This window comes from Orbicella faveolata, unplaced genomic scaffold (genome assembly GCF_042242905.1).
Source record: "Orbicella faveolata isolate gen_17 unplaced genomic scaffold, um_ofav_v1 contig_14, whole genome shotgun sequence".
Classification (NCBI taxonomy): domain Eukaryota; kingdom Metazoa; phylum Cnidaria; class Anthozoa; order Scleractinia; family Merulinidae; genus Orbicella; species Orbicella faveolata.
The window spans coordinates 6,786,801-7,068,591 of record NW_028301541.1 but is presented as its reverse complement, the minus strand read 5'-3'; the positions used below and the strand labels follow the sequence as shown (position 1 = coordinate 7,068,591).

Sequence of the window (281,791 nt, the reverse complement as noted above, 5' to 3'; positions counted from 1 at the left end):
AGTATTTTGGTTCGTTTTAAGGTCGAAAATATCCTTGATACTTCTCGTTATTGGTGAGTTTGACGTCCTGAAATGGGTTTTTAATACTCAAACAATGTTCCGGGAATGAATAGGGGTACACGGGAATCATTTTGTGTGGAGTAATGTGTAGTTTGGTGACTCGAGCCTGGATCGTGTTGCTTCAGTCGCCCTCGCCTCAGAATTGTCGAAAACAACGATGGGTATCCAGCAAAGCAGAAGATTGGTTCTGTATGAAGCTTTTGCAAGGATTTTGAAGACTAGTTGGATCAAAAGTGTAATTTGCATGAAGTGGTTGAGGTACATGTAAGTCGGGACCGTTTTATTCACACTCACTTTGCGCCGACATGTGGTGCTTGTTCATTTAGATTACATTTCGCAACGCGTCAAAGAAACTTTGATAAGAATTTGTCTTTAAAGACTGGCTTGTTTGGCGTTTCTATCACCTTTCTGACTTTCTGCGCCTTTTGGAACAGGTGAAATAATTTTTTTGTACCTGCCGTTTGCTGTCAGAATAAAACATTTGTTCATTTCATTCACAAGATATTTCTCTATCATTAAAGATTGTTTAAACCTACATTTATATATAATGGTGGCGTTTGCGAAGGGAGTAGAAATCGAAAATATTGTGATTTGTTGGCCGCAGCGAACGCTGGAAATACTGAAAACATTCAAGACCGCGCAATATGTTCGGTTCATAGACATTTTTTCCTCGCTTGAGGTCTTTTTTGTTTACATCGATTACATGTTGATAGCACATGGAAATTTTCAAGACCGTTTCCCTGTACATGTATGCACATGTAACTAAATATTTTAAAATGCCCAAACACCTGTATTTGTTTACACGAAACCGCTTCCACTTATGGGATGTGGTCAAGTTTCACTTCTTTTGATGCTGAAAAGACATTCAACATTTCAGAGAGGCAGTAATCAACTCCTCAATGAAACCCACTAGTTTATTTTGTTTACTCAGTCATTTGAAGCTTTTCGATTTCTATTTCTCTATCTTACATGTGCACTGTGTCAACTTTAATAAATAATTGACTGTTGTTGTTTTTCCTTTCATTTAATTTAATTCAGATGAGCTTTGCACAATCAGTACAAAATAATTTTTACATTGTAATCATACATGTACATATCATGTGCTTTGAATCAATATGAAATTAATTATGATCACCTTAGTAATAGTATTGTATCATCCTCCCTTCTGTAAGATTCTGACTTAACTTGTAACCACTTTATTACAAGACATAATAGAACCTGATGGCAATGAATTATATATGTGTAATATTATTATATGTATTTTTTTTTTCCTGTGATAAATTGGCTAACAAGTGGGTTTGTTTATGCCACTGTGTCTCTGAATTGGCTTACTGTTGTCTACAAACCATTGGTAATATATCTTGGCTACATCTAACTCAGATACTAGACACAAAAGCATGTATTAAAGAACAGATACATTTCTTACAAATTAATATTTATTGCATTTAGTTCATCACTTTAGTTCTACAACATTGCTTTTCTCCAGTGAGAAATTTTGTGCAAAGTCTGAAGTTGTAAGTTGCAAAAACAAGTTCTGTCAGTAGTTGCGAATCACTTAAAGTCAGGCTTTGGTGCTGTAAACTGAATGGCAAAGCGAGGAAATTAGAAATTGTCTCAAATACGCAAGTGATAAGAGGTAAACTTGACTGAAATCTACAGACTCCTTTTTTTTAGGTTTAGGGTTAAGGTTAGGCCTAAGGGACAAGGTGGGAGGTGCGGTGGCCATGTGGTTAGTGCGCTCAGCAATGGATCGAGCGGTCTGTGTTTGAGCGCTGGTCAAGGACATTGTGTTGTGTTTTGGGGCAAGACACTTTTACTCTCATGGTGTCTCTCTCCACAAAGGTGTACATATGGGTACTGGTGAATTTAATGCAGGGGGTAACCCTGTGATCGACTAGCATCCTATCCGGCAGGGGGTAGTAGAAATACTGCTAGTCGGTTCATGCTACAGAAACTGAGATAAGCCTGGCCTGATGGGCCACTTGGCTCTATGCAGACTTTACCTTTTACTTAGGGACAAGGTACTGCATCAGGTGGGGGAAGGGACAGTGGAGTTAGAACCTCCCACTTCCCATACCTCTATCTCTTTACTCCCACCCTTGTTCATCCTGCTCCTGTCCTCTGTAAATTAAGAGACTCAAAACACATCCTAGTCATTTAGCTGCACAGTCCTTAGGCATTTCCTTTTCCTTTTTTCCTTCATTTTCAGCCTTGCTACTCTTACCCGTCTTTCAAGTGAATGACCTATGACATAACCACTGTCAAAGGGTTTCATTTTGAGCCTCATTTTGAGCCCAAGGGTGAATTTTTCTTTGCCCGTCGGCCTAGAAGTCTCTAAAGACACTAAATGAAAGTCAAGTAACATTTTCAGTTCTTGTTTTTGAAAGTATTTGAAGCCTTAATGAATGAGAAAAATTAGCATTTTGCATTTCTCTCCGGATTCCTACCCCCTATTCTCCCGGGCTCCTGCCCCCTGCCTCTCCCTACCATCAACAGATGGCTGAATGTTCAGGAGAGGAGTTGCCATATGGAGAGCATTGGTCAGTGTTCTCTCAGTTGGTGTTTTTACAGCATTGATGTTGTGGAAATCATCCATGGACAGTATCTAAAAGGATTTTTGCTGAGCCAAAATAGGAAAAAATGTACAATAGAAGAAGTTTTCTATTGGGAAATCCAGATAATAGTAATATGTAAACAAATATTAATGTTACAACGCTATAGAGTCTCAGGCTCTAAGGTAATGTGGTCAGAAATTATCTGGGTGGCCTTATAATCAGAAGATTGTTGTGTGAATACAGGGGGGATAGCCTATTTATAACTAAAAATGAAATTCACTTATTGAGTTGTAACTGAAAGTTGTTATTACCAAGGTTTTATGGTAATTTTATTGTCTTGTATGCATGTATTTTTAATTACCCTTTTAACAGCTTTGTATTCCATGTCTTCTGCCATCTAAAGGTAATCAGATGTCATGTACTTCTTGTGGTTTTTTTAATAGCTAAATAGCTTTTTTTCTAAACTCTAACAGCTATGCAACTAGTTTAAAATAATTTTCACACTTTAGAGGCGCTAAAAGCAAAATACAGAACTGCAACAATTCGAAATTATGACACGAAACACAGAAACAATAATAAACATGAAAATTTAAAATTTTATTTTCGCCAGGCTCAAGCTTCCTGAAGTACAGTATAATTAAAATTGGATATTTTATGAGAAAACATACCTCGATGAATTCTTCCTCGAGTTGAGGCCAGATTTTGAACCCTTTTGGGGACTCAGTCCTACACCTGTTACACCAACGTGTCCAAGATTTATACGAAGTACTGCTTCGATTTCGGCCAACTTGGTCTATAATTCGGTGATGCCGAGTCAGGACAGGATGACCGTGATTACTTACGTGAGTGCCCCCAATCGAACAAGAGGACGAACACGAGCATGTCTTCCCGACGAATTTGATCGAAATGCCGTTGACATACCGATTCATACGGTTCAAGCCCATCAATTCAACAAACTTGAGAAGTTGATGTCCTCAGAACACCGCTACAGCAGCACAAAAGCTGCCTAGTTTTAGCCTTAGCGCACATCGTAACGTAAATTGCCACTGGCTCGCCGCTTGCGAGCATGAACTCTCACGAAACAACAACAATTTCACACCGTGTGCAATTTCAGTTTGGCTTTGGCACAATATATAATATTAACTGAGAACTATCCAACAAATGAGCGGAGTTTAAAAGCTAAGTTTACAGTGTGCGCTCTAAGTTTTGTATCTTTTTGACTGTCGATAAGACTCACTGCGAAAACAATGTAAAAGTTGCAGGCATTTTGTAGTTTTGTTAGGGTGTACCGCTGACCAGCAAAATACTGTATCGCGCCCCAAAAAACGTATATCCGCGGTGTCGCTCTGTTCTGTTGTAAAGCACGCAGGAAGCGGTAGAGCACGAAAGAAGTGTAGGGGAAAACACGAGACGTAGTCGAGTGTTTTTTCCTACTTCTTGAGTGCTCTACCGCTTCCTAAGTGCTTTACAACAGAACAGAGCACAGTCGAGGCTTCTTTATTTGTTTTATGATAAAGAATCAGATAATTTCCCCACGCATTCGGCTGAATTTCCAAACCAAACTTTATTTTCCAAACGAGCCAAAGTGGCGTCAGCCGTGCACTGTTCTCTGATAAAGCACGCTAAAATAAGCCAATCACAATCCTTGTTAGAATTGTTCAAGTAATTTGATTGGCTAACGAAGCGACAGCTGTCAATCACAAACTGGACTTGAGCTAAGCTTTCAGTTTCGAGAAGTTTGAGCGGCTTTCGAGAGAAGAATGATGCCTTCAAAGTTCGCTTTTAAGTTGATTTTTAAATACGGATCTCAAGGCAGGTAAAGGGTTATAGTCCAGAGGAATCCGGCCGTATTGTGGCCCATGAAAACGAGCACTTTTCCAGTGGAAATTATGAAACACGGAGCTCAAAGCTTGTGGATGAAAATGCGAAATGCCGGGTTGAATTTGAAAGGAGCTACAGTTATTTACGGCTCGTAGCCGTCTGCAGCAAGATTGCCCGAACTAGCGTAAATGTTAGAAAGACTTAACGGCTCCCACTGGTTCTACTTCGAGCACAGAAGAGAATATCAGAGCAAGTTTTGCACTGACCACTCGTCGGTTTACTTCGCTGAGATGACCGGAGAACGAGCGTTACTACACTGCATGTAAGTGTTGTTTGAGCAAAGGAGCATTTTTAATTGTAAATTCACAAAAATAAAGCTTTTCATCATAAACAAAGACAGTTCAATTGTTTTCTGTCGTTGTTTTACTTCTTAGTATAATTTCTGCCTTCGTAACAAAATTAATGTCTTTATCGAAGCACTGTTTAGGTTGAGAATTTGTGTATTTCGCTACAGCTGTACATGATTGTCGGCGGGAATCTAGCAAAACTTGCTATTTTAGTACAGTTTTAACACTACTGTTGCTAACAATGGTCTCTGTGAGCCATATTTACTGCAGAAAAATAGCTCGCTTCCAGTGCGTTCGTCTGAGTCACAGGGGATGTTTAATTTGGGTCAAATTTGTCAAAATTCCGAAGCAAAAATTTGGAAGCCAACTTACCGTCATCAACCCGTGCTCTGTTCTCTGATAAAGCACGCTGTTTCAGCCAATCAGAGCGCGCGTTATATGGAAACTTTATTATAATATAAAAATAAAGACAACAAACTACCAGTATGCCTTCGATTTATGAGAAGCGGGACTGTATAAGCGAGTTTCTTTAGCGCAAATTCATTTTTTGCTTTTTCTTCGTGATAATAGCCCGGTTTATTAGATTTCCCTTTAACAAGTCGATTTAACCGGGAGAAAACCTGTCTAAATACAAACACTGAACATTGAGTTTGCATTTGCTTTCCTAACTAACTGAGATCACAGAGACCGGTACCCTAGAAGTTTCTTCCAGCCTTTGAACTCCTAATTTTTCTCCTAAACTTCTTGTTTAGGTAGTCTCGTCGATGAGGAGGGCTTTTGACAGTCAATAGAAGATAGCTCGTTAGTTATATGGCAACATACTCTGCGATACAGAGATTCTCGTTCGGTAAGCTCTCACTGAGAAGAAAAAGAAGCGAATCTCTGTCTCGCAGGATAATGGAAATAAAGTTTGGCGAAACGTTCAGAAAAGGTTCGCAATTGTTGACAGTTAAGTCATTTGGCTCGCCTTAAGCGCTGATTGCAATCGGTTATCTTCATATTTTCCGACGAAAAACCAGTGAAAATTTTTATCATATATTCTGTGGTTACACTAAAGTAAGACAAACGCAAAATTGTGGCCGAACAATAATTTTGCATAATTTTAAACCGCTTTCATTATCCCCTTCACCTTATCATGAATAAACTACAGCCATGCTTAATGAAACGTTCTCATTTTCGACATAGCATCGAAGATACTGCACACGGATTAGAGACTTATATTGATTTGTTTCTTACTAAAACTTGTTGCTCAAACAATCCCACCGAGAACGGGTGTTTCAAATACAGTAACTCTTGATTAGCAATAGTCTTTGAGAAACATTTAAGAATGGCAGCCCTTCGTTCCGCCATAGTGGCTCGCCTTCAAAGCCGACCAAAACCGACTATCTTAGCAATTTTCGAAGAAAAAGACAATCTTATTAACGCAGTCGACACAACTTTCGCGAATACCCCAACCACACCACGAATTTTAAACGAGGCTAGTCACGAAGTTCTACGAGAAACATTATTTCCTTTCATATAATTTTAAGCACTTTTGGAATTTTGATCATAACTAACCTTACCTAAAGTTCACTTCCTCTGAAAAGTATGTTCGCAATCGACATAACATTGGAGAAATCAGTTGTTTCACTCGTTACTATTGTGAGGTTCCTTCAAGCAGCCTCCTCTACGCTCAAAATTGGGTAGAAAGGAGCAACCTTAAAATTCCTAATTTTTCTCCTAAACTTCTTGTTTAGGTAGGCTCGTCGATGAGAAGGGTGTTTTGACAGTCAATAGAAGATGGTTCGTTAGTTATATGGCAATATACTCTGCGAGACAGAATTTCCCTTCTCTTTCTGCTCAGTGAGAGTTTACCGAGCTGAAAGAGACGGGAAATTCTGTCTCGCAGCTCGCAGGGTAATGGCAATAACGTTTGGCGAAACTTTCATAGAAGGTTCGCAAATATGGTTGACAATTAAGTCGTTTGGTTCGCCTTCAGAGCCCATCTAAATCGGCTTTCTTCATAGTTTCCAACGAAAAACTAGTGAAACAGTTTAATAGTCTATTCTGTGGTTACACTAAAGCCCTGTAAGACTTAAACGCAAACTTTCGGCCGAACAATAATTTTGCTCAATTTTAAACCACCTTATCATGAATAAACTATCCAGCCATGCTTAATGAAACGTTCTCATTCTCGACATAGCATCGAAGATGTTGCACTCGGATTAGAGACTTATATTGATTTGTTTCTTACTAAAACTTATTGCTCAAACAATCCCATCGATAACGGGTGTTTCAAATACAGTAACTCTTGATTAGCAATAGTCTTTGTGAAACATTTATGAATGGCAGCCCTTCGTTCCGCCATATTGGCTCCCTTCGAAGCCGACCAAAACCGACCATCTTGACTATTTTCAAAGAAAAATACAATGGATTCTAAAACGTTGATTTGGTAGTTTGTAACTTAACTACAAAATTCCACTCAAATCGTATTAATTCGTTTTAATGTCTTACCCCATTTTTTATATCGACTTGCCTATCATGGGTAAACCTTGTTAATGCTAAGAAAGTCTTAGGATAAATGCAACTTTAGACGGACACATGAATCTTATGGGGTAAGACACATAACTGCTAAACAGAGTTTCGTCTGTAACAGCTCGGATAGTTGCAGCTCCGTGCGGAAAAAAATGGAGCAGGGCGAAATGATTTTCTCCATACAATTCGCGCAGCCATTAATCAGGACTGACAAACAAACTAATACTCAATACTCTAGAAACATGTAGAAAACACTACACTGATCCTTATGTCGTTCTGACATAACCAAAGTCACCTGATGTACATATGTTTGCTAGAAGTGTTACTACTCGTGTCCCCTACCTGGAGAAATTGTCTGAGCCTCAATTTTCCTGAAAGAAACCACGTGATGCCAGTCAAAGGAGTAAAAATGAGTTCTGAGGCTGTGGTCACGCTAACGAAGTTCCATTTCATGTCAGTTCTAAACAAGTAATATCCTATCGGCCAAACCAGCTAAGCTCACGTTTTGCTTCACTGTTCCTCAATCGGATTATGCTCAAGACGAAAATTTAGTGCATAAATTACATTTAGGGACACATACCACCTTTGTTTTGACACTTAGTTTAGCCGGAGGGTCTTCTTAAAATTAAAGTTCAAGTACACTCCTTGTTTGCTATGGAGTTCCATCCCCGCCAAAAATCAAAGTTGATCACAACATTCAACTTGACAGTCTAACAATTAACTTGGCAAACATCAACATCATATTTCATTCCTCAACTTTGTACTTTGTATCACAATCATTGAAACTTTAAACATCAACTTTCAAAGTGACAGTTCAACGTTCAACTTTATCCATCAACATTCATGTTAACATGTCAACAATGATCTTGACACTTGGGCTGTCAGCAAAAGATGAAGTTTGAATCTCCAAGTCGAATGTTGAGTCACCAAAGGCGCACCAATCCCGCCAAAATTCAACTTGGGAATTCGACTTTCAAGTTGATAATTCAACATGAATTGTTACGTGTCAATATCCGTGTTTAGCAATGAACATTGCTATTGCTGATGACGCAAATATGTTCACCATGACGTAATGCTCTCTCTCTTCCTCCGTCGAGAAAGTACCCTGGTTGCGGTTGGTCACGCGTCTAAGTATGCCAATCAAAGCCGCACAGAGGGTGGGTCCTCAACTTAAATTTAGTCAACACTGTCTAGGGAGGTAAATGTTTGCGCTGCTATACAGACGTTATTTATTTTGAAAGTGAGGCAAGTTGTTTGTCAGAGATCCTCCCTGACCAATGCTTCGTCGCTATGATCTGAACTTCTATGAGTATGAGATGCTAATTGAGAGGGAACTTTGCTTATTTTTCAGTGCTTTTTTAAAAACCGTCAACAACCTGCTTCGGATCAGTTTAATCAGTTTTTCACAGCAAAAGAATTAAGTAACCGTCAAATTATCGACGGGATGCATTCAGCTAAATGAGAAGCTAGTTTCTTGGCCGAAAATTGGACTTACCGCTAAAACAGTTTTAAAACGAAAGCCACTGGATTTTGCAAACGCGCGACCGATGTCGCTGTTGTCAAGTTCTTCATAAAATTTCTCACAACAAGAGAACCGAATGACCGTCAAACTGTCGATTGGATAAATTCAATCAAATTCAAAGCTAGTCTCTTGGCCATACACTGGAAATATCAAACTCTACACGAAGGCATCAACGTCTCCGTTGTGATTTTTTCGATCGAAAAATATAAGCTGCTTAATCAAGTTATTGGTGTTCAGCACTCAGTCGTTAATGCTGTTGATGTCAAGTTCTTCGTAATTTGTTTTCGCCGCAAGAGAATGAAATGACCGCCAAACTGTCGATGGGAGTAATTCAATGAAATTCAAAACTACCTTTGTGAGCGAACAAACAACGTATTTAACTCTAAGCGAATGAGTAACTACCTACGTTGTGATTTTGCCGAATGAAAAATGAAATTAAATTCACCGCGCGGTTCATTTATTGTTGTGGTCGTCATTTCCAAGTTCTTTGTCAATTATTTTCACCACCACAAATTTCAAAGACCGTCCAACTATCGATGGGAAAATTCAGCCAAATGCAGGGCTAACCTTTAAGCCGAACTTTGATGCACTGAACTCCAATATCGAATGTGTCAATGCCTTCGCTGTGAGTTCGGCCGAGGTTACAAATTCCACTCCATACTCGGCTCAGGAGGTGAGCTCAGTGGAGACAAATTTTAACTGTCCTGCCCCTCCCTCCAATCATTTTTCTGGAATCTGGAAAAATCTAGCAGACACGTGACCAGCCACAACCAGGGTACTTTCTCGAGGGAGGAAGAGAGAGAGCATTACGTCATGGTGAACATATTTGCGTCATCAGCAATAGCAATGTTCATTGCTAAACACGGATATTGACACGTAACAATTCATGTTGAATTATCAACTTGAAAGTCGAATTCCCAAGTTGAATTTTGGCGGGATTGGTGCGCCTTTGGTGACTCAACATTCGACTTGGAGATTCAAACTTCATCTTTTGCTGACAGCCCAAGTGTCAAGATCATTGTTGACATGTTAACATGAATGTTGATGGATAAAGTTGAACGTTGAACTGTCACTTTGAAAGTTGATGTTTAAAGTTTCAATGATTGTGATACAAAGTACAAAGTTGAGGAATGAAATATGATGTTGATGTTTGCCAAGTTAATTGTTAGACTGTCAAGTTGAATGTTGTGATCAACTCTGATTTTTGGCGGGGATGGAACTCCATAGTTTGCGACTTGTTACGTGTTATCAGCTGATTTAAGGCCCGTTTATGGCAAGCCGTTTGTAGCAAAATTTAATCCTTGCAATATATGTTTAATCCTTTAAATAACGGTTTTATTTAAAGATAGAAAAAGGCATTCAATCCAATGGTAAATAAAATTTTTGGTTCAATTCAATCTTTTAATTTTCACGATTCAATCCAATACCTGGAATATTGATTCAATCCAATACCTAAAATATTGATTCAATCCAATACCTAAAATATTGATTCAATCCAATACCTGAAATATTGATTCAATCCAATACCTGGAATATTGATTCAATCCAATACCTAAAATATTGATTCAATCCAATACCTGGAATATTGATTCAATCCAATACCTCGAATATTGGTGTAATCCAATACCTGAAATATTGATTCAATCCAATACCTCAAATATTGATTCAATCCAATACCTCAAATATTGATGCAATCTTCCTGGGCCGAGCGCGGCCAACAGGAACGAGAGTAACTAAGCACTAGAGAGCACTGAAAACATGGCGGGCGAAGGAGAACTAGATTTAGAAGTTGAGTTTCCTAAGTTTCTTGCAGACATCTTGGATAAAACGGAAATAATTTTTGAGAATTTTGACTCAGAAGTTGCAGAAGCGCACGCCGAAGTTCTTGATCAAACCATTAGTCTGCTTAGGTAAATGAGACGTTGCTACAACCGAGACACAAGGGACACGGAAAATTTAGATTCTATTACTGCCGCTTTTGTAGATGTAAGTTAACCAATTTTTATGAGACAAACATATTTGTTTATTAAAAGCTGTGTGTGCTAGCTTTTTGTGGCAAATAACATAAACTGTGGCAAATTTTGCTACCACATTGGTCTTTGGTATTGTGCATATTTCTGCTGTCCAATCATTACTGGCACACTAAACTTTGAACTGTAAACAAAATTTTTGCTGTGCCGTGTGCACAGTCAAACATGTTTCTCACAAAAACTGCTTGTGTAAACCTGGCTTTAAGTTATTTTTGAAATAAGAACCTTTACATTTTACAAGACAGCAATCATTGAACATTGGGATGTGTTTTAAGTTTTTCAATGTTGTTGTCTCATGTTTTGCATTATTTAACCCACATGTGGTACTTCTTTCCTAAAAACGATGTTTTTCTTGATATTCTATTACAAACATGGCACCAATTTGTTGTGAATATTATCGGGTACCCAGGGCTCAAGGCTAACACTACTGCCAACTAGCCACACATTTCAGTTTTGAATAGTAGATTTTGCACTTTCACTAGCCATTGTGACAATCATGATGGAATGGAGTACTGGTCTACTGGATGAAGACAAAATTGAGAATTATCCTGACAAAGTAAAACTGAAGAGAATAGAAACTAATGAAAACAGGGAAACTATGAGTGAATTTCATGGAAATAATTGCCTTAATAAGCATATGATAAATATTTAACTATTAAAGGGAGATAAAAGAAAATGGCAACACTGATAAAAGTACATCAGAGATTGAACATAAGCATATTGAAGAAAAACAGGATTCGTGTTTGTGGGAGTGAAATTTTCTTAGTGATTATTATTAACATTTTAGATGCAACAAGAAATGTCCAAGATTGACCACTCTTATAAAAAAGTCAGTGAAGCTGTGTATGAAAAAGGTTGGCTGGTGCAAGGTTAGTTTTGGCTAGTGACATGAGTCCTGTTAGTAGCCATTACGCCAGTGCACCAAGAGGTTAGTCTTGTCTCCTGGGTACTTTTGAAAATAAGATAACAAATTAACCTTGCCACATTTTAACATCTGTTTTGATAAGCACCTGAAAAATCTACAAGGCAGAGTAGTGCACATGGCAGTTATCAAATGCCCTGATTTCTCTTCAGTTTAGTTGTGTTGCTAGAAGTTAGGCATTCTGTAATTCAAGCAGTTTCTGAGTTTTGTATATCAATGAAAAGGAAGATGAGAAAATAATTTACTTGATACAGGGTGAGGTTTTCTGTTGTGAATTGAGTTGCCAAAATACTTTAAGGGCCATAATCTCCTTTACCCAGCCCACACACATGTAGTATTATACAATTGTCAGTTGCCCAAGTTTAACTGTCACTAGTTCTAGAGCCTCTTGGAAGATGTCTACTCCCATTTGACTTGATTATCTTAAGGGATCTACCCTTTCCAATACAAATGACTGCAATGAATCATGTTGTCCCAGGTCAATTTCTTCAACTATAACATTGTTATCACTGTCCAATGGAGTTGGACCATCAGGATCATCACCATAGTATTCAAAATCATATGACTTTCCATTTGAAAGGGGGTTTTCAGGCTGCATCATATGATTAAGCCACATTTGGTATGGCAACCAGTTTTTTTTCTGTTCTTACATTTTGGTGGTTGAAAGCTTCAGTGAACTGGCAAAGAGCAAGGTTTATCCTTGGTTGAAAAACTAAGTGTAAGGTGGAAAGATGCACTGAATTATCAGTGTCCAGGATGCCTGACAATTCCATACTACAAAAAGTGTAAAAGTACAAGTGGGAAGCACAACGGAAACATCCCTCCACAATCTTTCAATTCGTTGGTTGTGTTGATGGCCCTGCAGTGAAGCTGCCCCTCTTCTCTCTTCTAACCTGCTCCATGGTATCGCACACACCAACGTTTTCAGCACCATGATCTACTCGTACTCTCGAAGGCCAAAATTCTCCGTCTCTCTTAACGGCATCCAGAAAGAATTCAAGAACTGTTTCTGCTTTATTGCTGGCACTACATTTCAAAAACATTATTCTCCGTGAAAATCCGTCTATACAGCCGAATTAATATTTTCCATCGGATCAGAGAGTGATGTCCATCCAGATGCCAAAGCGAATTTACGCACCCCATCTCAAGACAGTATTTTGGGGATCTAATTTTGCTAACCTTTCTCTTATTCTTCTCCGTTGAACCCGTAACCCAATGGACTTAAAGAAACCTGCAATGAAATTATATCCATACTCTTGAATGATTTCGGTTCCTTATCAGGTAAGTTGTTGAAACCCCTCATATCTTCTCAGCCATACTCTGTCAATCTTCTGTGAATTGTCCATCTCCAAACTCCAATCATCTTTGTTATCGTTGTCCAGATGAATCCTAGTCCTCAAAGTTCCTCGAGCACCTCAACAGGAATTTTAAGAAATGGTCTTCCATGATTCCAACTTCTGAGTCAAAGTACTCAAAAATTATTTCCGTTTTATCCAAGATGTCTGCAAGAAACTTAGGAAACTCAACTTCTAACTCTAGTTCTCCTTCGCCCGCCATGTTTTCAGTGCTCTCTAGTGCTCAGTTACTCTCGTTCCTGTTGGCCGCGCTCGGCCCAGGAAGATTGCATCAATATTTGAGGTATTGGATTGAATCAATATTTGAGGTATTGGATTGAATCAATATTTCAGGTATTGGATTGCACCAATATTCGAGGTATTGGACTGAATCAATATTCCAGGTATTGGATTGAATCAATATTTTAGGTATTGGATTGAATCAATATTCCAGGTATTGGATTGAATCAATATTTTAGGTATTGGATTGAATCAATATTTTAGGTATTGGATTGAATCAATATTCCAGGTATTGGATTGAATCGTGAAAATTAAAAGATTGAATTGAACCAAAAATTTTATTTACCATTGGATTGAATGCCTTTTTCTATCTTTAAATAAAACCGTTATTTAAAGGATTAAACATATATTGCAAGGATTTAATTTTGCTACAAACGGCTTGCCATACCCGTTCCAAACGCCGCTCCATTCATGCGCCGAACCTAACTGATGAGTTAAGTACGGCAGAAGAGCGCATATCAAACTTTATGTTTAATCTTTGGTGGACAATGGCTCTGGGATTAACTTGCTTTTGTGGGCATTTTTATTGTTTGCAGCTTTGAGGCTCTCTTGTTACTAGAACAAAAGTTTGAAAGAACCGACGCGTAGCAAATTTGCGAGCGCGAGATTAAGAATCTTCGTTGACGACCAGATGTTGACAATATCACCCTTCTCGGGGTGGGGTAAGTGAAATTTCACTCAGAACAACGACAATTTTACCAGGGGTACGGAAGGGAAAATTTACTTCACGACGCGCGGCCTGTCGAAGTTTCAATATATATACAATGGCTCTGGGATTAACTTCCTTTTGTGGGTATTTTTATTGTTTGCAGCTTTGGGGCTCTTTTGTTTCTAGAACAAAACTTTGAAAGAACCGACGCGTAGCAAATTTCCGAGCGCGAGATTCAAAATCTTCGTTGACGACCAGATGTTGACAATATCACCCTTCTCGGGGTGGGGTAAGGGAAATTTCGCTCAGAACAACGACAATTTTACCAGGGGTACGGAAGGGAAAATTTGCTTTACGACGCCTGGGCTGTGGAAGTTTCAGTATATATACAATGGCTCTGGGATCAACTTCCTTTTGTGGGCATTTTTATTGTTTGCAGCTTTGAGGCTCTTTTGTTTCTAGAACAAAACTTTGAAAGAACCGACGCGTAGCAAATTTCCGAGCGCGAGATTCAAAATCTTCGTTGACCATTACTTTTACGCTATTTATGCTTTGGCGATCGTTTTTTGCAAGAGTCAAGGTTAACCACAGAAAAGTTTATTCTCGCATTTTGGCTAAGGTGTGTGCTGTTGCCATGGCAACGGGGCTGGTTAAAAACGAGCCTTAAAAAATGGTTTTTGCTTATTTAAAAAAATCCAGTCGTTAGATTTTTTTCATCTTTTGCCCACTACGAATTGACATTAAATCCCTTCTGTCAACACTGTTCTAATAAAATTTTGACATAGGCGATTTTCGTAATACGCTGTAAATCGTTTTCACCGCATGTTCTGTATTATTAAAAATTCCGTATGTCAAAATTCAGATTTTTTTGCGATAGATCATTCACGTGGTTTCTGAGCTATTTTTTTGCCAAATTTCTTGAAATTCTAACGACTGGATCGTCAGAAATCCGCAAGTTTCTGCAAAAGCAATCGGTCTCAATTTTTCGAGCAACTGCGCATGCGCTGCATTTAACTGGGTTCTTTCGGTAACAAAGAGAAAGCTGAGAATTGCTGGTTTCTTTGCGTCGTTAACTTTTCTAACATATCTTTGTAATAAAAGACTAAAGCCATCAATACACTGCGTTCAATAATAGAGAAAAAATAGCACAGATAGTGCGGGTGTTGAGTAAATAAGATGATCGCTCTTTGCAATCCTTGTGCGCGCGCTCAATTGCATCAGCAAAAGCGCGTGCGAAAACTGCGTTCGGCCACCTTAAAGGCGAATTTGGTTCGTGTGTACAAGTGAACAAAACCAAAGAGGCAGAAGAAGAAATGGATTCCTGCATAGTTAACTATGATTGCTGTAGGGGAATGTAAGATCATGATCCAGTGCAAAGTGGTAAGGTATACAATCCTAATATCGGGTGATCTAACTGTTTGGTTCCCTTAGGGTTGGGAATTTTGCCATAGGGACCGCTAAGATGGCCGCTCACGAATTAATTTTGGCAAATTTCCACGAAATAAATAGTTTTGTTTGTTAAGTAGAAAAATTTTTACCTTCATGTTTGGAGGACAATTTCAGTTTAATGTTCACAAAAGCGACGTGAGATACGCAAATGAATGCGTACCTTTCACGCACGCGTTTAGGGAGAAGGGATCGCATCAATTTATCAGCAGATTATATACAAAAGAAGGTACCGATGGACAAAAATTGAAGAATATTAAAACGGATTGCGATTTGCGTTTTTGAAAAACTGTTATGCTGAACAGTTTTCAAAGTTAATTTCGTTTGTGTCCTTTAATTATAACATCCATGCAGAAAACATAAAAAAAATTGGATCTTTCTTTTCATTTTAGTTAGACATGCCAATGATAATTATCAAAGTGCTGCGTTGTGTTGGTCAAAATTCGTACAGGGCATGACTGGCTGTCATATCAGGATCTTTGTTGAAAAAGCAGGACTGGGCCAATCTTGTATTAGTGTTACGTTGACTTCGAATTTATTTTATACTGAAAAGCCTTTATGATAAATTCGTTCTGAAGAAATGACTGGTCATCGCAGTTATACGCACAACTTAAGCAGTTGTGAAATTTTTAAATTGTGCATGTGTATAACTGCGATGATCAATCATGTCTTTATATCTTTCTCCGCAGTTCAAATATATTTAAATTCTTTATTGCAGTACACTGTTAGTCAGAATAAAATAAGAAATAAAACCACTTCCCGCGTTAGAAATCTCAAGCTCATAATCTAAATGTTAACTGACTTGAAGAAACTGTGGAAACCCTCGTTTTTGCCGCTTGCGTTCCTTCAGCACTTCTTGTTTTTCTAAACCTTTTTCATCCTTCTTTGATGAAAACAGGAACATTTCAATGTTCTCTATTTCTTCGGAATCACCTTTTGAATTGTCGTCCCCTTCACTCATGGGTATTCGTTTTCTCTGGACCCCCTGTGGGATTTCTGCCCCCTTTACCCGCGGGTATCAGTTTTTCGGCCTAAAATTTTCTCGACTATAGATAGCCGGCATTATTGTTGAATTATTCCAAGTTGGATTTTCTCTACAAGGTCTGGGATCGAAACGAAAGTCTCGTCCAAACACACGGTGGTCAAATCTCGTAGTCTTACAATAAGTTGAAAAGTCGGGAGTAGGCATCGCATCTTTTGGACCATCGTTGTCATTCTTCCCAAATGCCCTCATCTCCTCAACGTAGGTTCCGTGAATCCCAAGATACGAGTCGCACACCTTGGAAATATTTTGAAATTTTGGCAAAAACGAAGCGGGCGGATGATGATGCAGTCTTGGATCATGGAAATACCTTTTGGGCAAGTTTTGCATCCACAGGCCTATTTGCTGATCAGCAAACGGGTGACATAACGTCTTGTTCTCGTCTTGCTCTACAAATTTGTGGATCACATCGTTTGAAAATATCACGAACGCCTCATCCACCCACGTAATACCTGCTTCGCAGTGAAAATGTCCCCAGACTAGATTGCTTGTCGGTCTTAAGGGAAGCTCATTTAGAAGTCTCTTTAAACACACAAAGTAATCGTCATCGACCTTCAGAAGGTACTTGAAATCAAAATTAGCATTCACCCATTTGATTTGATTTAGAAAGCGCAGCCCGAATTCCATGCCTCCACGAAGCGGTTGAAATACCATGTCCTGGAAGTGGTTTCTTTCTTGGAGTAGACTGATACGCTTAGAACGATCCTCAATGATACCATCGGTAACAAAGAAGCATTTCACCTGTTTAAGACAAATTAACTGCGATTAGCAATTTTCTAAAAATGTATTTAGAACACATGTACATCTCTAATTACCTTGGAAAGAAATAATATATCTACTTCAGCTTGCAATTCGTTCAGGAGGGTGTTATTATCAATCATAGCAAGAGTATACTTTCAGCCAGTGAGTAGATGAAGGCCAAAATCAGTTCCAATTTTTCTCACGAAACGGCGACGTGCATTGACTTCGTGTTCTGATTGGTTCATTGTGATTCGCCATTCTGATATCTTTGGGTTTGGTTTTACCACACTTTTCCACCTTAAATGGTGGCTCACAACGGTTTTCAGCATTTTATCAGCACTTTGATGTCATAAGTAAGCTGATGCCATAAAGAAGCTGTTGTTTCGTGCTTCATTCGAGACAGCGAAATAACTGGCCTGGGTTACAGAAAACAGTATTTCTCCCTCTTCAGACGAAACCTCTTTGTTAAGTTGGTTAAAAACGTTTTTCTTTTTGAAGTTTTTAAATTGTTTATTCGAACAATGATTGAAGAGATGTTTCCGTATCTTTTAATCGGACAAACAATCATTATCCCTAAGTAATTTCCGATGCCTCCGCCAATCATAAAAGTCCAAATCTCTTGCTCTGCAAAATTAGGAACCTACGATATCACCTTTCTCAACATTCCCTAAAAATAGGTACCCAAAGGGTACATGTGCGGGATACCTCATTTGAATTAACGGACACGAATCTATGACAGTAGTGTGATATACCACAGGTATCCCACACCAAAATAACTTTTGTTATATTTACCTGGCTTTCTGTGCAATGTCTCCACCATGTGGACCTGATAGCCATTCTTCTGTCGGACTTATGTGGCGCACTGTTGGTAACAACCAATAGATGCAGTCGTTCCTTGCCACTTCCTAAGTCGTTAAAGTTCATCAGTTGAACGAAATCGTCTGGAGGTGTTTCGTTCAGTGAAATAGATGCGTTTCGTAGCAATCGCGGCATGCCTAAATGTGTTACATTATAAACCATCAAAAGTAGAAAGCTTGCGAATCCCAGACTAAACACTGTATATGCGAGGGATTTTATCCCGCACTTCATGATGTGTGGCGCCGGATTGAAATGCAGTTGTTAGATCTAAGAGAAAATTGGTCAAGAAAATAACATCTCGATTAGTCGCGATATATCTTCTTGCTAGTTGGTTAGTTTTAATGTTCGCATGCGGTGACAGTGCCTTTTAGTTGGACTTATAAGGGTAAATGAAGGTGTATGATGGAATATGAAGATAAATAAAGGAGTATGCAAGTAAATGACGACGTATGAAGGTGTATGAAGGAGTATGAAGATAAATAAAGGAGTGTGAAGGTAAATGAATGTGTATGAAGGTAATATAAAGATGTACGGAGCTGCATGAAGGTGTATAATGGAGGGAACCATTTAGCCGAAAATGTCGGAAATTGTGCGAGAAGCATCAAATAGACTGACTGCAACTGGTAAGAAATTTTCGAAAATTTGCGTTAAAATACTATTCTGCATTTTCGGAAATTGAAACCAGATATTTTTGGTTAATTGGAAAAGCGCTTAATATTTTTTTAGTGGCCGTTTGAAATGTTTCTGACACCGGCCTGCTGCTGTCTATGCAGTATGAGGTTTTACAGTCTGTTTGGAAGTTTTAAAGTTTTCAAAAGCTTGGTTCCTTTTCAATCTGCATGTCCTAATTCAACTGAAGATCACGATAGCCAGGACTATTATAGTATTTACTTTCATGATATTTATATGCAAAGGTTTTGTAATGTACAAGCAAGTTAAAATTAACGACACCATTTTCAAGTTCAAAAAGATCAGAAATAAACTGTCAGAAAAATATTAACATATTAAATAATTAATTAATATGCAATGTCACGCAAATGTCCAAACGGTAAATGTTTGGCGACCAAACATCATCAAACATTGTTTGGTCACCAAACATGCTAATGTTGAAGTGACTGGCCAAACGGTTAAAACATGTTTGATCAAACACAGATCAAACTATGGATACAAGCCGCTGAACAAGCGTGGGACGCATGCGCGCGCCAACCATGTTTGAAACGGCTATCCAAACGAACAAAACATCGCCCATCAAACACGAGAACAAAAGAAATGTTTTAAGTTGTTTGATCGAATGTTTGATGGCCTTTGATGACCAAACACGATCAAACACGATCAAACAGCACCAAACAAGGTGGCCAAACGGTAAAATGTTAGGTCACCAAACAATGTTTGATGGTGTTTGGTCGCCAAACATTTCCCGTTTGGACAGGCCCTGAAGTTTATTCGTTCCCTAATTATAGCTGACAAACATGCAAGGTTCCTAACGGTCCATTACAAAATAAGATTAAAACAGTTACCTTATTCGAAACTTACAACAAATACATTAAATAAATAATATAATAGTTGTACTGAAATCAGAGCAAACTTGGTAATTAGAGGTTTTCTAGTTCTCAGTTGAAAGCCTTTCAACCAAAACTTTATGATAAGGAGCAATTAATGACAAGGCAAAATTATTGATGCATGGCCAGTATTGACCTGAAAATAAAGATGATATTGTTGTCATTGTTTGGGGCTCACGACACGCAAACCAAAATTCACTAAACCAATCAACCCTCGTCAATTTGTTGCTAAACGTAATCAGATAAAATAATCCACTGTGATCTGCATTTTGACGCAACCGACATAATGAGACAGGAACTTACATGTAAAAACTATCATTTCCTTTCTAAATCGTGAAGGAAATCCGAGGGAGCAACTACACAGTACAAGGCCACTTTTGAAGGTCCATAGATTTAGTGGCTCGTTTGGCGCGGCAGTGGATAAAAGGACGAAGAATAATGGATGATTAAAAGTGGCCCTGTATTCTCTAGTTTAGCGACTACACAATAAAGGGCCACTTTTCAAGGTGCATAAATGTCTCCTTATTCTGTAGTTTAGCCGAGCAATCAATGACAACGAAAAATCTTTGTTGCGTGGCCAGAAATAATGTAGCATTTATAGGTGGTTTGCAACCATTCCCAAGAGAATCAAATGACAAAGACTGGTGGCCATGTTGGATGACAGGAACAATAAAGCTAACAAGACTTCTTTTGTTAATGGTTATCCAACATGGCGGCAATGACGTCCGTAGCAAACGATCAAAGCGATCAACAAATTCCTCTTATTCATCAAGGAAAACACGCTGAAATCACAGTGACACTAGAAGTTTCTTCCAGCCTTCAATGGTGTTAAATCAGCCGTGTTAAATGTGTTTCAATTTGCCCTGACTTCTCATCAAAATGTCAATTTTCCCTGAGTCGAAATTAAGGTCCCTGACCTTGAAGAAATTTTTTCTTGCCTGAACATTTCCTAACCGGGACTAACCATTTTTTGAGAAGGTTACAAAACGGCACTTAGGTCATTTCGCTGTCGAGTGACATTAAATTTCACTGAACTCTTTGTAAACAAGATTATTTAAATTAGAAACTGCATTATATTTACATTACTGCTGATACAATATGCTACTCAACCACAGTCTTAGAAGCAAGCGAGGCATATCATACGTTATTCAAGATTAGCGAACGGGAAAACCGGCTATCCCACAGCCATGAAGTGAAAGTTGGAAAATGAATTCAGATGGTTAAATACCCGAAATTTTCAACAGCCACACGTACAAAGAACCGTTACTTCCTTTTTAAGCTAGCAAAAAAGGGAAAAGTCCGACCTGGCCGTAAATCAACATTTTCCTTGAACTCTAAATACCGTAAACTCTTGTCAAACCCAAATCCAACACGATACCGCGCTGGACACTACAGTAGCTAACTTTCTGTCGTGCAGGCATTGTTAATCTTAGTGACGGAGTAACTGATGAAGATGAAGCCGCCGCTGCGGGGGGCTTCAAAGATCTTCAGGCAGTATGTTCAGATCTGTTTCGTCGCGGTGGACACTCAACTCAACGTCGATTTACAATCTTATTAACGCAGTCGACAACTTTCGCGAATACCTCAACCACACCACGAATTTTAAACGATGTTAGACACGAAGTTCTACGAGAAACATCATTTCCTTTCATATAATTTTAAGCACTTTTGGAATGTTGATCATAACTAACCTATACCTAAAGTTCACTTCCTCTGAAAAGTATGTTCGCAATCGACATAACATTGGAGAAATCAGTTGTTTCACTCATTAATATTGTGAGGTTCCTTGTTTAGGTAGTCTCGTCGATGAGAAGGGCTTTTGACAGTCAATAGAAGATAGCTCGTTAGTTATATGGCAACATACTCTGCGATACAGAGATTCTCGTTCGGTGTAGGTAGGTAGGTAGGTAAAACTTTATTTATGCAGGGTGGCCCATTCAGCACAGTGGCTGGTATCCAGAGGGGCCCTGCTAAATACAATTTCTAAAAATATAAAATGTCTAATAGTTTAAAATAGTTATAAAAATAGAGTTAAAAAAAAACTAATGTCTAGTAGTTGAAATAGTTATATAAAAAGAGTTTAAAAAATTGAAACGAGTTACAAGCATGAACTGTTAGGGAAAAAAATAGATATCATAAATTAGATGCTATAAATAACATGGGCTTTAACAAGATTTTTAAAAGAGGAGAGTGATACAGCTTGTTGGATTTTACAAGGTAGTGAATTAAAAAGGGCTGTGCCAGAAAATCTAAAAGTACGTTTGCCAAGGCTAAGTTTGGGTTTGGGTAGATGGAGGTCAGCCTTCCTTCGAGTGTTGTAACCATGTACATTGTAGTTCCTAATGAAATAGTTACTTAAATACTGAGGAACTAAGTTATGCAAACATTTAAAAACTAAAACACATTTGTGGATTTTACGGTTGGTTTCTAAGTCAGTCCACCCTAAAACATTAAAAGTATCTCTAGAAGAGTCACGCTTGAGAATGATACGGGCAGCACGGTTTTGCAACCGCTGCAGACACTGAGCAGAAAAAGAAGCGAATCTCTGTCTCGCAGGATAATGGAAATAAAGTTTGGCGAAACGTTCAGAAAAGGTTCGCAATTGTTGACAGTTAAGTCATTTGGCTCGCCTTCAGCGCTGATTGCAATCGGTTATCTTCATATTTTCCGACGAAAAACCAGTGAAAATTTTTATCATATATTCTGTGGTTACACTAAAGTAAGACAAACGCAAAATTGTGGCCGAACAATAATTTTGCATAATTTTAAACCGCTTTCATTATCCCCTTCACCTTATCATGAATAAACTACAGCCATGCTTAATGAAACGTTCTCATTCTCGACATAGCATCGAAGATACTGCACACGGATTAGAGGCTTATATTGATTTGTTTCTTACTAAAACTTGTTGCTCAAACAATCCCACCGAGAACGGGTGTTTCAAATACAGTAACTCTTGATTAGCAATAGTCTTTGTCAAACATTTAAGAATGGCAGCCCTTCGTTCCGCCATAGTGGCTCGCCTTCAAAGCCGACCAAAACCGACTATCTTAGCAATTTTCAAAGAAAAAGACAATCTTATTAACGCAGTCGACACAACTTTCGCGAATACCCCAACCACACCACGAATTTTAAACGAGGCTAGTCACGAAGCTCTACGAGAAACATTAGTTCCTTTCATATAATTTTAAGCACCTTAAGAATTATCATCATAACTAACCTATACCTAAAGTTCACTTCCCTTGAAAAGTATGTTCGCAATCGACATAACATTGGAGAAATCAGTTGTTTCACTCATTACTATTGTGAGGTTCCTTCAAACAGCTTCTTCTACGCTCAAAATTGGGCAGAAAGGAGCAACCTTAAAATTCCTAATTTTTCTCCTAAACTTCTTGTTTAGGTAGGCTCGTCGATGAGAAGGGTGTTTTGACAGTCAATAGAAGATAGCTCGTTAGTTATATGGCAATATACTCTGCGAGACAGAATTTCCCTTCTCTTTCTGCTCAGTGAGAGTTCACCGAGCTGAAAGAGACGGGAAATTCTGTCTCGCAGCTCGCAGGGTAATGGCAATAACGTTTGGCGAAACTTTCATAGAAGGTTCGCAAATATGGTTGACAATTAAGTCGTTTGGTTCGCCTTCAGAGCCCATCTAAATCGGCTTTCTTCATAGTTTCCAACGAAAAACTAGTGAAACAGTTTAATAGTCTATTCTGTGGTTACACTAAAGCCCTGTAAGACTTAAACGCAAACTTTCGGCCGAACAATAATTTTGCTCAATTTTAAACCACCTTATCATGAATAAACTATCCAGCCATGCTTAATGAAACGTTCTCATTCTCGACATAGCATCGAAGATGTTGCACTCGGATTAGAGACTTATATTGATTTGTTTCTTACTAAAACTTATTGCTCAAACAATCCCATCGATAACGGGTGTTTCAAATACAGTAACTCTTGATTAGCAATAGTCTTTGTGAAACATTTATGAATGGCAGCCCTTCGTTCCGCCATATTGGCTCCCTTCGAAGCCGACCAAAACCGACCATCTTGACTATTTTCAAAGAAAAATACAATGGATTCTAAAACGTTGATTTGGTAGTTTGTAACTTAACTACAAAATTCCACTCAAATCGTATTAATGCGTTTTAATGTCTTACCCCATTTTTTATATCGACTTGCCTATCATGGGTAAACCTTGTTAATGCTAAGAAAGTCTTAGGATAAATGCAACCTTAGACGGACACATGAATCCATGAGAAGACGCACACGGCTTGTACTGTAAGTATCCCGGAGAGCTCCATACAATTCCTTATACTTTTAGTACAAGAAATTGTTGAGCATTATCTTAGGGCGCTCCAGGTTTCTTCACCCTATGATACCAACGAGGTGTTATAATCTGTTACGCCGACGATCGTCTGTCAGAAAAATATTAATTTTTGAAAGTAAACCAGAGACGAACAGCGGCGCACACCGGCTTACATGTGTCAACGAGCAATTAAATGCAGTGTGCTGTGTGAGTCATTCCTGACGCTCTACACTCTGGAATAAAAGCATTATTAGATCATGTCCAAAAGAACGTGAGCAGTGGGGAAAGACATGGAAGGAAAAAAGACGTGAGAGAGGAAGGGCAATGAATGTTGAAACTACAGCGAGGGCGGAAATCCTGATAAAACAAGTATTCGCGCTAATGATGTACGAATTACCAGAATTTAATGCACAACACGAAATCATCCTCTCCTTCTCTACTCAAACCAAGATTTACGATCTGAACTAAAAGATAACCAGGAGCCTACAAACGCATGCTCAAGTAAAGAGACGCGCAAGGGCCGACTAACATTTCTTGCTTACTCCATCAAAGTCATCACGATCAACGCTGAGCTTGCATTGAGATGCTTGTCCGGAAGTAAAGGGACGTTTGATTCATCAATCTAAAACAGATCTTGGAATTAAGCCGAAATGATCTGGGAGCGAACTAAACTTAACAATTTTCTAAAAAATAACGCATCACACTCTTTCTTTTTTTCATAAGAATACTGGTTTTCCGGCCCCGCAGGCTGAATACTCCTATTTTTCTGCTGATTTTAGGCTGAAAATATTATTGTAATATTCTTAACTTATGACATTTACGTATCAATTACAAGTGCTCCATTGCTGTTCATTGCAATCAGTACGGTCAAAATGTCATGTCATACGACAAGAAAGAATTTATCATGAAAAATTTTGCGGTTTAGCTCATGTCTTTTGCATTGTACATATTTTTTACTGCGCAAACACGTTACATGTACCGCTCATCATTAAACATTTGGCTATCGCTAGTGAAGAGTGTTTCGTTTGTTGGCTAGTTTTGCCGTTTAGAGAAAGGAATAATTTTATACAGTTAAGTAAAAACATCATTGTATTGTTTTCACAGATTTTCAACGCATGAAATTGTATTATTTTCACAATTTCAGCCTAAGGTTTATTCTTAAAATATTCTTTAAATTTCGCAAATTTCAGCCTCGATATTCTTATAAAATATATTCTTTAAAAAAGAAAGAGTGTATATGCACTACTTGATGAATTTCATTTATAGTCACAAACACCTTTATCTTGATTGTAAATAAATAATCTCTCATTTATCTGTAAATTTATCTTTATTTGAGTCTCCACAATTAGTTATCTAAGCTTAATACTCCGAACAGTCTTTTTGCCCTCCGCCATTGAGAAGAAATGTCACACAATTACATAGCCGTGGGGAAAGTTAGGGCCCGGGGTGAGGAATCACTTAGTACACAAAGCAAAGTTTGTCAGTGCTTTAAGTGACCTCGCACGGCTACCAATGACTTCAAGGTGTTCGCACGCGCTGCGAAAACAGACCTTAAAATTTCGAAAGTAACGACCGAGTGTGGTGAACCCCTCCCACATCCCCAGAAAATAGTGGAATCAAGGATCAAAAGTATAATTTATTCTTCCTATCAATTAAGAGCGGCAAACTGATGACGATACAACAAGGGAAGGTACAGTGTAACGCATACTATGAACATTAAGAAACGTCATGTTGCGCAGTGTTAAAACAAAACCCGTAATATTTTTCTCAAGTAACAGGAACTAACAGAAACTTTTCTTCAAATTATAATTACTTCAATCAACAACTTCGTCACATTACTAAAAGGAGGGCGTTAAAAGGAACGTTTCTTGAAATCAAAATTGAAAACTTAACCAGCACACCGAGATATATTTAAGGGCCTGTTTACAGGGAGAGAGGTCTACTCTAGCAAGCGTGTTAACCCTAGCGTGAGGGCAAAAGATAGCCCGGGTTTACAAGCAAAATTTTGGTGTAACCCTACAACCCGAGCGCGGGACAACTTAATGCGCGGTTACACTCGAAGGGTCTGGAAACAAGTAGAAAGTTAACCCAGGTAGGCGGGTTAACCCTACCTGAAGTGTTTACAAGGGAAAAAGTTAGCCCGCCTGCCAGGGTAACCCTAGCACGCAGATAGGGTAAACCGCCTACTCGTTTAACCCTAGCTAGCTGCCTTGTAAAGACGACGAAGAAAACAAGAGAAAATGTGTGAGTGCTAAGGTAACCCTCTCTCCTTGTAAAGAGGCCCTAAGAATGGTCTACCTGATGAAGAGCCCACCCAAAAGGCAGCAACCACGACAGCGACATAAATTTGAACTGGAACACGAAGGATTTCATCTCATGTTTTAAAAAACTGTTTTCACGAGTTTAATACACCCATAGAGAAATACATGCTGCCCTGTTCCCATACCTTTTGGAAAAAGCCCCAAGGTAGCAGCGAGTTTCGTCTAACTTAAGTAGAAAAAGAATCGCCTTTGAACACAGCCTCAAAGTTACTTAGCCTCAGATGTAATGAAGGATCGGCTGTACAGTGGCGCGAGTGGTGTGTAATTCTTATGAAAAATGCTAAAAGCTGCCTCTAAGACCGTGGGTTTTTATCAGAGTCAGAGCAGCTCAAAGACCGTCTTTGAGACCTTGCCTTGCCGATTTTGAGACAGTTAAAATTCTAACAAAGCACCTCAGTGCTTAAAATAACGCGCAGAGATCCACTTGTTTTTCAATTGTTTGTTTGTCTTTGCTGGGCGTAATTTACTCAAGGCCTTTAACTTGACAGAATTTACCCATTAATGGACAACAACAACAACAATCTTTTATTTAAACATGACTTTTGTTTAAAGCTAGACTGTTCAGAGCCCTCTATTTTCTGGTATAATGATCATCCTTATGGCTTTTTTATAGCTTTTTAAAAATTTATCATTACCATTATTGTTGTACATGTAGTATTTGCCATTACAATTTGCCATTACATTGTAATAAAAAAAATATAAATATTTTTTTTCGATTGGTTGTGTAACGATATGATGATGATGGTTTATTCGCCACTTTACATTAGCTTTAATAGACTATAATACGACCTCATTTTCTGCATTCATTAGATAAGTTGTTTTTGAGTATAACTTTTTTCAGTACGTGACTTCAGTGTTATGGCTGTTAAAAACTTAAGAGAAGGGGTCAACATTTCACGATGAAATATTCAATAAGAGTAATAAATATCAGTATACTTGCTTGTCATACGCACTGATATAAATATTTCACGGTTACAGTTTACTACCTTTACGTGAGACAAATTGATATTGTAACAGCTGGACAATGTTATTGCTGGCATGACATTAGAATATCTCAGTTACACTACACTCATGGGTGTGCCACCTAAAGTGTAGCCTAATAATGTTATTGCTGGCATGACATTAGAATCTCTCGCTTACACTACACTCATGGGTGTGCCACCTAAAGTGTAGCCTATTAATGTTACTGCTGGCATGTCATTAGAATCTCTTGGTTACACTACACTCATGGGTGTGCCACCTAAAGTGTAGCCTATTAAAGTTATTGCTGGCATGACATTAGAATCTCTTGGTTACACTACACTCATGGGTGTGTCACCTAAAGTGTAGCCTATTAATGTTATTGCTGGCATGACATTAGAATCTCTTCGTTACACTACACTCATGGGTGTGTCACCTAAAGTGTAGCCTATAAATGTTATTGCTGGCATGAAATTAGAATCTCTTGGTTACACTACACTCATGGGTGTGCCACCTAAAGTGTAGCCTATTAAAGTTATTGCTGGCATGACATTAGAATCTCTTGGTTACACTACACTCATGGGTGTGTCACCTAAAGTGTAGCCTATTAATGTTATTGCTGGCATGACATTAGAATCTCTTCGTTACACTACACTCATGGGTGTGTCACCTAAAGTGTAGCCTATAAATGTTATTGCTGGCATGAAATTAGAATCTCTTGGTTACACTACACTCATGGGTGTGCCACCTAAAGTGTAGCCTATTAAAGTTATTGCTGGCATGACATTAGAATCTCTCGGTTACACTACACTCATGGGTGTGCCACCTAAAGTGTAGCTGAACAATGTTATTGCTGGCATGACATTAGAATCTCTTGGTTACACTACACTCATGGGTGTGCCACCTAAAGTGTAGCCTAATAACCTTATTGCTGGCATGACATTAGAATCTCTTGGTTACACTACACTCATGGGTGTGCCACCTAAAGTGTAGCCTAATAACGTTATTGCTGGCATGACATTAGAATCTCTTGGTTACACTACACTCATGGGTGTGTCACCTAAAGTGTAGCCTAACAATGTTATTGCTGGCATGACATTAGAATCTCCTGGTTACACTACACTCATGGGTGTGCCACCTAAAGTGTAGCCTATTAATGTTATTGCTGGCATGACAATAGAATCTCTTCGTTACACTACGCTCATGGGTGTGCCACCTAAAGTGTAGCCTAATAATGTTATTGCTGGCATGACACTAGAATCTCTTGGTTACACTACGCTCATGGGTGTGCCACCTAAAGTGTAGCCTAATAATGTTATTGCTGGCATGACATTAGAATCTCTCGGTTACACTACACTCATGGGTGTGCCACCTAAAGTGTAGCCTAATAACCTTATTGCTGGCATGACATTAGAATCTCTTGGTTACACTACGCTCATGGGTGTGCCACCTAAAGTGCAGCCTATTAATGTTACTGCTGGCATGACATTAGAATCTCTTGGTTACACTACACTCATGGGTGTGCCACCTAAAGTGTAGCCTATTAATGTTACTGCTGGCATGACATTAGAATCTCTCGCTTACACTACACTCATGGGTGTGCCACCTAAAGTGTAGCCTATTAATGTTACTGCTGGCATGACATTAGAATCTCTTGGTTACACTACACTCATGGGTGTGCCACCTAAAGTGTAGCCTATTAATGTTACTGCTGGCATGACATTAGAATCTCTCGCTTACACTACACTCATGGGTGTGCCACCTAAAGTGTAGCCTAATAATGTTATTGCTGGCATGACATTAGACTCTCTTGGTTACACTATACTCATGGGTGTGCCACCTAAAGTGTAGCCTATTAATGTTATTGCTGGCATGACATTATAATCTCTCGGTTACACTACACTTCTGGGTGTGCCACCTTAAAGTGTAGCCTGATAATGTTATTGCCACCTTAAAAACATTATTATTTAATTTTTTCTATTTTGGTTGTTTTTTGGTTATCTTTTGGTCATCATCTTAATTCAACTTACAATGTTTTTATTAGAGCACATGTGTACATGAAGACAGGACTGATAGATAGTTACTCCATTTTAAATCAGATTTTTTGCTGTGTTTAAATCTGTGTAAGGTCCTCTACAGCTTTTCCATGAAAAGTGCTTCACATGAATGCCTTCAATTTTGTTAGGAATTTCCTGTTCAGCTGGACACCTATAAATGTATTAAGATGTCTGCCAGTTAGCAACCACATAGCAAATTGAATAGTGTGAATAATACTATACATTAACACATAACCATTATTGTCCATTTTTGACGCCTAACTCAACAGACTTATTAAGTTTATGGTTAGTGATAAACCAATCATAATATGGGCTGCTGATAAAAATCAATTATAACATTTGAGTAAGTGCTGCATTATTATATATAGAATATTGTCTGTTTTTAACCTGGTAAAAAGTGGCGAGATCAAATCCAAAGGAACCCCAGAAAACATAATTATGAAAGAGAGATTTTCATGGTTTTTTCACGCTATTTAAATTTGGGAGGGCAAACAGGGCAAAAACTGCAGTAAATGTATGGGGAAAATAGAGAATCTTACGACTAACAACCTGAAATATTTTTCAGTAAATTAAAAACAAAGGTTAGAAGGTAAAACAATTTGTAGATCATATGATAAGTGGGAAGTTGCCTCGCTAGAAAAGCCATAATTAAGTTTTTCATTTATCAATAGTCTGAAAAATAGTGTGAGTTGCAATTCGCAAGAAAATTTAGAAACATTTGTATACAAAATTTAAAAGTGCCTATCCTTGCCTCACAGGAAATCTATTTTCATCACATTTGACTAAGGAAACCCTTTAGATCTGCTGTGTATCTGTTCCTTGCAACACATAAAACATTCAGGAAGTCAATGACTCTCAACTTATTAGGCAGCAAACTTTAAACTTTTCCCGTACATTTACTGCAATTTTTAGTGTTTGCCCCTCAAATTAAACAAGGAGGCCTCTTAACATGATCATTGTCTTCCTCAACATGATTTATTTTAGGGAACCAACCACATTGATTATTTTCATCAGGAGACTAAAATCTTGGACAGAATAAAATGAGAAATAAAACCACCTATCCACCCGAATCAATGATAAATTCGCATTTTTCCATCATTAAAATGGGGGGAGTGGTGGTCTTAATTTTTCATTTATTTTGCCCTTGATTGCACTCAATATAACAATTTCTAAAATGACTGTCATTGCGGTCCACGATACCATCCCGTCCTTTCAATCAAAAGAAAATACATGTTAGCTGACCAAAGCTGACCTCTGACCCTACTCCAGCAAAATCAACCCAGGCCCCCCATTGGCAAAAAAGTAACTTAGGTGCCTCAAGCGGGAAAATAAACTGAATTTGAGCTCTCGAAAACACAAGGTCAGCATTGGTCATGTTGTAACGGCCTTTGCCAATCAAAGTGCCACTAAAAGTGAAGTTATTATGGTATTTCCCCTCCAGCTAAACTCAAAAAACATTGTTCGCAAACTTACCCCTGTTCTTGACCATGTCCTTTTCGAACTGTGAGCAAATTAAATCCAGGTCTTTCAGGGTATTCTTTTGAAGTGCGCTCTTGGCAAGATGTTGGCATGACAACATGGCCAGCAAACCAAATGAAGAAGCCACCACTTTAATTCCAAAGCTTTGCCACGATAACTGGAGCAATCGGCAAGGCAGGATCCAATTTCCACTCGTGCAAATTCTTCTGAAAACTTGCTACCACCGCTCTTTTCTTAAAAAAAATCTTTATCGGACTTATGATGCAATCACGTTCGTTTAGGACACACCGAGTTTTTTTCGAAGCAAGATCTGGATTGATGCCGCGAGCGAAGAGATAAAATCCCTTCCTTGGCACAGTCTTCGATTGAAGGTCAACCGTGAACTCGCTTTCAGGTCGAGGCTGCAGGTCACGAGGTGAAATGTAAAACCTGTTTCTCCGTCACGCGAAACCATGCTTAGTTAAAATAACAACACTTTCCAGATGCCGAAGATACGTGAGATGACAGTCGCTGAAACCGCTTTAACAAGATTATAACATCTGCAACAACCGCAAAACAAAAATCTCTGCGGGAGGAGATACTTACAGTAGACATCAATTGTGTCTTCTCATGTATGGGGTAAGACACATAACTGCTAAACAAAGTTTCGTCTGTAACAGCTCGGATAGTTGCAGCTCCGTGCGGAAAAAAATGGAGCAGGGCGAAATGATTTTCTCCATACAATTCGCGCAGCTATTAATCAGGACTGACAAACAAACTAATACTCAATACTCTAGAAATATGTAGAAAACACTACATTGATCCTTATGTCGTTCTGACATAACCAAAGTCACCTGATGTACATATGTTTGCTAGAAGTGTTACTACTCGTGTCCCCTACCTGGAAAAATTGTCTGAGCCTCAATTTTTCTGAAAGAAACCACGTGATGCCAGTCAAAGGAGTAAAAATGAGTTCTGAGACTGTGGTCACGCTAACGAAGTTCCATTTCATGTCAGTTCTAAACAAGTAATATCCTATCGGCCAAACCAGCTAAGCTCACGTTTTGCTTCACTGTTCCTCAATGGGATTATGCTCAAGACGAAAATTTAGTGCATAAATTACATTTAGGGACATGTACCACCTTTGTTTTGACACTTAGTTTAGCCAGAGGGTCTTCTTAAAATTGAAGTTCAAGTCCACTCCTTGTTTGCGACTTGTTACGTGTTACCAGCTGATTTAAGGCCTGTTCCAAACGACGCTCCATTCATGCGCCGAACCTAACTGATGAGTTAAGTACGGCAGAAGAGCGCTGAGTCAAAGTTTGAATCAGTTTGGTGCGGCACGTTAGGTTTGGTGTGGCAAACAACATTGAATTCGGCAGGGTCTGTCGCACTATGCGACGTTGGAGCCGTAGCTGATTCATACGGTGTTCTCCTCATGTGTCAAACCTAATGCATAAATTACTGTACTTTATTTTTCATATAATGGGACTCGTGATTGGCTCAAAATTGAGTGGCGTGACCAGTCATGCATGAAGCTCAAAGTCGTCGCTAAAAATAAAGACAACAAAATACCAGTATGCCTTCGATTTATGAGAAGCGGGACTGTGTAAGCGAGTTTCTTTAGCGCAAATTCATGTTTTGCTTTTTCTTCGTGATAATAGCCCAGCTTATTAGATTTCCCTTTAACAAGTCGATTTAACCGGGAGAAAACCTGTCTAAATACAAACACTGAACATTGAGTTTGCATTTGCTTTCCTAACTAACTGAGATCACAGAGACCGGTACCCTAGAAGTTTCTTCCAGCCTTCAATGGTGTTAAATCAGCCGTGTTAAATGTGTTTCAATTTGCCCTGACTTCCCATCAAAATGTCAATTTTCCCTGAGTCCAAATTAAGGTCCCTGACGTTGAAGAAATTTTTTCTTCCCTGAACATTTCCTAACTGGGACTAACCATTTTTTGAGAAGGTTACAAAATGGGACTTAGGGCATTTCGCTGTCAAGTGATATTAAATTTCACTGAACTCTTTGTAAACTAGATTATTTAAATTAGAAAATGCATTATATTTACATTACTGCTGATACAATATGCTACTCAACCTCTTAAGACACAGACTTAGAAGCAAGCGAGGCATATCATACGTTATTCAAGATTAGCGAACGGGAAAACCGGCTATGCCACAGCCATGAAGCGAAAGTTGGAAAATGAATTCAGATGGTTAAATACCCGAAATTTTGAACAGCCACACTTACAGAGAACCGTTACTTCCTTTTTAAGCTAGCAAAACAGGGAAAAGTCCGACCTGGCCGTAAATCAACATTTTCCTTGAACTCTAAATACCGTAAACTCTTGTCAAACCCAAATCCAACACGATACCGCGCTGGACACTACAGTAGCTAACTTTCTGTCGTGCAGGCATTGTTAATCTTAGTGACGGAGTAACTGATGAAGATGAAACCGCCGCTGCTGGGGGCTTCAAAGATCTTCAGGCAGTATGTTCAGATCTGTTTCGTCGCGGTGGACACTCAACTCAACGTCGATTTACAATCTTATTAACGCAGTCGACACAACTTTCGCGAATACCTCAACCACACCACGAATTTTAAACGAGGCTAGACACGAAGTTCTATGACAAACATCATTTCCTTTCATATAATTTTAAGCACTTTTGGAATTTTGATCACAACTAACCTATACCAAAAGTTCACTTCCTCTGAAAAGTATGTTCGCAATCGACATAACATTGGAGAAATCAGTTGTTTCACTCATTAATATTGTGAGGTTCCTTCAAGCAGCCTCCTCTATGCTCAAAATTAGGTGGAAAGGAGCAACCTTAAAATTCCTAATTTTCTACTTAAACTTCTTGTTTAGGTAGTCTCGTCGATGAGAAGGGCTTTTGACAGTCAATAGAAGATAGCTCGTTAGTTATATGGCAACATACTCGGCAATACAGAGATTCTCGTTCGGTGAGCTCTCACTGAGAAGAAAAAGAAGTGACTCTCTGTCTCGCAGGATAATGGAAATAAAGTTTGGCGAAACGTTCAGAAAAGGTTCGCAATTGTTGACAGTTAAGGTGGCCGAACACAGTTTTCAAGAGCCTCTGCCTAATTCACCATTACTTTAAAGCTATTTATGCTTTGGCGCCCGTTTTTTGCAAGAGTCAAGGTTAACCACAGAAGGGTTTATTCTCACATTTTGGCTAAGGTGAATGCTGTTGCTATGGGAACGGGGCTAGTTAAAAACAAGGCTTAAAAAATGGTTTTTGTTTATTTAAAAAAAATTCAGTCATTAGATTTTTTTCATCATTTGCCCACTCTGAATTGACATTAAATCCCTTCTGTCAACACTGTTCTAATAAAATTTTGACATAGGCGACTTTCGTAATTCGCTGTAAATCGTTTTCACTCCATGTTCTGTATTATTAAAAATTCCGTATGTCAAAATTCAGATTTTTTGCGATAGATCATTCAAGTGGTTTCTGAATTATTTTTTTGCCAAATTTCTTGAAATTCTATCGACTGGATCGTTAGAAATCGGCAAGTTTTTGCAAAAGCAATCGGTCTCAATTTTTTGAGCAACTGCGCATGCGCTGCATTTAACTGGGTTCTTTCGGTAACAAAGAAAAAGCTGAGAATTGCTGGGTTCTTTGCGTTGTTACCTTTTCTAACATAGCTTTGTAATAAAAGACTAAAGGCATCAATACACTGCGTTCAATAATGGAGAAAAATAGCGCATATAGTGCGGGTGTTGAGTAAATAAAATGATCGCTCTATTGAAGGCATGTTTGTTTTTCAATCCTTGTGCGCGCGCTGAATTGCATCAGCAAAAGCGCGCGCGAAAACTGTGTTCGGCCACCTTAAGTCGTTTGGCTCACCTTAAACGCTGATTGCAATCGGTTATCTTCATATTTTCCGACGAAAAACTAGTGAAAATTTTTATCATATATTCTGTGGTTACACTAAAGTAACACAAACACAAAATTGTGGCCGAACAATAATTTTGCATAATTTTAAACCGCTTTCATTATCCCCTTCACCTTATCATGAATAAACTACAGCCATGCTTAATGAAACGTTCTCATTCTCAACATAGCATCGAAGATACTGCACACGGATTAGAGACTTATATTGATTTGTTTCTTACTAAAACTTGTTGCTCAAACAATCCCATCGAGAACGGGTGTTTCAAATACAGTAACTCTTGATTAGCAATAGTCTTTGTGAAACATTTATGAATGGCAGCCCTTCGTTCCGCCATATTGGCTCCCTTCGAAGCCGACCAAAACCGACCATCTTGACTATTTTCAAAGAAAAATACAATGGATTCTAAAACGTTGATTTGGTAAATTGTAACTTAACTACAAAATTCCACTCAAATCGTATTAATGCGTTTTAATGTCTCACCCCATTTTAAATTTTTATATCGACTTGCCTATCATGGGTAAACCTTGTTAATGCTAAGAAAGTATTAGGATAAATGCAACTTTAGGCGGACACATGAATCTTATGGGGTAAGACACATAACTGCTAAACAGAGTTTCGTCTGTAACAGCTCGGATAGTTGCAGCTCCGTGCGGAAAAAAAATGGAGCAGGGCGAAATGATTTTCTCCATACAATTCGCGCAGCTATTAATCAGGACTGACAAACAAACTAATACTCAATACTCTAGAAACATGTAGAAAACACTACACTGATCCTTATGCCGCTCTGACATGACCAAAGTCACCTGATGTACATATGTTTGCTAGAAGTGTCACTACTCGTGTCCCCTACCTGGAGAAATTGTCTGAGCCTCAATTTTCCTGAAAGAAACCACGTGATGCCAGTCAAAGGAGTAAAAATGAGTTCTGAGACTGTGGTCACGCTAACGAAGTTCCACTTCTTGTCAATTCTAAACAAATAATATCCTGTCGGCCAACGGCCAGCGAAGCTCACGTTCTGCGACGTTGGAGCGGCAGCTGATTCATATGGCGTTCTCCTCATGTGTCGAACCTAATGCATAAATTATTGTAATTTAGTTTTCATATAACGGGACTCGTGATTGGCTCAAAATTGAGTGGCGTGACCAGTCATGCATGAAGCTCAAAGTCGTCGCTAACACGGCACTATGGTTGGCGAAATGGTGCAAAATTCACAAAGTTTATATTCATTCACATTTAATGTTGTTATTATTATTCACGAATATATTTATTCACATTCAACAACTAAATTTATATTCAAGAAATATACTAATTCACATTTAACGACGTATTTCGTATTCACGAATATATTTACTCACATTTACGGGATGTATTCATTCACATTCAACGGTTTATATTCATTCACATTCACGATCGAAATATTGGTTCAACATGGTGCAATATTCATTCAACATTTTCTGCGCACCGCCTTCGCGCATCATTAGGTCCCAGCTCACGCTCTATAATTTCTGAACGCAATATGGCGGACGAAGGAAGCCTTACTATATGAAGGGGTAGAACAAAGACCAAAGACCCCAAACACATATGTTACATTGGCAGGAACTTTCGATCTCCTACAAGCGTGCGAACGGGAATGGAACACCGCGGAAGTGGGATTGAGAGAGAACATCCAAATAAGGCTCGAGTGTAGCTCTCCAGCAATTACTACCTTTCGTCAGTATCATAGGGCAGCACTGAATGAAATACTGGGAAATATATTTCTTTTGCATGGAGAATGGATACGACACGACTCATCAAACTGCACAAACCTTGCAGTGTATCCTGTGACCAGTCCTGAGGTCTTCCGAACTCGATATTCAATATCGGAGGTAGTTCTTGGAGAACAGAGATGGCGCAGTGGTGACCCTCGCCTCCCACCAGTTTGACCCGGCGATGAGTTTGTGGTTGGTTCTCGCCTTGCTCGAGGGTTTTATCCGGGTTCTCCGGTTTTCCTCCCCCCACAAAAAAACAGCATCTCCAAATCCCAATTCGACCAGGATAGAGGGTCTGAATGAAAACCCGCTCTTCCTCTCTAAATATTTTAATTCTAATTTTTATGCTTCTGCAACAAAGATCGTCGGGTTTCACGTGGACAAAGCTCAAATGCTTCTTGTTTCAAGGTGGACATTGAAACGTCGTATTGTGGAGTACGGGCTTCTCGATGATTTCCCATGAGCAACTAGACTATCTCGTAGAACGTTTCATGATGAGTGATCAATCAACGGGATGGAAGAGGGAGAGTATTGGCCATGTTGACCCTGGAGACTCTGGAATCAGCTGGGCTGTCGTAAGACACCCTCACATTTTCACCCCTATGATCACTTCGCACCCTTGATGGCCACTCAAACCTTTGCGTCGCTGAGGGAAACAAATCTAGGACAATGCTACAGTTCTGTTATTAGTAGAACATTTAAACAAAAAACCCACAACAACAAAGCGAGTATAGTTTTTTTTTTTTTTTTACATTGTTTTGGGAGTACCTTGTTAAAGATTAAAGGTTAATTAAAGGAAAATCATCAATACCCCTACGCTTGACAGTAACCAGGCTATGGTGTCCGTCAACATGCCACAAGCTATTTGGAGCAGCCACAGAATACGCTCTCCTAGAAATTACGACAGCCCAGCGGATTCTAGAGTTTCCAGGGTCAACGCGGTCAATACTCTCCCTGATTCCATCCCGTTGAACTCTGAGACCTATAATGATCGAAGATGTCCGGTCACCAAGGAATACCCGAGCAAAGTCCCATGATCACTCATAAAACGTTGTACGAGATTATCTACTTGCTCATCCGAAATCATCGAGCAGTCTGTATCTCCTCTAGCCCATGTAATGTTTATGTTCAGTTGTGTATGTTTGGGGTCGTTTGTCTTTGTTCTACCCCTTCATATAATAAGGCTTTTTTCGTCCGCCATATTGCGTTCAGAAATTATAGAGCGTGAGCTGGGACCTAATGATGCGCGAAGGCGGTGCGCAGAAAACGTTGAATGAATATTGCACCGTGTTAAACCAATATTTCGATCGTGAATGTGAATGAATATAAACCGTTGGATGTGAATGAATACATCCCGTAAATGTGAGTAAATATATTCGTGAATACGAAATACGTCGTTAAATGTGAATTAGTATATTTCTTGAATATAAATTTAGTTGTTGAATGTGAATAAATATATTCGTGAATAATAATAACAACATTAAATGTGAATGAATATAAACTTTGTGAATTTTGCACCATTTCGCCAACCATACGGCACGAAACATCGCCTTTACCGCGCGTCAAATGTGTTGTTAAAGGTTTTGTAAAGGTCGCCTTTTTACGCTTTTGACGATCTGTGACGCGAATCAAAGATCATCTGTGAATAAACCTTTACCACCAAATCAAAGGCGTGAAAGGCCGTTTTTACTCACCTGTGAACGCCTGTGTTTTTAGGTTTAAAGGTGATCCTTTGATACGCCCTTGCGCACTGTCAAAGGCGGTCAAAAGTGTAATCAAATTTGTCTGCGATTCAAGTCAAAGGTTTGCTAAAGACGTGGTCGAAGATGGCTGTGACGCAGGCCAAAGGTTTGTCAAAGGTGCTCCGCGCGTTCCGCGCTCGCGCGTCTCGCCCGAACTTCTCGCTCGCGCTCCTCTTTCGCGATTCGCGACCGTTGATCACGTTTCGCGCGATCCACATCTTATACGCATTTTTCTGCTTGCTACACTAACTTTGTAGCACCGCATACGAAGGATGCAATCATATCCGTACTCTTGCTTTATGTCTGACAAGTTTTGAAGATTATGTCAGCTTTAATAAGGTTATTTTGTACCAAAACTCTTGACAAATGTTAACGGAAAAGCGGCCTGGAAAGATCATTGCGCCTGATTTTAGGAAAATAAATATACTCAACTTAATTCATCTCAGTTTTAATTTTTTTCCCCGTTTTTATCAAGAGTAAATACCTTCAAGTACCTTACATAAATGTTTTGGGCTTCAGATTTCAAAAAGCCACGTTGCAGGCTTGGTTTCAAACTACACGTAATGCGACTGATCATGAGGAAAACATTGTTCTATCCATCGTGAAAACAACAGTCAACAAATTTTCCATGGTATAAAGCGCTTTTATCTAACATTGAAGTACTATGGCTAAATTCTCAGTTCCTTAAATTTACTAGACCAGACTAGACAATAGAGAGGATAACCGCAAAATTTCGGAAAGATATGGCAAACTTTGGACAAAAGTCAACTAGTGTAAAAGCCTCCTTTCCAGATGGCACATACAGTCCGTTGGATGGAACTCCTAATGTTTTGGCAATTCTCCTTTTCTGCTGCTTGCAATTGCTAATTCTTGCATTATAAGTGGAATGGAATACAGTGTTTTCCACTTCCTTCTCATCAAAGTGGTTAAACTGCCTTGTTGGGGTCAATGCCAACTGAATCCCCATGCTTTCTAGGGAAGACACATTTTGACAAAGTCTAAGGCGTTGACGAAATTAATCAGTGCATCTTCACTGGATAAGTCCATCCTGTCAACCATTGCTTGTCTGCATTTGTCTAAACAGAAGCAAACAGACAAAAACGTTGGAAATGAATATTAAGGGTGAATCTTGGCATTCTATTCCTTAAAGTTAACCCATGGTTTTTGCTAATGTCACATTAATAAAACATGACCAATCAAATCATTACTCCTCCTCCGAATAGTTTGTGCTTCTGTCAATAGCAAATATGTATTTAATGTTACCGCAGATTTGGAATTTTAATCTTAAACTCAGTCCACTAACAAAAGAACGGTGAAAATAGTCTTGTCTGTAGTCCATAAACATATTTGCGCTCACGTGGTTGGTCTAAACACATCACGTGACCAAATATGCCCCAGGTAAAACCGGGCAAAATATGAGTAATATTCCTCATTTTCAAAAGATCCAGTGTGTTGCGTAATATACTTGACTGAGGATAATTAACACAATAGCTCCATATTTTGACTTTAAAAATATGTAAGGATATACGTCTTTGGCATTATGTGCTCCTCAAAGCTCACGGTTTTCCATGAGCTTTGCTCTAAGAAAACTGTTTGCTAATCTGGGAACTGGTACTGTCTGTGGACAAATATTTTCATCAGAGTGCATAACACTTTTCAGAGAAATGCATGAGTCAAGGATAGAAGAGGGGACTCGATTGGTAGCCCTTTTTTTTGTATTTCTCTCCATTCTACTTAGAGATTTGGTCACACAGATATGTCATTAAGAGCCAGTTTAACAAGCTAATTTCACCGGCTGAACAAGGGCTTATTCCCAGCTAGAATTTCATAAGAGAACAAAGACTTGGGGTCATTTTAAAAGTGCACAGCTTGGCACAAATAAACAAAAAGCTTAAAGCCAGTTTACCAGTCCATCTGTCTGTCTGTCTCTTACAGACATCTCACAACAAAGATCTTTTATGGTTGCAAAATAGCAATCTAAAAAACCAACAAATCTGACATAAACTGTGACAAGAAATGAGGAATACACACACCTTTGGGAATATTGCTGTTCCTGTGTAATGTCCACAGATCTCTTCATGATCAGTAGTGTTATCTTTTTCCTTATTTTCCTTGTAGATCATATGTGAAAAGGAGCATATAAACATATCAACAGTTAGCAACTACTTGTACACTTTTTTTCCACTGAAAAAAATTCCTGAAATTAAATAATTTAACATGAGACATGCCTGCATGGAATCGCATAGCTGTTGCATTCATTGAAACAAAAATCCAGTGCAAGATGATGAATACAACCACTATGGCTCCCAGCAGCCGCATCTCATAGAGGGAAATGGCCATTATCCAGACAAATTTGCCAACAAAATTTTAAATTGAGTAAAGCAAATGAAGGTCCTTGTCAATTACTTTTACTAAGTTATTATCAAATCCTCTACACCTTAAATTCTCTACTGATCTCATCAATAGTTATGAGTTAATCATAATATTAATTTTGCTTGAAAAAATTTGGTTTGGAAACCTGATGGCCAAACCAAAACAGTTGATATTGCAGACAACCACACAAAATTTAGATGCAAAACTCAGCTTTTACCAATCAAAAATCAACATTTCCTGAGACTGGGTTGCAAACTTTGATTCTTTTACCAAAAAGATTCCCATCCCTTGCATGTTTTCAACAACATTTTAATTTCTTAATTTTCGTCCAGGTGAGCCAGTTGATGTATTTGTCCCATAAGAAAGACAACATTTCCTCACTCAATGTCCTTGAATGAACCAAAAAGAAACAACTTTTTTTCACAGAGTGATGAGACTATAATAAAAATGATCAATTAAAATAATATTAATAAATTATAGCCAGGTTTTTTAAGTCTATTTATATAACTTCTTTGCTGGCAAAAGATATAAAAAGTTGTGGCTGAAGAAGTTATAAGATGGTCTATGCTACAAAATATAGAAATAACAAATGAATATTCCAGCCTTTTACTTACCAAAATGTTGTGATGTTTGCACACTTTGGAGCACTGCATGATTAAACTGCATCTGAGTTGACTATGAACTACAGAGTTCCATATTGTATCCTCTCCCAATTTATTCTGTTAATATCTTCAGTTCTCCTAGAATGGCTAGCTGAAGGATAAAAACAACATTCATAAGCAAATTTCCACTAGTCAGTTTTTAATTGGCATTTAATTGTCTACTGCTCAACAGACCAAGACATGAAACTCTAAAACTATTGGTACCGTCCAGAGAGGTCACATAATAATATTATTATGAGGTCAGCTTTTTAATTTGCAACTAATGGCAAGTTTGATTTTTATCAAACACTGTAACAATTTCACCCACTAAAGATAAGCTGGATTATGTGTACTAAAGACATCCATGGTCGAGTGTCGATCGACACCCTTGATCGATACTCTCAATCGACACTCGATCAACACCTGATCGATACTCAATCGACACTCCATCGACAGTCAATCTACATTTCTATTACTCAGTTTTGCAAATGTCACAGGGTAGGTGCATTTGATCACCTGGTATGACACCATTCTTACCCCAGGAGACAGTTCAAAATGTCAAATGCCTGGTAAGTTCGTGGTGGGGGGGGGGGGAGGGCCAGGAGATAGCGGAGTTCCAAATGACTGATCCATAAGCCTGATACAACAAATATCAAAACATATTTTTACTACAGTTGCTACTGATCTCGCAAACTGATTGTCATCACAGTGGTCAAAATTTGTTGTGGACTCACTCGGCTGTGTTTCACGAGTCCACAACATTTTGGCCACTGTGGTGATGCATATCGTTGTCAATAAGAGTGCAGACCACGCTAAACCACATTCGATTTGTTAAATTCACACCAGTGAAGTCATTTATCAACATCAATGAACAAACATCATCATAATTTCAACTGTGGCAACAAACAGAGCTTTTCTCAATAGAATGGTAACTAGAGACAAAAGCAAAAACTTATCCATATATTAAATTTTCAGAGTCAACAACTCTTTCAATGGTATAATGAATATAATAATTAAGTCAGGTCGAGATGGTTTGTCATGCATGGCTGACAGAGTTTTTCCTTCAATGCAAATTTCCTTTACATTTAAATGAGCTTTCTTTCAAGGGAATTGCTTAAGCTCAGAAATTACCAGAGGCATTGTGCACAACAATTTATACGAAGATAGGGTTAAGTTTAAGCTTAATTATTAAGTTACGTTTATTTCAAGCCCTGATCATGCTAAAATCTATGCTATGACGGACACTTCAATTTAATGCACAAGACTTGACTGAGTAAGGAAAAAATATTACCTTTGTCAACTTTTGTAAATAAGTATATGTGAATTGAAAATAAAGTCTTGTCTTTTCTTAACGAAGAGCTTTGCCGATGAACTGAGATTCAGTCAAGTGCAATTAATCTTCGACCAAAATGTTTTCGCCGAGGATCTGTCCTACTATGAATATACGCAATTCATAGCTCTTTATTCCTTTATGTAGCCATTGCTGCGTTTAATTTACTTTTTCAACTCCGTTATTCTCTGAACATTGAAAACAAATGAACGAAATTCAAAGACTTACCTTTCCTGGTCCAAAACACAATGAAAATTTCACCAGATCCGCCATAATGAAGCTAAATGAAGAAAAATGTCTGCTTTCCTCACAGCCGACTTCGTTGACACATGCCATTAGGGACAGCGCGTCTCCCAACCCCAAAATGCTTTGGAAACGAAAGAATATCGAGGTCGAAATGTATTATGGACCAAAATATAACAAGACAGCGGGAACCTGGTCTCTAACATTAGTAGGCCTGGTTAATTTTATCATTTTTAGCGGGTAAGGTAAATCCTGAATAAAATTTTTCACTTGAATTGCTCCAAGCATTGTTCAATATTTATGTATAGAATGATCCTTGCAAAGTTGAGCCGTCGACAGCGCAAACCCAGTGCTTACAATACTGAGATGAGGTGGTTTTCGAAAGCTTTTCGCCAGCCCAAAACTCGGCGAGAAATCGATCGACAAATTCAAAGCCATGATCTGGGACAATCCTACTGACGATATGCTACCAAGTTATGGTAGGTTTTTTTTAAAGAAAATTAAGAAATGACTTCATGTGGAGTGATGTCGTGATGTGTAGGCTTATTTTTCCAGGTATATCCTGAACTAGTACTGGAACCGGCTAAAATATGCAATAAAGTTTATGTAATTTAAAGATAAACAAAACGAAAATGCGTGCACGGGCCCGAAAAAGTAAAATGATGTAAAATAGAATATGGGATATGCTTATTTTGTAGCTGAAAAAATGCGATTAGGGTTTTAGACATGGTGTGGAAAGGTGGAAAGGGGGTGGGGAGGGGGGTGGGTGGGTTGGGGGATGCCATCTTCAATACAGTATCACAGTTTTGTTGAATTAGAAAGCAGTGATGCTTAGAAATTTATAATCTTATATACATCTTTGTCCGCTAGCAGCCCACTCCAACTCTACTTTTTGAGGTCTATTACCCCACTCCCTTAGAAAATATTTAATAAAGCCAGATGAAAAGTATATCATGTTGTTACTAATTAACAGGATTGACTGCAGATGAGCTTGCCTGTCTTGCTGCATCGGGAATGCAAGGCTGGGTCTATACTGATCACGTCACATGGGTTTTAAAACAGCTTAATGACATGCAAAATGATACCATGCTACTATGCCCAATGTCGTTGTTAATATCCACAACGAGATGATGAGGAAAGCTAAGTTACTTAACCCTGGACCTTTAAAAAGGCTGGTTTTCACTCTGAATGTGGGACAAAGGAATGACAAAACTTTCATTGGCAACCCTCAAAATGGTGGTAATCATTGGGTACTGGTAGATGTTGAGCTGCGACCTTTCATGAAGATCATATACTGTAAGATGCTGGCTTGGCAACCTCCCCCAGACATCATTGATGTCATCAATGATTTTGCACGGTACATTCCAGAAGTTGGAACGCACAAAAAGAGTCATTTGGTGCTTGCCCACTCTCCCAGTGTGACTAATTGGCAGGGTCATGAATGTGACTGACGATGCCGTAACTATTCCCTGCAGAGTTGCACTGATATATGTGGTGTTATTACTCTGGTAAACGCAGCTGTGGTAGCCTTGCACAGCCCTCTTTTCTGATGGTTAACGGGTCCAGTGATCAAAGAATCGATCTTCTTGCAACACCTGACCCAATACTGGTTATATTTTGTGTCGCCCATGAGCAGAGACGAAGCCGTATTCTTGTCAGTGTGAAACAAATTTTTAGTTTGTTTATTGTGGAAGTGCCACAACTTCCACTGATGACCACTCCATCTTTCCCTCACCCCCATTAGTGGTCATTATATGGTTTTACACATTGTGCTGGCATTATTTTGAGCATAATAGCGAGGCAAAAGAATCTAGCATTATGCGGGAATAACAGTGACAAAAACTGGCCGATGTCTTTTGAGCATAATATATAGTGAGATTTTTTGATCATCAAGCATTTGCATAATGACAACAAATTTGAGCATTATGTGTAAAACCCTATTTCATGACCCATTTCCAGTACTATTCTGATATTTACAACACAACTTTGCAAACACAAAATCCTTTAACAACAGAAAGACAACAATGTTGGGAAGGAATACTCCTTCTAACATGAACCAAATGCACTGCCCCATGAAAAATGCAGGACATGTGGTTAGTGTAGTACAAAGATAGAAGAGTGCTTTTAGAAACCTTTTGACCTAAGTTTTCATCTCTAAAATGGCCCTTGTGATATGATCAGTAGCAGGCTGTACATGTTTTCGTGACGATTTGAACAGCTAGAGATAACTGTGCAACCTGACACTAGCCTTCTAGCAGGCTACTGCCATATTGGCTTATGATATTGGCTTATGATATTGGCTTATGATATTGGCTTATGTTATCCACAGGTCTTTAGCTTCTTCATTGTGAAGAACATCATCATAATTTACTTCTATCAAAATGAAAAAGATCACCAGGGATAATGAAAACCTGGATCTACAGGTCCCTTGGCAAAATTGTTTGTTTGATGCTGTGCTAAATAGAGAAGATGATATCATTATTCAGAGCATTTAGTGCAGGAAACATTTTCACACTAGAAAATATATGAAATCATTACAGGTCAGACTAGTGAAATTTTAAAAGCTGATTCTAACTGTTTCTGGACGACCTATATGGAACATGCCAGGTCTCTTTCAATTGAAATCATTTTGTTATTAGCAAAAAAAGGACAGAGCAGTCATTCAAGACTATTCCAGCAGCTTGTATTAATAATAATATTAGACCATGTTTTTGATGTTCTGTTAAATAGAACAGGGATAAGCATGTGAAATCATTATTGGCATGAGGTGAAACTAGTCTTGTGTTTCACACATTTAATTTCAGTGAGCTATCACAATACTGGGCATCGTGCTTTGCATAAATATTTGATCAATCAGCTCATTTCCGTAGGATTTTTATCAACTTGATCCCCACCACAGATATATGCTTGTACATGTACATGTAAGTTCTGAACGGCACAGTGCGAACTATATTGATTTTGCAACAAGTTTACTATTAATTTAATATTTTTTTGCCATACATGGCTCGAGTAACATTCTAAGGAAAATTGGACTCTGAGTACATGTCTGACATCTATTGTCATTTCAATATTGTCTTATAGTTATTTCATATTGTTCTAGAGTTTTTACTGCTTTTAAGCAACAAATCTGAAACAAACATTACATGCAGAAACAAAAAAAACAGATAAATATTATTATATATTATATTATATATTTTCAGGCTTTCAATGTTGGTATGTGTGTGGAATTATAATGGGATTACGGTATGAAGTTCTGTATTACTGCATTAAATACACGACAAGCCGTTACGATTATTGTTAATCAAATTAAAGAAACTACATATAATTTCTACATACACAACACAAGCTAAGGTTCGTTTACTGGTAACAAATAGGTCAATGAATTGCAAGATAATGAATACCGTGGTGCACAACTGATCTGATGAGCAAAAATTTCTGTGACTGAGACGTTCGAGGGATAATTTGTGTTTCCTTTCAGAAATATTTCGAGAAAACGTGGGCTGGTGGTCGCTAACTGCGTTTTAAAGCTGAAATCAACCAGGCGTTTCAAGTGTTAGAGACCACGCTCCCACTATCTGATTATATTTTGGCCCACAATACATTTCGATCTCGATATTCTTTCGTTCCCGATGCATTTTGGGGTTGGGAGACGCGCTGTCCCTAATGGCATGTTTCGTTGACCTTTAGTCTCTCTCTGATTGGCCAGAAAAATGCGGGAAGCCGCTGGCAGCCGCGTTTTTCCCGCTGTTTTCGAGCTGTTTTCTTGTGCCACCTCCAGGTCAAGTGAAAACTTTTTTATTAAAAAAATACACATTCGCAAGAAAGCATGCTTTCATTTAATCGTTAAACAGAAAAAAATACGAAAACGCAGGCTATTAGGGCGTTAAAAGAGGAGTCGCAAGATATGGCCATATTTGACCTCGCCTTTGACATGACATGACGTAGGATCAAAGTTGTATAAAGCCATGGCGCCTTCGAACGCCTTTGACATAAGAGATCAAAGGTATGTAAAGCCGTGGTGTCTTTGAACGCCTTTGACGCGCGTCAAAACTTAAGTCAAAGTTATTGACATGTTTGACCTCACCTTTAACAGGGATCAAATGTATAGCAAATCCATAAGATATTTGATTCCTCCTTTGACGTGGGTCAAAGGTGGAGTCAAAGTTAACATCACATTTGCCCTCTTCTTTGTCATGGATCAAATGTATCGGCAAAGCCATGACAGTTTTGACATACATTTGACGCACGTCAAAGTTTGGATCAAAGCTATGATCATATTTGACCTCGACTTTGATCAGGATCAAATTTAGAGTAAATCCAATTTTTCGTGCCGTGTAAAAATAAAGACAACAAACTACCAGTATGCCTTCGATTTATGAGAAGCGGGACTGTATAAGCGAGTTTCTTTAGCGCAAATTCATTTTTTGCTTTTTCTTCGTGATAATAGCCCGGCTTATTAGATTTCCCTTTAACAAGTCGATTTAACCGGGAGAAAACCTGTCTAAATACAAACACTGAACCTTGAGTTTGCATTTGCTTTCCTAACTATTGGTATAACAACATGATAATAATAATAGTAATAATAATAATAATAATAATAATAATAATAATAAAGTTTTTTGGGCGCATTTAAAACAACGCAATGTGCTTACATTACTTTAAAAACTAAATTAGTTGAATCCTATAAAATATTTTCAATAACAGTAATAAATAAAATAAATGAAACAATTAATTAAAATACAGTTTTTCGTAAAATAGAATAAATCAGAAGTAGGATTTCCGAAACAAGAATGTTTTGAGGGCAGATTTAAAAGACGAAAGAGATGTTGTATTTTAAACAGAATCCGGTAGACTGTTCCATAATATAGGTGCGGAGAAAGAAAAGGCACGTTCACCGTATGTCACAGAGTTTACAGTAGGGACAGTGAAAAGAAGTTTAGAGGATGAGCGTAAGCTCCGTTGCGGGAGGTATTGTTGTAGGAGGGACAACAAGTAGGCTGGACAAAGTCCATGGGTAATCTTAAAAGTGATAACAGCAAAATGTTAGTCACAGCTTTTCTATTTGGACAGAGTTCGTGAATTCAGAACGCATATTTTCTCGTCGAAAATTGTTACCACCGGCTTCCCGATTTAAGTTCGACGCAAGTACGCCGTCTCAACCAGCCGTCGCTCCAAAGTAGCTTTAAGGTGGCCGAACACAGTTTTCAAGAGCCTATGCTTAATTCACCATTACTTTTAAGCTATTTATGCTTTGGCGCTCGTTTTTTGCAAGAGTCAAGGTTAACCACAGAAAAGTTTATTCTCGCATTTTGGCTAAGGTGTGTGCTGTTGCCATGGCAACGGGGCTGGTTAAAAACAAGCCTTAAAAAATGGTTTTTGTTTATTTAAAAAAATCCAGTCGTTAGATTTTTTTCATCTTTTGCCCACTACGAATTGACATTAAATCCCTCCTGTCAACACTGTTCTAATAAAATTTTGACATAGGCGATTTTCGTAATACGCCGTAAATCGTTTTCACCGCATGTTCTGTATTATTAAAAATTCCCTATGTCAAAATTCAGATTTTTTGCGATAGATCATTCACGTGGTTTCTGAGCTATTTTTTTTTGCCAAATTTCTTGAAATTCTAACGACTGGATCGTCAGAAATCCGCAAGTTTCTGCAAAAGCAATCGGTCTCAATTTTTTGAGCAACTGCGCATGCGCTGCATTTAACTGGGTTCTTTCGGTAACAAAGAGAAAGCTGAGAATTGCTGGTTTCTTTGCGTCGTTAACTTTTCTAACATATCTTTGTAATAAAAGACTAAAGCCATCAATACACTGCGTTCAATAATAGAGAAAAAATAGCACAGATAGTGCGGGTGTTGAGTAAATAAAATGATCGCTCTTTGCAATCCTTGTGCGCGCGCTCAATTGCATCAGCAAAAGCGCGTGCGAAAACTGTGTTCGGCCACCTTAAAGGCGAATTTGGTTCGTGTGTACAAGTGAACAAAACCAAAGAGGCAGAAGAAGAAATGGATTGCTGCATAGTTAACTATGATTGCTGTAGGGGAATGTAAGATCATGATCCAGTGCAAAGTGGTAAGGTATACAATCCTAATATCGGGTGATCTAACTGTTTGGTTCCCTTAGGGTTGGGAATTTTGCCATAGGGACCGCTAAGATGGCCGCTCACGAATTAATTTTGGCAAATTTCCACGAAATAAATAGTTTTGTTTGTTAAGTAGAAAAATTTTTACCTTCATGTTTGGAGGACAATTTCAGTTTAATGTTCACAAAAACGACGTGAGATACGCAAATGAATGCGTACCTTTCACGCACGCGTTTAGGGAGAAGGGATCGCATCAATTTATCAGCAGATTATATACAAAAGAAGGTACCGATGGACAAAAATTGAAGAATATTAAAACGGATTGCGATTTGCGTTTTTGAAAAACTGTTATGCTGAACAGTTTTCAAAGTTAATTTCGTTTGTGTCCTTTAATTATAACATCCATGCAGAAAACATAAAAAAATTGGATCTTTCTTTTCATTTTAGTTAGACATGCCAATGATAATTATCAAAGTGCTGCGTTGTGTTGGTCAAAATTCGTACAGGGCATGACTGGCTGTCATATCAGGATCTTTGTTGAAAAAGCAGGACTGGGCCAATCTTGTATTAGTGTTACGTTGACTTCGAATTTATTTTATACTGAAAAGCCTTTATGATAAATTCGTTCTGAAGAAATGACTGGTCATCGCAGTTATACGCACAACTTAAGCAGTTGTGAAATTTTTAAATTGTGCATGTGTATAACTGCGATGATCAATCATGTCTTTATATCTTTCTCCGCAGTTCAAATATATTTAAATTCTTTATTGCAGTACACTGTTAGTCAGAATAAAATAAGAAATAAAACCACTTCCCGCGTTAGAAATCTCAAGCTCATAATCTAAATGTTAACTGACTTGAAGAAACTGTGGAAACCCTCGTTTTTGCCCCTTGCGTTCCTTCAGCACTTCTTGTTTTTCTAAACCTTTTTCATCCTTCTTTGATGAAAACAGGAACATTTCAATGTTCTCTATTTCTTCGGAATCACCTTTTGAATTGCCGTCCCCTTCACTCATGGGTATTCGTTTTCTCTGGACCCCCTGCGGGATTTCTGCCCCCTTTACCCGCGGGTATCAGTTTTTCGGCCTAAAATTTTCTCGACTATAGATAGCCGGCATTATTGTTGAATTATTCCAAGTTGGATTTTCTCTACAAGGTCTGGGATCGAAACGAAAGTCTCGTCCAAACACACGGTGGTCAAATCTCGTAGTCTTACAATAAGTTGAAAAGTCGGGAGTAGGCATCGCATCTTTTGGACCATCGTTGTCATTCTTCCCAAATGCCCTCATCTCCTCAACGTAGGTTCCGTGAATCCCAAGATACGAGTCGCACACCTTGGAAATATTTTGAAATTTTGGCAAAAACGAAGCGGGCGGATCATGATGCAGTCTTGGATCATGGAAATACCTTTTGGGCAAGTTTTGCATCCACAGGCCTATTTGCTGATCAGCAAACGGGTGACATAACATCTTGTTCTCGTCTTGCTCTACAAATTTGTGGATCACATCGTTTGAAAATATCACGAACGCCTCATCCACCCACGTAATACCTGCTTCGCAGTGAAAATGTCCCCAGACTAGATTGCTTGTCGGTCTTAAGGGAAGCTCATTTAGAAGTCTCTTTAAACACACAAAGTAATCGTCATCGACCTTCAGAAGGTACTTGAAATCAAAATTAGCATTCACCCATTTGATTTGATTTAGAAAGCGCAGCCCGAATTCCATGCCTCCACGAAGCGGTTGAAATACCATGTCCTGGAAGTGGTTTCTTTCTTGGAGTAGACTGATACGCTTAGAACGATCCTCAATGATACCATCGGTAACAAAGAAGCATTTCACCTGTTTAAGACAAATTAACTGCGATTAGCAGTTTTCTAAAAATGTATTTAGAACACATGTACATCTCTAATTACCTTGGAAAGAAATAATATATCTACTTCAGCTTGCAATTCGTTCAGGAGGGTGTTATTATCAATCATAGCAAGAGTATACTTTCAGCCAGTGAGTAGATGAAGGCCAAAATCAGTTCCAATTTTTCTCACGAAACGGCGACGTGCATTGACTTCGTGTTCTGATTGGTTCATTGTGATTCGCCATTCTGATATCTTTGGGTTTGGTTTTACCACACTTTTCCACCTTAAATGGTGGCTCACAACGGTTTTCAGCATTTTATCAGCACTTTGATGTCATAAGTAAGCTGATGCCATAAAGAAGCTGTTGTTTCGTGCTTCATTCGAGACAGCGAAATAACTGGCCTGGGTTACAGAAAACAGTATTTCTCCCTCTTCAGACGAAACCTCTTTGTTAAGTTGGTTAAAAACGTTTTTCTTTTTGAAGTTTTTAAATTGTTTATTCGAACAATGATTGAAGAGATGTTTCCGTATCTTTTAATCGGACAAGCAATCATTATCCCTAAGTAATTTCCGATGCCTCCGCCAATCATAAAAGTCCAAATCTCTTGCTCTGCAAAATTAGGAACCTACGATATCACCTTTCTCAACATTCCCTAAAAATAGGTACCCAAAGGGTACATGTGCGGGATACCTCATTTGAATTAACGGACACGAACCTATGACAGTAGTGTGATATACCACAGGTATCCCACACCAAAATACCTTTTATTATATTTACCTGGCTTTCTGTGTAATGTCTCCACCATGTGGACCTGATGGCCATTCTTCTGTCGGACTTATGTGGCGCACTGTTGGTAACAACCAATAGATGCAGTCGTTCCTTGCCACTTCCTAAGTCGTTAAAGTTCATCAGTTGAACGAAATCGTCTGGAGGTGTTTCGTTCAGTGAAATGGATGCGTTTCGTAGCAATCGCGGCATGCCTAAATGTGTTACATTATAAACCATCAAAAGTAGAAAGCTTGCGAATCCCAGACTAAACACTGTATATTCGAGGGATTTTATCCTGCACTTCATGATGTGTGGCGCCGGATTGAAATGCAGTTGTTAGATCTAAGAGAAAATTGGTCAAGAAAATAACATCTCGATTAGTCGCGATATATCTTCTTGCTAGTTGGTTAGTTTTAATGTTCGCGTGCGGTGACAGTGCCTTTTAGTTGGACTTATAAGGGTAAATGAAGGTGTATGATGGAATATGAAGATAAATAAAGGAGTATGCAAGTAAATGACGACGTATGAAGGTGTATGAAGGAGTATGAAGGAGTATGAAGATAAATAAAGGAGTGTGAAGGTTAATGAATGTGTATGAAGGTAATATAAAGATGTACGGAGCTGCATGAAGGTGTATAATGGAGGGAACCATTTAGCCGAAAATGTCGGAAATTGTGCGAGAAGCATCAAATAGACTGACTGCAACTGGTAAGAAATTTTCGAAAATTTGCGTTAAAATACTATTCTGCATTTTCGGAAATTGAAACCAGATATTTTTGGTTAAATGGAAAAGCGCTCAATATTTTTTTAGTGGCCGTTTGAAATGTTTCTAACACCGGCATGCTGCTGTCTATGCAGTATGAGGTTTTACAGTCTGTTTGGAAGTTTTAAAGTTTTCAAAAGCTAGGTTCCTTTCCAATCTGCACGTCCTAATTCAACTGAAGATCACGATAGCCAGGACTATTATAGTATTTACTTTCATGATATTTATATGCAAAGGTTTTGTAATGTACAAGCAAGTTAAAATTAACGACACCATTTTCAAGTTCAAAAAGATCAGAAATAAACTGTCAGAAAAATATTAACATATTAAATAATTAATTAATATGCAATGTCACGCAAATGTCCAAACGGTAAATGTTTGGCGACCAAACATCATCAAACATTGTTTGGTCACCAAACATGCTAATGTTGAAGTGACTGGCCAAACGGTTAAAACATGTTTGATCAAACACAGATCAAACTATGGATACAAGCCGCAGAACAAGCGTGGGACGCATGCGCGCGCCAACCATGTTTGAAACGGCAATCCAAACGAACAAAACATCGCCCATCAAACACGAGAACAAAAGAAATGTTTTAAGTTGTTTGATCGAATGTTTGATGGCCTTTGATGACCAAACACGATCAAACACGATCAAACAGCACCAAACAAGGTGGCCAAACGGTAAAATGTTAGGTCACCAAACAATGTTTGATGGTGTTTGGTCGCCAAACATTTCCCGTTTGGACAGGCCCTGAAGTTTATTCGTTCCCTAATTATAGCTGACAAACATGCAAGGTTCCTAACGGTCCATTACAAAATAAGATTAAAACAGTTACCTTATTCGAAACTTACAACAAATACATTAAATAAATAATATAATAGTTGTACTGAAATCAGAGCAAACTTGGTAATTAGAGGTTTTCTAGTTCTCAGTTGAAAACCTTTCAACCAAAACTTTATGATAAGGAGCAATTAATGACAAGGCAAAATTATTGATGCATGGCCAGTACTGACCTGAAAATAAGATGATATTGTTGTCATTGTTTGGGGCTCACGACACGCAAACCAAAATTCACTAAACCAATCAACCCTCGTCAATTTGTTGCTAAACGTAATCAGATAAAATAATCCACTATGATCTGCATCTTGACACAACCGACATAATGAGACAGGAACTTACAGGTAAAAACTATCATTTCCTTTCTAAATCGTGAAGGAAATCCGAGGGAGCAACTACACAGTACAAGGCCAAGTTTGAAGGTCCATGGATTTACTGGCTCGTTTGGCTCGGCACTGGATAAAAGGACGAAGAATAATGGATGATTAAAAGTGGCCCTGTATTCTCTAGTTTAGCGACTACACAATAAAGGGCCACTTTTCAAGGTGCATAAATGTCTCCTTATTCTGTAGTTTAGCCGAGCAATCAATGACAACGAAAAATCTTTGTTGCGTGACCAGAAATAATGTAGCATGTGTAGGTGGTTTGCAACCATTCCCAAGAGATTCAAATGACAAAGACTGGTGGCAGTGTTGGATGACAGGAACAATAAAGCTAACAAGACTTCTTTTGTTAATGGATATCCAACATGGCGGCAATGACGTCCGTAGCAAACGATCAAAGCGATCAACAAATTCCTCTTATTCATCAAGGAAAACACGCTGAAATCACAGTGACCCTTGACGTTTCTTCCAGCCTTCAATGGTGTTAAATCAGCCGTGTTAAATGTATTTCAATTTTCCCTGACTTCTCATCAAAATGTCAATTTTCCCTGAGTCCAAATTAAGGTCCCTGATCTTGAAGAAATTTTTTCTTGCCTGAACATTTCCTAACCGGGACTAACCATTTTTTGAGAAGGTTACAAAACGGCACTTAGGTCATTTCGCTGTCAAGTGACATTAAATTTCACTGAACTCTTTGTAAACTAGATTATTTAAATTAGAAACTGCATTATATTTACATTACTGCTGATACAATATGCTACTCAACCTCTTCAGACACAGTCTTAGAAGCAAGCGAGGCATATCATACGTTATTCAAGATTAGCGAACGGGAAAACCGGCTATGCCACAACCGTGAAGTGAAAGTTGGAAAATGAATTCAGATGGTTAAATACCCGAAATTTTGAACAGCCACACTTACAGAGAACCGTTACTTCCTAGGAAAACAGGGAAAAGTCCGACCTGGCAGTAAATCAACATTTTCCTTGAGCTCTAAATACCGTAAACTCTTGTCAAACCCAAATCCAACACGATACCGCGCTGGACACTACAGTAGCTAACTTTCTGTCGTGCAGGCATTGTTAATCTTAGTGACGGAGTAACTGATGAAGATGAAGCCGCCGCTGCGGGGGGCTTCAAAGATCTTCAGGCAGTATGTTCAGATCTGTTTCGTCGCGGTGGACACTCAACTCAACGTCGATTTACAATCTTATTAACGCAGTCGACACAACTTTCGCGAATACCTCAATCACACCACGAATTTTAAACGAGGCTAGACACGAAGTTCTACGACAAACATCATTTCCTTTCATATAAATTTTAAGCACTTTTGGAATGTTGATCACAACTAACCTATACCTAAAGTTCACTTCCTCTGAAAAGTATGTTCGCAATCGACATAACATTGGAGAAATCAGTTGTTTCACTCATTAATATTGTGAGGTTCCTTCAAGAAGCCTCCTCTATGCTCAAAATTAGGTGGAAAGGAGCAACCTTAAAATTCCTAATTTTCTACCTAAACTTCTTGTTTAGGTAGTCTCGTCGATGAGAAGGGTTTTTGACAGTCAATAGTAGATAGCTCGTTAGTTATATGGCAACATACTCTGCGATACAGAGATTCTCGTTCGGTGAGCTCTCACTGAGCAGAAAGAGAAGCGAATCTCTGTCTCGCAGGATAATGGAGATAAAGTTTGGCGAAACGTTCGGAAAAGGTTCGCAATTGTTGACAGTGAAGTCGTTTGGCTCGCCTTCAGCGCTGATTGTAATCGGTTATCTTCATATTTTCCGACGAAAAACTAGTGAAAATTTTTATCATATATTCTGTGGTTACACTAAAGTAAGACAAACGCAAAATTGCGGCCGAACAATAATTTTGCATAATTTTAAACCGCTTTCATTATCCCCTTCACCTTATCATGAATAAACTACAGCCATGCTTAATGAAACGGCGTTCAGACAAACACATATTATGTGATTCTTTCAATATACAGAACGGCAAAAATTACGCCATGTTCTCAATATATGAATACTACTTTCATATGCAAAATAACATTAACATATATAGACGCTCTTTCTCGCCGATGTTCGTAGTTCTGTCTGTATAATAAAGGAACCAAAACCTCGCCGATGTTCAGCGGCGAGGTAATTCTGTCTGTATAAGAAAGGAACCAAAATCTCGCCGATGTTCAGCGGCGAGGTAGTTCTGTCTGTATAATAAAGCAACCAAAATCTCGCCGATGTTCAGCGGCGAGGTAGTTCTGTCTGTATAATGGAGGAACCAAAATCTCGCCGATGTTCAGCGGCGAGGTAATTCTGTCTGTATAAGAAAGCAACCAAAATCTCGCCGATGTTCAGCGGCGAGGTAGTTCTGTCTGTATAATAAAGCAACCAAAATCTCGCCGATGTTCAGCGGCGAGGTAGTTCTGTCTGTATAATAAAGGAACCAAAATCTCGCCGATGTTCAGCGGCGAGGTAGTTCTGTCTGTATAATAAAGGAACCAAAACCTCGCCGATGTTCAGCGGCGAGGTAATTCTGTCTGTATAATAAAGCAACCAAAATCTCGCCGATGTTCAGCGGCGAGGTGGTTCTGTCAGCTCGGATAGTTGCAGCTCCGTGAAAAAATGAAGTAAGGCGAAATGATGTTCAGTTTCTGCGTTTGCAGTCGACTCAATTCGCACAGCTATTAATCAGGAATAAACAAACTAAAACTCCAGAGACAGATAAAACACTCTATGAGATCCTTATGCTTTAGACATTACCTGGTTTACGTATGCTTGTTAGGCCAGGTTCAAACGTCGAACTTTACATGTGCCGAACCTAATACCAATTTGGGTCGACCCAAATAATTAAGTTCGGCAGTTGATTCAAACGTCGAACCTTATTTAGTCGAACTTAATTGCAAAAATAAAAGAGAGACTAATGCAAACGGCGGTTATTGCTGACCAAAATGGCACAAACAGTGTGGGAAAGACGGAATTGTGGAAATGAAGAGCTTGCTTTTCTTGCAAGTGCGATTAAAGAGGGTAGCACAAGTCGAAGAAGGTGACTCCAGATGCAGTTAGCCATTAACAACCGAAGACGATTTTTAAATTTGGTTTGCCTTCTATTATTGCTTATTCCCGAAGGAACATCACAGTTCAACTGTGACGAATCTCGTCCAGTTCAATTCGTTCCTGTCGTCGGTTTCTTCAAGATTCATTCATTTTGTCATTTTCTCTCAAAAACATGACTCGCAGTACGCCACCGGACTACCTGCTTTCTAACCCGCTACACTCTTATCGCTTTCAAATACGGAACACCGCAAACAGAAGTGGTTTATGCACATCAAGCGAGTATTTTTTGTGCTCTCGAAGCAAGAGGAACACGTATCTTCCCGCTCTTCCCGCCATTTTGTTCCAAAAGATCAAAACAAGCTGTGTACGCATGACAAAATGGGAAACATGCAGAACTCTGGGTCAAAATCAATTTATTTCATGTATTTGTAATGTATGCATTAGGTTCGGTACATGAAAAGTTCGACGTTTGAATCGGAGTCGCCCCGTAGTCGAACTGACCGACTGGCCATGTCGAACTTTATTCTCGGGTCGACCCAAATAACATGAGTCGAACTTAATTGATTCAAACGTCGATCTCGTCATGTACTTAATTGGGGCTATTAGGTTCGGCTCATGAAAAGTTCGACGTTTGAACCGGGCCTTAGAAATGGTACAATCCGTGCACTCTAACCGGAGAATAAGGCTGATTGTTTGAGCCTCAATTTTCCTGAAAAACGTCACGTGATGCCAGTGAAAGGTATAATGCATTTCCGAGTCCGTTGTGACGCTAACGAAGAACAACATTTATGTCAATTCAAAACATATATCTAAGCGACCAATCCAAGTATTAAGTTTACGCCTTGCTTCTCTTCTCCTCAGTTGTATTATCCTCAGGAAAGGAAAAAAAATGCATAAATTGCGTTTATGCCCCACTGAAACCACCCGCCTAATTCTGCGCTTTGTTTAGCCGGAGGGCATGCTTAAAATTCAAGTTCAAATCAACCTAGTGAGTGCCGCGTGTCATCTACTGAGTTTACTTCATCCGCTAAAGAAAAACTATCTGTTCATGTGTAACCGCCAGTATTTAACAAAACCAAAAAGAGAGACGAAGAAATGGATTGCTGTAGGGGAAAGTGAGATGACTAGTGCAAAGTAGTAAGGTATACAATCCCAATTTCTGGTGATCCTGATCTAACTGTTTCCTTTTTATATCATGTGCCCGCGGCTCAACCTGTAAACTTAACATCTATACTTAAAGGAAGGGGTTTGGAAGTAGAACCTCGGTATGGTTTGCTATTGCTTTACTAAACATTGCGCGCTTTTCCCTCCTAGCAACCAAACCCATCGCGTGTTTGCGACAAGCGCAGTCACGATATCCGTGACTCGGAATATGTAAGAGGCGGTTGACAGCTGCACGAATTACGAATAACGCCTGTTCCTAACATCAGTGGAAGCAAAGGTAACTAAATTTATTTTGCTATTTTCTTTTTTGCCTAATCACTACGCTCAGTGTACTGGAGACAAGTAAGAACTTCGCTCACGGTGTAATAAACACTGAAAATGGCGCTGACAATGGCAATATTTCTCATTACTTTCACATCTTTCACTACAAAGAAACAATTACGAAAGAAGCCTTCTTTGGTAGCAGTCGTCAGTAATTCAAATTTAGTAAAGCGCAGCATCTGTGGAAAGACAGCTTCGAAATCTTAGAATGACTTACACTCAAAAACACATTGACTTAAATTTCCGGCGCTAAGAATGACTAGGACTGGAGACCTCCCTGTCGTGTTTGGACGCCTATAAACAACATGGCGGATTGAAAGACTCAACGTATTACTGAAACTATTGCTGCAGAATTTAAAAGAGCTATCCTTGAGTAAAAAACTTAGATTGTCCAGGTGGAGGTATGAAAATAACAGGGCCTTTAAATCGTCGATGTCTCTGATGTTACTAGCTTAACATTCAGCTTAAATGTAGCTTATTATTGGGCAAAATTTAAGACAACTTCGAAAATGACCCGCTACAGATCCTTCAGTATGGTGTGGGGAAAACAAGCGAAGGGTCTTCAGAGTCGAAAAAAGACGATACCGTTATGATGAGCAAGTTTTGAACTCTCTGATGCAGTGAATTGTAATAACTGGTTTCGAAATTGGTAGGAGGTTTGGATAGTTATGGCACATCACTCACTGACAAGATAACGTCACGCAAAACAAAGCGCCCAAAAGTCTGTATTATATCTGATCGCATGAAGTCTCTGTCGCAACCGATTTGTTGACGGTAAGGGCACAGGTTTTTAAACCAATCGTATTCTGCCACGTTTTGCCTATTGTGTGTAGAAACAGTATAAATTAATAGTCGAAGGTTCAAGGTAATGGCGTAGACCGAAGGTATAGCGCGCAAAGGATTCAATGCACAGGAGTGTGACGGAAATAAGCAGATATCAGCGAGCAAGCAGGCAAATTTTGTGTTACAAGGTTTTTAAAACGTGATTCGCTCGTCACGATTCGATGGGCACGTTGAGTGTTTTCTGTTATGTCGTCAACACAATTTCCAGCGGCAATGTATGTATCCTTGTTGAAGTCCTTCAGTCTTGAAAAACCCAAACATATCTGTCACATATGTGCTTTATTTGGAAACGTAATGATAAAATCAAAAGATCTGCACTTATCAACAACATTGAAAATGGGGGACTTAAAATGCTTGACATCGAGTCCATGATCTCAGCACAAAGAGTCATGGCTTTAAAGAAATTTCGCTAATGGTAATAGTTCCTGGAAAGCTATTTTAGATGAATTTCTTTGCAACGTAGGAAGAAAATTCATTCTTTTTTGTGACTTCGACACTCGTAAACTTCCAGCTTATATTCCAGCTTTCTATAAAGTGTCTTGATGCATGGTCGGAATTGAAGACTTCAAATGTTGTTTCGTATGAGGATGTTATCGACCAAATCATTTGGAATAACAACAATATTGTTGTGGACAAACAATCGCTTTTCGAAAAACATCTGTTTTGTCAGGGAATTGTCAAAATTGGGGACTTGCTATCTAACACGGGCGAATTTCTTCAAAGTTCGAAGGTATTGGTAGCAATTTTATCCCCAACTCAATATTTTAAGCTAATAGGTGTTGTGGATGCTATTCCCATCGCGTGGAGACATATTATAAAACAGTCACAAACAAATCAACATTTCTATCCATCAATCCTTGGAGATAAAGTATATATTGAATTGGATGAAACTGAAATCGATTTGTCCAAAGTAACATCAAAATTACTGTATAACCAATTTAAAACTAAAAAACAAACTCCTCCCTCTGCTCAAAAAAAGATGAAAAGCAAATATCCCCAACTTGCGATTGATTGGAAAAAAATCTATTCTTTACCGTTAACCGTCACAGCAGAAACAAAAATCAGAGAGTTCCAATATAAAATACTGAACAATATCGTATACACCAATCATAAGTTGTTCCGTTTTAAAATGATTGAATCGCCTTTGTGCACCTTCTGTCAGAAAGAAGATGAATCCCTCGAGCATTTACTCTTTCATTGTAATGTAACAAAAAACTTTTGGCTTGCATTCTCATCTTGGATTACACCTTTTGCTGTTCATTTACAGAAAATAAACATTCATTTGTGTCCAAGTTTCTTTCATTATGATCATTAAACTCTCATTAACACCAATATGACCTTCATTTGCACGTAAGGATCGTTCAAGAAAAACATTTACATATGCATTAACATTCAAAATCATCAAAAGAAAAACAATACCTTCATTTGTAATTCATTGACTGTAAATGTATTTTCATTTTGGTCGAAAAAAAATTCGTTGTCACGAAACGACAATCATTTACACTTTACGACATTCATTTTTCAACAAAAGACTTTCAATAACATAATTTGCATGAGAACTAACATTCAATTGCGTTATTAGGCAACCATATCCATGAAGGTAACAATGTTTAATGCGGCGAGACAAACATTACAGCCATAATAACATTTATTTTTGAAAGATAGAATATCAAATTCGCTGAACGATTTATCCTTCAATTGCCTCACTAGTAAATAGTAAATAGTCTTCGTTGACATCTTCAAAAGCCCTGACTATCCTTTCGCGGTATTCAAATGCGATTCTATTTCTTCGTGGCATTTCTGGACAAATCGAACTGTCACTACATGTACGTGTATGTCACACGGATACTGTAGTGCGCCCTCTGAGTTGTACGCAAAAAGTTTCGTAAGTGGCCGAATTTATGTCTGCAAGGGGAGGATTGTGAAATTATGATTTGAAAAAAGTACATATGGTCCCTTGTTCTATAATCAAATTTTCGAGGAAAATTGGGCGAGATATCTCTGTTCAAAAGAATTACGCTAATGAGCGATTGTTTTCTCTTAACGTTAGGTGAAAACACGGTAATGTATGTCTCACCGCATTTAAGATTGTTACCTTCATGGATATGGTTGCATAATAATGCAATTGAATGTTAGTTCTCATGCAAATTGTGTTATTGAAAGTCTTTTGTTGAAAACTGAATGTCGTAAAGTGTAAATGATTGTCGTTTCGTGACAACGAATTTTTTTTCGACCAAAATGAAAATACATTTACAGTCAATGAATGTCAAATGAAGGTATTGTTTTTCTTTTGGTGATTTTGAATGTTAATGCACATGTAAATGTTTTTCTTGAACGTTCCTTACGCGCAAATGAAGGTCATATTGGTGTTAATGAGAGTTTAATGACCATAATGAAAGAAATTTGGACACAAATGAATGTTTGTTTTCTGTAAATGAACAGCAAAGGTGTAGTAAACAAAACATATCTATGGAGACGTTAACAATAATTAATATTCTGTTTGGCGTATTTAATGACAATGAATATTTTGCTATTTTGAATCACTTAATACTCATTGCTAAATATTTTATTTACACATGTAAACTGAGCAAAACTAAACCAACATAAAGAATTTTCTTTGAAAAGATCAAATTAGTTCATCATATAGGGAGGAAAATTGCCATAAGAAATGACAGGCTCCATAAACATTACAAAAAATGGAAAAAATTATTGCCTCTTTCTTAACTAAGCATCAATTTAAAGTTTTGTCAGCATGTGTCTTGTACTTTATTCATTAATTTTATTTATTTTGTCCTTTGTTTTTGGTACATGTATTTATTTATTTATTTATTTATTTATTGTAGTGTTTAACTATTATTGTATTTCTTATTTATTTATTTATTTGTTTAGTTTTTTTTTTTAGTGTTAGTGCGTCTAGTAAATATGCTTGTAACCGTAATTGTCAATACAAATAATAAAGAAATAAAAAAAATTGTTAAATTAAAAGAAAAAACATATCTGTAACAAAACATATTGACTACAACTGATCCGCGCTGGAGAGTAAATCAGCTTAGACACAGTTTAACTATGGCTTAGATTTGTGACAAATTAGCGTATTCTGCGTAGGTTACATATTTCTGTGTTCTGATCCCGGGGTTCTGATAGGAGTTAATCATAAGGTTTGTGATGTTTGACACGAACATGCATCATGAAATACATATGACAAATGCTGCGTGACACAGCATAAGTTTAACAAGAATCCTTAATTCACAAATAATCATAAAGCTTCTTTAGGTGGAACACTTGACCTGTTTTGGTTGTTAATACTGATAAAGTACAGTGGAGCCTCGATTTAACGAAGTCGCTGGGGACCGGCCAAATTTGTTCGTTAAATCGAGGGTTCGTTATATCGAAAACCTCGATATAACGAATTTGAGGGGAAACGACCAAACTGTTCGTTATATCGAGGTCATAGTTAATGATTGATTTGTAACACAAGTGACTTCTGTCACGCAATTCAATGCAATTTTCGTCACCCAGAAGTACCGCGTTTTGAGATGCAATTCATTGAGTATGGTGGCTTTCAGTATCAATTATATTCACTTTTGAGGAGACGCGCAGCTTTTGTTTACAAAAGAACGACACTTTCAGAGTAGCTATTTAAAAATGTTGCAACATAGAGGTTACACAGAAAATTGTCTATGTAAACAACGAAACTGGCTTTAGTGTTGTTATGTTGCACTACCCAACATTTCCGAATTTCAAAGAAGATAGGGCAGAAGTTAATTGATGTCGAAATACTATAGTGCCAATGTCTATGACATATAATAAGCCGTTGACTGAAAGGTTGCTGTGTCTTTACCATAAGGATTACAAGGATTTGTTGACTGTTGATCTGTTCAACGTTTATCTTCTGTCGCATACTGACCTTGTAATTCGTTATATCGAGGTAGATTTTACGTTTGGGCTTCTGGAGTATGTTCGTTATATCGAAGAATTCGTTATATCGAGGTTCGTCATATCGAGGTTCTATTCCATACATTTTACTGTAACTTTGGCCGGGACATAGAATATCGTTCGTTATATCGAGGACTTCGTCAAATAGAGGTTCGTTAAATCGAGGTTCCACTGTACTGAGTTCTAGCAAGAAACTGAATGTGTTATGTACACAGTATTCTATAGGTGAAAAATAACTATAATCAACTAATGAAACAAACTCCACATTTTATTTTACGTCTTGCCAGCAAACAATTAACTTCGTGAGCAAATTGAGTGATTCCGCCTAATTACAACTGTTATTTTAATCCGTAGCTCGCATCGAGAATCATTTGAGCCCGCAGTTGTTGGCAATCAATTAGCGGCTGACTCTGAGTTCATCACGAATAAATCATCAGTCGATACGAGTTTTTTACCCGACGTTGATCTCCTTTGTATTTAAGTGTTATATATATCTTATAACTCTTGAAAATTTGTCATGTGACCGTTATCTTGTCAATAATAGACCACCGCTCTGGCAAACTAAAATTTAGAGCTCACAGGAAACGAAAATAAGCAGAATTGCAAACGATACCGTCACCAGCGCTTTAATTTTCACTGAGTATTGAAATGTCTTACTTAAATGACCTCATTAAGTCTGACAAATGAGTCTCACAAGTAAATCAAAATCTTTTGTCTCAAACAGTTACAATGAACAGAGTATTAAAAGTGTTCGTCGCTATTCCTGTTTTAGTTCTTGTAACTATTGTGATATACGTGAGTCAAGGAAAAACGAGTCTGTAGTGAAAACTAACCGCACCAAAACCAGATTAAATGTGATTTTGCTGACGCATATAAGCTCTGGGTCGACAATTGTGGAAAATATGTTTAATCTACATCCCGATGTGTTTTATATTTATGAACCTCTGAACACTCTTAGAAGAGACATTGATACGAATGGGTGGCGTGCCCTTCAAATGCCGAGCAACGATGCCTACAAACAAGACTTCTTGACTCTGCTTCGCGACTTATTCACTTGTGGCTTTGACGAAGAAAGAACGATAGAGTTAGCTTTCCCCAAATGGGTTAGAGACCTCAACGCATGGTATAATTCATCGACAATCACAGTCACTAAGATCATGCAAACAAGACTTCCCAGAGAAGGTGGAATTCGTGAACTCGAGCAGGTGTGCCGCTCAGATCCTATTAAGTTTGACTGTTTAATTGTTCACCTGGTCAGAGATCCACGCGCTGTCCTTTCTTCTCTAATTCCGCGACGTTTCTTCATGAAGGGGCCAGTCGCAAATCTGTTTACACAGACGCCAATGTCTCCCGAAGGAATAAAACTTCTGAAGGAAAATGCGCAAACGTTATACGCGCTTGTGTCAGAAAACTTAGATTACGTTCTTGCAGAATGGTCAAATTGGTTCAAAAGGCGCTACATTCTGGTCCGTTACGAAGACATTATCAGCAACTTTTCAAAAGAAGTGTTCCACATATTTTTGCAAAGTTTAAAAAAATTCTGTAGGTAGGGTTCAGAGCCACCTTAAATCGAAAATTTAAGGTGGCTCTCAACCCTACTGACAGAATTTTTTTAAACTATGCCAAAAGTTGCGCCTTATCATGCTCATCAAAAGTTGATAATATAAAAAAAAATTCACCGTGCCGTTTTTAAATTATAAGCCCCTGAAGCTGTAATTAAGGGTGTTTTTAGGAGGTCATACTGCTGCTATGATAACCTATTACGTCACGAAAATGATAACAACGTGTTCACCAATGATTGGGCAGTTTTTTGCTACCATGATTGTAGCATCCAGTGATAGAGTGGTTATAACGACCCATCAAAATCTAAGTGCTGGAAACTGTTCTGAGCCACCTTAATTGGGAGTACTTAATTGTTCGACTCCAAACACGAAAGATCAGTTCATCGCTTCGACAGCCTTTCGTTTCACAAAATTGTTTACGACCCATCGACTGACTGGGACCGTCGACACTCTGATTGGCCACGAACACTATCGGAGGATTATGCGTGTATGGAGGCACTCTGATTGACTACGAAAATTATCCGAAGAATAGGGTTACACGGACGGGCTACGAAAACTATCCGAAGATTAGGGTTACGAACACTTGCGTGCAAAGAGGATGACTTTAGTGGCTAGCCTCTTCGAGGCCGGTAGCCACAAGAATTGAAACAATTTCTTATTTGGAAAATAATTTGCGATGTATCGAGCATAAAAAACCTGAAAAAAAAAATCAGAAGATCTAGAGCAACGTGTGTCCTGTATATCTTCAGAATGTGGTCTTATTTTTAAACATAGAGTACCTCACAAATAAAGAAGGACCACAACCATTTGGATATGGAGTAAGCACCTCTTCCACTCAGGAGCAGCTCTATAAGAATCTAAATTGCTTGTATTCTTAGAAGACACCTCATATCTAAGACCTTTTTCAAGATTAACCTGAAAAAATCTAGTTTCATACAAGTGGGTGCTTAGTGCAATGCAACAAGAGAGCACGAAGGGTAGTAAAGTAAAGTAAAATCCTTTATTTAAAACACGATTATCGTTTAAGCACTACATGCTTGGGGCGTCGTGTATCTAATTAATTATTTAATTATCTAATTACCTACTGATAAAATGAATGAAATATAAGATATTAACTTACTTTATCACAAATCTGATTTCCCTAAATATCGGACTAGATTTTGCCTTTCTATAAAATTGTATAAAATTATAATCCTCCATTTAGGTCGTATTCCTAAGGAAACGCCCCTACGGTTCTTTTTTGATGTGGTATCCAGTTCTCCCAAGGATAACGTTACCACCGCATTGAATAGGTGTTTTTGTCGAGGAAAGCCGCTTCGGTTTTCCACGTTAGCAAAATTCGCATTACAGCACGATTGGGTTTCGTACATTCTGTTACAAGTCAGGAGTGATCTGAAAATAACTAGAGGGGTTAGCTTGGAAATAAGGCCTACATGGTGGTGGATTAGCTCTTTTACCCTTTCATCCCGGCTCTCTTGACTACAGTAACGTCTTAACACTATAGAAGAATTCATAGAAACACAGAAAACCTCAAAAGGGCCATAGCTGGGAAAAATAAGCATTTGGCTAAAATTGGAAACGTCGGCCCTACTTTTTTTTCCTGACGTTTATCCCTATTTAAATGAAAGCGCCATTTAAATATCTTATTACTCTCTTGTGTGGCCGTTAATGATTTTGTCAATAAAAGACCATTGCTCTGTCAAATGAAAGTTTAGAGCTCATAGGTAACGAATATAAACAGAATTACGGTACATAAGATACCGTCATCAGCCCCTTTGATTCAGTAATCAAACCTGTCATACTTAACTAACTTGGGTCTCACAAATTAATCAAACTCTTTTGTTTTAAACAGTGAAGATGAAGAGAGTATTCCAAAGCCCCAAAGTGTTTGTCGCAATTGTTATTTTCGTTCCCGTAATTATTGTGATATACATGAGTCAAGAAAACGAGATGACGAGATTAACAGCGCCAAAGAGAGAAACAAGAAACGAGTCTGTGATACCGACATCTGTAGTGACAACTAACCGCACCAAAACCAGATTAAATGTGATTCTGTTGACGCATATGAGCTCTGGATCGACAATTGTGGGAAATATGTTTAATCTTCATCCCGATGTGTTTTATATCTATGAACCTCTGAACACTCTTAGAAGAGACATTGATACGAATGAGTGGCGTGCCCTACAAAAGTCGAGCAACGATGCCTACAGACAAGACTTTTCGACTCTGCTTCGTGACTTGTTCACTTGTGGTTTTGACGAAGAAAGAACGATCGAGTTAGCTTTCCCTAAATTGACAAGAGAATTGAACTCATGGTATTCATCGACACCGCTGAACAAAGAATCACTGAAAAAAGCTTGTAACGCGCGAAAAATCACAGTCACTAAGATCATGCAAACAAGACTTCCCAGAGAAGGTGGAATTCGTGAACTCGAGCAGGTGTGCCGCTCAGATCCTAGTAAGTTTGACTGTTTCATTATTCACCTGGTCAGGGATCCACGCGCTGTCCTTTCTTCTCTAATTCCGCGACGTTTCTTCATGGAGGGGCCAGTCGCCAATCTGTTTACACAGACGCCAATGTCTCCCGAAGGAATAAAACTTCTGAAGGAAAATGCGCAAATGCTATGCACGCTCGTGTTAGAAAACTTAGATCACGTTCATGCAGAATGGTCAAATTGGTTCAAAAGGCGCTACATTCTGGTCCGTTACGAAGACATTATCAGCAACATTCCAAAAGAAGTGTTCGATATATACAAATACTTTGGTCTTCCTATGGTGGATATCATTACCAATTGGATTAAGGGCATTCCGCCTCCAGGCCGGGATACATCGCGATACTTGGCGCTGGTTATATCGAAAACTGATACCGCTTCAATCGAGAAATGGAGATTTCGCCAAAAGCCTTCGCTGATTTCTTTGTTTGAAGAGGCTTGTAGCCCACTGATGAAAACTGTAGGCTACATTTCAGTAAATGGCTCCGAAAATCTTCAACACGACAAGAGCAAGCCGCTACGAACTGCAAAAATACCATTCCTTACAGGCCTCCGCGTGCAAGAACCAGCCTGAACTGATAAACACGAAGTTAAGGTTTCTACAGAAAACTGTTATTGATTTGGGTTAAGCTTAAAAGCAAAAAATGCTGCGAATCTGAGGAAAGAAAAAATATTTAAAGGTTTATTGTGTTTTGCTGTGTAAGATTTACGTTAATGATGTATGTAGAAATGTATATGTAACCATTCCATTATTTCACGAAATACAGGCGCAAAGAAAGTGGTTCCCAGATCTCCTTCTGCGATAATCAGGAACTGAAACTGCTACAATCAACCTCGTACCCAGGGTCTCTCTCCTTCCTGCTCTCTTGAGCGAGAGAGGGCAGGAAGAACCGAGACCCGAGAACCGAGGTTGGGTTACTATTCTAATTCTCCAAGTTTGATAGTCTGTGTTCTAAGATTTCATTTTAATTACTCTGACTTCTTCAAACAGTCCAGAAAAGATTGGACAAGGACATTTCTTTGTATGGTATGCATACCATTGGTTGCCAATGTAATAAATTTCCTGCCAAGAAAACCAGCCCGCAAATCTGGTCGAGTTTATTCACTTCTCTTATATAATTTTGTGGCAAAAACCTTATTTAGGTTATGTTTTACTGCCAAAAGTGTGTCCACGGTTTGATCAAGTTTGATTGGCAAGGATACAGTTGTTAATTTTAGTGCGGCCATTTTAAGAAGGTAAAAGTTGTAAGTTTAGTCATACAGAACTGTAGTATTTGTATTCAGTTCCTCGCGAGCATGGGGTGGACTCACTTGTTCAATTTTGTGGAGGTTGGAAATTTTAAAGTAACACATTTGCTCCTACCTCCAATGAAGTTAAGGAAAAATTATAAGTATGTAACTCATAAGTAGAGTATAATTATGCATATTCTATGAGGTCCTAGTTTATTATGTGCGTATACAAATAATTAGATTATTTAGTATATTCACTAATTAACACATCATGCATGTTACAGCTGGTGCTGTAAAATCTTTCATTTTACTAAAGAGCAATGCAATAAAAGCCTAGACACCTTATGTTATTTCATAGTTTTTGCTATACTTAACTATGTCCTGTATATTTTCCAAGACTGGCACGGGATCTGAACCATGGTCCACTCGACAGCAGCTGGAGTTGTTATGCATATCATTATCAGGATTTCCATCCACTGCTCTTCCCTATACAGCAACACTAGTCAGGTCATTGCTGTATTTTGAGGAGTGAGCTATGGGCTTTCCAAGAGCAAGATTCTCTGTGTCAGTGAATATAAACAAAATTTATTTCACTTTGCTTTAAATATCCCCTCATTTCAAGGGTTTCATTGAGGGCATTGAGGTACCAGGCAAATTGACTAGTTGTGGGGACGATTTTACCTGCCTAGTTTGACCATTTATAGAGGAAAGTTTTCCTTTTAGCAGAAGTTGAGTACAAATAGTTTTGCCCATCTGTTAAAACCAGTTGCCCTTCAGATGAAACCCCTGCATTTGCCTGAATATGATGAATTGTTTAGACAGGAATGACCATCATTGTGTCTCTGAATGCTAGGTACATACATGCACAGAGATGCTTCTCATTGATTATTCAGATGGGGGGACTGCCAAACTTGCTAAGAGTGGTCAACTGACTTGGGACTACAGTGGAAACCTGTTAATCCAGTCACCAACGGACCACAAAAATCTGGGCGTAAAAACGTCAGGTGGCCATAAGGTGGGGTTCCGCGGTATGTGATACGTGGGTTTAATAAAGATACAATTCTAGTCCCAAAGGTATCCACTAAAGGATAAGGACTACATTCTCTTAAAACCTTGTGGCAAAAAAGACCTAGAATATCTGGATCATGTGTACTAAAAGCATCCGCAGTAGAATGTCAATCAATACCCTCAATCGACCTTTGATCAATACTCTATCAATGTCTCAATCAACACTTGATCAACATCTTGATTGATGCTTGATCGGTGTTGGTTGATATACAGCTGAGTGTCAACTGACACTTGATTAGTTGACTCTCAACTGATGTTCCACCGAGATATCAACTGACTGTCAATTGAGTGTCAACCAACACGTCAATCGAGTATTGCGTGTATTTTGATAATATCATGATTTATCACTATTTATTCTATAGATAGGACCCTGCGTGCACTCTGATTGGTCAAAAACCCATGTTTCATCAGAGTATAAAACATGGAAAAAGTGTGTTTTATTGTTTTTCACCATATTACCTGTATGTCATAAAGCAAATGAAGAAGCCAAAGCCGTGTATTACAGTGATAACATACTCCGGACGTGCTCTCCGTGCTCTCTCGTGCTTCATACTCATCCGATTTTGAAATTACTTGCACGATTTCTCCCTTTATTAAATCCATTTTGAAATCACTGGTTATCCTTGCAATCTGATTGGCTCTCAATGGTGCGATTTATTCACGAATCGCACTATTTTTTGCTCTAAATCGCATCTTTTTCTCAGCCATTGAGAATGGCACAGTAAAACAAAACAACCAATCAGATTTCAAAATTAGTTTAAAGTAAACAATAAAATTTCAGGAAAATGAGAGGCAAAAAGCCATTGTGTGGAGAATTTAGCAACTACTATTGCCAAAACTTTGTTGTTACTGTTGTTTTTTTTCCAAAAAAATTGACGAATGTAATTAATTACAGTTTCTAAATGACGATTATGAGCTCCTTCAGGCTGAACACCTACTTTAATGGAAGTTTCCAACTTTCAGTGTCCATTTTGACGAATATTTTGGCGATTTTTCTTCAACGTCTGCTCAAAATCCGCATGATACCGAGTCCAGTAAAACATAAACAAACGAAAACCACACAACAACAAATTCAGGGCCATCTCAAGAAGTTAGATGTTTCCAGGTTTCAAACGAAGCAACAAAAGAGCTCAACTCTGTCGCTGTGAATAAACATAGTCAAAATGCGCCCCGCTCCACAAAACAATGAATGAATGAACGTCTTATGAAGCTGGTGCTAGTCCCGCCATCTTGGAAATATCTTGAAACAAATGGCGCCGCAAGAACTTGACAAGGTCCTGAGTATTGAGTCCTTCGCCGAGGTCACAAAAAGAAACAGAGATGATAACGAGCTGGACTCCCTTAAAATCATGCCATTAAACGGTATGAAAGAAAAAAAAACGTACCATCCACTGGGCATCGTGCACTCGAGTTTCACAACTCAAAAGAAATCCATCGCAGAATTACGCAGGATGCACCTTCAAATTCCTTCTCCAAAGACAATGAAAAGTCTCAGCCTCAACCACAGAAGGAAGAAAGACCTTCCATCATTGATTCAGGCGACGAGAATCGAACTTTTATAGCTGAGGTAGACTATTTTCGTTCTCACTTCAAAACCGCTTGTTTCTTTGTCATGCTCGGATGAGTTTTCGTCACATGACATCATTTCGCATACTAAATGAGACGTAAAGGCGTTTCCGGTTCCGCTTTTTTTTTTTTTAACAAACCGGCTACTAGAACAATACACCAAAAATCTAAAATTAAGGCGATAAAATTGTGCGATTTCAAAATGGATCTAATAAAGTGGCAATTGAACTTCGTGTCATGCAATTTTGGTCTGAAATCATACTTGTGATTTCAAATCGAACTCGCGCTGCGCGCTCGTTCGATTTTGAAATCACGCGTATGATTTCAGACCAAATTGCACTCCACTCAGTTCAATTACCATTATATATCACGTGATTATTAGTCATGATATAGTGATAATACGCAATACTGCACCTCTCTCGCTTGTTTTCCGTTAAATTTTGTTTGGTTCCTTTGCCCATGTTTTCAGCGCTCAAAAAGACGCCCTCCACCTCACCTTCGACAAAAACACCATAAGGGCAGCGGAGAACCTTTTTTCCCACTCCTTTGTATACAGGTTGAAGACTGAAGAGTTGCGCCAACTATCAGGGACATGATTTTTGAACTTTCAATCGCCTTCAGAAACATTTCTTGAGAAAAGAATATACTACAAAAGACGGCGCAATTCCGCTATGGACGCAACAGATCGATATGAAAACTGGCCGCCATCTTGTTTATTGCGTCCTATAAACTTAGTAGCCATGCCTTGAGCAACCTTTTTGGCACGAAACAGCATTAGAGCGGAAATTTCACGATTTCCTGTAATTTATCACTCACTGGCCACGGTGGACTTTCACTTTGTTCCTTTTTCATTGATGAAATGGAAAGTTATGTGATTTAGCCGTTTCAGTAAGTTTCAGGAAGCCTTGTACCTGCTTATTCTGCAAGTCATGTTGATTGTTACCGGAAAACAAACCGAGGCTATTTTGTAACTTCCCTTAGAGCTAACAGCCATTAGTATCACCTAACTAGTGGGCTACTAGAGGACTATTAGTAATAGCTCTCGAGTAGCGAAATTGGCGCAATCGAGCGTGACGCTTTCTTTCCTTTTATTCCCAAATAAATATTTCTTTAACTTGCATTTGCTAACCGTCATTGTTGCCTTTTCTGTCCGACTAGTTGGGTGATACTAAAAAAATCAGACCCTTCGCCCTCAAGGGCCACGGGTCAATAGCCCATGAGGCTACGGGTCTACTAGTGTTAAATATCACGTTGTGAAAGCAATGATAAAATATAATGAATATCGCATCATTATTCCTGCATGCGTATACGGTGCACTTTAAAAATGTTCTTTTTAAATACTTGCTGGAAAATACAGTGTTTAGTGCTACTGATTTTTTCAGCCGGAGAAGTTACCGTGCAAAACCTTAATAATTCATTTTCGCAGAGTTTGTAGGGTTTCATGCATAAAGAAACCGAGAAATTTCTTTGATGCCAAATGCATCCTAATCTGTCTACCTACCGTCAATTTGTCTTAGCAAAATATTAACCCGGCGCGTGGGATATGAACGAATCGAAACCCAAGGGGGTGGGGCTGGGGAAAGACAAAAAGTCTCTGGTGGGCCGCGCTCGCATCGCTCGAGCGCTCGAAGAAAAATAACTCGTATTATTATATGGCAAGGTAGTCTTGAGGTAAATCCGAGCGTTCTGATTGAAGGGTTCGTACCCTTTTTCAGAAATAAGTTTCCAGGCCTTTTCCAGGACTTTTCCAGGACTCAGATTGATTTTTCCAGGACTCTAAAATTCACATTAACCCATTCACTCCCAAGATCTCAATTTTAATTCTTCTTGCTGTCTGCAATACATTTCATATTCTTTACTTGAGTTTAACAGATTTCCAGCACTTTCCAGGACCAGTAGCCTTTTTCCAGGACTTTCCAGTCCTGGAAAATGACACAGTAAAATTCCAGGACTTTCCAGGTTTTCCAGGACCCGTACCAACCCTGTGATTGGTTCTTTCTTGGTCGGGATTTCGCCATACGGACCGTTTCAATGGAAACGGTCATAAGCTGTGTATTTTTTGTTTTCGAAAGCCGGCAAGTTCAAAACAAGCATGGTCCGAGTGTCATATAATAAACTACTTACTAACCTAGCTAGCTCGAGCCGTCCTGGGGAATATTGGCCCTCGGTCGTTTTTGTACGGACCTCGCTGCGCTCGGCCCGTACTACCACGACCTCGGGCCAATATTCCCCAGTACGGCCCTCCCGCTCGGTTAGTAACAGGTTAGTCAAAAAAATAATAAACGCGCGTTGACAGACTAAATACATGCTGATTACACCGTCAAATGAAGACGTGTGAAAAAATAGCGGTATAAAGCTCATGACGTCATATGACGTCATGACGGTCGTGTTGCTGTTCTCAAACAATGAAATTTCTTCTCTTTGGGAAATGAGTTCTTTTGTTATGTAACACTTTCCTAGTGTTTGGAAACCAATATGGCTGCCAGGAAAACAATCTATTTGGTCATCAAACCAACGCCTTCATATGATCACAGAACGGTTAAGTTCTTTCAAATCCGCTGGTTCGGTATCATGATGAAAGCACAACATTTGTAATAACAGGCTTTAACTTCTAAAATGGATAACATTCAATTAACTGATCACTCAAAGGAGTCCTACACAAACATCTTTTATTACTACCGTGACCTTATTACTACTGCATTTCAAATCGACTTTTTTTAGTTTTCATGTCTACAGGTATTAGAGTACTCCATGCCTACAATATACAACTACTTACTTATTACATCTTAACTCACTACATAGGCATAGTAGCTTATGGCATCACTATGCTTTAAGTCTAATCCCTTCATGGTTCTTTGTAATTAGTAGGGACCTTTAGATTGGACTACGCATACGAGATTGAGAGCGAGTACGATTTTCGATGTTCAAACCAGTGACGTTTCCAGAGCCCTCGCTCTTCATGTTGGTTTTAGGCAGAGAGGGTAGCTCATGGGATGAGATGGGTATGTGATGTGATAATTTTATTCCAGTATTTCATTCTGACTACCATCAACCCAATTCAGACCAGTTTTCTTCGTGCATGCACAAGACGAAACTACTTTATCACCCACGGGTTTTTTTGTATGACAAAAATAACTAGAAATTTTTAATTGTGCCAAGCTTTGCAGAATAATTTTTGCCTCCGAATCGACAATATGATTTCTTTTTTTATTTGTTATTCCGTAAGATCACAAACTTTACTCAGGACAGCAGCTTTATTCAGGCTAGAATTTACTTATCGACGCCAAAGAAAATATATATGACATGAGTCGCCCTTGCTACGTCATTCCATGCAAAATTATTATTTTTCCCAAATCATGTGTTGAACCTCAAGCTGTTTTAAAAGCTCTTCTTATCAGGTTTGACAACTTTCAAAGCGAAACACTTTGGTACTCAGGGACTAAATTGAGCAACAGCGTTTCGTCACTGCATGACAATTTCATCTCACAATTTTCTGCACCGCAATTTTGCTTTTCTGAGCTGCATGTTTTACTTTTCTACATTGCAAATTTCACTTTTCTGCACTTACGATTTTACTTTTCTCCGCTGCAAATTTTCTGCCTTGTCAATGTCACTTTTCTGTTCTACCAATTTTACTTTCACTGCAAAGTTTACTTCAACTCTTAGCCACTTTTTCTGCACTGCCAACACTTTCGCACATTGCTAATTTCACTGTTCTGGACTGTTTATTTCATGGTTCCTTAGTGCCAAATTCTATTTTTCTGCATTGCCAATTTCACTTTTCTGCACTGCTTATTTTACTTTTATGCATTGCCAATTTCATTTTTCTGCACTGTCAATTTCAATTTTTTGCACTGCCTATTTCACTTTTATGCATTGCCAATTTCACTTTTTGGCACTGTCAATTTCACTTTTGTGCATTGTCAATTTTACTTTTCTATGCTGCCAATTTCATGGTTCTTTAGTGCCAAATTCTACTTTTCTGCACCGTCAGTTTCACTTTTCTGCAGTTCACTTTTTACACCGACAATTTCACTTTTCTTTGCAACTTAGGTGGCTTAAATTTTTAATGCCCTTGTACTGCGCATAATATCTTTCCTTATAGTCATTTTCACTTTTTTGTTTTGTCAATTCCAATTTTTTTCAGTACCGATCTTATTTTCCTAGACCGTTAAATTAACTTTTCTGACTTTCAATTTTTTTTTCTCAAGCTACCATTTAAAATAAAGATTTTTTAAAAAAGAAGAGTTCCCTGCTTCTGCTGGCCAGCAGGGTCACAGTTTCAAGTAACGGAGTCAGGAGATAATGAACTGTCACGTGACACTAAACGTTGTGATCAATCAGACGTCCAAATGCTCGACTGCATATCCACACCGTATTTTTATCGAATTCTTCCAAGAGTGGTGGAGGATCGTGGAGGTGCCTCGCAAGACGTAACAGGACCCTAAGACAGGCCCACTGCAATGGAATTAAACGGATTGTAGCGTGTGCAAAATACCTTAATTACTGGTATAAAATGACAGACGATGATTGATAGGTATTGCGGTCATAAGTTCGAAGACTGGAAAGACCTTCCGAGTGTGATATGTTAGTCAGTTGTGCAAAGACGTTTCGGCCTCCTCCAGCATTGCTGTCTAGGAAACACGAGTAGCACCATTGTCGGCCACACGCATTCCTTAGGCCATTCAGGCGGGACGTGATGTATTTTCCCTTGATCCGTTAATCTCCCTTTTTGTCATTAACAAATTAATATTAGAGATATCTATTGTTCTTTCAAAATAATCCAACGATAACTTTTGTTCCCTTGGACGAAACCACCATGTTTTCTTGTTCTCACGAAATTCTTGACTTATGAAAACAGATCTGCCTTTTCGGAATTCATGGAATTATTCTTGTATATTGCCAATGTACACAAGATTAAAAAGAACCTTTTTACACTTGAAATTTGCGAGAAGGGGAAGACATTGTATTAGAAGGTGAAGACATTGTACTAGAAAAACAAAAATACTTTTTTGACTTTTTTCAAACGACTCCATTTAGAGACGATTCGATCTCCGCTCCAGTTCGGCAACCTCAGAAACACGAGTAGCACCATTATCGGCCAAACGCATTTCTGAGGACAAGTTTTGGATTTGCGTATGCTCTTCTTTTTTCCCAGGTGACTGACTTTATTTAATCTTATTGGAACAATTTTATAAAATTTGACGAAAACCCATGAGAACAGAAGGTATCGAAAAATAATCAAACCTTTTTTTTCACTTTTGTTTTAAAGCAGACATGAAAGCAACATGCAAAGTCAAAATGCATGAAATTTCAGAAATGAAATTCAAAATATATATATTTCAAGAAACAATAAAACCAACATGGAGTTTGCCTACATAACAAAAACGGCCTGACGGCAAGATATCGTAACCAAAATGGCAAAGATTTTAGAGATATAAAATCTGACCTGGCCAGACAATATAAGTTTACTCTGGTGTTTTTTAACCAAGACTGCGATTATTTTGTCGTTCCTCAACTCCATCATGCATGGAATGCTGGCTCGGTGCCTGTAGTCATGGCTACAGACAAGCTTGACGAGTTCCTGCCTGGTCCATACCTTAATCATTCTGTCATAAAAGTCCGGGATTTTGAAACACCACAACTTCTCAGTCTCGCCGACCACCGCATTGAATAGGTGTTTTTGTCGAGGAAAGCCGCTTCGGTTTTCCACGTTAGCAAAATTCGCATTACAGCACGATTGGGTTTCGTACATTCTGCTACAAGTCAGGAGTGATCTGAAAATAACTAGAGAGGGGTTAGCTTGGAAATAAGGCCTACATGGTGGTGGATTAGCTCTTTTACCCTTCATCCCGGCTCTCTTGACTACAGTAACGTCTTAACACTATAGAAGAATTCATAGAAACACAGAAAACCTCAAAAGGGCCATAGCTGGGAAAAATAAGCATTTGGCTAAAATTGGAAACGTCGGCCCTACTTTTTTTTCCTGACGTTTATCCCTATTTAAATGAAAGCGCCATTTAAATATCTTATTACTCTCTTATGTGGCCGTTAATGATTTTGTCAATAAAAGACCATTGCTCTGTCAAATGAAAGTTTAGAGCTCATAGGTAACGAATATAAACAGAATTACGGTACATAAGATACCGTCATCAGCCCCTTTGATTCAGTAATCAAACCTGTCATACTTAACTAACTTGGGTCTCACAAATTAATCAAACTCTTTTGTTTTAAACAGTGAAGATGAAGAGAGTATTCCAAAGCCCCAAAGTGTTTGTCGCAATTGTTATTTTCGTTCCCGTAATTATTGTGATATACATGAGTCAAGAAAACGAGATGACGAGATTAACAGCGCCAAAGAGAGAAACAAGAAACGAGTCTGTGATACCGACATCTGTAGTGACAACTAACCGCACCAAAACCAGATTAAATGTGATTCTGTTGACGCATATGAGCTCTGGATCGACAATTGTGGGAAATATGTTTAATCTTCATCCCGATGTGTTTTATATCTATGAACCTCTGAACACTCTTAGAAGAGACATTGATACGAATGAGTGGCGTGCCCTACAAAAGTCGAGCAACGATGCCTACAGACAAGACTTTTCGACTCTGCTTCGTGACTTGTTCACTTGTGGTTTTGACGAAGAAAGAACGATCGAGTTAGCTTTCCCTAAATTGACAAGAGAATTGAACTCATGGTATTCATCGACACCGCTGAACAAAGAATCACTGAAAAAAGCTTGTAACGCGCGAAAAATCACAGTCACTAAGATCATGCAAACAAGACTTCCCAGAGAAGGTGGAATTCGTGAACTCGAGCAGGTGTGCCGCTCAGATCCTAGTAAGTTTGACTGTTTCATTATTCACCTGGTCAGGGATCCACGCGCTGTCCTTTCTTCTCTAATTCCGCGACGTTTCTTCATGGAGGGGCCAGTCGCCAATCTGTTTACACAGACGCCAATGTCTCCCGAAGGAATAAAACTTCTGAAGGAAAATGCGCAAATGCTATGCACGCTCGTGTGAGAAAACTTAGATCACGTTCATGCAGAATGGTCAAATTGGTTCAAAAGGCGCTACATTCTGGTCCGTTACGAAGACATTATCAGCAACATTCCAAAAGAAGTGTTCGATATATACAAATACTTTGGTCTTCCTATGGTGGATATCATTACCAATTGGATTAAGGGCATTCCGCCTCCAGGCCGGGATACATCGCGATACTTGGCGCTGGTTATATCGAAAACTGATACCGCTTCAATCGAGAAATGGAGATTTCGCCAAAAGCCTTCGCTGATTTCTTCGTTTGAAGAGGCTTGTAGCCCACTGATGAAAACTGTAGGCTACATTTCAGTAAATGGCTCCGAAAATCTTCAACACGACAAGAGCAAGCCGCTACGAACTGCAAAAATACCATTCCTTACAGGCCTCCGCGTGCAAGAACCAGCCTGAACTGATAAACACGAAGTTAAGGTTTCTACAGAAAACTGTTATTGATTTGGGTTAAGCTTAAAAGCAACCAACTGACCTAGGGCCAGATTCACGAAGGACTTTTAGATTAAGATGGTGACTGGTAAGTATAGTTCGAATACAAAAGGGTATGTTGCGAAATAATGCTTAGGAGAGCTTCGTAAATTGAGCCCCTGGTTTCCATATTAGAAAGCCGTAAACGAGCAAAATATAGCATTGAGCGTTAAATTAACTTGTTCTGATACGCATCGTCTAAGCTAGCAAGAAATCTCAATCTTATAATTTTACAGTTCTTTATGTAACAATATATTATAATCACGAACGCAAAATTTTGGTTTGCTCTTAGCTTTCTTTGATATTTTCATTTTTCATAACGCCCATGAAGCAAGATAATTTCTGTTTGAAACAAGCCGCTGGAGAAGTTTCTGCTCTTTAGTTAAAGCCTTAACGAAACATACTAGTTAGAAAACATCTTGCGTAATTCTAAACACTACATCCAAAGTTTCTGACATGGACAAAAAGACCCGAAGCCAAGCGACCAAGATCTTTTAAACTAATAATCTTACGTTAAGGCGTGCTGTTCGATCTTGGACTCTCGGCTGCGCCAATTACCTATCACGACGGTTTTGTCGCGTCTCTGGAGGAAACAGTGCTAACATTATGATTAAATCCTTTCTCTCGGACATGAAATGCTCACAGAGCACTAAGATGAAGGGAAGGGAAGGGAATTTTGTTAACGGAGAGCAAAGTTTAGGTGTTTAGGTCTGCTGTAACTCAATATAACACTCACATCCTTTTTATAGTTCATGCGATCAGTGCACCAGTATAGTTTTTTGTAAAAAAAAAACTAGATTCTTATTATTAGGTTTTTATCAACGAAAATATGGCTTTTGACTGTCATGCTGATGATAGTAAGCGCTTTTTGTTGAGTGGGGACTGCCCTCGGTGAAGAAACAAAAATAAAACAAGTTATGCGACACATATACCCATCGTCTTTATTGCTTTCGTATCCCTTAAGTATTATGCTGTAATATCTGGGTCAAATATTAGAGGTCGCAGAATTGAATCACAGTGCTTGTGTCTACATTACGTTTCTGCTGAATGTACCAAAAGAAGCAGAATGTTGCATCCTGTTAAGGTACGGTGAACTCTATATATGAATTACAAGATTAGACTTCAATTCGGAGTTTGTTTTAATCTCTAGGCCAAGCCTATTGGCAGTGCTTGGCACAGAAAAGCCGATAAACACCACTGTTGTGGAATTGTCGACCTAGTACTCGATTACGTGATCATCCGTTCAACTGTTAAATTTAACTCAGATCGCCGAGTACCTAAAGTATCTCAGCAATAATGACACTGAGTATAATAAATATCTGGAATGGAAGTGGAATGGATATGGTGACATCACTGGAACCGCTATATGAGATTACTGGCTGCCAAAGTATCCAGTTTACTGCAAAGTCTGTGTTGCGCTTGCAGAAGGACGAATACATAAGGGTGGTCTGAAACCAATACCTTGCAAGCCGAGGCAATTTGCCGACTGGAAAATAACAAAAGACGCCTAACTTATTAGTTTAAATATGTAGGGACTTGCGACAACAAGAAGGCCGTGAAGGTAACAGAACCCCTAGCAGAAAGAGATTTATGCTGATCTTGTCATGATCACGTTTTTTGACTGCACAGCAACATGCAAAGTCAAAATGCATGAAATTTCAGAAATGAAATTCAAAATATATATATTTAAAGGAACAATAAAACCAAACATATTAGCGCAATAAATGGTGGCGGTCTGTCATAATTTGTAGTGTCCGATTTTCTAAGTGCTTACAATGTACCGAACAGACTCCTCTCGGCGGGTTGCAACAATACTTGAAACTCACAAAATTCTATTACGCTTTATATCATAATGTTTTACGAAAGGCAAAGAAAGAAAGGAATAGATGTGTTCCAAGTTACCGACAACTTCGGTGATGTACGTAACTCCGTTCCAGCTCGGCAACCTCAGAAACACGAGTAGCACCATTGTCGGCTAAACGCATTTCTAAGGACAATTTTTGGATTTGCTCGTCTTTTTTCCTAGGTGACTGATTTTATTTAATGTTATTAGTTGACTCATTGAATTTCAAATTAGTTCTATTTAAAAAAAAAATTGCAAAATTTGATTGAAACCCATGAGAACAGAAGGTATCGAAAAATAATCAAATCTTTCTTTTCTAGTTTTGTTTTAAATAAGAAATGAAAGCAACGCACAAAGTCATAATGCATGAAATTTCAGAAGTGACATTCAAAATATATATTTAAAGAAACAATAAAACCAAAGATATTATCGTAATAAATGGCGGCGGTCTGTCATAATTTGTAGTGTCCGATTTTCTAAGTGCTTACAGTGAACCGAACAGACTCCTCTCGGCGGGTTGCAACAATACTTGAAAGTCACAAAATTCTATTGCGCTTTATACCACAGCGTTTTACGAAAGGCAAAGAAACAAAGGAAAAGATGTGTTCCAAGTTATCAGCAACTTCGGTAATGTGCGTTATATATTCCCCAAGCACTGTTAAGCCAATATTTTCTGCAAAGCTTGTCGAATAACAAAGTGTGTCATGAAATCAGGGATTGGAACGAGTTAACTTCGAGAGGAGAGCGCATGCAGACATTCCTTAAGATCCCTTTAGCACCAGTGACACATCGATTGATATAATTTTCTAGGACTTGCATGCGACTGAAAAAAGACGAAAGAAGACTTTTTTTCTTGGTAATAAACGTGCGACATACACATTTTAAGTTGATCCTTAAATCGGATGAAGGAAAAGACGTCGTCAACTTCAATATAACTCTGTTGACTGCAAAGCTCAGTTTGTAAAACGTTGGTCAAATATAAAGAACGAATCAAAATTACTAGGCACAGCTCAAGATCCAACAAGATTGCACCCGATCGAAGAAAACAGAAATCTCTCTGGAGAATGATGGTTCACGTGACCACATTCCCGTTCTCCTTTCTCTGGTATGAATGGGGTTATGTTGTCAGTCAAGATCGAGAAATTGATTTTACTACAGCATATAATGGTTAATTAAGGATTTATACTGTGAGAGATATTTGAAGACTTAAGAACTAGCAAATATCACGAGTTGTGTTAATCCTTAATTGCTTGGGCGTTCATTTGATAACTCATTTATCATCTGACTGAGAAAACAACAGCACAAATGCGGTAATATTTTAGGTAATGAAATGAACTCACTACGATTCCCACCTTTTACCTTTAGTAGGATTGTAACATTTTAAACGACATTTAAACGGTAGCTTCGGCGTCATCTTGGTTCCCACTACAAAAGTAGATTTTTAAGTCATAATAGGCTTCCAATACGTATTAGTTCAGGTGTGAAAGAGTCAAGAAAAAAAGCTCCAGCTTGTTAAACAGCTTTGCAAAAATGGCGATAAGATGACGCCGAGACGGGATGAAATGGCTTTTAAATTTCTTTTAAAATGTTTTTCTATAACGTTTTTTAATCAGGAGACTGTAATAAAGATACTAACTCTATCACATCAAAGAAAAAAATTAAATTAATTGATTGTACAGGATAATTCGCCTTTTCGAAACTCTTCTAAGCAAAAATTAAAAACGATCAACTCATCTACGCCTTAAAAGAAATGATACATTTTAATAGGAGTACGAGCATTTTGTGTAGTTTTTTAAGTACTGAATTACTAGACAGCAAACTGAGACAAACTGCAGGTGTAAGTGTACGTTGCTCTGAATAAAGCAAACAGCTCTCGATAATGGTGACTTTCCTTTATGTGCGTATGTAAAAGGATACAAAATGAAATCTATGTAACAACCCCTGCTCTCAAACCACTAATCCTGAGCTTGAATGATTCCAAATTAGCTTCATCTTTTCGAGATTTACCTGAAAAATAAACCATTATTTTTAAGTGTTCAGTAGTCCGTATTGTTCAGTGTTTCTTAAATTTTCTTATAGTTCGAAGATAATAATTTGGCTACCCTTTATCCTTTTAAATGATACTGGCTTAAGTCCAAATGCCAGAACAAATCTCTTGGCTTGGTATGGGAATTAGGGCCAAAATGGCTCTGTTTGGTATGTCATTTTGTGTTTGCATAAACGAAAACATAAATACAGGAGGGAACAGGGATGAGCTCATTCCAATATCAAATTATCCTGGTATCATTTAAACACCCTAAATTGGATTAAACTGCCCTCCATCAAAGAAATTCAGGAGGATTACTGTAACTTCACTTCTCGTTTGTTTATGTTGGGCAAATCATTGTCAAACGTGAAATTCAAGCCTTCCTGGTCTCTGTACTTTTCTTTTTTCTTTAAGTCTTCTATCACGTCACGGGGTCCTACCTCAAAGTTCGGTCCTTTCCTTACGTAAAGCACTACGTCAACAGTCAATTAGGCTAAAATTAAATTTTCCGTCTTACCACATGAATTTATTTAAAGTAAGGTTCGCTCTTAAAATTCTCAATAGTGGTCTGAAAGCTTACCTTGAAATCTTCACTCTGCTGATAATCTTCATCTTTTCAGTCTTCACCATTTTTGCCAAGACATTCCCTGGAAACTCATACGCTTTGCCTGTTTCCAATCCAGTAGCCTTAAATTCAAGTCTTTATTGATCTACTTCATGCGGCTCCCATTAGGCAAAGTCCTAACTTTACTGTTACTGACCTTTTGTAAACCTTCCAGTCTTTCATTGGTATTCCATTGCCACCTCAAGGTCAGAATTAGTTAGTAAGAAGATTGCCGAGTTCAACTGATACAGGAGCATCTGGGTAAGCAAGAGTAACAGACTTAAGCAACAAAACATTTTTTCATCTATTTCTTTTTGAAAACAAAAATAGAAATGCGAACGAAGTTTACACTCAGGGTAAGTGTGGAATCCCGGAGAGACGCCATGAGGCTTAAAAGGCCTCCTCGTAGACTTCCTCGTTATAGTACAATGTATCTTTGAAGGCTCGCACTACCTCTTAATTTTGGACATGTTTACAGATGTTTACATGTATGGACAAAGGTACGTTCACGGTTTGGTTTGAAGTTTCGTCCGTACTTGTTTAATGAAAACAATTTGCACAACTCGGTAAAACTAAACCAACTGTGCTGCACTTTGGGCACGAACGTTCCCGCCACAGTCTACCAAATGATCGATGGCGAATAATGAAATGTTTGATTTCCAATTAGGTCGTGCTTTTTCATGACGTGGTCTTGCTTAGATGCAACTGCCTGAAATAGTCTTAAATTGAGTAACTTAATTTCATCTATATCAGAAATCCTATATCATTATGTACACGCGTATTGGTTAATATGATATTATAATAATCAATCTTTATATCGCCACAAGAATGTTATCTTCAGGTTGAGCCACATAAACTTATGTTGGAAACAAATTAACCTGGAAGCAATTTGACCCACAAAATGTATTGCACTCAACAGAATAACTCACTTTTGATTGGTTGAGAGGAGTTACAATTTAGTCCAAATTTTACTCAGTAGGAATACCATTCATATTTATATGGCAAGAGTCTATAACCACAGTGAAGTACAGCAAATTAAAAAATAACAAACAATTGCCCTTAATTTATTTTACTTTGGTAACTTATAAGAAGATGGCTGGGAGATGTGCTGGATACACGCAAACTAAACCCTTGAGTTTCCGAATGGCTCAGATTCCTTACCCTTCTTTCGTTATTTACTTGAACGGGCCATTTACTTAAAAATTATACGGCCTTCTCCTACAATTTGTCATCAACAGTTGCTCAAGATATTTTCAAAGTTCTCAAGTTGTACCTATCTAAAGGTGCATACATTTTTATGACCTTTAAAAGCACAAATTGTAGCTATTGGGTTTGAACTTTACACGAGTATTAATAAGCAGTTTCCTACACAACACAATAATAGACAATAAAATAGGCAACAGACACCAAAATTTCTCTAAGACAGATATAGTGTCTTATGTATACAGCACGCGCTATCCTGTCAGAATTCAGTAATCAGTCAATCGATTGTCTCTGGAGATGAATGTGGAGGGTGGTTTTAAATTTTATTAAATACTTTAAGCTGCCCACCTTCTGTAAATTCTTTCCAGCTTGATTCATTTGTAGTTCTTCATCGTGTGAGAATTCCCATGAGTGGAGACAGCCCACATGATATGAAGTGTTTGTGGGTCAATCTGTAGATATGAAACAGTTACAATTGCTTGTGCACAGTATCCTCGGCTGGTGTGTAGTTCAACCATTCTTCCCTGGTGAGCTACCCCTTTCTTTAGACGAAGCAGTTTTAATAAGTCTGGAATTGTTCCATTTCACATTGTAAGATCCAAAATTAACAACCTCCTGCAATATAAACGGAAATAATTCATGTGTCACTCATCTTTATGGAATACACGTCCCACCAAAAAGAAAGGCTCCTTTATTGCTTATAGTCATGTAATTTCTGCGTTACGCGTTAAAACATGACGAATACACAAGACCTCAAGCTTATATGTTTTTGAACACGAATTTTTTTCTTATTTCATTGCCTCAAATTCGTTAACACCATAACCATAGCCGTAGAATTGTAACATGGTGAATCTGATAAAGTAAATTAAAAATAAAATGTGCACAACAAAACTGTCAAAACTGGAAAATAAATCATTAAAAGTGAAAACTGGCGAACACTCTAGAAACTCATGCCCTCCTGCATCAATGTTGAAAAGATTGAATAATTCGGCAGAATTTATAACTTTAGTTGTAACCGTTTATTGAGAGACATTTAAATATTTTAGAAACGAGCTGATTTGGTGACGTTTATGATATGGGTGTCAAACATTTTTCAGTTTCTAAATACTGCCAACTGACTAGATCTGAAAAAGTATACAACAGAGTAGACTTTGCAATTTTGGCTAAACTACAGAATACAGGGCCACTTTTAATCATCCACCAAACAAGCCGGCTCGTTTGGCTCGTTTGCTCCTTTGTCATTCACTGCCGAGCCAAACGAGCGAAACGAGCCACCAGATATATAGACCTAGGACTCAACGCATATAGAGATTATTCCTCGTTCTTTATCTACTGCCGAGCCAGACGAGCCAAACGAGCCACTAAACATATAGACCTAGGTTTTAACGTATATATGGATTATTCCTCGTTCTTTTATCCACTGCCGAGCCAAAAGAGACAAACTAGCCACTAAATATATAGACCTAGGTTTTAACGTTTATATAGATTATTCCTCGTTCTTTTATCCACTGCCGAGCCAAAAGAGCCACTAAATTTATGCACCTTCAAAGGCGGCCCTGTATTGTGTAGTTGTTTGGTTAGCCTTTTGTCTGCTTATCCTGCTTTTTTTCTTGCAAGATTGTCATGGGATAGATAAATAACAAACTCAAAAAACAATGTTGGGCTTGTTGGTAGTATCTTTCAGTTAAAGTTAGTTGTTCCAGTAAGGGGGTTAGGCCTCGTGTTTTGGCTTATCCTGATACGCATCGATACGCATGAATAATATGATGATTGCCACAGAATAAAAGAAAACAAATTCAAAAGACATTCTGTAACTGCCCTTAGGCTAAGAGTCCTAAGAGGCAGTATTACAGCGTAGATGCCATACATGGATGACTGCCCTGCTCCGAGAAACCTAGATCATACTATTCACCTCAGTTAGGTTTGATTTCAGGACATGTTCGATAAAACATCCGTTATTTTCACGAGGCAAGCAAAAGAAACCGTAAAGAATTCAGTTTATTTTATTCCACGAGGGCACGGTAACGAATCCTACAATCTGATTGGTTCTGACCGCGGTCCAAACCTTTTATTAGTCTTTCATACAACTACTTGCAATGACTCTGTTACTAGGGTTATCAGTTGAGTAAGGCTCGAGGGAAGTTTGGTTACGAAGTTTTGGCTGCAAAATTAAGGCGGTGTCACGGGCAACCTACCTCGTTTCTGTTGGTAACTGAACAATATCAACAGCCGTTGGTCGCCTGTCATGCCGCGTACAATTTCGCGCGCTTTGCTGCCAATTGACGTCAAAGGCCGACAAGTTGCCAACGGATACGGAGCCAGTTGCTCGTGACAACAACGCGCTTTTCACATTAAAACTTGGTGACCATGCAAACTTTCGTCCCGCCTTACTCAACTGATAATCGTAGTACATATGTGCTACCGCAACGAGTATCAATCGAAGGAAGGCCGAAGTGTATTTCAACATCTTACGTTGGGGCATAACTTCGGATAGTGGTACGTTGCAAAATCGATATTGGTCGTTGAAATATTGATTTGTTTACATCTGGGTGAGTGACAAATTTGCATATTCTTTGACTCTAACGATGGTTGTTTCTACACTACGCTTATCCACGAATAAAAATGAATCAATTTCAGTCGAGTTTACCTCTCTGATCGTTGGTGTATTTGAGAGAATTTCTGTGGAATACACTTGATGAATCTTCTCGTTTTCTGATTTCAAGTGACTCGCAAACAATGACAGAAATTGTTTTTGTCGTACAACTTCAAATTTTATATTTCACGCCGGGAAGACAACGTTGTAGAACTTACAAGTGGTGAACTAAATGCAATAAATATTAAATTGTAAGAAACGAATCTGTTCTTTAATGCAAGCTTTTGTGTCTGGTATCTGAGTTAGTGGTTGCGAAGGTTTTTTTACGAATGGTTTGTTGACGGCACGTTTTACAAGCCGATTTAGAGACATCCACTTGTAAGTCAATTACCGCAGGAAAAACATGAACATGTTATTTCCCGACTTAGGGTCGGTCCGTATAGTGAAAAACTGTGACCACGGACTAAAAATGCGGCCACGAGCGGCACTTTCATGACCTCAGTCATAGTTTTTCACTGATAGGGACTTCCGAGCCGGCAAATAACGGCCTTATGCGCATACTGACGCCTCGAGAACCGATGACGATGAGTCGGCAAATAACATCTAGTTGCGATCTAATTCGCCTCGCTCAAACGAACGTAAATTAATATGATAGGATGCGCAAGCGGATCCAAAATTATGTGAAGTCACAAAGTAAAATGCAGGCACTCTTTCTTACAACGAAAAAGCTGATTATCAGCACCCATAGTAGCGCTTGCTTTCTTTCCGCGCTCGCTTGCGAGTTGGTCCTTCTGTCGTCTCATTCGACTCGTCGCTTCTCTGACCTTTTTGAACCGTTTTTCATCCTCAGAGCCGGACGGCAAATTATAGGATTCATACTTTGCTATCACTTGCCAGCCATCCTTGCTCTTGCTAGTAATTTTTATTACTTTTTGCCGTTTGCGAATAAACCCCCTGGCCCCTTCGGAATGCTTCCTTAATGAGGCTTCTCTGTACTGGTTTTCTCGTTTTTTGTCGTGTGTCTTCTGCACCAAGTAACAGCCTAATTTGGTTTGGTTTTTATGGTTTCAATAATGAATCTAATTCTGCATTCAGAATTCTGCATTCATTGCACAAAGTCTTTATCTGTCTTGTTGTTTGTTGAAAAGACCTGGTCAACGGCTCCCGAGTTGCCAGTTCCAGCACAGGGTTAACCCTCCAGTAGAGGCGGCAGTTTAGAACTGTTCAAGTCGCTGTTTTTAATCGGGCAAATTGGTGAGTAGGAGATCGCTTGTGTTGCTTGCTTGCGTGGCGAAATGTTTTGTACTGTTGATGCCTGAGAGGCTTGTTTCAGTGTTAAATTTTACACCAATATAAGCCTGTGAGGCTCGCTGGTGTCCAATTACACACAAACAGAGTCCAATGGACGGAGTGTACAGTCGATTGGGCCCGGTCGATTGAGTTTAAGATTCACGAGTGAAAATTGACAATAAAGTTGACAGTTACTTGTGATAATATATAATTTGTTTGTGGCCAGTCTTACGCAGCGCTTTTCGTTTCGTTTGGTCTCTGAAGAGTCCTTTGGCCTGGACGAAACGAACGCGCTGCGTACGTCTAGTCACGAACAATGTATTATCACAAGGAACTGTTAACTTTTACTGTCAATTTTCACTCGTGAATCTGTGCGATCGAAAATCCTTATGCGATATAAGGCGAGATTGCTGTCACCATTTTGTTAGCGAACGGGACTTTGGGCGCGATATTCAACGAGTTCGCCAAGCGGAAAAGGCCTCTGAAGAGTCCCTTGCTGGGACGAAACGAAAGCGCTGCGCAAGACTAGCCACGGATAATGTACTATCACAAGGAAATCTTAATAAGAATACTTTTTAATTGTATTTCACGCTTTTGGGTTCGCACCGCGCTTTGAGAACGAAGATGATACATTATAGAAGAAGAGATTTTCTCAACAATTTAACTATAAAACTTCGACAATATGGAAAAACTTAAAACCATTTTGGTTTAAAAACGACGTTTCGACGTTCGCTTAACGTCATTATTAAGTCAACTTCAGAATGAATAAAATGGATAAAATGTAAATATAAACATTATATTTACATTTGTATCCATTTTCGCTCGCTTAACGTCATTATTAAGTAAACTCCAGAGCAAATAAAAAGGATACAAATGTAAATTGTCTCGAGCTTTAAGAACGAAGGTAGGTATTTAGCGCTTTTAGGTGATTTTAGCAAGTTTGGGCTCTCACGCTTTATGCAGTTTACAAATGGTGCACCGATCGGATGCCTACTTTTCCATTTTGTACCAATGGTACCAATCGACAAATAGGTTTCGCACGGCTTTCGAGTGTGAATATGACTACTTTCTCTTTTTCACCAATGGTACCAATGGTACCAATCTTTGGCACGGCTTTCGAGTGTTCATGAGTGTAAATATATGCAGCTTACATATGCTATACCAATCGACAAATCGCTTTCGCACGGCTCTCACTATAACTGTGTTTAAAATGCCGGATGCAGTTTACAAATGGTTTACCAATCGACTGAGGAGCTTTCCATTCGTACCGGTGGTACGAATCGTAGGCTTCTTTGACAAATGGTGATCATTTACCCAATGGTACGATTGGTGAGGGTGTTCTGACGAATCGTATCTGTTTGTGTATATTGCACATGTGTCTTGCCGACGTCGGGTACTTTTGAACTGATAATGCCTGTGGGGCTTGCCTATGTGGCTTTTGAACTGATAATTCATGTGTGGTTCATGTATACCGTTCCAATCAAAACAGAGGCAATTATTCTCGGGAAATCCGCCTTTGTTGGGCCTGTTCCCCCTTTACTTTGGCACAGACCTTGCTGACCTGGTTGAATCTAACACTTGCCTAGGAGTTAAAATCGACCGTAGACTTTCATAGTCAGTACATGTTCACTCCGTAAAGAAGCATTTTGCTCAAAAGGTTGGAGCATCTTAAAGAGAATGAAAGTTCTTCTAAAAAAGTCTCTTGAGGAAATATACTTTAAAACTATTATTCCAAGCGTCACATATGGAATTTCAGTATGGGGAAACTGTCAGCCTTCTGCGCTTAATTTTCTCAACTCCACCCATGCAAGGGCAGCTTGTATTATAAAAGAGCTTCAATCATCGTTAGCAGACGACACCAGCATCACTAAATCCAACTGGCTGCCCATTTCTTACTTTTATAAAAGATCTGTCCTGATGCTTATGCACAAAGTATTTTATGAATCTTCGAGTCATTCTATATGTGAACCGTTTTCAAAAAGAATAAACTCTAGGTCGTTTCGCATACAAAACCAATTTAACAACATCATCAGGTTAAGGTGGCTCAAAACAGTTTCCAACATTAAAATTTTGACGGGTCGTTATAACCACTCTTTATCGCTTGATGCTATAATCATGGTATCAAAAAACTGCCCAATCATTGGTGAACACGTTGTTATCATTTTCGTGACGCAATAGGTTACCATAGCAACAGTATGACCTCCTAAAAAAACCCTAATGACAGCTTTAGGGGCTTATAATTCAAAAACGACACGGTGAAATTTTTTATATTATCAACTTTTGATAAGTATGATAAGACGAAACTTTTGGCAAAGTTTAAAAAAGTTCTGTAGGTAGTGTTCAGAGCCACCTTAAATTTTCGAAAATATAAGGTGGCTCTGAACCCTACTTTCTCGATTTTCCGCTTCTAGCTTGAAATAACTGTATCATATTTCATATCTCCCTAAGGGCTGTTTGTGTACGAAAAAAGAGAAAAATTGATTTTTTTGTCTTCTGCCGCCAAATTTAAATTTTGCTTGATTTTTTGGTGACATTCGCTCTTAACAGGAAGCCCACGTGACATAAGTGGTTTTTAGAGGAGCCCTGCATGGCGCCCTGCATACCAAAAAAGATTACAAGCTTAACGTCTAAAAACATTCTACATTTACAAAGTTAAAATTAAGAATATATATATAAAATACTGAAAATTAAGAAATCTGACTCTTAAGGTGTCTTGAAATTTCAAAGTAAAAATGTTGGAACTGTTCTTTGCCATAAGATAACTAACAAACTCAAAAAACAATCTTGACTTGGAGGCAGTATCAAGGCATAGAACTAATAGCGTCGTGCACTAATGAAGTTACGAAAAGTTAATCCCCGGTGTGACTCAGACGACCAAACCATTCCATGGGCTACTTCTCTGAGAGCGATGTATGGAACAACCACGCTCGTGAGCTCTTCAGCGCGATACACGGCGATTAATTTCGCAATTCGATGGTCTCTCTAGCTCAAAATGTTGGAGAAAATGCACCACATGTACCTTGGAATAATAACATTACAGAGTTTGGAGGAGGGTGGGAAAATATGATGGGCTTCTCATTTATGAAGGCTGTTTACGAATACACTCGTTTACCTCCATAGCAGAAAAAAATATTATTGTACCCGACATTTAGGCGTATCACTCACAAGAAAGCCAGCAATCTGGAAAAAGAAATACCATAAAGAAATACCGTAGATCCGCGGATTCGTTGCCTTGCCGTGATGGAGCTGGCCCGCTCTGTCTTCGCATATAAAGAACAATCTTAATCCGCGCTATTTATCTTACATGTATCGCGCCAAACACATGTATGAAATACAGTCGAATCTCCCGGAAGCGACCAGCTAAAATGTCAAGCCTTGGTGGTCGCTTATGAGAGCTTAGACTATATTGAATCAAAATCTTTCCTCATAAGAATATGGTAACTGCCGAGACTTAACCCATGCGCCAATGCCGATGCAATGTTTTATTCATATGGAAAGTCAATTTCGAGAAAAAAATCCGATTTTTCCCATTGAGAAATTTCAGTGTCTTGTACTATCCAGGTATACGATAACTTTACAACATCTTATTATCCAATTTCTTCTGTTATCTGTAAAGTGGTCGCTCACGGGAGGTTAAAAACAAAAGAAAATTTCAAACTTTTAGCTCTAAAAGTGGTCGCAGTCGCTTACGAGAGGTGGTCGCTTACAAGAGATTCCCAATATAGTGATTTGACCGGGAAACTTTGGGTATTTTGGAAAACTGGTCGCTCAGGAGAGGTGGTCGCTTACGAGAGGTGGTCGCAACCGGAGGTTCGACTGTATATGCAGTTGAGGTCTACTCACAGTCAAAGATTTGTTTATGTGGTCGGATGGATATGGCTCTATTAAAGTCGAGGTCCTCCAAATTGCACAGTACACCTAATTCTGCTATGAATTTGTAATTGTCTCAGCGATAATAATTATGCCCTACTGTGCGAACGGCTCAATTTGTCAAGTTTGGGACTCAAGTTGTGTCAATAAGTCACCTGATAAGTCTTCTCTTCAAGACCAGGATAAACAGCAGATAAGTTTCTTCGTAATACGTTTCTCTGTGAAGTATTCTGATCGGCTAGACGCAATCGCACGCGAACAGTTCTCGACTTCCAATTCCTGAAGGTTTTGGGATCTGTCCGGCTATCACTGCGGCTTTTGAAGATCCTCGTGCAATTTATGACATTTAGGCTCTTTTCTGGACGCCTTGAACCTGTTTTACATAACCCACAGCAGCGGTGTTTGCTTTCTAACATTTAATATTTAAGCTAATCAAAAGCCTATACCACCAATACGTCCTTTTTTTCTGCCTGATCTTCTGGTCTGGTTTTTTGCCTGATTTTCAACGCGCTCATACAAAACCTTCTACGGGACTGTAATTGTTGTCTGAGTTATGTGTGGGGTCTCTTGTGATGTAATCTATTTTTAGAAACTATGGGCGACACTATTCAGCTATAGGGTTAGGCCTTGTGTCGGCTTATCCTGTTACGCATAATGATTTTTATAGAATAAAAGAACACAAACTGTTCAGATATTTTATAACTGCCCTTAGGCTAAGAGTCCTAAGAGGCAGTATTACAGAGTAGAGGCAATAAATGGATGCTTTGAGAAACCTAGATCATACTATTCACTTCAGTAAGGTTTAATCGTTTTTCCTTTAATCCCTGACACGTTCCAGCAATGCTGCAGTATATTGCGTGCGTTTTGCCGTACTTATATTTTCAAAAGAAAACTTAGTCAAGTGTTACCAAGTTGTGTTGAATTTGCATAGCCATAAGACGTCTACTTGGGAAAATGAAATAAGACTGGGCAATTAAGAGCCATATGAAAACATGCGTGGTCACCTTCGAAGTCGACCAAAACCGGCCATCTTGATCTCCATCGGAAAATGTACTTATCCTGGAGTTGAATAACTCATTATGAATACATAGAAAGCAAGCTTCTAGATCAATGTGTTGTTGTGGGCGAGTATAATTGTTTGAATCTGAGAGGTTTTTAGCCTTATCTTTTTTCTCCCGGAAGGTGTCTAAAAGACACCATTGTCCCTATAGACGTGTTGACTTTGAAAGACCTCACAATTTCTGGATGCCTGAATCACGATCGGTAATCTGGTAATATTGTGGTCGTTATCAAGGTCAGTTAATACTAGCAGAGTTGTAAATAATCTTCTGTGCATTTAACATAGTTATTAGGCAGAAATATAATAGCAAAAATTCAGGTTTAGATACCTTTCATTTCAACGATGAGTTCAAGAACAGTTTTGTACAGCAAACATACTATTAAATCATCCAACGTTGCACACTAATTTCGCCTCATCATAGTTTGTTCTTCGCATGTCGCTCTCGCTAACAAAATTAGCGCGAATATTCAGAATATCAAGCTGGGAATCATGGTAATAAAAATATCGACACCGTGGAAATAACCTGACGACCAAGTGTAGGACACATTAATGCTGAGTGCAGATTGGAAGTAGTAACTTACATAAGTCTTGAAAGTGAAGAATGATCATCGCAGTAAATTTCCAATTGCTTAAATTGGAAATTTACTGCGATGATCATCCTTCACTTTCATCTACAACCGCAGTTCAAATAGGAATTATTTCATATATACTTCATGTCATTATACATAAGTCTTAGCGGACAATAGGACAAACAAGAAAACAACTACACAACGATTATTCTAAAAAGACATTCCTATAAAATGAGTTCTTCTTTTCAAAAGGCTTGGAAGTTAAACATCATGGCTTAGTTCTGACCCTCTCTGGATATCTTTACCGGTTTCCCAGCCATGTAACCTTCAGCAAACCTACAGAAAACGAACCAAATTGCGATTCTGTCTAGCCACAACAGATGTTATGCTTCGATGTTTTCAACTATCGACAACACTGAAATCTACTTGAAGTTGATAAAACCCTGATATTTTTACGGACCTCCGCAGCAAATTTGGAAAGCTTTTTCAAATTCGCTTCTGAGGCGGACTGACCTTTTTCAACGTCAAGATGAAATAAACAAAATTTTTCACTGGCACGCCCATACATCACAAAAGTGTTCTCCAGAAACTAATCACTTTGAGTTTCCACGACAGCGGACAACTCATCTCAGGGCCTGTCTTTCGCGGGAAAAAATTAAAAACCCAGCGCTCGTCAAAAATTATATTTTTTCACCAGAAATTCAGCTCGGAACATATACATATTTATATTCGTTTGAATCGTCGATGAAATGACCTTTTCCGGATATTTTTTCCTTCGGGGTCAACAAAAACCTACGATTACAAAATCACGCCGAACCCACACGTTGCAAAAAAATCTCTTCAAAACCCTGACTTCGAAGCGATATATCACTTTAGCGTTAATAGCTGCCACACGTCGGCAGAAGGTAAATCTATTCCTTAACAATCCAGCTTTATCGTGTTAAAATTTCAGCGAAATCGAACAAAACCAGAACTAATTAGCATTTTTTTTGTGACCTCACTTCCCAAACTTGATCTAACAAAGGAAGCCACGGTCGCCCATAGCAACCGAAAAACACGAACATAACAAAGCCGATGTTTCGGCCAAAAAACTCCAGAATTATTGCCTGAGAGCTTAAACTTGAATGGGAACATCTTTTTCGAACTTTTTTCAACTGATGTAGACGAAAGAATGGCCTTGGCGGGCTACAAAAAAGACCAAGAGAAAAGACAGAACAGGAGAGCATAACAAGCCGATAATATTTCACCGCGTGGCTTTCGGCACGAAAACGTTTACTTCTGGATAAATTCAGCCTTAGAAGCCAGCAACTGGTCCCAAATTACTTTCTGTATCCTTAAAAATGTCCTGACTTCCATCTCCGAAAGATGTTGCCCCAATTTTGAGCAAATAAACATTTCGCCGTCGGCGACCGCCATTACGGTGGCTTGCATACTAAATTAGCTAACTTGACAAAACTCTCCCGACGGGGGGATATGACGAAAAGAGCTGAAAAATGGCCTGTAATTGGCTAATGATGAGATCATCCCACTGTCCAAATTTGATGAGAATCGAAAGTGACGCCCATTTTCTGTCACGTTTTCAATCTATGGTCACTGGAGTGACCAAAATCGATACATCGGTCGGGTATGGCAAGCCGTTTGTAGCAAAATTTAATCCTTGCGATATATGTTTAATCCTTTAAATAACGGTTTTATTTAAAGATAGAAAAAGGCATTCAATCCAATGGTAAATGAAATTTTTGGTTCAATTCAATCTTTTCATTTTCACGATTCAATCCAATACCTGGAATATTGATTCAATGCAATACCTAAAATATTGATTCAATCCAATACCTAAAATATTGATTCAATCCAATATCTGGAATATTGATTCAATCCAATACCTAAAATATTGATTCAATCCAATACCTGGAATATTGATTCAATCCAATACCTCGAATATTGGTGCAATCCAACACCTCAAATATTGATTCAATCCAGTACCTCAAATATTGATTCAATCCAATACCTCAAATATTGATGCAATCTTCCTGGGCCGAGCGCGGCCAACAGGAACGAGAGTAACTGAGCACTAGAGAGCACTGAAAACATGGCGGGCGAAGGAGAACTAGTTTCCTAAGTTTCTTGCAGACATCTTGGATAAAACGGAAATAATTTTTGAGAATTTTGACTCAGAAGTTGCAGAAGTGCACGCCGAAGTTCTTGATCAAACCATTAGTCTGCTTAGGTAAATGAGACGTTGCTACAACCGAGACACAAGGGACACGGAAAATTTAGATTCCATCACTGCCGCTTTTGTAGATGTAAGTTAACCAATTTTTATGTGACAAACATATTTGTTTATTAAAAGCTGTGTGTGCTAGCTTTTTGTGGCAAATAACATAAACTGTGGCAAATTTTGCTACCACATTGGTCTTTGGTATTGTGCATATTTCTGCTGTCCAATCATTACTGGCACACTAAACTTTGAACTGTAAACAAAATTTTTGCTGTGTCGTGTGCACAGTCAAACATGTTTCTCATAAAAACTGCTTGTGTAAACCTGGCTTTAAGCTAGTTTTGAAATAAGAACCTTTACATTTTACAAGACAACAATCATTGAACATTGGGATGTGTTTTAAGTTTTTCAATGTTGTTGTCTCATGTTTTGCATTATTTAACCCACATGTGGTACTTCTTTCCTAAAAACGATGTTTTTCTTGATATTCTATGACAAACATGGCACCAATTTGTTGTGAATATTATCGGGTACCTAGGGCTCAAGGCTAACACTACTGCCAACTAGCCACACATTTCAGTTTTGAATAGTAGATTTTTCACTTTCACTAGCCATTGTGACAATCATGATGGAATGGAGTACTGGTCTACTGGATGAAAACAAAATTGAGAATTATCCTGACAAAGTAAAACTGAAGAGAATAGAAACTAATGAAAACAGGGAAACTATGAGTGGATTTCATGGAAATAATTGCCTTAATAAGCATATGATAAATATTTAACTATTAAAGGGAGATAAAAGAAAATGGCAACATTGATAAAAGTACATCAGAGATTGAACATAAGCATATTCAAGAAAAGCAGGATTCGTGTTTGTGGGAGTGAAATTTTCTTAGTGATTATTATTAACATTTTAGATGCAACAAGAAATGTCCAAGATTAACCACTCTTATAAAAAAGTCAGTGAAGCTGTGTATGAGAAAGGCTGGCTGGTGCAAAGTTAGTTTTGGCTTGTGACATGAGTCCTGTTAGTAGCCATTACGCCAGTGCACCGAGAGGTTAGTCTTGTCTCCTGGGTACTTTTGAAAATAAGATAACAAATTAACCTTGCAATATTTTAACATCTGTTTTGATAATCACCTGAAAAATCTACAAGGCAGAGTAGTGCACATGGCAGTTATCAAATGCCCTGACTTCTCTTCAGTTTAGTTGTGTTGCTAGAAGTTAGGCATTCTGTACATCAGTTTTGTATATCAATGAAAAGGAAGATGAGAAAATAATTTACTTGATACAGGGTGACGTTTTCTGTTGTGAATTGAGTTGCAAAAATACTTTAAGGGCCATAATCTCCTTTACCCAGCCCACACACATGTAGTATTATGCAATTGTCAGTTGCCCAAGTTTAACTGTCACTAGTTCTAGAGCCTCTTGGAAGATGTCTACTCCCATTTGACTTGATTATCTTAAGGGATCTAGCCTTTCCAATACAAATGACTGCACTGGATCATGTTGTCCCAGGTCAATTTCTTCAACTACAACATTTTTATCACTGTCCAATGGAGTTGGACCATCAGGATCATCACCATAGTATTCAAAATCAAATGACTTTCCATTTGAAAGGGGGTTTTCAGGCTGCATCATATGATTAAGCCACATTTGGTATGGCAACCAGTTTTTTTTCTGTTCTTACATTTTGGTGGTTGAAAGCTTCAGTGAACTGGCAAAGAGCAAGGTTTATCCTTGGTTGAAAAACTAAGTGTAAGGTGGAAAGATGCACTGAATCATCAATGTCCAGGATGCCTGACAATTCCATACTACAACTGAAAAGTGTAAAAGTACAAGTGGGAAGCACAACGGAAACATCCCTCCACAACCTTTCAATTCGTTGGTTGTGTTGATGGCCCTGCAGTGAAGCTGCCCCTCTCCTCTCTTCTAACCTGCTCCATTGTATCGCACACACCAACGTTTTCAACACCATGATCTACTCGTACTCTCGAAGGCCAAAATTCTCCGTCTCTCTTAACGGCATCCAGAAACAATTCAAGAACTGTTTCTGCTTTATTGTTGGCACTACATTTCAAAAACATTATTCTCCGAGAAAATCCGTCTATACAGCCGAATTAGTATTTTCCATCGGATCAGAGAGTGATGTCCATCCAGATGCCAAAGCGAATTTACGCACCCCATCTCTAGACAGTATTTTGGGGATCTAATTTTGCTAACCTTTCTCTTATTCTTCTCCGTTGAACCCATAACCCAATGGACTTAAAGAAACCTGCAATGAAATTATATCCATACTCTTGAATGATTTCGGTTCCTTATCAGGTAAGTTGTTGAAACCCCTCATATCTTCTCAGCCATACTCTGTCAATCTTCTGTGAATTGTCCATCTCCAAACTCCAATCATCTTTGTTATCGTTGTCCAGATGAATCCTAGTCCTCAAAGTTCCTCGAGCACCTCAACAGGAATTTTAAGAAATGGTCTTCCATGATTCCAACTTCTGAGTCAAAGTTCTCAAAAATTATTTCCGTTTTATCCAAGATGTCTGCAAGAAACTTAGGAAACTCAACTTCTAAATTTAGTTCTCCTTCGCCCGCCATGTTTTACAGTGCTCTCTAGTGTTCAGTTACCCTCGTTCCTGTTGGCCGCGCTCGGCCCAGGAAGATTGCATCAATATTTGTGGTATTGGATTGAATCAATATTTGAGGTACTGGATTGAATCAATATTTGAGGTATTGGATTGCACCAATATTCGAGGTATTGGATTGAATCAATATTCCAGGTATTGGATTGAATCAATATTTTAGGTATTGGATTGAATCAATATTCCAGGTATTGGATTGAATCAATATTTTAGGTATTGGATTGAATCAATATTTTAGGTATTGCATTGAATCAATATTCCAGGTATTGGATTGAATCGTGAAAATTAAAAGATTGAATTGAACCAAAAATTTTATTTACCATTGGATTGAATGCCTTTTTCTATCTTTAAATAAAACCGTTATTTAAAGGATTAAACATATATCGCAAGGATTAAATTTTGCTACAAACAGCTTGCCATAGTCGGGATAGAGTTTAAGCCAGGGTTGTTTACGCCAGAGAATGTACACTGGCTAAACTTGGCAGCAAAGCAAATCATTCTAGACTCTACGCAAGATCAACGCTAGACCTGCGAAACCCGACCTCGGTGTGTGAAAACCCTCCATTACGCTTAAAACCTAAAAGCTCGATCAATTTAGGAACAGTGAAGCACGACACCTAGTACACAAATTACTTAGTCACTTCTTCGGCGCGCTCGCGCTCGATGCACGATCGAGTCTTAACAACGTGAAAGGGGAATAGTTTGTGAAATGTTTCAATTCTCATCGTACAATAAATTAACTTCACACTGGTGTGTGTAAAAACGCAAAGGATCCTCGCAGTCAAAACGGGATGACAAATACAAAACTAGATCACGCACCTAACAATATAGGGCGTCTCAGATGTAAAATACTTAGGCTTGGTAAACACGCAAAATGGCCATATTTACTGTCTTAAGAAAAAGTACAATACGTTTTAATTTTTTTTTTCGTATTTACCCGTACTTTCCGGGTAAATTAGACTGATGTATATATAATAAGGGAGCACTATCAAATCCCGTGGTCGGGTCGTAAAAATGTCGCTTAAACAATAATTTCAATTTGCTGTCCATTCAACAGTTCGCTTGATATCTTTGTCGTAATGTTCTAGGTACGTATCGTGTACAAGAGAGTTACTTCATAATTTTAACACTGTTTACAGTTGATCAGAAATACAGCAAAATCACCTTGATCGCGTGATTTACCTGTGTGTTCGTGACTTTCTTTTTTCAGTCGCTTTGGAAGGTATACTACATCTGATCCTGCATCTGATCCTGCATATGATAAAAGCCGCTTTCTTCTTGGTTCGACTACCAGCCGTTCGAGCTAGCGGTGGAACGAAGCACAGTTCAAAGTACAATCGTTTCAATGGCCTAAATATGGACTTCAGCATCAGACGTGTCCCCAAAATGCTTGTATTTTGAATTTTCCATCTCCGCTCTGACGCAAATTCCTTCCAAAACAATTAAAGAGACACGCAAGCAAAGAAAAAACATTTTCATTTATCAGCTTGGGTTCCTTTTACCACGGCCTTAACTGTTACATACCGACTGCGAATTCGAACTACAAGAGTCATTTGCTGGTGGGAAACAATCGAAACTCTAAAACGTTCTGAACTAGTAATCTATGACAAGGAAAGAAAACTATACGAAATTTCTCTTGAGCTAGCAGCGCTTTCTGGCATATCACATTGAAGTGAACCGGAATTCAAACTAAAATTGGACAAATAGTGAATATGTTAAACTACAGTTCAGATGATTATGTGCTCACCTTAAGCCAAACGAATAATTAATGCCAGGAAAGCCAGGCAACCATACATCTTAGAAATAAGCTCCTACATCTCGTGATTTCTGTGTAAACTTGACCAATATCAATCTCGTTCCCAGAGCCTTCGTTACCCTTGTCCAGCGGAACGGGAAACCGTTCCGCTGGACAAAGGTAACGAAGGCTCTGGGAACGAGATTGGACCAATATGCGATTGCGATCATTCTCGACCCCAGAGCTCTTCTCGGCGCGATTAAGAAAGCGAAGGGTCTGGGGTCGAGAATGCGATTGTGATGTTCTGCTTGGATGACTCCGCGGAAATACGTTTTTTGGGGGGCGCGATACAGTATTTTACTGGACAGCGGTAAACCTTAAGGGCCCATTGACCGATTCATGCGCGCGCTCGCGCGCGTTGCTAAGAAGGTGAAATTTCACTTCCGGTTACTTACGTCAGCCTGAGCGCGGAAAATAAAACAACTCAAGAACTTGCAAATTCGCTTACATTTAAGATGTTTTTCTTTGTGTTTCACAAAATGCAAAGTAAAAAAGGTACAAGCAAAGGCAAAATAAGAGAAAGACAGAAAAACAAGAGCAATAGAAAGAGAAAAACTAACTCCATGTGGCTTTGTTTGATCTTACCGAAGTGCGCTGGTAGTGTAAATTGCGCACGCGCTGATAGGGTAACTTCTAATATATATCGGGCGCACTTCCGGTTTCTTTGAATGCTAAAGGAAACGCGTAACGCGGTTTTATATCAAATCCAGCCTTTTTCGACGAATTTCGATTCAAACCAACGTTGGGATCATAGCTGTGCATTCCTTTTTCGAAATCACGCTTTTTTCAGAAAAGTACGAACCTGCGACTCGCTGATTTCAATCCCAATACCCGGGAGGTCCTCGCGCAAGACCGCGCCGCCTGGCGTCACGGTGTGAAGGAGGGGGCACTCAGGGCCGAGACGAAGGCCAGGGCCGAGGCGACAATTAAGCGGGCGGCGAGAAAGGAACGACAAGTATCAGTTCGTGAGGCCACCAACTACATCTGTACCAGCTGCAACAAAGACTGCCACTCAAGAATCGGGCTTTTGAGTCACTTAAGAGCCTGTCGACAGTGACGCGCTGACCATCGCCTCTCCGAGACGAGGATGCCATATTACATTATTATTATTATTATTACGAATTTTTTAATATTTTGAAATTCTCTCAAAATCTGACCTTTTAGAAATGAAAAAAAATCTATGCATAGCGTAATGAGGATTTAAATAAAAATATTAACTCAATGAAAAAAGTCCCGATAAAGTAGTTTGCCTGGGAGCCTTTGCATTTTTTCAGTATTAGTCACATGACCAAGGGCGTGGCCTGATGACGTCATCACTGGTACTACTGATCATGAGAAAGTTAAAACACATGAAATAACTGTGAACTAACTAAAAATGATGAGGTTATACGAGAATAAATTTTCCTTAGCAACGGCTCGAAAAGATCGGTTAATGGGCCCTTAACAACTGCAACTTAAACATTGTTTTCGCCCGAGTCTTGTCGACAGTGAAAAAGATACAAAACTTAGAGCGTACACTGTAAACTTAGCTTTTTAACTCCGCTCATTTGTTGGATAGCTCTCAGTTAATATTATATATTATGCCAAAGCCAAAGTGAACTTGCACACGGTGTGAAATTGTTGCTGTTTTGTGAGAGTTAATGCTCGCAAGCGACGAGTCAGTGGCAATTTACGTTATGATGAGCGCTAAGGCTAAAACTAGGAAGCTTTTGTGTGGCTGTAGCGGTGTTCTGAGGACATCAACTTCTCAAGTTTGTTGAATTGGTGGGCTTGAACCGTATGAATCGGTATGTCAACGGCATTTCGATCAAATTCGTCGGGAAGACATGCTCGTGTTCGTCCTCTTGTTCGATTGGGGGCACTCGGTTAAGTAAACACGGTCATCCTGTCCTCACTCGGTATCACCGAATTATAGACCAAGTTGGCCGAAGCAGTGCTTCGTATAAATCTTGGACACGTTGGTGTAACAAGTGTAGGACTGAAGCCCCAAAAGGGTTCAAAATCTGGCCTGAACTCGAGGAGGAATTCTCCGATGATGTTTTATTATAAAATATCCAATTTTAATTATACTGTACTTAAGGAAGCTTGAGGCTGGCGAAAATAAAATTTTAAATTTTCATGTTTATTATTGTTTCTTTGTTTCTTGTCATAATTTCGAATTGTTGAAATTCTGTATTTTGCTTTTAGCGCCTCTTAAGTGTGAAAATTGTTTTAAACTAGTTGCATAACTATAGCTAGCTATTATAGTTTGAGAGAGAGAGAAAAAAAAAATCAAGAGGTACATGACATCTGATTATCTTAAGATGGCAGAAGACATGGAATACAAAGCTGTTAAAAGGGTGATTATTAAAAATACATGCATATGTTATTGTAAGACAACAAAAATACCATAAAATCTGGGTAATACCAACTTCCAGTTAAAACTAAATACATGAATTTCATTTTTAGTTATAAATAGGCTATCCCCCCTGTATTCACACAACAATCTTCTGATTATAAGGCCACCCAGATAATTTATGAGCACATTACCTTAGAACCTGAGACTCTGTATAACTTCCTAAAATTAATGTTTGTTTACATATTACTATTATCTGGATTTGCTGGTGGGGAGAGGCAGGGGGCAGGAGCCCGGGATAATAGGGGGCAGGAAGCGGGAGAGAAAAGGGCGGGAAGCGTGAGTGCTAAGAGGGCAGGAATCCAGAGAGAAATGCAAAATGCTAATTTTTGTCATTCATTAAGGCTTCAAATGCTTTCAAAAGCAAGGACTGAAAATGTTATTTGACTTTCATTTAGTGTCTTTAGAGACTTCTGGGTCGACGGGCAAAGAAAAATTCACCCTTGGGCTCAAAATGAGGCTCAAAATGAAACCCTTTGACAGTGGTTACATCATTCACTTGAAAGACATGGGTAAGAGTAGCAAGGCTGAAAACGAAGGAAAAAGGAAAAGGAAATGCCTAAGGACTGTGCAGCTAAATGACTAGGATGTGTTTTGAGTCTCTTAATTTACAGGGGACAGGAGCAGGATGAACAAGGGTGGGAGTAAAGAGATAAAGGTATGGGAAGTGGGAGAACAGGGTATGGGAAGTGGGAGGTTCTGACTCCACTGTCCCTCCCCCCACTTGATGCAGTACATTGTCCCTAAGTAAAAGGTTAAGTCTGCATACGAGCCAAGTGGCCCATCAGGCCAGGCTTATCTCGGTTTCTGTAGCATGAAGCGACTAGGAGTAGTTCTATTACCCCCTGGATAGGATGCTAGTCGATCACAGGGTTACTCCCGGCATTAAATTCACCAGTACCCATATGTACACCTTTGTGGAGAGAGGCACCATGAGAGTAAAAGTGTCTTGCCCAAAAACACAACACAATGTCCTTGACCAGGGCTCGAACATGGACCACTTGATCCATTGCTGAGCGAACTAACCACAAAGCCACCGCACCTCCCACCTTGTCACTTAGGCCTAACCTTAACCGTAAACCTAAAAAAAAGGAGTCTATTGATTTCAGTCAAGTTTACCTCTTTTATCACTTGTGTATTTGAGACAATTTCTTATTTCCTCACTTTCTGCCATTCAGTTTACAGTATCAAAGCCTGATTTTAAGTGATTCGCAACTACTGATGGAACTTGTCTTTGCAACTTACAACTTCAGACTTTGCACAAAATTTCTCACTGGAGAAAAGCAATGTTGTAAAACTTACATGATGAACTAAATGCAATAAATATTAATTTGTAAGAAATGTATCTGTTCTTTAATTCATGCTTTTGTGTCTAGTATGAGTTAGTCGTAGAGAAGATTTATTACGAATGGTTTGTAGACGACAGTAAACCAATTCAGAGACACAGTGGCATAAGCAAACCCACTTGTTAGTCAATTTATCACAGGAAAAAAAAAATACATATAATTATACAAAACAAACAAGAAAAAAAATAAATACATATAATTATATAAAACAAACAAACTTGCGAAGTCGCCATACACTTCAACCGAACTCTCCACGTGCTATCGGACTTCACATTTCAATGTATTGACCAAATCCAAACCAACACGTCTGGAAATACTGAAAAGTTACTAATCACGAAAGAAGCATACTGGAGTACGCAGTTATTTTCCCTTTCACCTTTTGGGCTAAACAAAAGACAAGAATTTCATTCAAAAAATCGCATCCACTATACTTAAATTTAGTGGACTTTGGACAATGGGTTGTGATTTTGAGGTGCATTTTTAACTCTGAATTTTTTAACTATCGGTAGTCGTTGTGCATGCACTAAATAAATAATTATGGTCCTTAATTGTGGTCATTTCAGCGCTCAGGGGCCTCCTTTGGGGATTCTGTTATTTTTGTACTAGCTGGGTCATTCAAAGGCTCCCAATTGGGAAATTATTACTTATTGTTTAGTGGCCCTTCTTGGGGATTTTGCTATGATACCTATATTTGTAGTGATTCAGAGGCCCCTATTGGGGAACCTGTTGCACCGTGGCAATTACATAACTTTTGTCACTAGTTTAATTTTTCCAGTCTAACTTGCTGCTTTTGTACACCTATTGTTTTCTTTCTATCTGTTACGTAACCTGTTTATCATTCATTGTTGTAAAAATCGTATTTAAGTTGTGAGTTGTTTACGCACTTTTTGTAACTGACGAAGGTCGAGAGACCGAAACATTTTATTATAAAGTTTTACATGTTTTTTATCTTTTTAAACCAAAAGTTGTCCATTTTCGGTCTTTTTTTTAACCAGTTTTTACATATAATTATATATATATAATTTATTGCCATCAGGTGCTCTAATGTCTTGTAATAAAGTGGTTACAAGTTAAGTAAGAATCTTACAGAAGGGAGGCTGATACAATATCATTACTAAAGGGGATCATAATTAATTTCATATTGACTCAAAGCATGTGATAGGTGCATGTATGATTCATTAAGGTAAAAATTATTTTGTAGTGATTGAGCAAAGCTCATCTGAATTAAATTAAATGAAAGGAAAAACAACAACAGTCAATTATTTATATAAGTTGATACAATGCACATGTAAGATAGGGAAATAGAAATCGAAAAGCTTCAAATGACTGAGTAAACAAAATAAACTCGTGGATTTCACTGAATAGTTGATTACTGCCTCTCTGAAATGTTGAATGTCTTTTCAGCATCAAAAGAAGTGAAACTTGACCACATCCCATAAGTGGAAGCGGTTTCGTGTAAACAAATACAGGTGTTTGGGCATTTTAAAATATTTAGTTACATGTGCACACATGTACAAGGAAACGGTCTTGAAATTTTCCATGTACTATCAACATGTAATTGATGTAAACAAAAAAAGACCTCAAGCAAGGAAAAATTGTCAACGAACCGAAGATATTGAGCGGTCTTGAATGTTTTCAGTATTTCCAGCGTTCGCTGCGACCAACAAATTACAATATTTTCGATTTCTACTCCCTTCGCAAACGCCACCATTATATAAATGTAGGCTTAAACGATCTTTAATGATAGAGAAATATCTTATGAATGAAATGAACAAATGTTTAATTCTGACAGCGAACGGCAGGTACAAAAAAATTATTTCACCCGTTCCAAAAGGCGCAGAAAGTCAGAAAGGTGATAGAAACGCCAAACAAGCCAGTACCTTAATCATTTCATGCAAATTACACTTTAAATCCAACCAGTCTTCAAAATCCTTGCGAAAGCTGCATACAGTACCAATCTTCTACTTTGCTGGATACCATCACTGTTTTTGACAATTCTGAGGCGAGGGCGGCTGAAGCAACACGATCCACGCTTCGTCCGCTCGAGGTGGCTCGAGTTAGCAAACTGCACATTACTCCACACAAAATGACTCCCCTGTACCGCTATTCATTACGAACATTGTTTGAGTATTAAAAACCCATTTGAGGACGTCAAACTCACCAATAACGAAAAGTATCAAGGATATTTTCGACCTTAAAACGAAGTGAAGTACCGATCTCGGAGAACTGATCGATCGAAGGACAGCACAGCCTGATGGTGATGACCACTGACCCGTTACTGTGACGTCAAAAAACGTATTAGCCTTTTGTTTTCATAAGAAAATCCTTTGTTAGAATTAAAACTAGTAGTAATCGTAAAATGAGTTGCGTGGCGTCTCTTTGAGTGATCTCTGCCCGAACTGTTGCTGATCACATCAGTGAAGCAAAGGTATCTAACTATTTCTTTAGTTGATTATTAACGCTGCTTAGTATACAGAAGATTACATTACATTAGATAGCGGACAACGATGACAGCCTCAACAATAAACCTTTCTCCTCCATAGCGTATCTGAAATATTAAAAAATCACCGAACCAAAGAGGTAGCATTTGTTAGCGAGACAAATAATTTACTATTTACGCGAAGCCTTGCCTCAAAACATAAGATTTATAAACAATATACAGAAAAAAGCTTCTATTATAATTCACTTTCTCTCGGTGCGTTCTTTTTGCGTGATGCGAAGAACTGTTGGTACGATCTTCTAATTAGGAAATCTTTTGGAAAAACTAAGGCTTAAAACCCCTCAGATATATCAAACCGTGCTCACATTAACACAAGGATTTGAAAACGCTCATGAATTCTATATAGTGACTTTAATTTCGCGAACTCCTGGAGAATTACGGTTTTCTATGCAAGTCACGAAGATGGCTGCTTTTGTTCGACTCTGAAAGCGAGCCAACATGCCGGATCGAACGATTGCTAACTGTAAACGTTTTAAAAGAGGCATGTACTAAAACCCGAAACAACGAAACGAAACCACCGAAACAAGCGAAACGACTGAAACGAGTCAAATAGTAAGTAAATAGATAAAAAAGTTTAAAAAAGCCTTGATCTCTAGCACGTTACTATGGCAGCCGGATCTCGTACCCAGATACTGCTCTTAAGCCACATGTGTGACATCGTGACATCACAAACCTTGGATGAGCGCAAGCGTGTCGAGCAGGAAGACATCGAGAAAAAGGTGGGTATTTTCACATTCTGAATGGTATTCTAGCTAAAACAAGAAATCTAATTTCAAAGAAAGGTTTTCTGGTCGTATCGTGGATTCTTGGACGGTGGCGAATCTAATGGTCTTTTCGAGAATGACTTTGCAGCATTCTTCGTGCGAACGAGGACTTTCTTTAATATATATCTCTAAAGAAAAACGAGGGCGACTTGACAGGCTTTTTAAAATCATATTAACGTCAGGCCTTCGTGACTCCTGCAGTTCTCAAAGTAATTTCTTATTAGGCGCTCAGCTCTTCACGGATACTCTTGAGATTGTGTTTCCGTACATCCTGGGCTCGGCGTTGTCGATTCACCACCGCCTAAGAATCCACGATACGACCAGGAAACCTTTCTTTGAAATCATATTTCTTGTTTCAGCTAGAATGCCATTCAAAATGTGAAAAATACTCACCTTTTCCTCGATGTCTTCGTGGTCGTCGTCGACACCCTTGCGCTCATCCATCTTTCAGGTTTGAGATGTAACGATGTCACACATGTGGATCTGGGTACGAGATCAGGCTGCCATGGTAACGTGCCACAGATCAAGGCTGTTTTTTTTTTTTAACTTTTTCATGTATTTACTTATTATTTTACTCGTTTCGGTGGTTTCGTTTCGGGTTTTAGTACATGCCTTTAAAAGAGCTATTCCTACAGAATTAAGGGACTATTCATTTATAACACCGATATCGATGTCACAGTTATACACAACAGGCTTACGTAAGAAACATCAGGACTGATATATCCGAGAATGCTATGTTGATTACGTGTAGTTTATTCATAATTGAAAATGGAATAAAATTATTAAGGTGTATTATCGTTTGTCTCACGATGTAGTCAATTGACATGTAGATCGCGACGTTTCGACTGCTTACTGCTAGTCTTTTTCAGGCGATAAGGTCGACTGATTGCACGGTATCATTTATACCACAAAGGTCGGCTGTGATTGGTGCATTTCGATCCTCCTATTGTTCCATTGTTCCGGCGAGTAGCTGTTCCCTCAGTGGTCCGCTGTTGCACCGTTCTCCTGTTGTTGTGTTTTTTTGATCGTTGGCATCTATGCTTCAGGAATTTCAATTCCGCTATCCCTGTTGATGTTATTAGGGTAAAGTCTTATGTGAATAGTTTCCTTGACCCTACGTGTGTTCCAGTGAGGATCTCGATCAATAAACTTGACCTCATTCCAGATAGGATAGTGGCCGGTCTCGTGGGTGTGTTCAGTAAATAGTAAATAGTCTTCGTTGACATCTTCAAAAGCCCTGACTATCCTTTCGCGGTATTCAAATGCGATTCTATTTCTTCGTGGCATTTCTGGACAAATCGAACTGTCACTACATGTACGTGTATGTCACACGGATACTGTAGTGCGCCCTCTGAGTTGTACGCAAAAAGTTTCGTAAGTGGCCGAATTTATATCTGCAAGGGGAGGATTGTGAAATTATGATTTGAAAAAAGTACATATGGTCCCTTGTTCTATAATCAAATTTTCGAGGAAAATTGGGCGAGATATCTCTGTTCAAAAGAATTACGCTAATGAGCGATTGTTTTCTCTTAACGTTAGGTGAAAACACGGTAATGTATGTCTCACCGCATTTAAGATTGTTACCTTCATGGATATGGTTGCATAATAATGCAATTGAATGTTAGTTCTCATGCAAATTGTGTTATTGAAAGTCTTTTGTTGAAAACTGAATGTCGTAAAGTGTAAATGATTGTCGTTTCGTGACAACGAATTTTTTTTCGACCAATATGAAAATACATTTACAGTCAATGAATGTCAAATGAAGGTATTGTTTTTCTTTTGGTGATTTTGAATGTTAATGCATATGAAAATGTTTTTCTTGAACGTTCCTTACGCGCAAATGAAGGTCATATTGGTGTTAATGAGAGTTTAATGACCATAATGAAAGAAATTTGGACACAAATGAATGTTTGTTTTCTGTAAATGAACAGCAAAAGGTGTAGTAAACAAAACATATCTATGGAGACGTTAACAATAATTAATATTCTGTTTGGCGTATTTAATGACAATGAATATTTTGCTATTTTGAATCACTTAATACTCATCGCTAAATATTTTATTTATACATGTAAACTGAGCAAAACTAAACCAACATAAAGAATTTTCTTTGAAAAGATCAAATTAGGTCATATAGGGAGGAAAATTGCCATAAGAAATGACAGGCTCCATAAACATTACAAAAAATGGAAAAAATTATTGCCTCTTTCTTAACTAAGCATCAATTTAAAGTTTTGTCAGCATGTGTCTTGTACTTTATTCATTAATTTTATTTATTTTGTCCTTTTGTTTTTGGTATATTTATTTATTTATTTATTTATTGTAGTGTTTAACTATTATTGTATCTCTTATTTTTTATTTATTTATTTGTTTAGTTTTTTTTTTTTAGTGTTAGTGCGTCTAGTAAATATGCTTGTAACCGTAATTGTCAATGTAAATAATAAAGAAATAAAAAAAATTGTTAAATTAAAAGAAAAAACATATCTGTAACAAAACATATTGACTACAACTGATCCGCGCTGGAGAGTAAATCAGCTTAGACACAGTTTAACTATGGCTTAGATTTGTGACAAATTAGCGTATTCTGCGTAGGTTACATATTTCTGTGTTCTGATCCCGGGGTTCTGATAGGAGTTAATCATAAGGTTTGTGATGTTTGACACGAACATGCATCATGAAATACATATGACAAATGCTGCGTGACACAGCATAAGTTTAACAAGAATCCTTAATTCACAAATAATCATAAAGCTTCTTTAGGTGGAACACTTGACCTGTTTTGGTTGTTACTACTGATAAAGTACTGAGTTCTAGCAAGAAACTGAATGTGTTATGTACACAGTATTCTATAAGTGAAAAATAACTATAATCAACTAATGAAACAAACTCCACATTTTATTTTACGTCTTGCCAGCAAACAATTAACTTCGTGAGCAAATTGAGTGATTCCGCCTAATTACAACTGTTATTTTAATCCGTAGCTCGCATCGAGAATCATTTGAGCCCGCAGTTGTTGGCAATCAATTAGCGGCTGACTCTGAGTTCATCACGAATAAATCATCAGTCGATACGAGTTTTTTTCCCGACGTTGATCTCCTTTGTATTTAAGTGTTATATATATCTTATAACTCTTGAAAATTTGTCATGTGACCGTTATCTTGTCAATAATAGACCACCGCTCTGGCAAACTAAAATTTAGAGCTCACAGGAAACGAAAATAAGCAGAATTACAAACGATACCGTCACCAGCGCTTTAATTTTCACTGAGTATTGAACTGTCTTACTTAAATGACCTCATTAAGTCTGACAAATGAGTCTCACAAGTAAATCAAAATCTTTTGTCTCAAACAGTTACAATGAACAGAGTATTAAAAGTGTTCGTCGCTATTCCTGTTTTAGTTCTTGTAACTATTGTGATATACGTGAGTCAAGGAAAAACGAGTCTGTAGTGAAAACTAACCGCACCAAAACCAGATTAAATGTGATTTTGTTGACGCATATAAGCTCTGGGTCGACAATTGTGGAAAATATGTTTAATCTCCATCCCGATGTGTTTTATATTTATGAACCTCTGAACACTCTTAGAAGAGACATTGATACGAATGGGTGGCGTGCCCTTCAAATGCCGAGCAACGATGCCTACAAACAAGACTTCTTGACTCTGCTTCGCGACTTATTCACTTGTGGCTTTGACGAAGAAAGAGCGATAGAGTTAGCTTTCCCCAAATGGGTTAGAGACCTCAACGCATGGTATAATTCATCGACAATCACAGTCACTAAGATCATGCAAACAAGACTTCCCAGAGAAGGTGGAATTCGTGAACTCGAGCAGGTGTGCCGCTCAGATCCTATTAAGTTTGACTGTTTAATTGTTCACCTGGTCAGAGATCCACGCGCTGTCCTTTCTTCTCTAATTCCGCGACGTTTCTTCATGAAGGGGCCAGTCGCAAATCTATTTACATAGACGCCAATGTCTCCCGAAGGAATAAAACTTCTGAAGGAAAATGCGCAAACGCTATACGCGCTTGTGTCAGAAAACTTAGATTACGTTCTTGCAGAATGGTCAAATTGGTTCAAAAGGCGCTACATTCTGGTCCGTTATGAAGACATTATCAGCAACTTTTCAAAAGAAGTGTTCCACATATTTTTGCAAAGTTTAAAAAAATTCTGTAGGTAGGGTTCAGAGCCACCTTAAATCGAAAATTTAAGGTGGCTTTCAACCCTACTGACAGAATTTTTTTAAACTATGCCAAAAGTTGCGCCTTATCACGCTCATCAAAAGTTGATAATATAAAAAAAAATTCACCGTGCCGTTTTTAAATTATAAGCCCCTGAAGCTGTAATTAAGGGTGTTTTTAGGAGGTCATACTGCTGCTATGATAACCTATTACGTCACGAAAATGATAACAACGTGTTCACCAATGATTGGGCAGTTTTTTGCTACCATGATTGTAGCATCCAGTGATAAAGAGTGGTTATAACGACCCATCAAAATCTAAGTGCTGGAAACTGTTCTGAGCCACCTTAATTGGGAGTACTTAATTGTTCGACTCCAAACACGAAAGATCAGTTCATCGCTTCGACAGCCTTTCGTTTCACAAAATTGTTTACGACCCATCGACTGACTGGGACCGTCGACACTCTGATTGGCCACGAACACTATTGGAGGATTATGCGTGTATGGAGGCACTCTGATTGACTACGAAAATTATCCGAAGAATAGGGTTACACGGACGGGCTACGAAAACTATCCGAAGATTAGGGTTACGGACACTTGCGTGCAAAGAGGATGACTTTAGTGGCTAGCCTCTTCGAGGCCGGTAGCCACAAGAATTGAAACAATTTCTTATTTGGAAAATAATTTGCGATGTATCGAGCATAAAAAACCTGAAAAAAAAAATCAGAAGATCTAGAGCAACGTGTGTCCTGTATATCTTCAGAATGTGGTCTTATTTTTAAACATAGAGTACCTCACAAATAAAGAAGGACCACAACCATTTGGATATGGAGTAAGCACCTCTTCCACTCAGGAACAGCTCTATAAGAATCTAAATTGCTTGTATTCTTAGAAGACACCTCATATCTAAGACCTTTTTCAAGATTAACCTGAAAAAATCTAGTTTCATACAAGTGGGTGCTTAGTGCAATGCAACAAGAGAGCACGAAGGGTAGTAAAGTAAAGTAAAATCCTTTATTTAAAACACGATTATCGTTTAAGCACTACATGCTTGGGGCGTCGTGTATCTAATTAATTATTTAATTATCTAATTACCTACTGATAAAATGAATGAAATATAAGATATTAACTTACTTTATCACAAATCTGATTTCCCTAAATATCGGACTAGATTTTGCCTTTCTATAAAATTGTATAAAATTATAATCCTCCATTTAGGTCGTATTCCTAAGGTAACGCCCCTACGGTTCTTTTTTGATGTGGTATCCAGTTCTCCCAAGGATAACGTTACCACCGCATTGAATAGGTGTTTTTGTCGAGGAAAGCCGCTTCGGTTTTCCACGTTAGCAAAATTCGCATTACAGCACGATTGGGTTTCGTACATTCTGCTACAAGTCAGGAGTGATCTGAAAATAACTAGAGAGGGGTTAGCTTGGAAATAACGCCTACATGGTGGTGGATTAGCTCTTTTACCCTTCATCCCGGCTCTCTTGACCACAGTAACGTCTTAACACTATAGAAGAATTCATAGAAACACAGAAAACCTCAAAAGGGCCATAGCTGGGAAAAATAAGCATTTGGCTAAAATTGGAAACGTCGGCCCTACTTTTTTTTCCTGACGTTTATCCCTATTTAAATGAAAGCGCCATTTAAATATCTTATTACTCTCTTATGTGGCCGTTAATGATTTTGTCAATAAAAGACCATTGCTCTGTCAAATGAAAGTTTAGAGCTCATAGGTAACGAATATAAACAGAATTACGGTACATAAGATACCGTCATCAGCCCCTTTGATTCAGTAATCAAACCTGTCATACTTAACTAACTTGGGTCTCACAAATTAATCAAACTCTTTTGTTTTAAACAGTGAAGATGAAGAGAGTATTCCAAAGCCCCAAAGTGTTCGTCGCAATTGTTATTTTCGTTCCCGTAATTATTGTGATATACATGAGTCAAGAAAACGAGATGACGAGATTAACAGCGCCAAAGAGAGAAACAAGAAACGAGTCTGTGATACCGACATCTGTAGTGACAACTAACCGCACCAAAACCAGATTAAATGTGATTCTGTTGACGCATATGAGCTCTGGATCGACAATTGTGGGAAATATGTTTAATCTTCATCCCGATGTGTTTTATATCTATGAACCTCTGAACACTCTTAGAAGAGACATTGATACGAATGAGTGGCGTGCCCTACAAAAGCCGAGCAACGATGCCTACAGACAAGACTTTTCGACTCTGCTTCGTGACTTGTTCACTTGTGGCTTTGACGAAGAAAGAACGATCGAGTTAGCTTTCCCTAAATTGACAAGAGAATTGAACTCATGGTCTTCATCGACACCGCTGAACAAAGAATCACTGAAAAAGGTTTGTAACGGGCGAAAAATCACAGTCACTAAGATCATGCAAACAAGACTTCCCAGAGAAGGTGGAATTCGTGAACTCGAGCAGGTGTACCGCTCAGATCCTAGTAAGTTTGACTGTTTCATTATTCACCTGGTCAGGGATCCACGCGCTGTCCTTTCTTCTCTAATTCCGCGACGTTTCTTCATGGAGGGGCCAGTCGCCAATCTGTTTACACAGACGCCAATGTCTCCCGAAGGAATAAAACTTCTGAAGGAAAATGCGCAAACGCTATGCACGCTCGTGTTAGAAAACTTAGATCACGTTCATGCAGAATGGTCAAATTGGTTCAAAAGGCGCTACATTCTGGTCCGTTACGAAGACATTATCAGCAACATTCCAAAAGAAGTGTTCGATATATACAAATACTTTGGTCTTCCTATGGTGGATATCATTACCAATTGGATTAAGGGCATTCCGCCTCCAGGCCGGGATACATCGCGATACTTGGCGCTGGTTATATCGAAAACTGATACCGCTTCAATCGAGAAATGGAGATTTCGCCAAAAGCCTTCGCTGATTTCTTTGTTTGAAGAGGCTTGTAGCCCACTGATGAAAACTGTAGGCTACATTTCAGTAAATGGCTCCGAAAATCTTCAACACGACAAGAGCAAGCCGCTACGAACTGCAAAAATACCATTCCTTACAGGCCTCCGCGTGCAAGAACCAGCCTGAACTGATAAACACGAAGTTAAGGTTTCTACAGAAAACTGTTATTGATTTGGGTTAAGCTTAAAAGCAACCAACTGACCTAGGGCCAGATTCACGAAGGACTTTTAGATTAAGATGGTGACTGGTAAGTATAGTTCGAATACAAAAGGGTATGTTGCGAAATAACGCTTAGGAGAGCTTCGTAAATTGAGCCCCTGGTTTCCATATTAGAAAGCCGTAAACGAGCAAAATATAGCATTGAGCGTTAAATTAACTTGTTCTGATACGCATCGTCTAAGCTAGCAAGAAATCTCAATCTTATAATTTTACAGTTCTTTATGTAACAATATATTATAATCACGAACGCAAAATTTTGGTTTGCTCTTAGCTTTCTTTGATATTTTCATTTTTCATAACGCCCATGAAGCAAGATAATTTCTGTTTGAAACAAGCCGCTGGAGAAGTTTCTGCTCTTTAGTTAAAGCCTTAACGAAACATACTAGTTAGAAAACATCTTGCGTAATTCTAAACACTACATCCAAAGTTTCTGACATGGACAAAAAGACCCGAAGCCAAGCGACCAAGATCTTTTAAACTAATAATCTTACGTTAAGGCGTGCTGTTCGATCTTGGACTCTCGGCTGTGCCAATTACCTAACACGACGGTTTTGTCGCGTCTCTGGAGGAAACAGTGCTAACATTATGATTAAATCCTTTCTCTCGGACATGAAATGCTCACAGAGCACTAAGATGAAGGGAAGGGAAGGGAATTTTGTTAACGGAGAGCAAAGTTTAGGTGTTTAGGTCTGCTGTAACTCAATATAACACTCACATCCTTTTTATAGTTCATGCGATCAGTGCACCAGTATAGTTTTTTGTAAAAAAAAAACTAGATTCTTATTATTAGGTTTTTATCAACGAAAATATGGCTTTTGACTGTCATGCTGATGATAGTAAGCGCTTTTTGTTGAGTGGGGACTGCCCTCGGTGAAGAAACAAAAATAAAACAAGTTATGCGACACATATACCCATCGTCTTTATTGCTTTCGTATCCCTTAAGTATTATGCTGTAATATCTGGGTCAAATATTAGAGGTCGCAGAATTGAATCACAGTCATCCTTGAAAAGAATCAAATGTTTGGGTTGATGTTTCGAAGGGACACGGTATGTCTGAAAAATTTAGGGCATGTAAAGAATATTGCTTTGAGACATATATATGCACCATATATTCAGTGGGGACACTAACAATAATAACAATAACAATAATAATAATAATAATAATAATAATAATAATGTACAAACGTTTATAGCATACGTTTTTACTACTGTATAAAAATAAATTATTTCTAGGCATTACATCAAAAATCTCAATGCTATTGCAAAAAACAAAAACAGGTCTCCATCAGAGAGATTAAAAGAAGAAGACGCTACATCAGTCTTGAAATGGATCTAAGACGATCTACATGTAAGCACGTGAGAAAAATATTGGTCGAGGGGATCTGGAGCGAGTTAAGTTAAATGGCGGGCAGCGGGAGACTGAGTAACGTTTCCTCCCTGGAGCCACAATCAGCCACCTACAAACTTAGGAAACGGTTAATAACGACGGTTTTTCACACAATGAAACCCGATGTATTCAAAGGTTGCATTATTTAAAGATGTACGCAGTACCTCTTGTCAAATGACCATACAAACGTCTGCAAATTTGATCTTTTTCTTATATTAGGAGATAACTTGTTCAATATTAAACATGTTTCTCATAGTTAGTAAAGTGGTCGCTGCTGTCAGTACTATCGTACTTGAAATTTCCTACACAGAATAACTTTTCGCTAAAATGCTAAAGAGGATATCAAAGACAACTATTATGAACAAAGAACGCCATGTTGGCCAACTATTAGACAGTTTTCCATGACTGAATAGTCAACTAGACGCAGCCGCGTTGAAAATCACTCGTAGAACGCGAGAAAGATCGGTCTAGTTGTTTGAGAAGGTCACAGTCCAAAAACTACAATTTTATGCATTTTTTAAACCAAAAATAAAGAATTTCCCTTTTAATAGCAAGGCACGGGCGACTGTGTTCTGTCAGCAAAAATACAACAAAAGAAGAACTAACATGATTAGCAAATTTCCAGTAGAATAGGCTGATCTAAGGGAATATTATTCCTTTTTTAGTCAACGAAGAACCCAGTCTACGATTCCAAGGACTGGTCTAACCATGCATTAACTGTCAGTCTTGGCATCAATGAATTTGAAATAGTGAGGTGGAGGGTTTTCTCTTCCAAGCGATCGCATGCCTGTTTGGGTATCTAGCCCACCTTACTTGCACATTTGATAGCGGCGAAATCAGGACTTTTTAAAAAGTCAGGCCATGTAAGGGTAAAACTACGACAAGTAACACGGTGCTGACACTACAACAAGCGGGTGAAGTGATATAGTGCTAACACCATAACAAGAAGGCAGATGAAAGGACGGCGAATGAGAAATAGGCTGACTTTCCAAAATAAATACCTTAAAAGGTTTGAAATTCAGACGAGGGACATGGATATGAGTAAGTACTTGTTGAAATACTAAAAGAATACATTCGCTGTCCATATTCAAAACGTACACTTATGGTTATCAATCAATGAATCAATCAATCAATTAATCTGTCAAAAAGTCAATCAAACAGGAAAGATAATTGGCATATAGGCTTAATTAGAGAACTGAAAGATTTAACAATTTTGTTGCTTCACTTTACAGAAGAATACTCCATGGCGATGCCAACTATATTTTGCATTCGCAGTTGCCATTGTTATCCTCGTCATGTATTCAGGTAAAATGTTCATTCTGTTAGAATAATACTCAACATCAACAGAGAGTAATGAAGAGAGCAGATCCCCCGCGTGCCCCATGATAGTTACTTGTAATCTATTTATAGTTTGCGCTGGATTATTTTTAGTCCGTTCCCGTGACCGCGCGGTTTCCTCCTATAACACAATTATATGACGTCAGTCTCACTTACCAATCAACTGTCGAGTTGAAAATAGCCACACTGCTTGGGACAGAACTCTGAAACCACAAAAAAAAAAAAAAAGAGCTCAGTCCTATAGACAAACAAAAGTGAAAAAAGAAAGATGCATATTATTCTTAAGAAAGAGAAATGATTGTGATGAGTTAAGGCGGCTAGGTCACGGTATTTTAGGTAATTCTGTTTATTTTCGACAGTTATGCGCTCTTAACGTCAAATTAGCAGGGAAATAGTCTTGTATTGGTAAACATACGTCCACGTAACAAGCAAGGATGATAACTAAATATTACAAATGGCACTTCATACTAATTGAGATACATGTAAACTTGAAAAACTTTGACCCGACGTTTTAAGTTTGCCCGAATGTAATCCGTTTTAAATTTGCCAAGATTGCCCATACATGCTCCTTTTTGGCTTTGCTGTGTCGTTTGAGTTTTCCTACAGTTGTAAGCCATTATTGTGCTATTTCCCTTACTAATGTGGGGACACCAATTATTGAAATAGTATTAAAAAATAGAACTATGTTCCGTACAAGTGGTGCCAGTGTCTTCATATGAAATCACTATAGTGACATAATTGTGTTCTTGCTTCTTATATAAGGCCATAACTTCACAAGAAATCTTAGTAAAAACAAACCTTGTGGCAACCGCGTCATAAACACAGCTCTACCAAATGGAAGTCGTCAGATTATTACAAAGGGAAATGTCAGCTCTTGTTTCAAGGAAGCGTTCAAAGACTTCTTACTTGTTATTGTTTACAATTATCCATTCTACGATAGCATACCTCATCTGGAAGCTCTGTATAAACCTGTTTTCCCTCATCTGTTATTCTGCGGTCCACCTCACAATACGACGGAACCAGGCATTCTTATGGTTGATATCAAGAAAGGCTTTCTGGGATACGAGTGTCTTGGTAGAGTAATACGAGGACATCCGGGATATGAGGGATATTTCTACATCAGCGATGACGTCATACTGAAATATTGGAATTTCCCAGAGTTTGACAGGGAAAAGATTTGGGAGTCGTCGTTCCTTGTTTCCAATCCACTTAACGAGGCCCCGAGAACTAGTTGGTATTGGTGGAATACCCCGTATGGTTTGAATAATTGCCGAGGAGCTTGTGAAGATGTAGCAAAAATGACTTTACGGCAGAAGAAACTTAACGGAACACGCCTTTTAAATACTCTTCTGGAGAACAGTGATGGGACACTGCGATGCTTTGGAAGTCGTTCGGACGTTTTATACATTCCTCAAAGGCATGCCAACGCGTTCGCAATTCTTTCGGAAATGTTTTACAAACGCAAAGTTTTCCTGGAAATTGCCGTGCCGACTATTAACCGACTCCTAGAGCAAAACGAGAACATCGCTCGTCTTCCTGGGTACTACCTTCCAGGAAGAATGGCCGACCCTCGAGCAAGTGATAGCAGGTTTTTCTGGTACTTTTACTTCTCTCATAACGAGTACTGCTTCATTCATCCTTTTAAACTTCACCGACAAGGACTTGACAGCAAGTTTAACTTAGTGATGTTTAAATTTCTTTTTATAGATAAAATCAAAGCGCTAACGAACTGTTAGCCCACGTTCCTGTAATCAAGTATGTTTTTAAAAAAGAAAACTTTAGAGACAGCTTTTATAACAGACTCCGAAGGCTGAATGACCATGTCTACCCGCATTAATCAATATTTCACATGTGAGATTCCGGCAGTGCCAGTCTCTTGGATGCGATTTGTCGTACACGCGCACAGGCTTAACCCGCTGCGAAAAAAAATATCGCAGATTTCTGAAAAATAGCTCAGTAATCCTTGCGCAACCAATGACGGACTGCTGTAGTTATCACATTGAACATCGCCAAGCTTTTGCAAAGAAGTGCAGTGGTATTCCGATGGTAACGCTATCCTCAGTCCGAAAGAAATGCCACCCCCTAAAAAACCCTGGGAGTTTTTGTACGTTTATTGAGGTGGCCGAACACAGATTTACATGGGATTAACGGTATGTCTTAATAGCCAATGATTTTTTAACCCAAATAAAACAGGGCATTACGGTGTAAATGCATTGCAGTTTAGCAAACTCCGAGGGTGTAAATTATCTTCGCACGCGCCGTCATTACTTCAACAGACTAAATGTGGCTTGAACGAGTAATTTCGGATTAACTACAAGGGAGGGTGTGTAACCGTGTGCTGTTATTGTAAGATCGTGCTGTATCGAGTCATAGAAGTAAGATTGTTAGCGCAAGCTTTATTACACGGTGTTCTCTTATAGGAGGCAGCGTGGCCGAGTAGTTGGGGCACCGGACCTGAAATCCGGAGGTCGCGGGTGCAAGTCCCGCTCTGACCACTTAGCTGGAGTTGTTTCTAGGTAGACCCTTGTTCAGCTCCTCCATCATTCTTGTACATAGCCAACTGGTCTGCCTCCTACCAGTTGGGATTTTTAACCATCTTATGTTCATTTGCATTATTTGTTTCATCATTTGGTTTCATTGGCCCTGAAAAGCCCCATTGGGGAGTGGTCAATTAAGATATGTTATTAGTATTATTAGATGATTCCATATTAACCCGTAGAGAGATTGAAGGTCTAGAAGGGAGATAGAGCTTGATTATGTGTTCATAGTGATAAACACATTTGGCTTTAGATTCCAAGATACTACATTAAAGCAGTACATTTATTTTTGATTTTGTTAACCATTACATTCGTATGCTTAGCTGCATTGTGGATTGTTTGTTTTTGTCATAGTTATTTAGTTTTTCTGTCCTAAACATAACCACTCTAACTGACATCTAACAATATATATTAGGGTTAGGGTTATAATTGATATCTAACAATATATATCTAAACTAGTGAAAAAAAAAAGAAAAACAATAATTGTGAAGGCCAATTTTCAGTTATGATATAAAAGGACACGACTATTTACCACCTAAACCTGTATTCTTTTCACCATCACTGAAATCGGTTCATCTCCAAAGCTTTAACGAGTTATTTCAGAATAGCTGACCATAGTTGTCTCCTTTCCCCCATAAGTGAAATGGTTACTTTTGCTGTTTAACGCACTTAATGTGATCGGTGTAACTAAATTGTTCAGTTGTTTAGCATGACTAACATTTACTGTGCCTTGGTGAAAATTCAAATAACACTTCAAGGTTACCGAAAAGATACGGGGAAACATTTCCAGATTTTAATCTTAAATCTTATGTACATATAACTACTTTTCTTTTTTGTCATTTCTACGAATACAAAAACTATGCAAAGCACTTTAAAGTATAAAAATACTATTTACAAGAATAAAAAATCATCTAAAATATTAAAAGCAAAAGCAAAAGCTTTCGACTTACAATCAAGTCATCACCGAAGTATCTTTTAATACCTAAAATTTTCAATTTGAAATTCATAGGACAGGCGCCCAATAGTTCGTCAAATCACACTTTAAAGGCTACAGAAAAGATACATGAAAATATTTCCAAATTCTAATCTTAAATCTAATGTTCAAATGACTTAGTTGTATTCTTTGTCATTTTTGTACAACTAAATTAACTATGCAAAGCACTAAAATATTAAATTCTGATTTCTACACGGTCCCACAAGCTTGCAGCGTTAATCCTCACCGTGTTTAAATAAAGTTTATTGTATTGTATTGTAAAAACGAAAGCAAACGAAAATGCTTTCGCGTTAAGATCAAGTCACCACAAGAGTATCCCTTAATGCTATATATATGAAATTCATAAGACAGACGCCCAATAGTTCAAAACTGTGGGTGGGACAGGGTGTAACCCTTTCACTTAGCTGACTGACTGACGGACTCACAGACTGACAGACAGACAGACAGACAGACAGAAGAACGGGAAGGCGGACTGACTGGCTGACTTACTAACAGAGGAACAGATCTGTTTAGATCTAGTAAAGTCTTGACAGGGAGGAGCGAAGAAGCTAAACTCCTTACTAGAATGTTTAAAAGCGTTGCATGTCTTAGAAAATGTAAAGACATGTTAGCGATGGCGGTTATCTTAACTAAACATTTTCATTAATTGTCGTAGAAAAAAATAATCTAACCTTTTAATCTTAAATTTAATGTACAAACAATTAAACTTATTTTTTCTTTTTACTACTAATAAAAACATGTAAAGTATTTTAGGGCATAATTGATATTCTAAATTAGTAATTCTTGGGACAGAGAGCCACAAATTAGCTAGTGAAAACTGTTGTGTGCCTTCTCCCATATGTTACATGACTGACTCGCTGATGGATGAACTGATGACGGTCAGCGACAAACGGACGAACGAACTGACAGACTGACTGACTGACAGGCAAACAGACTGACTGACTTGCGAACTGACTGACGAATTGACTGACGGATTGACGAAAGGACGAACTGACCGACGGACGAACTGATCGAGATACGAACAGATGGACAGACGAACTGACTGAATAACTTACGAAAAGACGGACAAACGGACAGACTGACTGACTGTCTGACTGAGTTAATGACAGACTTAACGACAGACTTACTGATCTAAATTAATTTAGCTGACTCTTCAACAATCCGCAAAGTTTGCATAGGCATTAAAAGAATCCAGGTATGCTAGGATTGTCTCGTAACAGAACACGTACTTTTCCTGAAAAACGAAAACAATTGGCACCTTAGCTCAACAGAGAATAATTACGCTAAAGGAGAGCGGATGGAGATAATTATTTTCATTTGTACTTTCATTTGAAGAAAATTATTATGTAGACGGCGAGTGACATTACCTCGTTGCAGTCGATCACGCACTAAAATCACCGTGTGGGTGCTGCGTGTTTTGTTTACAGCTACGGGGATGATCCCCTACTAATATTTCTCGAAGCAGAATACCGCTCTGGTATTTGGCATTACCGTACATCTATTGCTCTCGGCAATTTTGTTGATTAAAATGCTGTTTTAGCAGTACAGAACAAGACAAATAGAATCTGAATACACCATCGTGTTTTTCAGAAGGTGTTATTTCAAATAAGAACGCTGAGCAGCTTACCAAAGTGTCGACAGCACCAGGTCTCTTGGATCGAATCAGTTTAATTGTCTGAAACACGTCAACTGTTTGTTCAGACTTAACTCGCTCAATCACTGACATTATTGAAGACACACAACCACTTCGACCATCACCATCACTGTGGAAAAAAAAAGGACATAATTGAGCCAATATTTAGAGCGGTTTTCAATCGAGTCCCCTGGGACCAAAACCAAAGTAGTCATTCAGGCCAGTTACAAATTACAAAAACAACGCAGTGAACCAATCAAGTCTCGAAGCGAATACATGTAGAAGAGAAGAAAAACACCAAAAAGAAAATAATAAACCATGAAGGAACAAGGATATTTAAGGATGGAGAAGATTAACATAAATTAAGAACGACAGAAAAAAAAAATTTAGGCTAAACTTTTCAAGATGCGTACTTAGCCCCGTTAAATGCCTTTGAAAAACTCCTGCAAATACTTTGTGCATTTATTCTTTTGGAACAGTCTGGTTGGTGTATATGGGGCAAACAAAGTTATGTGCAAACCAAAACTTCACTATTCACCTGCACTGAAAAACAGTGACGCCATTCCCGGTTTGTTGCTGAGACTGCTGTACAGCGGTCAGCAAATCGAGTATTTCCTGAGGATCTGGGCACGAGTCAAGGTTGGACCATCCAGTGAAGTGTAAGTGCTGCACAGTTGACTGCTTTTTTGGAGGCTAAGAAAATATGAATAAACAAAGTTTTATGTGAGGAAGCACAGGCCTATCACCAGTTTAGTGCAAGTTCGTGTACACTACTTATCAGCACTAGAGAGAGAAACAACGAAAAACGCCAGAACATCAATTTAAGAGTGTTCACATAAATTCTATTCATTAGCCACTTCCTGTACCGAGTTAAGAGTTATTTCAGTCCTGCGAAGTGAAAAATATTCTCTTGATGGCAAACTATCATCGACGGATCTGTTCACACCTAAAAAGGCTTTAATGAAGTTTCTAATTGTCATTAAACTCTCAGAGCTTCTTCGTCTTCGTTTGATTGATTGACTAACCTGCTTTCTATTTATATCGTTTAGTTTAGAAAGTCCTTGTATAGTGCTTAACTTTTTAAGACGCAACATTACTTCCAATAGATATAAAAAAGACATATTTGAAACGCAAACTTTCTTCTAATTATAAATAGAGCCGAAAAACATTCTGAACAAAATATAAGCTCAGGGGGATTTTATGGGTTTTTTTCATACTGACCCCCTCTCCAACCACTGTCGAACCAAAATATCAAAAATTTAGACCATCACCTCTCGATAACAACAACTCTCACCTCGGCATTCAATACGCTAAACTTCGTGGTCGTGATCTTGTTTGAAGTACTTTCCGACAGAAACTGTATGGTGATGTCACCATACTTGACGGAACCCTTTGTAGGCCAGTATTGTGGATAACTCTACAAAGACATGAAAACAAGCCAAAAAGCGAAATAATGTTCGGCGAATTCTTGCGCGAGGGTAAGTGTGAAATTCCATAGAACAAATTACAGAAAAATTCTTACTCCTGGTTAAGGGGAATGAAGACTCTGGATACGAGGTTGTATTATTGGATCAAAAGTAAAATCGCCGCACACCCGCAGAAGATTGTGACAGGCCCCTTCACTTAAGTCGCAGCATTATATTAATTGTTATAAGTACTGATGTCAAGTTAACCCTTTGAATACCAACTACGCATATATGCGTAATTAATGGTCGTGCTCTTTGTACCATTTGTGACGTCATCAATTTAAATGTCATTAGATATTCTTGATAAGCTGATAGTAGTGCTAGACTAGCCCTTTCCGCACAATGGTCAGGTTTAGATATCGACGACATTCCGACGTCGCAAATCGAAAAGCAAGGTTATCAGTTTTGGTGCAAAAACGGTGGTAAAATGGTCCACAACGCCTATGATTGATCAAGGTCCATTTCTAGGCTTCGCCCGTTATTAACATCCAACTTTTCACCGCAGCCAGAAAGAACATACAATGCAAAAGGTAGCCAGTGTAAAAGGGCAGAGAAAAACAGAAAGGAAAGGCCAACAAACGAAACTGAGAACGGTTAATGGCAAAAAAGTCCAAATTTTGGCTTATGCGCATGCCCGTAATTGAAGTTTTGCTCAATTTTGTACCTAATCCTCGAAAAAGCTCTCCTTTTAGCAAAAAAAAAAAAAAGCTTTTGTAGCACAACTTAGGCTTATTTAGCGTCATGGCAGCTAAAAAACCTGACTAAACGGTTAAAAACGGTATGTTTTGGCAAACGTTTGGTATTCAAAGGGTTAAAGGCACCTTTTAGATTGGTGTAATAAATACAAATGTAAGGGATCCCCGGGAAAAAGGTACAGAATACTTCCTGGGATCTCCGGCTAGTGTTGCTAAAAATTATCAAGACAACTGTAATAAGAAAGGGTGAACGCCATGCCATGTATTGTAGAAGAGTAAACAAGTCACTGTTATGAATCAAGGCTTCAATCTAAGTTTTGCGTGAAAGAATAGAAATGAAATCTACCTCTTTTTCCTCTCTCAAGCTGTTCAACATCACAACTGTGCCGATGTCATACTGTGATATCATACGCCAGAAGTCTTCAACAGTGTTGTTTAATGGCGCTTGAGTCAGGATATACGCATTGCGTTGTATGTAGTCCTAATGCAGGATGAATGGAAATTATCAACTAAAGAAAACACATTTTAATACCGCCACCACACTACAGCTTTTCGGTAATAAAACTAAATAATTGTAGCAGCACGTTTCCTGCCTCGTTTATTAAAAAGCAGCTAGTTCGGGCGCTCAAATAGACACCAGCGTGGTATCGTCAGTATTTGCAATTTTAAGAATATCACAAATTAAACTTCTTTAATAATAAAAAATTCCAGAATTAAACTCAACTAGTCGTCAACCCACCCCACCCCACCCTAGCTATCCACCCTAGAGATTTTCTTTGGTCAAAGGATTCGTAATATTTGTTTTCCAGTAACATTTAGTGCGAAGGCTGCCAGGAATTGACCTGCTGTCCTAACACTGCCACAATTAACAGCTCAGTTGCCTTTACCCAGGCTATTGTAACAATGATCAACAACTCCATGTAATTAAAAGATGTCTCGCTGCATGGCAAGGAGACAAATATCCCCTGAATCGTTCACCGACCAGTTGATTTATGAAACTGAATCTGCTTATTTTACGCGTGCAAATTAACTTGATTGATCTCACAGTGCCTCTCTCCACCCAGGTGTATAAATGGGTACCGGCGAACTTAATGCTGGGGGTAACCCTGCGATGGACTAGCATCCCATCCAGGGGGGAGTAGAAATACTCCTAGTCGCTTCATGCTACAGAAACCGGGATAAGCTCCGGCCTGATGGGCCACTTGGCTCGCATGCAGACTTTACCTAAAAATAATTACCACTATTCTATTAAAATTAGATAATATTTAAGTAATATATCAAAAACGAGAGGCAGTGTTTCATTGGGTTATCCAAACACCGAGAAGAGAGTTGAAAAAACGACGCGCAGCGGAGTATTTTTGACGAAATTCGAGGTGTTTGGAGAGCCGATGAAACACTGCCTTGAGTGTTTGTTATATCTTCTCAATCAAAACAAAAACTAAGGAGTAAACGGAGAAGTAATATCGTCAAAATCTATGCTAATTAAGGCCGGGTATCCAAACCTCTTTCACGGTTGTGATTTTCTTTATTTTAACATGATGTATTATCAATGAGTTTGAGAAACATGGATATCTCATCCTCCCTCATGTATTTGAAGAATTTGTTACATCAAATAAAAGGAATTGTTTATTGCGTTCACTTACATCGACAAAAGAAGCGTTGATGTAATCCTTCGCTGGATCAGATGACCTCAGGAACACTCGAGCACTATCCACTAGTATAATAACCAATTGAGATAACAAATGTCATAAAAAATAAATCTACACTAGACAGTTTACTTCTGTAGTAATAGGACTACGCTGCTAAGCTCTACATTCGCACTATCTGTAGATATTAGAATAGAAATTAAGACCACAAAATATCAGATTTATTATCACCGTTATTCGCCTGGCATTATTGTTCCTAATGTAACTACGTTGTCATTTTGAGGTTTTCGTCAGTCTGAAGACATCAGAGAACTTAAGAAAACCACGACGGCAACGGCAACGGCAACGAGAACGCCACAAAACAGAAGGTTTAATCGGTAGAACAATGGCTGTGCACGTGCGTTATAAATCTAGGTACATTTCTTTGCCGTCCTCTGCAAAACAACAACGTGAAATGACTAAGTTCTGCGTATTATGGAGAACGCGAACGACGGCGGCTAAGTTTCCGTCTTTTGAACCCTGGCGTTACATATTTAGCTTGAGCAAGTTCTGAGACAAACAGACGCACTGAACAGACCTCGACAATTCTAAGGTCAGATATAACTTCATTTTTTCCTAGGCGTTGTCCTCGGGGTCGCCGTCGTCATTGCTTAAGTTCTCTATTTACGTGAACTGCAAAATCACTAGTACATTATCGCAATATCAAAGCCTATGAAAATCAATTTGAAGGTAAGGCAAGGCAATACTTACATGGTACAATGTTAGGAAACCTGTTCTTTTTAATATTTGATGGCTTAAATGCTGCCACTGATTCTTCTCCTGATGCTTGGCAGTCACTGACAAGTTGCAGACGCTAATAATACAAAACAAATGTCTAACGTCATCGTTTGTCTCTGTTAAAAAAATACAAGTAGGTGACTAAGAAAAACAAGCAGGACATCAGTGAAAAATTGGAAACTGGAAGAATTTTAATTAAAGTACCTTGAATTCTCGTTCATATCCAGTTTGTTTAGAAGATTTATGAGTTCTGGCAAGCTTATTCATTGCGATTCTCAAGTCCTGAGGGGCAACCTCTGTATTTCCACAGGTCAAAGCTTCCATCACTGCTTGATGCAAAAATACATACTGCTCCTATACAAGAGAGATAACATGTAGGTTATGAAAGCACTGGTAAGAATAGCTGTTTCCCATCATCGACAAAGTCAGTGTCATTGTCTACTTCCTCGTCATCATAGCAGTAACCATACGTAGTGTAGCTTTGAAATTGAAAGTCCAAATGTTATTGAAAGGCGCAGTAACCATACGTAGTGTAGTACGACAGCGACAATGAAACACGCGGACACGCGGACTCAAAAATTCAAAGCTCAACCGACAAATGCGTTTTTCCCTACCGTCAAGCAAATGTTCGGCGGCTCCTCCCAGCTTCCGACTATGTTGTCTGAGCTGTGCTCAACGATTTGATTTGATTACCGCGCGCTCGGCAGTAGTCGGAGCTGATTTCCGTTTCGTAAACAGTCGATGCCATCATCGGTAACCAAGCCTATCAGAATGGACGATGTCATACCTGCTTTAGTATAGGCCAGGACAAGGTAGAAAACTTGTTTTAATTTGTTGATTGAGTATAACGCACTCGTCAAATGCTTGATTGTTCATATTCACACTGGTTTGCTTGCGGTTAACTTTTATTTGATGGTTGGGGCAACTCTATCATTAATATTTAAGAAAGTCACGTTTTATAATTAAATTTTGCAGAGATTTGGAGAATCAACCTGGTAGTGTAGTGGTAGAAGAGGGATATTAGGAAACAGAGGTTTCGGGTTCAATACTGAGTGGTTACTTACAAATTTTCTTTTTTCTTTAATTTCGTAGAGAAAAATTCGTTGATAGTTAAAAAATTTCTAAGTGTCGCGAAATTGGCATCGACCGTTTACGAAACGGACAACTGCGTAGTCGGAAGCTGGGAGGAGCTACCGAATATTTGATTGACGGTAGCTAAAAACGCATTTGTCGGTTGAGCTTTGAAATTGAAAGTCCGAATGTTATTGAAAGGCGCGGTAACCATACGTAGTGTAGTACGACAGCGACAATGAAACAACGAGGAAAACGACAGCAACAACGACAATAACAATAAGAAAAACGACAAGGAAGAAAACAATAACGAAAACGACATTCGCGATGACGAAAATAACAAAGATAGCAACAGTGACAACGAAATTGACCACAACAACAACAACAAAGATGACAAGAGCCAGACAACAGCGATAACGATGGCAATAGTTATAATTACGACAAAAGCAATATCGAGAGACAACGATAGTGACAACAATGGTGATAATTGACGACGAAAATGGCGAAAACGATGAAAAGATCTTAACTCTTGGCAATTACATGTACTCCTAATTGCTAAGCAACAAAATTATTAAAGCTTGCTTACCTCCTTCTGCACCATATGAGGGCGACATCTCCGCATCACTTGAACATAATTCTGAATGAACACGCTCTTCTTCTCCTTGGCACCTTCCAACATGGCGTCAATGGCAATGTACGTACCAGTTCGTCCAACACCAGCACTGGTATTAAAACAGATGATTCATCAACAAATGGACTTGATTTATCATCACGGCATCAGCACGCCAGTGTCATAAACCCATCTAATAAAGCAGGATTTTCTACCGTTTTCTAAAAGTAACAGTCCTCTACATTACGTTTTTAGTATATGTATTCCTACTGAGGGGCTGTTAACAAACAGGCAAAAAAAAATGCAATTGTTAAAGATCTTGTCTCGAGTAAAATCTTGGTATAACACCTGTATGACAGAGGCCTCTTTCGTGATACCCTCTCCGTATAGATTGACAGTTCGTAAATTGGCAGAGAAAACAAAGAAAGCGTGGGGAAATGCTGGGAAGAGATTACATATCTTGTTCCCCGCGCGCCCTCCCACATCCCTTACCAACTTTCCCACCTCTAGGAAGCCTTTGCGGAGGAGAGAGAGAAAGATATAGCTCGTTAATTCTGAATACCTGCAGTGCACGACGAGTGGGCCGCCAGTAGCCTGGTGTCTAGTATGAACCTTCCATCTAAATCCCAGTAGTGCTGTAGAACGCCGTGGAACACCCTTGTCTGGCCAAGTAATGTAATGAAATTGAAGAACTTCTCGTTTTCCTGATCCCTAAGTAGCAAAAGGCTTTTTTGTAGCATTATCTGTATACGTACCAAACGTTGTTTTGTATGTCTCTGCTCTCTTTCAAACGTAACCTTCTATTGTTGATCTGTTTGCTTGTGATATGTTTTTGTTACTCCTTGGTAGTGGAGCAATGAGTTTCCTCATCAAAATCGCTCTACATTTTCACATTCTTCACTAGAAGGTCGTCACAACAAGTTAGTTTATCGGTGTATTTTGGTCTTACTTTTGCACTAGCGATTTGTGAGATTTTAGTTACTTATTTTACCCTTTTCCTTGCTATTTCGGTTTATTTTGTCAATGATATTACCGTATCGCAACCTTTTTTTTTTTCATAAAAGAAAAATGTCTCGTTACATGCTCGAGTAAAAGTAAATTGGTGTTGCGACAGAATTTTTACCGCAACAAAGCTGTCAATTACCTGTTCAGAGGTAAACATGGAAGAATGTTCGTTATTCTAGCTTGCCTTACCTTCACCAGTGCAAATGTTCGAACTACGTAGTCAGCAAAGTTCTCAGTTTTTTGTAAAGTGACTCTAATAGAGCCATACTTGGTGGTACTATCTGGCCAGTACTGGTCACACTTGCCCTGCGAAACACATGGAATACAAACTATGAAAAAGTATCTGCACAAATATGACAACTATTTGCAAAAAGAGACTAGTCCCTTCTAATTAATCTTGTCTGACTTCAACGAACAACATTAAATGCACGTTGACAAATGGTTAAAAATAAAAACAAGTATTGGTGAATATAAGAGCAAAGTAAAAGCCTACCTTTCCCACCTCAATCAAGTTGGTTAGCATGACAATCGTAACGCATTTCTCTTGCCAGATCATTCGCCAGAAATCACTACACGTCACAGAAGTTGGACCTTAGTGGAATAATAAGGAATCGTTCAAAACACACTACGAATAACCTCTAACAAACTTGTATAAAACGGTATATGGGGGCTGAGATTTTCGTGACAACTTCAAAATTCCATGATTTTAGAAGGGCTTTTATTCGTAACAACTAGTTTTAGAAAATGTGTTCAACACTTCTTGTAATATGAGCGGCTGCCTTTATACACGACATCACTTTCGTTGGCGAAAATTTGACGTTGCAAAAATTAATTATTAAGGCAATACCGAAAAATCGGATTACAGTTTCACCGTACATATATACCTCCTCCCAGATCTCAAGTGCCACATTCATTCTGATATTATCTCACCCCCAACCCCCCAACCCCCCAACCCCCTCCTCCCCCAGATATGAGCTTAAGTTTAGATCTAAAACAAAGGTATAAGTTCTCCCGATTGTACGCCTCCCATTGAAGAGCTGATTTACTTCGAATTTTGATTGGTTCATTTGTTTGTCTGCGTCCTTATTGATTGGTCAGAGTGATAACTTTGGTTTTGGTTTTACGCAACTCTATACGATGGTACACTGTAATAGCAACTGGACAAAGCACTTTTCTGTAGACATATATTTCGTGACAACCTGTTGCCAGATATCAATTACAGGTAATCAAACGGAAAGAAACGTTTTTCGCTTATCACTTAGCTTAGAATCAATCTTTTGCCGTATAATGAAAGATCTCGATATGATCTATCTGAAAAAGCCAAAAAGCCACCTTAAGCCCGGGAAATTTCAAATTAACTCCCCTTCTCTTACGAGCAGATTTGGATCTGCCACTAGGTGTGACCGTATTCTTCAGTCTTTCACTTACCTTGAGTAGCAATGTAGCACATAGTTTCCTCATCAAAAGTCTAGGAGAGACAACAAGACATTGTTGATTGACACAACCTTGGGCTTGACATCAGAAGCTACGAAATCACTGTACAGAACAGGGCGCTCCGTGGCGTAACACCTCTAGTTACCATTTTTTACTTCATGTTTTTCTTTTTCTAAATAATTCTGTCCTAACGTCTTTCGTTACAAAAAAAATCTATCCCTCAGTTATGCAACACAATAATGGAACAATAATGGGTCTGTATGGTCTAGGTCCACAGTAATTTTAGATGTGATAGAAATACTAGCAAATTGGTTTTCTTATCTCGTTATTTTATAAATTTTCTCGTTTTATATTAAAAAACGTCAAAAACGCCATGGTATCTATGTGATTATGTCAGTAGCAGAATCTCTATTACCTACCGGGATATAACTAGCGTTGATGTAGTCAGAATTTGGGTCACCTTCTACTTTCTCCAACACAACACGAGAATGATCATCTGTTAAGTAAAGCGCCTTCCATTAATTATGAAGTGCTTTGTTTAAAATATTTACATTTGGGAATTACAATGGTCTAAGGCGCATTTGAGTGTTGGAAAAGTGAAGTCTGGGTACAATGTTTGGCAAACCACACTGGATTTTTGGAAAACTTCAGTGGATGTTTGGTATTGCTCGACAAGGCTCGATATTCAGTACAAATATGGTTAGTCTACAATAAAATTGTGAATCCATCCCTTTTTATAGAGCTTGTACGTTCGATTATATACAATATTACTTATTACTAAAATAAATAAACATTTTACCTGTTTCTGTGGAGTTATAGAAACCCGAGTAGAAGTCTGGGAGAACGATAAACGCTCAGGGAACACGAGCACACAGGCGAGTGTTTCTCCTAAACGTTCAGGAGTGTTTCTATTAAACAATTAGATTATGAGCTCGAGATTTCTATCGCGTGATTTCTAACGTGTTGACGAGGGCGAATAATCTAATTGTTTTAGTATAAATCTATTAGTCGTTCAAGACTTTATCTAAAACCTCTTCACAGAAACCTCGAAAATGCAAATAAGCGGCCGTCATTTCGTTAAAAACTGAACACTGCTACGCTACTCCGCACTATATATCACAGAATAGATAGTGAGTAGCGTAGCCAATCAGAGAACAGCATTCGTGAAAGAATGCTAGTAGATTTATACTAAAACTCGATAGAAACAAAGTGAAAGTCCTTTTTGAAAGGACAATACTTAATTTTCGAAGACCTGCGAAAAAAAGCTTTCGCGAAAATTAACTACGCGAAATTTAATACCTTGTTATATAATTCTTTAATCAACAAGAATAGTAAGTCTTCACAGCCCCTTGACTAGCAGTGAGAGAAAGCGCTATGTTTCAAAAGGGTGGAAAGCAGGAGTTGTTGGGGTAGTTAAGCTCGACTCAGCTCTTCCTCTCGAGGATCCATTTGAAGACATTGATAACGTCCTTCAGCTGCAAGCACAAATCGACGGTGTCATGTACTCTTTATCATGTGATAGCTCTGCTTTGTTGCAAAGGAACATCACCAACTGTTTTCAGTTTCGTTTTATTATAAAGTTTTGTTCAGTGCAATGAGTATTTATTACTAAGGAAAATTAATCTGAAGTGTAGGAAAACTGCTGAACGCACTCCCGTCCATCATTTTCTTAGAGAACACGAAAAACCATTTTCTATTTGGTAAATATGTACTCACAGGTAGTTATGTTTCCGTAACGGTTTTTTATTTTGTTGTTCTTGCCAACTTCCCAGGGGAACTGCATACCTCCTGGTAAATTCTGAAAATAACAGGTACCAGACCTTATTTGGTTTGTTTAGTTCAGAAAGTCAGAACTGTCATGCCCATGGTTTGGTCAGAAACAATATTGGATACTGTCATAAACGTGCAGTTATTATTGAGTGATATTCTGGAGCATCTGTTTACTAGTATACCATAACGGAATCACTTGTAACTCTAGAGAATGAACAATACATGTATATGTTTCAACAAGAGAAGAGGAGCACTGAAAATACCACAAAAAGAACAACTTAGCATTCATGTTACATTGTTGGCAGATGCAGCCCTACCTCTCACGACTGCTCTCCATAGAATGTTAGGATAGACCCCCACCTGATTTAACCCTTGCCTCATCTATCATGCCATTACCAGCTTAGCAGCAATCCTGATGTTATAGAAAAGCGTTTCAATAATTTCAATGCTCAATACGATACCCTTGACAGGGAGGTCTTTTCAAGCGAGTGCCGTAAAACCAAAACTAAAGTAATCACTCTGGCCAGTCACAAAGGACATACAGTGTAAGCATTCCAGTGTACCAATCACACCTCAAAGCAAGTACATGTGCTGTAGCTTGAAACCCAGGAAAATGTGTGCGAGTAGGTAAAGATCGTTTTTTTAAGTTTTTTAAGCCGATCGCTTAGCGTAGTAATGCAAAACCAAATAAAATGCAAACTACTTTCGACACTGAAGTGAAAACCACTCTACTCTGGATTGTAGAGACCACTAAAACCAACAAGCAATACGTGATCTTTAAAAACAGCATCAATTTCCCTCAGTCACGATAAGGAAGAAATAGCAGCAATAAAATAGTGAGGTAATAAAGAAAGGCTTACCTTAAATTCCTCCCGCAAAACAATTGCTCCATTACTTGACTTGTTCTTGAAGTATCTCGCAAACTCAGCCACAGGAATTGGTTTGGGTTTACCATCTTCAGCCTCGCTGTATATCAATTCATTTTCCTTAGGAGAAGATGGTTCCATGACATTTGAAGTACCTAGTCAAGTATAAACGTTTTATCCAATTGTTTTATTGTTACTATTGGTGGCCACACTTTTATCTGTTTCTAGTACTGTAAGTTATTTGGCTAACAAGGGCTAACAAGAACAGAGTTTCAATACCATTAAATAAATTCAACAACAAAAGCGATGGAGTTTTGGCGTAGAAAGGTTATATTGAAGAAAGGATCTACTTGACAAGTATTTTGGTGTAATCTATGTACAGTACTAACAACACCGTACCTTCTTCAGACGGTCGAATATCAACTAAATTCTCATAAACCAGATTGGCTGAGCTTGAAGTAATATCCGTTGACTCACTTCTCAAGTCTCCAAGTTGAAAAGGAGTCGCCCTCCCGTTGCTGCTTTTGTTTTCTGACCTCTTCCTTCTGAAAATCATAAAACAGTTTAAAAAAATATATTAAAAAGGTTCAGATATATTAACTGTCCATGTACATATATTTCGGAAACTATTGGGCAAAAACAACTTCCCGTAAAAAAGCAAATAAAGGTCAGAGAGCAGTCTTCAAATAAACACATGGAAATGTTTAAACCGATGACAACTCTTGAGGGGGGTCCTTCTTAACTACAGATTTAGAACAGTTGTTAAGGGTTTGCTGAAGGCGATATTTAGAGTAAGGCTATATTGGAGCGTTTTGCAGTGCTAAATGGTGAATTTTATACGAGGGAAAGTTTGCTTTGAAAAAAAAAAAAATGATTTCGCGTGCGTAACTAGAGCCAGTCCCAGACCGCGCGTTAAAATTTTAAATTCCTAAAACTTGAAAGAAAAGAGGAAGACTTCCGATTTTTCTTATGAATCAGAAATACCTTAGCCTTCTTTATGATCGTACGTGTGGAATTACTGTTTACACGTAGAAAGTCTGTCAATACGGGTGTTGATTACCTCATAACTTTTATGATAATGACTGTTTCATAAAACCCATACGTAGCATTAAGCATGTAGACGTTCTTAATCTATTGACACTAATTTAAAGTTTCGGAATTAGATGCTTTTTAAGTTTAAGGGTTTTTTTCTGTTGTGGTCACGTGACTGGTCAGATATGGCCGCGATTTGAAACTTTTGTAGGTCTGCATCACGCATTTTAGAGCACTTTAGAGCACACTCGAAGAATTCGTAAATCATAAGTGTGTTCTTCCAACATCTCGCGTGGTTTATCAGCCTATAAGTCATAAAAACTTGTGGTCTATTCCTTAAATAATCTGGTCTCACTATGGCACACCAATGTATAGCATACCTTCGATAAAAAAGCACTGCAATGAGAACTGCTGGTATAAGGAGTATTAACAGCACCACAGGAACAGCAATCGCCGCAGCACTGACAGAATTAGAGCCCTTGGTTTTCTCTGTTGCTCCAACATCTTTAGTAAAAAATAAAATCCACAAAACGATGTTAATTAGTTGTGAAATAAAAAAAAATTGTCGCTTAAAAAGGAAGTGCCATTTCGACTTACTTTTATATGCTTGCCATTACCATTGGAAATTATTGGTCTTATAAGTAATAGTTAGACGCCCTTCAAAAACAGATAGAATAGTGTTAGATTTTACCCTAACTGAAGTATTACGATGAACTATACAACTTGCCTTTGTTGACAGATATTCTGGCAACTTTGCTGACTTTTCCGCTTAAAATAACCTAGGGAAAAGAAACGTAAAAAGGTTAGCAAACATTCCGCAGCCTTTAACAACTATGAATTAAATAATATAACTACAGTTACGGTATCTTCAACACAAATATTAGCGAAAGAAATACACGACGTTTTGACATCGTCGGATGTCATTGTCAAGTAAATATGTATATTTCTTTCGCTAATACTTGTGCTGAAAACATTCCCTCAAGCCTTACCTATTCGAGGTATGGCATCGCCGTTAGAATCCTATACTTTCCCTGGCGAAGACTGACGGTTGTGTTCAGTGAAAAACAGCTGCAGAGACATTACTGCGTGCGATAATTAAATGCAGCTTGAGACCAGTTTTGGTGTTTTTCTGTGGCTCTCATTAGATTAAACGAAAAGACTAGTATCAAGACGAGCACTTATCATTTAGATCAAAGGCCGCGTAAAATGCTCGTCAAGCTACAGAGAATACTAAGGAGGAAAAAAATTAATGTTAACTTCAGTCTCTAATTCTTATGTGGGTCGACTCTTGTGATAATCAGCAGGTATAGATTCACGTATCTTGCTTCAAGAGTCCGCAAACTTCAATATGGTATGAACATGTGTATATACAAAGATGCTAAAGCCATATCATGCCTTTGACCCGCTTAGGCCATTGTATTGTGGCCCACATACATTTACCCCTTGGGTGCCTGTAGATTTTCCAAGTTGGCTCTTGGCCAGAAAGTGTCACAATTTCTCAATGAATGGTTTTGGAATTAACTTGACCACACCTCCAAAGTGGGCTCTGGTACCATTTTGTTGAATTTGTTGTGCCGGTTTCTTTTTTTTTTTTCAAAATTTATACCAACAATCTACTAATTATTGCAAGGATTTGTACCTTGTAAATAAAATTCTGCCCTAAATTCAAATTATTAGCAGACGTTTCGGGCCGGTCCTTAACTCACGAATCCATTTAGAATACCAATGTAGGATTAATTTATTTTGTACCACCCATTCAAGTCAAAATACCAATGGTGGTTTACTAATAAATTAGAGTAAATTAATTTATTCAAGTTCTCTTACATTCTTGTCATATGTGAGAGCTCTTTGGTAGATGACGTAGTCTTGTCCTGTCTCAAGTCCCTTATTTTCATAACCTCCATTCGTTTCGTCGTCACCAACAGTAAATTCCCAAGATTCTTCATGAACTGGAACATTTTGGATCTCAGCAGCAACATAAAAGTTTAAGTTGTCTTCGGTGGCATTGTTTACGTCTTTCAATTTCGAAGGATAGTCATTTGGAAGTTCTTCAGCTCCATCAACTACTTTCAGAACTATAACTTGATAAGCACTGAAATTCAGCAAATTGAGATTTTAGCTGAATTACATGTATGATGGTTGGCGCAGTCCATTGTGCAATTAGTAAATATCGAACTTAACCATGCATAGCATTCTGATAACGTTTGAATGAGTTTAGTAACTGAATGAAGACCATTATTTTTGGAAATCCACATCTACATAACAATCTAGACAATCAAAAGTCAGCCAAACAACAATGAACCAACAAATAACCGAAAATGGTATGTGTTCAAACAATTGTCACTGCACAGAACTGATTATTTACAGCCGGACTGTCCATGGAATGTTTCATTTTGGTAGACTGTTAGCCAGAAATTATAAGAAATGACATGCATAATTCAACGCTTGAAAAGAGTGCCGTCCCATTGTCTTGGACAAGTAGACTGTCCTTCTGGGCAAGTAAATTTTCATTCTCACTTGCCCAATGGGCAAAGGATCAGGAAAGTTGTCCACCAACTATATCATTAAAAGAGTGAACTAAGACTTGGCCAGGGCAAGCAAAATTTGAGAGCTACTTGTCTCAAGGGCAAGCTGGAATTTATGTTTTTTTTCAAGCCCTGATAATTGTACGTGTATACATGTATTCAATTTAGTTCGCACAATGGAGAGCACGGGTGACTAATGGGGAGGGGGGGGGGGGAGGGTGTCAATGTACTTTGTTCTTGAGGACTTTTTGCTGTGGATGTTCTTAGGTAAAGCTAAAAAAAATTACAATGCAGGCACGTAGATATCGACCGTAATATATGAGTGAGTGTTAATGCATTTACAGGTATGAAGTAGAGAGGTTATATGACACATAAAATGAAGAGAAAGAAAATGAAGCTTGAACTTCCCTAAATTGCCATCCTGTTCTACCAGTAACAGAGCAAATTAGGCCAGCACCAATTACGATGAATTCGATCATTCTTGAGATTTCTATGTGAAAGTACTGTATGGACATTTTTAACAAGCTGCCTCAAAAAACTGTATTTGGGCAACACTCAGTAATGAATAATAAGAGAGATCACCTTATTGGGCCATTCCTTTGTTCTACAGGCCACAAACGAATCTTAACACTTGACTGGTTGACGTCTCTCTCCATCAAAGTAAGTACAACTGGAGCCATCGGGGCTAACAGGAAATGAAAAAAACAGTATACTACAGTAAACACCTTCATAATTATAAGAACTCACACTTTTTTTTACAACTTATTAATGACAAGTTATTAATGACATGGTAATAAGTTAAGGGGAATCGCCCTGGTCTAGGAAGAGCCCAAGAACAGGCCGAAACTAGAGGCGGACAGCTAGATCAAGCCCGACTTACTCGTTGGGTAGGAGGGTGGGTCGCCAACCACTCCGCTTTTGCAGCCTCGAGTAGAGTGATTAGGTGAAAAGTGTGTAAATTCTTTTATACTGTTATTTGCATAATCCCCAGGGTATTAATTACCAATTCAAATGGAAATTAATTAATTCACACGTGTAACACAGAACAGTATGGGAAAAGTCACACGACTAACTCTGGAGTTGCCCTGTAAATAATTTTTTCTTTAAATATATCAGGTCAAAATATACACATACACACTTACTAAGTGTCGCTAAAGTAATTGAAAAAGTGAAGAACCAAATACCAAACAAAACCCTGAACTTACTATACACTGGGATATCCACAGTCAATGGAGCATTTGATCCAGGTTTGATAGTCACAGCTCTGACATAGAACTGATACTGGACTCCACCTAATACATCAACTGTGTAACTTAACACATCTATTCCAGAAATCTCTTTTTGTGGATTCCCACTGTGACTGTAAGACAAAGTGTAATCCCTGATAACTCCATTTGGTTCTGCTGGCTTACTCCAGGTAAGGTGTATCCTTGGACCATGTGAACTACTTGGTGTTATATGAGTATAACCAAGGGAAACAGGAGCGCTGGGTGCTGATGGAACAAACATGACAGAAAAGGCATTATTTTAATGAAAACAACCATACTGGACTTAAAAGCCTGCTAACACAGTATTTGTAACTTTTCAGTGAGGTTTTTGCCGTCATGCTGAAGGTGCCAATAACTTGCAGTGAAAGAACATAATATGCGGATGTATGTACTATAGATTGACTTTAAGTTGTTTGTGTGAGCTTGATTGGATTACAGTATTGCGCTCACAAAGTGTAACGCAATCCTAATCCAGTCTACATCGAGATTTTTTGGGACAGATTTGTTCACCAATTTGGCCCCCCCCACACACACAGCAGGAGCAAATTACATTATGTGTGCATGTACACAGTCACGTGAAAAGATTCGTGGCAAGTGTTCAAAGCTGCAGTTTGGCAGTTTGGTGGTGTGATTTGCGACAGTACATGAAGGTAACTCAACCCTTATCATCAAGAGTGAATATTTTGCAGATCAGCGACAGCAAATGGCCATGAATAGTGGTCAGAAAACACATTTTTCAAGTTGTGTAGCTCGACAAATGGCTAGGATATGATTGTCATTAGAAAATAGAATTTTCCGAGTCGTAGCTCTGACTAGCTTGGCAAGTGACCATGATTTCTTGTCAGAAAACAAACTTTCCTTGTCGTGTAGCTCGCCGAAAGGCCATGATTTGTGTTTAGAACTAATTTAACCTTCATTTATGTATTAAAACAATATGTAAAATAATACAAACACAAGGTAAAATTTACAACTGAGATAAGCATTGGTGATGCACTGTCTGGCAGGGTCAGCTGGTCAAAAATTTATTTTCTTAAGAAATATTTATCACAAGTCTTTGTGATCTGAAATTGAAGTTTGAGGTTGCAAATATTTAAATAAAATGTCTTTCCTAGAAAGCGTTTTGTTCAGTAAAAGTTAAAACTTTATTGAAAACATTTTTAAGGGATTGCTGCTCAGTGCTGCAGGATATAATTTACTCATCGCTAGTTCAACTTCACAAGCAAATTGTTATCTGTCAGTTGATCAAACTTTGTTGCCCAAATATGCAAAGTACACGTGTGAACGCACTGCTCTAATCTTTGATTACTACTAGTTTATCTTAATAGTTCACGAGGAGTTTGGCTGCTGGTCAGTCGCTGAGGATAGCATTCCAGGATACATGTATGTGCAGTTCATTTACTTTCAGTTACCGTTAGGCCCTACAGGTTGCAAGCTTAGATCTTTGCCTCTCTTTACCATTCTCTTTCCATATCTGGACTAGAGATCTTATTAAAAATGTAATTCTAGCTCTTTTCCTTCTCCAAAAGAACACCTGCTAGGGGGTTGACCCATGGTGACGTTGCCATTGTCACCATGAATTTGCATATTGTTTGGTTTTCATATTGGTAAGTCAGTGCCCACATTGCTTCCAGATGACACCTACATTGTACATTATACCTGTACCCTTCATACTTTGTTACTCAAGAAATTCAACATGATAGCTATCTTTCACTTCTTACCATCTTCATTTGTCCTCACTTCCTGAACAGAACTTTTTGGTCCATTTCCAACAGAAGAGAAAGCTAACACTTGAAATTCATATTCTGAATATTTACGCAGTCCAGTAATATTTCTGCTCAAAGTTGAACCACTTTGAATGGTTAAAACAGTTGGATAATCTGCAGCAGAGTTCTTCCTTTGGTAGAACAGTTTAAATCCTGTGATTGTTCCATGTCTGGAGCCTACTGGTGGCAGCTGCCAGGATGCTCTAACACTTGTGGAAGACAATGGAGACACGACAAAACTACTCGGAGCTTGGCTTGGAGCTAAAAATTAAGAAAATAACGACCAAATTTATGACGCAGTTGAAGGCTCTGCAATACAATATTCTAGATCTGGTGTTGCAGAAATTAATGCAAAATACAGAAAATGTTACTTCACAAGACCGAGCTTGAAAACAATGACGTCAAACATATGTGACTACTTAAAATGTAAGGTTAAAATAAAAAAAAGGGGGCATAACAGATGACAAGAGCAGTATAATTCACTAATGCAGTATTTTACTCTGGTGTTCCTTCTGTAAAACGTCCGTCCCTTATTATGTTTATAGTGGTGATGTGCAGACTGTCTTTAACATGACTTCTGTAAGATGAATAACATGTAGCTCATTTTCGTATATGTGTATGGTACTTGTTTTAACTACCAAAATTAATAGCCCAACAAAAGTGGGGAACCTCCAAAAATAATGATAGAAAAAGGTCGCTAAATTTAAAATTACCAAGTGTGGTTACTTTTAAAATTTTGCAATACTCTATGTTTTCGAACCTTGAGCAACTGTGATCCATATAATTTGTAGTTTATTTTACATAGATTAATACATGTACATGTATACATGTAATGACTTCATTTAAGCCAGTAAGGCAAATAAAAAATAAATTTACCATGATAGCACTTAATATATGAAAGGTAACAAGTGTAGGAAGCAAGATACACTGTACCTGCAGGTTTAAGTATTCCAAATACTTCTACTCTCAGAGCTTTGTGAGTTGAATAATTTGTTGGCTGAAACCGGATAAACCTTGCTCTTGCAATTTCTTTTAGATTGTGTTTCACTATATCATTCCTTCCTGAGTTACCATCAAAGACCTGCAAAAGAAGCCTTTGCATTAATTGTTTGCAAACAATTATTGTACATGTACATGAACTGGTAAGTGATGAAAATTCTGCACAAAACTTATGCAGCTACTGTTAAATAGTTATTTAAGCTTCACATTTGTAACATATAACAAAGTACCGGCACCCAGCATTAGTGTTGGAAATTAGCACTCGTCTGCTTGCCAATGCAAGCATGAAAAGTCTCAGCTCAGTACAAATCATCGATCACTTGCCCATTTGGCAAGTACAATTTTCATTTTTGAGAAAATTATTTAGGCTTAATTATTGATAACACCCCTTTTTATTTTCCATTTTGGCTAGAATATTTTTAAATGAAAACTTACTCCAACCAATGTCTCGATTCCATGGGGATATATGCAAATTAGGTAGTGCCAGCTGTTGGTTTAGCTGTTTTTCACTTCAAAAAACTACAGAATGTGGATCGAAATACTTCCAAGGAGTGTCAAAAGATAAAAACATGAATAAAACAGTAAAACCAACCACTGGTAGATATCCTAAGGAGGCATCTAGTAATTGGAACAGAACAAGAAAGCTCAGTACACAAAATGGTAAGCTGGGCCTCCCTGATTACAATATATCGAAAAAAAAAGAGTAGTTTGTGAATCATTGTGGAGATTTTATTAGGGGAGGGGAGGCACCTTTCTGGGCAAGTGAAAATTACACCAGGTGAATGCATTTTGAGAGTCACTTGCCAGAATGGCAAGTGCTGTCAAAATTTAGTTTAAAACACTGCAGCATGACAGTAGTGTTATTTATATGCCAATGAAAATGGACTTACTTTAAATTTGGGCAAATTTACTAAGGGTAGCTAACCCAACAAATCCACTCCACTGCCTCTGAATCCACTTTGTGTTAGCATGTACTGTAATGTGTGAGCACAGTCACTGTCACTCTCACAGTCACTTATTAACCGTCACTTTTACAGTTGTAAATGCAATCGCAGGGGGTTACAACTGTAGCCAGTCAGTCAGCCATGCACAATCACAGTCACATTCAGTCAGTCAGTCAGTCAGACAGCCAGCCAGCCTGCCAGTCAGTCAATCAATCAGTCAATACGTCAGTCAGTCATTTAGTCAATCAGTCAGTCAGCCAATAAGTCAGTCAGTCATTTAGTCAATCAGTCAGTACATCAGTTATGTATAGTCACAGTCACTTTTAACATTTAGTCAGTCAGTCAGTCAGTCAGTCAGTCACAATGACAATCAAAGAGTGTCATCCACAGTCAGTCATGTGAAGCCAGCCAGTCATTCACAGTCATGCATAGACACAGTCAGTTGCAGTCAGAGTCACACAAGTCAAACACGCTTGCAAATCATTAAAATCTTTCTCACAGAAGCAGTCACAGTCAGAGTCATGCAGTAACAGTCAAAGTCATGTGTGGTCACAGTCACAGTCATAGTCACAGTTGCAATCACAGTCACAATTGCAGGTACATTCAGTCACCATCAAAGTAAATACAATAGTCAGAGTCAAGTCATGCATAGTCATAGTCACACTCACAGTCATGCACAGTTAATGTCACAGTTATGCATAATAATGGTTGCCGCTGTCCGTAACACTCATTGTCACTGTCACAGTCACAGCTGAGTGACAGGCACTGATTTACATGTACTGTCAGTCATAATCGCTTCTTGTCAGTCATAGTACAAATTATTTAAAGCAACATACAGCAGAGGAGTTCTAAGTCAGTAATTGTTATCATTACCACCACCATCCTTGTCAGTGTTGACTTTGTGCTGGCAGTGCTCTACACCTCACATAACAGTCCCTAATACACTACAATAAGCATGCACTGTATGTTCACCGCAGACCTTAAAGTGCACTGAATTTAGGCACATATGTACTGAGAGGCATAATATTATTCTCACAGTGCTAGTCATAAGAAAGACAATGTATGTGATCCAACCCACCTTATCAGTGCTGTTTTCTTTGTAGGTGACCCAGTCAATATTGTTAAGTGATAAACGTAACTTGTACTTAGTTGTCCAGTGATCTTCAGTTGATTTTCCTTGCGTTGCTACAGCACAGATAAAGAACTCATATTGGAGGTTGATTTGGAGATAGTCACTAGAATTGTTGTTGCTACTAGGTGACCACGACCCAACTCCATTCAGTCGACCTTTGGAAGCTACATTATTACTCCCGCTATTTGACGTGGCTGAAAAGCTGTTGTCTGGAAATGCATCTTTGCTGGAGACTCCAAGAGCCTGGATTTGACATGCTGAAATTAATAATTGAACACTCTATCAAAGACTAAGCCATACCCAAATCAAGATATACATGTACATAACATCACAGGCTTGAAGCTGGATCTCTTGATCCAGATTCCAGATTTTGGAATAACTACTCATCAATACCTCTTCTTTCAGAATACACTTCAACTTCACACAGTGTTAATGGCTCATTCCTCAATAAACTTCTGATTGTCACATATTTTCCATACAAGGGAGGGCGACAGAAGAAGGATTTACCCTCCCCTCCTGGAACACTCCTGGAACCACTGCCACACGTAGGGTTGTTCACACCCCCACCACTGGTCTCTGACCCTTAAAGAAAGGTAGACAAGACAGTAAAAGAGAATGACACCATAACTGTGCTCTACCTTTGCCAAGTTGCCTTTCATTGATTATCATTTCTATGGTCAAAGGACAATTCTTAGTTTTCCAACATTACTCATGATTTTATCAAAAGTTATGTCTGTGTTACCAGGTGAAGTCTAAGGCAAAATTACTCAAAATTTTACAGAACTATCATTCTAATATTGATACAAAACATTGCTACAAATTAAAAAGTACTTACAGTGTAGCATAGCAAAGCTACATGTACTTATACAGCTTAATAATGTATAGTATTTTGAGTTGGCTAACAATTAGGAAACTGATATCCAGGAGTCTTCTAAGCAGCATAAAAAAATAAACCACTGAACCATATTATCTACTTAATTACTTTTCTCAAGGGAAACAGTCAGTTTTGTTTTCCTGAGGACCTCAATTTTTCCTGAGATGAAGATTTGAGGGAAAACAAAACTAACTGTTTCCCAAGGCCAAAGGGACCAGTAATTAAGACACATTCCACACAAAGTTTGAGCAGTAAGTACAAAACTTATTTCCTAAAAATCTACTCATAGCATGGTAACTTTTGGAATACTATTTAAAACAGCTCACTTTAGTTCATTTCTCTAAGTGACCCCACGATTAAATTCTCAAGCATTCTCGAGAAAGCTAATATCAAACCTCGTAAGAATGCTCAAAGCATGTGTGATTGTGTTTTTAACTAACACGAAGCATCTGTTTTTATTGAAATATGGGTAACTTCAAGTTCAATTTTCTCTTGTGGGGTCAGCATGAGAGCTTAAGTCTCAATAAGTTCTTCTTAACAGTATTCAAAATATTACCATACCATGAGGCTTTTTTTTGGTAACTCCATTTTTGCCATTATTGAATTGTGCTGAGCCCCACTGAGTTGAACTACATGTACACCTGCACACTGCACTGTGTTACACTGTACTGCATCAAACTACACTGCACAGGACTCAGTTCTTTATGCTGAATGGTGCTGAGCAAGGCTGGGCTTGGCTGTGCTTAGTCTCTACTGTATTGCAAATGTACATTGACAGAACATATATACATGTAATAGAAGGGTAACTTTCCAAGGTTCATTACAGTCACCATGCATGTTGATGGAAAAACAAGCTGAATGGTGTGTTAGCCTGTAATTGAACCTTTATAAAACACTATAAAATTGATAGAAAAGCTAACCTACCCACTCTGATTTCAAAGTTGTTTAACCTGTATCCCAAACCATCATCTCCTCTGTTGACTATGTACACTTCAGAAACAGGCTCTATCTGCCCTAGGTCAACTCTCCACCAGGGTCTAACTGCCAATGGTGTATGTGTACAAGATCCTTTAGCATACTTTGTTTCACTATTACCATCCACTCCTCGGCTGGCTAAACCACCATGAGCTGCGCCATTTTTCTGATCAGCATGCTTTCCAAAGGCCAGATTTTCTTGAAAGAAGCATGGCATGGCATTGGATTAAAATTAATAAAACTATATAGTCTTCAAAACTTTTTTAGAGAGACATTCAGAATGAACATGATGAATCATTTCATTATTTTTCAAGGGGTTAGGAAAGGGCAGTTGAGAAGTTACATGTACATGTATAAAAAAAATTTCTACAGAATGCGAAAGTCAAGAGGACAAAAGTTGACCGATGAACCATGGGATAAAAACATAATAATTATTATCAAACAAGCCCTTTCAATGGTGTCAATGCTTGACTGAAAATAATCTGACACAATGTAATGGTGAAGAAAAACCATGTACTTGCCAAATTCAAGGTAAAGAATTGTGACAGAAATAAAATGATGAGAGGCACATTCACATTCTTTTGACAGGTACATGAACAGTAACTGTCCATTACACCTTTCTGCTAGAACTTAATTTGTTGTGCATGTGACTTTAATAGACTTGCCTTCCTATTTTTAGCAAAACATGATCTACTAACAGTGTAACTTAAACACATTACTGCTAATTTTGACCTGATCTTTACCCTGTCTTCTTTACCACTACCACCAAGTATCTTTTTCCAGGCATTGATAAATACAATTAAGATCACTGAAAAGTCCCTTGGGGACGTGGAATAAACGTATGTATGTATATGTATATGTATATGTCTGTGTATGTAGGTATATGTATCTTCTGGCCTCAGACCATTTCCAACAAGGATCTGCTTTCGCGGTGCAAACAGGAGAACATGGGTACTATTATTATGCAACGATGCTGGAGGTGGATTGGCCATGTCATTCAAAAGGATAATGAATCCATCACAAAGACAGCACTATTCTGGACTCCCGAAGGCAGGCCCAAGCGTGGCACGCCTAAGAATACATGGCGTCGTACTGTAGAGACAGAATTGACGGGCTTAAAACAGAGCTGGAACAAGATCTAACAGCTGGCCAAAGACAGACAGAAGTGGAAGAGCTTTGTTGCTGCCCTACGTGCCTGTGGGCACAATGGGCAGTAAGTGAGTGAGTGATGTATATGTATCTTGACCACTTAAGCTCAGGAATACAGTTTATCACTAATTAAAACTCTCGTCAAAGCTGGTCACAGCAGGAACACAAGGTACAGTGTCACACAATTTAATGATTGTCTGGTAGGCAGAGCTACATGTACAAGTGGTTTAACTGACAAGCAATAACATCACCAAATAAAGAAAAATTGACCAAGAAAAGTTCCCCAACAGCAAAATGTCAATGTGGTAAATGAATAATTTCAAATAATATTAATTTATTTTTATTCAGTTAGCTGTATTTGTAATTGAAAGCAATGAATGTCAATGAGATGGGTGTGACAAAATACAGACTGCAACCTACAGACTTGCATTCAGATCAGCTTGGATGGAGCTCTTCATAGTCTCAAAAGGCTTCAGTTAGAATACTGGTCTGTTTAGCCTCTCTTGAAAATGGTAATAGCAGCACCATAAGGTGTAAACAAGTACAGTATGTACTTCTCAAACCCACTAATAATTCATCAAGTAAAAACAAAGAAAATCACAACCATCAAGAGGGATTGCATACCTGGTCTTAATTAGCATATATTTTGATGATTTTACTTCTCCATTTTCTCTTTATTTTTTGTTTCAACAGAGAAGATATATCATTAATGCTTGAGACAGTGTTTCATCAGCTATCCACACACCTCAAACTTTGTCAAAAATGCTCCACTGCACATCGTATTGTCAATTCTCTTCTGGGTGTTTGGATATCCCAATGAAACACTGTCTCTCTTGTTTGATATACTTATGAAAAATGTCTCCAGGTCCGTACAGTGTCGGTTTGTACTCCATATTTATCTCATACCAGGAATCCAAAGATCTCCTGGATGTCAAAGAGCAATCACTGTTTCCCTGGGTGCCAACAGGCAGTAAGCATTTCTTGACTGCGTGTGTATCATTCAACCTGACTATGCTGAATTACATGTAAATTTATAAAAATAAAGTATTATGTTGAGTTACCTCGTGAATAAATTTCCACCTCACATAGCTGGAGAACTTGACTCTTTGTAGTCATAATACCAACATATTTACCAGTTGTCAGCGGATTAGTGAAACATATGGCTGATGCTCTGAACTGAATAAAACTATAGCGTCCTGTGCATTCATGGTTGCTTGCCACATGTATAGAGTTACCTGGGCCATAAAAACAGAACTACCATTGAATCTTACTATTTTAAATTCCCAGCAGAACTCACCTGGGGCTTTCACTATGGGGTGGACCACTTGAATATTGAGGGGTAGGTAATTTTGTAAAAAAAATTACTGCAAACATACTTGTACCAAAAAAAAACATTCATGCACACAACCACTGGCGAAAAAAATTCACAGTCATTCAGAGAGCCAATAAAAAGCATGTTACACAGAGGAAAAAATACCATGCATACTGTACACATGTCCTGAGAAAAAAATTTGCTAGTGCATGGAGGGGTAAAGAGGAAAACTTGTGTATGGACCATATTACCCACACCCTCCTCAAAAGCCCAATGGTCCACCCCAAACTTGACAAAAAGGAGTTCCAATAGACCTTATCATGATTTTGGAAGCTTTCTTGATGGTTACATGTAGGCAAGTGTCAGAAAATAATTATTAACAATTTATTAACAGTGTTTGAAAGGGAACCTATGACAAATAATTTTCTTCAAAATCTACTTCTGAACAGTTTATTAAAGTGCCTATGAAGTAAAAAATAATTGCTGCTGATTTGAAAGGCTTTTCAAAGTGAAGACGAATGGCGTTTTCGTTTTTGGAATATCTTTTTTCGTTTTAGAGATATTCACGTTTTTGTATTATAAGTGATGACGTCATAGGTGGTTCCACTAAAACAGTTCAACACTCAATCAAGAAAATCTCTAGAAATATTAAAGCAGTGTTCTTTAAACTTGGCACCAGAAATGTACATCACAAAAGAAACAAAATAACACCCGTTGTGCCGTCGCCATGACAACAGTTATGCCGCTGGTCCTGTTTTAATTAAAACCAGCATTACCAGATTTTATCTTAAACAAGGATCATCCACTCCCAACAATCTAATGGGGAGAGTTAAGACAACATGGGAATCATGTGTGTTCCGAGCAAGACCCTCTGTCCCTTTTCGAAGGGTTGCAAATTGGCATATTTTGTTTTTCACAGAAAGAGACTGGAGCCAAAAGTGTTGCCATGGCAACAACACAGAAGGTGTCATTCTGTTTCTTTTGTGATGCACATTTGTGGTGCCAAGTTTGAAGAACACTGCTCCAATATTTCTAGAGATATTCTTGATTCAGTGTTTTACTGTTCAAATGGAACCACCTATGACGTCATCACTTTCCTCATTTGCATAATACAAAAACGTAAATATCTCTAGAACGAAAAAAGATATTGCAAAAAGGGAAACACCATTCTTCTTTACTTTGAAAAGCCTTTCAAATAAGCATCACTTATTTTTTACTTCATAGGCACTTTAATAGCGAAGTTAAGTTTCTAGACAAAAGATTGCATTAAGCAAATTCGAGGGAAACAGCTGGACGAGAAAGCATCCTGTCACATTTTTGCAAACTTGTACGCAGCTTAAAAGAGCATGCCACTTCACAGAAAAAAATCATAGACCAATGTATGCAAAAATTATAAATGGCTCTGGACAATTTTTTTTAGCACAGGGACATCCTTCAAATTTGGTTAATAATAATAATGCTATCCTTTTCCTGGGATCTTATGTCTTTAAACAAATTATGTGCCATCAAGCAACCTTTACTTAAAAGTGAAGTACATTTGAACAATGCTAAAAATGGGTCATATTACAAACTCTTATCGTCAAGGCATGCCTATAATTTTCTAACAATGAGGAGCTTTGCTAGAGAAAAACATCTGAAGACAAAGTTACTTGTATGTACATCTGTCGGTGTCCAAGATCATCAAGGTACAGTGTACCATGAAAACATCATATTGAAGCGGACAAGCTCTTTTCTTACTGGGCTAGATACATTTATAACTCATCTTTCAACTAAAGAAGTTTGACAAGAAATTCTCTAAGCTAACTGGCCAGTACTATTTTGAGCACACCTTTTATCTATTAATCTATCAAGACATTCAAACAATTTGCCCCTTAAACACAACTTTTTGCAGTATAAATACATATATAAATATGACCTCCCTTTAGTGATAATTTACAGAACATGTGCTCTTGTGCTATTTCCATGTAGTTTGTCTTAGGGTTTAAGTTTTAAGAACACTACATGTATGTACTCACCAAATGTTATTTTGTAGTCTACATTATTTTTTCCTGGATCACCTGTGAACCTGTTAACTATGTGTATTTCATAGACTGCTGCGTGACCTACAGCCAGGTCCACTCGCCACCAGCTGGGGTTGTCTTGCTTTGTACGTGAACAGTGTTTGTTAAGCATATCAGTGTCTGCGTTTCCATCTACTGCTCTTCCTGACTCAGCAGCACCGATCTGAGCATCACTGTATGTTGACGACTGATTTGTGGGCTTTCCGAGAGCAAGATTCTCTGTGTGTCAGTCAGTAAAAAAAACATCAACTCCTTTGTTACATATATGTAGAAAAATATACTCAGTAGTAATATTATTCTAAATAGTTGTGCACTTTTATCATAAGCCCCTGGCTTGGGAGATTGGGCAACCACTCCCTACATTTATGACTCTAAATAAAGTTACCTTACCTTCCCTTACCTTATACTTCCATAATGAACAGTGATTTAATAACCCTTTATAGAAATGGATATTTATGGATCTCTTGTCCACTTGCATGGCTAATAATGAGAGAATTTCTTATTATAGCTAATTACTGTTGCTTGTAAAACCTGTGTTGTAACAGTACTGTAATACTGTAAGAATCTGTGAGATAAGTACTGTATTGTAGATTTAGGAATAATTTAATGATAAGTAGTTTCTGTAATTTTAAACTTTAGTTTCCTAATTAATTTGAAAAAAAATTGTATTGGTAAAAAATTCTTATGTGTAGTACATGTAGTTAAATGTATAATGTAGTGTTACTTGTGTTCTTGGCCAAGACATTTTGCTCTGACTCATACATGTATAAAGACCTCTTTCCACCCAGGTGTATAAACAGGTACCAGTAACTTTGATGCTTATGCTGGGGGTAGCCCTGTGATAGACTAGCGTCCATTATAAGGGGAGTCTCATGGCTTTATGCTACAGAAGCCAGAGAGAAGCACAGGATATGCAGACTCAAACTTACTTACAACACGTGTACAGTATCAAAGTTGTATTTTAATTAGTAATACAAGTATTAATCACCTGGTTTTTGCTTCACTCCAAACACCTCTGCTCTTAAACACACACCACCATGGTGAGTTTCTGGCAAAAATCGTAAATACCTCACTAAAACACCTGCATTAAGAATGTGCTTAATCTCTGAGTTTCTGTCCTCATTTCCCTTAAGAGACTGAAATTAAAATGTTGGAAACTATTAGTTTCAATTATGTGACAAGTCTATTTTCTTTTAGTAAGTTAGATGGCTCAGCAAAACTATCTTTATTTTAAAATCATAAAAAAACTTGTTAAATAATTATAGTCACACAGCAATAGTACTTAAACTTTGTAGCAGTGAACATATTGCATGCAAACAAATAGTTGCATGTAACTGTAGAAAAGTCTGAATCATTTCCTTATGTATGAAAATATAATGATTCATTTCTCACATTACCTTAACTTGTCGAATTTCTTTGTAATCTGTCCAATTTGACCCATCTATGGATGATTGTAGAGTGTAGTTCTTCACCCACTCCTCTGCTTGAGAATTTCCTTGAGTGGACACAGCACAGATGATATGAAGTGTTTGTAGATCAATCTGTAGATATGGATTACTGTCATTTGTTCCTGCACACCATGATGAACCTGATGTAAAGTTCAGTCGACCATTCTTGGCTGGTGTGCTGGCACTTTGTATGGATGAAGCTGTTATTTTACTGTCTGGAATTGATCCACTTTCCATACCAAGATCCAAATCATTACAGTCTCCTGCAGTTAAAAATAAATTGTGTAGTACTTGAGAGAAAATGCACTTCTTTGTAGTGTAAGAAACATTACACTCTCATAAAACATGGTTGTCACAGACATCACTTTTCAAAATTCCTTTACTTCTCTCTGATCAAAATAAAGTTTCCCTGACCAAATAAACACAAAATGTCAGATCTACATGCAGTAGTGGTTTCTGACCTCAACTTATAGCCCTTCTTTACACTTGATCATTAAGACTGATACATTTTCAACAAATTTTCCTTCTTCATTACAGTGGAACCCCACCTTACGACCACCTTGATAATGCAACCACATTGTTATTACGACCACTATTTTTTGGCCCGGCAAAATGTCCATATATTTTCTTATAAAAACATCCCATTCATGCGACCACCCTGTTAATGCGACCAACAACCACTTTTTTAATTCCCAACGTGTATATTTCTTTGTTTTTACCTCATTAATATGACCACTAATACAGATAAGTGGCAATAGAAGTAAATCCTGAGTAAATGTCTGTTACATGTCATATCATTATCATTAAAGCAGCATTTGAATGCAATGTAGATGATTGAGAACAGTTGCTTGGAGGTGAAACTTTGTTATGCTTAAATCAACATGCCAGCTATGAAATATGACCCTACCCCAGTAATACGACCACCCTGTCAATAAGACCACTTTATTTTGGCCCGTTGGTGGTTGTATTAACGGGGTTCTACTGTAAGTAAAACTATCACTGAGATCATGGTGACCCCAAATGGTCCTTCCAGCCTTCAATGGAATCAGCTGTGTTACATTATTTCAATTTTCCCTGACTTTTCTTCACTTTGTCAATTTTCCCTGACTCAAAATGAAATTGCCTGACCCTTCCCTATCTTTGAAGAATTTTTTTTCCCCTGACCATTTCCTGACCTGTGGCAACCATGTAAAATGTGAGTACAGCTTCTCGGAGTCTGACCAAAAAACAGAGACTACAGTCAAACCTCCACATGTTGCCACCCTATTGCAAAGCCCATCTTGCTTCAATGGCCAGGAACTAACCGTGCACTGATTTAGACACTTCACTCTCGTTGAAGCCATGGCCTGCTCTCTGTATTGCCAGTTAACACTACCACAGGGAAGGAGGCCAGGGTGCATTCCACAAGACTTCCATGCAGAAGATTTGCCGAGGCTTTTTAAATTTGACGCAAAGATTGTGACTTTGCTGCTCACTTTTAATGGCTTAGCTATGTCAAAAAATACCTCTGGCACCCAGCGTACTAAGCAGCCAAGTCACACATCACTCTGCTCAAATAATCCCAATTTTCTTCCTATTATGTTCACTGGGAAGCTTTGGACTCAAACGGATTGTGCAAGATACCCGTTATTGGCAAGGATATACAGTATTCAATATGGAATAAAATGGGGGATAAAGAGAAATTAAGAAGGCACAGTTATCACGCCAATTCACCTTACGTAGTTAAGCATTTATATGTTAGCACCAGCAAATAGAAATGTGCACACCGCTATATGCCAAAAACCCTAATCGCACACCAGTACACCACAAAATTTTTAAGGCCATGCCGAAGATCTTCAACATGACCTACTCTGAATGCACCCTGAGATGGACGTTGCAAAGAGGTTCAACTATGATATGCCATATGTACATCAATTGATGTACTGTAATTATGTCAAAACCGTTTTTCCTCCTCCCTCCCCATGCTTCTACATAAAAGAATCAAAAATATGAATAAAAACAAACAAATATCAGACAACTGATAAGCTTATCTTGATACCTTAATATTACTTTTTCTGTGAAATCACTGAAATGACAACGGTCAGTATGTATAAAATAATAACCTTAGACGAAATTCACCGTTTTGCTGCAGCTGCATTTCTTTCTTTTTTTTTTTTTTTACTGTATTACACAAAATATGCCGGCATAGTGCCTGCTACTTTAATATTATGCTCAACATTGCACAAATTTTTATGTTTTAACCCCTTTTGCAGCTAAAGACTAGATGTTTTTCTAGATCGGAGTTCAGAATGTAAGCTTAATTAATATAAGAATTTCCACATCATTTTGTGAAATATACTCACCGTCAGAGCGGAAAGGTTGTTAGCCGTCATTTTTCTTGATTTTTTAGCATTTAAAATGTCACGAAGAGAGTGTAATTTCCTCAAAACAGACTTACAACACCGGATCCACGTTACGCCGCCATGTTCTGGCTTGGTAGCCATGCCTTATATGGAAACGCTTTGATTTTCCCGCGAGATAGCCTTAGCGGGCGCGATACACGAGCGCGGAGCGCGACCACCTGGAATTTTTTTTTTTTTTCGACTCGCGCTTCGCGCTCCACGCTCGCGTATCGTGCTTCGTAGTCTGCTCCGCTAATGCGCCTATAAAGCAGGCTAACCGCGAGAGGGTGATGTTGCGAAGCTGCCTTTTTTTCCAACCAGCATTGGAAAATTCCAAACAAATCGAAGACAAATTGCAACGGCAGCAAATACTAGTAAAGCTCCTAATAATCGAGTGGTTCCAAACAAATTTTCACTGTACTTACTTTCGCTGAAATCACTTGCTAAATATTTCTCTCGCAAGGACCGCAAGGCATCTCATGAACTTAACCCTTTGCGTACCAAGTGGCCATATGTGGTCACTTAAATACAGGCCCCATTCGGGCGTCCTTGAAAGAGGGATTTTAGGGGCTGGAAACTAATGCTACATTTTGGTTTAGACTACACAAAGTAGTTCTTCAGTTTTTTCGAAAATTTCTTCAATCGAGCGGGTTTTTAGCGAATTTTGCGAGTTTTCTTTTAGTTAAACGTTTTGAGCGAGGTGATTTAAAAATGGCGGCTCTTCGAGATGATGCTACACTAGATTTTAGCGTTCAAAACGATGTTGAAATTCAATTTATCGACGAAGAAGACTTCCCACTTGCTAATTTAAACGAGCACCGAGCCTCTGATCAGGAATTTTACTCTGGTGCATCTGAATCAAGCTCAGAGGATTCTAGTGAAGAGTCCGCAGAGGACGAAAACACTGAGACTGAAGTGCAATTTCCTGAAGAATGGTCAAGAACGGTCGAACGCAGAGTAGATATTGACTTCAGTGAAGAACCAGGAATACCGGTAAATGTCAACACAAGAAACCTGAAATGTTTGGATTTCTTTGAGCTCTTTTTTACACAAGAGGTATGGCAGTTGTTAGTTAGTCAAACTAATTTGTATGCAGAGCAGAAGAGAGGGCCAGCAGAAAGCTCTGCATGGTATCCAGTAACAGAAGATGAAATGAAGGCTTGGATTAGTCTTTATCTAAATATGGGGCTGGTAACTAAACCAAGTCTTAATTCTTACTGGAGCACTGATCCCATCCTAAGTTCTCCTTTCTTCCCATCTGTGATGTCCAGGACACGTTTCCTGCAAATCTTGCGGTACTTGCACTTTGCCGACAACACCCGTGCCCCCCCCAAGAGATTCTGAAGATTACAATAAGCTGTACAAAATTCAGCCTTTCCTGGATTTGCTTATAGCAAGGTTTCAGGCAGTTTACACACCTGAGAGGCAACTTGCCATAGATGAGACTTTAATTAAGTTCAAAGGCAAAGTGCACTTCAGACAATTTATTCCTATAAAGCCAGGAAGATTCGGGATAAAGGCTTTCACCCTTGCAGAGTCCAGCAGTGGTTATGTATTGAATAGCAAGATTTACACTGGCAAGGAAAACAATGAGGTTCAGAGAGATTTAGGGAGGAAGGCAGTTATGTCTGTGTTGGAACCTTATCTAGATAAAGGATTCTATGCCTTCATGGACAATTATTATACATCTGTAGCCTTGTTTGAGGAGCTAGAAGTAAGGAAAACACTTGCATGTGGCACTGTAAGGTCCAACAGGGTACACTTGCCAAAGGAGATTTGTGGTGTCAAAGAAAAGGCAGTGAAAGATCTTGTAAGAAGGCAGTGTCTGTACAGGCAAAAGGGAAATTTGACTTGCGTGACATGGCGTGACAGGAAGCCAGTTAGTGTTTTAGCTACCCTTCCCACCAGCACAATTGACTCAAGCACAGTGCAGCAGTCAGTCAAAACAAACGGGAAGTGGGAAAAGAAGGAATTCAATCGACCAGGTGTAATTGACCTCTACAACACCTACATGGGTGGCGTAGATGTGTCTGACCAGAGAAGTGTTGCGTATGCTAGACTAATGAAGGGGTCAGTCTGGTATTACAAAATTTTCTTTTACATGATAGAGGTGTGTGTATCAAATGCACATATTCTCCACACCAGGTCACAAAATCATGTCAGTAAAAGAGCTCTAGAGTTTAGAATGCAACTGATCAGTGGATTAGTTCAAGGCAAGTGCTTCCGGAAGGACACAGGATTAGTGCAGACCCCTGTTCCTATCCCTGATATAAGGTTCAATCGTGATCATTTTCATTACCCTGTAAGTAATGAAACACGATCAACCTGCAAGGTGCATGTTCAGAAAGTTAAAACAATATACAGCTGTGCCATTTGTGGTGTGAGAATGTGTCCTGAGCCATGCTTTCAAAGATACCACACAATGCAAGACTATTTCTTTGAAGATGAAAGTCGAAATGGCCCCAGGCGGCTGAAAGAAGGAAGAGGGAGGCCATATCAAAGAGAGAGAAGGAGAACATTAAGAAACTAACTCTGTATTGCTTAAGAGCCTGTTTATGAGCTACTGAGGCACAAGATTAGTGGTTGTATAACCCACAGAGGAACTCTTTGTATCTTAAGAATATTTCTTATGATGTTTTTATTTTAAGAATTTTTTCCTTGTAATAGGAAGTTATAATTTGTCTTAAATTCTCCCAATTGGGGTATATTGCCCTAAAAAATATTGCTTATCCCTTGAAACATTGTAGAAAGTTGATTAGGATTGGAAATAGTTGGATTTTTTTCTTGAGAGCAAGTGATTTCAAATTTTCAAAATTTTCACAATTTTGACATGTGTCATAATTTGTATACTTGACGTGAAAGAATATTTAATGTACTTTCTAAATATATATGGTTTTATAGGGTTTTATTGTAAAGAATGAGCTTGACAAGCATTTTTGTAATATATACTCATTTTTGGGACAAATAAATACCACCCCCCTTGGTATACAAAGGGTTAACAAAATAACCGTGCGGTGGCCAAACAAGCATTGTACGCTCTGAGTTCCAAACCATTACCCCTCAAAAAATTATACACCATTTTGACCAAAACCGTTAACCCCTTCATATGCCTAAATGACAGCTGAATTTAGAGAAGCATAAAAAATGCTCACAAAAATAAAAAAGACTCCCAACATCGCGTGTAGCCGTCACAAGCTTTCTGTTACATACATACATACATACATACATACATACATACATACACGCATACATACACGCATACATACACGCATACATACACACATACATAATAATAATAATAATAATAATAATAATAATAATAATAATAATAAAATATTTATATAGCGCCAATCCACTATTTGTCCATGGCGCTTTACATTAAATAAAAAAATATTTAAAAAGCTAAAAAAGGGGAGGGGAAAAAAAAAATAAAAAAAATACATACATACATTTTATTTTGTTTTCAAATTAAAATTACAATTATAACATGCCCGCGGATAGCTGAGCTAATCTAGGCGGGTCATGTTACTCCTGTTTTATCAGTTGAGAGACGGCTGCTTGTGAGAAAGTGTGGACAAACTAAAATTAAAACGATTGAAAAGCGACAACATTCTATTTATGTCGTAGTTCGATATTATTGTCTTGTATGGTCTCCTTTGTTAGACATCGGGCTATAAATTGTTGTTTTTCACAGAACTATACTATCTCTCGAAAGAGTTCCACTTTGAGTTTCACGTGAAACACCGATATCGCAAGAATCACGGAGTGGTTTAAAATTTGATTGTAATCCCATTTTCTCCGATCAGTACAAGCAAGTTTAGTCTAAAATCATTTGACATGTTTGAAGAAGAGTTTGTATTCTTGTCCTGAATGAGTTCGTTTTCCCTTTGCTGAAACGGCACAAGTAAACACCGAGTAAACAAACATCGCTATGGAATATCGCACGAATTCCTCGCTTCATGACCTCGATATGGCCAATCAACGTGTGAATTTTCTCCCTTTAGCCGATTCCATTTTAAAACATTTGTTTCAATCATTCTATGTGCCATCTATCCTTGTGTCTACGCGTCCCGTCAAAAATGCTTTTTTCAAAATTAATGCACACACACAAGACCTTCTTGTTATTTCTCTTTTGACCACCGACCACTTCTCCGCCTAGACAATATCAATGCGTCAAAGCGGTATTCATTAATATCGCATGACTGACTCATGCATAACAACATGTACAGGTTTTAGAAAACTACGTCATATTAAGTTCTTCAGTAATGTTATTGTTGGGCACCTTTTTTGAAAATAGTTAAGTCACTTTGAAGCAAGAAGTTACCAAAACTCTGGCAAATTTTGCTTTGTGGACATTAAAGCTCTTAGTGAGTTACATGCATTTGTCACGTCTGAAAGCACTTGAAATGAAATTTAATATAGAAAGCAAACATCACATTCCACTGTGATCTTGAGAAGTTTTACTCCACTTAGTACAGTTCTTAGCTGATTGTTCTCTGGCCCTGTCCATGTAATGCTTCAAGTCGGTTGTTTTAATTCAAGAGACAGTCTTCTCTTTACAGTATAAACGAAACATTGCACGACATTTCGACGTAGATGGCTGGTAAGGTTGCACTATTTATAGTCATAATTTAAGGAAAACTTAGTCAAGTGTTTCAATTCTGTGCAAATTTGCATAACCATAAAGGCCTTTTCGCACTACGCGAAATTTTGCTTTGATTTGCCAAAAAATTACTAAGCCATTTCTAGTGCGAACGATTTTTTGAACCCACTAAAATTTTAGCAAGCGCAACAAAACTTCAAAAATTCGGTCGACTGGCTTTGGAGGCTGTACAAATTTTGTCAGGCGAGAAAATCCTTTGTTCCTTGACATCCATCCGTCATCCACGTAGCACAGCTTGTAAAAATAACAGACGATCGAGTTGTCGAAAGGCAAAAATGCAATTTCTGACAACTGCGTTTACTTTTATCTTGTAAACTTAACTGAGCACCGACCCCTTCACGTCAAAGCTAACTCTAAAGACAGAAAAGTTGTTAAAGTTCAGAAAGATTCTGGCAACATTGCATAATAACTAACGCTGAAACTGTGGTTTATTATCCTAGCAAATGGCCAATTAAAACCGGCATCTAAACTGGCTCTGCAATCGATAATAATCGATGTGATAGTGTTTTATAGGTTATAGATGTTAAACCAAATCGGAAAGATGTGTATGTCGTCAGAGAACTGATGGAAGATGAAGGACACGAAATGACTTAAAGCACTACGTAAACAGGAAGTAGCTGATTCTATTTTACTGGCAAATAATATTATGTCGATGAAGGAAGCAAGCCAAGCTATCGTTCAGTAGTGTTAAAACCACAGAAAACTGTGATTTAAAGAAACTATAAATCTGGCCTCCAATTTCCCCTGTGATTCGGCATTGCGATCCCGCTTGTTTAGTGCAAAGTCATCGGTTTCCCTTCGATCGATGAACTATCACTGCAAAGATGAAATTGTAGGAACTACAGTAGCTTGATCCGAACAAACGTGACCTCTTAACACATTGTAAATCATACTGAGCTCACCTGAAGTCAAAGGAAGAAGTACAGCGAGCAAAGCTACCCGGAAATATAGCTTGGGCTTCAGCTTCGACATGTTGGATGATTTTCTTTCTCTTTCATCTCAAGAGGGTACGCAATATCTGTTGGGGCATGACGGTGTCCTAAGCCGGAAAGGTCTTTGTTTTTCTTGTGCGTGATAATAGCCCTAGTAGAGGGTGGTTAACCTGCACATTGAAGCATCGGGGTCATATTTTCTTATTAGTCAATCAAAATATGTATGGCGAAAAAACAAATAGGGTTTGAATCGAATATAAATGACCGAGGTTCGCAACCGCTTAAAAATACAGTTTTGGAACGGAGGTTAATTTCAAGATTACGCTCATTACATAGATGTAGACTGTGGAGCATGCGCTGTAAAGGAAAATAGAAAACAGCAGTTGCTATCATCCTAATCCCTAAATTGTCTCCAAAAATGATTTGTTTGGAGATGGATGTTAATACCACGTGGGTTTCTCAAATAACATTTTCAGGGATTACCAAATGAAACAATTGACCTCAAGATGAGGTAAACGTTGCAAAAGTGACGTTATTATTATATATTTATCTATTTATTTTATACTATTTCTTAATCTGTTACAATACAATTTTACACCACTTAAAATTACAATGATACATACAATTACAATGATACCTACTTATAATTTACAATGATATTGCATACGCCACCCGAAATGCCAATTACTGGCAAAGAAAAAAAGTTATATTAAGCAACCTCGAAAGCGCACAGAAGCGGCCGTCATTCTGTTAACCAGCGCACACTGTTATGCTACTCACTATCTGTCACAGAACAGAATTAAATTTCCAATAAGATGGTCCAAATGACTGATCTTTAAGGCTATTAACGAACAGACTGATTGGAATGATGTCTGTTTTTTCAATATCGTCCTGAGTATCATTACTCATGAGCCAGATATCAATACGTCGTTGAATAATTGGATTTCTTTTTCCCCAAGTAAACTGTCTTTTATCCTGGTTACGTACTCTCCATATATCGAAAAGGTTATACTCAAACATTATGTCTTGAATGTTTGTTACTGTAACAGTTGATTTCGTTTCAATTTTACCTCCATAGTTATCAAGGGCAGCATCAAAATGAATGTTGAAATCTCCACCGATGATGAGTTTACGTCCTGTATCAAAAGCGATAGTTTGAATAGCGGATAAAATTTCTTTGAAGAAGGGTGCCTGTTCATTCATAGTTTAGTCGGAGCATATAAATTGTGCAAGAGAAACGGAGAGTCTTGGATCGTCGTCTGTAATAGTACAAAATCGGCCATTGTTGTCTCTTATGCTGGTGTTCTTTATTCGTACTGTAGCCGATTATTAATCAGCACAAGCACTCATTCACTTTGGTTCGAGTCATAACTGAAAATCATTTCTCCATGCCATTGGAATTTCCAATCATTATGATTTCTGGTGTGCTATATGTTTCTTGAAGAAACGTTATGTCCGTTTTCTGTTTTTCGAAAAACGTTACGTTATGAAAGTCTGCGGTATCTAAATGTTTCGTAGCCTGTCTTTGGGGGAGCGTGACTCTGACATAAGCTAAACGTTTTTCACTGTTTCGTAACATAGGGTAACTGTCAGATAGATTTTCATCGTAATATCTAGATTTAGCGAAGCCTAAAAGCGGAGCTCCCGTAAAATACTTATCATCTTCTCGACACAATAACCTTTAAAGATATTCACCAATAAGTATTTTACCATTAAATTATTGTTAAAATAGATTTGACTTGTGAGCCTTTTCATAGATAGATTTTCTGCAATAAACAAAACCAATTTTAAAGCTATGCTTAAATTTATTCATGTTGCCATAGCAACGACACGTATGTCAGTTTAACTATCAAAAACCTGAAGTTAGTGTTGTTAGCTTACGTTTTGTCCTTTGAGGACAAAAGGATCAAGGATTTTAAAGAAAAAGGTGAATGAAACACAGGTATCAAAAACTGTGTTCATTTAAGATTGATTAAGCCAAGAAATGCATTTAGAAAGCGAAAAATGTCCGAAATTTCAACGAGTTTTATTATTCACGTTAAAGCGTAATTTGATTATTTTTGCCGGCGGCATTGCAGTCATTTTATCGGCGATAGCTTTACCGCTCTATTACCAAAAACCTATGAAGAAATTCACTGAATCATTTCACCAAACCGAATATATTGAAAAAAAAAAAAAAAAAAACGAGGTTATCCCAATACTTTGTAAAAACAATATGCAAATCACCACTACATCAAATGGTTTCTTGAGCTTTCGTTTCTAATAACAAAAAAAAAAAATGAAATTTTAGCAGTCTACGAAGCGGCTGTCCCTACTTAAACAAACATTAAGCTTATATCGTCGGAAAACCGTAGAAGACTATTTGTTAGCAATAAGCTAATGCAACTTACAACAACTTCGACAAAGTAACTCACGCGTAACTGTTACAGTTATTGCTTAGAGATTAGCGAAATTCAAACAATGAAACTTATCAGGAGCCATAATGGCTTCTGAATTTATAAAATGTCTAACAGCATGGTTTCAACTCAGGTAGACTTTTATTAGAACTCTTGTTGAAGATAAGCTTATCTCGCCTAAGCAACTTGATAATAATTTTTATAGAAAACGGGAGAAAGTTTCTACAACAGAGTGGCTTACCGCAATTTGGGGATTGCGAATTAATCTTCCCCGCAGAAACTTCCAGCAAAGGTTGCGAAGACTGAACTGAATAATCATTCCTACACCATCCTCTATTCATGGTTCGTTCCGCTCCGCGTCGTTCCTCGCTTACATTTCGCCTCCTTTCTCTAGCCTTCGCTCGCTTTGCCTCACGGCATTGTTTGGTATTATTTCATCTCCTTTCTCTAGCTCTGACTTCCTCAACTTCACGACATTGTTCAGTACTGTGTCACCTCCATTCTCTAGCCCTCACTTCTTTGTCTGTTCATTCTTAACTCTCTGCCGTTATCTTTCACGTTCTGCTTCAGTTAAACTCTGTCTTGAAAACTTGACATCAACTCCGCTATCGTTTGTTGACATAACAATAGAAATGAGTTTCCTTTTTCTAAATGGAAAACTTTTGTTTTCGGGAACCCCTAAAAAAGACTCTGTCTTTCAACATGGTTTTTAATTTTCATGCTATTTCCCGCCAGAAAAACGCGGGCTCTCCAAAAGCGTACGCGCGAGTTCCCCCCCCAAGAAAAGATGGCATTTTTGAGCTCCCCTCCCTCTCCCCCAGAGTCTTCACGGACGGTCGAACGTTGACGGTAAAACCGAATGATTTGATCAAGTCTTAGCCTAGACTTTCTAAAAGTCCTTTCCAATAATTCTTCCCACACCCGTTGACTTACGTCGCCCGCGCTCGCGTCTTTGTCGCTCGACGATTTCCCTCTCGCTTTGCTCGAGGAAGATAAATAAATCAAGAATAGAGAAAAGGTCGACTAGTCTGAGCGCTCAAGCCACAAAAATAACCTCTCCGATACTCTGATAAGTAGGCTAATGCCTAGCTCAATCACCTCAAAAACGCTAGTAAATGTAGGAAAAGGGTTTCTCTATTTACAGTAACAGTTTCTTTTCGAAAATGAAACCCAGAACGGAAATATGAAGAAAAACGTATGTTTTGACGCTTTGTTTCTGATTACCCATAATGCCCCTTAAAGCGTGAACTCCTGTAATTCACCTCGGAGACCCAGGGGCAGTTAGCAGGGGCGGGAGGAAATGAATCCGGCAAAAATCGACGCTTCAAGTTTTGATAGACTACAAGTAGTCCCTCTTTCACTTAGTACGTCGAGTGAGACCGTAAATGAACCGCGAGGAAAAAATGTCCGCGTGAAATCCTTGGGGCATTTTTTTTTCTCGCGGTTTTCTTTCGTGTCTCGCTCGTCGGGCTAAACGAGAGAGGGACTAAAAGTGCCGAATTTAAGTTTCCATAAACTGAATCTGCTGCACGCGGTTAGCTCAGTTGAAGTAATGGGAAACTATGCAAGCAGCATGGATGAGAACTTGATCATCTGGCATAGGGTACAACACGTGGCTACGAAGCGAAGAACTCTTATGCAAACTGGGCTGAAATGACTCATTTTCACTCGCCTAGTAAGGGACTGGCGCGAATAGTTATTTAATTACTACAACGAATCTTTATTTTGCAAAATACAGAAAAGAACTATGATTTTGACAGTGGTCTTATATAAATTTTACTTTGTTTTTATACACGGCTTCCTTGTAAAGCAGGTTTTTATCATTTCTGTTATTCTAGTAGTTATTTACAATATTAAATTAGTTAGGTAGTTAGATTTATTTAAATTAAATATTGTATAGTCCTGAAGGAAATACCGTGTCTAAATAAAGATTTTACCTTACCTTTAATCAATAATATTTCGCTAAACAAGAGGCGAGGCCGAGTGAGCGGCGTGTTACAGGTGTCCTCTCCCTTTCCCCATAAAATGAAACTCGTGGCCTTTGAGCCTTACAGTTTTCAGAACAAACAGTTGCGAGAAGGGAGGGGTGGGTGATAAGCCCCTTAGCCCCTCCCCTAGATCCGCCAATCCACCATAGGAAAAACGATGCGGCTGTACATTTTACCATAATACCTTGCAAACCTAACACAGCCTACCGTATACGGCACAAAGAAAGCCAAATTTTTACAATAATTGTCCCAGTACTAACGACAATGAGTAGCCTAGGTTTGAAGATTTTATAACGATTCTGTACGTTTTTATGAGCGTTGTTAAGCTTTTCGTACGCTAAGAATTATGAGTAAATGTACCAGTCGCCATCTTTTTTTTTCCCTACGGAGGACTGTAGGTGTAGTTCCGAACTTAAGTCCTTCGTCGGAACAAATTAAAGTAAAACTACAGACACCTGGTTTTGCGCACTACTAAAGCACAAAAATATAAAATATAAAAAGGGTCTACTATAAATGTTGTATTACAAAAATAAAACACATACTTTCTCTTTTAGATAATTAACAATACTCTGAAGATTTATCTAAAACTCTATTTTCGTTATGTTAAAAATATACAATTTATAGCTTTCGAAACTAAAGCATATCTAATTTTTAAAATCATCATAGGCTATCATTAAGCAATTTTAAATTGTTTAAACTATACTTTTCTGTTCAGACTTGTCAATATAAATTTGGTACCCTGATAATGACAATAATTTTCGTTTCTTGATCACTTTAAAATGCAACGAGAATCTATGTGAAACCTCTTTTTTCCCCTTACAAGTTAAGGAATTAAAAACTAGTCTGTCTTCTTGAAGATCATACAATCGCGAACTTAACTATTTATACACCATTTTGGTTGTGCCAACTCTTACAGTTCTTGAAAGTTTGAAGCGAGTCTGCACATAATATAAGTGAAAACACACGAATATCGAGTTTGACTAAATCACGGTTTTGTTATTCCAAACAGACGTCAACAGCAACACGATGTCAAAATTACTTGCAACCAACGACCAAGCATGGAATATCCCACCACAACAAAGTTGCGCTTAAGTTCTTCCTAATTACAACTTTAATAATTGAACCAGCTTGTTCGGTCTAGATGGCTGGATACTGGCCTCGTTCTTTTTTTTCCGTGTTTATGGACCTCGAGTCCGACTCGGTCCATAAACATGCAAAAAAGAACTTGGCCAGTATCCAGCCATCTTGACCTCACGCTTGATCAACAACCCATATATACAAAGTAAAATAATTTGAAAATTCATCGTTGCCACAGACATCACTTTTCAAAATTACCTGAATAATCCCTCACTTTCCACTGATAAAAGTATACTTTCCTCATCCACATAAATAGGAAATGTCATATACAGACGCGGCCTAAAGCCTGTCCCTACAGCTGTCCTTTCTACCCATTCATTTGAGCTGACAAGTTTCATCAAATTCACCATCTTCATCAAGGTGAAACAAAGTTAAGATCACAGTAAACCGAACTGCTTCTTCTTAGCCTTCAAAATTAAATCAGCGGTGTTATAATTTCAATTTTCCCTGGCTTTTGTTGAAAATGCCAGTTTCCCCGACTCAAAATAAGATTCCCTGACTTTTACCTGACCCCTTGAATATATTTTCCCCTGACCATTACCTGACTGTGACAACCCTGAAATTACTTTTAACCATGTCATGTACTAATTCATAAAGTTAAGTGTACTGTATTGCTGTGCAATTTAGTTGTTTCATGCCTATTTGTTCACTGTCGCATGTAAATGGAAAATAGGAACTGAAAAGCAACGACAGCGGCAAATTCTTACAATAGACACATGGATGCTGAGGAACTGGAACCACCGTTATACCAGCAAACTAACGGTACTTCTAAGTGCTTCCTACCTCATAATTATAATACTATAAATTATACCAATCTAATTTACTACTAACCATCTACAAAAGTAGAGGAGAACGCTTTCTATTTCACTTTAATAATACCAAATACCAAAGGAAAATAGTTAGAAAACAGGTTCATGCAAACTTATTTTATACTTCACATCAGAGTTGAACTCTGCATTCCTCTGACTGTTTAACAGTCTGCGAAGTTTGCATAGGTGTTGAATGAGTCCAGGTATGCTAGGATTGTCTGGTAACAGAACATGTATTGTTCCTAAAAAAAATGAAAAGAATTACCGCCTTAGCTTAAGAGTGATTTAACAATTTTCTAGTGTCGAGTTTACTCAATGCAAAACCAAAATAATTCTGCAAATTCTTTCCCTTAACTGATGCAACTGTTTCAACATCAGTAACAACGACTGAATGGACCTAAATATAATAGCTAAGGGGGGGATCAATTGACTTTTGAGGGGAGGGGGGATTTGGTATAGGCAGGAATTTTTTAACACTTTCATGCACTAGAAATTTTTTGTTCTCGGATGGTGTATATGCAAGAAATGCTGTTTTCGGCTAACTGAAAGTGTGTGAATTTTTTTCGGCAGTGGTCGTCTGCAGGAACGTTCTTTTAGTACAACTACGCTTGCAGGATAATTTTTCAAAATTATTCACCCTCTACCGGTCAAAAGTCAAATGATCCACCCCCTAAAAACGCCTTTTTGCAGGTTAACGTGTCACTCTAAGTTAAACCAAGAAAGGAAGATCTCAGGAAGCCACTCCTTCATACGTCAACCTCTACATGTAACAATGATTTTTTTTGACTTTTATTTACAAAGAACAAACAACCACCAGCCTATTTTAAGGAAATGCCAGGTTAAGTTAGCGCTGTCACGCAGTACTAAACATCGTGACATCAGACGGCGTTTTCGCCAGACGCTACGTCACAATAATACACGAAAATTCTGACTGTTACTACGAGTTATGAGGTCACAAGTAACAGGTACCAAGAATGCTTTCCATTATGCAAAACCGACCGGTCAGAGATCAGTGGGAATACACGAGGAAAATGGAACGACATTTTCCGATTAAACCGGGCCAACCAATAGGAATGGCTCTTGCCATTTTTAAATTCCTTTTCCGAATTCCCTAATTAGGGGAAAGAACCAGTTTGTCAAAAATGGAACGGCGAATTTCGGTAGCAATATTCCAACTGAAATAAGTGGACCATCTCCAGAGGTGATCCTGAATATTCCGGTCGGAAGAAACCGAAACGGACCTTTCCATTTGAATTCCGACCGAAATTTCCGGAATCTTTGGCAAAATGGAAAGCACCCCAAGTATCTCGTGGTGCAAAACTAATAATAGGTTTCACAAAATCGTCATAGGGCCCTGGTTAGACTAAATAGCAGCTTACCAGAGTTATGACAGCACCAGGTCTCTTGGCTCGAATCAGCTTAACAGTCTGAAACACATCAACTGTTTGTTCACTCTTGACTCGTTCTATCACTGACATTATGGTGGACACACAGCCACTGCGACCAACACCATCACTGAAGAAAATGAAATTCCATCATAAAGTGAATATTAAAATATGTAAGGTAAAACGCATAGTTATAAACTAATGTTGAACTCAAAACTCTTATACTGGAAGACAAAAACGTTGGTTTCCTATGCAGACGGAGGCGCTCTTTGGGAGTTTGGACTCGTCACGCAATCTTTTCTCTCTAACAAACATTCATGGTGGGGGGTGGTGTTACATGTTTTGCACAACCTTTCTCTTAAACAGCACGCACTAAGTCATGAGGTAATACGATGCGGCCTGTGGGACGGGAACAGCTTAAAATCTACTATTCACCTGCACTGAAAAACAATGACGCCATTTCCGGTTTGTTGCTGTGAATGCTGTATGGCAGTCAACAGTTCAAGGATTTCCTGGGTATCTGGGCACGAGTGAGAGTTGGCCCATCCAGTGAACTGTAAATGGTTTACAGTAGACGTCTTCTTGGGAGGCTAAGAAGTAAAACAAGAAATAGCAATGTTAAGTTTCTGGGTTTTCTTTGGTTAGTATTGTTCTTCTTTATCTTGCTCTACACCACATGTCAATTTGTACTTTAGTGATGAGAGTACATAAATATTTAAAAATGTCTTTGGCCACGTGTAAATGTTGAACTCCAATAAGAGACTCAATCGGTTCAATTAAGCCCTCTGTTTGAATTTTTTTGGCTGACAAGTTTACTGACGTTTTATCAAGGCAAAAGAGCTCCTTATAGCTCTTATTTGCTGGCAGTGGACAGATAGCTATCGGCTTGTTAGAAGACCTGACCTACACGATTTGCTATTTGTTAGACAGACGTTTGCGCGACAGTATTTGAAAATAAAGCACATTGTTGATGAAGATGAGTAATAGCTGTTATACATGTCAACATCAGACTAGCTAACTTCACCACCAAGACTCGCTTTGAAAATGCAAATTGAAAATTTTATCACGAACAAATTCCAAAAGCTGCAAAGATAGAAGGTACATAGAAGTGAAAACAACACGACGGTGCGAGAAGTTTGAGAAAATTTCGCGCAAGAGGCTCGGGGTTGAATTTCGTGCATGTGACGCTATCATGCATAAGATCTATAAAAGCGGCCTTGATTATCTACCACTTATATTGACACAGAGCACATGGGTGTGTCATCTCACTTTTAAAAGACATCTCTTCTAAGGAGCAAATCATACCTCTGCATTCGATACACTAAACTTCCTGGTTGTGATCTTATCTGAAGTGTTTTCCGACAGAATCTGTATCGTGATGTCTCCATGCTTGACCTGAGAACTTTCTGCGGGCCAATACTGTGGATAACTCTAAAGAGATACAGTAAAAAGAAAAAAAACGACAACAATAAACGATGAACCATTTAAGAAATTTAACTGATTAAATGATTTGGAATACTGTTGGTTTTAAAAAGACAAACAATTTCGACTGTTTGTTGATTTCAGATTTCAGATTCAGATTTTTTTATTGTTATGTACTATTTCTATTATTATTACCAATCAATCTATATATAAATATGACATAATATTAACAACAAGAACACACAGAAACAAAAATTACAAGCCTGCAAACCTTCAAGAAAGACAAGAAAACAATTGAAATACTGTGGTACACATATTTGCTTGTTTTGTCTTTTCTTACTAAGATTATGTCCCACAACTTAAGTTCTCGAACGGTTCAGTTAAATACCTTTAAAAGCAGGTTTACGAATAATAAAGAATACCTGCTACACGTAGATATTTTGTTAAAAAAAGGTATATAACAATTAACACGAATATTTCCAATCTACGATAGGAATCCAGTCATAGCGTAATCAAATACACTCAGCTTATGCCTTCGTACATAGCTGACACTATTAAAGAGGCCTCGCTTTCGTTCATAGCAGGATACACGTATGAAACAGGATTCTCTAACCTTTTATGTTTAGGGACAAACTGATTTGATGAGCATAACGACATGTCTGTGGCATTAGTATCCCAACGCATTCTGCGCAGATAAACTAGAATGCTACAGTGTATTGTGAGTATTCTAATGCGACTCCTCCGAACAGACCAAAGCTTTACTTTAAGTCTTGTATGAAAGCACAGGAGTGAAACCTAATTTACCTCTTTCCCTTCTCTTAAGCTGTTCAACATCACAACTGTGCCAATGTCATACTGTGATATCATACGCCAGAAATCTTCAACAGTGTTATCCAATGGTGCCTGAGTCAGAATATACGCGTTACGTTGTCTGTAGTCCTAGAGCAAGATGAAAGAAAGTAACAGAATTAAGGGTAAAAACGGAATTTTTCAACCTCAAGTTCTCTTACGTAAGCTGCCTTCAGAATCTAAAACTGAGTTCGCTTGGTAACAACATATGTATGATGAGTTCTTCGTAATCCTACTGTGAATATTTTATTTATTCACCCAAAAAAAATGCTGTAAATCTTAATTAATTAAACTTACGTCCACAAAGGAGGCATTGACGTAGTCCTTGTCTGGGTCAGAGGACTTCAAGAACACTCGAGCAATGTCCACTAGTACAGAAGAACAATGATGAAAACTTGTAAAGTTACATATCATTGAAACAAATGAACACAACAGACCGCCCACCTTTAAAGTTTAACCACTTCATTCCTAGAATCACGCCTAGAGCAAATTAACGTAGTCGTGATTACAGACCAGACGAAAAATAACGAAAGCTACTGCGCAGTGCTTTCATGTACTGCTGTTTATTACGCTATACAAGGTTGTTCAAACTTTTAAGTCTGTGGATGAAACCCTAGTGTGTAACCATTCCAGCAAAAGCTATTGAGCAGTACTTTGCAGTGGTCTTGTTTGTTTTCTGAATATAATACATAAAATTCTATACTTGGCCACTTTTCGAAATAACACGCACAACGAATTGTTAAGTTAGGAATAAGTTCAGTAGGTTGTTGGGAAAGTTACAGGTCTGATATTTGGACAGATCATTTCCAACGGAAACAGCTACGATAAGACAAAACAACAGCTTCATACGATAAATAGTTCACAATTTACAATTTAGTGTTATCACAATATGAGCCATCTACTGAAACCTCTTTTAGAGTACTGAACAGTCAACATCTGGTGAGACTTAATGAAATAATTTCAAAATAATTTAGATACACATGATCAGGCTGTAACTAAGGAAAGGCAATAAGAGGGCATGTGCCCTTATTCTAAATACCAAATTGTTTTACACCAACACTTTATTGACTTACATGGTACAATACTGGGAAATCTGTTCTTGCTGATGTTTGATGGATTAAATGCTGCTGTTGCCTCCTCTGGCGAGGCCGCAATATCAGTCACAAGTTCCAGGCGCTGAAACAGAGTTCTTAGTCATCAATAACACATTTACAATAGAAACTCAATCTTGTAATAGTTACATGCATGCAAAACCACTGTCATTGTGTACAAGAAAATTACAGGAATCTGGCAATGTTGTTCAATATTTTTTTCGACAATTTGGGTTACCCCTATCATCACCTTTGACATCGGGTACCAGTCCAACGTGGAGTCGAACGTAGAGTCCAAAGCCTTCTTAATAGGATGGCAACTAATTCATTCATTCTCAGCTTCTCAAACTCATCAAAAATTCATTCATCGTTTAAACGAACGAAATCACAACCGCAATGGTTTGGATATCTGAACTTAATATGATGATATTTGTTCGTTTTCACCCTATTTTTAGTTTCGACTGAGAAGACATATCAAACACTCGAGATCGTGATTAACCACATTTCTTATCAATTCAAAGTTCGTCAAGAACAGGTCAAACACGGTCTCTCCTGTTTGATATATTAGTGAATCACACAAAGTAATAGTTATTAGTTACCTTAAATTCTCGTGCATATCCAGTTTTTTTGGACGTCTTATGAATTCTGGTCAGTTTGTTCATTGTAATTCTCAGGTCATGAGGGGCAACCTCAGTATCTCCACCCACCAAGGCTTCCATCACTGCTTGATGCAAAAACACATACTGGTCCTAGCAAAAATAAAGTTATTGTTATCATTTTTGACTACTAAAGACACTTAGAAGATTTTTAAATCTTGAAAACTCAAGCTAGTCCTCATCTTTATCTTCATTGCCATCGCCAGCATGTTTAGTTCAATTTCATCATTTCCTTGACATCTTCATGAATAGCATTGTCCTCAGCTACCTAAAATAAGTTCTAATTCCTTTTAATTTCCTCTTTATAAACCTTCCTGAACAAACAAAGTTTTGACAAGTCCCTTACCAATGTTGTAAGTTAAGACACATTCTGATGCATCTCGGGGGTAACTAAGCGATTGGGGAGTAATCAACCCAACACACTTAGATGTACTTTTGGCTGTTAGCTTTCCTGAAATTTATTTCAAAAAGGGTCTTACAGGGGGGATCTCTGGCACGGTTCACGAGAGCAAAAAATTGCGAATCACTGATCACGGACATCAAAATTTCATTTTCCCGAATCACAAAAATAAGCAAGTAAGGTACCTCTTTTAACAACCTGCTCTTACGCTAGAAAGAGTGTTTGAAGAAAGCAAAATCGTGAAAGGCTAAGTAAAGGCTCCTTATTGCTAAACGTATACCTAAATTATTTTCGATACGACTCTAACCATTCGGAGGACTCACATCTCAAAATCACGTAGAATAGAGTGGCGAAATAACAAATATCGGTTAGTAATTAAAGTTCTTCACGGCTCACGCAAAACCTTCAAGTCACGGATCACGAAGAACAATTTCTTAAATTTACGTTTCACGGAAAATAAAATCAGCTAATCACGCATCACGAGAATACTCCTGTACGAAAAAGACATCAAATAGTCTCAAACAGTCATTAATATGCGCGAGCTTCTTTACGAATAGAAATACCCTTCTCTAATTAGACGCCTCTCTAGAGTCTTCAAATAGAGCTTTAACGTTATCACAGTCTTATCAATGGCATCGTCATCAACACCATCATTACCACTAGAGATCAACAGTACTTTACTTTTCCTACCATTGTTGTAAGAATAGCCAGTCATTAATAGGTTATTATGTTTTGATCAGAAGTTAGGTAACGTTTGCTTACATCTTTCTGCACCATATGAGGGCGACATCTCCGCATCACTTGCACATAATTCTGGATAAACACACTCTTATTCTCCTTAGCGCCTTCCAGCATGGCATCAATGGCAATGAACGTACCAGTTCGTCCAACACCAGCACTGGATATAAAAGAAATGATCCTTTAACAAGTAATGCCCAGAATGGAAGAGAGGTAAGAGTAAGAGATTTCCTCACTGTACGTGCAGTTTAGGACAATGAAGTGATCGAGGCAAAAAGACACAATAACCATGCTCCAAAATCAAGCAAGTTTCATTGCAACCTTTATTAACTCCAAACCACATGCATGCAGGACATATATCTCATTATTTTCTTGTGAAAATACTAGCCCTAGCTGGTGACAGTATGCATCGAGGACAGTGAGGTCCATGAATGACGTTTACAACTTAACCAAAATAATACAACTAAACCAAAATAATACAACTAAACCAAAATAATTCTGATCAAAAGAAAAAAAGTCACTTTACGCTTCCCTAGACGCTTGTTTCTTTTTACGATAAAACGTTTGTAAAAAAAGCCCTCGTTGTGTCAAATTAAAGTTGCTTTAAAATCAAAATCCCTGACTCTTGTACTGATTTGTGTTAACTGCTATGCTCGGAACCACTAAATACTTTTGGAGTCCCAGGAAGCCTTTCATCTCAATTTTCTTTTAACAATATTGTTACAAGTGGACAAAGATCATTGGCAGATCTAGCCTTCCAGTATTACTATTATTATTATTATTATTATTATTATTATTATTATTATTATTATTATTATTATTATTATTATTGCTATTGCTATTCAGTACCTGCAGTGCACAACAAGTGGCCCGCCTGTAGCCTGGTGTCTAGCATGAATCTTTGATCGAAATCCCAGTAAAGCTGTGGAATGCTGTGGAACACCTTTGTCCGGCCAAGTAACGTAATGAAATTGGTGTACCTCACGTTTCTCGGAGTTCTAAAAATAATCATAAACAATTTTACTAAAAAGTTAAGGGGATGGAGGATGACTGCACTCGCAATTGATACTTTTATATATTTACCACATTTTGACAAACAAGCTAAGCCAAATTTTGAACTTTCATTGTTCACCTTGTTAAAACGGAAAATTAAACTGGAAAATCGAAACAAAATTTCAAGTTTTCAGAATCCTATATTTTCTTTATCTTTTCGATGGGCTAATCAAGCAGATACCATGGAAAATAATCCAACGTAATGTGCTATGCCATGACATCTCTGTAGCTCGTATGACGTCTCATCTGCAAATCATCACAAATATACATCGAATCGTGTCTCTAGTATGCACAATAACGATACACAAAAATAAAACAACGCTGAAATCAATTTTTTTCTCAGTAACACAACTGCATTGTCATTTCAGGCACAAACATCAAGCATAACCGAGCATCCACATGACATCAACTCTATTTAACTTCGAATTTCAGGGTATCTCCTAGTACAGATGCAAGTATCTCCGGAGATAATACACCAAAGGAAAATTAATTGATACAAGAATAAAATTAAAGAAACAATCATAGAATGTGGGACAAAAAATGACACTATTAAGACAGGCAGTCAAGCAACATCTGATAGTTTTCTCACCTTAACCAACATCAATGTTCGAACAACATAATCGGCAAAGCTTTCAGTCTTGTGTAAAGTAACTGTTATAGAGCCATACTTTGTAGTACTTTCAGGCCAATACTGATCACACTTGGCCTAAAAAAGCAAAGAAACAACAGAGCTTTTTTCTTTACAAATTTCAAATAGATGTTGTCGCGATCAATGGACAATGCTACTTGAGATAAACTATTTTAATGATACTAGTCAGCTAAGTACATTGTGGGAGTAGGCTAGAGCTCAGTCACTGCACGCCCGTCACGTCTAGTCTACTACAATATTAACAAAATCGTGTTCCTTGTAAACATTAATCATGATGATCTAACGGTTGTTAAATATTATCCCTTAAATGTCCCTGTCAAAACTATACCTCACTTTTATGTTCTCGTAGGGTTACGACTAAGAAAAACGTAAACAAAAATGTGCTCTATGTACACCTTAAAACGTATGCCAGGAGTATGGGACTAAAGAAAAACTTCCTTAATTCCGAAGTCACATACTCGTATCGAACTAAATACATTCTACTTACAACATGCCACTAAACTCAACATTTACAATAGACCTTTCTCTCTATCACTATAAATAAGCTGGATTGACTACTTGTTCAAAAGCTTACCTTTCCTAGTTCAACCAGGTTGGTTAGCATGACAATGGTAAGACAGTTCTCTTGCCAGATCATTCGCCAGAAATCACTGCTTGTTGCTACAGTTGGACCTAGGCCGGTTGTAAGAAAGAGTAGCAAATGTCAGAAGGAAATTATGTAGTAATATATTTAACGTTTTACCTGGCCGGATTGACTTTTTAACCATTTGATCTCGTAACATTTGTTTTTATTACACAAATAACAAATCTACGCACATAATGGGCTTCCTTGTCTTATAGATTGATATTTTGTAAATATATTTATAAATGGCAAAAACAAAACAAACAAACAAACAATCAATTCCAGCGACTTGAATCAGTTTTACAAACTACAGATCTTACATAAGTGACTTTCAAAAGAGAGACGACAACCAGTTGTAAAATGGTTGGACAATCTCTCTAAATCTAGCATTATTCTTAAAAAGTACACATTGGATAAGGAACCAGCCAACTTTGATCCTGACCCCCTCCCCATCCCTGTTCAAAGTTGCTGCTCGACGGATGGAATGAAATGTCGCCATTCCGACGACTATTCAGAGGGGAAGGGGTGGTGACACAAGGTATATCTATCACAACGTGCAGATTTACCCTGTTTATTCAGGTTGTTTCAACTGCCCAGCTTCGAGGCTGCTGAATTTAGAGACTAAAGACGCGTCCGTAGTGTTTGCTTGGATCTGAAGTAGAATATTCGCAATCAACAGTAAGAATATGAACTATTTACAACTTCGTACATCGTTTCATTATACTTTTCAGGACTTTTCAGACTGTACGACTGTACAGCTGAGTAAGTCTTACTCGTCGAAACTGGTTACTGAATTTACCTTGTGTGGCAATGTAACACATTGATACCTCATCATATGTCTGAGGAGAGAGATTGAATAGACAAAGTTACGTTACAGACTGATAATCGGACTATCATGCTATATGTTATTTGTATATTTTGTAGAAAATCATGATCTTAAGGTCAAAAGACAATCAAGTAGACCTGTTAATTCACAGTCCAATGGTTCATAACGAGGTCACAGCCAGGCCTTATTTTCCAAGGACTATTCAAAGACTTTTCAAGGAAAATTCAGCAATATTTAAACATTCGTTTCTTTTAGAATCCTCATGTCAAAATTTGCTTTGGTAGGTGGCTGGATATAAAATACATAATACTCAAGACCCCAATGACGACAGGACTACTTCACAAAATAATCGCTTTACCCCTCCTTTACTGATCTATATCAACGTGCTAACATCGTCAAGAAGTCAAGAATAAACTGGAAATAAGCGGAATAAACCTCACCGGAATATAACTAGCGTTGATGTAGTCAGACTTCGGGTCACCTTCTATTTTCTCCAACACAACACGAGAATGGTCATCTGTTGAGAAAACGATGCACTGCATTGACGTGGACGTTGTGAATTGTGGACTCTTAACTCGAGATATCAAAAAGAAGTGAATCAATTGTAAGGTTATGGCTATTCTATCCCAAGCCTTTCAAAATTTGTTTTTGTTGAAGCTTGGAATTCAAAGATAAGATACAATGTAGGTCTGTTTCTCTGTGGAATGTATAAAGCCGTATAGGAAATGAAGTATGGTCGAGAGAGGCACGGTGGCGTACGGAAGCAAACCTGTCATACATTTCTACTTCTTCTTACTGATTGGCATTAAAAGGACTACAATTAAGCACCAGGCCGTACTTGTTTAAAGGACAGCAATATTATCCAATACTAAAATCACTATCCCGTGGATAGCATAGTCTAGTGTAATCGTCCAGCTGAGAATATCCTGAAAAGGACAGTTTTTGGCGCCTGATGTTTAGCTTGCATGGCCTAACATCGGCGAAGTAACATATCAAACACGAAAATCCGCGTTTGACCACATTTCCAAACAATTAGAAGAGGGTTGAAAATACGACGCGCAGCGGAGTATTTTAGACGAACTTCGAGGTGTTTGGAAATATGGTCAAACACTGCCTTGAGTGTTTGATATATCTTCTCAATCGAGACTAAAACTAAGGAGAAAACGGAGAAATAAAATCGTGAGAATCTATGCTAACTAAGATTGTATATCCAAACAGCGTCACGGTCATGATTTCGTTTGTTTAAACTTGATGAATTATTAATGAGTTTGAGAACTACCGATATTCCCTGGTGTATCAAACCACGATACTAGAAAATATTAATGAAATATACTCACAGGACACTATGTTCCCATAACGGTTCTTAGCTCTGTTGTTCTTGCCGATTTCCCAGGAAAACTGCAAACCTCCTGGTAAATTCTGCAAGATTGAAATGCAAGTTTTACTACACTTTTACCATATCTTTTTACACAATTCAAGCCAAATTTCACATAAAATCCTCCCAACACTACTTGAAAAGTGCAGCCGCGGGTTTAGCCTAGTATTCAGGAATTCTTTACTTTATTATCAAGCATCCTGTTACAATCTCCCAGTTCCAACGTCTTTGACAAAAAGATAAAAGAAACTTTAAACAACGTTAGCTACATTTACAAATTGAGGCATCATCAGAAACAGACATTTACGTACATTTACGTAAATCTGGCAAAGTAAGGAAATGATTAATTTGCAAGAACTGTTACCATACCTTGGGTAACTTTGGCAAATATGAAAGGAATATTACGTTGAATATTGTGTTTTGAACGTTAATTTGACGGACGTTTATTTGAATACGTAGCAAGTGTTGTCACGTCTTTACGTGAAGCAAATTTTGAATGCATAGTTATTACTTACTTTATGCTCTTCCAACATATAAGGCCTTAAGGTGTTAAAAAAACATGGCTTTGGTTTCAAAACTTTTGGGTGATTTTCTACAACTCAGATGTACAACACGATTTCCATAGGTGATCATTGTAATCAGTTATCATAAGAAAGACAACTTCCATACCTAATTGGAATAAGTTTACAATAGTTGTAACTTCAACAGTTTTAAGAAGCCCGACAACTTTACTTAAAAGGTATTACGAATAAATTTCCTGTTAGATAAAAGCGGTCACCAGAATAACGCTAAGAAAGTACTAAAAGGGAATGCATGTTAAGTTAGTTAAATGATTTATTACCTTAAATTCCTCTCGCAGCACAATTGCTCCATTCTCTGACTTGTTCCTGTAGTATCTCGCAAACTCAGCCACAGGAATTGGTTTGGGTTTACCATCTTCAGCCTCGCTATAGATAGCTTCTTGCTCCTCAGGGGGAGGTACTTCCTTGTCAACAGCTAAATAAAAAGTAAAGTAGATCAGGAAATTAACGCACACGTGTATGATATAACTAACAGGTGTTAGTATCACCCAACTAGTGGACTAATGCAAATCCTGCATTTTAATTGGCTACGCTACTAGTTGACTACTAGTAATAGTCCTTGAGTAGCGAAATTGGTGCAATAGAGCGTGACGCTTTCTTTCGTTTTATTCCAAAACAAATATTTCTTCAACTTGCATTTGCTAACTTTATTATTGCCTTTTCTGTTCGATTAGTTGGGTGATAATAAAACAATTAGACCCTTCGCCCTCAAGAGCCACGGGTCAATGTGCCATGAGGCGAAGCCGAATGGGCTATTGACCCGTGGCCTGCTACGGGTCTATACAGAGTCTATACGGGTATATATAGAGTTTACATGTTAGTGCCTTAAGACCTATAAAACATCCCAATAGTGCACTCTGCACTAAAAACGCCACAATAGAGCAATTTTATTGATACACAGCAAGAAGATTGTAGGGCCGTGTCATTGTGTAAGACAATGTGTAAATATAATTATGAAAAAAGTGTGAAACCAACAGATATAATATGAAACCAACATATCACACTTAAAATCTCAAAATGGTGGAAGGCTAGCCAGTTGGCAAGGATCAATCTAGTGCCAGGCAGGAGGATTTGAACCCTGGACCTCCGGATTACAGGTCCAGTACTCAAACCACTACCTGGCCATACCGCCTCTATGCTATGATTGTGAAAAAAAGGGCAGCTGTTATGGTCAGTTCAGGTATTAGAGGATGATTATGCATATTTAAGTTAAATGATGCTACCCAAAGTTCATGAGAAATTACACAACCAAGAAAGACCAAACTGAAGTGCTCAGAGAATTAGTATTAAGGATTTGCAAGGCAAAAATATTTACAAATGACGTACTAAATATTATGTATATTGAACTATTTGCAGGGAAATTAATTTTATTCTTATTTCTATGCAAGATATTTTACCTTTTGCAGGTTGCTGGAGTTGAGCCACATTCTGATAGACCAAATTTGATGTACTTGCAGTCAAATCTGGTGAATCATTTTTAAGCTCATCAAGTTCAACAGGAGTCCTTCTAGCTCTGTCGCGTGTTGTTTCTGACTGCTTCCTCCTGATTACAAACCAACACAAAATACAGCGTAAGCTGTTTTTAAAGTTAAAAATATAAATAGAAAGAAATTACAATATTTAGAGAGGAAGCCACATCAGGCTTGGCTGGTTTTCATGCAGGTCCTCTATCCTGGTCGAAATGGAATTTGCAGATGCTGGTTCTTGTGGACAACTCAACCCACATATGGCACCAGGCCGGAATCGAATTTGGGCCATGATGCCTACTTGACTGCGTATTCTACTGGAAAATTCACCTAGCCAAATAGGAACAAGTCATATGGGTACACAAATGTGTGGGTTTCCGGAATAAAATCCGTTTGGACATCAACCTAGGTTACGTGAATTGATTTTACTGTACTCAGCATGGACAAGGCTTGACCATGTGGAGAGAAATGAAAAACTTGCCACTAAAGGCCAAGGCAAAAACCAAAGGCTGTAGTAAAATGTTGAATACTGATGAATAATGTTTACTAACTTGTAGAGCCTGACGTAATGCACATACACACCGTTCCAACATTTAAACAGACATAGTTTGTTATCACAGATCAGAAGTGTAAAAATGTGCGGCATAAGCTATAAGGTGACTCAGGATTCTTGACTTCACCATGCATGAATGAGATCTCTTCCACTGATAACAAAGCACTCTTGACACACGAAACAAATAATGAACACACCTCCGATACCAAAACACTGCAACTACAACTGCTGGTATAATAAGTAGCAACAGGACCACAGGTACAGCTATAGCCGCGGCATTAGGAGACCCCGAACTCTTGGATTCTTCTGTTGCTCCAACATCTTCAACAAAAATAAAACAGTTAAAGCCCCAGTAATAGTAAGATATATGGAAAAGAGCCCCGATATAACAAAACCTCAATAAAGCGAACATGTTTTGCCGGTCCCTTAGCCCTTTCTTATATCGAGTTTCCACTATAACTATTTTTTTCCCAAAACCAATATGTATTTTTACAAGTTGGGTAGAAGGTAAGTAGTGCGAAAAATAAATATTTTGGTGTTGCTTTACAACACTGATTGATTTTCAGAACTTGAACCACAATTAACCAATAAGATACAACATGAGACCCAACCGCAACTTTGTGAAATACAATTGAACTGATATGTTTTCCTGCGATTGGAAACAGAAACCCATAGGGGTTTCTTTCAACACTTATCTATGTGAACTAGATTGATTTGTTATTGCTTCATTGTTTCATTTACGATTGTTGTAATGAGCCATTTTGGTTTCACAATTCTGACCAGAAATTCATCGCTACATATATACAAGTAAATCCTATGCATAATGATTACGAATGCTTACCTTTGGAAGTGACAGAAATTTTGGCAACCTTGCTGGGAACTCCAGCCAAAGTCCCCTGAAAAAATGTACAATATGACAAAAGAGATATTAGCTTTTACTTCAACCTTTCAGTGCTGCAATCAATGCAGCGACAGCATTTAAATCACTGTGACTAAGGTTTTTTCTACAAGGAAGCAAATAAACAATTAGTGGTAAAGTAAAGTAAAGTTACAAGACAAGCAGGACTGAGTGGAACACTAACGATGTAAGATCCACTCATGAATAAAATAAAAGAACAAAAGTTTTCTTCAGATTTTAAAAATATGTATCTGAATGTGACATTTTACATATTTAAGGTCACATGCAATACTAATTAGGCCTAATATTGTATCATTTGTATCTCACTTTAAAATATATGTTGACAATTTCAGCTCTACATGCACTGCAAGCACCAATTTTGTTTATAATTTAAAGAAATATTTCTCCTCTCCATCAATCCATCCATCCATCAATAATAATCAATCAATCTTGATCAATCAATCAGTCAATCAATCTTTATCTATAGAGGGTAACACCTAATAGTCAAACAACTAATAATTAAAAATCTATTAAAAACCTATGAAAAATTATTTAAAACCTACTGGTAAATAGAAGTCGAAAAATGTATGCAAGATTAGCTAAAAGGTAAATTCATACACATTTGATTGTCATAATTATTAACTTGCACATCTTTACCACCTCTGCAGGTACTATTATTAGGCTATATCATGACTCACAACATGAGCAGCTCTCAGTTGGCTTGATAGCGCAGTCGGAAGAGCACTGCACCAACACCGCAGTGGTCATGGGTTTGGATCCCGTTGAAGCCAAATTATTATTATTACTATTACTACTACTACTATTATTATTATTATTATTATTATTATTATTATTATTATTATTATAATCAACCTTATTTATTGAGGGCAGCACACAACAGTAATAACTGAAAAAACCAGTAACCCTTGTATAAATATTTACAGAATAAAAAAGATGACATGTTAAAAATTAAAAATATAGAAACTGATTCTCAAATATGCAACGATTAAATAGAAAAATGGATGGGTTATGTTTTCAAGTGCTCAACGTGCATACATAACTGAGATGACCCCTTCTCTTTAAATCTTTCTCCTGCATCGCAAATATATGATTTTCATTTATTTGTTACAGGTGTTCAAAAGATAATACATCGGAAATTAGCTGATTTACTTACGTCATTTTCTCGGGTCACAGCTCTTTGGAAGATGACATACGCTTCTCCTCTTTCAAGTGCTTTATTAACAAAACCTTCATACGTCTTGTCATCACCAACAGTAAATTCCCAAGATTTCTGGTACACGGGAACATTTTGAATCTCAGCAGTAATGTAAAAGTTCAGGTTTTCTTTGTTGGCGTTATATGAATCATTCAATTTTGAATCATAATCGTCTGGAAGTTTTTCTGCTCCACCAACAACTTTCAGAACTATAACTTGATAGGCACTGAAATGCAAGAGGAGTAATAATATTAACATATCTTTGATTAAATGGAAGCCTCAGCAATTCTGGCCAAAAAGTTTAACGCAATCCCAGTGTTATCTATTATACCAGTGCAATGCAACGGGATGCAATGTAGTGAAATATAATGTAACTGGTGTAAACTTGTAATAAGCTTAAACCGTTCCACAAACATGCGTGATTTTAATCTTCTGTTGTGGCAGATAATGATAACAATTAGCTTTGAGACAAGCAAAACTAATTAAATTCATCAAATTCGAAAACAAACTACAAATAACCTAAAAAAAATGAAGCCAGAGCAAATTCGTCATAAAAGTAAATGTACTGGAAGTTTCGGCATAATGGTTGATGAGCCCGCAGGTGTCGAATGAGGTTGAAATAATCAAGCGCTCAAAAACATCAATTCAATCTTATCATTTTGGCTCACTATTTTCTGAACTATAATGGAACTAATGGAACTCTTACAAGCACGCAAAAACGGAAACTTCAAAGGGGTAACCTGAACCATTTACAAGTCAGTCATCCCCATAGCGACGGCTGGCGCAAAGGGCGTTAAAGGTTCCTCATAATTGGCTAAACAATGGGTAAACAGCACAAATAATGTCCCTAGCCCTAAGAACAAAAGAGGTCTAGTTTAACAAGAGCGAATCAAACTAGAGGTTTTGAAGAAGTAAAAGTCAACTGACGTCAAATGTGACTGCGCTACGCGTTAGATAACATACATCTAAATCATATATATTTCTGGGTTCTTTGCAACACATTCACATAATCACCTTATTGGACCATTCCTTTGTTCCACAGGCCACAGATAAATTCCAGCGACTGACTCTGAGACAGTCACATCAGTTACATCACCTACAACTGGAGCTATCGGAGCTAACAGGAAAAAAAGACATATATTAAAAGATTTGTGTGTCATTTAATCAAGTTAAACAGCACTACTTAATTTCAGCAAAGAGATTTTAAGCTCATAGTTTAACCCCGTAGCAAAAGGCCTCAGTGGCACTTATACACCAAACATAAACAAGGATGGACAAGACTTAAAAAAGTGAGACGGGTAACTTAAACTTTTGTTTTCTTTTTTTACTTTATATTCATTTTTTTTAAATTTCTTTTTTTTTTTTTATGAAAATGCATCATCTCTGTCTCTGAGACGGACCTTTTCTGAAATGTATGGTTGGATTTTTTGCTTTTTTTGGAAGACATGCACTTGGGAAAAAATATAAAGAGAATTGAATGTAGTGAGCTTACACGGTATTTTACAACATGGAAAAAAAAAATGCAACTTACAGAATTCGCACCAGAGTCTCTACTTAATACTTACTCGCAATTTCCGTTTCCACTTTCAATTCTATGGGAAAACTCTTTCCACAAACAGACAATCCATAGACCTCGAACTTGTAGCTAGTGCCTGGCGCCAAACCAACAACTGTGTATTTTGTTAACGTTCCTACATTTGTATCACCTGTGTCTTTAAATGTTTTATCGTACAACTTTGTTCCAGAGTACGCCACCTAAAAATTTGAACACAACAGATTTATTTGAAAATCAATAACAATGTTTGTAAGAAGCGCTAAAAGATACTTAACAATATTGAAGCAAAACCTCATAGAAAACGAGTCGCGTAGTCTAATTGTTTTAGTAGACACTCTAAAGGACTGAAGTAAAAATCGAAATTGGTAATGAAAATGAACTGATGAGTGCAAGTACACAGTTGGGAATTTCCATTACTATCAAATCAGTCCGTTGGCGATTCCTCAGAAGTGGAAAATTAAACATTGTTTAAAATCTAGAGACCAAAATAACGTTCAATCGTCTTTTGACAGAAATTAAGTTACATTGTATGATTATTAGTTTGTTTGGTCTCGATATCTATGGGATGATAGTTACCTCTGCCTTCAGCTTCATCAATGAATCTCAAGTTCATAATCTAATATTGTAACCATTATATACATGTACTAGCCCAAAAGTCATTATTATTATTACTATTATTATTATTATTATTATTATCATTATTATTATTATTATTACTATTATTATTCTTATTACTATTAATTAGACATAGGAATAGGAAGGTACATGACGTTTCAGAAATTCCGTCACTAATTTCATGAAAAATACTAAACATTTCAATAGAACTTACTGTGTAGCTCAGGCCTTCCTTTGTGGCAACTTTTGGGTTTGTCCATTCAAGGGTCACCTCAGTTGATTCAGAGTTTGTTGCTCTTAAGTCACTAGGTGCTTCTGGTTCTTTGGCAGAATGGTGTACAACATGATTAAAACACATGTTTTGAACATAAATGTCAGTTCAATTGAATAAAAATAAAATACTGTTTTGTCTTCATGACTGTCCACTTTGATTGTTAATAAATCTCGTCATGGCAAGTTTTGTCAGTCTAGAATTCTTTTACCTAAAAAGAAATTGAATTACAATAAACACCGAGTGCATTTGCCGGGACCAAAAAGCCTGATTTCAATTGCTTAAAATTGTATTTCATTCCCACGACCACCACAACTGAAAACTGTTTTGATCAACAGTATAAATACAATGGATGCCGGGGGGGGGGGGGGGTACTTTAAGAATTTCTGGGTGCACATGTGCCACTGGGACCCTGGAACCCTTAGCCTATACTAGAGCTAGTTCAGCTGAATTTTGCTACCCTATACTAGAGTAACCAGTATTAAAACCACCAATTTCCGTATGAATCCTGATTTTTGACAGCTAATAATATCCAGTAGTGTTTTATGATAGTCATCTATCGAGGATGTTGAGGCTGAGTTACAAAAATTTAAGCTTGCTGATTTCATTTTTTATATTTTTGAGTGACAATTCCTGGTTTCTTTAGTTCAGATAAAATCTTCAACCAACTGGTCAGTTTCGTGAAAAATGATACCCTATTTTAGACCCAAACGCTCCGATTTATATACCTCCTATGCTAGAGTAAACTGCTTGAAAACCGTACCCTTCACAGTGGCACATACCTATATAACCCATATATGGCAGTACCCCCCCCCCCCCGGATGGATGCAAGGTCAAGGTCAGACATCACTAGTTACCACTTACAGGTGGTGCCATGCTGTGATTGTTTTAATTAAATACTGCTGAAAATGTGTTTTTACAATATTCCACATTGTCATTCTTCTACCTTCATCTGGCTAAAAATATCCAACTTCAAATCTTCCTGGCCGTTTAACAGAGGTATAAAACAAAACAAAAGAAAATCACCCTTGGGATGGCAAGAAGTTGGTCATGGCCGCTTAACAGAGGTGGCCGCTGAATAGTGGTTTTTATTACAGTGTATAGCTGACAATTTTTCCCAGACTTTATCTGGTGGCCGCCAAATAAAGGTTGGCCGCTTAATAGGGGACTGCTTAATAGAGGTTTGACTGTATATGAACAAGTACATTATGATTGTACTCACTTGATGTTTCCAATACTCTAGGTTGAGTATAGGGTCCAGGACCTGCTTTAGTGTAAGCTCTAACAGACACATGGTACTGGGAACAAAGAGGCAAATCATACAGAACAACAAATGTTGCTGTTGTATTTAATGTTCTACTACTGCCGGGCGATCTTTTCTGACGTTTTCCTCTTGATAGCAACTTTTCCTTGACATCATACAAGATAACTTTGCCATAACTCCTCTCTCTTGTTAAAGGTGCCCACGAAATGTTGAAAGTGGTTTTGTTGTAGCTAACAAATGAGACATTAGCTGGACTAACGCTGGGTCCTAACAAAAGGAATGTAAATAATAAACAGTTAGTTACAAAGAGAAAGTACACTGTACATAATCATTTGAAATGATTGCCTCGAAACAGTCGATTGGTTGGCCGGTCAGTCCGTCAGTTAGTCAGTCAGTTCCTCCCACAGTCAATCAGTCAGTCAGTTTGTCCGTCCATCTGTCCATCAGTCAGTCAGACAGCAAGTCAGTTATACAAGGTAAAAACATCAGGTGTTAATTACAAAACTCTAATTACATTCTAATATCATAAATACAATCGTTAAAAAGGAAACTAATAATTAGAACATAATAATATCAATTAAAGCGAATGAAGTAAAACAAAATGCCTGCTTTCCATGTTTATATTATTTACATGTATTAGTGGGAAGAGACTGCTGCTGCGTTAAAACAGGTGAGAATTTGTGCTTGCTGCAGTTTGACGGGTAAGCTGTTCTACAGCACCACACCATTATAGCTAAAACTGTTCTTCAGAAAGTTAGGGTGGGGCAGCGGACCAGCCAGTTTGCCCTCGCAGTCCCTTAGTGAATAAGAATAAATTTCACTGTGGTCATGATCAGTGAACTCCGATTAGAGATAATCAGATGCAAGACAATTTAGTATTTTATAGACCATCACAGCTGTTTACAGTTTTTGTTGAACATCTAGTTGTTTCCAGCCACGTCTAATATAATGAGATCATCCGCACTGGTGTCACAAGAAAAAGAAGTCAAGATTCGTGCAGCGCGATCTTGTAACTTTTGAAGCTTTGTGCTACAAGTTTTGTTGCAGTTCCCACATACAACACTACAATAATTGAAATGAGGTTGGACTAAAGCGTTTTAAATGCCACTATGATCCAGGAAACCATGTTTTATGTTTATTTACTGGCAAGGACCATTCTTATGATTCCATTTGAATGCTACCATACAATTTCCATTCTTTACACAAGAGTAATGTTCAAAATCCAAAGCAGTCTCTTGCATTTGGGAATCCAGATGTCTATCTGTTGATAATAATTGAATGACTTGGTGCAAGACTGACGTAAGTGACTTCTTTGGGTGAAAAATGATTTTTTTGTTCAAAAGCGCCCAAATTTTTGCGTGTCGTCTTCAATTGAGTAGAAGAGCATAGCCCTGTACATTTTTTTAGCTGGTTTGCGCTTTGTCTTCGGAAAAAAAAAAGAAACATTAGGACAACAGTGACTTCAAAACAATAATACAGGGCCGCAAAACGAAATGGATGAACATGGGCCTTAAAGATGAGCCTATAACTTGACAGTTACAGTAAAGGTAACATAACCCCACGGCTAGCGTTAGACCTAAAAGCCGACCCTAACCCTTGGCCTAGAGTTAGCATTTAGTGTTAGGGTTACCATTTTAGCACTAGGGTTTAGGGTTAAGGCTAGGGCTAGGGCTAGGGCTAGGGCTTAGGGTTATAGTCTCTAAACACTTTGTGCTAGGGTTCCTTCTATTTTGGTGCTAGCCTAGGGAAAATAATAAAACAAGAAAACGCTTCATTTCATAAACACAGCATGATCGTGAATCTAAATAAAGTCAATGACCAGTGTCTATTAGCGGTGGTTACCTATCTTCTGAGAGTGAAACGTTTTGCAATCAGTGAAAACATGAAACTCGTTTAGAACAAAAAGAGTTCGGTTTGCATTCTTTCAAAAAAAAAAGTGAAAATCACTAGCGAAATGCGGCATTTCATAGGTGCTACTGCGATGATGTAAAACGTTTTGAAATGCAATGTGCTATAACAGCGATGCTTGCCATTACTTTGACTGCGTGACGAACAACAAATACCTTATAAAACATATTTCGTGAAACGTTTTGCAATCAGTGAAAACATGAAACTCTTTTAGAACAAAAAAGAGTTCGGTTTGCATTCTTTCAAAAAAAAGTGAAAATCACTAGCGAAATGCGACATTTCATAGGTGCTACTGCGATGATGTAAAACGTTTTGAAATTCAATGAGCTATAACAGCGCAGCTTGCCATTACTTTGATTGCGTGACGAACAACAAATACCTTATAAAACATATTTCGTGAAATGTTGCCACAAGGAATTAACGCTTGACATTCGAAGAAAGACGATTTTTCCGAATTACAGTACTTGAACAGCTGAGTTAATCTGAAATTGCTCCGTCTCTGCAACAATTAAATACCATGTATATTTGTGAAAACACTGAACTGAATTTAAGCGGGAAAACCGAAAACAAACGGAAAATATATAGCAAAAGGAATGGCATATTTAAAGAAAGAAGACTTACACTGTTGTCTCTTTCTCTCGCCATCTTCTAACCTCACAAACGAATCATTCCATTGGGATTCCATGATAATAAAGGCAAGCGATCGAAAGCCGCTAGTCCATAATATGATTGGCGTTTGTTTGCCCCAGTTCCCGAAAGGTCAACTGTCACACTGTACCACAACAATGGTCAACAATCGCGACTTTGGATCAATCATTTCTCTTACATGAAAACATTGGCCATTTATTCCTGGAAAGAATCGGGGCTTAGGGCTATTTTTGTCTAAATGAAGTAATACATTACTTTTCTCAGTGAAAAAATATCTTTTCCGTCGATTCTGTTTCAATTAATATTCCGTTGGCTGAGCGAAATGTAAGTTTGTGACGTTTTCCATTGCCGACTGAGATCGACTGACAAGACCTATCGAGATGCATTAAAGATTATTATGGGATATCCCTGAGCAACTTCAACACGGCAAGGCCTACGGGCCGACTAAACAGATTTTTTAAGACTCTAAAAGCACTTCTTTATTTCCAAACGTTCTGCACAGCAACATTTGGCAAATGGGCCACTTCTCGCCATCGACTCGTTTTTTTCCATCAGAAGTGCTTTCAAACTCCTCGCCTGGCTTCAGTGTGCCTTCGATCGCTTAGCGATCTTGGAACAGGAAAACATCTTGCTTCTTTGAGATATGCTAGTGACTTACGGGTTTCCGGACTTAATGAAGACCTTTCACTGCCAGGCGGACGCAAATATGTGTCTAATAAGCGGACTTCATGCAACAGGTGAGGTTTCAACTTGTCTGATAGAAAGCTCGACGTTGTCTTGCGCGCCAAAATAATGCAAATGCAAGCTTACGTCACAACGTAGTTGAAGAAATTCATTTCCAGATCCCGTCTTTGAGCGAGTAAACTTTCCACTTTGTTTTGTACATCAGGCGAACAAAACAAGGAATACAAACACAGGGCAATGTTTTCCTATTACGTTGGAGACCACATGCAAAAATTTGGGCGCTTTTGAACAAAAAAATCATTTTTCACCCGAAGAAGTCACTTACGTCAGTCTTGGACCAAGCCATTCAATTGTATCTACAAAATATACTTAAAATGGAAACTGGACTCACTGTACTCCGGGACATTAACAGTTAAAGTTGCATTTGGTCCAGGTTTGATAGTCACAGCTCTGACATGGAACTGATAGGTCAATCCACCCAACACATCAACTGTGTAACTTATCGCATCTTTTCCAAAGGACTCTCTTTGAGTATTTCCATCGTGACCATAAAACAAAGTGTAACTCCTGATACGTCCATTTGGTGCTGCAGGTATTTGCCAGGTCAACTTTATTCTTGGACCATTAGACATGTCTGGGGCTAGCACAATGTAAGTGAGGGGCTCAGGAATACTAGGTGCTGGAACAAAAAATGGGGGTTAAGAATTTACAAAAAGTTGATTGGAACAAAATTCTTACCAGAACAGTCACCATGTTCAAGTGCATTGTTGAGATGCACAAGTTAAGCAAGCAAGAACTTTTGAGAGCACGAGAGAAGCACAATTAGTGTCATAGTAATGGTCCGGCCTGAGTTTTGTCCCTGCTTCCTTCTTAGTTTTTGAACACCCCTGCTTTTGAGACATTTTCTATTGACAATTAATAGTTATAATTTCAGTAGAAAGTACTCAAAACTGTATTACGCGTAAGTGTAGCCTGCGAATGCAGACGTTTTCAAGCGACAGCTGGCAATACATCTGCTTTCGCAGGCTAACATAGTCAAATTCGGCTAACACACACGTGACATTGAATTGGGTGTTTAAAATTGCGTGAAAACGAGGCTCCCTTAACATTTTCTTTATTATTGCAGCCGCTTGTATTTGTTGTGTTAATCATGTGCGTTGCTGTAGTTGTTTTTTCAATAAAGAATAGAAATGGTCAAAATCCTCGAGGAATTTTCCAAAATTTGGCTCAACGAACATGGTCTTCATGGCTTGAGCAAGGCGGAAAAAAGAATACTGGAGAGAAAAACTATAAGTTCTTTCGGGAAGGGTATGTTTAGGATGTTTACACCTGTCAGCAGTTGGAGGATTTCCATGTCAAGGCACATAGCTAAAGATCTCTAAGAAAAATTGAAGAGCCTCATTTTAGCTGTAATCTTCAGGGAGAGCCATGGCAGGGCAGAAGCAAGCTCTTTGTGTAAGGGAGGAAGCGGTGGACATTGCAATCATGTGTTTGCATTATTGTTCTAGTTGAATGATTACTCATGTTTTAATATCAAAGACATCCTGAGTGATGCAATCTTTACAAGACTACCCCAGTCTTGGTATATTTCGAGAGCAGTTTCTCTGTGTTAATCACACTTGATTTTCTTGTTGCAGTATCCCACTAAATCTGCATTTTTCTATCTAGATTAGGCAACAGAAATACAATATTTGTGAATTCACCATGACTGTACGAACGTACTTGTTTTGGTTGTTGTTGTACCCAATTCAAGTCACGTAACACTCACGCGTGAGTTAGCCGAATTTGTCTATTAGTGAGAAATTTACTGTCTCGTGCTTACTCAAGGATAAATTCGTGTTTCATGCAAGGGAATGAAATAACCCTTTCTACGGTACATATGGGTCACACACTAGGCATAATCACGCATGCATGTGTTTTTAAGGGCAACTCCTTGCAACGGTAGTTATTAGTAATCCCGCAACTCCTACGATCATAGCACCAGCTACAGGCTACCATTTGACTACCTTTGGGGCAACTTTCTCCAATCTTCTGTGCAAGTCATTACCAAAAGAAGTGTTTTACCCTTTACCTTCATTGTTAGCTATGATTTCCAAGAAGCAAGTTTTCAATGTCAAAATGTTGCTATAATTGTCACAACAACAAATGACTGATTTTTTTTTTTATCACATTGTTGTTGTCATGATCTACTTGTCTTTTCAGTGTTATTACATTCAGCTCAGTTTTTCACCAATATTAACCCTTCTCAGTTGTTTTAGGTATTGATTATGTCTGTAACATGCCTATGTAGCTAAATGCTGTACACATATCTAAGCTATACTGTATTTTTTAATTATATTTCGTATTGAACCTGCACTACCTTCTACCTTATTGTGCTCAACTCTCACTCTGCCTTCTGTACTGAAACTACGAACTTTTGTTTCGCGGCTACAACTAGCTTCAAGTCTACTACAGTTACATTGTTGTATTTTTAAAACTTTTTTCTACCGTAATCTACCTTCTGTCATTCACCATCTCAACTAGTGTATCTTGTGAACTTTGAGCTTTGATTAAATATGCCCTTAATCAACCTATCAAGTGGAGTTCGAATTATCTATTGTCTTGAACAGCACAATATCTCTGATTGCTGAGTTTCTGAGTAAGAAACAACCTTAGAATCTTTACACAGTTACACTCCTCAAATGTTTTTTTTAAAGACAGAATCAATTATATCAAAAGAAGATTTATACAATTAAGATTCTACAATGTATAAGGAGTTAACCTAATTAAGTCAATTAGGAAACGAAAATTAAATCTTTTACCATCTTACAAACATTGTTCCAAACTTAAGTGAGGAGGACCACGTAGTAATTTATGCAAGACAAGTACACAAAATTTGCTAATAATTAACATCAATTTCTTACCATCTTCCTTTGTCGTCTCAGATTTTACAGTACTGTTTGGTCCATCACCAGCAGAAGTAAAGGCCAAGACTTGAAATTCATAGTTTGTGAATTTAGATAGCCTAGAGACATCTGTAGTGTGAACCGCTTTATCGTTAATGAGCTTCATGGTTTGTGACCCTGAAGAGTGTTTCTTTCTGTAAAACAGTTTAAACCCTTTGATAATTCCATTCCAGGTGTTTGCTGGTGGTAACTGCCAGGATGCTGTAATAGTGGTGGAGGATTTTACAGTGACAGTGAAGCCACTTGGGGCAGCCGAAGGAGCTGTAATTGAACAACATAATCACGATTTGTTAGTATAAATACATTTTTCAGATTCAAAAATCAAGTTAAACAGCAAGCAACGTGAAGAAATACATCACTAATGGATAGATGTTAAATTAATTCAGCAGTGGTTAAACAATGTGGTATTTCATTGTTTCAAGCAAAATAATAGTACTTGACTATAATGAACTACATGGAGAATTAAGAATGATAAATAAACAATCATCCTCTCTCACAAGCCTACTATTAATAGTGAAATTCATATTTAACAAATAAAGAAGCCTAAACCGTGTATTACGCTGTGATAAAACAAAATGGGTATTTGAGAACATGAGGGAATGTAGAAAACACGAGCCGCAGTCGAGTGTTTTCTACATTTTTCGGTTACGTAACGTTTCATATTTTCGTGTACCTTCTTTCATCCGTTGTTTGTATGTTTTGGTATAGCTTCTTCTGCCGTTAGTTTTCTAGTTGCCATTGTCATTATGTTTCACATGTAGTCGCCATAGTCACCACACAAATCTTGTAAGTTTCCTTATTTTCCCGTCATTTTTGCTTGCTTTATTTGTATTTCGTTTTGATTTCCTGTGCTGTATAATTAGCTTGTTTATGTGCGTTTGTTTTCAGCGAATTGCTAGTAAAAGTGCGAATCTCTTAGATGTGTGGATTTTGATTTCACTGGGTCCTATCTATATTGTTTCACTCGCTGTACAATTCACTGTTATCAAAGTAATAGTCAATGCTTTAGTCACAACAATTTAATTCCATTCATTGGTAATTACTTCGAAACGTAGAAATATATTCAAAGGCATGACCAAAGTAACATGAAACTAAACGAAACAAACATAAGCAGTTCAACGCCTGATGGCTAACACTTACCCGGTGACTCAAGAGAGTTACAACACAACGAAACTACAGCTAAAATATGCGGTAACCATTGCGGAAGACTGATAGAATATGCAAATACATAAACAGCTATGACTCATGCATATCTAAGCATGCGCGGGCTCAAAATAACGCACGTTCTTTTGTGAACGAAACATATATTATAATGTGTAATATAACACTCTTCCAAACCTGTTACCATGACATAAGACATAAACCATTATGGCAATTGTTAAATCAGTAGAAAACTTACACTTGGTTTCATCTGAAACAGGATAATTGTTATTACGTCTGTGTAATAGTGGTTGAAGGGTTATTTATAAATATATCGAAATAAACATAGAATGTAGTTGGCCACTTGCAACTGTACCATACCCAGCAAGGTCAGGATCACATACAGTGAGGTGTTTTGCTTATCATGTTTTATCAATTTCTTACCCTCTTCCTTCGTGCTCTCATATTGTTTAGAACTCTTTGGTCCATCACCTACAGAAGTGTACGCCAACACTTGAAATTCATATTCTGTGTACACATCAAGCCCAGTGACAACTTTGTTCCGAGTGGATTCACTGTTGATTGGTTCTATGGTTTGTAACCCAGAAGAACCTTTCTTTTTGTAGAACAGTTTAAATCCTCTGATGATTCCATTCCTGTCCTGTGCTGGTGGTAACTCCCAGGATGCTGCAATACTGGTAGAACTTTTTGCAGTCACAGCGAAGCCATCTGGAGCTTTTGAAGGCGCTAAAATTAAATAACAAGTTAATTCTATTCTAAGCACGTTCTTTTACTACACATAAACGTTATTTTTCAAATTTATTTTTAGTCAAACATTACGTAAAGTAAAAAAGTACAAAAAATTGTACATGTATAAGTGCAAACAAAGTATAGCACAACTCAGCACATGGTATACTGTCCCTGAGTCACGACAAGCAGAGAGTGAGTGACCACTCAGAACAGTGAAGTTCGCAAGGTATGTGAACCAATAACTGGAAACTGTAAAGGAAGTTGACAGAGTTAATTAGAATCATGCAACTGTAAGTAGGCATCACATAAATCCTATTAAACAAAAACAGCTCAATTACTTCACCTGTGTCCTTGTTTAATTCACCCACATGTACAACAAATTAATTTCAAAAAGGCTGAGCCCTAAGTGGTCCGCTGATAGAGCAAAATAATTATAGTCCTGTAGTTCTGCATGGGCCAGGTTTTTCAAAGCCACAATCAGTGAGAATTTTGATTTCAGTCTGTATACATTTCGGTGAGGTTTTCTGTTTATTTTGTTTGTCCTTCAGTTTTGAGCTTGAGCAATATCAAACTAGCTCAAAAATAAGAAGTGAAAAACATTTTTTATACTAGAAAAATTAATACTCAATTGGTTAACTCTTAATCCTGGGTTAGCATTAACTAAGTTTTCGAACAACCCAGACCAGGTCTATAATGTTGACATATTGACAAGTTTTTAGGCTTTATTAATTTTACTTAGCTGGCAATTAAAGCCTTGCATAACAATAAACAGAAGTATAAGGTATCGTTATTTCTGATTTCTCACCAGCTTCTTTTGTTGTTGCAGATTCTGGATTACTCTTTGGTCCATCACCTTTGGAAGTGTAGGCTAACACCTGAAATTCGTATTCTGTGTACTCATCAAGCCCAGTGAAAACTTTTGTCAGAGTTGATCCGCTGTTAACAGGTACCAAGTTTTGCGACCCTGAAGAACCTTTCTTTTTGTAGAACAGTTTAAACCCTTTGATAATTCCATTCCAGGTGTTTGCTGGTGGTAACTGCCAGGATGCTGTAATACTGGTGGAGGATTTTACAGTGACAGAGAAGCCACTTGGGGCAGCTGAAGGAGCTGTAATTGAACAACATTACAACATTATTCTGGTGGTAACTGCCATAATAATACGGTAATACTGGTGGAGGTTTTCGCAGTGACAGAGAAGCTACTACAAGCTTTTGAAGGAGATGTAATTAAAAAAGGTTAACATGCACATTTGATACAAAAAATATCTCATAAAACAGGCACGTAGTTGGCAAAGCTGGCAACTGATATCACAATGAAGGCAGAGGAAACAGAATAAACTATTAAGGGCTATAAGTAAAAATACACACGGTACAACAAAGTGCTGAGGTTGAGTTATGGCAAAATGAGATGGTGGGAGAGCTGAGGGGACCATAAATGGCACCCACAGCTTGAATTTCTACTACTCATCCCAGCCAGGAGTTAAAACATGAGCCATTATGGCAGTAGTTTACAATTTTTCATCTACGCAGGATAACTGTTAATACGTCTTTACAACAGTAGTGGGACTGTGCTTGAAGGGTTGTAAATGGCGAAATAAACATAGAATGTAGTCGGCTACTTACTACTGTATCATACCCAGAAAGGTCAGGACCACATAGAGTGTAAATAAAACTGTTGGAGTGATCTTTGCCCATGATTAAAGTTCTAAAAAAGGAGTTTCAAACAGATCTAAAATGGACACATTCTGAGCTGCAGAACATTACAGAATTGCGCCCATTGAAAAACGTCGCACGGGAAAATGCAAATAAGCTAGAAAAGAGAAAGAGAACATGCGTAACTTCACACAGGCCTGTCAACTCCACTGTCAATCATATAATCCCCTGTTTACGCCGTGTTCACAAGTATTGTTTCTTACTCAGACAACCGAAACGTATCGCTATTCATCGAACAAGAATAGCCGTAATTAGTCCGGCTATCTGGATTAGGCTTTATTATTTAAAAAATCGGTCAGATGTAAAATTAAATTACCCTTTAAATGTCGGGTTTTTATCAGAACTAAACTAACAGAAAAATGTATGGAAAGCCAAAAGCAAAACTACAAACCATCGGCAGTCCGAATGTTTATTTACATTAGGTTCACACAGCTGGTTTAAAAATCTATGACACAATCCGATGGTGTGATCAAATTTAGCGATCTCTCTTCGAGGAAAGCAATTTCGTTTATGTTCGTAGTTATACATTTATAGTAGAAAAAAAAACTAAAATCAAAAATAAACACTCGCTTTGAAAATGGAGCTCCAACGTGGACAGATTTCGAAGTCACCGAGCGCATCGGGTGATCGGCGATCGGTGATCGCAAAGCGTTAAAAAATGCTTCCAAAACAAAACCAACTCTACACGCGAATAAGTGGCTACTTAAAACATTAAAAGTAAGGACTACATGAGAATTTCCGTTCATAAATACGGATAGATTACAGAATTCCACAGGGCGGACGTCAATTTTTTTTTTAATCGTAAAGGATTGCTCACGATCGCGTGTTTAGTATACGGATAAACACTTCACGCTCTGTTGATATGCAAACGCAGCCTTTGCTCTTTACTGATGAAAAGAGCACTTCACCACTTTCAAACAATACTAATTGCTCCAGTGGTATCTCCATTGTCTGTAAACGGACTCAAAGCGAAATTTTACAACTGCCGCTTGGGAATTCGGCAATTCAGATCTTAAGAGACCGAAGCTGGCGGTGAACTTTTGCAACCTCATTCCCAGGTCATTACGCCCGCAAAGCATCATGGGTACCTCACTTTTCCCGGGCGACGCTTTTCAATGGGCGCGATTCTGTAATGACATGCCCAAATAATTAAGACCACGTTTGAATGTACAAACAGATTCAATCCGCACAGGTCATAATTATCTTTTTTGAACTAACTCTCATTTATTCATTCCGAAACGTCGGGACATTATATCGTTAGTTTTTACTTGCTTTCCTTACATCACCTAACATTTTTCTTTCAATATGAAATAAAGACTATTTCCTCTGTTTCTATTATAAAATTTGACGTCTTCTGCTCATAGTTACAGAAGTACAGTGATACTACATATATGCAAATAATATTTGTTTTTAATTAAAAGCCTGACTTCCCTTTGCTTAATAAATGACACCTGACTTTATAACTTTTTGCCACGTGATATTGAGGCACACACAAGAAAATAAGTGTCATGCGGTTGCAGTTTGCACAGATCAAAACCGGATTAACATTGTCCATCAAAATCACACCTAGCATGTGATCATTCAATAATAAATAGGTTTCCTGAGTTTTATCACAGCAATATTCATACTGATCATATTATTACACTGCATCAAAAATTGAGCACACAAGAGTCATGGCACATTCATTTTGTAACAGCAAATTTTTGTCATTTCTTTTATCCCTCACTTGTGTGACACGTTTGAATGGTACATGTATATCCCAAATTTTACGATAACTGCAGAAATTCTCATCCGCTCATTGGCTAATTTTTATGGTCAGTAAGTGAACAGACAAATGAATTTATAATTTATGCAATGCCTCAGTGAGCGAGGGTGGACAATTTGACAATTTATTATCGTAAAAAACAAATTGACGTCAGTGTTCAATGCGTCTGTCCTCTTATTGACAATGAATTTCGTCATAACATTGTCAAAGTAGTCTGCGAATTCACTCGGCTATCGCCTCATGGATCCACAGTTACTCTGATAATGTTATGACGAAATTCACGATCAATAACAAGACAGACGCATGAAAAACTGATGTCAATTTGTTAAACTTACTTTTGAAATCAGAAAATTCTTACTAAAATGAAATGAATGTCCTACTCCAGTTGCAAGGTAAGATAATTATAATATTTTACAGGAAGTCCAACACAAAATTCCACTTTTGTCTCTAAGCAGAGTCCATAGAGGGAAATGGTTAAGAAGCTCAGTAAACATCAAAGAAGCATACAAACAGGCTAAGATTTATGTTGGATGGTCCTTGACCCTGCACATCGTTTGTTTTATGCTCATTGACTATGCATAAATTACATAATTGCTATGCTTCTAATGGTTAGTTGTACGAGCACACATAACTACCGTTTATAATTTGGCAGGTTTTGCGCAGGGCCAACCCCCAAAATAGCCAAGAAAAACGTACATCAAAGAACTCTGCCAGTCTCCATAACTATTCCGCTATTAACTAAGCTTTAAGGAAAATGGCCACAAACAAATGTAACTGAAAATTTCCAGATGCTTTGTTTGGTCACATATGACTATGTACATTGATTTGAATCGACAAGGTTGATTCCTACAATTGTACATAATTATTAGCAAAAGTTAAGCAAAAAAATGTAAATCTCTCACAACCTCGTTCCCAGGGTCTCCCATCTTCCCGATGAGAGACAAGGCTCGTCACCGCCAGTTACGGCTGGCACATGTAGTCACCGAAGTCGCCACACAAATCTTGTAAGTTTCGTTAGTTTTCCGTCATTTTTGGTTGCTTTATTTGTATTTCGTTTTGATTTCCTGTGCTGTATAATTAGCTTGTTTATGTGTGTTTGTTTTCAGTGAATTGCTAGTAAAAGTGCGAATCTCTTAGATGTGTGGATTTTGATTTCACTGGGTCCTATTTATATTGTTTCACTCGCTGTACAATTCACTGTTATCAAAGTATTAGTCAACGCTTTAGTCGCAACAATTTAATTCCATTTGATGGTAATTACTTCGAAACGTAGAAATATACACAAAGGCATGACCAAAGTAACATGAAACTAAACAAAACAAACATAAGCAGTTTGACGCCTGATGGCTAACACTTACCCGGTGGCTCAAAAGAGTTACAACAAAACGAAACTACAGCTAAAATATGCGGTAACCATTACAACGACGCTGATTGCAAAAGACTGATAGAATATGCAAATACGTAAACAGCAATGACTCTTGCATATCTAAGCATGCGTAAGCTCAAAATAACGCACGTTCTTTCATGAACGAAACATATATTATAATGTGTAATATAACACTCTTCCAAACCTGTTACCATGACATAAGACATAAACCATTACGGCAGTTGTTAAATCAGTAGAAAACTTACACTTGGTTTCATCTAAAACAGGATAATTGTTATTACGTCTGTGTAATAGTGGTTGAAGGGTTATTTATAAATATATCGAAATAAACATAGAATGTAGTTGGCCACTTGCAACTGTACCATACCCAGCAAGGTCAGGATCACATACAGTGAGGTGTTTTGCTTATCATCTTTTATCAATTTCTTACCCTCTTCCTTCGTTCTCGCATATTGTTTAGAACTCTTTGGTCCATCACCTACAGAAGTGTAGGCCAACACTTGAAATTCATATTCTGTGTACACATCAAGCCCAGTGACAACTTTGTTCCGAGTGGATTCACTGTTGATTGGTTCTATGGTTTGTAACCCAGAAGAACCTTTCTTTTTGTAGAACAGTTTAAATCCTCTGATGATTCCATTCCTGTCCTGTGCTGGTGGTAACTCCCAGGATGCTGCAATACTGGTAGAAGTTTCTGCAGTCACAGTGAAGCCATCTGGAGCTTTTGAAGGCGCTACAATTGAACAACAAGTTAGTTCTATTCTAAGCATGTTCTTTTACTACACATAAACGTTATTTTTCAAATTTATTTTTAGTCAAACATTACGTTAAGTAAAAAAGTACAAAAAATTGTACATGTATAAGTGCAAACAAAGTATAGCACAACTCAGCACATGGTACACTGTCCCTGAGTCACGACAAACAGAGTGAGTGACCATTCAGAACAGTGAAGTTCGCAAGGTATGTGAACCAATAACTGGAAACTGTAAAGGACGTTGACAGAGTTAATTAGAATCATGCAACGGTAAGTAGGCATCACATAAATCCTATTAAACAAAAACACCTCAATTACTTTACCTGTGTCCTTGTTTAATTCACCCACATGTACAACAAATTAATTTCAAAAAGGCTGAGCCCTAAGTGGTCCGCTGATACTGCAAAATAATTATAGTCCTGTAGTTCTGCATGGGCCAGGTTTTTCAAAGCCACGATTAGCGAGAATTTTGATTTCAGTCTGTATACATTTCGGTGAGGTTTTCTGTTTATTTTGTTTGTCCTTCAGTTTTGAGCTTGAGCAATCTCAAACTGTCGGAGACTTCGTGTTTCCTGCGTGTTTCTATGTGGTTTTTATTATAAGTCTAGACATCATGTCAAGAGACAATGGACATTTAGTGACAGACTTTGATCAACCCGTTTTTCTGATTATCACCTAGCAACGACCAATCACATTGTCTAATGAAACAGTATAAAGAGAAACATTTATTTCGTGCATTCAGAGTAGCTATTTCACGTCCGTTGCAACAGTGAAAGCTAAGAGAAGAGATTAAAACGTGTGTTAAAACCCAAACGACTTTATTGATTGGGGCCTAGTTAGATTACCGAGTGACTAACCCTAGTGAACGGGGCTAAGTTCGCGAAAAAACTACTCAAAAAATAAGAACTGAAAAACATTTTTTATACTAGAAAAATTAATAGTTAATTGGTTAACTCTTAATCCTGGGTTAGCATTAACTAAGCTTTCGAACAACCCAGACCAGGTCTACAATGTTGACATATTTACAAGTTTTTGATGATGTAAAATTAAATTACCCTTTAAATGTCGGGTTTTTATCAGAACTAAACTAACAGAATAATGTATGGAAAGCCAAAAGCAAAACTACAAACCATCGGCAGTCCGAATGTTTATTTACGTTAGGTTCACACAGCTGGTTTAAAAATCTGACACAATCCGATGGTGTGATCAAATTTAGCGATCTCTCTTCGAGGAAAGCAATTTCGTTTATGTTCGTAGTTATACATTTATAGTAGAAAAAAAAAACTAAAATCAAAAATAAACACTTGCTTTGAAAATGGAGCTCCAACGTGGACAGATTTTGAAGTCACCGAGCGCATCGGGTGATCGGCGATCGGTGATCGCAAAGCGTTAAAAAATGCTTCCAAAACAAAACCAACTCTACACGCGAATAAGTGGCTACTATAAACATTAAAAGCAAGGACGACATGAGAATTTCCGTTCATAAATACGGATAGATTACAGAATTCCACAGGGCGGACGTCGATTTTTTTTTTATCGTAAAGGATTGCTCGCGATCGCGTGTTTAGTATACGGATAAACACTTCACGCTCTGTTGATATGCAAACGCAGCGTTTGCGCTTTACCGATGAAAAGAGCACTTCACCACTTTCAAACAATACTAATTGCTCCAGTTGTATCTCCATTGTCTGTAAACGGACTCAAAGCGAAATTTTACAACTGCCGCTTGGGAATTCGGCAATTCAGATCTTAAGAGACCGAAGCTGGCGGTGAACTTTTGCAACCTCATTCCCAGGTCATTACGCCCGCAAAGCATCGTGGGTACCTCACTTTTCCCGGGCGACGCTTTTCAATGGGTGCAATTCTGTAATGACATGCCCAAATAATTAAGACCACGTATGAATGTACAAACAGATTCAATCCGCACAGGTCATAATTATCTTTTTTGAACTAACTCTCATTTATTCATTCCGAAACGTCGGGACATTATATCGTTAGTTTTTACTTGCTTTCCTTACATCACCTAACATTTTCCTTTCAATATGAAATAAAGACTATTTCCTCTGTTTCTATTATAAAATTTGACGTCTTCTGCTCATAGTTACAGAAGTACAGTAATACTACATATATGCCAAATAATATTTGCTTTTAATTAAAAGCCTAACTTCCCTTTGCTTAAAAAATGACACCTGACTTTCCAACTTTTTGCTACGTGATATCATAGGTTTCCTGAGTTTTATCACAGCAATATTCGTACTGATCATATTATTACACTGCATCAAAAATTGAGCACACAAGAGTCATGGCACATTCATTTTGTAACAGCAAATTTTTGTTATTTCTTTTATCCCTCACTTGTGTGACACGTTTGGATGGTACATGTATATCCCAAATTTTACAATAACTGCAGAAATTCTCGCCCGCTCATTGGCTAATTTTTATGGTCAGTAAGTGAACAGACAAATGAATTTATAATTTATGCAATGCCTCAGTGAGCGAGGGTGGACAATTTGACAATTTATTATCGTAAAAAACAAATTGACGTCAGTGTTTAATGCGTCTGTCCTCTTATTGACAATGAATTTCGTCATAACATTGTCAAAGTAGTCTGCGAATTCACTCGGCTATCGCCTCATGGATCCACAGTTACTCTGACAATGTTATGATGAAATTCATGATCAATAACAAGACAGACGCATGAAAAACTGATGTCAATTTGTTAAACTTACTTTTGAAATCAGAAAATTCTTACTAAAATGAAATGAATGTCCTACTCCAGTTGCAAGGTAAGATAATTATAATATTTTACAGGAAGTCCAACACAAAATTCCACTTTTGTCTCTAAGCAGAGTCCATAGAGGGAAATGGTTAAGAAGCTCAGTAAACATCAAAGAAGCATACAAACAGGCTAAGATTTATGTTGGATGGTCCTTGACCCTGCACATCGTTTGTTTTATGCTCATTGACTATGCATAAATTACATAATTGCTATGCTTCTAATGGTTAGTTGTACGAGCACACATAACTACCGTTTATAATTTGGCAGGTTTTGCGCAGGGCCAACCCCCAAAATAGCCAAGAAAAACGTACATCAAAGAACTCTGCCAGTCTCCATAACTATTCCGCTATTAACTAAGCTTTAAGGAAAATGGCCACAAACAAATGTAACTGAAAATTTCCAGATGCTTTGTTTGGTCACATATGACTATGTACATTGATTTGAATCGACAAGGTTGATTCCTCCAATTGTACATAATTATTAGCAAAAGTTAAGCAAAAAAATGTAAATCTCTCACAACCTCGTTCCCAGGGTCTCCCATCTTCTCGATGAGAGACAAAGCTCGTCACCGCCAGTTACGGCTGCCACAGGACTCAGTGGGTTAAAAAAGTATTTCAAAACGGTATTTAAGAAAGGCTGACTGTTACGATCGAGAAATGCCGGTTAATGACCCATTTGGCAAATCGCTCATATTTTGCCCAAAGATACCCTTAGGTGACCTAATTCTAAAAATCATATTTAAAGGTTCCAGCGAATTTTTATTTTTCAGAAATTCGCAAAAATTTGAAAGCGCGGTCAAAGTGCGGTTTTTCGTGTAATAAAATGACAGAAATAAGGTGCGAGGACGAAGCGCTGCTTAAGTCTTAAAATAATTTCAATTGACTTCAAACTTCACACAAATGTGGAACAACCACTCTAATTTATTCCTCGTTTTAAACTAATCTCGGAGATGTTGATATAGTGGTTTTCCGAATCATTTTAAAAACACCTATGAAGCGTGTGAAAAATAACGGCAAAATATAGGTCATGTTTAACAGCATCAAAATGTATCTGGTACCTCACTTTCCAGCCTTAAAATATCATTATTAAACATATACCATGCCAAGTTTCATGCTCGAACTCGCAGTATTTCCATTTGAGAAAAACGAAAATCTATGTCAATGTGTTGGGCGCAAATAACACAATAATTATACACGAACTAGAGACAAATTAATTTCAACGGCGAAAGTAAAAGGCTGTCATTAATTAAAATCCCGTCAATTCACTGCTATCAGTGGAAACATAATGTCCACTACATAAAAACTGTTTTTAGACGTTTTCGGAACATTGCGCGTTAACTTGTTTGATTTCCTGTCCGCCGTCATGTCTAGTTTGTCATCGCGTGTACTTCCTCAATGTAAACAACACTGTGAATTGTCGTCATAACAAACGCAAGAGATTTCCTGGAACCTTAATGTTTTCGATTCAGCAAAATACTTTAAGTTCGTTAAGACACAATAATGGGTCAACTCGGAATGCTGTTTAGCACTAAGGACGTTAAAGGACTGTAAATTAATCGAATTGAAATATCTTGAGGCAAATCAAAATCGCGCCCTTATTCTAATTTGGTAAACAGCCGATCTCCGTTCAAGTTCAAGAAGTCGAGAGGTTAATCCGGCAATGTATCACCGGTGCAACAACAAACTCAAACCGAGGTCATCAAAAGTGTAAGTTTAAAAGTGTAGTGGCAAGTTTCAAATAAATTTCGCCTATATAAATTGGAAACAAGAAGTGAAACGGTCTGACCAGAATAAACAAAATATTAATACGACTAATTTAATCCGAAAATGTGACAGAAAACATACATACATACATACATACACGCATACATACATACATCCTTTATTATCTTTCCCCATGGGGGCTTTTCGAAGACAATATGGTACAATACTACAATTAAATACTAATATACTAAAATTAATAATATTACATTCTAATTTAGATAATCACGAATTTAAAAAGTCTACAATTAATTTACGATTAATTTACAATTAAACATACCTAAAAGCCGTCGATTCCCCTCAATACCACTCCACATTGCCTTAAAGAGCCCAAGCTTTCTGCTGTAAGAATCGGGGGCCTCATGAATCTGTTTTTACTATATCGGCAACCATGCTGTGGGGCTGATATTCGAGACTTAGTAAAAGTTGTCACACAACCGTACGAGCAGCCCAGTCACGCTTTCACTGCTCTTGCACAAATGTTCAACATTTCGCGATTTACATAAACTGATTACAAGTTTTAAGTAGTGACAGTAGATTGAAATGCACTTTTTAAAGCGGTCCTATCCAGGAGCAATTACTTCCTGTTCTTGAATGGCTCTTAGCTGTAACTACAGTCTGGCGGAGAGGGGGAGGGGGTACTCTGGGAAAGGTCGGATATCAGTATGCCGTGGAAGATTAAGTGGTCTCCAGCTCTTAACGCCAACACTGAAACACCAGATGATTCTCGAAGTATCACAGGGATCACTAAGCTAAATAATTTTGAGTTTAGCTCCGCTGAGTCAATTACCTGTTGGCGCGCATATTGCATTGACCGTGGACAGGTGGGAAAACAGTTCAACCGGAAAAGCCTGTTGCACATTGTAATTTAGCGTTGTGCAACATGCAATCGGTCTGGTTGTAATGCTAATCGTATTTGATAAAATCTCAAGTTTTCTTTCGACTTATACTGGGGTGACATACTACTAGATGGGCGTGGCAGGGAGCCGCGAGTCAAGTCAGTCAACTCCCAAAGCTTGACAGAAGAGTGATAGTGAACCACTGGTGGAAGGACTGCAGATTGTCCCTACGTTTTACCCTGATAGGCCTCTGTGTTATTCTAATGAACTGATGCTGTTATAATGATACTGTTTAGCTTCATGATCATGCTAATGGTCAAGGGTTTCTTTTGCTATTTAGTCAGACATCGCTCTTTCTTTATTTCTGCTGGAAGCATCGTTCTCTGAAGGAGACTTAAGGTCATTTTCTGAAAACGTACGAACACTGCGACTTTAACATCAGTGCCATTGTCAACGGGTGTGACCGAGGAAGCGTCTGTTGATGTTTCCATGGATAGAGGATAGAAACTATGTACGGCAGGGATGTATTAATGTCTTCAAGGCGGCTGCATTTGTGTCTTTCATATGCTGTCTACTTTAGAGAGGCACTTGTCTCTGGAGAAATGTACTCAGTCCGTGGAGAGACATTCCCTTATGACCTTAGCCAAAATGTGCTACAAACCCTGCTTGGAGCAAGCATTGGCGCTTAACTCAAAGCCACGATAGGTCACCAAGAAGTCCTTGTTGCTTTAAAAGAGGGTTAGGCTTTCAGGGCAGTCACTGACGAGCAGAAATCGTATCTTATAGCAAAATTCCGCATTGGCCTAAAGAACCTGAAACTGCCTATGCTACGGTGCAGTTGCGAAGACATGGAACTAGATATACCTCTCTCACTCGAGCGCGGAAAAGCTCCATCCTCGGCGCTTCTGAAGTATTTTCCTAACAACTGCACTTGCCGGAAGTATTCTTAGGAACTGTTGGTGTTTTGTTTCTTCGATATTTAGCAACATCTCTTGCGGCAGGGGGGGGGGGGGGGGGGGGGAGGATCGTTAAATTTTTGTAGAGAGGGAGAGGGAGTAGAGGAGGAAGACCCTTTAGAGGAAAAACTAACGGCCGAGTCGTCTCAACCTCTCTGGGAACGAGGTTGGAATCGTCACCCTTCCAAATTCACTGAAGCGATTAATTTACCTTTATCAACTTAAAAACAGATGATCTAATGTACTTTGTTTCCGACACTGCGTGCAGACGCAGCGCAACAGTGCCTTAACAAACTAATCATTCTAGAACATCGGAAAACAAATATAGATATTGCGAACAGCCTACTTTTCTTAAAATAGTTTTTCACAAAGAACTACTTATTTATGATTCTTTTATACTGAAAAAGAAACCCTTGACCATTAGCGTGTTCATAAAGCTACATAGTATCATTGTAACAGCTTCAGTTCATTAGAATAACACAGAGGCCTATCAGAGAAAAGCGTAGGGACAATCTGCAGTCCTTCCACCAGTGGTTCACTATCACTCCTCTGTTAAGCTTTGGAAGTTGACTGACTTGACTCGTGGCTCCCTGCCACGCCCATCTAGTAGTATGTCACCCCAGCATGTGTCGAAAGAAAACTTCAGATTTTATCAAATACGATTAGCATTACAACCAGACCGATTGCATGTTGCACAACGCTAAATTACAATGTGCAACAGGCTTTTTCAGTTGAACTGTTTTCCCACCTGTCCACGGTCAATGCAATATGCGCGCCAACAGGTAATTGACTCAGCGGAGCTAAACTCAAAATTATTTAGCTTAGTGATCCCTGTGATACTTCGAGAATCACCTGGTGTTTCAGTGTTGGCATTAAGAGCTGGAGACCACTTCATCTTCCACGGCATACTGATATCTGAAATTTCCCGGAGTATCCCCTCCCCTCTCCTCGCCGGACTGTAGTTACAGCTAAGAACCATTCAAGAACAAGAAGTAATTGCTCCTGGATAGGACAGCTTTAAAAAGCGCATTTCAATCTACTGTCACTACTTTAAACTTGTAATCAGTTTATGTAAATCGTGAAATGTTGAACATTTGCGCAAGAGCAGTGAAAGCGTGACTGGGCTGCTCATACGGTTGTGTGACAGCTTTTACTAAGTCTCGAATATCAGCCCCGCAGCATGGTTGCCGATATAGTAAAAACAGATTCATGAGGCCCCCGATTCTTACAGCAGAAAGCTTGGGCTCTTTAAGGCAATGTGGAGTGGTATTGAGGGGAATCGACCGCTTTTAGGCACGTTTAATTGTAAATTAATCGTAAATTAATTGTAGACTTTTTAAATTCGTGATTATCTAAATTAGAATGTAATATTATTAATTTTAGTATATTAGTATTTAATTGTAGTATTGTACCATATTGTCTTCGAAAAGCCCCCATGGGGAAAGATAATAAAGGATGTATGTACGCATGCATGCATGCATGCATGTATGTATGTATGTATGTATGTATGTATGTATGTATGTATGTATGTATGTATGTATGTATGTATGTATGTATGTATGTATGTATGTATGTATGTATGTATGTATGTATGTATGTATGTATGTATGTATGTATGTATGTATGTATGTATGTATGTATGTATGTATGTATGTATGTACGTATGTTTTCTGTCACATTTTCGGATTAAATTAGTCGTATTAATATTTTGTTTATTTGTTTCGGGTCAGACCGTTTCACTTCTTGTTTCCAATTTATATAGACAAAATTTATTTGAAACTTGCCACTACACTTTTAAACTTACACTTTTGATGACCTCGGTTTGATTTTGTTGAATCGAAAACATTAATGTTCCAGGAAATCTCTTGCGTTTGTTATGACAACCATTCACAGTGTTGTTTACATTAAGGAAGTACACGCGATGACAAACTAGACATGACGGCGGACAGGAAATCAAACAAAGTTAACGCGCAATGTTCCGAAAACGTCTAAAAACAGTTTTTATGTAGTGGACATTATGTTTCCACTGATAGCAGTTAATTGATGGGATTTTAATTAATGACAGCCTTTTACTTTCGCCGTTGAAATTCATTTGTCTCTTGTTCGTGTATAATTATTGTGTTATTTGCGCCCAACACATTGACATAGATTTTCGTTTTTCTCAAATGGAAATACTGCGAGTTCGAGCATGAAACTTGGCATGGTATATGTTTAATAATGATATTTTAAGGCTGTAAAGTAAAATAATCGGAAAGTGAGGTACCAGATGCATTTTGATGCTGTTAAACATGACCTATATTTTGCCGTTATTTTTCACACGCTTCATAGGTGTTTTTAAAATGATTCGGAAAACCACTATATCAACATCTCTGAGATTAGTTTAAAACGAGGAATAAATTAGAGTGGTTGTTCCACATTTGTGTGAAGTTTGAAGTCAATTGAAATTATTTTAAGACTTAAGCAGCGCTTCGTCCTCGCACCTTATTTCTGTCATTTTATTACACGAAAAACCGCACTTTGACCGCGCTTTCAAATTTTTGCGAATTTCTGAAAAATAAAAATTCGCTGCAACCATTTAATATGATTTTTAGAATTAGGTCACCTAAGGGTATCTTTGGGCAAAATATGAGCGATTTGCCAAATGGGTCGTTGACAGGCGTTTCTCGATCCTTACAGTCAGCCATTCTTAAGAGATCCTTAGACCCAAGTTTATAGCCACAAATGTCTCACTGTAGTTTGAGTTTGGATGATTTCCGTTCGCTGTTCTGACATATCAGTTTATTTAGATTGAAGTAAATTGGAGCAATTAGATATCATGCAGTATATACATGCAAAATTACGCCAAAATTAAAGTGTGTTCTAGCATGTGTAGCTTTTCTATAGGAATAAAGTATCATAAAACACACATTTAACTTAAGCTGCTACAGCACTGGATTCTCACTGAGGATCAGTCCAGTTCTACAAACAACAACAAGAGCGAATATTTTGTAGCTCAGCGACAGCAAATAGCCATGAATTGTGTTCAGAAAACACATTTTTAGGGTTGTGTAGCTTGACCAATGGCTAGGATATGTGGTTAAAAATAGAATTTTCCCAGTCCTAGCTTGACTAGCTCGGCAAGTGACCATGATTTCTTGTCAGAAAACAAACTTTCCTTGTCGTATAGCTTGCCAAAAGGCCATGATTTGTGTTTAGAACTAATTTAACCTTCATTTACCTATTAAAACAAGATGTAAATTAGAACAATTGAAACAAACACAAACACAAGGTAAAATGTACAAGATAAGTATTGGTGATGTGCTGTCTGGTAGGGTCGGCTGGTCAAAAACTCATTTTCTCAAGAAATATTTATCATAAGTGTTGGTGATCTGAAATTGAAATTATTTGAGTTTTGCAAATATTTAAATAAAATGTCTCCTAAAAAACGTTTTGTCCAGTAAAAGTTAAAACTTTAGTTAAAAACATTCTTACGGGGCCGCTACTCAGTGCTGTGGGATATAATTTATTCATCGCTAGTTCAACTTCACAAGCAAATTGTTATAAATTTTGTTATTTGATCAAACTTTGTTGACCAAATATGCAAAGTACACATGTGAACGCACTGCTCTAATCTTTGATTACTACTAGTTTATCTTAATAGCTCACAAGGAGTTTGGCTGCTGGTCAGTCGCTGAGGATAGCATTCCAGGATATGTGCAGTTCATTCACTTTCAAGACAGTTAGGCCCTTGAGGTTGCAAGCTTAGATCCTAATTGCCTTTCTTTGCCAGTCTCATTACATATCTGGACTACAGATCTTGTTAAAAATGTAATTCTAGCTATTTTCTTTCTCCAAAAGAACACCTGCTAGGGGGTTGACCCATGGTGAGGTTGCCATTGTCTCCATGAATTTGCATATTGCTTGGTTTTCATATTGGTAAATCAGTGCTCACATTGCTTCCAGATGACACCTACAATGTACATCGTCATTGTACATTATACCCTTCATACTTTATTACTCAGGAAATTCAACATGATAGCTATCTTTCACATCTTACCATCTTCATTTGTTCTCACTTCCTCAACTGAACTTTTGGGTCCATTTCCACCAGAAGAGAAAGCTAACACTTGAAATTCATATTCTGAATATTTACGTCGTCCAGTAATATCTCTGCTCAAAGTTGAACCACTTTGAATGGTTAAAACAGTTGGATAATCTGCAGCAGAGTTCTTTCTTTGGTAGAACAGTTTAAATCCTGTGATTGTTCCATGTCTGGAGCCTACTGGCGGCAGCTGCCAGGATGCTCTAACACTTGTGGAAGACAGTGGAGATACAGCAAAGCTACTTGGAGTTTGGCTTGGAGCTAAAAATTATGAAATGACCAAATTTATGACGCAGTTGAAGGCTATGCAATGCAATACTCTAGATCTGGTGTTGCAGAAATTAAGGCAAAATACAGAAATATAGAAATTTTATTTCACGAGTGGCTTTGCGCACGGTGTAGGTGTACAATTGCGTAACAAAAACGGTCTCATGCTAGATTTCTTATGATTTCTTGTCATTCTTAAAGCCAGTGATCATAAAACTTCACAAAATGAAACTTCCAATTATGTGCACCCCAAAAAGCGAAATTTTCTGTCTGAAAAAGATTTATTAGAAGAACAATAACAAAATTCCGAAAACAGGTCAGGCAAAAAGTACCGTTTTCCCCCCATTTTTTGACCCAAACGTAAAGTGCATTATTATAATATTTAACTTCTTAGTGTAAACAATTCAATTCAAGAAGGTGTCTCCAAAGTGCAACTAAATTTGGCTTTAAAATGGTAGAACTCTTTCATTTGTGGTTGTATTTGTCCAAAAAATATGATTGAAAAACTAGCGTGAGACCATGTTTTTAATTTCAAAACTTTGACATTTTATCGCGCCTTTGTTCGCACGTTTCGAGCACTTTTTTCCTTTTTTGCCTTTCACCCGAATTTTCCGTTTTGCCAATTGCGCCTCCGGCATTGAGCACTTTTTTTGCCCCTCAGGCCTGGCTATTTTTACAATGTTGTCGTTTTGCTAATTTTGCCTTCTGGGCGCTTTTGTCGCTTGAGCTTACGCATTTTGCTTTGCTGGCGAACAACACCGTAATAAAGGCTGAAGTACACGAGCGGTGCAAAGTACTGACAAAAACCCGAAGGGAGCATTTTGTGATACTGACTTTTAGTGATGTCATTTTCACAGGCGAATGCTCATTTTAGATTGAACATTATCCTAACCGATCCTTCCGCAAAGTTGGCGAACAACACCGTAATAAAGGTCAACCAAGACATCGTTGTTTGGTTTCTCTTCATGCGGAAACCTTTCAATCCCTAAACTCGACTCGTCCATCCTTTCCCTTATTTGGACATAACTTGGGGTTGTCGTCAATAACAAAATGGCCTCGATGAACACGAAATGGACAAGAAGACGCAGGGAAGATGCTTGCTTAGTGCGTGTAAAAAGAAATAAAAAAAGACATAAGATGATTCGTTCTGTCATTTTCTCAAGATCACTGGGCTGGACAAAACTTGGACAAACGTGTATTTAAAGTTACATTGTTTCGAAATCCTTGGTAAGCACTCTGATAGCGTAACTTACTAGCATGTGGCGTTCTCATTTCTCCATTTTTGTGATTCGAAAGAGCTCGTTTAACAATAATTTGCAATGCTTTGCCTTGCGAAACCTGTAATATGGTTAAGGAAGCTTACATTCGGAATTGAACCAACTCAGTTTGCTGGACTCGAAATAAAGGCAAAATATGCAAAAAGTCAAAAGGGCACGATTGTTTTGCTGGCATGAAAAGGCAAAAGCAAAAACCACCAAAACGAGTAACGTGCGTGATTTTGGAAAAAACCAAAATTTGCCAAAAAGGCAAAAATGGCAAATCGCGTCTGCAATGAGCGCGATAACAGTAGCGTAAAATACGGCCCGATGTGTTACGCTACTTGTGAAGTTTAGAATGGAGAGTATGGGTGATTTTGACTCCTTACAAGAAAGGCACAACAGCTTTTGAGACATAGCTAAGATGGAAGGAAACTACATGAAAATCGCTACAAGATGGTGCTCATTTGAAGAGAAAAAAATTAATAACCTGCGAATTACAGCATTTTTAAAACAAATTTTCGTCCGATTTTGGCTAATTTTGATTTGTGCACCAACATCATGCGCGAGGTCAAGCCCGAGCTTGAAAAAAATGGCCTAAAACGCAAAATGGGGCATAACGGATAACAAGAGCAGCAGTATAATTTACTAATGCAGTATTTTACTCTGGTGTTCCTTCTGTAAAACTTCTGTCTGTTATTATGTTTATAGTGGTGATGTGCAGACTGTCTTTAACATGACTACTGTAAGATGAATAACATGTAGCTCATTTTCATATACATGTATGGTACTTGTTTTAACTACTAAAACTAATAGCCCAACAAAAGTGGCGAACCTCCAAAAATAATGATAGAAAAAGGTCGCTAAAATTTAAGAGTACCAAGTGTGGTTACTTTTAAAGTTTTGCAATACTCTATGTTTTTGAACCATGAGCAACTGTGATCCATATAATTTGTAGTTTATTTTACGTAGATTAATACATGTACATGCATACATGTAATGACTTTATTGTAAGCCAGTAAGGTTGATAAAAAATAAATTTACCATGATAGCACTTAATATATGAAAGGTCACAAGTGTAGGAAGCAAGATACCTGCAGGTTTAAGTACTCCAAATACTTCTACTCTAAGCGCTTTGTGAGTTGAGTAACTTGTCGGCTGAAACCGGATAAACCTTGCTCTTGCAATTTCTTTTAGATTGTGTTTCACTATATCATTTCTTCCTGAGTTACCATCAAAGACCTGCAAAAGAAGCCTTTGTATTAACTGTTTGTAAACAATTATTGTACATGAACATGTACCAGTAAGTGTTGAAATTGCTGCACAGAACTTATGCAGCTACTGTTAAATAGTTATTTAAGCTTCACATTTGTAATATATAACAAAGTACTGGCACCCAGCATTAGTGTTGGAAATTACCACTCGTCTGCTCGCCAATGCAAGCATGAAAAGTCTCAGCTCAGTACAAATCATCTATCACTTGCCCATTTGGCAAGTACAATTTTCATTTTTGGAGAAAACTATTTAGGCTTAATTATTGATAACACCCCTTTTTATTTTCCATTTTGGCTAGGATATTTTTAAATGAAAACTTACTCCAACCAATGTCTCGATTCTATGGGGATATATGCAAATTAGGTAGTGCCAGCTGTTGGTTTAGCTGTTTTTCACTTCAAAAAACTACAGAATGTGGATCGAAATACTTCCAAGGAGTGTCAAAAGATAAAAACATGGATAAAACAGTAAAACCAACCACTGGCAGATATCCTAAGGACGCATCTAGTAATTGGAACAGAACAAGAAAGCTCAGTACACAAAATGGTAAGCTCAGCCTCCCTGATTACAATATATCGAAAAAAAAAAGAGTACAGTCGAACCTTGATTATCCGGGCCTCGATTATCCGGACTTTTTTCTCTGGTCCCAATTTTTTCATGAATAGTAATTAGTTGTGATCTTGAAAACTAAAAGTCGCAAAAAGCCCAATAATCCTTTCAAAAGACTGTTGAAACAGTGTATTATCATGTGCGCTTTTCAAAATTCGGAAGTGCGACGAGACAAAGAAATATTCTGATGCGTTCCATTTCTATCTCATTAATATTCATGTTTTCGATTATCCGGACTCTCGATTATCCGGACTATTTACCGAGGTCCCGACAAGTCCGGATAATCGAGGTTCGACTGTAGTTTGTGAATCATTGTGGAGATTTTATTGGGGGAGGGGAGGCACCTTTCTGGGCAAGTGAAAATTACACCAGGTGAATGCATTTAGAGAGTCACTTGCCAGAATGGCAAGTGCTGTAAAAATTTAGTTTAAAACACTGCAGCATGACAGTAGTGTTATTTATATGCCAATGAAAATGGGCTTACTTTAAATTTGGGCAAATTTACTAAGGGTAGCTAACCAACCAAATCCACTCCACTGCCTCTGAATCCACTTTGTGTTAGCATGTACTGTAATGTGTGAGCACAGTCACTGTCACTGTCACAGTCACTTATTAACCGTCACTTTTACAGTTGTAAATGCAATCACAGGGGGTTACAACTGTAGCCAGTCAGTCAGCCATGCACAATCACAGTCACATTCAGTCAGTCAGTCAGTCAGCCAGCCAGCCAGCCAGCCAGTCAGTCAGTCAATCAATCAGTCAATGCGTCAGTCAGTCATTTAGTCAATCAGTCAGTCAGCCTATAAGGCAGTCAGTCATTTAGTCAATCAGTCAGTAGATCAGTTATGTATAGTCACAGTCACTTTTAACATTTAGTCAGTCAGTCAGTCAGTCAGTCAGTCAGTCACAATGACAATCAAAGAGTGTCATCCACAGTCAGTCATGTGAAGCAAGTCAGTCATTCACAGTCATGCATAGACACAGTCAGTTGCAGTCAGAGTCACACAAGTCAAACACGCTTGCGAGTCATTAAAATCTTTCTCACAGAAGCAGTCACAGTCAGAGTCATGCAGTAACAGTCAAAGTCATGTGTGGTCACAGTCACAGTCACAGTCACAGTTGCAATCACAGTCACAATTGCAGGTACATTCAGTCACCATCAAAGTAAATACAATAGTCAGAGTCAAGTCATGCATAGTCATAGTCACACTCACAGTCATGCACAGTTAATGTCACAGTTATGCATAATAATGGTTGCTGCTGTCCGTAACACTCATTGTCACTGTCACAGTCACAGCCGAGTGACAGGCACTGATTTACATGTGCTGTCAGTCATAATCGCTTCTTGTCAGTCATAGCACAAATTATTTAAAGCAACATACAGCAGAGGAGTTCTAAGTCAGTAATTGTTATCATTACCACCACAATCCTTGTCAGTGTTGACTTTGTGCTGGCAGTGCTCTACACCTCACATAACAGACCCTAATACACTACACTAAGAATGTACACATACATAGACCTTGCAATACCCTGCACTTATGCATTCAAGTCTACCGAGGCATGATTACCTGAGTGTATGTCACAGTAATTATATAGCCATAAGAAAGATGATACGTCCTGGTAACAGCAATGGCCATGGCATCAATGGCCATGCAATATCTCAGTCTCAGTCTCAGTCTCACAGTCACAGTCACAGTCACAGTCACAGTCACAGTCACAGTCACAGTCACAGTCACAGTCACAGTCACAGTCACAGTCACAGTCACAGTCACAGTCACAGTCACAGTCACAGTCACAGTCACAGTCACAGTCACAGTCACAGTCACAGTCACAGTCACAGTCACAGTCACAGTCACTGTCACAGTGGGTCACAATTGCAGGTATGAGTACATTTAGTCAAGGTCAAAGTAATTTGTAAAGTAACAGTCAGAGTCTGCTTAGTCGTGGTGACAGTCACATATTTATGGTAATCCTTTATGATAGTTCAAAGTCATAGTAATTGCCAACATTACCACTGCAATCCTGCTCAATGTTGACCAGTGCTGGCAGTGGCCTGCACCATGTTACAGACCCTAATACACTACAATAAGCATGCACTGTATGTTCACCGCAGACCTTAAAGTGCACTGAATTTAGGCACATATGTACTGAGAGGCATAATATTATTCTCACAGTGCTAGTCATAAGAAAGACAATGTATGTGATCCAACCCACCTTATCAGTGCTGTTTTCTTTGTAGGTGACCCAGTCAATATTGTTAAGTGATAAACGTAACTTGTACTTAGTTGTCCAGTGATCTTCAGTTGATTTTCCTTGCGTTGCTACAGCACAGATAAAGAACTCATATTGGAGGTTGATTTGGAGATAGTCACTAGAATTGTTGTTGCTACTAGGTGACCACGACCCAACTCCATTCAGTCGACCTTTGGAAGCTACATTATTACTCCCGCTATTTGACGTGGCTGAAAAGCTGTTGTCTGGAAATGCATCTCTGCTGGAGACTCCAAGAGCCTGGATTTGACATGCTGAAATTAATAATTGAACACTCTATCAAAGACTAAGCCATACCCAAATCAAGATATACATGTACATAACATCACAGGCTTGAAGCTGGATCTCTTGATCCAGATTCCAGATTTTGGAATAACTACTCATCAATACCTCTTCTTTCAGAATACACTTCAACTTCACACAGTGTTAATGTGCCATTCCTTAAACTTCTGATTGTCACATATCTTCCATACAAGGGAGGGCGACAGAAGAAGGATTTACCCTCCCCTCCTAGAACACTCCTGGAACCACTGCCACACGTAGGGTTGTTCACACCCCCACCACTGGTCTCTGACCCTTAAAGAAAGGTAGACAGGACAGTAAAAGAGAATGACACCATAACTGTGCTCTACATTTGCCATGTTGCCTTTCATTGATTATCATTTCTATGGTCAAAGGACAATTCTTAGTTTTCCAACATTACTCATGATTTTATCAAAAGTTATGTCTGTGTTACCAGGTGAAGTCTAAGGCAAAATTACTCAAAATTTTACAGAACTATCATTCTAATATTGATACAAAACATTGCTACAAATTCAAAAGTACTTACAGTGTAGCATGGCAAAGCTACATGTACTTATACAGCTTAATAATGTATAGTATTTTGAGTTGGCTAACAATTAGGAAACTGATATTCAGGAGTCTTCTAAGCAGCATAAAAAAATAAACCACTGAACCACATTATCTACTGAATTACTTTTCCCAAGAGAAACAGTCAGTTTTGTTTTCCTGAGGACCTCAATGTTTCCTGAGATGAAGATTTGAGGGAAAACAAAACTAACTGTTTCCCAAGGCCAAAGGGACCAGTAATTAAGACACATTCCACACAAAGTTTGAGCAGTAAGTGCAAAACTTATTTCCTAAAAATCTACTCATAGCATGGTAACTTTTGGAATACTATTTAAAACAGCTCACTTTAGTTCATTTCTCTAAGTGACCCCACGATTCAATTCTCAAGCATTCTCGAGAAAGCTAATATCAAACCTCGTAAGAATGCTCAAAGTATGTGTGATTGTGTTTTTAACTAACACGAAGCATCTTTTTTTATTGAAATATGGGTAACTTCAAGTTCAATTTTCTCTTGTGGGGTCAGCATGAGAGCTTAAGTCTCGATAAGTTCTTCTTAACAGTATTCAAAATATTACCATACCATGAGGCTTTTTTTTGGTAACTCCATTTTTGCCATTATTGAATTGTGCTGAGCCCCACTGAGTTGAACTACATGTACACCTGCACACTGCACTGTGTTACACTGTACTGCATCAAACTACACTGCACAGGACTCAGTTCTTTATGCTGAATGGTGCTGAGCAAGGCTGGGCTTGGCTGTGCTTAGTCTCTACTGTATTGCAAATGTACATTGACAGAACATATATACATGTAATAGAACGGTAACTTTCCCAGGTTCATTACAGTCACCATGCATGTTGATGGAAAAACAAGCTGAATGGTGTGTTAGCATGTAATTGAACCTTTATAAAACACTATAAAATTGATAGAAAAGCTAACCTACCCACTCTGATTTCAAAGTTGTTTAACCTGTATCCCAAACCCTCTCCTCTGTTGACTATGTACACTTCAGAAACAGGCTCTATCTGCCCTAGGTCAACTCTCCACCAGGGTCTAACTGCCGATGGTGTATGTGTACAAGATCCTTTAGCATACTTTGTTTCACTATTACCATCCACTCCTCGGCTGGCTAAACCACCATAATCTGCGCCATTTTTCTGATCGGCATGCTTTCCAAAGGCCAGATTTTCTTGAAAGAAGCATGGCATGGCATTGGATTAAAATTAATAAAACTATATAGTCTTCAAAACTTTTTTAGAGAGACATTCAGAATGAACATGATGAATCATTTCATTATTTTTCAAGGGGTTAGGAAAGGGCAGTTGAGAAGTTACATGTACATGTATAAAAAAAATTTCTACAGAATGGGAAAGTCAAGAGGACAAAAGTTGACCGATGAACCATGGGATAAAAACATAATAATTATTATCAAACAAGCCCTTTCAATGGTGTCAATGCTTCACACAACGTAATGGTGAAGAAAAACCATGTACTTGCCAAATTCAAGGTAAAGAATTGTGACAGAAATAAAATGATGAGAGGCACATTCACATTCTTTTGACAGGTACATGAACAGTAACTGTCCATTACACCTTTCTGCTAGAACTTAATTTGTTGTGCATGTGACTTTAATAGACTTGCCTTCCTATTTTTAGCAAAACATGATCTACTAACAGTGTAACTTAAACACATTACTGCTAATTTTGACCTGATCTTTACCCTGTCTTCTTTACCACTACCACCAAGTATCTTTTTCCAGGCATTGATAAATACAATTAAGATCACTGAAAAGCCCCTTGGGGATGTGGAATAAACGTATGTATGTATATGTATATGTATATGTCTGTGTATGTATGTATATGTATCTTCTGGCCTCAGACCATTTCCATCAAGGATCTGCTTTCGCGGTGCAAACAGGAGAACACGGATACTATTATTATGCAACGATGCTGGAGGTGGATTGGCCATGTCATTCGAAAGGATAATGAATCCATCACAAAGACAGCACTATTCTGGACTCCCGAAGGCAGGCGCAAGCGTGGCAGGCCTAAGAATACATGGCATCGTACTGTAGAGACAGAATTGAGGGGCTTAAAACAGAGCTGGAACAAGATCCAACAGCTGGCCAAAGACAGACAGAAGTGGAAGAACTTTGTTGCTGCCCTACGTGCCAGTGGGCACAATGGGCAGTAAGTGAGTGAGTGATGTATATGTATCTTGACCACTTAAGCTCAGGAATACAGTTTATCATTAATTAAAACTCTCGTCAAAGCTGGTCACAGCAGGAACACAAGGTACAGTGTCACACAATTTAATGATTGCCTGGTAGGCAGAGCTACATGTACAAGTGGTTTAACTGACAAGCAATAACATCACCAAATAAAGAAAAATTGACCAAGAAAAGTTCCCCAACAGCAAAATGTCAATGTGGTAAATGAATAATTTCAAATAATATTAATTTATTTTTATTCAGTTAGCTGTATTTGTAATTGAAAGCAATGAATGTCAATGAGATGGGTGTGACAAAATACAGACTGCAACCTACAGACTTGCATTCAGATCAGCTTGGATGGGGCTCTTCATAGTCTCAAAAGGCTTCAGTTAGAATACTGGTCTGTTTAGCCTCTCTTGAAAATGGTAATAGCAGCACCATAAGGTGTAAACAAGTACAGTATGTACTTCTCAAACCCACTAATAATTCATCAAGTAAAAACAAAGAAAATCACAACCATCAAGAGGGATTGCATACCTGGTCTTAATTAGCATAGACTTTGATGATTTTACTTCTCCACTTTCTCTTTATTTTTTGTTTCAACAGAGAAGATATATCATTAACACTTGAGACAGTGTTTCATCAGCTATCCACACACCTCAAACTTTGTCAAAAATGCTCCACTGCACATCGTATTTTCAATTCTCTTCTGGGTGTTTGGATATCCCAATGAAACACTGTCTCTCTTGTTTGATATACTTATGAAAAATGTCTCCAGGTCCGTACAGTGTCGGTTTGTACTCCATATTTATCTCATACCAGGAATCCAAAGATTTCCTGGATGTCAAAGAGCAATCACTGTTTCCCTGGGTGCCAACAGGCAGTAAGCATTTCTTGACTGCGTGTGTATCATTCAACCTGACTATGCTGAATTACATGTAAATTTATAAAAATAAAGTATTATGTTGAGTTACCTCGTGAATAAATTTCCACCTCACATAGCTGGAGAACTTGACTCTTTGTAGTCATAATACCAACATATTTACCAGTTGTCAGCGGATTAGTGAAACATATGGCTGATGCTCTGAACTGAATAAAACTATAGCGTCCTATGCATTCATGGTTGCTTGCCACATGTATAGAGTTACCTGGGCCATAAAAACAGAACTACCATTGAATCTTACTATTTTAAATTCCCAGCAGAACTCACCTGGGGCTTTCACTATGGGGTGGACCACTTGAATATTGAGGGGTAGGTAATTTTGTAAAAAAAATTACTGCAAACATACTTGTACCAAAAAAAAACATTCATGCACACAACCACTGGCAAAAAAAAATACACAGTCATTCAGAGAGCCAATAAAAAGCATGTTACACAGAGGAAAAAATACCATGCATACTGTACACATGTCCTGAGAAAAAAATTTGCTAGTGCATGGAGGGGTAAAGAGGAAAACTTGTGTATGTACCATATTACCCACACCCTCCTCAAAAGCCCAATGGTCCACCCCAAACTTGACAAAAAGGAGTTCCAATAGACCTTATCATGATTTTGGAAGCTTTCTTGATGGTTACATGTAGGCAAGTGTCAGAAAATAATTATTAACAATTTATTAACAGTGTTTGAAAGGGAACCTATGACAAATAATTTTCTTCAAAATCTACTTCTGAACAGTTTATTAATCGTGAAGTTAAGTTTCTAGACAGAAGATTGCATTAAGCAAATTCGAGGGAAACAGCTGGAAGAGAAAACATCCTGTCACATTTTTGCAAACTTGTACGCAGCTTAAAAGTGCATGCCACTTCACAGAAAAAAATCATAGACCAATGTATGCAAAAATTATAAATGGCTCTGGACAATTTTTTTTAGCACAGGGACATCCTTCGAATTTGGTTAATAATAATAATGCTATCCTTTTCCTGGGATCTTATGTCTGCTATTTGTTAATTGTTTAAAATTCCATTTTTTTAAACAAATTATGTGCTATCAAGCAACCTTTACTTAAAAGTGAAGTACATTTGAACAATGCTAAAAACAGGTCATATTACAAACTCTTATCATCAAGGTATGCCTATAATTTTCTAACAATGAGGAGCTTTGCTAGAGAAAAACATCTGAAGACAAAGTTACTTGTATGTACATCTGTCGGTGTCCAAGATCATCAAGGTACAGTGTACCATGAAAACATCACATTGACGCGTACAAGCTCTTTTCTTACTGGGCTAGATACATTTAGAACTCATCTTTCAACTAAAGAAGTTTGACAAGAAATTCTCTAAGCTAACTGGCCAGTACCATTTTGAGCACACCTTTTATCTATTAATCTATCAAGACATTCAAACAATTTGCCCCTTAAACACAACGTTTTGCATTATAAATATATATACAAATATGACCTCCTTTTAGTGATAATTTACAGAACATGTGCTCTTGTGCTATTTCTATGTAGTTTGTCTTAGGGTTTAAGTTTTAAGAACACTACATGTATGTACTCACCAAATGTTATTTTGTAGTCTACATTATTTTTTCCTGGATCACCTGTGAACCTGTTAACTATGTGTATTTCATAGACTGCTGCGTGACCTACAGCCAGGTCCACTCGCCACCAGCTGGGGTTGTCTTGCTTTGTATGTGAACAGTGTTTGTTAAGCATATCAGTGTCTGCGTTTCCATCTACTGCTCTTCCTGACTCAGCAGCACCGATCTGAGCATCACTGTATGTTGACGACTGAGTTGTGGGCTTTCCGAGAGCAAGATTCTCTGTGTGTCAGTCAGTAAAAAAACCATCAACTCCTTTGTTACATATATGTAGAAAAATATACTCAGTAGTAATATTATTCTAAATAGTTGTGCACTTTTATCATAAGCCCCTGGCTTGGGGGATTGGGCAACCACTCCCTACATTTATGACTCTAAATAAAGTTACCTTACCTTCCCTTACCTTATACTTCCATAATGAACAGTGATTTAATAACCCTTTATAGAAATGGATATTTATAGACCTCTTGTCCACTTGCATGGATAATCATGAGAGAATTTCTTACTATAGCTAATTACTGTTGCTTGTAAAACCTGTGTTGTAACAGTACTGTAATACTGTAAGAATCTGTGAGATAAGTACTGTATTGTAGATTTAGTAATAATTTAATGATAAGTAGTTTCTGTAATTTTAAACTTTAGTTTCCTAATTAATTTGAAAAAAATTGTATTGGTAAAAAATTCTTATGTGTAGTACATGTAGTTAAATGTATAATGTAATGTTACTTGTGTTCTTGGCCAGACATTTTACTCTGACTCATACATGTATAAAAGCCTCTTTCCACCCAGGTGTATAAACAGGTACCAGTAACTTTAATGCTTATGCTGGGGGTAGCCCTGTGATAGACTAGCGTCCATTATAAGGGGAGTCTCATGGCTTTATGCTACAGAAGCCAGAGAGAAGCACAGGATATGCAGACTCAAACTTACTTACAACATGTGTACAGTATCAAAGTTGTGTTTTAATTAGTAATACAAGTATTAATCACCTGGTTTTTGCTTCACTCCAAACACCTCTGCTCTTAAACACACACCACCATGGTGAGTTCCTGGCAAAAATCGTAAATACCTCACTAAAACACCTGCATTAAGAATGTGCTTAATCTCTGAGTTTCTGTCCTCATTTCCCTTAAGAGACTGAAATTAAAATGTAGGAAACTATTAGTTTCAATTATGTGACAAATCTATTTTCTTTTAGTAAGTTAGATGGCTCAGCAAAACTATCTTTATTTTAAAATCATAAAAAAAACTTGTTAAATAATTATAGTCACACAGCAATAGTACTTAAACTTTGTAGCAGTGAACATATTGCATGCAAACAAATAGTTACATGTAACTGTAGAAAAGTCTGAATCATTTCCTTATGTATGAAAATATAATGATTCATTTCTCACATTACCTTAACTTGTCCAATTTCTTTGTAATCTGTCCAATTTGACCCATCTATGGATGATTGTAGAGTGTAGTTCTTCACCCACTCTTCTGCTTGAGAATTCCCTTGAGTGGACACAGCACAGATGATATGAAGCGTTTGTAGATCAATCTGTAGATATGGATTACTGTCACTTGTTCCTGCACACCATGATGACCCTAATGTAAAGTTCAGTCGACCATTCTTGGCTGGTGTGCTGGCACTTTGTATGGATGAAGCTGTTATTTTACTGTCTGGAATTGATCCACTTTCCATACCAAGATCCAAATCATTACAGTCTCCTGCAGTTAAAAATAAATTGTGTAGTACTTGAGAGAAAACGCACTTCTTTGTAGTGTAAGAAACATTACACTGTCTCATAAAACATGGTTGTCACAGACATCACTTTTCAAAATTCCCTCACTTTTCTTTGATCAAAATAAAGTCTCCCTGACCAAATAAATACAAAATGTCAGATCTACATGCAGTAGCAGTTTCTTGCCTCAACTTACAGCCCTTCCTTACACTTGATCATTAAGACTGATAAGTTGTCAACAAATTTTCCTTCTTCATTAAGTAAAAATATCGCTGAAATCACGGTTACCCCAAAATATTTAATGGTCCTTCCAGCCTTCAATGGAATCAGCTGTGTTAATATTATTTCAATTTTCCGACTTTTCTTCACATTGTCAATTTTCCCTGACTCAAAATGAAATTGCCTGACCCTTTCATAACCTTGAAGAATTTTTTTTTCCCTGACCATTTCCTGACTGGTGACAACCATGTAAAATGTGAGTGCAGCTCCTCAGAGTCTGACCAAAAAACAGAGGCTACAGTCAAACCTCCTCCTATTGTAAAGCCCATCTTGCTAAAATGGCCAGAAAATTTCTTCCTAACTGTGCACTGATCTATACACTTCACTCTTGTTGAAGCCATAGCCAGCTCTCTGTATTGCCAGTTAACGCTGCCCCAGGGAAGGAGGTAGGGTGCATTCTGCATGACTTCCATGCAGAAGATTTGCCAAGGCTTTTTAAATTCCACGCCAAAGATTGCGGCTCCACTGCTCACTTTTAGTGGCTTGGCTACAACAACAAAAATACCTCTGGCACTCAGCATATTAAGCGGCCAAGTCACACATTGCTCTGTTCAAATAAGCCCAATTTTCTTCCTGTTATGTTCACTGGGAAGCTTTGGACTCAAACGGATTGTGCAAGATACCCGCTATTGGCCAGCATATACAGTATTCAATATGGAATAAAATGGGGGATAAAGAGAAGTTAAGAAGCCACAGTTATCACACCAATTCACCTTATGTAGTTAAGCATTTATAAGCCACCACCAGTAAATGTAAAATTAATGTGCACGCCACTATATGCCAAAAACTCTAATCGCACCCCAGTACACATTCAGGTCATTCAGAGCAAAGGAATTTGAAACAAAAATTACTAAGAAGAAAACAAAGAGAACTCGAAACATGGCAAAATGAGATTTCGCTTGAATATCGACGTTACAAAGGAGAAGGAAGACTCATGGCTGAGTATTATAAAAACCAACTGAATTTCACCAGCAAGATTACAACAGCAGCCAATGCTCACCTAGTTATGGAATTTCTTTTAGATAACTGGCTGAAGAATAACCATATTACCGTAGATATAATTATAATATTTTGTTTTGGGCTAGCTTACTTGTATCTTGGGTCTTACAAGTTTTAGTTTCCAAACTTATTTATCAACTGCAGAGACTCCATTTTCTTTTCTGGCATCAAAAGTACAAGACACGGCATTTTAATTTGAGTAAACAGCTCAAAAACATACAACATGCTTTCGCAAGTGCAAAAACAAAATTATGACTTTGAAATACAGAAAAATCAATTATCTTTCTAAACTCTTCTCCCGAAGCTATCATTCGTTTAATTCAAAAGGCATTGCTTACTTCTAAAAAAACAGAAAAATTACACCAGATCGCTCTCCAGAACTCAGTGGCATTACTCTGTACATGCTAAAATTAGACCTGAGTGAATAAGCCAATCAAATGGGAGCATGAACACCTCAGCTTAGTTATATAGGCTCACTCTGTGTTTAAGAGAAGCTTCGCCTAAATATCAACTAGACTTGGAAATAGCGAAAAAATCGAGTTTCTTCAAACTCGCCCAGAATGAAGCCCTACGGGCACTAGTTACAAAAATATTGTTTTAAGTTCAATAAATCAAAAATTTTTTTTTTCCGCAATTTTTTCGTTTCGATGCCCCAAATCGGCCAAAATCCATCGAAAATGAACGGCATATTCAGAGGCTCGTAAACTCAAAAGTAAAAATCTTCATTACAAACTGATTGCACGTCGTATTTGTACTTCCTTTTTTGTCTATTTAGAGCTAAATAGATTGTGATTTGATTAGAACTTAAATATTTGACGGATTTTCTAAATTAACGACCCAAGACAGCTTTACAAGAGGTCTACATTTAGCCTATTTTCAAATGCTAAAAAGGTATTCTGGTACACGGCTTTTCCCAAAACGACCAGTTTGGTGTGAAAGAGCATTCTTTCTTCTTCAAATTAGTGAAATAAAATTTTTGGGTAAATAAAATCGCGAACGCTGAGATAGCGAGCTAAATGCAGCACTTCTGCCTGAAAACGTGACCTTTGACCGGAGCGTAACGAAACCGATTACTGCAAGAAAACCTTGAAGAAAAGCAAACGCTTCGTTATTTTGAAACAATTTCTAGTGATATCTCTCCGAAACCATGATTGCAAGAAACTATTTCCAGATATGAAATCTTACAGGGTCAAAAAAGGAGCTAAAGGGCCCATTTTGACACAATAACTTTGTTTGTTGAGAATTGAAGTCACTGACCGTTAACGAATTCCAGTGAAATTTGCAAACTTGAAGTATGTTAGCCGATACTTACCTGAATATTTATATTAATAGAAGAGTCGTCTTCTTGGATTAACCTTCAAAAGTAGCAGGATCCAGATTTGAAAACCTCTAAAAGAAGAAATGTTTAATGTTCCGTGACCTGGCCGCTGCTATAAATTAGCTTAAATTCCATGCACATGCCGACTGCATGTTTGTCGTAAAACCAACTGAACTCCACTGACAGTTTCCATGGGCAACCCCAAAATAAACAATCCCCAAAAATGTAAAGTGAAATTGGCTGTCTTCATGAACAGTTAGAAGCTAGAGTCAAGTTCCATTACCTTTTAAAAGTGCTTGATTCTACTTTGTTCACTCAGTAGTTACTGTCACGTTCGAATACTGCGTAGCATCGGTCACGCCAAAACACTGCAGACCGTGCAGACTGAGTAAGTTTCCCATACAAAGTCTTGTACGCGTTTGTCTATTGAATCAAAAGTCAAATACTGCGCTTGTGCAGCCTGTGGATAAATGACAGACTTTCAGATATATTTAACACTCTTTTGTAACTAGACCCAAAAAAAGGAGTCACAATGAAAAGCCCAAACAAGTGTCTGCAGTAACACAGCGGTCAAACGTCTGCGCATGTGCGAGCAATAGAGCAACTAAAAGGCGGCCAAAATATTTTCATGACACTGTTCTTTTCATGGGTCGTCGGTATCCTATAAATGACATTTTCCTCATTATTTATATATTTGTTTATGTTTTAGCCGGTACAATGAGAGCTAACAGAAATGACTTGAGAGTTAAAAATTGTTCTACCTTCTGCTTGTTGCAGGTCTTTCTTTTCCGTGGTATGTATTTTCCGTGCTCCTTGAATTTTTTGTCTGCCTCGACTTTGCATTTAGTGCACCAGTTTTTCCCAGGTTTGTAGTTTAGAAAAGATTCCCCCACCTGGTCAAAGACCAGGTACAGTCGGTTTGGGATCGGTATTTTGGCCAGCTATGCCCCCATGACGATGGACATGAACATCGTTTGTCGTTTCGATTCATCTCATTCCTGTGCTTCAGACAAATGAAGGATCCGGATGGAATCCCTCGGTCCTTGCCAAAATTTTTCCAGCTCGTCTGAGGCAAGCCGAATCACTGCAATTGTCTTTTTCTTCTCCCATTTTTCCTTCTTTTACACATCGTTTGTCGTCCGTTTCCGGCGTCACGCATCGTGTGATTAATAAAAACAAATAAAAATATACTACGCCGTCAGCTCGTAGCATGACACGGGTTTTAGGACTTATAAACTTTTTTGGTAAAGCTCAAAACAAAATGGTAAATCAACAGAATACCGGTAACTTAATAAACTTTGTGTCTGAAAAGTCTTAAGTTTTCCTTTTACCTGCTTTCTTTTCCTTTTACAGATTTCTATGAACTTTTCAATTGTTTTTCGTAAATTTTGCGTGACACCGGTTGTTTCCCATGTTTTCCTTCAAATTTTTGCGTGGGAAATTGGCGCACAGCTGCCAAAAAATGTACCAATTTGCGCATGCCCGACGTTTGACCGCGGTGTTGTCTGCAGTCTACACGGTCTGCACTGTTTTGGCGTGATCGATTCACGGCATTCGAACGTGAGAGTAGTGGACAAAGTCGACGCAAACAAATAAATTCAAGCACTTTTTAAAGGTAATGGAACTTGACTCTAGCTTCTAACTGTTCATGAAGACAGCCAATTTCACTTTACATTTTTGGGGATTGTTTATTTTGGGGTTGCCCATGGAAACTGTCAGTGGAGTTCAGTTGGTTTTACGACAAACATGCGGTCGGCATGTGCATGGAATTTAAGCTAATTTATAGCAGCGGCCAGGTCACGGAACATTAAACATTTCTTCTTTTAGAGGTTTTCAAATCTGGATCCTGCTTCTTTTGAAGGTTAATCCAAGAAGACGACTCTTCTATTAATATAAATATTCAGGTAAGTATCGGCTAACATACTTCAAGTTTGCAAATTTCACTGGAATTCGTTAACGGTCATTGACTTCAATTCTCAGCAAACAAAGTTATTGTGTCAAAATGCGCCCTTTAGCTCCTTTTTTGACCCTGTAAGATTTCATATCTGGAAATAGTTTCTTGCAATCATGGTTTCGGAGAGATATCACTAGAAATTGTTTCAAAATAACGAAGCGTTTGCTTTTCTTCAAGGTTTTCTTGCAGTAATCGGTTTCGTTACGCTCGGGTCAAAGGTCATGTTTTCAGGAAGAAGTGCTGCATTTAGTTCGCTATCTCAGCGCTCGCGATTTTATTTACCCAAAAATTTTATTTCACTAATTTGAAGAAGAAAGAATGCTTTTTCACACCAAACTAGTCGTTTTGGGAAAAGCCGTGTACCAGAATACCTTTTTAGCATTTGAAAATAGGCTAAATGTAGACCTCTTGTAAAGCTGTCTTGGGTCGTTAATTTAGAAAATCCGTCAAATATTTAAGTTCTAATCAAATCACAATCTATTTAGCTCTAAATAGACAAAAAAGGAAGTACAAATACGAAGTGCAATCAGTTTGTAATGAAGATTTTTACTTTTGAGTTTACGAGCCTCTGAATATGCCGCTCATTTTCGATGGATTTTGGCCGATTTGGGGCATCGAAACGAAAAAATTGCGGAAAAAAAAAATTTTTGATTTATTGAACTTAAAACGATATTTTTGTAACTAGTGCCCGTAGGGCTTCATTCTGGGCGAGTTTGAAGAAATTTCCAAGTCTAGTTGTTATTTAGGCGAAGCTGCTCTTAAGTATGTTCATCTCACATGTGCCAGACTGCCTTCTGAATGGGTTTTCATTTGTAATTATTATTGTGCTTGTCTTTGGGAATATCATTTCCAACATTATTAAATCCAAAACCGGATTTTGCATATTTCAATATGTGCATGTAATAAACAGATTAATTCAAAATCACTTGGATTATGGTGCATCAAAGGAACTGACGAATAGTCAAGAACCCTTATCCTGAGTGGATTCTTCGATTCTGCGATGCACCATGATCCGAGCAATCTTGGGTCTGTTTAGTACTGAAACGCAAAATCTACTATCCAATCTTTGATTTTCTCAAAGAAATGCGCCGTAAACTACACCTTAACCTAAGCATTCTACATTAGTTAATAGTTTGCATTACTTTGGGTCACCAAAGCAAGAATTTCTTAACCAAAATTAGAGCGAATAGAAAGGAAGTCACACTATGGAAACAGTTGAGCCGTGTTCCAGTATTGCAGTCATGCAGTAACCACAACAATGTCTGCTATATATTGTTTCGTTATGCACGACCTCCCTTATTTTAATCTCCTTGTAATATTTCATATTGTTACGCTATGCATGATGAAACACCGTATCGTGCAGTGCGAAAGTCCTCAGCAAAGACAACAAGCTTAAACAGAACTCCGTCTCATGGAGACTTTCCATAAATTAAGCTCGCAGAAAGCTCTTAAGAGTCACGAAGCGCGCACTTTACATGTAATAGTCAAAAGCACATTCAGTAAACTTATTCATAATCAAAAACGCATCTAAATCGAACAAACTTTAACTGCTTCACATATTGCAAATAATACTGAGCTCACCTGAAGCCACAGAAAGAAGTACCGCAATGAAAGCCACCCGGAAATACAGCTCGGATCCAAACTCCGCCATCTTTTGTTTAGTTACGGAATGCAATCGTACCCGTCTCGCTTGACTAGCCTTCCCCATAAAAACTTCACCTCATATTAAAGAACGGCCTCTGCTAGCAGCACAAAGTTGAACAGGAAAATTGTGGGGGTCTTTTGGCTATGATATTGGCCGTTGTTGATGCGTGAACAATTTTCGTCTTCCCCGATCTCCTGAAATAAGATTACTCCCAAAGGACTGGGCAAGGTGGATATCTGTTACATGCTTCCCGATATTCTTTGCGCTATGGCTATTTCAGCTTACTTACGTTTTGTTTTATTTCAGCATATTTCAGCAGATTATAAATGAAAGCCATCAAAGCATTGTTTTATCTGACACATTCTACAACGGTGTCTTTTAACAAGTTAACTGGGTTCAAAACATTGACAGAAGCCACGCGATGGCTTTGTTTGCCAAATGTTTGCTCCCTTTTGCCCACTTTGAAATCGCTAAATTATTCATGACCTCGTTTCAGCCGAAGTTTAGGCAACGGCGAATTTTGCAGCAAACGCATTCTACAGATATAGAAAGAATTCCGCAATAAACCTACTTAGTATATTACAAAGTTAACTTTTAGCCACAAATTAAATATGTTTACTGAAAAAGTTTTCGGCTAAAAAATTTTGATATATATAGAGAAAATTTAAGGCAAATTTTTAATTTATATATATACCCCCTTTCAGCAAAGTGAGCCATCAGACAAAAGGAAGTAACGTCAGGTATTTTTATTAACAACTTGACCATATTTTTACTTCCTGAGACCGATCGCGAAAATATTCACGTACAAACTCTTATAGTCCTTAGACCCTCCTTATACTAAGTATTTTAGTCATGACCGATCATCTCACACCTGGAGCTCAGTGGGCCGCCTATCATCACGAAAAGAAATCGAGAGCGCCGGATAATTGCTGCCACAGTGAGTGAGCCTGAATTGAAGCGCACGAACAAGGCAGTAGCGGTAAGATCAAAGGCGCAAGGAATTGTGGTTATGGGCGAATGGAAAAATTAACATGCGCATTAACCTTTGGAAAGTCAGAGGGCTTTCCATCCATGGTAAAGTAACGATTATCAAGGCCTTTTTGCTTTCAAAAATGATATACCCGAGTTCTGTGTTAACTACTCCACCTACAATTATACAGGAATTTAATACTCTACTGATTCATTTCCTATGGAACGGAAAAGATAAGGTTACTAGACGCTCCACTTATTCGCCCTACGATTCTGGCGGTATCAACATGGTTGATTATGAAAACATGGTTAAAGCCTTAAGGTTAAGTTGGTTAAAAAGAATAATTGATGTATTGGATCGGACAACACAGGGTACGATGAAGTAATGGGAAGACGGGGGCTCGGTAAGATGAATGAAAATGGTGAGCGCTTTGCAGATGCATGTGCTTTAAACAACATGGTGATTGGAGGCAGTGTGTTTCCGCACAAGAGGATACACAAGGCAACATGGATGTCCCCGGACCTTATAACAGAGAACCAGATCGACCGCATCTGTATTGCAAAGAAGTTCAGAAGATCGCTAGAAGACGTCCGGGTCAAGAGAGGAGCAGATGCTGCATCGGATCATCATCTAGAAGTTGCCAAACTAAAGCTTAAGCTGATAAGGAATGGAACAGGTCAAGAAAGAAGAAGAGCACGATATAATGTGGATTTCCTGAGGGATGTAAGTATGGCAGAGAGATTCAGAGTGACACTGTCCAATAGATACCAAATCCTACAGGAGTTGCATGAGGACGATGAGGGTTTGGACATTAATTCGCAATGGAAGGATATAAAGGAGGCAGTTAACTATGCTTGCGAAGAAGTGGTGGGCCGAAGAAAACCTGAACAGAAGGAATGGCTTTCGGCAGAGACACACCAGAAGATACAGGAAAGGAAAACTAAGAAGGCGGCAATTAACAACTGCCGAACAAGGGCAGCAAAGAAAGAAGCGCAGAAACAATAGGCTAAAGTGAACAGTGAAGTAAGGAGAAATATTAGAACAGATAAGAGGAACTTTGTGGATAGAATGGCCCAGGAAGCAGAGGATTGAGGCGGTAGCAAGTGGGAACATGAAACAGCTTTATGGCATAACCAAGAAGCTTGCAGGAAAATTTGGACGAACAGAACGTCCGGTCAAAGATAAGAACGCAAGTGTCTTGATGGGTGCGGATAAGCAGCTAAGTAGATGGGCAGAACACTTTGAGGAGCTTCTTAACAGACCAGCTCCAGCAAATACACCAGACATCCCCGCCGCAGAGGAAGACCTGCCAATTAATTGTGGTAAGCCCACCAGGGAAGAAATCAGGAAGGCCATCAAACAACTGAAGAATGGCAAGGCAGCAGGCACAGATGAGATTCCAGCGGAAGCACTCAAGGTAGATCAAGAGATGCTTGCAGAGATGCTCTATGGATTGTTTGAGAAAATCTGGGAAGAAGAAGAGATCCCTTCAGAATGGAAGGAAGGACTCCTGATCAAGATCCCCAAGAAAGGAGACCTTGGCCTGTGTTCAAATTATAGAGGGATCACACTCCTGTCTGTGCCAGGGGAAAGTACTGAACACAGTCATCTTGGAAAGGTTGAAAGGGCCGGTAGATCTCAGCCTCCGGGATCAGCAAGCCGGCTTCAGGCCAGGCAGGTCATGTACTGACCAGATCACAACACTGCGAATTATAGCGAAACAATCAATTGAATGGAACTCCCCCCTTAACGCAAATTTTGTCGACTACGAGAAGGCTTTCGATAGCCTGGACAGGGAGACATTATGGAAGCTGCTCCGACATTATGGTGTACCCATGAAGTTCGTCAATCTGATTCGGAACTCTTATGAGGGTTTGTCTTGCAGAGTGGTTCACGAGGGGCAACTGACAGAGAAGTTTGAGGTTAAGACCGGGGTGAGGCAGGGATGCTTGCTGTCACCCTTTCTGTTTATCTTGGCTATAGATTGGATCATGAGAGCTGTCACAAACCAGAAAAGAAACGGGATCCAGTAGACCTTGTGGTCGCAGTTGGACGACCTGGACTTTTCGGACGATCTAGCGCTTCTGTCACACAATCATCAGCAGATGCAGGAAAAAACATCGGACCTGCATCACACCTCAATGCAAGTAGGACTGACGCTTAATAAACAGAAGACAAAGATCATGAGGATCAATGCAGGCACTGATGAGCCAGTCAAAATTGAAGGGGAGGAACTAGAGGAAGTTGAGTCTTTTACCTATTTAGGCAGTGTAATGGACAAAAGTGGGGGAACAGACGCAGATGTGAAAACTAGGATCGGCAAGGCACGACCAGCATTTAACATGCTAAAAAAGGTCTGGAGCTCCAGAGAAATCGGTACATCCACCAAGGTACGTTTGTTTAACTCAAACGTTAAGTCGGTATTGTTGTATGGAGTAGAAACATGGCGGACAACCAAGGCATCGATGAAGAAGATCCAGACCTTTATTAATCAGTGCTTACGTAGAATCCTAAGAATCCATTGACGAGAGACTATCAGCAATGAGAACCTATGGGCAAGGACGCAGCAAACTCCAGTGGAAGATGACATCCGACGAAGGAGATGGAGCTGGCTTGACCATACGCTACGTAAACCACCTAGTAGCATTGGCCGTCAAGCCCTGAACTAAAACCCCCAAGGTTAAAGAAAGAGAGGGAGACCACGGAACACCTGGCGGCGGGAGCTTAAAAAGGACATTAAAAGGACTGGACACACATGGAAACAACTTGAAAGGATAGCTCAGGACAGAGGAGACTGGAGAGTTGTTATTGGTGGCCTATGTTCCGGGAGGAGTAAAGGGCCAAATTAAGTAAGTAGCAGTTTTTGGAAACTTTATCTCAATGATCTCTTAAGTAGTCACGGGGGGTTATTTGAATTTAATTGTAACCATGCTGTTGATAAATTTTAATTTAAAAATATTTTACCTGATTTCTATTATGAATTGTTATTATCAATGGTAGTCAGAATTACGAGACCTTGTTGATTGTAATAGCGAATATAAATATAATATATGGAATAACAGAGAAATTAAGATTGACGGTCAAAGTGTGTTTTATAAACAATATATTTCAAAAGGTATTAAGTATACCAAAGATCTACTTTATAATGACAAATATTGACTCCTTTGACACTTTTGAACGAGAAAGGTTTTTGAATTTTAATTTCTTGACCTGGACAGGATTGAGACACGCAGTGCCACTGAATCTACGTACACATCCACCTTCTTTTACCGTCGTTCTTGATCCTGAGAACTGTAAATGCTGTGACTATTATAGCTTTTTGATAAAGTTTAAGTATGAAAAGCCAAAGAAAAGGGCCAAGATAGCGGAAGAATTTGATTTGTAAGATAACTGTATTGCAGAAGTCTTTACGTTGCCCATAAGAGTTTCTAGCGAACCCTACTTAAGATCTCTGAAATATAAAGTACTGAACTCCATTCTTTTTACCAATGAAATCCTTTTTAATATAGGCTATATTCCAAGCCCTAACTGTTCCTTTTGTCAAGATACCAAAGAAACTAGAAACTATGTATTATTTACTTGTCTCTTTTCGTACTCCTTTTGGATGGATGTTACTGCCCACATTTTGAATAATATTAGTAGTTGCAGATGTCTCTTACTAAGTGACGTTGTCATAGGAATCTTGAGGGAGGGGATGGATCTGGTCAATTATGTACTAATTGAAGGTAAGAGCTATTTATGGAGTTGTAGGCATAAAGATATTAAACCGTCGATTAGTCACTTTAAGAGAATTCTTGAAAACAAGTACGAAACGGAAAAATATATTGCTTTCAAATCTAATAGAATTATAAATTACACCCGTGATAAATGGAATCCTATGAAGAATTGTCTTAAAGTGGTGATAATTAATTCTCCACTTTTAGTTAACTATATGGAACTACCTTGTAAGTAATTTAATTCACAAACATACATAAAAATAATGCATACAAGTAATTTAATTAGTGGTGATAAGTAAGTCTTCATTTCTGGTTAATTATGGAATATTTATCTTGTAAGTAATTTTAATAAGAACATATACAAAACTTTGTATGTAAGAAGTTTAAACATTCAATAAAGGAGGAAAAAAAAACCTGCACTGTTTTCCGTGGGTTCTCTCGCGTTAAAGACTGTTCGGAGGTGAGGTTTTCTCAGCTGTGTAAATTGCTCTGTTTTTTTTTTTTACCCTTATTTTGTGTAAAAACAAAATTTTGATTTATACCAGGCATCTGTTTTATAGTTTGAACAGAGTTCCCTCTGATCATCAAGTGTTATTTGCGATCTGATGAAGTTAATATTATTTTCAGAGTCACAGATTTTAGCCGTACCGTTTATACATTTTATCTGCACAACTTTACTCAACATTTTGGAAATCACACGGGGGAAGAATTACGGCTTGTTGTTGTCATTAAAAATCTCGAACGGGAAGTCATTCAGCCGTGAGCTAAAACCTTCTGGAATGTTGTATTGCTCATGTAATATTCGAATTTAGAAACCTTGCAACAATGCTATTTAATTCCTTTCAGAAGTTTCTGGAAACTCCAGGACTCGCACTTCTATAAGAGCGTGAGTTTCGTCCGTAAGAGAACAATGAAAATGTAATGAGGCTTAGTGCTGCATGCAGCCGAGTGCTGTAATCCGAGAAGTTGAATAAACCAGTTTGTTACTGTTACCGACAATCCTGAGTTCTGTATGGGAACAACCCTTCTCTGCATCGACACTCTTTACATCCTTCTTCCCTTCGGCAGCATTTTGTGCCATTTAGGTAAACTAGTCTACTTGTTTTGGTACATGGTAGATCTACTAGTCGTTCAACATGTTATCTAAATACTCTTTACAGACAATTCGACGACGCAAAGAAGCGGCCGGCATTTTGACAACCACGCACTGCTAGGCTACTCACTAAACTTACTCACTATCTGCAACAAAATATGCCGGCATTCAAATCAGAATGCCAGTAGATTTACAACAATCATAATTATTCTTGCTTTTTGATTGGTCGTTACTTATGATCTATTGGAGGACAGACACAGATGACGTCATCAACATTCTTTTTTGTTTCTCTTCTGTAGAAAACAAGTAGATTCCATGTTGCCTGGCGTTTGTTCAGTAAAAGATCATAGATAATCAAAATATGGTTAGACTTCAATGACACACTCGGCTATCGTGTGCCACTTTCTAGTTCTTACCACATTTTGACGTCATCTGTGATCTATTAATCAACAGACGCACGGCAACAAGGAATCTACTTGCTAAATCGAAACCCGAGCTCGCCGTTTAATTAATTTACACGGCCCCTGTTAAGCCTAACGAATTGCGCTCTCACCTGATAGTCGGTCAGTGGGTTATGCTAACATCTGAAAGTACGTTCATGGGGCATGTTATCGCCTGATCACGTCCAGGCCGAGAAGCTCGAACCAAGTGGTCAGTCTCGTCCAATAATGACGACTGGTGGAGATGGCCTCTACAGACGAGCACATCTTTTTTGTTTTGTTTTATTTTTTGTAATTTTCTACGAGCACGCCTTCTGATCAATTTAAACACATCAGATCACAAAAAAAGAAAAAAATTAAGTCTAAAACTATGAGCGCTTTCCATTCAATGAAAAATTCCGGTTTTCTTTGGTTGAGTGGAAATCGCCCCATGACAACTGATAGAAAGGAGCACGTCAGCCAATCAAAATGGATTCTTTGCAATAGGATTATTGTATAATTTATGTTGCTTTCGGTGAGGTCTTTTAACGGACCATTAGCAGGCCTTAGGAGAGTGAATAAAAAAATGCAATGTCATTGTAAAATTAGAAATTGCAGCGAAACGGTTGTGAAAAGTAGTAGCTTACAAAGTCATGTGTTTATATTTCTAAAATACAATGCACTAGTATTTGGTATCTCCAAATAATAGTCTAATTTCAATATTCCACAATTTACTAACATTTTAATGTCCAGAAATATTCTATTATCTACAAATATGATATTGCCTAGAAATATTTTCTTGTCCACGACTATTTTAGCTACGAATTTTCTATTGCTTACAAATATTTTATAAACTAATAATATTCTATTGTCTTTGACTATTCTTTATACGAATGTTCTCTTAGGCCTACCGAAAAATATGCCACTCTCTTGAAGTATTCTTTTAGTTACAAATAATCTTTTCTTGCATATATTCCATTGTCTACAAAAATTATATTATAAAAAATCATTCTATTACATGAAAATAATACGTTACCTAAAATAACTTAAGACCACCTACAAATATCCTATTGGATACAAATATTTCATTAAGAGCAAAAATTCTATTATTTTCAAAGTAGTCTATTTTTTTACTTACAAATATTGTTACTTGCAAATATTGTATCATCTATATATATTCTATTACCTACATATATTCCATTGTCTACAAATATTCTATTGCCAACAAATGATCTATTGACTACAAATATTTCATTACCTGCGAATACTGTATTCTACAAATAATCTATTACTTACTAAAATTATAATACCGACAAATATCTTATTACCTACAAATAGTGTTGTCTTGAACTATTCTGTTACGTACTTATATTTTTGTTTTTTTACATAGTTAATGGAGGGAAATGGTTATGAAACCTGGCAAAGTTCTTTGTTGTATGTTTTTCTTGGCTATTTTGGGAGTTGACCCTGCACAAAACCTGGCAAAAATACAAAAGGTGGTTACGTGTGCTCATTCAACTAACTATTAGAAGCATTGCGATTATGTAACCCATGCATAGTCTATGAGCATAAAACAAAAGACGTGCAGGGTCAAGGACTTTCCAACATTAATCTTAGCCTGTTTGTTTTGCTTCTTTGATGTTTACCTGGCTTCTTAACCATTTCCTCCTATGACCATGTTTTTTTTACAAACATTCTCTTACTTGCAAAGTTACTATACTATTACATAAAGTTAAATGAGACAGTGAGCCTGAGGCACAAGTGCCAACGGGATTGGAAAACGAAATCATTAGCCATAGCAACTTTTAACTTAACATTTATTTTAACTTTTAATATTTATTTACGCAGGGCCCCGCTGAAGTGGACTCCCTGTTTAACTATTTTAATCATTATCATTATCATTATCATTATCATTATCATTATAGCAAAATATGAGATTGCTAACCAAAATGGTGAAAAAAGTGACACTGTAATTACACATATGATCGACTTTTTGCACACTAGCTAACGTAGTAAATGGTTAGATCTCTCTAAAAAGAACTATTGTTGTTCTATTAATCGTTTCAGTAATCAGTTCTTTTAACAACTTCTGAGAATTTGGTGGTATGTCAAGACAAAGTAACATTGCTGATTATCCTTATTCCCATGACCTTTGCTTGATAATGTATTGGTGCTGTCATGAGAAATTAGATTTTGATCGCTCCTGTGATTTAAAGAGCTTACCGAGACAATCACACCAGACCAACTATGCCTAGTAGATAATCAAATATAGAAGGTTACAAGAGAAGTTTTGTTTCCTTTGGAAACCTCATTCGAGGTGAAGCACATTCAGGCAGAAGATACGTGATGTGACATATTTACATAGTACCCCCGGTAGTTGCACTGCGTGAATAGGCTCTTTCCAAGCTTTCCTATTATATTCCTCTGTTTCAAAGAGCGGAAACAACTCAACACGAGGCATTTCCTATTTCAAGGTAAATTTCTTCCTGTCCGTCTTTTCCTTCGTTAAATCCCACATTGTAATATTCGGTATCCTCATCTTTGCCCTGTAGACTTTTGAACTCAGGAGGACCAGGTGACTGCCCTTCCAAAGGCCTGGGACGGAGTTCCATGTATGAACTTGGCTCTGACATGTGCTGATCACGTGGTGAAACACTTTGACATCCGTTATCGGCGATGGACTTGTCCGCAGTCGTTGCTCTGTTTTCAGGCAAAGCTCGTCTTAGCCGCCGTATCAACACACCATTTACAACAAGCGAGATGAAAACAATACAGGATAAAGTGATAACCGTAGCATAGAAAACGCTTTTTCCATCTGTCAAAGAGTAACAATAGATCGAAATAAACACAGGTTTTATTTTTCGCGCAATATTCTCGGCAGGAAGTCTCCCAGAACTCGAAAAAGTTGTGGGAACACTTGCCTATGCTCGTGTTCTCACAGCACTTCTCATTCTCCGAAACTTCCACTCTTGTTTCTGTAACTCGTAGAAACGAGAAAATGTGTTTTCTAACTCATTTCTTAACTAATGAACTTTCCGGTGACGGGAAGAACATAGTCTTACTGCTCCAATGGTTTCACAAGGTGCATCAAAATAATAAAGGTATCTTAGGTATCTTCTTAGGTTAGTTTTCACTTGATAAGATGATATACAAGGAATGTGAAGTGGCTTATCTGGAGTTTTTAAGTAAATATCTCTCTGAGTCTAAACAGCCCATACTTCACTGCCAGGGCTTGTTGAGCTGAAAAGTCACTGTTACATCGAAATGATTGAAGTAGCTACCCTGAAAGAGTTACAGTGAAGCATCAGTGATTCAAATTCGGTAGGAAGTGTCCTTAAAAACTCCAGGGAAGAGCTGGCTAATAAATTGCTTATACTCGAGTGAGCTGAATCATCCACGTCCTACTCGAAAAAATCTAAAACACATGAATAACCACAAGAAAAGAAAAGTGGTTTGTACCTCTGTCCCTGACCTGGTTGTAACATTATTCAGTAGATACGTGACTATCGAGTAGATAGCGTACTCTGTTTTAACAACATTTACCAACTGCTTGCACCTACATGAAAACGCAGACGATGAAGACTTGTGACCCTCTGACAAGGTGATTTTGTAAGCTGTGGAACCAAAGCTGTTTGTAGCATGGCACACATACATCCCATAATCCTCTGCATCACGAGGCGTGAGAACAATGATGTTGTTCATGATTTTGATGTCATCACTACCTGGGACCTGACCATTCTTTGTCCAAGAGTAATTAAAAGGACTGCCACTGGTTGCATGGCAAGATAAAGTACAAAGGGTTTGCATTTCACATATCACTGAAGATGGGGAAACTTCTCTAGCTATTGTGGGTGGAACTGTGCATCAAAAAAGAAGAAAAAAAAAATCAAAACTGCAAAACAACGTCATTAGAAGAACTACGCCAAAACCCATTTTTATAAACCTTTTTAAACTAAAAGTTGCAACTGCTTCAATAGACTACGATAGTGCGACACTTATATTTTTATACTACGAGCAAATCCCTGGGAGTAAAGAAAGCGAGCCAACAAACTCCACCCACATAATGTGATGTTCCTCTCATAGTAGAAAGTGGGGTGATAAGAGGAAGGCTCGCAATTTTCCATACGTTTCCTTAAAAGTTTTAAAACCTGAGAACATCCATAGAGTGAGCTAGAGATACGAGCCTCCTTCCGGTCCATCCAATGTCGTTTCACAATTTTTTCAGAGGATTAACGATGGATTAAGCCAAAACTCTGCTTATAACAGTTGTATAAATTCTTTAAATTTTGTTATTATCTCTTTTCTAGTCGGTGCATCTTACCAGCGACTATCACTGCTGTAGATGTACGGCTTTCTCCAAACTTGTTGGATGCTTTACATTGATAAACACCACTGTCAACAGGAAGCACGTCTTTAATAACAAGGATACGACCACCGTTCTTGAACTGAGCCCGTGGTATAGAGCTATTTCCATTTTTAGTCCACGTAACAGAAGGTTCAGGATCTCCGGTGACCTCACACGTCAACAATACCAGTTCGCCAACCGGTAAAATTGATTTTTCTGGTAGTTTCTTGACAGCAGGTTTCTCTAAGAGTTTAAGAACAAAGGTTTTAATTTACCGAACGTATCCGCAATATAGGGAGAGCTGTATACTGACCACCAAGGAAACCTCTTTTTTGGCCTACGGTATCTTCTCCATCCTCTCCCCAAGTACAACTAGCCGACACGGTTACCGAACTCATCTTATTAGGCGACAGGACTGCCACGTTTAAATGTCCACATCAGTTTACAATCTTGCATTCTATTCCTTATGAATCTGTCTAAATTTTTTTTTGGTTCAAAATTCAACCACTTTGATTTTAATTTGGTTTTGTTTCAGGCTATTACAGTGAACCTGGCACAATGCAAATGCAAAATATAAAACCACAGATAAATATTTAACACAACACATATCCAACAAGAAGAAACAACGAATTTTATTCTCCAATACCTTTGGTCTTTATCTCTACGAAGTTGCTCGAAATATACAGCACCTACAAAGATAAATACATTTAACAAATCGGATGTGTTTTAGCGTGGTCCGCATCCTTATCGACAACAATACCCATCATCACAGTGGTCAACAATATGATCACATCGCTCAGTTTTGCAAGCCAGATGTGATTGCTTACCTGTCAAACAGACAACAATCGCAAAAATATCAACCCTCTTATTGCGAAAGTTTTCTTACGGATTTAGCGCCCACTGGGATCTAACGAAAACTATGCAAAGCGATATTCGTTTTTTTTTAATCTCGCCTTCTTAAAACGATTAACGTTAACCTATACATATGCTTGCAACAATGCCTTGTTTCCACCGCTTAAGTCTTTTAATTCATGTGCAAGTACGTGTATATGAACAGTTTATGTTGAAAACGTTTACCTTTGAACATGTATATCTATCATTTATGGGATCTGATCGCAAAGATTTGTTGATGCCTTACTTGCCGAAAAAGTCACCGTGCACAGATGGTATTGTGACATTAATTACCGCACGTACAAAATTCAATTCAGCTCTTTGGCCATTGTTAAAACTTGTAGAAAGACTAGAAAGGCACGAAGGATGAGTATTCCCAAGAAACGAAACTGACAATAAAACACACTAATGCAGCATTACATTTAACAACTTGACTTGTTTGTAACGTTTAACTTGAGTCGGGATTATGCATCTATGATTTTGACAGTTACCACTGGCATCAATAAGCAAAACTGTAGTTATAAATGATAAGAGGTGGTTACAATACCTCAGTAACAAAAGCCCTAAGGAACACTCTGTAGTTGGTATTTGGCTGGAGTGGTTTGTTGTAATACTGCTCGTTGTTATCACAGCTTCTCTTACTTCTTGTTTTACTATTTGATTGTGCTCCACTTCCAACAATAAATTCCTGGTAATTATCAAAGTCGTTTCCACTAAACTGGAAAGTCACATAAGCTGCAGGAACTAGAGATTCGTGTGCTTCATCATATGTCACCAGATCCTGTGGTGTAAAACTTTCTGGCGAGTATACTACACCAGAATAGTGTGAGCTAACCATTATGACGATGACTTGAAAGAATCTGCAAGATTGCGACAATGAACTTGTAATTCACCAAGAACAAGACTAGAAAAACAGATATATTGGTGTGAAACGAAGTAATGTACACCTGGTAAATGAAGAGTAATTGTAGTGCGAAGCATGATCAGTGCAACCATCAACATTTCAGAAATCTGGATAAAAGTTGCAAACTCTGCCAATCTGAGAAATACTATACTTTACGGTAATCTTTACTGAAGTGCTCTCGTCCACTTAGTTTATTATTCGTGAAAATCGTAACCGTGAAACTGCCATGGAACTGTTGAACTTGTTCACCCAGTATGGGCTGTACTACCCATGAATGTAATAACAATTATAGGACTAATACCAACAGCAAACAATGTAGGTAGGGCAAGTAGGTAAAGTTTGCGTGTGAGCCCAGTGGCCAATCAGGCCGGAGCTTATCTCTGGTGTCCGTAACATGAAGCGACTAGGACAATTTCTACTTCCCCTTGGATTGGATACCAGTCCATTGCATGGCTACCCCCAGAATTAACTTCGCATGTACCCATTTGTACAACTGGTGGACAGAGGAACTGTGAGAGTAAAGTGTCTTGCCCAAGAACACAATACAAAGACCCCTAGGAAATAAACTATTGGTACCACCCAGTATTCATTAGAAGTATTAGTATTAATCACCTTTTCCAATTGAAATAACGAAAGTTGTCAACCAAGATATAATAACACGTACACTTACTTTCCCACTAAGAGCGTTTACCTGTAAATATAGCCTGGAGACGTGTAAAATAACCGCAAAAAACATGGACATGGCCAGTGAAACTTATGCTTAAGAGTCAATCAGATTTTGCTTTTAAACAAACGGCGACAATGATAGTTTGACACCCTATCCGACACTATTTCTATTTGTGTTAGGCTTTTTCAGTCGTTTGAAAGCCATTGTTGTCAGCTTTAGAAGGGTACATGCATGTATACATATGCAACCAATAATCCCTACTGAAAAGCTTGCTCATGATCCGGTTATTTAAATCAATTAAATGAGAAAGTGCATTGAGCTGTGCGACACCAAAAGACATGAAATCCCTCATACAAACTTTGTAGCAACCAATATATAATGTACTTCTAAGAAACTGTCTTTCCATGAGTGCCAAAGGTCTTCCAGGAAAATTTAGCTTAGTACTTTCCTTGTCCACAACGAAGATACAAGAACTTGAAAGACAAAGATAAATTTTGAGCTCACTGCAGAAGAACTTGGGTGCAGCACTCTGAAAGTTTGCGGTTTAGATACTCTCCCAATGTTATTACATTTATTTCAAGAAGAAACGTTGCTCTTTCATTTTCCCAGCCCTGTTCCCCAAGGTTACATTTCCAGAACACCGGGCCAAGAACTAACGTACAAAACTTTCACTAGACCTACATTATGGCCACGTTTAGGAATTTGCGATTCTTTTCCATTTTGCAAGACTTCAGGAAATATTTACGGACGCCTCTTATTTAATTATACATACTTTGCATTTGCTGGAAAGCGTGGCAATGTTATTTTTGCTGTTAAACCTGCTTTGGTTGAATTCAAAGGAAAAGATGGCGAGGAAGGCCTTTCTTTGGACCATCTCATACCTGTGGAAGAAAAAGTCAGGTTCAGGTCAGCTGGACATCAAGAACCAACAGTGCAAACTGTCAACTCCCGAAAATTGTGCCTTCGTGAAATTTCACACCATTTTGATCGTCTATGTCCTTGGCAACCATGACTGAATGTACATAAGCAGTGAATCTTACCTTCACGTTCCTGAAAGGCTTTTTCTAATACATATGTTTGCATCGGGCAGGGGGCTAGGACTAGCATTTCAGTTGACATCAAAACATGTCATGAAAACAAGGTTTGTAGATGCGAAACAGAGAAGGCCTACTCTGGGACCTTAAGTCGCCGAAACTTTGGGCGACTTCGGGCGATTTGAGGCGACCTTAAGCTACTTAAGCAAAATTGGCAGGAAAAAACCATTGTTACTTTAGGTGATTTGAGGCGACTTAGGGACCGTTCATTTTTTATGAGGGAGGGGGGGCTGGTGGGATTTGGGAAACGCCATTTAAAAATCGCATGACCCCCCCTCAGCTTACCAATTTCTTCACATTGCCCCCCCTTATAGCGGTCATTTTTTGGGATGACCCCCCCCCCAAAAAAAAAATTGAACAAACAATATTTAGATTTCAACTTTTTTAATATTTCTCTATTATCCCTCTACGTCACGTTATTGTGCTCACTATGAAGACAATATTTACAATCTCTATACGACAGAAAGCTGTTGTTTAAAAAACAAATCAAAAGAAAGAGAAGTCAATTTCGGATCTCCTAGTTGTGGCTCGCCCTGAGCATGTGGCATTTGGCCTCTCATTGGCATCTTCCTCATCTGAATTGATGAATGCAAGAATGACGTCACTTGAGTCATCGTCTCCCCCAGAGTCAATGGCATCACTGTCATACTCATCATTGTCAGTTTCATCCATTTCACTGCTGTCAGCACTTGCCCTGTGGTCATTTTGTGTCGATGTCCTGGCATTTCTCAGTGTTGGTTGGCCAGCTCTGAGAGGACTCTTCTGCTGCAAGCATGAATGTCTTACAATTGCCTTTACTTTCTCACTCTTGCTGCTTTTCAAATGCTGCTTCAGCCCGTGGTGGTTTGAGTACTTGTTTAGTTCTGGAACAGGTAGCTTTTTAAGCTTGGTTAGATCTTCGCACAACTCAGTCCAAGGATAATCCTCCTCCCTACTTAACTTTGCCTTTTCTTCTGCTCTCTTTTTCCTTTTAAATTCCAGCACTTCAAGATGCTGAAGATAATCCATCACAAACTTCGATTTGACAATAAACTTATCTGCAAATAGAGCAACGCTCTCTGGGTCAGATAAAACCAGCCTGCCACTTCCATGCTCTTTCTTCTTTACATTGTTAATCCAATCGGGGAAAGAGCGCATTACTACATGAGCATCATGAAAGAGGCTCATTCCAAAATGCGCAATAATGGCGAAAGCGACGAGTCGTTTAAGAAAAGGTTTACAGCTGAACGATCCAGGCAGTTTGACATCTTACAAGCAAAAGAAGCAATCTTTCTAAGTGCGGATGGCTGTTCAGAAAGGGCGAGTGAGTTTTCCATGCAAGGGTACCAGTTGAAGCCCAGTGATGGAAGAAAACTGAACTTCTCCATCAAAGAGCACAGAGCAATGGTGGAAAAGTTGAATGTCATATTGAAAGATGTAAAGGAACACGATTCCACACTCTTTCAGTCCAATGGGCTTGCTTTAAAGCAGGGCGGAGAATTTGCCCACAGTTTTAATGTAAAACAGATCAAATGTACAGAAGCTAAGTTGACGAAGGTCACGCAGGACATGGAAGCACTAGAAAATAAGAAGAGCAATTATAACAGCATATTCAAAGGAATACTCAAACAGCACATCAACAAAAGGAGAAGGAAAAAAGAAAACCGCAGAAAGTCAAATGAAAGAAAGAGGAAGCGGACTGAAAACAACGTCCAACGAGTTTATGGAATCTGTGTTGGAAACCCGTTAGGAAATGATCTTCCACAATGCCTTGTGTACCCTCCTAGAACGGCCGTCCCGGAAGAGTGTCTTAAAGTTGAGGATGTTGCCACGTCGATATTTAGAAGAGATTGGCCATACATCGCACAGCTCTTGGAAGGGAATTATTTCACCAATGTTGCAAGAAGCAGAATCACCACCAACCTTGAGCGGGAAGTCAGAGATTATGTTTACACCTTCATGTACCCTGAAGAGTACACTCTGACGGAAAGCATTGCTGCTTCTTGCAGCATTGGTGAAAGAGACTCCCATAGCAGCACAAGCGGCGACGAAGAACTCGACGACAGCGGAGATGAAGATGAGTGCCAGTGAAAGTTGCATTCGAAAACAACAGTGTTAAATACTTCTTTTCAGTAGCTACAAATGCTTTTTGTCGCCAAACGTTTTTTTAAAGCAGAAGGAAAGTTTGTAATAAATTTGTATCCTGCCTTCTATGTTTATTCTATAGCAATTTTTTGATATTCAAACATGATGCCATTTTAAAGTTTTACTAAAATATTTCACGTGACCACCCTTTTCCCCTTATTTTTTTGGGATGGGCCCCCCCTCGAAAGCCATTTTTTTTCGCATGGCCCCCCCCCAAATCCCACCAGCCCCCCCTACCTCATAAAAAATGAACGGTCCCTTAAAACAACTTAAGCCTCGGAGAGTACATTATATAAAAGCAACTAGCTGTTCTGCAAAAGACGAAACACAAAGAAAAGCTACATAGTTTGGGATTTAAAACCTAAATAATAGTCTATGGTCTTATTTTTGACGAGGGGCTCTGAGGAATCTCGTTTTTGTTTTCTAATTAAAACACATATCTAGTACAATAAAATCTTTGATGCATACAACGTTTGACGACGATCTTAGAAAGAAGAAGATTGTATAGTCTGCAATATAATTTTTCATTTCTCCAAAAATATGAAAGCACGTAAAGGATATCACACCGAAAATAATAAGCAACGCAAAGAGTAAACTTCATAAAAGCAAGCAAGCTGAAAGGCTAGCCAATCATCCTAATATGCTTTGATTATAACTGAAAGCTCTTTTCACTCTAGAATATTTTGTTTTGCTTAGAAACAGTCGGATAGGACAACCATTGGTGGATCGGGTGACTACAACTATAAACGTTGCATCAGTTTAGGACAGCAAAAGATATCGTATTTAATTCGTGATAAATCAAACAATCCAATCAGACATTTCGTTCACTCACCGGAAGTCTGAAGCACTATAGGTCTGCTGTAGGGTCCTGGTCCCACCACAGTGTAGCCTCTTATAGACACTTCATACCTTGCACAAATTGATAGACCACTTAAGACCATACTTGTTGAGGTTGTGTTAAATCTTGAATACAATTCAGACTGAGCTGAAGTACAATTTTCCTTCAAAACTAGTCTGACTTGGTACATTTTGATAACGCCATGTGCCACCCTCTCTGGCAGTGCAGCCCAAGTTATCTCAAATGTTGTGCTGTTCAGTTCTGTAGAAGACACATTTTCTGGCCCGTGGCTGGGCACTAAGGGAGAAAAGATACAATTGTGTTATTACTATTGTTATTGTTATTCTTAGTCGCAAAAAGGAATTGATCACTAAACACAAAAAGTGAAAAACACAATAATAACTTAATTTGAACTGTCAAGTTGAATGACAGTTTCCCACTACGCAAGAACACTGTAAGATAATCCAACAGAAACTATCGACTATTGGTTCTCCCCTTTCTGAGGACAGAAATATCTACAAAACAGAAGCGAAGCAAAAACAAAGCAAAGTGAAGTAAGATCGGCTGCTGACGTACATGCAATGTTGGCGCAAGCAAGAGAACTTACATGTAACGACGTTTTCATAATCCAAATAAACAAGCGATTTTCCTTCTCCTGGATGGGATTCAAGCTATCACAGATTGCATACCTCCCAGCATGTTTGTCAGATTGCTTTAAAAGGTAGTTTGGTATCCCATTTACACCCCTCTTGTACCCTAAGGAGGAAAGAGGACTTGCAAAGGATCTCTCCGTAAAGCCAAATTGTGCCACCCACAGTAAGAAAGTCGGACGAAAGTAAAATTGAACAGATAAGACTTTTTTGAAGACCATCTAGGTACCTTCAGAAATGACGTTTAGGTCACTAACAGAGTCGTCAGAGTATTACGGTTTTCTGGCCGCTAATATGATGGTGTGTGTGTGTGTGGGGGGGGGGGGGGGGGGGAGTTCCATATAAAAAGGACGGGGTGCTCGTCAGAAATTTTTAAATGAACCCCTAAGAGGTTCCAACTCTAAAACAACACATTGACTGACACCTTCATTACTTTTAATAGCGATAAAGATGATTGCTTCAAGTTGATTTTCAAATATCTCATGTTTTATTTTTTTCGACACAATTCCCTAAAAGATAAAACCTAAGAAGTACCAAAACCGTTTTTTAACCCCTAAAAGGTACGAGGGGCACCCCAGTCATTTTTGTATGGGAGTCCCCCCCCCCCCCCTCCCCCCTCCAAACCGTAATGATGGTACAGGGGGTTCAACACAAAGCCACCAAATTATGACTATATGTGACCAACGTTGCTAACAGCTAAGATACCGACTGGTGTTCATAAACACTGCTTGAAATATTTGCATAGTCTACGTATATAACTTGAAAATATGTACACACCAGTTTTAAAGTTCTTCATTAACTTTTAGACAATATCACAAAGCAGTATTGTGGCCTGTAAATGTAAGTCAATTACAAATTTACTTGTTCATCTAAAATGCTGATCGAATTGTACTTTGAGTGGAAGTCTTCCTACCATACTCAGGGACAGCTACGGTTAAAGTAGCATTTGGTCCAGGTTTGATAGTCACAGCTCTGACATGGAACTGGTAGGTGGCACCACCCAGTACATCAACTGAGTAACTCAATGCATCTATTCCAGAGATCTCTTTTTGCGAATTTCCATTGTAACAGTAAAACACAGTGTAACTTCTAATGACTCCATTTGGTTTTGCAGGTATCGACCAGGTCAAGTTAATTCTTGGACCATGTGACTTGTCTTGGTCTTGCACACTATAAGTGAGCGACGTGGGGATACTAGGTGCTGGTTAGGAAAAACATAACAACTCATTAACTAATACAACTGTTTCATACTGTTGTTACCACTCGCCATGTTCAGTACAAGATTATGCACTTGTTTGTGCCACAGTGAACAACATTTCACACACAGACCGTGATGACTGACACATTTCACGAAAAAGCCAATGCATGGTACTGATAAGAGACCACAAACCTGGGTTACACCACGCAGAAACGTAGTTTAAAATTAACCTAACATTTTCACGATGCAAACAGAGAGGACGCTTTTAAAATTTAACGGAAACCCGTGAAACGAGAGATCTTTTCGGTTAGCGGAGCTGTTCTGACAGTCTCCGGTGCAACAAAACTGCGGAATCGTGGCTTATTTTTCTCTAAATGACAATACGAACGTACTTCTTTTGATTGCTGTTGTACCCAGTTCAAGTCACGTAACACTCGCGCGTGAGTTAGCCGAATTTGTCTATTAGTGAGGAATTTACTGTTTCATGCTTACTCAAGGATAAATTCGTGTTTCATGCAAGGGAATGAAATAACCCTTTCTACTGAACATATGGTTCACACACTAGGCATAATCATGCACGCGTGTGTTTTTAAAGTGCACCTAACCGCCAAATTTTTTTTTCGCTAGAACGAATCTACTTATTATTTGAAATAGTTCTGCGAAAAAATTTTTGAATTCCGTTAAATCCTCGATTTTCTGTGCCACGACGAAATCTCGAAAATAGCTCCAAAACACCGCCATTTTGTTTCACGACCGAGTTTGAGGAGAATGGGTCCAGCGGCTCTTGTGACGTCTACCCAGGAAGGTTGGATATCTCATTTCCTTCAGGATGGTGCAATACACATTCGAAAAGTGCGCAGAAACGCCTTCCAGAGGTGCTATCGGCTGTTGCAGCAATATTCCAGATTTAAAGTAAGATCTACTGTACAATTTACTGACGATGATCGGCTAATGGTGCAATAAAGACGTAAACGATGGTTGATTTTGTCGAACCGAAACAAGCGAACTGAATCTGTGAGAACCATTGAAGAACTCTCACTGGAATTTGTTCCGCAGACTTTCGAACGCTATTTTCATAAATTTTCTGCTTAAAGCTAACCAGCAATTTGTAGAAATACTACCTACAACCTATATCTTCCAATCCCGCAGTATTTATAACATAACCGGCAAAGTTGTGTGATCCGGTCATGATCAAGAAGCGTTATACTGATATGTAAATAGATCGCAACTGTACGCCGCTAACCAACACTTATTTCTCTTTCGATTTAGATGAAAGTCGAAGATTAATCCTCTAGAATTACAGGATAACAAAATTGTTAGACTCACAGAGTTTTTCGAAGGTTTGGAAATCAGCAGTGCGACAAAGATTCTGTGCAATAGCGTCGAAAATATGACCGCGTAACATTATCTGCGGACCGCTTAGGGAACACATCCTTTTCGCTTATCCGACGAATAGGCCCTTTCCAGCTGGGGTCACGTGACCAAATTTTTCCTAAAAAAATTTTTGTATTATGGGCTATAACTTAAAGAATGCCAGAAATGGAAAGAGCGCATCGAAAAAACCAAAGAGGCCAAGTTTGAGGCCCCGGGAAAAAACGAGTAAGTTCATACCATAGTTTGAATTTTCGGAAAATTTAGAGGATTCGTATGGAACATGTTGCCGGAGAGCAAGGTCTTGCTCTCCAGCAACATTTTCCCATACAAATCTTCTTATTCTTTCAAAAATTCAGGCCATCATAAAATCTCATTCTCTGATGATGGGGGCCTCAAACTTGGCCATTTTGATATTTTCAACATGCTTTTTCCATTTCTGGCATTCGTTAAGTTATAGCCCATAATTTTATGAAAAGTAGGTCACGTGATGGCTTAGCTGCAAAGGGCCTATTTCACTGCAAACTTTGAGAACAATTTACATTGGTTATTTGGAGTTACGACTTAAAACGTGTGACAATGTGAAATCGGTAATTATATGAAATGTTTCCTTCCGCCTTGCTTCCCGCAGCTTCAAAAATACAGGTCCAAACAATACGATTTTCAATCGATCGAAGCCAATGTTTTGGAGGTCATCAAGTCTCGAAAACTGCAACACGTACGTCGCTCTTATAAACATGAAGCATTCAACTGAAAGTAAAACACAAACTGGATTTAACAGAACCTTGACAAAATACATTCTCGGTAAGGACAAATGTAAACGGGCTATAAACACGCGTGGGAATCTTATGTTTAGTTGACGAAATTACCATCCAAAGCAGTCCTTGAGTTTTCTTTCCTGCTTTTCGTTTGCCTGCTCCTCCACTTCGTATCTAGCTTTCCATTCCTAATATACAAGCAGCTCGTCCGCAAAGACGTCTTCCCCGTCGTCGCTTGAAATATTGTAAATTGCTCTCAAAGCTCTAAGCAGTGAGTTCACAGTTGTCGAACGTGCTCGATCGAAGTTTATTTCGGAGCCTTCCGAATCGAAACTTAACTCTGACTCCAGTGACGAAAAAGAAATGATTCTGGGACAAAACTTGGACGTTTTAGTCCCAAAATACATCGGAACGATTAGTTTTGCGTTCTATTTTCTCGAGCAAATACAGAGAGTTGACTGAGGCGCTATTGTGTTTGGTTCCTGGGTAGACGTCATCAGGTACCGCCGCCCCAGACTCCCTAAAACGCGGTCGTGAAACACTTAATCGCGACTTTGAAAGGGCATAGAAAATCGAGGATTCAACCAAATTCAAAAATTTCTTCGCCCAAATGCTTCAAATAAAGTCTAGATTTGTTTAAGCGAAAAAAAAAATTGGGGGTTAGGTGCACTTTAAGGCCAACTCCTTGCAACGGTAGTTATTAGTAATCCCGCAACTCCTATAATCATAGGACCAGCTACAGGCTACCATTTGACTACCTTTGGGGCAACTTTCTGCAATCTTCTGTGCAAGTCATTACCAAAAGAAGTGTTTTACCTCCATTGTTACATGTAGCTATGATTTCCAAGAAGCAAGTTTTCAATGTTAAAATGTTGCTATAATTGTCACAAGACCAAATGACTGATTTTTTTAAATCACATTGTTGTCGTCATGATCTATTTGTCTTTTCAGTGTTATTACATTCAGCTCAGCGTTTCAACAATATTAACCCTTCTCAGTTGTTTTAGGTACTGATAATTATATCCGTAACATACCTATGTAGCTAAATGCTGTATCTAAGCTATACTGTATTTTTAATTATATTTCGTATCGAACCTGCACTACCTTCTACCTTATTGTGCTCAACTCTCACTCTGCATTTTGTACTGAAACTACGAACTCTTGTGGCGGCTACAACTAGCTTCAAGTCTACTACAGTTATTTTTGGAACATTTTTCTACCGTAATCTACTTTCTGTCATTCACCGTCCCAACTAGTGTATCTCGCGAACTTTGAGCTTTGATTAAATATGCCCTTAATCAACCTATCAAGTGGAGTTCGAATTATCTATCGCCTCGAACAGCACAATACCTCTGATTGCTGAGTTTCTGAGTAAGAAACAACCTAAGAATATTTACACAGTTACACTCCTCAAATATGCCTTTTTTTTAAGACAGAAACAATTATATCAAAAGAAGATTTATAAAATTAAGATTCTACAATGTATGAGGAGTTAACCTAATTAAGTCAATTAGGAAACGAAAATTAAATCTTTTACCATCTTACAAACATTGTTCCAAACTACGAGGACCACGTAGTAATTTATGCAAGACAAGTAAGTAAAATTTGCTAATAATTAACACCAATTTCTTACCGTCTTCCTTTGTCGTCTCAGATTTTACAGTACTATTTGGTCCATCACCAGCAGAAGTAAAGGCCAAGACTTGAAATTCATATTTTGTGAATTTAGATAGCCTAGAGACATCTGTAGTGTGAATCGCTTTATCGTTAATAAGCTTCATGGTTTGTGACCCTGAAGAGTCTTTCTTTTTGTAAAACAGTTTAAACCCTTTGATAATTCCATTCCAGGTGTTTGCTGGTGGTAACTGCCAGGAGGCTGTAATAGTGGTGGAGGATTTCACAGTAACAGTGAAGCCACTTGGGGCAGCTGAAGGAGCTGTAATTGAACAACATTATAATCACGATTTGTTAGTACATTTTTGAGATTCAAAAATCAAGTTAAACAGCAAGTAACGTAAAGAAACACATCACTAATGGATAGATGTTAAATTAATTTAGCAGTGGTTAAACGTTGTGGTATTTAATTGTTTCAAGCAAATAGTACTTGACTATAATCAACTACATGGAGAATTGAGAATGATAAATAAAACAATCAACCTCTCTCACAAGCCTACTATTAATAGTGAAATTCATATTTAACAAATAAAGAAGCCTAAGTCGTGTATTACGCTGTGATAAAACACGACGGGCATTTGAGAACATGAGGGAATGTAGAAAACATGAGCTGCAGTCGAGTGTTTTCTACATTTCTCGAGTGTTCTCAAATGTCCGGAGTGTTTTATCCCAGTGTTGTACACGGCTTAGGCTTCTTCATTTGCTTTGTGATATACAGGTAATACGGCGAAAAACAATAAAACACAGTGTTTCTGTTTATACTCTGATAAATCATGGGTTTTGACCAATCAAAGTGCGTGCTGGGTGTAGTCACGGCGCCTCAGTTTTGTTTTGCCTTCACGTTTTTTGTCCATTGTTTTCCATTTTTCAATTACTCCGTGTATACTTGTTATTCTAACTAGTTTCGCCAGTTATTTTCGGTTACGTAACGTTTCATATTTTCGTGTACCTTCTTTCATCCGTTGTTTGTATGTTTTGGTATAGCTTCTTCTGCCGTTAGTTTTCTAGTTGCCATTGTCATTATGTTTTACATGTAGTCGCCGAAGTCGCCACACAAATCTTGTAAGTTTCGTTAGTTTTCCGTCATTTTTGGTTGCTTTATTTGTATTTCGTTTTGATTTCCTGTGCTGTATAATTAGCTTGTTTATGTGCGTTTGTTTTCAGCGAATTGCTGGTAAAAGTGCGAATCTCTTAGATGTGGGGATTTTGATTTCACTGGGTCCTATTTATATTGTTTCACTCGCTGTACAATTCACTGTTATCAAAGTATTAGTCAACGCTTTAGTCACAACAATTTAATTCCATTTGATGGTAATTACTTCGAAACGTAGAAATATACACAAAGGCATGAGCAAAGTAACATGAAACTAAACGAAACAAACATAAGCAGTTCGACGCCTGATGGCTAACACTTACCCGGTGGCTCAAGAGAGTTACAACAAAACGAAACTAGAGCCAAAATGTGCGGTAACCGTTACAAGGATGCTGATTTCGAAACACTGATAGAATATGCAAATACGTAAACAGCGATGACTCATGCATATCTAAGCACGCGCGGGATCAAAATAACGCACGTTCTTTCATGAACGAAACATATATTATAATGTGTAATATAACACTCTTCCAAACCTGTTACCACGACATAAGACATAAACCATTACGGCAGTTGTTAAATCAGTAGAAAACTTACACTTGGTTTCATCTAAAACGGGATAATTGTTATTACGTCTGTGTAATAGTGGTTGAAGGGTTATTTATAAATATATCGAAATAAACATAGAATGTAGTTGGCCACTTGCAACTGTACCATACCCAGCAAGGTCAGGATGACATACAGTGAGGTGTTTTGCTTATCATCTTTTATCAATTTCTTACCCTCTTCCTTCGTTCTCGCATATTGTTTAGAACTCTTTGGTCCATCACCTACAGAAGTGTAGGCCAACACTTGAAATTCATATTCTGTGTACACATCAAGCCCAGTCACAACTTTGTTCCGGATGGATTCACTGTTGCTTGGTTCTATGGTTTGTAACCCAGAAGACCCATTCTTTTTGTAGAACAGTTTAAATCCTCTGATGATTCCATTCCTGTCCTGTGCTGGTGGTAATTCCCAGGATGCTGCAATACTGGTAGAAGTTTCTGCAGTCACAGTGAAGCCATCTGGAGCTTTTGAAGGCGCTACAATTGAACAACAAGTTAGTTCTATTTTAAGCACGTTCTTTTACTACACATAAACGTTATTTTTCAAATTTATTTTTAGTCAAACATTACGTTAAGTAAAAAAGTACAAAAATTGTACATGTATAAGTGCAAACAAAGTATAGCACAACTCAGCACATGGTACACTGTCCCTGAGTCATGACAAACAGAGTGAGTGACCATTCAGAACAGTGAAGTTCGCAAGGTATGTGAACCAATAACTGGAAACTGTAAAGGACGTTGACAGAGTTAATTAGAATCATGCAACGGTAAATAGGCATCACATAAATCCTATTAAACAAAAACACCTCAATTACTTTACCTGTGTCCTTGTTTAATTCACCCACATGTACGACAAATTAATTTCAAAAAGGCTGAGCCCAAAGTGGTCCGCTGATACTGCAAAATAATTATAGTCCTGTAGTTCTGCATGGGCCAGGTTTTTCAAAGCCACGATTAGCGAGAATTTTGATTTCAGTCTGTATACATTTCGGTGAGGTTTTCTGTTTATTTTGTTTGTCCTTCAGTTTTGAGCTTGAGCAATCTCAAACTACTCAAAAAATAAGAACTGAAAAACATTTTTTATACTAGAAAAATTAATAGTTAATTGGTTAACTCTTAATCCTGGGTTAGCATTAACTAAGCTTTCGAACAACCCAGACCAGGTCTATAATGTTGACATATTTACAAGTTTTTGATGATGTAAAATTAAATTACCCTTTAAATGTCGGGTTTTTATCAGAACTAAACTAACAGAATAATGTATGGGAAGCCAAAAGCAAAACTACAAACCATCGGCAGTCCGAATGTTTATTTACATTAGGTTCACACAGCTGGTTTAAAAATCTATGACACAATTCGATGGTGTGATCAAATTTAGCGATCTCTCTTCGAGGAAAGCAATTTCGTTTATGTTCGTAGTTATACATTTATAGTAGAAAAAAACACTCGCTTTGAAAATGGAGCTCCAACGTGGACAGATTTCGAAGTCACCGAGCGCATCGGGTGATCGGCGATCGGTGATCGCAAAGCGTTAAAAAATGCTTCCAAAACAAAACCAACTCTACACGCGAATAAGTGGCTACTTAAAACATTAAAAGCAAGGACTACATGAGAATTTCCGTTCATAAATACGGATAGATTACAGAATTCCACAGGGCGGACGTCGATTTTTTTTTTTATCGTAAAGGATTGCTCGCGATCGCGTGTTTAGTATACGGATAAACACTTCACGCTCTGTTGATATGCAAACGCAGCCTTTGCGCTTTACTGATGAAAAGAGCACTTCACCACTTTCAAACAATACTAATTGCTCCAGTTGTATCTCCATTGTCTGTAAACGGACTCAAAGCGAAATTTTACAACTCCCGCTTGGGAATTCGGCTATTCAGATCTTAAGAGACCGAAGCTGGCGGTGAACTTTTGCAACCTCATTCCCAGGTCATTACGCCCGCAAAGCATCGTGGGTACCTCACTTTTCCCGGGCGACGCTTTTCAATGGCCGCGATTCTGTAATGACATGCCCAAATAATTAAGACCACGTTTGAATGTACAAACAGATTCAATCCGCACAGGTCATAATTATCTTTTTTGAACTAACTCTCATTTATTCATTCCGAAACGTCGGGACATTATATCGTTAGTTTTTACTTGCTTTCCTTACATCACCTAACATTTTCTTTTCAATATGAAATAAAGACTATTTCCTCTGTTTCTATTATAAAATTTGACGTCTTCTGCTCATAGTTACAGAAGTACAGTAATACTACATATATGCCAAATAATATTTGTTTTTAATTAAAAGCCTAACTTCCCTTTGCTTAAAAAATGACACCTGACTTTCCAACTTTTTGCTACGTGATATTGAGGCACACACAAGAAAGTAAGTGTCATGCGATTGCATTTTGTACATATCAAAACCGGATTAACATTGTCCATCAAAATCACACCGAGTTTGTGATCATTCAATAATAAATAGGTTTCCTGAGTTTTATCACAGCAATGTTCGTACTGATCATATTATTACACTGCATCAAAAATTGAGCACACAAGAGTCATGGCACATTCATTTTGTAACAGCAAATTTTTGTTATTTCTTTTATCCCTCACTTGTGTGACACGTTTGGATGGTACATGTATATCCCAAATTTTACGATAACTGCAGAAATTCTCGCCCGCTCATTGGCTAATTTTTATGGTCAGTAAGTGAACAGACAAATGAATTTATAATTTATGCAATGCCTCAGTGAGCGAGGGTGGACAATTTGACAATTTATTATCGTAAGAAACAAATTGACGTCAGTGTTTAATGCGTCTGTCCTGTTATTGACAATGAATTTCGTCATAACATTGTCAAAGTAGTCTGCGAATTCACTCGGCTATCGCCTCATGGATCCACAGTTACTCTGACAATGTTATGACGAAATTCACGATCAATAACAAGACAGACGCATGAAAAACTGACGTCAATTTGTTAAACTTACTTTTGAAATCGGAAAATTCTTACTAAAATGAAATGAATGTCCTACTCCAGTTGCAAGGTAAGATAATTATAATATTTTACAGGAAGTCCAACACAAAATTCCACTTCTGTCTCTAAGCAGACTCGATAGAGGGAAATGATTAAGAAGCTCAGTAAACATCAAAGAAGCATACAAACAGGCTAAGATTTATGTTGGACGGTCCTTGACCCTGCACATCGTTTGTTTTATGCTCATTGACTATGCATAAATAACATAATTGCTATGCTTCTAATGGTTAGTTGTACGAGCACACATAACTACCGTTTATAATTTGGCAGGTTTTGCGCAGGGCCAACCCCCAAAATAGCCAAGAAAAACGTACATCAAAGAACTCTGCCAGTCTCCATAACTATTCCGCTATTAACTAAGCTTTAAGGAAAATGGCCACAAACAAATGTAACTGAAAATTTCCAGATGCTTTGTTTGGTCACATATGACTATGTACATTGATTTGAATCGACAAGGTTGATTCCTACAATTGTACATAATTATTAGCAAAAGTTGAGCAAAAAAATGTAAATCTCTCACAACCTCGTTCCCAGGGTCTCCCATCTTCCCGATGAGAGACAAGGCTCGTCACGGCCGGTTACGGCCAGCACAGGAGTCAGTGGGTTAAAGAAGTATTTCAAAACGGTATTTTTAAATACTTAAAAGAGATCCTTAGACCCAAGTTTATAGCCACAAATGTCTCACTGTAGTTTGAGTTTGGATGATTTCCGTTCGCTGTTCTGACATATCAGTTTATTTAGATTGAAGTAAATTGGAGCAATTAGATATCATGCAGTCAATGCATGCAAAATTACGCCAAAATTAAAGTGTGTTCTAGCATGTGTAGCTTTTCTATAGGAATAAAGTATCATAAAACACACATTTAACTTAAGCTGCTACAGCACTGGATTCTCACTGAGGATCAGTCCAGTTCTACAAACAACAACAAGAGCGAATATTTTGTAGCTCAGCGACAGCAAATAGCCATGAATTGTGTTCAGAAAACACATTTTTAGGGTTGTGTAGCTTGACCAATGGCTAGGATATGTGGTTAAAAATACAATTTTCCCAGTCCTAGCTTGACTAGCTCGGCAAGTGACCATGATTTCTTGTCAGAAAACAAACTTTCCTTGTCGTGTAGCTCGCCAAAAGGCCATGATTTGTCTTTAGAACTAATTTAACCTTCATTTACCCATTAAAACAAGATGTAAATTAGAACAATGGAAACAAACACAAACACAAGGTAAAATGTACAAGATAAGTATTGGTGATGTGCTGTCTGGTAGGGTCGGCTGGTCAAAAATTCATTTTCTTAAGAAATATTTATCATAAGTGTTGGTGATCTGAAATTGAAATTATTTGAGTTTTGCAAATATTTAAATAAAATGTCTCCTAAAAAACGTTTTGTCCAGGAAAAATTAAAACTTTAGTTAAAAACATTCTTACGGGGTCGCTACTCAGTGCTGCGGGATATAATTTATTCATCGCTAGTTCAACTTCACAAGCAAATTGTTATAAATTTTGTCATTTGATCAAACTTTGTTGACCAAATATGCAAAGTACACATGTGAACGCACTGCTCTAATCTTTGATTACTACTAGTTTATCTTAATAGCTCACAAGGAGTTTGGCTGCTGGTCAGTCGCTGAGGTTAGCATTCCAGGATATGTGCAGTTCATTCCCTTTCAAGACAGTTAGGCCCTTGCGGTTGCAAGCTTAGATCTTAATTGCCTTTCTTTGCCACTCTCATTACATATCTGGACTGCAGATCTTGTTAAAAATGTAATTCTAGCTATTTTCTTTCTCCAAAAGAACACCTGCTAGGGGGTTGACCCATGGTGAGGTTGCCATTGTCTCCATGAATTTGCATATTGCTCGGTTTTCATACTGGTAAGTCACTGCTCACATTGCTTCCAGATGACACCTACATTCTACATTGTACATTGTACATTATACCCTTCATACTTTATTACTCAAGAAATTCAACATTATAGCTATCTTTCACTTCTTACCATCTTCATTTGTCCTCACTTCCTGAACAGAACTTTTTGGTCCACTTCCAACAGAAGAGAAAGCTAACACTTGAAATTCATATTCTGAATATTTACGCAGTCCAGTAATATCTCTGCTCAAAGTTGCATTACTTTGAATGGTTAAAACAGTTGGATAATCTGCAGCAGAGTTCTTCCTTTGGAAACACAGTTTAAATCCTGTGATTGTTCCATGTCTGGAGCCTACTGGTGGCAGCTGCCAGGATGCTCTAACGCTTGTGGAAGACAGTGGAGACACAACAAAGCTACTTGGAGCTTGGCTTGGAGCTAAAAATTAAGAAATGACCAAATTTATGACGCAGTTGAAGGCTCTGCAATACTATATTCTAGATCTGGTGTTGCAGAAATTACTGCAAAATACAGACAATGTTACTTCACGAGACCAAGCTTGAAAACAATGACGTCAAACGTATGTGCCTACCTAAAGTGTAAGGTTAAAATAAAAAAAAAGTGGCATAACAGATAACAAGAGCAGTATAATTCACTAATGCAGTATTTTACTCTGGTGTTCCTTCTGTAAAACTTCCGTCCCTTATTATGTTTATAGAGGTGATGTGCAGACTGTCTTTAACATGACTACTGTAAGATGAATAACATGTAGCTCATTTTCATATACATGTATGGTACTTGTTTTAACTACCAAAACTAATAGCCCAACAAAAGTGGGCAACCTCCAAAAATAATGATAGAAAAAGGTCGCTAAATTTAAGAGTACCAAGTGTGGTTACTTTTAAAATTTTGCAATACTCTATGTTTTCAAACCTTGAGCAACTGTGATCTATATAATTTGTAGTTTATTTTACATAGATTAATACATGTACATGCATACATGTAATGAGTTTATTGTAAGCCAGTAACGCTAATAAAAAATAAATTTACCATGATAGCACTTAATATATGAAAGGTAACAAGTGTAGGAAGCAAGATACCTGCAGGTTTAAGTATTCCATATACTTCTACTCTCAGAGCTTTGTGAGTTGAGTAATTTGTTGGCTGAAACTGGATAAACCTTGCTCTTGCAATTTCTTTTAGATTGTGTTTCACTGTATCATTTCTTCCTGAGTTACCATCAAAGACCTGCAAAAGAAGCCTTTGTATTAATTGTTTGCAAACAATTATTGTACATGAACATGTACCAGTAAGTGTTGAAATTGCTGCACAGAACTTATGCAGCTACTGTTAAATAGTTATTTAAGCTTCACATTTGTAACATATAACAAAGTACTGGCACCCAGCATTAGTGTTGGAAATTACCACTCGTCTGCTCGCCAATGCAAGCATGAAAAGTCTCAGCTCAGTACAAATCATCTATCACTTGCCCATTTGGCAAGTACAATTTTCATTTTTGGAGAAAACTATTTAGGCTTAATTATTGATAACACCCCTTTTTATTTTCCATTTTGGCTAGAATATTTTTAAATGAAAACTTACTCCAACCAATGTCTCGATTCTATGGGGATATATGCAAATTAGGTAGTGCCAGCTGTTGGTTTAGCTGTTTTTCACTTCAAAAAACTACAGAATGTGGATCGAAATACTTCCAAAGAGTGTCAAAAGATAAAAACATGGATAAAACAATAAAACCAACCACTGGCAGATATCCTAAGGAGGCATCTAGTAATTGGAACAGAACAAGAAAGCTCAGTACACAAAATGGTAAGCTGGGCCTCCCTGATTACAATATATCGAAAAAAAAAGAGTACAGTCGAACCTCGATTATCTGGGCCACGATTATCCGGACTTTTTTCTCTGGTCCCAATTTTTTCAAAAGTCGCAAAAAGCCCAATAATCCTTTCAAAAGACTGTTGAAACAGCATATTATCATGTGCGCTTTTCAAAATTCGGAAGTGCGATGAGACAAAGAAATATTCTGATGCATTCCATTTCTATCTCATTAATATTCATGTTTTCGATTATCCAGACTCTCGATTATCCGGACTATTTACCGAGGTCCCGACAAGTCCAGATAATGGAGGTTCGACTGTAGTTTGTGAATCATTGTGGAGATTTTATTGGGGGAGGGGAGGCACCTTTCTGGGCAAGTGAAAATTACACCAGGTGAATGCATTTTGAGAGTCACTTGCCAGAATGGCAAGTGCTGTCAAAATTTAGTTTAAAACACTGCAGCATGACAGTAGTGTTATTTATATGCCAATGAAAATAGGCTTACTTTAAATTTGGGCAAATTTACTAAGGGTAGCTAACCAACCAAATCCACTCCACTGCCTCTGAATCCACTTTGTGTTAGCATGTACTGTAATGTGTGAGCACAGTCACTGTCACTGTCACAGTCACTTATTAACCGTCACTTTTACAGTTGTAAATGCAATCACAGGGGGTTACAACTGTAGCCAGTCAGTCAGCCATGCACAATCACAGTCACATTCAGTCAGTCAGTCAGTCAGTCAGCCAGCCAGCCAGCCAGTCAGTCACTCAATCAATCAGTCAATGCATCAGTCAGTCATTTAGTCAATCAGTCAGTCAGCCTATAAGGCAGTCAGTCATTTAGTCAATCAGTCAGTACATCAGTTATGTATAGTCACAGTCACTTTTAACATTTAGTCAGTCAGTCAGTCAGTCAGTCAGTCACAATGACAATCAAAGAGTGTCATCCACAGTCAGTCATGTGAAGCCAGTCAGTCATTCACAGTCATGCATAGACACAGTCAGTTGCAGTCAGAGTCACACAAGTCAAACATGCTTGCGAGTCATTAAAATCTTTCTCACAGAAGCAGTCACAGTCAGAGTCATGCAGTAACAGTCAAAGTCATGTGTGGTCACAGTCACAGTCACAGTCACAGTTGCAATCACGGTCACAATTGCAGGTACATTCAGTCACCATCAAAGTAAATACAATAGTCAGAGTCAAGTCATGCATAGTCATAGTCACACTCACAGTCATGCACAGTTAATGTCACAGTTATGCATAATAATGGTTGCTGCTGTCCGTAACACTCATTGTCACTGTCACAGTCACAGCCGAGTGACAGGCACTGATTTACATGTGCTGTCAGTCATAATCGCTTCTTGTCAGTCATAGCACAAATTGTTTAAAGCAACATACAGCAGAGGAGTTCTAAGTCAGTAATTGTTATCATTACCACCACCATCCTTGTCAGTGTTGACTTTGTGCTGGCAGTGCTCTACACCTCACATAACAGACCCTAATACACTACACTAAGAATGTACACATACATAGACCTTGCAATACCCTGCATTTAAGCATTCAAGTCTACCGAGGCATGATTACCTGAGTGTATGCCACAGTAATTATATAGCCATAAGAAAGATGATACATCCTGGTAACAGCAATGGCCATGGCATCAATGGCCATGCAATATCTCAGTCTCAGTCTCAGTCTCACAGTCTCAGTCTCACAGTCACAGTCACAGTCACAGTCACAGTCACATTCACAGTCACAGTCACAGTCACAGTCACAGTCACAGTCACATTCACAGTCACAGTCACAGTCACAGTCACAGTCACAGTCACAGTCACAGTCACAGTCACAGTCACAGTCACAGTCACAGTCACAGTCACAGTCACAGTCACAGTCACAGTCACTGTCACAGTGAGTCACAATTGCAGGTACACGTACATTTAGTCACTGTCAAAGTAATTTGCAAAGTAACAGTCAGAGTCTGCTTAGTCATGGTCACAGTCACATATTTATGGTAATCTTTTATGATAGTCCCAAGTCATAGTAATTGCCAACATTACCACTGCAATCCTGCTCAATGTTGACCAGTGCTGGCAGTGGCCTGCACCATGTTACAGACCCTAATACACTACAATAAGCATGCACTGTATGTTCACCGCAGACCTTAAAGTGCACTGAATTTAGGCACATATGTACTGAGAGGCATAATATTATTCTCACAGTGCTAGTCATAAGAAAGACAATGTATGTGATCCAACCCACCTTATCAGTGCTGTTTTCTTTGTAGGTGACCCAGTCAATATTGTTAAGTGATAAACGTAACTTGTACTTAGTTGTCCAGTGATCTTCAGTTGATTTTCCTTGCGTTGCTACAGCACAGATAAAGAACTCATATTGGAGGTTGATTTGGAGATAGTCACTAGAATTGTTGTTGCTACTAGGTGACCACGACCCAACTCCATTCAGTCGACCTTTGGAAGCTACGTTATTACTCCCGTTATTTGACGTGGCTGAAAAGCTGTTGTCTGGAAATGCATCTCTGCTGGAGACTCCAAGAGCCTGGATTTGACATGCTGAAATTAATAATTGAACACTCTATCAAAGACTAAGCCATACCCAAATCAAGATATACATGTACATAACATCACAGGCTTGAAGCTGGATCTCTTGATCCAGATTCCAGATTTTGGAATAACTACTCATCAATACCTCTTCTTTCAGAATACACTTCAACTTCACACAGTGTTAATGGCTCATTCCTCAATAAACTTCTGATTGTCACATATCTTCCATACAAGGGAGGGCGACAGAAGAAGGATTTACCCTCCCCTCCTGGAACACTCCTGGAACCACTGCCACACGTAGGGTTGTTCACACCCCCACCACTGGTCTCTGACCCTTAAAGAAAGGTAGACAAGACAGTAAAAGAGAATGACACCATAACTGTGCTCTACATTTGCCATGTTGCCTTTCACTGATTATCATTTCTATGGTCAAAGGACAATTCTTAGTTTTCCAACATTACTCATGATTTTATCAAAAGTTATGTCTGTGTTACCAGGTGAAGTCTAAGGCAAAATTACTCAAAATTTTACAGAACTATCATTCTAATATTGATACAAAACATTGCTACAAATTAAAAAGTACTTACAGTGTAGCATGGCAAAGCTACATGTACTTATACAGCTTAATAATGTATAGTATTTTGAGTTGGCTAACAATTAGGAAACTGATATTCAGGAGTCTTCTAAGCAGCATAAAAAAATAAACCACTGAACCATATTATCTACTTAATTACTTTTCCCAAGAGAAACAGTCAGTTTTGTTTTCCTGAGGACCTCAATGTTTCCTGAGATGAAGATTTGAGGGAAAACAAAACTAACTGTTTCCCAAGGCCAAAGGGACCAGTAATTAAGACACATTCCACACAAAGTTTGAGCAGTAAGTGCAAAACTTATTTCCTAAAAATCTACTCATAGCATGGTGACTTTTGGAATACTATTTAAAACAGCTCACTTTAGTTCATTTCTCTAAGTGACCCCACGATTAAATTCTCAAGCATTCTCGAGAAAGCTAATATCAAACCTCGTAAGAATGCTCAAAGCATGTGTGATTGTGTTTTTAACTAACACGAAGCATCTGTTTTTATTGAAATATGGGTAACTTCAAGTTCAATTTTCTCTTGTGGGGTCAGCACGAGAGCTTAAGTCTCGATAAGTTCTTCTTAACAGTATTCAAAATATTACCATACCATGAGGCTTTTCTTTGGTAACTCCATTTTTGCCATTATTGAATTGTGCTGAGCCCCACTGAGTTGAACTACATGTACACCTGCACACTGCACTGTGTTACACTGTACTGCATCAAACTACACTGCACAGGACTCAGTTCTTTATGCTGAATGGTGCTGAGCAAGGCTGGGCTTGGCTGTGCTTAGTCTCTACTGTATTGCAAATGTACATTGACAGAACATATATACATGTAATAGAAGGGTAACTTTCCAAGGTTCATTACAGTCACCATGCATGTTGATGGAAAAACAAGCTGAATGGTGTGTTAGCATGTAATTGAACCTTTATAAAACACTATAAAATTGATAGAAAAGCTAACCTACCCACTCTGATTTCAAAGTTGTTTAACCTGTATCCCAAACCATCTCCTCTGTTGACTATGTACACTTCAGAAACAGGCTCTATCTGCCCTAGGTCAACTCTCCACCAGGGTCTAACTGCCAATGGTGTATGTGTACAAGATCCTTTATCATAGATTGTTTCACTATTACCATCCACTCCTCGGCTGGCTAAACCACCATAAGCTGCGCCATTTTTCTGATCGGCATGCTTTCCAAAGGCCAGATTTTCTTGAAAGAAGCATGGCATGGCATTGGATTAAAATTAATAAAACTATATAGTCTTCAAAACTTTTTTAGAGAGACATTCAGAACGAACATGATGAATCATTTCATTATTTTTCAAGGGGTTAGGAAAGGGCAGTTGAGAAGTTACATGTACATGTATAAAAAAAATTTCTACAGAATGGGAAAGTCAAGAGGACAAAAGTTGACCGATGAACCATGGGATAAAAACATAATAATTATTATCAAACAAGCCCTTTCAATGGTGTCAATGCTTCACACAACGTAATGGTGAAGAAAAACCATGTACTTGCCAAATTCAAGGTAAAGAATTGTGACAGAAATAAAATGATGAGAGGCACATTCACATTCTTTTGACAGGTACATGAACAGTAACTGTCCATTACACCTTTCTGCTAGAACTTAATTTGTTGTGCATGTGACTTTAATAGACTTGCCTTCCTATTTTTAGCAAAACATGATCTACTAACAGTGTAACTTAAACACATTACTGCTAATTTTGACCTGATCTTTACCCTGTCTTCTTTACCACTACCACCAAGTATCTTTTTCCAGGCATTGATAAATACAATTAAGATCACTGAAAAGCCCCTTGGGGACGTGGAATAAACGTATGTATGTATATGTATATGTATATGTATATGTCTGTGTATGTATGTATATGTATCTTCTGGCCTCAGACCATTTCCAACAAGGATCTGCTTTCGCGGTGCAAACAGGAGAACACGGGTACTATTATTATGCAACGATGCTGGAGGTGGATTGGCCATGTCATTCGAAAGGATAATGAATCCATCACAAAGACAGCACTATTCTGGACTCCCAAAGGCAGGCGCAAGCATGGCAGGCCTAAGAATACATGGCGTCGTACTGTAGAGACAGAATTGAGGGGCTTAAAACAGAGCTGGAACAAGATCCAACAGCTGGCCAAAGACAGACAGAAGTGGAAGAGCTTTGTTGCTGCCCTACGTGCCAGTGGGCACAATGGGCAGGAAGTGAGTGAGTGATGTATATGTATCTTGACCACTTAAGCTCAGGAATACAGTTTATCATTAATTAAAACTCTCGTCAAAGCTGGTCACAGCAGGAACACAAGGTACAGTGTCACACAATTTAATGATTGCCTGGTAGGCAGAGCTACATGTACAAGTGGTTTAACTGACAAGCAATAACATCACCAAATAAAGAAAAATTGACCAAGAAAAGTTCCCCAACAGCAAAATGTCAATGTAGTAAATGAATAATTTCAAATAATATTAATTTATTTTTATTCAGTTAGCTGTATTTGTAATTGAAAGCAATGAATGTCAATGAGATGGGTGTGACAAAATACAGACTGCAACCTACAGACTTGCATTCAGATCAGCTTGGATGGGGCTCTTCATAGTCTCAAAAGGCTTCAGTTAGAATACTGGTCTGTTTTAAGCCTCTCTTGAAAATGGTAATAGCAGCACCATAAGGTGTAAACAAGTACAGTATGTACTTCTCAAACCCACTAATAATTCATCAAGTAAAAACAAAGAAAATCACAACCATCAAGAGGGATTGCATACCTGGTCTTAATTAGCATAGATTTTGATGATTTTACTTCTCCACTTTCTCTTTATTTTTTGTTTCAACAGAGAAGATATATCATTAACACTTGAGAGAGTGTTTCATCAGCTATCCACACACCTCAAACTTTGTCAAAAATGCTCCACTGCACATCGTATTTTCAATTCTCTTCTGGGTGTTTGGATATCCCAATGAAACACTGTCTCTCTTGTTTGATATACTTATGAAAAATGTCTCCAGGTCCGTACAGTGTCGGTTTGTACTCCATATTTATCTCATACCAGGAATCCAAAGATTTCCTGGATGTCAAAGAGCAATCACTGTTTCCCTGGGTGCCAACAGGCAGTAAGCATTTCTTGACTGCGTGTGTATCATTCAACCTGACTATGCTGAATTACATGTAAATTTATAAAAATAAAGTATTATGTTGAGTTACCTCGTGAATAAATTTCCACCTCACATAGCTGGAGAACTTGACTCTTTGTAGTCATAATACCAACATATTTACCAGTTGTCAGCGGATTAGTGAAACATATGGCTGATGCTCTGAACTGAATAAAACTATAGCGTCCTGTGCATTCACGGTTGCTTGCCACATGTATAGAGTTACCTGGGCCATAAAAACAGAACTACCATTGAATCTTACTATTTTAAATTCCCAGCAGAACTCACCTGGGGCTTTCACTATGGGGTGGACCACTTGAATATCGAGGGGTAGGTAATTTTGTAAAAAAAATTACTGCAAACATACTTGTACCAAAAAAAAAAACATTCATGCACACAACCACTGGCGAAAAAATTCACAGTCATTCAGAGAGCCAATAGAAAGCATGTTACACAGAGGAAAAAATACCATGCATACTGTACACATGTCCTGAGAAAAAAATTTGCTAGTGCATGGAGGGGTAAAGAGGAAAACTTGTGTATGTACCATATTACCCACACCCTCCTCAAAGGCCCAATGGTCCACCCCAAACTTGACAAAAAGGAGTTCCAATAGACCTTATCATGATTTTGGAAGCTTTCTTGATGGTTACATGTAGGCAAGTGTCAGAAAATAATTATTAACAATTTATTAATAGTGTTTGAAAGGGAACCTATGACAAATAATTTTCTTCAAAATCTACTTCTGAACAGTTTATTAATCGTGAAGTTAAGTTTCTAGACAAAAGATTGCATTAAGCAAATTCGAGGGAAACAGCTGGAAGAGAAAACATCCTGTCACATTTTTGCAAACTTGTACGCAGCTTAAAAGTGCATGCCACTTCACAGAAAAAAATCATAGACCAATGTATGCAAAAATTATAAATGGCTCTGGACAATTTTTTTTAGCACAGGGACGTCCTTCGAATTTGGTTAAATGAGATTTTACTGTCGCGCCATTAAAATATAGTTAATGGAGCGTGACGTACGTTCTGAATGAGCCGTTCATGGCGGCATCACTTTCTATAGAGCTATTGAGCAGTTATATTCCAAAGGTCAACAAACTGTAAGCGTTATTGTAGCTAAACCTAAAACATTGTAGCTTTGTTATCTTCTGAACGTTATAACGTACCATAGCATTGGTGCAAAGCATTAAAGCACTATTCATGTTTAAGATGTTACACGTGTTAGGGTAAGCTGTTCGGTAGTACAGCCTTTTCTACTGGCTTACAAGCAGACGAACGTCTCCGTATAAAAGCTCGGAAAACTGTTCGGAGTCCATTCTGAGTTCGTCTAAGCAACGTAGCTATTACTTATTGTAAATCTATCGTTTAATTTTCCCTCCCTCCCTCCCTTTGGAGACGAGGTTGGTCATGTCTTCCTGCATAATAAACAAGGGGTCACTCCTGTGTGGTGCGGTTAAGTCTGCGCAGCGACTTCCCCCAAGCTTGTTGTTTTTTCATCGCCTTTGAACATCGCTTGCTAACCGATACTCTTGTCCGATCCAGCACGTGCTGTCTGTCATTCAGCTTGTAGTGCTGGGGAGATAAGTGAGGTTGTTTTGTCACACTATTGCCGGAAGTCGCATGGGCTAACCAAACGCAAGGCAGTGTTCCCCCATTAACGCCATCACGAGTTGTTTGTATTTGAGTAATAGCTCTGGTTCAATCGCAAGTCGCCACGGTTAACTTACTTTCGCTAGGAACAACGACATTAATAATAATAATGCTATCCTTTTCCTGGGATCTTATGTCTGCTATTTGTTAATTGTTTAAAATTCCATTTTTTTAAACAAATTATGTGCCATCAAGCAACCTTTACTTAAAAGTGAAGTACATTTCAACAATGCTAAAAACAGGTCATATTACAAACTCTTATCATCAAGGTATGCCTATAATTTTCTAACAATGAGGAGCTTTGCTAGAGAAAAACATCTGAAGACAAAGTTACTTGTATGTACATCTGTCGGTGTCCAAGATCATCAAGGTACAGTGTACCATGAAAACATCACATTGACGCGTACAAGCTCTTTTCTTACTGGGCTAGATACATTTATAACTCATCTTTCAACTAAAGACGTTTGACAAGAAATTCTCTAAGCTAACTGGCCAGTACTATTTTGAGCACACCTTTTATCTATTAATCTATCAAGACATTCAAACAATTTGCCCCTTAAACACAACTTTTTGCATTATAAATATATATATAAATATGACCTCCTTTTAGTGATAATTTACAGAACATGTGCTCTTGTGCTATTTCCATGTAGTTTGTCTTAGGGTTTAGGTTTTAAGAACACTACATGTATGTACTCACCAAATGTTATTTTGTAGTCTACATTATTTTTTCCTGGATCACCTGTGAACCTGTTAACTATGTGTATTTCATAGACTGCTGCGTGACCTACAGCCAGGTCCACTCGCCACCAGCTGGGGTTGTCTTGCTTTGTATGTGAACAGTGTTTGTTAAGCATATCAGTGTCTGCGTTTCCATCTACTGCTCTTCCTGACTCAGCAGCACCGATCTGAGCATCACTGTATGTTGACGACTGAGTTGTGGGCTTTCCGAGAGCAAGATTCTCTGTGTGTCAGTCAGTAAAAAAAACATCAACTCCTTTGTTACATATATGTAGAAAAATATACTCAGTAGTAATATTATTCTAAATAGTTGTGCACTTTTATCATAAGCCCCTGGCTTGGGGGATTGGGCAACCACTCCCTACATTTATGACTCTAAATAAAGTTACCTTACCTTCCCTTACCTTATACTTCCATAATGAACAGTGATTTAATAACCCTTTATAGAAATGGATATTTATAGATCTCTTGTCCACTTGCATGGATAATCATGAGAGAATTTCTTATTATAGCTAATTACTGTTGCTTGTAAAACCTGTGTTGTAACAGTACTGTAATGCTGTAAGGATCTGTGAGATAAGTACTGTATTGTAGATTTAGTAATAATTTAATGATAAGTAGTTTCTGTAATTTTAAACTTTAGTTTCCTAATTAATTTGAAAAAAATTGTATTGGTAAAAAATTCTTATGTGTAGTACATGTAGTTAAATGTATAATGTAATGTTACTTGTGTTCTTAGCCAGACATTTTACTCTGACTCATACATGTATAAAAGCCTCTTTCCACCCAGGTGTATAAACGGGTACCAGTAACTTTAATGCTTGTGCTGGGGGTAGCCCTGTGATAGACTAGCGTTCATTATAAGGGGAGTCTCATGGCTTTATGCTACAGAAGCCAGAGAGAAGCACAGGATATGCAGACTCAAACTTACTTACAACACGTGTACAGTATCAAAGTTGTGTTTTAATTAGTAATACAAGTATTAATCACCTGGTTTTTGCTTCACTCCAAACACCTCTGCTCTTAAACACACACCACCATGGTGAGTTCCTGGCAAAAATCGTAAATACCTCACTAAAACACCTGCATTAAGAATGTGCTTAATCTCTGAGTTTCTGTCCTCATTTCCCTTAAGAGACTGAAATTAAAATGTAGGAAACTATTAGTTTCAATTATGTGACAAATCTATTTTCTTTTAGTAAGTTAGATGGCTCAGCAAAACTATCTTTATTTTAAAATCATAAAAAAAACTTGTTAAATAATTATAGTCACACAGCAATAGTACTTAAACTTTGTAGCAGTGAACATATTGCATGTAAACAAATAGTTACATGTAACTGTAGAAAAGTCTGAATCATTTCCTTATGTATGAAAATATAATGATTCATTTCTCACATTACCTTAACTTGTCCAATTTCTTTGTAATCTGTCCAATTTGACCCATCTATGGATGATTGTAGAGTGTAGTTCTTCACCCACTCTTCTGCTTGAGAATTCCCTTGAGTGGACACAGCACAGATGATATGAAGCGTTTGTAGATCAATCTGTAGATATGGATTACTGTCACTTGTTCCTGCACACCATGATGACCCTAATGTAAAGTTCAGTCGACCATTCTTGGCTGGTGTGCTGGCACTTTGTATGGATGAAGCTGTTATGTTACTGTCTGGAATTGATCCACTTTCCATACCAAGATCCAAATCATTACAGTCTCCTGCAGTTAAAAATAAATTGTGTAGTACTTGAGAGAAAACGCACTTCTTTGATCAAAATAAAGTCTCCCTGACCAAATAAATACAAAATGTCAGCTCTACATGCAGTAGCAGTTTCTTGCCTCAACTTACAGCCCTTCCTTACACTTGATCATTAAGACTGATAAGTTGTCAACAAATTTTCCTTCTTCATTAAGTAAAAATATCGCTGAAATCACGGTTACCCCAAAATATTTAATGGTCCTTCCAGCCTTCAATGGAATCAGCCGTGTTAATATTATTTCAATTTTCTGACTTTTCTTCACATTGTCAATTTTCCCTGACTCAAAATGAAATTGCCTGACCCTTTCATAACCTTGAAGAATTTTTTTTTCCCTGACCATTTCCTGACTGGTGACAACCATGTAAAATGTGAGTGCACCTCCTCAGAGTCTGACCAAAAAACAGAGGCTACAGTCAAACCTCCTCCTATTGTAAAGCCCATCTTGCTAAAATGGCCAGAAAATTTCTTCCTAACTGTGCACTGATCTAGACACTTCACTCTTGTTGAAGCCATAGCCAGCTCTCTGTATTGCCAGTTAACGCTGCCCCAGGGAAGGAGGTAGGGTGCATTCTGCATGACTTCCATGCAGAAGATTTACCAAGGCTTTTTAAATTCCACGCCAAAGATTGCGGCTCCACTGCTCACTTTTAGTGGCTTGGCTGCAACAACAAAAATACCTCTGGCACTCAGCATACTAAGCGGCCAAGTCACACATTGCTCTGCTCAAATAAGCCCAATTTTCTTCCTGTTATGTTCACTGGGAAGCTTTGGACTCAAACGGATTGTGCAAGATACCCGCTATTGGCCAGCATATACAGTATTCAATATGGAATAAAATGGGGGATAAAGAGAAGTTAAGAAGCCACAGTTATCACGCCAATTCACCTTATGTAGTTAAGCATTTATAAGCCACCACCAGTAAATGTAAAATTAATGAGCACGCCGCTATATGCCAAAAACTCTAATCGCACCCCAGTACACATTCAGGTCATTCAGAGCAAAGGAATTTGAAACAAAAATTACTAAGAAGAAAACAAAGAGAACTTGAAACATGGCAAAATGAGATTTCGCTTGAATATCGACGTTACAAAGGAGAAGGAAGACTCATGGCTGAGTATTATAAAAACCAACTGAATTTCACCAGCAAGATTACAACAGCAGCCAATGCTCACCCAGTTATGGAATTTCTTTTAGATAACTGGCTGAAGAATAACCATATTACCGTAGATATAATTATAATATTTTGTTTTGGGCTAGTTTGCTTGTATCTTGGGTCTCACAAGTTTTAGTTTCCAAACTTATTTATCAACCGCAGAGACTCCATTTTCTTTTCTGGCATCAAAAGTACAAGACACGGCATTTTAATTTGAGTAAACAGCTCAAAAACATACAATATGCTTTCGCAAGTGCAAAAACAAAATTATGACTTTGAAATACAGAAAAATCAATTATCTTTCTAAACTCTTCTCCCGAAGCTATCATTCGTTTAATTCAAAAGGCATTGCTTACTTCTAAAAAAACAGAAAAATTACACCAGATCGCTCTCCAGAACTCAGTGGCATTACTCTGTACATGCTAAAATTAGACCTGAGTGAATAAGCCAATCAAATGGGAGCATGAACACCTCAGCTTAGTTATATAGGCTCACTCTGTGTTTAAGAGCAGCTTTGCCTAAATATCAACTAGACTTGGAAATAGCGAAAAAAGCGAATTTCTTCAAACTCGCCCAGAATGAAGCCCTATGGGCACTAGTTACAAAAATATCGTTTTAAGTTCAATAAATCAAAAATTATTTTTTTCTGCAATTTTTTCGTTTCGATGCCCCAAATCGGCCAAAATCCATGGAAAATGAACCGCATATTCAGAGGCTCGTAAACTCAAAAGTAAAAATCTTCATTACAAACTGATTGCACGTCGTATTTGTACTTCCTTTTTTGTCTATTTAGAGCTAAATAGATCATGATTTGATTAGAACTTAAATATTTGACGAATTTTCTAAATTAATGACCCAAGACAGCTTTACAAGAGGTCTACATTTAGCCTATTTTCAAATGCTAAAAAGGTGTTCTGGTACATGGCTTTTCCCAAAACGACTAGTTTGGTGTGAAAGAGCATTCTTTCTTCTTCAAATTAGTGAAATAAAATTTTTGGGTAAATAAAATCGCGAGCGCTGAGATAGCAAACTAAATGCAGCACTTCTTCCTGAAAACGTGACCTTGACCCGAGCGTAACGAAACCGATTACTGCAAGAAAACCTTGAAGAAAAGCAAACGCTTCATTATTCTGAAACAATTTCTAGTGATATCTCTCCGAAACCATGATTGCAAGAAACTATTTCCAGATATGAAATCTTACAGGGTCAAAAAAGGAGCTAAAGGGCGCATTTTGACACAATAACTTTGTTTGTTGAGAATTGAAGTCAATGACCGTTAACGAATTCCAGTGAAATTTGCAAACTTGAAGTATGTTAGCCGATACTTACCTGAATATTTATATTAATAGAAGAGTCGTCTTCTTGGATTAACCTTCAAAAGAAGCAGGATCCAGATTTGAAAACCTCTAAAAGAAGAAATGTTTAATGTTCCGTGACCTGGCCGCTGCTATAAATTAGCTTAAATTCCATGCACATGCCGACCGCATGTTTGTCGTAAAACCAACTGAACTCCACTGACAGTTTCCATGGGCAACCCCAAAATAAACAATCCCCAAAAATGTAAAGTGAAATTGGCTGTCTTCATGAACTGTTAGAAGCTAGAGTCAAGTTCCATTACCTTTTAAAAGTGCTTGATTCTACTTTGTTCACTCAGTAGTTACTGTCACGTTCGAATACTGCGTAGCATCGGTCACGCCAAAACACTGCAGACCGTGCAGACTGAGTAAGTTTCCCATACAAAGTCTTGTACGCATTTGTCTATTGAATCAAAAGTCAAATACTGCGCTTGTGCAGCCTGTGGATAAATGACAGACTTTCAGATATATTTAACACTCTTTTGTAACTAGACCCAAAAAAAGGAGTCACAATGAAAAGCCCAAACAAGTGTCTGCAGTAACACAGCGGTCAAACGTCTGCGCATGTGCGAGCAATGGAGCAACTAAAAGGCGGCCAAAATATTTTCATGACACTGTTCTTTTCATGGGTCGTCGGTATCCTATAAATGACATTTTCCTCGTTATTTATATATTTGTTTATGTTTTAGCCGGTACAACGAGAGCTAACAGAAATGACTTGAGAGTTAAAAATTGTTCTACCTTCTGCTTGTTGCAGGTCTTTCTTTTCCGTGGTATGTATTTTCCGTGCTCCTTGAATTTTTTGTCCGCCTCGACTTTGCATTTAGTGCACCAGTTTTTCCCAGGTTTGTAGTTTAGAAAAGATTCTCCCACCTGGTCAAAGACTAGGTACAGTCGGTTTGGGATCGGTATTTTGGCCAGCTATGCCCCCATGACGATGGACATGAACATCGTTCGTCGTTTCGATTCATCTCATTCCTGTGCTTCAGACAAATGAAGGATCCGGATGGAATCCCTCAGTCCTTGCCAAAATTTTTCCAGCTTGTCTGAGGCAAGGCGAATCACTGCAATTGTCTTTTTCTTCTTCCATTTTTCCTTCTTTTACACATCGTTTGTCGTCCGTTTCTGGCGTCACGCATCGTGTGATTAATAAAAACAAATAAAAATATACTACGCCATCGGCTCGTAGCATGACACGGGTTTTAAGACTTATAAACTTTTTTGGTAAAGCTCAAAACAAAATGGTAAATCAACAGAATACTGGTAACTTAATAAAATTTGTGTCTGAAAAGTCTTAAGTTTTCCTTTTACCTGCTTTCTTTTCCTTTTACAGATTTCTATGAACTTTTCAATTTTTTTTCGTAAATTTTGCGTGACACCGGTTGTTTCCCATGTTTTCCTTTAAATTTTTACGCGGGAAATTGGCGCGCGGCTGCCAAAAAATGTACCAATTTGCGCATGCCCGACGTTTGACCGCGGTGTTGTCTGCAGTCTACACGGTCTGCACTGTTTTGGCGTGATCGATTCACGGCATTCGAACGTGAGAGTAGTGGACAAAGTCGACGCAAACAAATAAATTCAAGCACTTTCTAAAGGTAATGGAACTTGACTCTAGCTTCTAACTGTTCATGAAGACAGCCAATTTCACTTTACATTTTTGGGCATTGTTTATTTTGGGGTTGCCCATGGAAACTGTCAGTGGAGTTCAGTTGGTTTTACGACAAACATGCGGTCGGCATGTGCATGGAATTTAAGCTAATTTATAGCAGCGGCCAGGTCACGGAACATTAAACATTTCTTCTTTTAGAGGTTTTCAAATCTGGATCCTGCTTCTTTTGAAGGTTAATCCAAGAAGACGACTCTTCTATTAATATAAATATTCAGGTAAGTATCGGCTAACATACTTCAAGTTTGCAAATTTCACTGGAATTCGTTAACGGTCATTGACTTCAATTCTCAGCAAACAAAGTTATTGTGTCAAAATGCGCCCTTTAGCTCCTTTTTTGACCCTGTAAGATTTCATATCTGGAAATAGTTTCTTGCAATCATGGTTTCGGAGAGATATCACTAGAAATTGTTTCAAAATAACGAAGTGTTTGCTTTTCTTCAAGGTTTTCTTGCAGTAATCGGTTTCATTACACTCGGGTCAAAGGTCATGTTTTCAGGAAGAAGTGCTGCATTTAGTTCGCTATCTCAGTGCTCGCGATTTTATTTACCCAAAAATTTTATTTCACTAATTTGAAGAAGAAAGAATGCTCTTTCACACCAAACTAGTCGTTTTGGGAAAAGCCGTGTACAGAACGCCTTTTTAGCATTTGAAAATAGGCTAAATGTAGACCTCTTGTAAAGCTGTCTTGGGTTGTTAATTTAGAAAATTCGTCAAATATTTAAGTTCTAATCAAATCACGATCTATTTAGCTCTAAATAGACAAAAAAGGAAGTACAGATATGACGTGCAATCAGTTTGTAACGAAGATTTTTACTTTTGAGTTTACGAGCCTCTGAATATGCGGTTCATTTTCGATGGATTTTGGCCGATTTGGGGCATCGAAACGAAAAAATTGCGGAAAAAAATAATTTTTGATTTATTGAACTTAAAACGATATTTTTGTAACTAGTGCCCGTAGGGCTTCATTCTGGACGAGTTTGAAGAAATTCGATTTTTTCGCTATTTCCAAGTCTAGTTGATATTTAGGCGAAGCTGCTCTTAAGTATGTTCATCTCACATGTGCCAGACTGCCTTCTGAATGGGTTTTCATTTGTAATTATTATTGTGCTTGTCTTTGGGAATATCATTTCCAACATTATTAAATCCAAAACCGGATTTTGCATATTTCAATATGTGCATGTAATAAACAGATTAATTCAAAATCACTTGGATTATGGTGCATCAAAGGAACTGACGAATAGTCAAGAACCCTTATCCTGAGTGGATTCTTCGATTCTTCGATGCACCATGATCCGAGCAATCTTGGGTCTGTTTAGTACTGAAACGCAAAATCTACTATCCAATCTTTGATTTTCTCAAAGAAATGCGCCGTAAACTACACCTTAACCTAAGCATTCTACATTAGTTAATAGTTTGCATTACTTTGGGTCACCAAAGCAAGAATTTCTTAACCAAAATTAGAGCGAATAGAAAGGAAGTCACACTACGGAAACAGTTGAGCCGTGTTCCAGTATTGCAGTCATGCAGTAACCACAACAATGTCTGCTATATATTGTTTCGTTATGCACGACCTCCCTTATTTTAATCTCCTTGTAATATTTCATATTGTTACGCTATGCATGATGAAACACCGTATCGTGCAGTGCGAAAGTCCTCAGCAAAGACAACAAGCTTAAACAGAACTCCGTCCCATAGAGACTTTCCATAAATTAAGCTCGCAGAAAGCTCTTAAGAGTCACGAAGCGCGCACTTTACATGTAATAGTCAAAAGCACATTCAGTAAACTTATTCATAATCAAAAACGCATCTAAATCGAACAAACTTTAACTGCTTCACATATTGCAAATAATACTGAGCTCACCTGAAGCCACAGAAAGAAGTACCGCAATGAAAGCCACCCGGAAATACAGCTCGGATCCAAACTCCGCCATCTTTTGTTTAGTTTCGGAATGCAATCGTACCCGTCTCGCTTGACTAGCCTTCCGCATAAAAACTTCACCTCATATTAAAGAACGGCCTCTGCTAGCAGCACAAAGTTGAACAGGAAAATTGTGGGGGTCTTTTGGCTATGATATTGGCCGTTGTTGATGCGTGAACAATTTTCATCTTCCCCGATCTCCTGAAATAAGATTACTCCCAAAGGACTGGGCAAGGTGGATATCTGTTACATGCTTCCCGATATTCTTTGCGCTATGGCTATTTCAGCTTACTTACGTTTTGTTTCATTTCAGCATATTTCAGCAGATTATAAATGAAAGCCATCAAAGCATTGTTTTATCTGACACATTCTACAACGGTGTCTTTTAACAAGTTAACTGGGTTCAAAACATTGACAGAAGCCACGCGATGGCTTTGTTTGCCAAATGTTTGCTCCCTTTTGCCCACTTTGAAATCGCTAAATTATTCATGACCTCGTTTCAGCCGAAGTTTAGACAACGGCGAATTTTGCAGCAAACGCATTCTACAGATATAGAAAGAATTTCGCAATAAACCTACTTACTATATTACAAAGTTAACTTTTAGCCACAAATTAAATATGTTTACTGAAAAAGTTTTCGGCTAGAAAATTTTGATATATATAGAGAAAATTTAAGGCAAATTTTTAATTTATATACTGATATACCCCCTTTCAGCAAAGTGAGCCATCAGACAAAAGGAAGTAACGTCAGGTATTTTTATTAACAACTTGACCATATTTTTACTTCCTGAGACCGATCGCGAAAATATTCACGTATAAACTCTTGTAGTCCTTAGACCCTCCTTATACTAAGTATTTTCGTCATAACCGATCATCTCACACCTGGAGCTCAGTGGGCCGCCTATCATCACGAAAAGAAATCGAGAGCGCCGGATAATTGCTGCCACAGTGAGTGAGCCTGAATTGAAGCGCACGAACAAGGCAGTAGCGGTAAGATCAAAGGCGCAAGGAATTGTGGTTATGGGCGAATGGAAAAATTAACATGCGCATTAACCTTTGGAAAGTCAGAGGGCTTTCCATCCATGGTAAAGTAACGATTATCAAGGCCTTTTTGCCTTCAAAAATGATATACCCGAGTTCTGTGTTAACTACTCCACCTACAATTATACAGGAATTTAATACTCTACTGATTCATTTCCTATGGAACGGAAAAGATAAGGTTACTAGACGCTCCACTTATTCGCCCTACGATTCTGGCGGTATCAACATGGTTGATTATGAAAACATGGTTAAAGCCTTAAGGTTAAGTTGGTTAAAAAGAATAATTGATGTATTGGATCGGACAACACAGGATACGATGAAGTAATGGGAAGACAGGGGCTCGGTAAGATGAATGAAAATGGTGAGCGCTTTGCAGATGCATGTGCTTTAAACAACATGGTGAATGGAGGCAGTGTGTTTCCGCACAAGAGGATACACAAGGCAACATGGATGTCCCCGGACCATATAACAGAGAACCAGATCGACCACATCTGTATTGCAAAGAAGTTCAGAAGATCGCTAGAAGACGTCCGGGTCAAGAGAGGAGCAGATGCTGCATCGGATCATCATCTAGAAGTTGCCAAACTAAAGCTTAAGCTGATAAGGAATGGAACAGGTCAAGAAAGAAGAAGAGCACGATATAATGTGGATTTCCTGAGGGATGTAAGTATGGCAGAGAGATTCAGAGTGACACTGTCCAATAGATACCAAATCCTACAGGAGTTGCATGAGGACGATGAGGGTTTGGACATTAATTCGCAATGGAAGGATATAAAGGAGGCAGTTAACTATGCTTGCGAAGAAGTGGTGGGCCGAAGAAAACCTGAACAGAAGGAATGGCTTTCGGCAGAGACACACCAGAAGATACAGGAAAGGAAAACTAAGAAGGCGGCAATTAACAACTGCCGAACAAGGGCAGCAAAGAAAGAAGCGCAGAAACAATACGCTAAAGTGAACAGTGAAGTAAGGAGAAATATTGGAACAGATAAGAGGAACTTTGTGGATAGAATTGCCCAGGAAGCAGAGGAGGCGGTAGCAAGTGGGAACATGAAACAGCTCTATGACATAACCAAGAAGCTTGCAGGAAAATTTGGACGAACAGAACGTCCGGTCAAAGATAAGAACGCAAGTGTCTTGATGGGTGCGGATAAGCAGCTAAGTAGATGGGCAGAACACTTTGAGGAGCTTCTTAACAGACCAGCTCCAGCAAATACACCAGACATCCCCGCCGCAGAGGAAGACCTGCCAATTAATTGTGGTAAGCCCACCAGGGAAGAAATCAGGAAGGCCATCAAACAACTGAAGAATGGCAAGGCAGCAGGCACAGATGAGATTCCAGCGGAAGCACTCAAGGTAGATCCAGAGATGCTTGCTGAGATGCTCTATGGATTGTTTGAGAAAATCTGGGAAGAAGAAGAGATCCCTTCAGAATGGAAGGAAGGACTCCTGATCAAGATCCCCAAGAAAGGAGACCTTGGCCTGTGTTCAAATTATAGAGGGATCACACTCCTGTCTGTGCCAGGGAAAGTACTGAACAGAGTCATCTTGGAAAGGTTGAAAGGGCCGGTAGATCTCAGCCTCCGGGATCAGCAAGCCGGCTTCAGGCCAGGCAGGTCATGTACTGACCAGATCACAACACTGCGAATTATAGTGAAACAATCAATTGAATGGAACTCCCCCTTTAACGCAAATTTTGTCGACTACGAGAAGGCTTTCGATAGCCTGGAGAGGGAGACATTATGGAAGCTGCTCCGACATTATGGTGTACCCATGAAGTTCGTCAATCTGATTCGGAACTCTTATGAGGGTTTGTCTTGCAGAGTGGTTCACGAGGGGCAACTGACAGAGAAGTTTGAGGTTAAGACCGGGGTGAGGCAGGGATGCTTGCTGTCATCCTTTCTGTTTATCTTGGCTATAGATTGGATCATGAGAGCTGTCACAAACCAGAAAAGAAACGGGATCCAGTGGACCTTGTGGTCGCAGTTGGACGACCTGGACTTTGCGGACGATCTAGCGCTTCTGTCACACAATCATCAGCAGATGCAGGAAAAAACATCGGACCTGCATCACACCTCAATGCAAGTAGGACTGACGCTCAATAAACAGAAGACAAAGATCATGAGGATCAATGCAGGCACTGATGAGCCAGTCAAAATTGAAGGGGAGGAACTAGAGGAAGTTGAGTCTTTTACCTATTTAGGCAGTGTAATGGACAAAAGTGGGGGAACAGACGCAGATGTGAAAACTAGGATCGGCAAGGCACGACCAGCATTTAACATGCTAAAAAAGGTCTGGAGCTCCAGAGAAATCGGTACATCCACCAAGGTACGTTTGTTTAACTCAAACGTTAAGTCGGTATTGTTGTATGGAGTAGAAACATGGCGGACAACCAAGGCATCGATGAAGAAGATCCAGACCTTTATTAATCAGTGCTTACGTAGAATCCTAAGAATCCATTGACGAGAGACTATCAGCAATGAGAACCTATGGGCAAGGACGCAGCAAACCCCAGTGGAAGATGACATCCGACGAAGGAGATGGAGCTGGCTTGGCCATACGCTACGCAAACCACCTAGTAGCATTGGCCGTCAAGCCCTGAACTAAAACCCCCAAGGTCAAAGAAAGAGAGGGAGACCACGGAACACCTGGCGGCGGGAGCTTAAAAAGGACATTAAAAGGACTGGACACACATGGAAACAACTTGAAAGGATAGCTCAGGACAGAGGAGACTGGAGAGTTGTTATTGGTGGCCTATGCTCCGGGAGGAGTAAAGGGCCAAATTAAGTAAGTAGCAGTTTTTGGAAACTTTATCTCAATGATCTCTTAAGTAGTCACGGGGGGTTATTTGAATTTAATTGTAACCATGCTGTTGATAAATTTTAATTTAAAAATATTTTACCTGATTTCTATTATGAATTGTTATTATCAATGGTAGTCAGAATTACGAGACCTTGTTGATTGTAATAGCGAATATAAATATAATATATGGAATAACAGAGAAATTAAGATTGACGGTCAAAGTGTGTTTTATAAACAATATATTTCAAAAGGTATTAAGTATACCAAAGATCTACTTTATAATGACAAATATTGACTCCTTTGACACTTTTGAACGAGAAAGGTTTTTGAATTTTAATTTCTTGACCTGGACAGGATTGAGACACGCAGTGCCATTGAATCTACGTACACATCCACCTTCTTTTACCGTCGTTCTTGATCCTGAGAACTGTAAATGCTGTGACTATTACAGCTTTTTGATAAAGTTTAAGTATGAAAAGCCAAAGAAAAGGGCCAAGATAGCGGAAGAATTTGATTTGTAAGATAACTGTATTGCAGAAGTCTTTACATTGCCCATAAGAGTTTCTAGCGAACCCTACTTAAGATCTCTGAAATATAAAGTACTGAACTCCATTCTTTTTACCAATGAAATCCTTTTTAATATAGGCTATATTCCAAGCCCTAACTGTTCCTTTTGTCAAGATACCAAAGAAACTAGAAACTATGTATTATTTACTTGTCCCTTTTCGTACTCCTTTTGGATGGATGTTACTGCCCACATTTTGAATAATATTAGTAGTTGCAGATGTCTCTTACTAAGTGACGTTGTCATAGGAATCTTGAGGGAGAGGATGGATCTGGTCAATTATGTACTAATTGAAGGTAAGAGCTATTTATGGAGTTGTAGACATAAAGATATTAAACCGTCGATTAGTCACTTTAAGAGAATTCTTGAAAACAAGTACGAAACGGAAAAATATATTGCTTTCAAATCTAATAGAATTATAAATTACAACCGTAATAAATGGAATCCTATGAAGAATTGTCTTAAAGTGGTGATAATTAATTCTCCACTTTTAGTTAACTATATGGAACTACCTTGTAAGTAATTTAATTCACAAACATACATAAAAATAATGCATACAAGTAATTTAATTAGTGGTGATAAGTAAGTCTTCATTTCTGGTTAATTATGGAATATTTATCTTGTAAGTAATTTTAATAAGAACATATACAAAACTTTGTATGTAAGAAGTTTAAACATTCAATAAAGGAGGAAAAAAAAACCTGCACTGTTTTCCGTGGGTTCTCTCGCGTTGAAGACTGTTCGGAGGTGACGTTTTCTCAGCTATGTAAATTGCTCTGTTTTTTTTTTTTTTTTTACCCTTATTTTGTGTAAAAGCAAAATTTTGATTTATACCAGGCATCTGTTTTATAGTTTGAACAGAATTCCCTCTGATCATCAAGTGTTATTTGCGATCTGATGAAGTTAATATTATTTTCAGAGTCACAGATTTTAGCCGTACCGTTTATACATTTTATCTGCACAACTTTACTCAACATTTTGGAAATCACACGGGGGAAGAATTACGGCTTGTTGTTGTCATTAAAAATCTCGAACCGGAAGTCATTCAGCCGTGAGCTAAAACCTTCTGGAATGTTGTATTGCTCATGTAATATTCGAATTTAGAAACCTTGCAACAATGCTATTTAATTCCTTTCAGAAGTTTCTGGAAACTCCAGGACTCGCACTTCTATAAGAGCGTGAGTTTCGTCCGTAAGAGAACAATGAAAATGTAATGAGGCTTAGTACTGCATGCAGCCGAGTGCTGTAATCCGAGAAGTTGAATAAACCAGTTTGTTACTGTTACCGACAATCCCGAGTTCTGTATGGGAACAACCCTTCTCTGCATCGACACTCTTTACATCCTTCTTCCCTTCGGCAGCATTTTGTGCCATTTAGGTAAACTAGTCTACTTGTTTTGGTACATGGTAGATCTACTAGTCGTTCAAAATGTTATCTAAATACTCTTTACAGACAATTCGACGACGCAAAGAAGCGGCCGGCATTTTGACAACCACGCACTGCTAGGCTACTCACTAAACTTACTCACTATCTGCAACAAAATATGCCGGCATTCAAAT

General features: G+C 38.2%; 10 protein-coding genes, 3 long non-coding RNA genes and 2 pseudogenes across 24 annotated transcripts; 8 read left to right on the top strand and 7 right to left on the bottom strand.

The window, feature by feature from the left end:
* Positions 1–16,007: 16,007 nt before the first annotated feature.
* On the bottom strand, positions 16,008–35,808 carry LOC110056287 (beta-1,3-galactosyltransferase 6-like). Of its 3 annotated transcripts, none has more exons than XM_089287454.1 (3): positions 35,577–35,802; positions 18,076–18,408; positions 16,008–17,283 (listed from the first exon to the last, which is right to left on the bottom strand). In XM_089287454.1, the coding sequence occupies exons 2-3, from the start codon at positions 18,370–18,372 to the stop codon at positions 16,519–16,521; spliced, it is 1,062 nt and encodes a 353-aa protein (XP_089143580.1). In that variant the 5' UTR covers positions 18,373–18,408; positions 35,577–35,802; the 3' UTR covers positions 16,008–16,518. The 3 variants fall into 3 exon arrangements, 2 of the variants coding, with proteins under 2 accessions (XP_089143580.1, XP_089143581.1); XM_089287455.1 differs by lacking the exon at positions 35,577–35,802 and adding an exon at positions 31,704–31,910; XR_016206543.1 differs by lacking the exons at positions 16,008–17,283; positions 18,076–18,408 and adding exons at positions 26,830–29,495; positions 30,818–31,362 and having other exon boundaries at positions 35,577–35,808.
* Positions 35,809–38,527: 2,719 nt separating this feature from the next.
* LOC149113776 (uncharacterized) lies at positions 38,528–42,923 on the bottom strand. The gene is made up of 4 exons (XR_016206558.1): positions 42,789–42,923; positions 41,204–41,342; positions 40,250–40,327; positions 38,528–39,292 (listed from the first exon to the last, which is right to left on the bottom strand). It is a non-coding gene; the product is annotated as an uncharacterized LOC149113776 (long non-coding RNA).
* Positions 42,924–43,142: 219 nt separating this feature from the next.
* Positions 43,143–46,087, top strand: LOC149113775 (uncharacterized). Its single transcript, XR_016206560.1, has 2 exons — positions 43,143–43,282; positions 43,777–46,087. It is a non-coding gene; the product is annotated as an uncharacterized LOC149113775 (long non-coding RNA).
* A 3,368-nt stretch (positions 46,088–49,455) lies between these two features.
* On the bottom strand, positions 49,456–71,732 carry LOC149113772 (beta-1,3-galactosyltransferase 6-like). 4 transcript variants are annotated; one of them, XM_089287451.1, is made up of 4 exons: positions 70,554–71,732; positions 68,476–68,660; positions 51,524–51,856; positions 49,456–50,731 (listed from the first exon to the last, which is right to left on the bottom strand). In XM_089287451.1, exons 3-4 carry the CDS (start codon positions 51,818–51,820, stop codon positions 49,967–49,969), a joined length of 1,062 nt encoding a protein of 353 aa, XP_089143577.1. In that variant the 5' UTR covers positions 51,821–51,856; positions 68,476–68,660; positions 70,554–71,732; the 3' UTR covers positions 49,456–49,966. The 4 variants fall into 4 exon arrangements, with proteins under 4 accessions (XP_089143577.1, XP_089143576.1, XP_089143578.1 ...); XM_089287450.1 differs by lacking the exons at positions 68,476–68,660; positions 70,554–71,732 and adding an exon at positions 64,067–64,190; XM_089287452.1 differs by lacking the exons at positions 68,476–68,660; positions 70,554–71,732 and adding an exon at positions 53,461–57,399.
* Positions 57,536–68,445, top strand: LOC149113773 (carbohydrate sulfotransferase 1-like). The gene is made up of 3 exons (XM_089287442.1): positions 57,536–57,694; positions 57,867–57,993; positions 66,231–68,445. Exon 3 carries the CDS (start codon positions 66,236–66,238, stop codon positions 67,442–67,444), a length of 1,209 nt encoding a protein of 402 aa, XP_089143568.1. The 5' UTR covers positions 57,536–57,694; positions 57,867–57,993; positions 66,231–66,235; the 3' UTR covers positions 67,445–68,445.
* LOC149113774 (carbohydrate sulfotransferase 4-like) lies at positions 61,867–64,470 on the top strand. The gene has a single exon (XM_089287456.1). The coding sequence runs from the start codon at positions 63,500–63,502 to the stop codon at positions 64,364–64,366; it is 867 nt and encodes a 288-aa protein (XP_089143582.1). The 5' UTR covers positions 61,867–63,499; the 3' UTR covers positions 64,367–64,470.
* Positions 71,733–76,977: 5,245 nt separating the features above from the next.
* Positions 76,978–79,185, top strand: LOC149113771 (carbohydrate sulfotransferase 5-like). Its single transcript, XM_089287457.1, has one exon. It carries the CDS (start codon positions 76,978–76,980, stop codon positions 77,758–77,760), a length of 783 nt encoding a protein of 260 aa, XP_089143583.1. The 3' UTR covers positions 77,761–79,185.
* A 92-nt stretch (positions 79,186–79,277) lies between these two features.
* Positions 79,278–119,879, top strand: LOC110068571 (uncharacterized). Its single transcript, XM_020775962.2, has 3 exons — positions 79,278–79,342; positions 116,946–117,018; positions 117,814–119,879. The coding sequence occupies exons 1-3, from the start codon at positions 79,325–79,327 to the stop codon at positions 118,785–118,787; spliced, it is 1,065 nt and encodes a 354-aa protein (XP_020631621.2). The 5' UTR covers positions 79,278–79,324; the 3' UTR covers positions 118,788–119,879.
* LOC110068673 (uncharacterized) lies at positions 95,633–100,231 on the bottom strand. Its single transcript, XR_016206561.1, has 2 exons — positions 99,926–100,231; positions 95,633–99,608 (listed from the first exon to the last, which is right to left on the bottom strand). It is a non-coding gene; the product is annotated as an uncharacterized LOC110068673 (long non-coding RNA).
* Positions 106,039–117,346, top strand: LOC149113769 (carbohydrate sulfotransferase 1-like). Of its 2 annotated transcripts, none has more exons than XM_089287441.1 (2): positions 106,039–106,142; positions 113,020–115,232. In XM_089287441.1, exon 2 carries the CDS (start codon positions 113,025–113,027, stop codon positions 114,231–114,233), a length of 1,209 nt encoding a protein of 402 aa, XP_089143567.1. In that variant the 5' UTR covers positions 106,039–106,142; positions 113,020–113,024; the 3' UTR covers positions 114,234–115,232. The 2 variants fall into 2 exon arrangements, 1 of the variants encoding a protein (XP_089143567.1); XR_016206542.1 differs by lacking the exon at positions 106,039–106,142 and adding an exon at positions 116,946–117,346 and having other exon boundaries at positions 112,659–114,354.
* LOC149113770 (carbohydrate sulfotransferase 4-like) lies at positions 109,838–111,241 on the top strand (annotated as a pseudogene).
* LOC110068570 (receptor-type tyrosine-protein phosphatase kappa-like) lies at positions 119,837–159,268 on the bottom strand. 2 transcript variants are annotated; one of them, XM_089287415.1, is made up of 32 exons: positions 158,983–159,268; positions 150,986–151,299; positions 150,577–150,724; positions 149,544–149,807; positions 147,278–147,451; positions 145,017–145,265; positions 143,612–143,800; positions 143,165–143,475; positions 141,077–141,224; positions 140,099–140,404; positions 138,318–138,605; positions 137,695–137,797; positions 136,412–136,679; positions 135,315–135,366; positions 134,968–135,103; positions 133,955–134,100; positions 133,550–133,710; positions 132,636–132,717; positions 131,339–131,415; positions 130,914–130,953; positions 129,979–130,076; positions 129,675–129,791; positions 129,043–129,191; positions 128,457–128,592; positions 127,004–127,153; positions 126,773–126,875; positions 126,020–126,090; positions 124,723–124,857; positions 123,510–123,632; positions 122,754–122,908; positions 122,210–122,345; positions 119,837–121,816 (listed from the first exon to the last, which is right to left on the bottom strand). In XM_089287415.1, the coding sequence occupies exons 1-32, from the start codon at positions 159,050–159,052 to the stop codon at positions 121,736–121,738; spliced, it is 4,980 nt and encodes a 1,659-aa protein (XP_089143541.1). In that variant the 5' UTR covers positions 159,053–159,268; the 3' UTR covers positions 119,837–121,735. The 2 variants fall into 2 exon arrangements, with proteins under 2 accessions (XP_089143541.1, XP_089143542.1); XM_089287416.1 differs by having other exon boundaries at positions 134,968–135,091; positions 158,983–159,267.
* A 3,836-nt stretch (positions 159,269–163,104) lies between these two features.
* LOC110048019 (receptor-type tyrosine-protein phosphatase delta-like) lies at positions 163,105–228,367 on the bottom strand. Of its 4 annotated transcripts, XM_089287410.1 has the most exons (39): positions 228,073–228,367; positions 221,614–221,927; positions 221,204–221,351; positions 220,173–220,436; positions 218,650–218,823; positions 216,407–216,652; positions 215,005–215,190; positions 214,558–214,868; positions 211,554–211,701; positions 208,892–209,197; positions 198,198–198,500; positions 193,708–194,010; positions 192,597–192,899; positions 190,971–191,273; positions 188,459–188,746; positions 184,786–185,094; positions 183,507–183,613; positions 182,688–182,877; positions 182,137–182,239; positions 181,081–181,348; positions 179,850–179,904; positions 179,206–179,329; positions 178,387–178,532; positions 177,250–177,404; positions 176,371–176,452; positions 175,474–175,550; positions 175,007–175,046; positions 174,160–174,257; positions 173,526–173,642; positions 172,733–172,881; positions 171,908–172,043; positions 170,689–170,838; positions 170,072–170,174; positions 169,296–169,366; positions 168,954–169,088; positions 168,033–168,158; positions 167,163–167,317; positions 166,722–166,857; positions 163,105–165,584 (listed from the first exon to the last, which is right to left on the bottom strand). In XM_089287410.1, exons 1-39 carry the CDS (start codon positions 228,197–228,199, stop codon positions 165,504–165,506), a joined length of 6,837 nt encoding a protein of 2,278 aa, XP_089143536.1. In that variant the 5' UTR covers positions 228,200–228,367; the 3' UTR covers positions 163,105–165,503. The 4 variants fall into 4 exon arrangements, with proteins under 4 accessions (XP_089143536.1, XP_089143535.1, XP_089143537.1 ...); XM_089287409.1 differs by lacking the exon at positions 198,198–198,500; XM_089287411.1 differs by lacking the exon at positions 208,892–209,197.
* Positions 228,368–229,457: 1,090 nt separating this feature from the next.
* LOC149113768 (uncharacterized) lies at positions 229,458–231,955 on the top strand (annotated as a pseudogene).
* Positions 231,956–235,056: 3,101 nt separating this feature from the next.
* Positions 235,057–276,062, bottom strand: LOC110047982 (uncharacterized). 2 transcript variants are annotated; one of them, XM_089287423.1, is made up of 20 exons: positions 275,771–276,062; positions 269,378–269,691; positions 268,968–269,115; positions 267,937–268,200; positions 265,634–265,807; positions 263,383–263,628; positions 261,978–262,166; positions 261,531–261,841; positions 258,538–258,685; positions 257,570–257,875; positions 252,724–253,026; positions 250,808–251,110; positions 246,761–247,048; positions 245,192–245,494; positions 241,914–242,022; positions 240,118–240,430; positions 239,326–239,368; positions 238,656–238,922; positions 237,895–238,191; positions 235,057–237,149 (listed from the first exon to the last, which is right to left on the bottom strand). In XM_089287423.1, exons 1-20 carry the CDS (start codon positions 275,895–275,897, stop codon positions 236,782–236,784), a joined length of 4,821 nt encoding a protein of 1,606 aa, XP_089143549.1. In that variant the 5' UTR covers positions 275,898–276,062; the 3' UTR covers positions 235,057–236,781. The 2 variants fall into 2 exon arrangements, with proteins under 2 accessions (XP_089143549.1, XP_089143548.1); XM_089287422.1 differs by lacking the exon at positions 252,724–253,026 and having other exon boundaries at positions 275,771–276,061.
* Between the last annotated feature and the right edge of the window lie 5,729 nt (positions 276,063–281,791).

What these genes read in the sequence shown, in the direction of transcription:
- LOC149113773 (XM_089287442.1), top strand. Translation starts at nt 66,236, where the DNA reads ATGAAGAGAGTATTCCAAAGCCCCAAAGTGTTTGTCGCAATTGTTATT.
- LOC110048019 (XM_089287410.1), bottom strand. Translation starts at nt 228,199, where the DNA reads ATGGGGAAGGCTAGTCAAGCGAGACGGGTACGATTGCATTCCGTAACT. An exon ending in AATTTCTGTCACTTCCAAAG is followed by an intron (nt 179,330 to 179,849) that starts GTAAGCATTCGT and finishes TTTTTGTTGAAG; the next exon opens with ATGTTGGAGCAACAGAAGAA. An exon ending in GCAGTGTTTTGGTATCGGAG is followed by an intron (nt 178,533 to 179,205) that starts GTGTGTTCATTA and finishes GTTTGTAATCAG; the next exon opens with GAGGAAGCAGTCAGAAACAA.
- LOC110047982 (XM_089287423.1), bottom strand. Translation starts at nt 275,897, where the DNA reads ATGCGGAAGGCTAGTCAAGCGAGACGGGTACGATTGCATTCCGAAACT. An exon ending in ACTTCTTTCTGTGGCTTCAG is followed by an intron (nt 269,692 to 275,770) that starts GTGAGCTCAGTA and finishes TTTTAACTGCAG; the next exon opens with GAGACTGTAATGATTTGGAT. An exon ending in AGACTACAAAATAACATTTG is followed by an intron (nt 265,808 to 267,936) that starts GTGAGTACATAC and finishes TTTATGGCCCAG; the next exon opens with GTAACTCTATACATGTGGCA.
- LOC149113772 (XM_089287451.1), bottom strand. Translation starts at nt 51,820, where the DNA reads ATGAAGTGCAGGATAAAATCCCTCGAATATACAGTGTTTAGTCTGGGA. An exon ending in GACATTACACAGAAAGCCAG is followed by an intron (nt 50,732 to 51,523) that starts GTAAATATAATA and finishes TGTCTTAAACAG; the next exon opens with GTGAAATGCTTCTTTGTTAC.
- LOC149113771 (XM_089287457.1), top strand. Translation starts at nt 76,978, where the DNA reads ATGAAGAGAGTATTCCAAAGCCCCAAAGTGTTTGTCGCAATTGTTATT.
- LOC149113774 (XM_089287456.1), top strand. Translation starts at nt 63,500, where the DNA reads ATGAGTCTCACAAGTAAATCAAAATCTTTTGTCTCAAACAGTTACAAT.
- LOC110068570 (XM_089287415.1), bottom strand. Translation starts at nt 159,052, where the DNA reads ATGTCGAAGCTGAAGCCCAAGCTATATTTCCGGGTAGCTTTGCTCGCT. An exon ending in CAGAATATCTGTCAACAAAG is followed by an intron (nt 135,104 to 135,314) that starts GCAAGTTGTATA and finishes TGTGGATTTTAT; the next exon opens with TTTTTACTAAAGATGTTGGA. An exon ending in ACTTGATTGAGGTGGGAAAG is followed by an intron (nt 129,792 to 129,978) that starts GTAGGCTTTTAC and finishes TGTGTTTCGCAG; the next exon opens with GGCAAGTGTGACCAGTACTG.
- LOC110056287 (XM_089287454.1), bottom strand. Translation starts at nt 18,372, where the DNA reads ATGAAGTGCGGGATAAAATCCCTCGCATATACAGTGTTTAGTCTGGGA. An exon ending in GACATTGCACAGAAAGCCAG is followed by an intron (nt 17,284 to 18,075) that starts GTAAATATAACA and finishes TGTCTTAAACAG; the next exon opens with GTGAAATGCTTCTTTGTTAC.
- LOC149113769 (XM_089287441.1), top strand. Translation starts at nt 113,025, where the DNA reads ATGAAGAGAGTATTCCAAAGCCCCAAAGTGTTCGTCGCAATTGTTATT.
- LOC110068571 (XM_020775962.2), top strand. An exon ending in TATCCTCGTCATGTATTCAG is followed by an intron (nt 117,019 to 117,813) that starts GTAAAATGTTCA and finishes TTCTTATATAAG; the next exon opens with GCCATAACTTCACAAGAAAT.